This window comes from Neolamprologus brichardi, chromosome 11, assembly GCF_056152115.1.
Source record: "Neolamprologus brichardi isolate AB-2024 chromosome 11, ASM5615211v1, whole genome shotgun sequence".
Classification (NCBI taxonomy): Eukaryota; Metazoa; Chordata; class Actinopteri; order Cichliformes; family Cichlidae; genus Neolamprologus; species Neolamprologus brichardi.
Genome location: NC_142114.1, coordinates 7,028,526 through 7,316,883, shown reverse-complemented (window position 1 = coordinate 7,316,883; position 288,358 = coordinate 7,028,526). Strand labels below are relative to the sequence as shown.

At 39.3% G+C, this 288,358-nt stretch overlaps 3 protein-coding genes and 1 pseudogene across 7 annotated transcripts; 3 read left to right on the top strand and 1 right to left on the bottom strand.

The window, feature by feature from the left end:
• The first annotated feature begins 45,440 nt into the window (after nt 1–45,440).
• On the top strand, nt 45,441–283,987 carry LOC102799137 (CUB and sushi domain-containing protein 3-like). 4 transcript variants are annotated; one of them, XM_087848043.1, is made up of 70 exons: nt 45,441–45,955; nt 60,524–60,746; nt 83,241–83,353; nt 107,441–107,635; nt 119,404–119,650; nt 130,232–130,344; nt 131,604–131,681; nt 133,181–133,268; nt 133,884–134,008; nt 134,852–134,973; nt 138,961–139,064; nt 139,350–139,462; nt 139,788–139,970; nt 140,631–140,957; nt 141,751–141,945; nt 142,368–142,506; nt 143,934–144,121; nt 147,680–147,868; nt 149,629–149,745; nt 156,371–156,586; nt 157,872–158,060; nt 158,860–159,029; nt 160,101–160,257; nt 162,225–162,416; nt 163,898–164,024; nt 165,118–165,320; nt 170,090–170,281; nt 171,542–171,680; nt 173,003–173,190; nt 173,506–173,700; nt 176,577–176,693; nt 192,284–192,397; nt 192,868–192,963; nt 193,350–193,553; nt 201,921–202,045; nt 202,237–202,333; nt 203,175–203,279; nt 208,462–208,574; nt 209,826–209,895; nt 211,600–211,716; nt 211,908–212,117; nt 213,807–213,995; nt 214,960–215,137; nt 217,446–217,591; nt 217,955–218,035; nt 218,744–218,857; nt 224,112–224,300; nt 224,420–224,578; nt 225,823–226,011; nt 228,030–228,212; nt 229,022–229,216; nt 230,051–230,224; nt 233,012–233,185; nt 234,216–234,389; nt 236,629–236,814; nt 240,673–240,846; nt 247,238–247,420; nt 250,187–250,363; nt 257,611–257,793; nt 262,434–262,607; nt 267,316–267,489; nt 267,900–267,973; nt 269,028–269,139; nt 275,697–275,876; nt 276,201–276,266; nt 278,102–278,260; nt 278,646–278,758; nt 279,513–279,600; nt 280,723–280,864; nt 281,579–283,987. In XM_087848043.1, the coding sequence occupies exons 1-70, from the start codon at nt 45,778–45,780 to the stop codon at nt 281,736–281,738; spliced, it is 10,863 nt and encodes a 3,620-aa protein (XP_087704169.1). In that variant the 5' UTR covers nt 45,441–45,777; the 3' UTR covers nt 281,739–283,987. The 4 variants fall into 4 exon arrangements, with proteins under 4 accessions (XP_087704169.1, XP_087704170.1, XP_087704168.1 ...); XM_087848044.1 differs by having other exon boundaries at nt 208,456–208,574; nt 224,420–224,566; XM_087848042.1 differs by having other exon boundaries at nt 208,456–208,574.
• On the top strand, nt 89,534–90,274 carry LOC148100466 (uncharacterized; annotated as a pseudogene).
• Nucleotides 95,623–101,560, top strand: LOC148100465 (uncharacterized). 2 transcript variants are annotated; one of them, XM_087847698.1, is made up of 10 exons: nt 95,623–95,780; nt 96,972–97,184; nt 97,515–97,650; nt 98,123–98,661; nt 99,216–99,532; nt 99,654–99,835; nt 99,943–100,115; nt 100,211–100,294; nt 100,403–100,617; nt 100,752–101,560. In XM_087847698.1, the coding sequence occupies exons 1-10, from the start codon at nt 95,638–95,640 to the stop codon at nt 101,006–101,008; spliced, it is 2,259 nt and encodes a 752-aa protein (XP_087703824.1). In that variant the 5' UTR covers nt 95,623–95,637; the 3' UTR covers nt 101,009–101,560. The 2 variants fall into 2 exon arrangements, with proteins under 2 accessions (XP_087703824.1, XP_087703825.1); XM_087847699.1 differs by lacking the exon at nt 100,211–100,294.
• Nucleotides 101,841–103,096, bottom strand: LOC148100464 (uncharacterized). Its single transcript, XM_087847894.1, has 2 exons — nt 102,774–103,096; nt 101,841–102,609 (listed from the first exon to the last, which is right to left on the bottom strand). The coding sequence occupies exons 1-2, from the start codon at nt 103,094–103,096 to the stop codon at nt 101,841–101,843; spliced, it is 1,092 nt and encodes a 363-aa protein (XP_087704020.1).
• Nucleotides 283,988–288,358: the final 4,371 nt, after the last annotated feature.

Here is a 288,358-nt window from a genome sequence, read left to right as displayed (position 1 = left end):
GGGATGATGCTGAAACCTGTCAAATATTTGAATTTAGCTGAATGAATATTTGATCTGGAGAAGTAGATATGAGTAATGTGTGGGTGGACAGGCAACCAGGATTTTCATTTTATTGTTTCTTTTAACAGCTTATTCAGTAAAATCAAAGTACAAAGATAACACAAAGTATAAACTGCCATTGGTTCTTATAATAGAGCACGCCTTCTTCTTCAGCTCCAAAGAAAATAAAAATAGTTTTGTATCTTGTACCCAGTTAACTTTCTAAGTTTACTTGACTGGAGGATGGTTTCAAAGAAGGTCTTTGTTTTTTCCCTCCTTTTTTATTATTATGCCTCAAACCAAGCAGCACATCGGGGCGCAGTGCGTCTGTGCTGTAATCCACTTGTACTACCCTTTTTCTCTCTTGCCAAGTCAGCCAAAGCTCAAAATCTCTAGTGATAACCTATTATCGTCTCAACCAAAGTGCTGCAGAGCTCAGTGGTTCCCCCACAGTGGGTCTTGGCATTGCCCTAAATTTCTAGTGACACCCAGAAAAAGTGATTTTTAAGGCTCCCTGGGCTTTCTTCGTGTTGTCAGCGACTGTTTCTGTTGTGGAGTTCATCTGTACCACATACTATGACACTAGAATGATAAAAAATTTTAATTAAAAAATTTGAATGGAGTTTTTGTGTCTTTGCTGTCTCTGAGCACAGAAAGAATTCAACTATGTGCCTAATAAGCCACTCAGAGATTCGGGTCATCTTTATTTCAGGCTCAGCTTAAATCGTGGAGGGAGGGTGTGACTTAGAGAGCGATGAAGAGAGCACGATGGAGGGGGGACTGGAGTGCCCTCGTGGTCCCAGACACAGATGGACAAGATGAGAGGGGAGCACAAGCACAGCTGAGGCCTTGTAGCGTGGAGTATTATAAGACCAGGAGCCAGAGAGCCCCGGCTCTGCACTGATGACACTGGCTTTTCTACCACTCAGTCATTCACTGCTCTCACCAGGAACCCCTGGGACGTGACTCGCCAACCACAGTTGCATCAAGATTAAAGGAACTCTTGCCTTCTGAGATCAAACGTTTGCTGGACTATGCCAAAAGTGTTTCCAGAGGAGTTATGATGGTACATTTGATACACAGGGCACAAATGTCAAGAGCCATTAGCAATGGGAAAATGAAAATTTACTTAAAACATATCAGAATGATTTGAATGTTCTAATAGAGCCGAATCAATTAAATATGCTTTCCATCTGTTTGGACAAAAGTTATAAAAAAATTGGCTGGATTTCAGTGGCAAATAGCAGAATTTAAACCAAAGTTCTACTCTGACAAGTCATCAACTTTGACATTTTGCCGCTCCAATTTACTGTCATTATTAAAAGCTTTTACATCAGAGCTTTTCATAAAGAGTGTAGTTTATGACAGATGGATAGGTTTGACCTATTATTACTGCCCTCCTTTATGAAATCCCTTAAGCCTCATGCATAGAAATCATGTTTGTCAGGTCCTTAGAAAGAGGCAATGAATATAATCCTTTAATGGGAAAAAGTGGCATAAAGGTATGCATTCAGGCGTGAAGCCTTGTTTGTCTGAGTTGCATTCTGCTTATTATATGCTGTGTTTGATGAGTGTATCCATTAAACGCCTGGGCTGGAAAATGTAAAAATTGTCGCAAGTTATCGCTCTGGCTTCACACTCCCTGAGAGCCGAAGCACAAAGCACACTCTACCTGAACTCCACAGAGTACTGACAGACCAGTAATCTGCCACCGGAGCTTCGAAGAGAAGGAAAGAAAGCACACAATAGCATCATCCTGTTCTTATCCATTTTGTGAAAGGAGAAGAGTGAGAAACGAAAACGAACACATTGCCTCAGAACTAACGACACTGAATTTTTTTTTTTTTAAAGTTCCCATGTAAGTGCGTGCAATGTTGCTCAGGATGCTAAGAAGCTGAATATAAGATGCAAAAGGTGAAAATAAAAGAAAAATGATTATCATCTGTGGATTGACTGGATTGATTTAAATGTGCAGCTTTGCAGACATGTTTTTATCCCACAGCGGGCCAAAGACGGACACTCTGATTCTTCCCGTTTTTGCCTCATCGTCTTACTCTCCTCTCAAAGAGAGAAGTTTCAGATAGGCAGCGCAGAACAAAGAAACTCCACAGACCAGAGCTGGTTTCCAAGGTAACAGCAAACGGGGCCCCTTTGGATCGAATGGCTAATTTCCACACCTGTACCCCTCAATGCATCTGCAGAGCGATGAGGATTTCAACGTGTTTTATGACCACTCGCCCGCAACAATCGGCTGCAGCAGAGGTGACCACACCATATATGGCTGCAAGAACTACAGCTTGCCACCTCATTAGTAGTATCACACTGATAGGAACAGCTGGCTTTTTCTTTCTTGCTCATCTGTGTGTGTGTTATGTCATCTCGCTCTCGTTCTGCATTTCATTTTCTTACCAACATCCTCAGTGTGCCTGTTTCTCAAACCATGTCCTCACTTCTTCCCCATCTCCCATTATGATCACATATTCAAGCTTTCATCACACGGCTCTTTTTATCTCTGTCAATCTGTCACTTTATCCAGACTAAGTCCCCTCCCAGTCCTTTAATGTGTAGTTATCATTGACAGAGGAGTTATCTGCGTGAAGTTTCAAACTCTACATTCTAGGTTTCGGATGTTATTTTCGTATAATTTAATTGGCCACTTGGACTAATTTGAGCAATTTGTTTATGTGATTTTTTTAAAAACACAGAACAGTTAATTGACGCTGCTGCAAAATTTGACCTTTAGTCTGAACTTCTTAACTTGTTGCACTAATATCTTTAAAGGCTCTTTATGTGGGCAAAGAGCCATCAAAGAGGTCAACACGTTAAACAAACTGGCTCTGGTGACAACTAGAGCTGTAGGAGTCTGATCAGTACCACCAGGCGATAGCAAAATGATATCAAAGCCTTCTTGCATAGTAACCTCAGTCTTGGGCTGTTGTAGCTACTGTTGGTTAAACCACAATCTACTTCTTTAGTTAGCTGTTTGAACTCATGATAGAATCAACTGCAGAGCAACTCTTTAGTGATTTAAAATGGAAAACAATTAAGTAAAATCCCCTTATGTCAAGTTACCGAATTCCAGAAACATGACGTACTATTTGTTTTTGTTTTTTTTAATTAGTTTAGCTGTTCCATCTGATGACTTTATATGGGTGTTGTTAATAACCTCTCCATGTCCAGGGCGTTGACTGCTCCTGTCCCACTGCAACCTTGTGTTGGATGAGCTGAAAAAAACAGATGGATGGTTTATAACTTATGGTATAACACAGCTAATGGAGGGGAATTAAGTTACTTTGACATCAGTTGTAGGAGAAAGCAGTAACCTTCAGGCTGTAAAATGAAGCTGAAGTTAAAGTGCCTAAAACTGCTGCTCATGAAACAAGAACTTAAGGGTTGTCTCATAGTCCCATAGACTCTCATATTGAGATGATTAACAGTAAAAATGAAACCTCTTCACAGTTTATATTTTCCTACTTTGCAATATCCTACCTATGAGCGAATTTTTATATAAGTCACTCTTTTACATGGTGTTAAGGCCTAATGTTTTATTAGGCCTTAACACATTATTATGGGCATAGCTGTGTTTATGTGACCAGTTTCTCCCTGTTCGCTGTTAAACTATCGTCAAAGACACTCTGAGATGTTGGCTGTTCAGTTTTTCAGGCTAAAAAAAGTTTTAAAAGAAATGTGATTCTGATTTTGGTCAAAATCAGCAGCCTGTTGAGTATCTCAGTAAATCATGTATAGACAAATCTTGCTAACCAATACATACCTAGTGTTATAATCAATTTCTCCTCAGCTTTTCCTTATGTCCAAAAATGATCACACGTGGTTTTAAAAAAATAGAAGAAGAAAAAAGGAAACTTTAACATAATCCAATTATGTGGTGTTACTTTGGTCCATCTGTTATAGTCCTCTCTGTTTATATTTGGTCTGTGCTCAAGATGCTATGACATCTCTGCACAAGAGAGGAAGGTTTGAAAGAGCTAGAGAGCACTCCTGTACAGCCAGGCATTGAACAACTCATTAAAAAGCTTCTTTGAATTACATATAAGCAACAATCAAGGTTAAGGACAACAAGATTTAGGAATATAGGACACTACGTGTGTAGTTCTATGCAATTTGAATAACTTTACATAATTTAATGACCCCACAATACTCAGTCTTTGAGTTGCTTGTTGCAAAATTCTTTTTCACAGTGATGGGAAGAGCTGAGAGGCGAAAACATAAATACAGACAGTAATTAGTAAAGAAAAAAACAGAAGTGTAAAATATGAATTTTTATAAAGGACACTTACACAAAAAGGTGACAGAGAAGATACATTTTCAGAGTTTTTTCGTTTGAGATTAACCCAAAGTTCTGGCATTTAAAAACAGAACTTCGCATTAACTCTGTGGAGTGTTTTTGCTCAATATTCCTCAGGTTGAATGTCTGTCCTCCAAGGGCCAGCAGCCAAACAGTGTAATAGCGCTGCAAAGGTTCTAATTTGTGTGCATCCTAATGACTGTTGCCCCAAGCTGTTTGCACAGTTTCTCTGCAAGCCATGAGAAGGTCAGCATGGCATCACAGCAGACGTTAAAGACGGACTTAATTGTTGGGGCAGTTGACCGTTGAAACACACACAGAAGTGCACACATACATATACAGAGTTTGTGTAATAATTATTTCAGTGTACTCTGCACAGACTTACAAACATTTTCTTGAGTTTCACTGTAACTTTAACTACTGTACATCTACTGCATGCTTACAACCCACCCTAAAATAACCTTAAAAAAGCCTGAAATTTTATTGACTTACCTGATGGAAAAGGACTGGAATGGATTTTTTTCTTTCCCACCTAAGGAATTCATAATGTGACTATGTCAATCTATGTCAATAGATTTATGTCCCCACAACATGAGCAATACCTTGAAAACACACAGAAAGAACTCCTTTTTACATCACGACTGCATGCAAGCACGTGCACACAAACACACATAAATCTGATATAAAGCAAGGCGCTCGCATGCCGCATGTATACATTCAAGCTGAATGACTGAAAATTACAGTAACTTCACCATAGTTTGCTACTTTTATCACACTGCCAAGGACCATATCAGTGGGGTTATTTTCTCCAGGCAAATGAAATGTATTTTCTGTATCAGAACACATTTAATGGTCCTTTTACTTCCTGTGACATTTTAAAAACAAGGGTTTTTTTGTCGTTGTTGTTATTGTTTTTTGTTTTGTTTTTTTGCTTTCTTGGCTGTTAGCAGCATTATAGATGTGATGGAAATTCACTTCAGTTTTATTGCACTGAATATGGAAAGTCAGTCAGTCAAATTGATGTAACACTCAGATAAATCCCTCTGCCACACATCCTTAAGTTTAAGCAGAGGTGTTGTTGAAAAGAAATTTGGTTCTCAGAAAAAAAACAAACCCTACCTTTACTACCAATTTTTTTTTTAGTTCAAAAAGCTTTTGTTGCGTTTTTCTCTCTTAAAGCTGGCCTCAGGGTGACCCAGAATCAACTATTAAACATGGCAAGAGTCTTCTTAATCAACATGGACATATTGGAATTTGATACAGAAGTGCCCAGGTTAAAAGTAATCATTTAGCATATATATATATATATATATATTCATGCAGGCTAATTTAGATTAGGAACATAAAGACCAAATTAAGAAGATGGGGCCAAAGTCACAAATGGAAATGAGGACAGACATGATGATGAAACTGTACTTTAATTAACCTCTGCATAAGCTTCATTTTCTGGATGCACTAGTGTCCTCTGGATCAAAAAAATAAAAGCCTTTGCATTGGTGTTCACCGAGTTTAAAGCCAAAATCTGTTTTGTGCAAAGAAGCAGCAAATATTCTCAGTTACTTGTCAACTTTCACTATTCAAGAAAGAGACATTTATAATGTCTTTCAGGTCAGGGAATGCATGTATTAATGACTGGTCAGGATGTAGATGGTTTAAAAGGAAAATCAAGTAAAGTTCAAATTTTATGCTAAGTTATGACCTTTTTATCCTTCAAATCCTTATTTTTAAAAAGCCTGTTGCATAGTTATGATGAAACTCCGAAATAAACACGTGGCACATGCACAAGCTGTTCAGGTCATGGTTTTTGCAGTTCTTCTCAAACAGATGAAATGGGTAAAGTTGAGTGGGAATGCGCTAGTCTAAATCTTCAGTGCTACTTGCTGCTCATTGTTTGCCTTGGTCAGGTTCATTATACATTCTGTTGGCAGGTTCTGTCCCTCCTGTAGATGCATTACAAGCAGCTGCTTGCTGTGAGCAGTTTTCACTAACTGATGAATCATTCAGTCAACTGGCTTTTATGTTAAACACTTTTTCAACCAGTGAGACACTTGAATTCTTAGTAGAATTTCATAGAGTGGCATTTATCTATTTTTTTCTATTCAAAAAGTCTTTATGGCTAAATTTCCAGGCTGTGTTGCAATTTCCTCTTACGTCAGCTATTGAAGGCGAAGTACTTCATAGTCTTTGGGAATTAATCTAGATAGTTTCGCAAAGAGTCAAAAATAAAGGAAAAGCGATATAGATTATATATCAGAAAGTGCAGAAGACATCAGAAGATCAGTCTTTGCAGCAAACAAGCAGCTCTGTGGTTTCTAACTGTAGTTTTCTGGATTCTTTTTCAACAGTGCCTTTCATCCATAGAGGGACTTTAATGTTAGAGCATGTTCACTTCTCAGTCTCAAATCACACTTTAATGAAAAGGCTTTCCCCAATTTTATTTAAGTTTTCATTTGCTTGAATTGTTGTGCATTTCCCAAATTTCTCACTACACAGTTTATTGGTCTTAATGTTTTTATTTTGCTTGCTCTTTCTTCTTCTCCCTCTTCTTCTTATAAGAAGAAAAATATAACAGTTTTTTTTCTGTTCTGCAACAAATCGCAATTTATATATTACAGAATTAGGTAAGATTATTCCATGCAAAGCAGAAGTTTGACATCAGGCTGAGGTCGCTCACTTTACACTTTGCTATGCCTGGTTGCACGCCCTTTTTTCCATCCATCCATCCATTCGCTTCCGCTTATCCTTTTCAGGGTCGCGGGGGGCGCTGGAGTCTAATCCCAGGTGTCTTAGGGCGAGAGGCAGGGTACACCCTGGACAGGTCGCCAGTCTGTCGCAGGGCTAACACAAAGACTGAGACAACCAATTGCAGTCACATTCACTCCCACATTAACACCTACGAGCAATTTAGTGTTTCCAATTAACCTATCCCCACAAACCGCATGTTTTTGGAGGAAGCCGGAGGACCTTCTTGCTGTGAGGCAACAGTGCTAACCACTGTTTAAAAGGAGAATACAGCATTGTATCTGGCAGCACACAGTCACTCAAATGTTGGCTAGAAGTACCTACTCAGATAGCTTCCTTTCTTTTAATGCGCATTTTCCATGCACATGGAGACATTCAGTAACCTGTGCCAGATAATGAGTGCTTTTACGGGCTTTAAAGGAGAGTTTGTTGGGGATAGAACCACGCAGAATAAAGCATTTGGGGAAGTTATGATACGGGTGCTGTTCAGACATGGCCATGTACCAGGTGCATTTACTTATGCAGGGATTGTAATTGCAATGGGTTTTGGAGACAGAGTAGAGAATACAGCAATCTAAGCAGGTGAATTGGCAGCTTTGCCATGGCTGTGCTGAGCAGACTGCTAAATAAGGTATTCTGTTGTCCAGAGAAAAAGCCGGGACTGTAGTGAGCGGAGAGAGAGGGAGAGAGAGACAGGACAAGGGATAAAGAGGAGGAGCAAGAGGGGCAGAAAGAGAGAGCAAATGAGCAAGAAAGATAGACGGGAAGGTGGGAATGGAGGGGGACCGAGGAAAGATAGACAGCATGCACGGAGCACTGAGGACAATGGAGGGTAAGAGAGAGGGAGAGAGTATGAGATGAGCACCTTAGAAAATCATGAAGCCAGGCTATTCCCCAGAGAGGCAGCGAGACTGGCCGTGGCTGACTGATCCAGTGCTGTGCTGCACTGTGTGAAAGGGGCCAATAACAGGCTGAGTAATGGGATTGTGCCACTGCAGATTGTGTGTGAACAGGTTGGGTCCTTGGGTGTTCCCACACGTCAGGTTAGCACTGGCCTGAATAGCGTCGGAGTGAAGAGCCAAGCCCGCCTGTTGTGCTCGGTGTCGATAGGCTTACCCGTCTAGTTTTAAAGGATAAGGATGCAGATCTGCTACATATTCATCGTCCCATGTAAAGGCCAGAAGCCACAACAAGCTGATCCAAGTAACACTTATTGCCTGTCTTGTAATATCCTGATATCGCTCATTCCTTAATTTAATTAACCCTAATCGTAAAAAGGCCTTTTAATCCCATGATTGAGACACGATGTTCCTTTATTGCACCAAACGCTGACACTGCACTTTCTGCTGAAGACAAATCTATTTACTGCATGCATGCTGCAGCCTCCAGAATTGACTTTGTTCTTTTAATGACATATGACAAGCTAACAGCTGACTTCTGCTTTGTTTTCATAGTAGTGTAAGGCACTCTTTTTTTTCAAGTCAGCAAACGGCCTGTATCTGTAAGCTTTCCATCAACAGTATGTTATCAAATCCAAAATGCTTCTTCAGCAAAGATAATTATCCCGCTTGCTGTCTCTTGGAAATTGCCGCTTCTTAAAATTTCATTTATCAGTGTTATCGTTATTTTACAATTTACCATGTACACTTGATTGCGAGTTTATTTGCTCTCAGTCGTTTGATAAACGCCTGCCAAAATGAAGGTTACTGTGTTGGACTGTTTTAAAACGGTTTCATGGAGGTTTAGTCAACAGAATTGCAGTTTTTCAAGAGTTTCTAATGTTATCTAACCCCATTTAAATCAGCCATAGTAGACCCTGACATGATATCTACAACACACAGTTAAATGCTCTGCAAAGTGCAGCTTTTGAGATGATCATAAAGTAAAAAAAAGAAAAAGAAAAGAAAAAACACTAAAAACTGTCTAAATAAAAAATGGACATTAAAACCTGCGTGTGTCATGTGCTTTCACTTGGAGCTGCTGCAGTACAAATTTGGCTTTAACTAAGTATACTTACTATTTATTTGTCACAGTTGTATTAGAATATTTGCATTAGGTAGATGTGCATAATAAGTTGCTGGCTAACTTTAACATTCAATATATAACATAAAACTTTTATGGTTATGCTGCTATAAAGTTACCTAATGTTGCCTTTGTGTTTATTCACAGTCACAGGATATCTCTGTGGCATAGCTTCCGTACCCACAGTTATCTAAATTAATGTCTTTTTTAGTTTGTTGTGCCGCTGGAGCTTGTTACTGTGCAGCCTGCTGTGGGAGACTTTAAATTATTTGGTTGTTACCAACATTAGGAAACATTTTCAGGTTTACGGCAGATTTAAAAAAAAAAAAATTTACACAAGAAAACTGCTTCCTCCCCTCTTAAGCAGCTTGTTGTCACAATTATCCATTGTGCATTACTCACTAGTTTAGCAATAATAGTGTAATCTGCTGGGGGCAAGTCAACCTGGAATACAGATAAGGATTTTTTTTTATAAAACATTTTGAATTTAAAAATGATTTTTTTTTTCAAATGCAAGTGCAATCAAATAGTTAGCACTGTAGGCGGATAATAAAATCTCAAGCTGTGTTTGTCTCTCTGTATGTCAGCCTGTCTTAAAGGATACAGTCATCATCTGTAGCGAGTGAATGGGATCCATACTGATGTGTGGTTTAGTTACTGTAGTTCACACAATGTCAGTTAGGATTAGAGCCTCCACTGCTCAACAACCCCCCACCCTCACTTCTCCCCAATCCACGCTTTGAAGCCCTCTTGCTCCACGTCCTGCTGGTGCTTTAGCTCACATTTAGCACGTCCCATTGCATTAGTCTCACTCTGTCCCTTTACCTTGTGGCTCAGCTCAAGATGCTGCTGCCCAGCCATTTTCATTTCCCCGTTGCTTCTTTGATATTTGTCCATCACGTCAGCCGCTCGCTCTCGTGTGAGGGGCTTATGCCCGCGAATGGATGAGCCAGAGTGGGTGGAGGGGTGAGGGTGGCGACGATGGTTATTTGTATCTGATGTTAATTTAGCTGGGCATGCAGCTGTGATCAGTCAGTCCGCTGACTAGTTTGAGATGTCGCGAATGCTCGCCTTGAACCACACATGAAGAAAGAAGTGTGCAAACAACATGACAAGATGAATATGCTGCCACATGTATAGCTGAGTACCATTTCCACACCAACGCAAAATGCACCCGTGGTTCCAGATGATGAGTCAGAGGGTTTTTGTTTATTTATTTATTTCGTTTCTCAACAGTAATAATTTCATATTATTCAAATTATTCTTGAGTGGGCAGTTGCAATAAGTGCTTATGTTGTGTTTGCATATTTGTGCAACAAGCTTCCTGTAAAGAAAAAGCCTGTGGCTCGCTCTGTGACCCCTTCAACTCCTGCAACAACTCAGTTTTTCGGGAAAATTTCAGGCCTCTGACGTCTCATTACTTAGGATTAACTAGTCACAAGTGTCACCTCTGACAACACTGTTGAGGGCTACAGATGATGGCCTAAGGGTTTATTCGTGCCCTGTGGCACTGTTCTGTCTTTAGCCCGGCACGGTACTGAGGGATGAAGCGATCCAGACAATTTAACTGGCTGCCACTGCCTCCAACCAGATTTCATCTTGACCTTGAGCATCTTGTTTGGAGTAAATGTGCTTTTATTCTTGTGGGGGTTATTTTTTGGGGGGTTGTTTTTTCTGTTGGCATTTAATAGCAGAGTCATTAGCACAGTTAAAAGGGTTTTTTTTTCAGTGCTTAGCATTTTGTTCTGTCACAGTGCAGTTTGTGCATGAAAAAGTGGGAGTTCTGTGTCAAATGGGATTCTGCTAAATACAGACTAGTACCACTTAATGCTCCATGTGATTTTTTGGTTTGGCAAAAACCTATGAAATTGAAACTTTCCTTGAAAAGAGATGGAAAACTCTGCATCTTTAGAGGTAATCCTGTGCTGTATCTGTGCAAAGAACCAAAACGGTCACATTTAAGAATAATTTTTTTACCCCTTTTTTCCAAATCAAAAAGTGTTTCTCTTCATAACTAAAAGCTATTTTTCTTTTTACTTAAGCTGGAATTATATCACCATATAGCATCGTGTTTTCACAGTAAGTCCATCATTTTACAGAACATGGGCAAGTAAATTTGATAAAAATCAGAAAAACAGCATGCATTGAACTTTGCTTTATGCAAACGTATTACATATCGTATCAGTTACATTTTTCTATATAAATATTGCATATTGACAAACTCTTACAGAATTAGGGACAAAGGGGAAGTGTAATATTTTCCAGATGGTCAGAAACAAGACTCAAATGGACATCTGCTAAAACTTTTGGGGTCAGTTTTTTACCCCCAGAAATTATACCTTGTGATAAAATTTAATGGGACTGAAATAATAATTTAGTGCTTCACACTTACACAAAATAATCATCCATCTGTTCCAGTAGCCTTGCAGTCCTTTGACCATTAGACGTCCGATTTGTTGAGGTAATCATGAGCAGCTTCACTTCATGCTTTATGCTTTACTACACGTTTGATTGATTTGATAGGTGCTTTTAAGGTATCATTTACTTATTTGCCATTACCTCAACAGATTAATGGGGTTAAGATCCAACGACTGAGCTAACCGCTTCATTAGGATAGCTTCATTAGTGAGGATACAGCGTGTTTCTTCTCTAAATGTTTCTTGCATTCCAGAAGGATTCCTGGCTTCAAACCACACGATACCCTTGGTGTGTAGCATGGCATAACAAAATACAATCATAGCCTTCCTTTTATCCTGTGCAGCTCTCTCATATTCTCCAAAACGTCTGATGTTCCAAGCATTCCTCTGGATTCTTATCATTTGTAAAAAGAAATTTCATTTTTGACAAAAAAAGATTTTTTCTCCTACGTGGGGGCTATTTTTTACGCAAGAAATAGTCTTCAGTTCCCCACACCGAGTCTCCTGTGATGAATTTCTATTTTGAAGCTATAAATGAGCCACAAAGGCTGACGATCCAGATGCTCAACTGGCCAAATGTGTTTCTTCTACATTCAGCACAAATGCTTTCCATTGTGCTAAAATCATTTTGGAAAGAATTTATTCAGTTGCTTAATTAGCCTTTAACATGATAAACTTGCATTAGGTAATGCAGTGTGCAATGGAAGCACTGGAATGGTCCTCTGTTCCCTATTATATTAAAAATCAATATTGAGTGATGATTGGATTAATTGCCATTTATAATGTTTCAGACAAATTAATTATTTTTTCCAAATGTGCATTTCTTTCAAAAATACTGAAAAGACATTTCTAATTTGCATGAAACATTTGAGTATGAGTGTAAATGCTGATGCTGCTACAGCCTGTCTGCTAGATGTGTAAATAGGCAACTGTTTGCTTACAGATTTGGAAAAAGTTATAATATGTCAGTGCTGTTTATTGTTATTGTTATTGCTCAAATGAGGGAAAAAAAGGTAATTGCTGCAGGTTTAAGGGTGTCTTCTTTGATTTTACAATCAAAATCAATTTAGCAGGCATGGCGAGTACTTTACTGACTTATACAATTCAGATACACCTTGACCACCGTTTATTTTCAGAATTGACTTAATGCTTCATGGCATAGATTCAATGAGGTTCTGGAAACATTCCTCAGAGATTTTGACCCATGACATGATCACACAATTCCTGCAGATTTGTCAGCTGCACATTCATGATGATGAATCGGTTCCACCAAACCCCAAAAGCGCTCCACTGGGCTGAGATCTGGTGACAGAGTAGAGGCCATATTACATAGTACAGTGAACTCATTGTCATGTTCAAAAAGCCAGCTTGAAATGCATAATTCAGGTAAAGAAATCACACAAAAATTGATTCTGTTCATCTGGACACAATGTTTTCAGCAGGACAATCATCCAAGTGACTTGAATCTCAGCTGATGGCAGGCTACCCCAGCCTGAGAAACAGAACATCGCACAACAACTGAAATTGCTATCACTCTCTGACAACAAGCTCTGAGCACAGTTTCATCCAAATTACCATGACCATTGAGCAGTAGTCACAAGTACTACTCGGGGAAAGATTTCTAAAACTGAAATGGTCAAATGAACAGAGTCAGCACTGAGCATTTGAATGATGTCCAGTTTGTATTGGGCAGTCTAAAAGAGTGCCCCAAAAATATCCTGTACATCACTACCATCCCCAACCGGTCACAGCAGATGCCTGGGCCTCCCTGAGCCTGTTTCTGCTGTAGGTTTCTTCCTGTTAAAAGGACGTTTTTCTTTCCCACTGTCGCCAAAGCACTTGCTCATAAGAAGAGTGATCATTGTTGGGGTTTTCTCTGTTTTCTTTGCATTATTATAGTTTGCAATATAAAGCGCCTTGAGGCAATCTGTTGTTGTGATTTGGTGCTATATAAATCAAATTGAATTGAATACCGCCAGCTCAAACTGTTGATACAAGACATGCATGCATTCATGTGCTTTCAAATTCTGATTCAAATGTTTCAGAAGAAATTGAAAGTTATGAGACCAGACAAGATTTTTCCAGTCTTCTTTTGCCCAATTTTGATGAGCCTCAGTTTGCAGCCTCATTTTTTTGGTTCTTAGATAGAACCAATGAGGTCTTCTGCACCTGCTGACCATCTGCCTCAAGATTCGACCTGTTGTGCAGTCAGAGATGCTCTTTTGTATACCATTTTTATAACAAGTTACTACAACCAAATTAGTGTTGCCTTACTTTCAGTTTGAAGCAGTCTGGCCATTACTCCTCTGACCTCTGGCATCAACAAGGGTTTTTCACCCGCAGAGAACTGCTGCTCACTGGATAATTTCTATTTTTCGGCCCACTCTCTGTAAGGTTGTGTGGGAAAATCCCAGTAGAGCTGCAGTTTCTGAAACACTCAGAGCAGCCTGTCTGGTACTAACAACCATGCCACATTCAAAGTCACTTAGATAAAAATTTCCTTCGTATTCTGATGCTCAGTTTGAACTTCAGCAGGTTGAGCAGAGCATTGAGTTACTGTCTTGGTTAATAAGATTTTTGCAATCATAAGCAACTGAACAGGTGTAACTCATAAAAAGAAACTTTTTTGACACTACCTCAGTAATGTCACCTTGTGCTTGGTGGAATTTCTTTTTTATGGGTTTGAAAAAAAAAACCACAGTTTGAAGATTCACTGAAATTATTCTGATCAACTTTACAGAAAATGCTGCTCATTTAAGAAGCATTAAATGAAGGATGTTAGTAGTAAAATGACATATGCACATACTCTAGGACATAACAGACACACAATATAGTGGACCGCTACTATATGACGTGAAGAGTGACTTCAGTGGCGTGGAGTGAGTGGTAATTAAGCTGGTAGGTGGATGAATTTCATTATCCCCAGAGAAAGATGTGGCTAAGCCCTGTGTTCCCCTGTAATCCTTCCAGTGCGCTGCCCATTATGAGTCAGCCCCAATCTGCTGTACTGAAAGTCATCACTTTTCTCTCACCGCAGCAGGCCAGTTGAGCCAGGTGCCTGAGGCTTACTGACACCAGCCTCGTCTCTGGTGACTGAAGTCGCTTTAGCACAGAGCCGAAGTTTCCTTCTCTCAGGCTGAATAGTGCTAGAGGGAGCACTGCTTAGTTCCCCTTGTTTAAAGATAAGATAAGGCTAACGAGTGTAATAGCTCCTCAGGGAAATAGATACTCAGGATAATAGAGATCCACTAAGCATCAGTCCAGGTGTATTGGACAGAGCTGGGGTTTTGGTGTGGGCGGCAAAGAGCTCTGCTTTGAATTTTCACAGTAATGACTGCAGTATATCAACAGTGTGAGAGAATATTGCTCCCTTTTTGATTTTTCTTCCTTGACATCAGTCACCACTCTTAGTTCATTTAAGATTTACATGTTGAAGGAAAAAATGAAGACCTGGGGGGGGGAAAAAAACCCTCGAGGACAGATGATGAAACATAACCAATTCTGAGGGTGTGTGCTCCTGCTGCTTATTTCTTTGTCAGTCCAAAACTTATGTTTTTCTTTTGTTGTTTTTCTTTCTCTTCATGAATCTTTCATGGAGAACAGAGTTCATTCTGCAAAGTCAAACCTTCTCCAGTAGTTTTGTGCAGCGACTCTCAGGAACATAAGTAAAATCCTCTGGATGAGAGCATACTTCACTAAATGCCAACGGGTTCAGAGGTAAAGATAATTTGAAGCACTTGTTACAGGTGACACTTGAGTGACAAACGCAGCTCCTCAGCCTCTGCCATCATACTTTAAACGCATCACAGGACTCCTTTTGAGTCAGACGGCGTTTCAATGGCCATGATTTTGACTGTTGATAATAACATTTATTTGGCTATACAGATTCAAATGACACCATGAGAAATCCTTTTTCACACTGTTACATTATTCTAAACACCCACACCTACAATAATAGTTTTCAAGCTCGTAAATCAAATGGTGCAAAGGAAGCGAGCATGAAAAATAATCACAGAGGGACAGGGTGATTACAGCGATTTGAGGTTTCCCTTCAATTTAAAAATGCGCAAATCACCAGTAATCTGAACTTAATTACAATAATTTCCATTGTGAGCACATCTGTAAACAGCAGCAGTCCGTCATAGCGGTGAGCTCCCTCCGGCTCTGTGTTTAGTTTTAAATTTTCTTTTAAATGTAAGCTGTGGGCAGGTGTGATTTTCCCTTCTGCCCACACCTTTTACTTTATCAAGTAGAAACCGGCTCGGCACCTTGAAGCCACCAGCTAATTTAAAGTTTCACGCTAAGATAATTTGTTCTTGGATTCTGCAACAAAAGATCTTTGTTGTACGCTGACATTGACCTTTGAAAGCGCACATTACTAAGTAAAAGGTATTATTATAAATGGTAATATTTTCCATTGATTTAATATCAGAGCACAGTCCGACATGCTTCATATGTAAGTTCATAAATCTCATGTATATGTTTTGGGCATATGCTCTGTCTGTCTGTCTGTCAAGGACAGCAGATTCGTCTGGTGATTACATCCAGAGCGGCTCTCTCCACTCCGCATCTACCTGTCTCTCCATCCTTTTTGGAGAGCTGTTGTGCCATTCCTTCGATTGCTGTGTAATTTTGAGATGGTGTTTACCTAATGACTTCTTACCGGCTGTCTTCAAGAAGACCTCCTTCAAATCGTAGTAGCGTCTGCTACTCAAACCCTATAATGTAAATTTATTTTGTTCACTTTAAGCAGCCGTTGAGATGAAGAAGGCAAAGTGGAATCATGGGACGTGCTTTGTGTGCCATTCTTCACGAGTGGTTCAGTACATCCACCTATCCATCGTGCTCTCATGAGAGTGCTTTGTGCGATTTGTGTGTTCTCTTCTTTCCCACCTATGCATCTGCATAAATTGGAAAGCTTCTCTCAACAGAAGCTTGGCCATGTGAAAAAGAGCAGAAGTGCTGCCTCTCTGCCCTCCTGGATAAACACCCCGAGAGGCCACATTAACCTCTTTCTTCTTTAAATATTTCATTCACTTTTTGCATATCACAAAAGGTTAGAATCTGTATCTAATGACACTTTGATGAAAGTGCTGAACGTGTCCCCGTGTGTGAATGACTCTGCATACATAAGTCAGAGAGTCTATGTGTTCCCACAACAACAAATCTAGGTTATGGTGTTCCCAATTTGGATATTCAGACTGCTCCTTGTGAAGTGAATGTCAGCACTCTGCTTTAGTCTCTTCCTCTGGAAAATGTTTCTATTTAATATCCTGACATACAATGTCACTGTAAAATGTCCTCAGTCACTGCTGTGCCAATGACAAACAAATACAATGGATGAATCAGAAAAAACGGGCCTGACTTTCCTAACAGCTTCTCCCAAAGAAGAAAGTTTACTCAGGTAAGCTGTGCCTCTGATTACCCCATTTTTTTCTCATCCATTTCAAATGGTCTGTTGATTGTGTAGCTGTTCACTGCCAGCAGTGTCAAACAAAAAGCACATGAACTTGTAGCCGAACACTATTTCAGGATAAGTAGCATAAAGGCCAGAGCAAGAAAGGGTAGTGCATGACTTGTAATTATGTGTTTCTGTCTCAACCCCTCGAAATCAATAACCCTAACACCTTGTTTTTTCTGTTTTATTACAGAAATGTCCACCTTTAGCTGTTTCAGTCCTTTGTGGTGAGAACAGGTACTTACACTAAAACACTGAAGCATTACCACGATAACTACCACACCTGGGAAATGGCAGGCTGGACACTGCATGCTCAATAAATCCTTTCACTTCCTTCTAAGGCTTGTCACTGAATTATCATCTGTGACACGCAGCATAATGTTGATTTGCAGTGTGAAAATGCAGACGTGCCAGCCTGAAAAGGTAATATTTTCTCTACCGCTTTGCACTCACAGATGATGTAAAATCCCTTCAGCTAGTGATCAAAAACACCATCTTTATGCCTTTGATTAGACGTCACTGATTCGTTCATTTGCACAAAACCTACCTACTTTTTCCTTTTGGCAAGCTTGACCATTCTTCAGAATTTGTCTCAGCTTGCCTTACAACAATACAAATTCCACATTTTTTTTACTTTGACTTTTGTCAGCACACCCTGACAAGTGTGACTCAAACTTTCTGTAGAAAAAAGAGCAACTAATCATGTCATCTCTCTCTTTTCCTTTTCTAATTTTTTTTATGAGTGTATCATTTTACATCAGTTAAATGCCTTTTATGTTATTTTTAACTTGTCTGCTCCTGCTGCTTTGCAATGCTAATCCTCAGTTAGTTTTTTTTTCTAGCTGCCTCACTATTGTGTCTTTCAAAATGATACAATGAGCCAAATTTGATACCACATGTCCATGTCATCTTTTTTCTCCCATACGCTGGACATATCACAAAAGAAAAATTCCCTTATGCTCCTGGGTCTTCAGCCCTGTTTTTGACTTTTGTTTTGGACTTGTTATTTATGTCTTTGAAAGTATAAGATAATGTTCTAGGTCCTGAGTATGTTATTTTCCAGTGGCTCTGAGTTTTTTAGTTCTACTTCTTGAATTCTGGTTAAATCATTTGTGGTTTGTTTCCCTTTGTGCCCAATCTTTCCTAGTCTCATCTCTGTTTTGTTATCCTTTCAGTCTTCTCAGTCATGTACCCGTTCACACCGCATTACATGACACAAACAGTTAATGCCATTGCTGAGCTGTAGATTTTTCAGTGCTTCGCGACCTTTTCTTTCTCCTGACCTGCTGGATCAGCACCCTATCTGATCTGGGACCCTATGTCTTGAAATTAAACACTGGGGTTTCCTCTCCTGCTTAGCAAACACACAGTATGAGGGTAGTGTAGGCTGCTGCTGTGACTAATTTGCATATTCATACATTTCCTCATACTATATGTGGTAAAGGTTTAGAGTTACATCCAAGCCAGTTTAAGGCAAGAAGGGATTATTTTCATAAGGAAAAAAACTTCTAAATATGTAATTCTACTGAGCCGAGAGTAGCTTTAGAGGTTTAATTAATGTCAGGAGAAAATCTCGAAATCTCACAGTAAGGACTAAAATGCATTTTTTTCGCACTAATATGAAAAAAATGTGGAAAATGGCTCTCAAAAAAGAATGCTTTCCTACAATGTACTAAACATGACCACAGTCATGAGCAAAATGCATCACATGACAAATCTCTTTTGAAGAAGAAAAGACATTTTCATTCTTTACCATTTGTCAGAATCAGACTGAACCCTGGGTGCCCAGACATTTGTCCCATAAAATGCTTGATAAAAGGGTCTAAGTGGGAGCGGCTTGGACTTATTGCATATGCAACACCAGTAATGGTGAATTTACTTGGCCCACAGGGGAGCGATGCTCCCTGTCTGTGTAATGCTTTGATCACCACACGACACCAGCAGCACTGGGCATGTTCCCTACCTTTAACTCACCCTATACCCCAGGAATATATTAGCATATTTTACTTTAAAAGAGCTGTCATCTGTAACTGCACGGCTTTAGGTTAATAATGTTTTAAACAAATTTGATTGCATGGAAATACTGACAGTTGCAGGAAAGACTTGTCAGCTGGCACTGTTGCAGCTTTCTGTCATCAGAGCATTGATATAATATAGCAGAGCATGCAGGAGCTTAGTGGATAACAAAGACCTATGGCGCACCTTTTATTACTATTCACAAAATGCCTTAAAAACCAAATACAACTTAGCTGTGATTTACATGCAAAAGCTTGCAAGTACACATGCACTGAACCCCACCAACTTGACACCCATGAAAGGGCACAGACACTGGCAGAGGATATAATTCCAAATAATTCACATACTGTAAGTGTGACTGCATTCATTTCAGTGCTATTTTATTCTCATGAATATGTGAGTTTCAGAGCATAAAGTCTTTCTCTAAATGCAGCGCCTAAAGCGATGTCAAGTTTAGTGCGCTTTGTTTTGCACATAGAGGCGTTAGGTTGGCACACAGTGACCAGACATTAGATGAATTTTCCTCAGGCTTTGTTTATATAGAGTCTAGTCTTGTTAGCGTGTTTGTGAATTCTGCAAAACGTAAAGTTGTGCTCACACTTTGAGTCCAGTGCACAGTAGCTGAGTTTTATTGACTACACTGTTAGCAAAGAAAAAAGGAAGAAAAGGTCAACAACGGCAATTATGCACTTTAGCCATAAACATTTGGAACATAATGTAGACCTAATGATTTTTTTCATGCATGCACTTAAAAATGCCGGGCTGCAATGATACAATAGATTTCATGGAATTTCATCATATGTGATGGTGAAGCTATGTTCTTGTGCATGTGTCAGATATGTTAGATTTCAGTGTTTCTCATTTCTGCCATTTCAGCCAGAGCAACTTGATGTTCATGTGTCCCTGTGTGATGTAATACTTTATTAGCCTTAAATGAGGGGAGTCAGTAACAAATTGTACTTAGTCTGTGTTTAATCAAATGCTTTGGTTCCCCTACTGTACTAAGCCCACAAAACATATCCACTGCAACACACTTCACTGCATTTGCACTTGAGGGCAATGTTGAATCATGCAGTTACGGTTTGGATGAGGAAAGTCGATAAGTCCCTGGTGGAGACTTGCAGAAATGGCTAAGGTCACACCTGTAATCATGTGGGAGCAGCACATTCCATTGACACAATGATGAGACTCCACAGACAGTCGGGCAGGATTGAGATGCGGAATGATTGCTCCTTATTGGAAGATGGAGTCGGGCTGTCATGATGCTGCTGCCTCCCAGATGGAGATATGCACCAGTAGTCGCAAGTTTGCTCGGGTCAGGGTTTGACACCCTGCCTGCAGGGCTTGTCTCAGTGGATCAGACACATAAAGGCCATTGTAAACAGGCAACAGTCAAAGGCAGTGAGCTGACTGAGGAGCGTTATATGTGGAATTGGGGCTGTCAGTAATTACCAAAGTTGTTACGTCGGAAAAAATGTTCTTTTTATTGAATGAAATCGTGCTCGCGCTTGAGAACAAAACCAAAGAGAAGAGTACACTGACAATGCAGAGAAAAGAACAGAGAGCTGTTGTGGTTGACTAGTTCTGGCATTTTCTTGGCTCCCAAGTGTGTGAGTGGTAAAGGTGTCTCTCTCTCTACATCACCAAGCTTCAAAAACAAAATATTTAATGTATGAATACCATTGAGGCCCTTGATGTAGGATCCTGTGGCCTTTTTTGGCCCCTTATGACTTAAAAAAAAAAAGCATGCTCTACCAACATGAGCTTAAACAGACAGAAGGGTCCGGTGGAAATCAGTGAGTTGTGTGTGAGTAGTTACCGGCTGTGCTGCAGCCTCCCATGTAGATGACTCATTAGATGGCTCTCAGGTTTTCACAACACTCCTCTGTCCACTTCACTCCAATGATTCTTAACAAGTGTTCACAGGGAGGTCATTATGTGCCCCCCCCCCCACTCTCTTTTTTTCAGAGGGGTTATCATTTGGTCATCTTGCAACGTCATCTTTCCTTTTCCCCAAATTTGCATATGCTGAGCTTGATAAGATCTCATTAATAACAGCACTGCTTTCACTGGCCATGATCCAAGCTCTATTCTTCTGTAACAGTGTTGTGTTTCCTTCTGCAAATCTGAAACTGTGAAAGTGGTGTTAACTTTTGGTGTTCTATACCCCGAAGCAGGCATGCAGTTGTGAAAGAAGGGCGGTTGACTGCCAAAACATCCGATATTCAGCGTCTTCAGTTTGGCTGCGGAGGCAGACAAGAGTAGAATCCAGAGCATTACGGCAATAAAAAGAGATCTGGCGACATTATTCTCATTAGGTTGTTGAATGAAACCCATAATGCATCTTCAAAAATGGCAAATGATTTGGTTTAGCCTTTAAACTGTGGCTTGTATTATGAAGTCAGTAAAAAACAAAAGGCACTATTGTTTACCCCTCTTTCTCTGGCTGCACACAGTACGGAGCTTCATTAGATTTAGAGTTTCAGCATATTTGTCTTAGAGCAGAAATAGGTACAACGGGGGGGAGAGAGCTTTTTGGAATATTGTTAGTGGATATGACTCAGCAATAGTGGACTGCTTCAGCTCGTTAGTGTGTGTGTGTTGCCACAACAATTTAAACATCAAAGTCCCAGAGCTACGGCCACGCAGGTGACAAAAATCGCAGCCATGATGCGCTTTGTTATTGCAGCTAGCTCGCTATTTGAGCACTGGCAGGGAAATGTAATAAAGGATTGCCAGAAGCATGTTCTCTCTCATAATGATCTCTCTCAAAATCACTGCAGCAGCTATTTCAGAAAAAAAAAAAAAAAAAAAAAAAAAAAGGGATTTGATTTGTTCATGCCTGCTTGAATCAGAGATATCCACAAGTAAACCACAGCAGGTGTTTGATGTCTCCAGCTACCTAAATGTACTTTTTAATTGTGTAGCAATAAATAATGTACTAACGTGTCTGTCAGAGCCTGCTGTGATATTTTACACAGCAGCCCTCCCAAAAAAGAGAAAATTGCTTAAATTTATATGAAAATGCCGCCATGTCATTGTTTGCTCAGGATCTATGCAAAGCCTTTACCTCTCATGCTAAACTATACTGATCTAAAGGTATGTTCAGCTTAACTGACTGAGACTAACGAGCATATCTGAGGTGCTGTTGTTTCACTTGGAAGACAGCCCTCTTTTGATCTGAGCAATAACGTGTCTCTCAGAGTCTGGAGCTATTTACAGGGATTTATTTCACTGATTCTCTGTGTACAATGAGGCATCTGCTTCTGCCAGATCAGATTGAGAAGGGCTGTTTTAGACAGCAGTTCAATGAATATGTACTAGTTCCATTTGAACTCAAAGAGAGGAAAAAAACCCGAACAGTCCACTGAGTGTCCACTGTGTAGATGCATGTATTACACTTTCCAGCAGCTTAAGTGGGAGGAAATCGTCCATTTATGAGCGTATCCCACCTACTTTCTTTTTGATGCTACAGTAAAAATACCCCAGGAGAAAGTGTTTTCTATTAAGAGTTGACACAACTGTTTTCAACTGCTCCACTGTGACTACCAATAGAACAAAACAACACCGATACGAATTTTCCATTGGATTTGTCTTTGCTTTTTATCTCCAAGCTCCAAAGTGAATTACAACAGCCCTGAGCAGTGTTTGGCAGGCCTTGAGAGACTCGAAGGGAGCGACAGTAGAGGTCAAGGTGTGAGATCAATGCCATAAGCATGACTTGGAATTGTGCCAGTGCTTCCATTCCCAAAGGCTTGCTACTTTCCCACTTTCTATTGGTCTGCCTTTGCTTTACTCCGTGGCTCACGTTCCCGTTTCTCCCCTGTGCACATTCCCTCTCACATTTATTTTTAACACCTCTTTCGACTTCTTTTCCCAGTCTCCTAAGCTCCCTGTGTACAGGTGTGGGAGTCACTTCTGTCACAGATGATAGTTACATGACGCCAACTCTTCTTAGACTCTCAATTGACACTCTAAGAATATGTAAGTGTGTGACATCAAGTGTTCACTAATTATGCATACCACTTGGGAAGGTTGTTTTCCAATCTTCATAGAAGCTGACAATTTGAATACTTTACCTTCAGACAAATAACGAGGTAACACTACTGTATGTAGTCCCTACATCCTCAAAGAGCCATTTGAACCAAAAATAAAACAAAAGTTAAATTATAATTTAGCACACATTTCAGTGATGGTGTTAGGTGATGCCATCTTAGCTTAGATATTCTAGCTCAATATTTATATGGAGCATAGGGTAAATGTGTGTTTGTTTGTACTGACTTCTGTTGTCTGGTAGCACACAGTGCTTTTAGACTGATATTTACACCGTTACTGACAACATCAAAAACCCTCTGGTCGTTTTGTTTGTTGTAGCCATTAGAAAGTTTGAGGACTGCAGCAGTGAACTCCAAACTCCATGTTATCCAAGAACCTACTAAATCAGATAAGCAGAAGAGGATGGGTGGATAAATTGATATTGCTCAAATGGTGCTTCTACTTAAAGGATGTTGAAGAAAATTACTAAGATTATGACATTATGTGATAATGTATAAGACAATGTACACTCAAAGTGAAGTAAAAATGAAAGTATTAATCAGAGGTGGGCAAGTTTTCTTCCCACGCACAACGGACACTAATGTTTTTGTCACTTTTTATGTGACAAAAATCAGATTAATCCAATTACTTTTTTCAAGTAACGAGTAAAGTAAGGGATTACTATTGCAAAAATTAGATTACCGTTACTTTCCCGTAGGAACGCTGCGTTACTGCGTTACTAAAACCATGATTTTTTTGCGAGAATGTCTCATGACAGTGACGTAAGCAAGTGCGACGTTTGTGAAAACAGCTGTGTGCAGAGCAACAATGGATAATATATCGAGTGCGGGGAGAGTATGAGCATGCAGCGTTTAAAGCGTGGAAGTACTGACCTTACTTTGAGTTTGATTACATAAAAAGTGACAAAAACATTAGTGTCCGTTGTGCGTGGGAAAAAAACTTCTTTTTACAGCGAAAAAAACCCCCTAAACTTCCAAGCAAGCACCGAGTAGCTACGACGTAATGGGAAATTCACAGAGAAACTCGCGGATTCTTCCACTGACCGCTGCGGCACACCTGCACCAGGGTAAACCTCCGCCTAACCTACTCCCGCTTTATAGGTGAAAATAGAGCAAAAGGACCGCTAGTCTTTGACTTTATTTATTTTCTGCTGTGTTTTACTTGCATCTATTTGAAAGAGTGAGTGTAAACACACACACAAAAAAATTATTTTATGTGCTGGAATGTGCAGAAAATGGGTTTAAATATTAAACATTTTTTTCCAGTCAGAGAATGTTGCATGTAATTAATTGTTTGCTTGATGCATAAAGTTAAAAGATTAAAACTAATAAAATAAGTTTTAAAAAGAGACTTTTCCATTTGATTACATTTTGTATGATGGATTATGCAGAAAAAGTTGAATTGGGCTGAAAGATCTATCGCTTTATCACCTATTCAGGTTGTAAATCGTGTTTTTAAAAAGTAACTAAGTAACTAAGTAATTAATTACTTTTGAAAATAAGTAATCGGTAAAGTAACGGGATTACTTTTTGGGGGAAGTAATCAGTAATTAGTTACTGATTACTTTTTTCAAGTAACTTGACCAACACTGGTATTAATTAATTTTCCTCTTCCAACCCTAATAAAAATGTTTCATTATGTCACAGCGGCCGCAGACCGACAGCAAAACTGGATTAAACGCAGAAAACCCCAATAGACGGCAAGTACGTTTTACAGTGTCTATTGTAGAAAACAGACATTAATACGTAGCAAAGTGTTACTAGAACAGGACGTGGGTCATTAAGGGAAAAATGGGAATTAACAGGTGCAACTGAAGCGAAGCGGGTATGTCTGAGAAGAAAGCGGGGTTAGGAAGGTGGCGAGGCGAGGCGAGGCGAAGGTGATGTTGCTTACTTGTAGCCGGGGTGAGCTTGGCTTTGAGGGAGAGGTGGCGAGAATCCAGGTGAGTAATGGCAAAGACGGGCTGACCTGAGTTCCACTGCATGGTGAGAGATGGCTGGAGGGCAGGCAGGTGAGGTTCATGGTATTTTCCAGAATGGAGAGGTAGTCCGAGAAGAGCTGAAGGTCAGCGGTGTAGGAGGTCCAGGTGAAAAGAGGTCGTTGACGAACTGGCGGGGAAGGAGAGTCTGGGTGGAGCTTAAATCCTCAACCTGAGCGCCCAGAATCAGCTCCAGGTGTGCGGGACTGCAGGAGCACTGATGGCTCCGCCCAGTGGTGGAGACTAAGGGAACTCCAAGGGGTGCCTGGTGGAATTTTCCAGTCATACCTCCGGATCATGACAAAGTATCATTATGAAACATGGGTACCTATAGTAGTACAATGTAATTTATTTGGTTCTTTATGAGCAATTAAAACATTTAGAAATTGCTTGTTCTGCATGTCCTTATTTTATAACTAGTTTAGTTGTCAAACCAGTAAATTCCTGCTGATTGACAGTTAATAGAGACGGTAAGGATTTGTACAGGAATTTGTATTTAGTATGTAAAGCTAGTAGTACCACAAAAATTCTACCCTAACAGAACACGATTCCTATCGTCCTACATTTAACAGCACAAAACTGAGCTCTTGCTCATAACTAATTCAGAGTAGATATTGTCTTTCATGCAATAAGACACGCAATAAAAATTACTACATAATTATTAGTTACTGCTTCATAAAGACTAACATAGAGGAAATATGCAACTTACATGCATGATGACAAGCAGCTAGTTAATGGTGAATCTGAGTACCCTGATATAAAGTGTAGCATCATGTTAAAAGTAATAAAATGTAATTTCAGTCAAAAAGCAGGATCTGATATTATTTTTCTGTCTGCAGGTTTCATTTGTGCAGGGAAAGCAAATGCACAGATACTTGTAAGAAATGTGAGTGGAAATCTTGCTCAATCTGTGCTGTGTGAGCAACTCTAATTGCAATAAATGGAGCCACCATCTTTGGATTCATCCCCCGTGTCTTCCATTTATCTTCCTTGGGTGTCAAAAAGCATGGAATTCATATTATTCTTAAAGATATTACGGCAAAAATGCGAGCCCTCGCTGGCATCTCACCTGGCAGGAAAAGCTGTATTCAGTGGTGCTCTGGGATTTTCACTGTTGTATTTTGACATGTCCTTGGCACGTCAGAATTGGAGAATTCAGGCTGAAAATCCACACTGACACATTCTGCTTATTTACTGTGTTAAAACTTTGCCATACAGTCTGTCTCTATGCTACCTATTAATTTTGAATGTTTCGTTGCATCGGCAGCTTGTGTAATAACTGTACCACAAGCTGCCGATGGAGCTGTGAATTATGAGGCGCTAGGCCAGAGGAGACCTCTGTGCATATGTGCCTTTGTGCTAATGAAAATTACGATGTGCTTTTCAGGATGCCCAGAGCCACATGTGTCAAGAATATACAGTGTGCTTGTACACCCGTCAGTATGGTATGAAGACCCGTGTGGAGGTGGATCTCTTTACAGCCTTTAGCACTAAAACTCACATTCTACACTCTCCATTGCTTAACATAGTAAAACTGCTGCTGTATAGAAACTCTATGGTACAAGTTTATGATCACAGATACAACAAAATCAGATGCAACACCACACATCCTTTCCAAAAGCTTTTGTCAGTGCTGCTGCTGCAGTTTGAAGAATGATGCAAAATAATTGAAAGCAGAGTATAATAACAGCAGCTGCATTTGCTTCATTTAACCGCCCATAGCTCTCATTTGGTTTAATGAAAGAAAAACACTAGATTAAAGTGTCAAAGCCCAGACTGTGATTTTAAAATGTCTGGCACGCTGCAATGCTAAATGTTATACTTTGGGAAATGGTCATCTGTGTACAGGCAGCCAGCTACTCATCTGAAAGAAATCATAAAACAAATAAGTACTAGTTTTTATTCTTCTTTCATTTCAACTGTGGTAAAATTAGTGTCAGGTACTGAATGAGCTGTACCTTTATTCATAACTCATACCTAAACAGGCTTGAACTAAAATGCAACAGAAAACTGCCTTGCTTCATGCGTTTGAATGTAGCCACAGAAAGTGTAAGCATTGAAATCCAACTAAAGATATAAAATTAGACGTTTTTAATCAGAATTTTTCCAAGTGCTTTTTTTAAAAAATTTTTTATAAACATGCCAGTTTTCTTTTGCAAGAATCCATTATTTCTATTTGCACACAACAGAAAAAAAAGGAAAAAATCACCAGCATTAGTAGTATTAGCTCCCTTTTTTTATTAAACCATAGCATAAACCACTGCTGTGCAATGATCTGCTTTAACTTTGTAAAGCTCAAAGTGTATCTTTCCATTTAGACACAGTATAAAAGCTTCAGCATGGATTTAAGCTGTCACTGGAAAAAGCACCACGCCAAAAACAAAAGAAATCAGTTTAGACTTGAGAAGAAGAATTGCTGATGCTCACAAAGCAGGAGATATAGCAGGAGCCCAAAGAACATCGTCCCCACAGTGAAACACAGTGGTGAGAGTATTATGCTGTGGCGGTGGTTCGGTGTGTCAGGAACTGGGAGCGGAGAAGGTGGAAGAAACCTTGAAGAAGGACATGTCTTCACTTTGCCTTCCAACATGACAACTAATCAAAAGATCCGAGGTCTTCTGATTAGTTTAGACGATCAAATATCAAGGAGCATGAGCGATTCTCCAAAGAATAAGGGGCAGGGATCACTCAGGAGACGTGTCGAAAACTACAACAAACTATTGCAAGCTGGTAACCAACAACAAGGATACACACCTGACTATTAGCATCACTTTGACCCAGGTAGTTTGGGGTTTTTGTGAAATTATTTTGTTCCTGTGGACAAAGTAAAATAACGTGACCATCCCCAAAAAACTAGGATGTTTGTTAAAGCTGTGTTAAAAACGCCTTGCTTTTGTTAAGCAGCACTTGCAAAATACTTTAAAACAAAAATTAATTTTCATAGAAGGGGGCTAATAATTCTGTTTTCACATGGACACACTGCTGTTTCAAAAGAATAAACAAGATCCACAGGATTCCTTGTCGAAGGAGTATCCTCAAGTGCCTTCTTATAATTCTTTTGTCGAATTAAGTCAATTTGTTTGGTTTTCCCCTCGCTAAGTAGCAGTATTTTGTTATATAAACACCAAATCAAAACAGTGGCTAAATATGAAAACACCACCAACACTCAGTGAGAAAAAAAATCCATCAGGAAAAAGGAGGAATCTTTAAAAGGGGGAGGACAGGTGTACGATGGGCACAGAGAGCAGCCAAAGATTAAATGTTTACTGCAAAGTGCAGCACAAAGAAGAGCAAACAGTTCCACTCCCACTTTTCAGTCACACACATGTAGCATGAAACATGTGCTGTTTGTATGCATATTGTCATGGTCCTGGGTCGGTGACCCAGCGCTTTGTGTTTACTATTATTATTTTCTAGTTTATTCTGTTCTGTATTTGTTCTTACTGTTTTCATCATCCCTACCTGTATCTTCCCTCTGTGCTCTGTTCAGGTCCCCGAGTTTTGTGCTGTAAAACAGTCTGTGTGTTTCCTGTTTTACTTTGTAGGTCTGTGTCTCGTTATGCCCATTAGTTCCAGCTGTGTCCCCTCCTGTGTGTCATTTCCTGATTACCTGATGTGTGTATTTATACTGCGTGTCTGCCTGTGCTCCTCGTCGCGTCGTCTGTGTTCATCCTCCGTGTTTCTCTGTGAACCTTCTGTGTACTCGGCATTATTCCGTGTTCGCCGTGTCTCTCTGCGCCTCACCCCGTGTCCTCCTTTTGTGCTAGTTTTCCCAGTTTAGTTTATGTTCTGTTCTGCCCACATCTTGGTTTTGTTCACTATAAATAAATCCCACTTGCACCTCCACCACTGTCTGCCATTCATCCTCCTTTCTCACCTTCACACGACTGCTGCCCCAGTCGTGACACATATAGATTTTCTGTTCATAGACAGTAACCACATTTTTTACACATAACCAAGAAAATCTATTTGAAAATGTCAGTTTAAAAGTTTCAAATCAGGGCAACATCATTCTTTATTGCATGTTTACTGCAGTGGATAGCACAAGCCAAAAGGCCACAAGTCACATTCAAAGTAAATAGTATAACTTGAGTTTACAGGCCCAATAACTGGAAGCTGGAAATAGCTGGAAGGTTTCACCTTCAGGGACGTTTTCTTGAAATAAGAGAAGAAATGAATTCAGCTGTGAACCTGAGCACAAGACCTGTCACACCACTGACTGGAATATTATGACCCCCACCCAACCAGTAACGCTATAACCACCATCATGGTTTGCATACGGCCAATTACTGTGAGCTGTGATGACAGTTGACCTAAAGAAAGCCCCAGAGAATTTGAAGGCTCTTGATGAAATAAATCTATTGATCAGGGGTCTGAAAGCATGGGTCCTTAAAGGCTGCTGGGACCAAAAAATTTACCTGAAGGAGGGCCAAGTAAATGATAACTTTTAATCACTGTTGCTTAAAATCTTTTACCAGAAAACAGACAATGAGCATCTTGCTTGCAGAACTTGACATTTTGTTTTTGTTTTCTGGAATTGAAACGTATTTTTATCGATGCTAGATGTATGTCTGTTTACTTTCTAGGACCCTGCTGTACTGGTGCTGCATTGGATGAAATCAGAATATAATATTTCTAACGCTGTTAACACCTCGCCTATAAGAGACAGAAGAATGCCAGTGGAGATCACTAAAACCTGCCATTATCTCTCACCTCCAACAAGAATACTGTTTGTTAAGAAAAGGCACATTAATTACTTCATGTAGATGCAAAGCAGGTCATAATGTAGAGCTAATGTATTGAAAATTACTGCATTTGTAAATACAATAATTGTTCTTCCATCTGTCCCTGTAATTTTATCACTAGCTTGACCAAATTACTCTATGAGACCAAATCTGTTTAATTGTCTCCTGCATCTTCATCACACCGTGTTATGTTCATAGCTGTTTTATCAAAAGGTGAATCACACAAACTCGACTATTTGGTATCCTAAAAAGGCTAAAAATGAGAATATACCACCTGGGAATAAATTTCTCACCTTCTGGCTTTACTTATCTGGGAATAAAAGTCAGTCCAGACATAGATGACCTACTTCTGGAGAACTAATCTAATTTTAGCACCTGCATCAGAATACCTTAAAAGATGGTCAGATCTTCCTATTTCTTTAATTGGCTGCGTTAATATTGTTAACGTGAATTCTGTACCTCTATTCCAATTTGTTCCTTTGCAGCACCCATCTAATATGTTCCTTAAAATAAATGAAGTGATATCTAACTTTATTTGGAAAAAGTCTTACAGTTGCCTCAATTTCTTTGCCGCTTGATATGCCATCATGTCCAAGTCTCTGCTATTACTGGGCAGCAGAGATTAAAGCAGACGTATGCTGCTTCCTAGACAATCATAAAATACCACCACATTCCTGCTACACCTAAAGCTCTATCTGTATTTTGATCAAATGGAAAACCTGTTCAAGGTACCCATAACCCATTTGTCATGAATACTATAAGAGAACAGCCCAAAATACAAGCGGGCGTAACACACGTATATCAGATTTTTACAACAGCGGTAGTAAAACGTGGTTTCGACGTTGGTCAGAGATAGGCCTTTTAGATGAAATGCAAAGAGTTTAAATATTCATTCAAGACGTTTCTTCAAAAACCTACAAAGCAAGAAATACATCTTAACATCACTTTTACAGTCCCCCGGAAACCTCCTCTGTCTAGCCATGACAAGGCCATTCTAGGTTATCTTCAGTAATATGGCCGGGTTTCACCTCTGTGTAAAATGCAGATAAATCCCAGGAACGGTCAAATAACGCTAGACTGGCTTAGTGTAGCAACTTAGATGGAGAGATCTCTGAACATGTTAACAGAGTTGGCAAAAATGTGGGTGTGTGTTTTTGTTCTGTGTGTGTGTACTTCTGTGAGACTGTCTCTGTAAAACACAGTAAAAAAAAAGAAGCCCTGCCTCATGTATCCTTGTTCAAACCAAGTTCTGCTCTAAGCTATTACATCTAATCTCCACCCTGATGATTATTATGTGCTAGACACTAATAGAATAATGGTGGAAGAATAAAAGAGTGCAGAGGTAATTAGGAAGCAGTGGGTCATCTCGTTTGCCCAGAGGAGGATGCAGAGGGAATTACCTGGTCCACAGATGGAGGAGACAGGAGGAGGAAAGCAGAAAGAGAGTAGAAAGACTTATTATGATATACATTGAAGTGTGGGAGGAAAGGAGAAGGGAAGCAATAGAAAAATAGAAAGAGTCTAGAGAATGGAAGTAGGAAAGAGACTGACGAAAGAGAAAGAAAAAGGTGGAAATAGAGAGGAAAAAGAGAAATGGTACTTTCTTCATTTTGAAATGATGGAATGTGTTCCTCGCCCCATAGGTCTGTTCAATAAGCTGCCTTCTGTTGTCAGGCTCTGGAGGACACAGAGAGAAGGGAAGGAGGAGGGAAATGAAAAAGAAGTGTATGTGTGTGTGTGCGTGTACTCAGAGTATGTATCCATCCCATAATTCCATAAAGAGCATTAGTCCGCCTACTCTCCTGCCTTCAGTGCTGTTCACTCATTTCACTGCATGGCTGATTATGATCAAAGAAAGATTAACAGATGGATCTCTACAGTCATACATTTAAAAAAAAACTGTTATATGCTGATGATGTTCTGTGATCCGAGCCAAGGATTTCTGTTTTGTGTTTAATAGACATAAGTTTATTCAAGGTTAACAAATTTTGTGCTCCACTTGGGAGTTAGAGACACACAGTGATTAAAGTTGACAAAGCCCTTTAAAATAATTTGTTTAAAATTCTGAGATCACAGGTCACTTCATCAGACTCATAAAATATAGATTTGTAGCATCTATGCGGCATGCAGGCAGGTTTTGTTTCGTATCCCAAGGTTTTTAAAATATTCACCTTACCAGTACAGAGAAGATGACCTTTATGTGCTGAAGAAAAAAGTTTTGGAGAAACTCAAAGCAAAGTTGGCTTTCTCAGAAACTGAAGTGATGTCCTAAATTCACATTGGTGTGTTCACAATACTGTGCAAAGGTCTTGAGCCATCTCTCATTTCTATATGTTTTGCTTCCAAAATCTTGGAATGTTTTTCTTAAAGTGGTCTTGAGCCACAGTTCTCCAGGCTTTCTGAATTTTTCTTATGCCATTGGCAGCTTTCCCCCCCATTTTCAAGCCAGTAATTGTAACTGACAACTTTAAGAACAATGAGTTTTCCATTTGTTGAGCCACTCATTCAATTATTTAAGCATAAAAAAGGCATGAACTCAAGGGACGATCCAGTGTTGATAACGCAGATGGCTTAGCAAAGATCCAATTTAAATTTTAACCAGTTTGTTATTCACAGCTAAAAAAAAACCCCATCACTTTAGCTGAATCTGTGAAAATAGCCAAAGAGAACTGTTTAACAGTCATAAAATGGCATTTTTTCACCGACAAGGTGATTCCCAGGTAGCTATTAGCCAAAACTTGGCATACCTCAGTAAATCCTTGAGGAAACTGTACAGGCGGAGGACAAAAAGAAGAAGTAACAGGACTAAAAACAATACGGTAGATGAATAGTATCTAAAAGTCATGTCCCTGAGCAATGCATCAGGCCCTTCAGTTGATCCATCTACATCCACTGAAGCCTCATCAGAAATAATTTCAGTGGAAGGATGGCTTCTTAAGGAAGGGAAACAGGGAGAAAAGCCCGAAGTATGCCAAATTACACAGGAAGTGAATCCAAATTTAAAATGTTTATGTAAGTACGGAGGAGGTCAGGAGAGAGGCATAACAGTGAGTGTCTACAGGCATCTGTAAAACATGGAGGATGATCTGTCTTGGTTCAGTGCTACATTTCAGCCAGTCGTGTCAAAACTGATAGAATTATGAATGTAGAAAATGCAATCATCTGGAAAGCATCTAATTGGCAACAGCTTCATTTTTCAGCATGACCATGATCCCAAACACGCTGCCAATATAGTAAAAGCACTGAGCTTTAAATGTCCTTCAGGAAGCCTGGAGAACTATTCCTGACTACATAAATTAATTCAAAGAAAGTTTGCCTAAGAGAGTTCAAAGGCATTCACATCAAAATCTTGACTTTCAGGCTCACTGGAATTCTATAGAATTCCAGTGAGCCTGAAAGTCAAAACTCTACCTTAACTTCTATCAACTTTGCCTTGTATACTGTATTTCCATTTGTGTCTGGGACATTACACTGTTTTGTCAAAACAATGTCCCTGTAGTGAGGTGTGGTCTGCGGCTCCGCTGCTGGAGAGGGGTGGTGCAGTAGGTTCAGGGGGGCAGTACCAGGGAGGCTGGCAGGGCAGCTGGGGCTGATTGGGTAATCAGGCTTTCCCTACAGTATATCAGGAGGTCGCTGGGACCAGAGGAGAGAGCTGTGCTGGGAACAAGACAGCCGAAAAGCTGCACAGTATCTGAAAACTAAAACACTGTTAATAAAACATCACCAACCCTGCAATATTGTGTGTCGGGTCCTTTTGTTGCATTCCCATTTCCCTAGCAAACTATGAAGAAATGAGAGGTGGCTCAAAATCTTTGGCCAGTACTGGAAGTTCTCAGGCAGCAGTAAGGGTGTGGACAGAACCACCAAACAGCACTGGCTGGGGTGTAAAGCATAAACTGCAAAATTTAGCATGACTAGCAGGCTCCCCACAACGTTGTAATTGCTTCTTGTCAAAGAAATCACTGTCATTAACCTGTTTCACTGCACTTACATTCAGTAGAGCCAAATAGCGTTTTTCCTACTCCGTGGCCTGTATTATTACACAGTGTGGGTGTAAAACAAGAATACAAACCAACAAAATTACCTGAACAAAACTGAGTTGAAATTAGAGATCCTTGTCAAATTCCAGCATGAACAGGTGAGTGGGAGGGTGGATGTGGGTTTGGTTGCAAATTTGCCTTGCTGCATTTCACATGGAAATTTCTGTCAAGTGAAAACTGGTTTGACCATAAAATTTGGGTTGAAAGATAGAAACATGTTAATTAAACACAGTTTCTTCATGAAAACACAGTCCCGTGGCCCCTCTTGCCAGCACAAGAAATCTACTATTTAACAAATCTGTGGTGAACCCATACATGTGTAATCCCTGGAACACTTTGAAGCATGAAGTGTAGCATCATGTATATGTATATTTTGTTTTTAAAAAGAAAAAGGTTGGTATGAGTTTTCTTAATATGCTTCTTTTTACTCCCTTTTTTGGTTTACTGTTGGATGAAAACTGGTATTATATATGAGAAATGTTAAATATTACTCATTACTGTGTTTGTGTTAGTACTGTGACCTGGCTGGATAGTCCTCACAACCTCCCAAATTATATATTGTTATGGTATGACGCAGACACAGAAAGGTTATCTACTTTTATATAAAGTTTCATACGCTGTTTATGTAATAAACATAAATTATGATAAATTTTCTATTCGTTGTTTCTTGTTTGCATTGCAGATTCTGTTCATTAAAAATTGCCGAGGCAATCACAAATTCTGCTTCCAGGGCCAAAGAGATCCCGATTAACCCTGCTGAATTAAACCAGCAGCCCTGCATTATGCAACATTTAAGTAATCAGAAATGTACCAGCCATAAATGGCACTCTGAGCTGCTGGATCTACCACCGCTTCAACTCTTTACTCAGGTCAGAGTTCAGCTCTGCAGGCCTTTTTCCAAGTGCACCATTTGCTCCCTCTGCCTCGTACCCACACCTCTCTTTAACTCCTGTCCTTCCATCTTGTCTAAGTTCATCTTCACATGTTTCAGTGGATCCAGACAGGAGATTTGCCTGCAGTCAGCTCTGATTTCAGTCCTGGAAAAGCCTAGCCATAATCAAGGTTTCTGCTCAGCCAACCCATGTTTACTACCCTTATATGACAGCTAGCCAGACAGCTAGGTGTCACAATCATCCAAAACAAACATTTTAGCAGGAATTAGTTCAGAATTATATTCCCATATATCATTGTGATGTTGTTTATTCTATTACTCTCGTTTTCTTCTGCTTGTTTTCTTTTTTCTTTCTCAACAGGTGATCCAGGTGATCGATATATGTATTTTTTTTCTGCTTATTCTGTTGGTTTTTGTTTTTTGCCCTTCTCCCCCGTCCCTCTTCTCAGCTGTTTTTCTTTCCCCCAGTCAAGTCTGTCCCGTATTCAGCAAGTGAAAATAAAATAAACAATAAAAGGTGAATCAAATGGACCATTACGGCAAAGCTGGGATGGTCAATTTGGTAAAGTAAATCCGTTGGGCATCTTTCTTCGCCTTTAGACAATAATTCTGATGGCAAAAGAGCCAAACGGGACAGGCAAAAAAAAAAAAAATTAGTTCAGAGCAGCAAAGACTTTTCATGTCTGACTAATGGCAGCCATCTCAGCTCCAAGTCCAGTTTTTTTCTTGTTTTTTTTTTTTTACAGAACAGAACATTCTCCTCCACCACAAGCCTTAAAAGCCTTTCACTCTACTTTTTCAACTTACACTCGTATTTAGATGTTATATGTTGCTATGTGTCCATATTTTACACCATTTGTAACTGTAGAAAAAAAGAGGCATGAATTTCACAGCTTAGAGTGTCAGAATGAAAGTATGCAGGTCACTGTTGAGCTGTGTGTCCATCAGACATGCACGACAACAAAGTTGCAGTACTATATATGTTTCTTTGTTGATTTTAGATGTGTTTTTACTTGTGCATAGTCTTTTGTGGAAAAAAATATTGAAAGATGTTTTGCCCCATATATATATATATGTTTGTTTGTTGTTGCAAAGGGTTTTGCAACTGAAGTCTATTCACAACTGACAGGGTTTACTGGCTGGATTAGATTAAGATTAAAATGAAAAAGAAAAACCTACAATACAGCATTTCACATAAAGCATAAAGACATTTATAAAGACTGAGGAAGGACACATGAAACAGGACCTTGTATTTACCTCTGTGTCAGTCTACAAAATGTGCAGCATGTGTACATTCCTCTCTAAAAAAGTCATTTTTTTGTGTTTTGCTGAAAACGTTTCCACTGCTAACAGCTTTGAAACGTGTTATTTTGTTTGGGCTTGAGTTTCCCCATGTACTCATAATAGAATGCATCCTTGGATATGTGTTAGTCGCAAAGCAATGATATGGATAAGATATGAATTTTAATTATTTTTGGTGCTATCTTAGTCTTTTGTTAAATAGTTTCTCGCTGCCTTTTTACTCCGACAGCTGTGATGTATTTGTTCAGTTTGTGACATATCTCCAATGTCTTGTTTGTAGGAATGACGGGGGTGGTTCAGCTTCTTTGTTAAACAATATGTATTCAGAGCGATGGCACTGCGGAAAAGAAATTCAAATGAAAAAAAAAAGGATTTGGGGTTTTGAAGATATTCAGGCGGACACAAACACTCAGCAGCAAGGAGCAGAAGTAGATACAGACACGATGCAAAATAGCAGCAGCAGTCAGAAAAAGACAATAAATACACAAAAAACAAAAGAAAAGAGAAGGCACAAAACAGGCAGCACTTCTTATTTTTTCTGTTGGATTTGAGAGACAACACAGTGGAGGAGCCAAAAGCACAAAACACGGCGCACTAGAGTGATTATGAACAGAAGATATGCTCAATTAGAGCAACAATGGAAGGTTGTGGGTGGGAAGCAAATTCAGATGTCCATTCTGTAATTTGTCACTGGGCCCTAGAGGCAGTGAGCACATGACCGAAATGGTCAAATTCAGCAAATTCACCCGTGGAACCGATTCTGTGTATGCTGCAGCATGCTTTTCAATGAACTGGCCAGGCATGAATAATTGCTTCACAAATTCCTTTTCTGTCAGGCTCACGGGGGTCATTGCCCTCCTCAGTTTCTGATTCAATGAATTTGGTTTTTCAGGAGCCCTGTTTATAGTTTTCATTTTCCTCTGTTTAACTGTGTGTATATGAATCTGACACCATCTGTGCTTAAATGCAAAATACTGCATCGTTTTCCGCATATACAGTGATTAGCACATTTATTAAACCCCCGACCAGTGTCAGGTTTAAACCACAGCTGACTTAAATGAACGATATTCCTAATTACAAGAATAATTTCTTATGTTTCTGTAATGGGTAATCCACCAGAGTGTGCAAGCTCTTTCACTGAAATGAATATTTTAATATAAAACATGATTGTAGCCGTTTTGCATGGGTTTTCAATGTCACTGTTTTACTAAAAAGTTTAAAAAAGTAAACCAATTAATTATTTTTTGATTAAGATGCCAAATTACAGTTATTTAGTTGCATCCTGAACAGAAAATAATTGGTCGAATGTTATGCTTGGTTAATTTCTGACTTCTCAGAGGCATCCAGTCCAAATTAGGTATAAAAATGTGAATTCAGTTTGCTCTCTGTCTGATAAATAACAATATAATATTTAGTTTTAAACAAATTTATGACAGATTTCTAATGAATTTGTTAAACACTGGATTTTTCCTAACTTGTTTTTGCAGGTTTAAAAAAAAAAAAAGTCTGTCCAAATTTTTTTTCTTAAGTCAGAATTTTAAGCCTCAGTAATGCCGATACTAGTTGTTTGTTTTTTTCCCACGCTCTTTCCCACCGATGGGGAGTTTCCACTTTTGACTCTTTGACACACTAAAAGATAAACTCTAAAGCAAACCTATCCAACAGCCCCACACAAGTATTTATTCATCAAACACAACAAGTCTAGTTGGTCTTTTAAAGGGCAATCACAGCAGGACTGTGAAGATCAGGTCTGATTGCTGCAATTTGGTAATTAAGCAAAGGGGAAAATGAAAGTGCACACTTTAGAAGACCCATTTGAATTGCACTAAAATGAAATTCCTTCACACTTCATAATCAAATAGCACACCATTTCCATATAACCAAAACAATCCGTGTTACTTCATATACCTGTTGTGCCTTCCATTTGCTGAAACTGTGACTCGGTGCAGTAAGTGACAACAAAAGAAAGGTCAACGCAAAAGTCAAATTTCCCATCAGATGGGAGAAGACCAGTAAAGTCAAGAAGGGCTCCATGAATACTCTCGCCTGTACTTACTCTAATCGCTCTCTCAGAATATCACTCCGGCCTCTCAGACCAACATTTATTCTTTTTTTGCTCGACTATTTCAGGATCAAAGGAGCATTTTATGACCACACAGGTGCCGTAAGAACCGAAAGGGCTCAGCCTGTTGTGCTCTTTAAGTAGTTTGTTCTTGGGGGTCTTGAGGCTTATTTTTCGTTGTTACTTGTCCTGACTAAAAACAAAATTAAACACTTAATATGTAAAGTGAGATTTCAAGGCTTCAAAATCCATACCACACCTTTAAACTATAATTTCCAGTGACATAAAGTGTGTGCAAACAGGTGTTTATGTTCAAAGTCATATGAATAGAACAAACGAAATAGCTTTTCATCAACCTTTGTAATCATAGCTTTATTTAATGTTTGTTTAAGTATGAAGTGACAGCTTGGTGACGCAGTGGTTAGCACTGTTGTCTTTCTGGAACAACAGGAAGAAGGTCCTGAGTTTGAATCCAACGGAGGTCGGGGCCTTTCTGTGTGGAGTTTATATGTTTGCCTGGGTTCTTTCCGGGTACTCTGGCTTTTTCCCACAGTCCAAAGAAATGCAGTTAGTGGGGTGAGATTAACTGGTAATTCTAAACTACCTGTAAGTGTGAATGTGAATTCAAATGGTTGTCTATTTGTCTCTCTGCGTTAGCCCTGCAATAGACTGGTGACCTGGCTTTGTTGAACACTCCAAAATTAATGTACATCCATATGAGATAGTAATTGTGTATAATTAAGCTTTGCCTGGCGTCTATGGAAACTAAAACATGAATTTGAAGCAGCTTCAGAAATACGACCAATTTTTTGCACAACTTACTCTAAAGCGGGGGGTGGGGGGCAACAGAAATCCTGTAGAGGTAAAATCTTTCTTTTTTTCTATCGGTATAGAAAAAACTAAGCTAATAAAAAGGTTTCTGGCTTCAAGGTTTTTTTTTTTCTTCCATCTCTTTTGGCCATTTCACCAGAACATGTTCAGCTGCCACCTGTTGGATTTCAGGCACAGATGATTTGTGTCTTTGCAAAATGTCCTAGTTTGTTTTCTAAATTTACCAACATTTACACACACTTAATTTGTCAAAAACAACACATGGCTTCACTCAACATATACAGTATATGCATGCATCAGATCCCTAATTAAATCACCATTCATCTACTACTGTGACATCTAAAAACAAACTGTTGTTAACTTAAGTTCACGTCTACATAATGTTATGGTTTCACAGAGCAACCTGATTCTAAGAGTGAATACATACTGTATTCTAACATGTATGTTTCTGTTCTCATGTTTTATATTATTTTATTATTGATTTTGTTCAAACAAGTTTTCAAATATAAAAAATGTTAATGTATTGAAGACGCTCATACATTAACAGTAGGTGGTATTTTAAACTGTCAAGTATGATTCAACAGCCCAAACTCCCGCTGTACATGTTCTGCTTTTTATACATTGCCCAGTTGCTATCACCATATTATTTTTCCACTTTACATTCATTTTGTAATACATAAATATTAATTTTGTCTAATAAAAAAGGGGGAAGAGTTATTAGAAGCTGATGGAATATCACATCATGTTTCTCGCTGAAGGCAAAGCAGTGCATTTCTAGGCTGTTGTTTCACTGTTTCACTTACCTGAGAACACACAGCAGCCAAGTCAAGGTGAAGATGGGTAAGACAAAGGCAATGACAGCTGAGGAGTGAAATGTGTTCAAGAGCAAAAGGATGAGTAGATGGCATCGAGAGCGTCAGCTCTAACAAGATGTCCTTGAACCAGCACTTGAAACGGGATGTGCTCATTGCCTCAGGAAAATCATTCGCCTACAAGGAAAGTAGATACTCGATTTGCCTCAGCTCTGCAAAAAGTACTATCCACAGAATCGCATATGTCACAGTGAGTGTTGGACCACACCCATAGTCAAACTTGGCTTTCAATTTGTTGTCAGTTACACACCTGTAAAGGTTCGTGACTGTATCTTTCAGTGGTTGAATGCTATTGTGCTGGCAAAATCTGTCTAGAAAATGACAGAAAGACAGACAGATAAACACCTGCCAAAGCACTTAAAAACCATCTTTGTTTTAGCTTCCACTGCAGCAGGTGTCTCCAAGAGCGCACACACAACTCTATGCCCACTTGTAGCTGGTTGCCGGCACATTTTTATACACATGAGTCTGGCATGCTCAGGCACACAGAACATTATATTATACAGACTGTAGAATTATGCCTTTGTGTGTGTTTGTGTGTAATGTCCCAGTGTGATGCTTACACCACTTAGGAATGAAGCTTTGAAGTACTTTGAAATTATGGTGCAACAGATTGCAGTTGTTGTACTTAAGAAATGCAAACAGTATTTTAAAGGAATTCAAATGGGATGTTTTCTTTTCAGCAAGAACTTTGGCAAAGAAACGCATTAAAAAGCCTCATAATTGCAGTTGGAGCATAAATTGTCTATGTTAAAGGTGTTATTTTAGCATCACAACACCTTAATAATCAAAGTTAAGTCTGATATTCTGCAGTGTGATTAGCCTTGGCTGTCATGAACACATCTTGTGGACCGTCAGAAAAACCTCTCACTCTATAATCCCAGTGTATAATTAATGCTCTTGGCATATTTCCAAGTCTCTGATACACACCTTTTTTCCTAAAAAAAAAAGTGTTTAACTCATTTTTTTCTCAGTGGAGTGGATCAAAACGCTAGCGTTTGCTTATTCTCTCCTCCTCTTTCTCAATCAGCAAATTTTCCCTTTGATCTTTTATTCATATGATTAAGTCTGTGTATCACCAGACTCTTCATTTTACATTTCAATATATGATGAGACCATCTTTGAAGTAGGGTCTGCTGCAGTGGAGTGACTTTGGCGAGCAACTTTTTTTCCCCTTCATTTTTTTCTGTCTGTAGTGTTGCCAATTATTGCCAACTTGGAAACATTTTCCATCGTGTTAATTATCCATTTTAAGTAGTTTGACCCTGAGTGTAAACACACACACCCACAAACAATATGCATGTTTTTCATCTTACATGTAAAAAATAAAATACTCCGATGCTCCAAGGCACCCTATTCCCTATATTATATCATTCTTGTATCACCAGAAATATGTTATCTCTTTCATGAACACATATTTTTTGTATCCATTTAGATTCAGTATTCATTACATTTCCCTTTTTACTGGTGCTTCTGTGCTCCCTCACATGTATTTTTCAATTGCTTATTATAATGCTTTACCCTTGCGCCTGCGTCTGTCTTTTTTCCCCCAGTGCCAACAACCTCAATTCATCCTCCCTGCCCTCCTTTGCCTGTTTGCCCTTCCTTTCTCTCACTCTCTTATAGTCACATGTCTTTTCTATCACTCCCCTTTATGTTTGACACCATTCCTAAATCAATACCTTTAACCCTTCCTCTCTCTCAGCACATTGCCACCCCCAAGCTGCCTCTGCCTCTCTTGTCCTACTATTTCAGACTTTTCCTCAGAAGATAAAAGGTTTAAGAATGTTTAATGTCAGATGTGTGAACAAAGCACATGAGCAGGCTCAGTCAGCCAGGATTTGACTGAAACCTATATAAAGCCTAATGAGGGAAAGACAAAATGTGGTAAACTTCGATGTAATAACAAGACAAAAGTGGTAGGATTTGACAAAGGTGAGAAAGGAGGGAGTGTGAATACGTGTAAGCAATAGGCTGTGTAGGGGAAACGACAAAATATTATGTAATTCATATTTTATGAGGCTTTTTCTTCAACTAAAAATGGATCAAAATTGTTTTGATGTGTTTGATGTTGCTTTTTATCCATATTTATTCAGACCATGTACCATGACTCATAGCTCACAGTGTTGCCCTGAGCTAAAGTGCTAGCATTGCACTGATGATGATCTTGCTAGGCATGTCAGTGAAACTGTCAATGCATATTTTTGTCTCTGTACCACCATGTAACCTGATACAGGATTAGGCGTGAAGGTTTGTTTTTCTTTAATTGCATGATTCACATGACACCGCACGACTGATTCTGCAGAAACATGCCTCTTTATAAACCCCGGCCTCTGTCTTTCACTTCCTCTACACCATCTACATCTCTTAGCACAGAAGCACTGGGATGTTGGCTGACTTTACAAAAGACATAAAAATGTATGCAAATGTACACATAAGCATGAATGGAAAGTTATAACCTTAGTCCCGCCACGCATTTTCCTCTTATTTTCGTTTGCTATGTGCATTTGTTTACCAATGGAAGTGTTGATCATGGGGTCCTCAGCTTTTATATGATATATCTGAATGTTAGTTCATTCTTAGTGCTCCATGAGCACTAAGAATGCTTAAAAAAACAAACAAACAAACAAAAAGGAATCCTGGTATGATTTTATTTGAGCCCCAAAAATACCCACTGTCACAGACATGGCAACTCTGATTCCATCTCTATCCCCTCTACCCTCTTACCCACATGCACACATATCTTCCCTCTACTCCTTTCACCTGCCCCACCTACCTTTCCCTCGCTGCTTGTGTACTGTAGGTGCACACCTAGAGCAATGGAGCAGCTGAACCCAGCAGTGGATTAGCGGTAGTGTGAGAGAGGCCAGATTCAGAAATATTCCTCTAGGGAAGTCAAGTCAGCTAATCCGACCCCAGTGCTTACTCTATCAACGCCCTCACAGCTGCACTTTGCCCCAGTACATACAGACACACATACACACACGCAAACAAAATACAACCCAGGCGTGAAGATCCCAACTTAGATGTGAATGCCAAGGCCTATACCACCACAATATGTGTTCATGAAAGCAGACACATACTGAAGGGTATATGCGTTACATGCACACAAGCGGTTTGACACTTTTATTCAAACATGTGCACGCACTCATGCATACACAGAATGCGGGATACGCTGCAATGGTAGAAATCCCCCTAACGAGGCCCCCTGTGGGAATGCAGGAGTCCTTTAACCTGTGTGTGACACCGAAATCTTTCCAGGTGTAATAAGAAAATGCTGAGCATACTCACTAGTACAACAACCTATTTGGTCCCTAAGAGTTAGAGCAGTCTGACTGGCTTTTTATTCAGCTGACTGATTATCTGGATGGTTAGTAAACTGGCCCCTGGGCTTCTTGTTCCAGTAGTAAGTACGTAAAGGTACCTTTAGCAGATGCCTTTGAACTTAAGTCCATAAATATTAGCACAAATGCGCCCCTATTCCCACAGAATACTCATCCATGCTCGCACAGATGTATGCAAGCACAGGAGGATGCATGTCCCATTTAGCATTTATGAACTATTAATACACAGAGGTGAGCACACACCCACAGATGCACACAAAAACAACAGGAGGATCAGGCAGGAGGCTGTCTGATTGCTCATCAAGCAGCAAGGACGAGCTGGCGAGAGGCATCAATACGACTGAAGCCCACTCTCCTGGGCCCACCTGTCGATTACAGTGGCGAAGACAAGCCGCCTAGTGCCTCAATGCATTCCCAGCAGCCTCTGTTGAGCCTGTAGACACCTGAAGAATTCTGATGCCAGGAGGGAATGTGGGACCTTCCACTTCACACTGCCAGATATGCAGCGGTTTTCCTCTGCAGCATAAACCATTGCGATAAACAACTCTACAGAGAAATGGAGCAAGGATACAAATCTATCGCTCATGTGGTAGCGATTCAGTTTGTATGGGGTAGAAAGAGATAGATTAATATCTAGCTGTCCACAGAAACATGTAGAATAAGATTTTCACAAAGAACTACAATACATTTCTTAGACGCACAATAAACAGGGAATAAAATGCAATTCGCGAAATACGATGGCGATAAAGTGTTACGGCTATTTACAGCACAAAAATCCCCAATAAATCTTGTAGAGTTGTAATTAGAAATCCTGATTCCCCACCATTTGGCCTGCAGAGCTGAATTATGTTTTTGCTGTTTATCTGGCTGAAGGACAACAATCCCATTGCCCTCTGCAGCCTAATAATTAGGGAAGATTAGAACAGGATCAAGCTGTTTTCCCCATTTGCTCTCCCAAGGGACTGAAGGGTTATGAGTGTGAAGTTCATCCTGTCTAACCTTGTACACGGAGACATGAAAAGAGATGACTATCATGATGCAGATTTAAACTTACTTGTCCCTTTCTTTCTCTCTTTCTTTCTTTCTTTCTTTCTTTCTTTCTTTCTTTCTTTCTTTCTTTCTTTCTTTCTTTCTTTCTCTCTTTCTTTCTTTCTTTCTTTCTTTCTTTCTTTCTTTCTTTCTTTCTTTCTTTCTTTGTATAAACAGTTTGAATGTGTTAAAAAGGTATTAATGTATGTATTAAGTATAAAATTAAAGTTTAATATTTTTGGACATGTCGTTTTAAATGATAAAAACATCAGTTGCTTTCCCTAACAAGGCGCTGGTTTTTAGTTTCAGCACCACGGACAGCTCTCTTACTCTACTAAAAGCTTCTTTCTTTTTTTTGCTTCTTCTTAATTTTCTTATGAACTTACCCTGCTGATTTGACCAAAATAAATCTAATCAATAAGGAAAGAAATATTGATTTTTATAGAGGTCATTGAAACTGCAGTTATTAATTGGGCCATGTTCAAACCGAAGTTATGCACAATTGATTTGAGTCCGATCTGATATCCAAGCTCTGTTCAGAGCTGCTGCTCTCACACAGTCGAAACTTGAGGGTGTTGGATGTTCACTGCAATCCAGGAAATGTGTCATAAATATAGGAAGCGAAGCTTTGTGTGTTGGAGTTAAACGCTCTCGAAGCAGCTCTATCCGAATGTGTTACAAACATAATGATGTTCATTCTATGTGCAATCACGGCCCCTCGCTTCACTGCTCCCCCTTTCCTGTCCGTTTCAAAGCAGAGGTCGGCGACTCTTCCGAAGCTAGATGGCAGAAGAGCCCCACTGCAGCTGAGCTGCGCTTTGCGCCGTCATCGTTCCATCTTTGCATTGCAAATTGCCCAACCCCATCACTCCCAATAACAGCTCCTCTCGATCTCCAAAATGAAAATCAGAGTTATGGTGGGATTGCCTACCAAGCGTATTTCTTTCATCAGCTCTCGGGACGGGATGCTGCCTGTCTGAGTCTCAACTAACACCCCCACACCCTTTCCACCTCCAACACACACACACACACACACACACACACACACACACACACACACACACACACACACACGCTCTCATTAATACAGTACGACTCTTTCTCAGTATTTGCATTCTTCTCATAAAGATACCTCCCTCCTTCTCCTTTGCCACCCACACCTTGCTGTTCCCACTTCATGATTTGTTACCCACACATCCGCCAAATCATACTTACACAGGACGCTCTCCCTCTCGCACCCTCCCCTTCCTGCTCCCACCGCCACCTCTCCTCTCTCACTCTGCCTGGCTCAATTGCCGATCGATAAAGCCAGCATTCAAACTGTAGACCAGACTCTTCTCCGTCCTCAGCCGGTTTTTAGGGATTCAAAGGGAAATATGTTGAACGACAGACACAAGAGCGCGCCAGCAGAGATCTTCGCACTTGATGCCCCTCTCAGCAGAGATGGTTGAGCCCTCGTCCAGGTTGCTGTGGTCCTATCCTAAAATTCAGTCTTGCTCACTTCTCTCCTATCAGCTGACGAAGCGCGGCGGGCGGCTCTGCCTGTTTCTCCTCTGAGAAGGGAATCTACTTAAACCCCCACAGAAAGAGAAAACTGGCCATAGGTTACATGTTTTAGTTGTGAACATGAAGGGGATTTACAGAGACGGATACTACGACGGATCTATTGAACTACGGGACGTTTTCAACAGGAGATGCGTTAAATGTGGCAGACGGGACTTTGTTCAAGCCAAAACGATGAGGATTAGAACGGGGATTGTTTTTTGGAACCTCGTCTTCTCACTGATGTTCACTTGTGTGAAAGGTACGAGCCACTGCCGCAATTCTCTGCATTTTCGAATGCGCTTGGTGTGCCTCGGTGTGTGTCTGCGTGCGCGCATGTGTGCGTGCGTGCAAGAAATCACAACCTTTAACGTTACAGACGTGCACATAATAGCCTACCTCGGCTCTCTGGATGGACTTTTAAGGGACGCATTTCGGCGGTTTTGCGCTCAATGCAGGCTTTGACAGAGTCGCTCAATAGATATTCTTGCGGTAGCCTACGCTTCTTCTAATAGCCTACGTGAGCTGCTTTGCTTAGTAGGCTAACTAGTGAATTGTTGAGGCGCAAGTGCACGCGCCGAAGATTGATCATGTTAAGAGATTTTGATTTTCTTTTGGGATAAAGCCGCGCGCATTTTATCGTTTCTGGGTCGAGTTTTTCAAGTATTTATGTGACATTTGCGTCAGGCCGGTTTCTCACCAGAAACGTTACTGAATCCATTCAGGGACCGAGGCAGGATAAGTGGTGTAGAACCAATTTGTTGGCAGGTATTTATCGAAGTTGCCAGTGCAGGCAGGTGTAAGGTGGGCTTCTTAGTATTCTGGTGGCTCTGTCTCTGTGTCTGACCATTTCAGTGCTCGATGTAGCTGGTGAGGTAACAGCTGCTTTAGTTTATTTTCCCTCTGTCTTCTTCTTATATGCATCAGTAAGATTTAGTCAGACCAACAACTGCACTAGTAAAATGCCACTTTCCCAGCAGTTTTCAAAATAAAGTCCTTAAAAAACGACTTTGAGCTCGATTGTGTCATCTCTCTGTTTTTATTTTAATTAGATTCATTCTGTTCACTCACTACAGCTTCTGTAAAAGTCAGTCAAAGCGACGAGTGCTTATTTAGCCCACTGCAATTAACATGTCCTCATCCGCTTTTCAATGGCACGTAAACATTTGCAGAAAGCAAAAATGAAATTCTCGTGCCCTTGCAGTGGAGTTACATGTCGAAACAGAAGTGTGTGTGTGTGTGTGTGCATGAGTGTGTCTGTTTGAGTACCACACACTACTGGGTGAAATTCTCATTTCTTACTAAAATCACACGCAAAGAGCGAAAGAGAGAGAAGCAAACAAAATACCCCCTCCCCAAACCCCCAAAATGTGTTACTTCTGAATGTCTTTGCGTAAAACACATTAACGATGTTTTATGCGTGTGACTGAATGGCTACCTATCTGTTGCATGCATGTATTTATTTCCGAATGTGGGGACTCACAGATATTAATTTACATGCAGATTGCTCGCCCTGTGAGTAATTCCAATGTCTGTCTCTTGGGGGTGGATGAGATGTGCAGCATGCAGAGTAGCAGCGCCCACCAAGAATGAGCCAAGTCGAGTGGAGCAGAGTCGGGCACAGTGCTGTTTCATCACCACCCACACTGTGGCAATGTCAAACCTTGAGGCCACTGCCAATCCTCCTAGTTCTGTTACTTATTAGGGAGACAGCCAGCCAGGAATTGGGGGAGGGCGTGGGGGGGAGGGAGAGGAGGAGGACGTGAGGAAAGGGGAGAAGGCCTGGATCTTCTTTTGGAAAAGAGTGGAGGAAATAGTGACACGGCGCAATGAGAGGAAGAAGAACTATGGAACAGTTGTTGTTCCTCAGCCTCTGACAGTTGACACAGTGTTTGCAGAAGTAAAAAGATATCTGCTAGATCTGGCCTGTGACTCACTTCTCCTTCTAAGATAATGATGCCATAAAAAAGACTCCTATCTGGCAGGGTTTGTACAACAGCACTTTTCTAGAGGTCCTTTTTCAGTGACTATAATTAGATTATTTTTGAGCCAGGATCCTGTCCTGGGTGATGCACAGTTCTGATTCTTAGGTATCTCCATCACCTGTCTAGATCTTGGCACTGTGCACATATATAGTGAAGTTGAATGAAAGTTTTGCAACTTGTTGTGCAGAACAGATACAATGTCACAATTTCATTTAAAAAAAAAAAACTCATTGCAGCAGTTCGATTAACTGTGGAAATTCAATGCAACTTGGTCATATCCTTGAAGAGAATATAATACTGCGTATACAAATTGAAGAGGATAAACTGTAGACATTGACATTTTTTTGTGGTGGTTTTAAAGATAAAGTCCTTAAAAACATGAAGAAATAGATGATCAAAATAACTGGTTCAAACACCAATTGAATTCCTTTGCGCTGACAATGAACAATCTGTCTCTCCTCCCTTGGGTACAAAAGCGGCCTTTGTCCGTTTCTTTATGGTTGTCGCAATGCGTTCATCGATCAGTGGACAATCAATATGTTCACAACAATAAATCTTCTGTACTTACAGAAGAAATGGATAATATCATGTGAATGTAAGTGGTGATGCTCTGAAGAACCAGACTGTGGTTATGTGCACAGCATGCTTCATCTGCCCCCTTTACTCGTATAGTGTTTATGATTATTAGAATAGTGAAGCAGATGGAAGCTGTTTCACTTTATATTCATACTTTTTATGGATTTAATTAATTTTCAGTGGTATTTTGCATATCAAGATCTGCTCAGACATTCATTTTTTGTTGTTTGGGTCTTACAAATGAAAATTAGGAAGGTGTGTCCTCATAGGAAGCTGAAGGGGCAAAGAGAGCACAGAGGCACTGGGCTGTATCGTGGACCCTTGAAAAGACAATGAACAATTAATGATTGCGAGCAGATTGTTGAAAATTGTCCATCTGTCGTGTGGCACTGCTTCTGTTTATTGTGATTACATTGTATTTCTGACATTTTCTTCTATCTATCACGTGTGTGTGTCTGTGTGTTTATTAAGTCTATACTGGGCAGTCTCTAATTATTGGTAATCAGGTGGGTTCTACACAGACTGTAATCTGGCCACTGAGCCCTTGATGAAGACTTTATCTCAATGTGATTATGTAAACAGGCTGGGAAGGCTGCTGGGGCTAATCAGGATTACAATTTGTCTGTGTAATTATATTCTATCTTGTGGGAATGCTGGGCATTATCCAACTGCCTCCAAGTTCCACAAAAATGGTCGAAGAAGATGAAGAAGTACAACCCATACAGTTCCAAAAAAGTTGGGATGGAGTTTAGTGTGTAAATAAATATGCAGTCCAGTGATTAACTAAATCATATAAACCTATATTGAATTGTAAATTGTACAAAAACATCATTTTATACTTGAAACGTAGGCATTTTTATTATTATTATTTAAATACTTATTGAACTTGTGCTACAAAAAGGTAAAGACCTGACAGAACATCTCATTGCTAATTAGGCTGACTGGCAACAGGTCAGTAAGATGATTACTGAAGGACATCCCAGACTGACTGTTTCTTTCAAATGTAAAGGAAAGACATTCTGGGCAAATTGTTTGACATTCCAGCATTTAATAAGATGTCTTTGTGCTATACTAAATTAAATACGAATATTAGATGACTAGCAAATCATTTTCGTCTGTGTTTGCTCAACTTTACAGAGTCCCAAAATTTTGAGGGGAAATAAAAAAGAGGATTTTACTTGGATGTGTTAATAAGCTCTTTTCCTGGATGATGATATGTGAACTTGGAACAGCTATCATTTTACGCTCTGGCTTTCTTATGTTTCTTTCAGTGCTGATATCTTAATGGATAGTCCAAGTGGCATACCAAAGTAATACTCAGTTCACCCACTGGCCGCTTGCTCGTGGCTTTAAGCCTGGGCCAAGCTCTTAGATGTTGCTGACAGGCCCCTGTGAAGCCTGGATATAGTTTGCTGCTTCTGATGAAGTCTGTTTTAATATAACTAGTATTCTTGGGGGAGATAGACTGGCAACATCTTGTATTCAGGAAGATAAACAGCTCACCGCTAGCTGAGATTGAATGCAATATGTTGAGGTGAGGCCAACTCTAATTGGCCAAACTACAAATTCAAGCTGGACCCTGTTGTGCACATCAGGTGCCATTTTAAGAGAGGATTAAACTCATAAATGTCTGGAGTTATACTTACTGAAAGAAACTTTTCATTTATTTAACAATATTCATGCATTTCTCTTTAAATTTGAAACAAATAAACCAAAAAAAGGAGATAAGTCATGGGAAAGAAATTTGGAAACAGTTGCAGTTGTTGGCCCTAGTTGGGAAACACTATTGAAAGAATTTTGCTTACACATCAATTAAAAGGTAATATTATAAGAGATGATATTCTGATCTTTGGTTATAATTACTGTTCTTAAATGTTTCTACAGTGCAGTATATTTTCAGTAGTACTAAATTCATAACACATGCATGTGTCTTCATGGATGTTCTTTCTCAGTGCCCACCTGTTTGTGTCTGTGGTTGTCAGCTGAAGTTCTGATGTGTGACAGGAGAGCACTGTCTGGGAAAATAAATGAGGCAATGTGAAGCTAACTATAAAGCTAGATTGCTCAGTGGCTGTTGCCCTGAATCTACAGCATGTTTTCTCAAATAAACTAAACCAATTTGCTACCAATGTTTACAATGTTTCGAAGGCAGCACATGGAGATTATATAATTCATGTACACAGACAGGTAGACCAAGAACAGGCTTTTCCCCTTTAGCAAATGAATTATTAGACTTTTCAAAAGGTAGCTTTGTGTTCTTTATATTTGGTCTCACAGAGGCTGTGCTTAATTAAACAAATTTCTTGTAACAAACTACGAGTGGCCTGTCAGTCTTACTCGATGTCAAATATCAGTGGCAAAGACACACAAAAGTATGTGTCATAATTAAGGAACTGACCTCAATAGTTCCTTGAGTTCCTTGAACTGACCTTAATAATTATGATTAAGGAACTGACCTCCCAGCCCATTGTTCCTTCAGTGGGCTGGTTTCAGTCATTATGCAAATGTACTGTTTATAAGATTGGGGAAACCTGCAGTCAGCTGAGACTGAAGAAGTCACTTGGATGAGTGACGAAACGTTTCTCCCAGAAAACGCTACGTCCAGATGAACAGAATCAACTTTTGGAGATTTATTTTCCTGGATGATTGAGAATGCATCAAGACGTTCTTTTTATCTCAAAAATAAAGTCTCTTATCCAGTGTTACAGGTGAGAAGACACAATAAGGCTTCTGCTGTGCATAGTGAAACAACCCATTGATCAACTAATAAGAAATTCAGGGTGTCATGCTGTTTGCCTTAGCTTTTTGTCCTGGCCTGTAGAGTTGCATTTCTTTTAAGCAGTTATTCATCCATTTCCATATCTGCACATATTGGGTTTGTTTTTTTGTTTGTTTGTTTTAACTTTGCCTGTTTAACATGGTTTGTCTGGTTTGTCCAAAATGCTTCTTCTTTCAATTTTCTCCATTGAACCAGGACTCGCTTTTTTCATAAAAGCATTAATAAGTCATCAGTTAGGTCCATTTAAAACACAACTTAGGTTTTAATATGCTGCAAAACAAAGACCTTACAAGGCGGCAGCTCAGGCTGAATAAGAGTTTTACATAGAAAAGATAAGTGGCCAGATAAAAAACAAATTCTTATCCTGTGCGTCTTTCTTATGTCTCTTCGGGAAAAGTGAAGTGTTGATGTTATTGTTTGTTTGGGAGATTGGAGGCTTGAGCGACAGGCATCCTATTAGATGTGTTGTTGGCTCACAGTTTTGTGTTGTACAGCAACTCTCACAGCGGTGGTCTGGCATCAGGTGCAATATGCCTCAGTAGCTCTTTGAGGATCTACTGGTGTCTAGCCATAAAATACCATATCTGCTGGGAAGTAAGTAAAGCACGATGAGCTAGAGTAGTAGTTATTAAACTAGGCCACACAGACACACAATCGCTGTTATTTCTGTACACAACAGGGTGTGTTCATACTTATGCATGTGCCAGCTGGGATTCAGCGTGACAGTCTATTTGATTTGGCCATTTTTCACCTGAGTATGTGTGTGTGTGACCATGCACTTATGCATGTGCCAGCTGTGTTTCAGTGTATTTGATTTTACTATTTTTCAGCTCAGTGGTTGGCAATTCAAAATCGCCGAATGTAATACTTCACAGCCCTTTCCCAAATTGCAGTGACACACTCATGAGGTAATAGTGATTCTCTAGGAAGCCTCTTTTCTGTTTTTGTTGTAGGGAGCCCATTTCCCTTTCATCAAGCATGCAGACAAGCGTAGTGAGGGACTGCGATAATGCACATTCTATCAATATGAAATGTAAAGGTGCAGTACAGCCACGCAGATAACATCCTTCTTTTTGAGGACATCAGTCTAAGATTCGTGTCTACTAAAATCGCTGTTCTGGTTATGGTGAAGAAAAAAAGACTCTCTCTTTTTCACGCAACACTTTAAGTCTGTAACTCAGAGAACAGCTTTTGATAGCTCTAAGAGAAAAGTTCATGAAATTGGATAGCAGACCTTCAAGATTCATGATCCAGAGGTATAACAGCAAACAAGCAACAAAAAGAGAGACAGGAGAGAGACTCTCTCTCGCTCACACACACACACACACACACACACACACACACACACACACACACACACACACACACACACACACACACACACACACACACACACATGTATTCTCACATATATCTCTGTTCTTTTCAAAAGCTATGATCATTGAAGAAATATGCTATAACAGTTGTACAGCAACCACTGAATGACGACGGCCACTCGGTCAAACACCAACAGGTTTCAAAAATACCCACAATACCAGCAGAAAATTTAGTACTAAAATTTCCACTTAAAATATCCATAGATGTGCAGATTTTGCACTTGTGATGTAACTGTCCCAACCTATTATTTGGTGTGTCGCACAAAGCAATCTCCCCACTGGAACACTCAGTAAACATACTAAGGTTTAAGGTCATTGCTGATCCCCAATAAATCAAGTGCAGCTTTGATCCTGGTGTCTGCAGCTATATTTGGCTTTCGTTTTTTGCATTTTGTGAAAGAGTCCCTTCTGTTTGGATCACAATATTCAAAACGCTGCACATGAAAATCCCAGCCTCAATTAGCTTGACAGTGCAAGATTTAAAATCAGCACTCTGAATCATCAGCACCGTGTTACACAAGGTCCTGATGATTCTGTGGTTTGTAAAGGTTACGGAAGCAACAGCAATACAGGGACTTTGCAGCAAATGAAGTCTATGAGGATATTTGTTGACCTTTGCTTTGCTTTGCTTGGAAAGACCTCCTTCTTTACAGTCAGTGCTGTGTAACAGGCCTGATGGATATCTTTATAATGGCTGATTCACCGTTAAGGTCGGGTGCAAATCAATGCAGGTTTTTTTTGTGCTAAATTTGATGGCTAGGGGAGGTGCTATGGCCTTCCCCATCCATTGTATTAGGCCATCATCGTGAACAATGATGAAATGCCATCCAGACCAAGAGCTGTCCTTGACTAAGCATTCACTACAATCATTCATGAGGAAATGGAGTATCAAGCAAGCAGAGAAATTACATCAAATACATGTGGGGGGAAAAGCACGAGGTGCACAGCCGTCTTAAGTATCTTTATGTTTAGAACACAGTTGTGCATGTTTATGCACTGCAATTGTTTTACAATGTCTTGCAACAGTTGCAAACATTTCTAAGTTGCTTTTGACAAGAAAAGAAGAAACCAGTTCCCCTCTTCCATCTGTAGTTTCGCATATGTGGGGACAAATGTAAGTCGCTTTGTTTCAAAGCATCTGCCATACATTTGAAATGCAGTGATGCACTCTGACATTGTCTGACTTTGTTTGTGTAGCATACTTTCCGCTGACACTTTTGTCCTTTAACAATGCCTAGTAGAGACCTTTATCCAAATGTTGCGCTGCAGTGTGTGCCCTTGTTCTTCTTTTTATTTTTTTCCCTCGACACCTTTTAGAGCGACATGCAATTGATGAAGAGCAAATCTGCAAAGCATTATACATTGTTTCTCAGTAACTGATGCCACTTTGAGAATAATGTGACATTTTATTCCATTAACGAAAACGCTCACACACCTGTGGTGCTCATGGAGGGGACGAACAACATTTCTTTCAGCCTACACTGAAAGCCACTAATTAGAACACAAAAGGATTTATTTCAATACTACACTGATTGCTGAAGCTTTTTGTTAGATTAGATAAATTTTATTGTCATGTGCAGCCTGCCACATAAAACGGACAAATAATACACAGTCAGTAAAATAGAAATACGAAACAATAGACAGCAGATAAAGTTAATAGACTTCAAGGGCAATATAGCAAATGGAACACAATAAATTTGCCAAACTAAAGGCCGCGCTCTTTCATCAGAATGCAACAGTTTCACTGCATGGGGAGAGAAGAGACTCTGTGTAGCAGTTAAATCTGCCCTGCTGGATCCTGAAGCGACTACGGTGCAGGTTAAACTATGCTTGTTTATTTTCTGTGCCTATTTAATGATAGTCTGTTCAAAAATAGTCAATTGGGATGGGCAATCTCTCATACCCATCAGCAACCATCCATTACCCAGTGGCCTGTTTGTCACTCATAATAATGCGGATGGCAGTAAAATGACTGCTCCTCCCCTCTCCTGCTGCACATAATCACTGCTCTTTATGGCCCAATACAGATCTGCATTAATGGCGGAGGACAACATATTGGCTGTTTACTCGTTCATGGTGCACCAATCATTTCATACACCAGTCCATGTACTGAAAAGCCAAAAGTGCTGTCTCTCATTTTCCTCCATGCCTAAAGTAAATCTTAAATAACCCACTTAGCATGCAACAAATTTGTTTAGCCCTTGAAAATAATAGGATATTCTCGATGATGCATAATATATTTTGTTTACAAAATCAATCTTATTTTTCTTCCCGTGGTTCATTAACTGGTTCATTCTGCCCCAAATCTCTGTGCTCACTACACAAAAGGAGATTACATTCAATAGTTCTGTCTCACCCTTTTCCTTTAGTGAGAAGCACAACAAGGCCAACAACAAATATACATATGCATACTCAAACACGCGCACGCACCCACACGCACATAAACAGAAACAACAGCACATACTCATTGCACCCTTAATTTAGATTGACAGATACCTTCGGAAATCTCATCAGAGCTGCAGACAACTGCCATTTGTCTGTCTTTGTCTTGCACAGCAAGTATAACAATCTGTTATCAGTTTCAAAAGTGTGGTGTGAAAAAATGGACCGTACTTGTGTGCACGTCCAAAAGGCTAGGGGTAAATGTAAGCATTTGAGGAACAGCTGGGGCCATTCTTGAGATGTCTGTCAGGCTGCCTGGCCGCCTGCTGAGGCCACTGTTTCTGCCAGACTCATGCATTATGATACTGATTCATATTTTTCGGAACCATATTTTCCCTACTGTGCAATCACAGCATGTTGCTAATTTGGTTTCTCATCACAATTTCTGAACATTTTTGCAGCGTGGCACTAACATGGGGTCAGTGGAAACTCTGGGGATTGCCTTTCACAATTGAAATGATGATGGAGGTTAGAGCAGGCAGTTGAGCGGTCACAGCAAAATTCAAGGATGAGATACTGTTGGTCTAAGTGATAAATTAATTTAGTGCGTGTCCTCTCTCCTGTACAAGGAAGCGCATGTTGTCGTTGCATTTTCCTTTGAAGTAACAAGATGAATGCTTACAGTGTTCTTTTTATAGATGCGGCTTTTATGGAGCTGACAGCGCTTAACATATTACAAGCTTGTATGATTCACAGCATTGAAAAAGGGGATTCTAATTCATTTGGGGGGAAAAAAGGGGGGTTGAAACAAGGGAGCCAATAGATATGGGAGTGGGGATGAGATGTAGAGTTGCTGAGAAGAAAGGAGATAAAGAACAATTCTTGGCAGAGGGGAAAGTGAATTAAAAAAGGCAAATAAGACACACATAAGTAGGAGAAAAATTGTAACACAATGGTGGAGAAAAAAAATAACAAATGGCGTGAGACAGTTTTGAGAGTTGAAGCAAGGATAATGACAGATGAAAGGAATACATAAAGCTGAGGAGTAGAAAGTGGGAGATAAAGGTAGAAAGAAGGGGGGGGAGGAAGATATCTTGGCAGTGAGCATCTGTTCTGTCATCCCCAGGACATCACAACAATCAGCCACACAAACACTTCTAAGCAGTTCACACAAACAGCTTTACTCTGAATAGTTTGCGACATTAATCATCTAATGCTTGACAAACATAGAAATAATTCAAGGACAAATAGAGCTCTTTTGGGTGGCGGGTACAATACAGAGGCAATAATAGCAGACTTTTACCATTTACAGGTTAGTTTATCAAAGACCAGCACAAAACGTACAGGCTGCTTCACTTTTATGTTATTCTTCTGTCCAACACGCTGTTAACACACAGGTACAAAACTGTGTGCTGCCTTTCCATAGTTCAAGTTTAGTTTACTTTTAAGCAGTCGTAGTTCTGTAGCACTGATGTAAGCTTCTGTCTCTATCCATCTCTATATATTTTTACTCGACTGTCTTACAGTCTCACTCGGCCCAAATCAAATCAAATGTCAGCAGTATTCTTTTTGTTATAACATTTAAAGAGGTACCCCAGTGATTTAGGAACACAAAGTGAAACATCAAAGCACCAGAGAACAAGATCTCCTGACTTTCGTCCACAGCATAGGTCAAGTTACAAAACACTGAAACCTACCACATTTCCCATAATGCAACTTAATAGCTTATTTTAAAACAGTAAAGGGGCTGCTACTTATATAGTGGTGTTCTATTTGCTTGAACAATTAGAGATGAGATAAGATTTATTAGTGCAACAGTTGGGAATTTCACACTATAACACCAGCAGAGTGGACAAAGCAGCATAACCTAACAACAGTAAGGCCATCTATACTACAAGCCTCATTCTCCCATTCTCACAAGCTCGTTTTTCTATGCTTAAGTGCTTTCTGTCTAACAGTCACACTCCGATGAACGCATCAGCAGCAACTCCGGGTTCAGTATCTTCGCCCAAGAATACTTTGTCATGCAGACTGGAATATCCAGAGATCGAATCACCAACCATCCGATTAGTAGACAACCTGATCTACCTCCTGAGCCACAGCCACTTCAGAAATACTTTAATCCCACCAACCATTCTCACTATGTTATTAGATCTATTCTAGTCACAAGTTTTAGTTTTAGTTTTCTTTGGGTTTGAGTCATGTCTCCAATGTTTCTGTAATGCCTGCCTTTCTCTTATGCCTTGGTTCTTTTTCATTTTTGTCTTGTTTAGCATTAGTATTCTTGTTACGATTGGCTATTTCCTGTTTTACTGTGAGGGGCTGTTTCTTTTTTTGTCCTGTGTACTTCCTGTCTGTTGTGCCCTGATTCCTTGACTGTTTTCGCCTCCTCGTTGTTAATTGAGCTACCATGTGTTCCTCTACCTGCTGTTTCTCATTAGTAATGCTGCACTTCCTTTTGTCCTCACTGAGTAATCTCTCTGTTTAACTGCATGGATCCTGTTTATTGATTCATGGATTTATTTGGATTCCTGCTTTCTTAACTGTTTTTGACTTTGTTATTTTGTGCCTGTTTGTGTCAGCCATTAAAGTTTTATTTTTCAGCCGTAAACAACCAGAAACAGACTTCATGAGGGTGGTTTGAGGCCCTAAGATCTTCTAATGAGCCCTGTGGTCACTGCCTGGCAATGTGGAGCCCACCTGGCATTTGCTATAGAGTACCAGAATTGGCAGGTCCACCGCTGTGCCCTGTGCTTTTCACATGAGCACCCTGAGCAGATGACAGAAATGAAAGCGTCTGGAGAAAAGGCAGAGAACATTATGATGTCTGTCACATCGTTCAGCATGATCGGTGATGGTGGTCCATGCAGGGACTTCTACTGGCTAGGCAGCTTGACTGCCTTTGGGTACTGGGATGGAATGTTTGGGCCTATTCTAAGACACTATGTTGGTGCAGTGGGTTCTGGGTTCCTCCTGGTGAATAGCAATGCCCAGCCTCATGTGGTGAGAGTATGCAGCAGTTTCTCAAGAATGAAGGAACTGATAGCATTGACTGGTAGCCTGACTGAAATCCAATAGGACATCTCTGGGACATTATATTTCAAGCCAACCAATGCTGCAAGATTGTACCTCAAAGTGCAGTCATGCTCTGGTCCCTGACATTGTCAGGCATGCATTGTGTACATGAGGGCCATACAAACTACTGAGTAACATTTTGAGTTGCTATAATTAAATTTTGGCAAAAATGGACTAGACTGCCACATCACTTTTTCTCTTTTTTGGGGGGGTTGTTTTTGAATTCAACCTTCTGTAGGTTGATCATTTTTATTTCCATCAAATGATATAACACATTACCCAGTCTATATCAGTAAAGATATATTTATATATTTTAAACAATGCATATTCCACTCATGGCAGGACCTCTTTGAATACAGCATAGGCAAATTACCCAAACTTTATGTATAAAATTGAATAGCCTTTTAAACAAACAACGCATGTCTTTTTCCTGTCAATAATTCTGTGTAAGACTAAGCTTGTAGACTAAATGGAATGTCACAGAACATTATGTTAATTTTATTTGGCATGACTTTCTGTGGTAATGACTTGGTAAAATTGAATTTTGGCAAAATGTATTCAAAAATATTTTCATAAAAACAGCAGAGATCACTTGGAAAGGAAACAGAGCCAGACATCAGGATTTGGATAGTACTTTAATAAGCATTTTCTCCCTGTACAAACCAAATCTTTGTAATGTAAAACAACAGTAGTACAGCTGCAAACATTGCTTCTCAATTTTTTAGACCATGTTGTCTTAGGAAGACATAAAAATGCAACAGCACAGCACCTACAAATATCACATTACTTATTGGCCAGACGTGTATGTCATGCTGGCAGATTTCTGGTCCTGATGTGCCATCAAAAATCCACATTTTTCCACCCATGCTCATAACTTTGGTGGCTCATTGATGAGAGCTGTTCTGGCAATTTATGATATTCCCAAGAGTGCTTGAATGCACATAAAGCACCATGTCACAGGTTGGATCATGTTGACCGTGTAGGCGGCGCATCAATAGTCCAAATTTGCCATGATTACCCAGTTTGCTCTGTGCTGGCGGAAATAATTGCAACTTAGATATGCAACAAATCTTGGCAAGAATTTGTCTCCTCTGCATTTAGAACAGCAGCTCATCACCAGACATTTTATTTTATGCATTACATATAGAACTCCACTGACACACTATGTTTGTAACTGTTTCTATGAGAAAATCACAAGAGATTACGTAAAAATGAACACGGGTCAGGGTGGACAGTGGGGTGGAGTGGGGTTAAGTTATCTGCGCAGTATTTGCATGAAGATGTACGGTTCTGGGATTCTAGGCCAGAACCCCTGTGCTTTGCTGGGTCATGACCCCGTTGAGTGAAAACTGCTGAAAAATGCTGTATTTCAGTGCATTATCATATATTTCATAATAGACCTTGTTTTGGTAGCTATACACAACTTCCATGCTTTTCTTAAAAGTAAAAAAAATTAAATGTAACAGTCTGACAAGAAGGAAATTAATTTTTTTTTACTTTGCTTCACAGTTTAACATTTTAACTGTTTTGTCACTTCAGTTTATAAAGCAGCCAGATTATTATCTGTCTAGTTAGAGGCCATTTCAGTGGCACAACTGCCAAGTGATCTGTGTGTTTGCCTTTTTCCCATACTGCAGTGTGTGTGTGTGTGTGTGTGTGTGTGTGGGCAACACACTATGCAAAACATCCTTTACTTACCAAGTGTGAAAAGCTAATTACACAAGGGGTAAATTGTGGGGGGTAAACCATGCATCTTAATTACGTTTGCATTTCATTAGACAACATGCAAGATAGCCTGAAATGAAAAGGGGACGCTCTTTGCATTGTGACACAGTGTGCATGGGAGCAATTTTGTGTAACTACGGAAGTACTCTGGATGTGGAAGTGTGGAGGGAATAGGTGTGATGTTGTGAAAACAAGGTTGCTTAGTAGTGGCACTTACGTTCCTTTGCATCAACACTACAAAGGTTAGAAAAGCAACCAGATTACTGTAGTTTGACAGTGATGGTATGAGGTTTAACATAATGTGTCTAGGGTATCAGTTCTCAGTAAGCTGGTGCAAGACGGATGACTAATCTGCTGTTAAAAGCTTGAAGCACCAAATCAGAAGACTTTACTTGTTGGCTATCTCTGGCACTTTTAGACCCTATAAAAATACTCTAATGACACATCACAATATTTTTTAAAAGCATCCTCAATTATACATTTTTTTATATTACTGCAGCTGCAGCTTTCTGCATTTTATTGTCATTATTTGATCTGAAAGAAAACAGAAATCATAAATGGAAACACAAAACTTGGCTCTTAGTCAGCTGGTTGCCAAATTTCCCTCGTAGCTTCTGCCAGCTGAGAACAATAGGGATTTTCCAAACAATTTGATCTCAGTTAAAGAAATATTGCACATGAACATCATAGGGTGCATTCAGTTGTTATGAACAAATGCTATTTGGAATTGTCTCTGTGCAGGCCTGTTTAAAATATCTCTTTTATTTATTGCTGCTTGGATGCTTGCAGCAGACGAAGTTTATCAAAATGAAGTACTCTTTTTGTTTCTGTGCTGCAGAGCATTTTACTTTATTATTCTTCAGCTGAGAGTCTCACACAAACCCATTATATGCATTGGATAATGATGTTGTGTTTGTTCTCTTTCCTTCCAGGTTTTATCCATTCTTGTGGAGGCACTTTAAAAGGCAGGAATGGGACAATAGAAAGTCCTGGCTTTCCATATGGATATCCAAATGGAGCGAACTGTACCTGGGTGATTGTTGCTGAGGAGGGGAACAGGATTCATATAGTTTTTCAATCTTTCGCTGTGGAGGAGGAATATGACTTTTTATCTTTGTATGACGGGCATCCACACCCGGCTAACTTCAGAACGAGGTAAGGAAGCAGCAGTGCACCTTGAAGGCTGTGTTTGAAAGCTGGCAGACTGGGCTGGAAAGATGCAAGGGAGGGAAGCCTTCAGTGCTCAGTTCTGACAGAAAGTTTATCTGTAGGCTGCACATGACAAAGGCTACTTATTTTCTTCAGGGAGATGTCAGGCAAGTCTGATGTGGTGTGCAAGGGGTGTTGTGTGTCCAGTCTTTTCTGACATCGTTTTGAGTGGAAATGTAACCGCCTTCTGAAAACTGAAGATTTTTTAACTGAGGAGAAGGGAAGTGCTGCACGACTCCGATGGCTGATCTGACAGGTGCTCTTCAGTTAAAGTATACATAAAAAAACAAAGTCCACGAAATCCTGTGTTGGGATGCATGGGTTAGCTCACTACCTATCTTTTTTATTCGACTGCTTTACTGGAGGAGACAGAGGTGGAGACAAACATCAGAAAAACATGAACATCAAACACAAAGATTTCCTGTTGCTTTCTCTGGTCACTGAACAGGCAAACAACTTTTTACTCAGTGAGCTTCCTAGATTCTTACAAAGTCCCTGTAGCTTTGCATTTTCAGGCTGCCCTCTTTTAGTATTTCCCACTGAAATTATTATTTGGACAGTAAATTCACACAATTTTTCCAAAATGGGCATCCATGTACAGAAACAGACGTACTAACTGCTCAGGGTTAAATTGACACGTTTTCTCAGATAACACCATTCTTGGCCATTTTTGTGGTACATGCCTTCCTCAAGGATTGTGATTATTAAAATATTGCTAATGCTTTTTATTGAACACACTAATCACCAACTCAGTGCTCAGTGAAGCCATCAAACTGTGCAAATTGGTTTAACCATGAAGGTTTTAAGCCAATCATCATTGACGTGCTTTATGAGAAAATATCTGTAAATATATAAATATTTCATTATTTAAAGGACACGTTATATATGTGACTCATAAAAAAATCTGCACTCTAGCATTCTTGGGATGTTCTATTTTCTACTTTCCCACATAAATCCTCCTTTAAAGAATCATTTTGTGTTTCACTTTCAAAGGAAAAAGCCATTTAGGTCTCACATTTTCCTTGTCAAAACTAAATTGCTCAAAAATAAACGCAGTCTTCACAGATAAGCGTTATGTATATTATGAGAAGATTATCTCTACGCTGAGCTGATAGAGAAGTGTGGATACACAGATCATCAGTTTTTAAACCTGTCAGAACCTTTTCTTTTCTTTCTTTCTTTTTTTTTAAAAGAGACATTTTGATTACCCACTTCTATTCACAAGCATGCTCCATCAGAGGCGAAAGTGGGGTCCAGTATTTCACAGTAAAACACTCCAAGAGGCAGTGCCAAATGATTTCTCCTGGCCCATTTATGTGGTTCAACTTCAGCGGAAGTGGACTGAGGTCACTGATAATAGAATGTAGGATTTATAGCAAAGAGTGACAATGAAGGAGAATAATTCTAGTGCTGAATCACTGCTGATACTTTAGCAGATGAATCACTTTAGATACTTAAAAGATCCAATTGCATAATACCATCAGGCTTATACACTGAAAGGTTTGTCACCATGTTGCTCGATTCACCATTGCATCCTGATCTCTCAGTCTCACGTAAGTCTTGTCACGAACAACCAGAAAGAATCAACAATCAGAAAGAACCAGTACGAGCAATTATCAGTCAGGTTGCAGAAATACTGCAAACTGAACCAAACCAAAAATCCTCTGCTATTCCGCCAACACACTGACTCACACTTGTTTTAACCTTAGTAACATTTAAAAAACAAAAGCAAAAAACCCACAACAGAATTCAAATATTAAAAGGTTTTCAAAGTCAGAATTTTTTATTTTAATCCCAGTCCTACCAACTTACAGCAAACCTCAGTAACTACTAGATTAGCTCATGAGTTCAAAGTGAGTTTAGCCAACTTCACTGCAGGTTGCTTCTGCAGGTCTGATGAATAAGGCTGACTATAAAATACTATATACATTATTATCCTTATTAGAAACAGCTGTTCGATGGGGAATATAAAACCTATAAAAGGACGGACAGGTGTGGGCTGAAATACCAACAATCAGCTGCTTGCGTTTTGTGTTTGTTTTTTTTTGTTTTTGTTTTTAATAAAATAAACTATGCCTGCTAGCTAATGTGGTTGCTGTCCTGGCATTAGTTCAAATATAGCCAGGACAAAAAAGGACTTGCCCTGTTTCTTTTGAAAGAAAGACAGTGTACTTTATTGATCCCCGTGGGGAAATTCCTCTCTGCATTTAACCCATTCACTCAGTGAAGCAGTGGGCAGCCATTGGGCACCCGGGGAGCAGTGTGTAGGGATGGTACCTTGCTCAGGGGTACCTCAGGGTAGCTGTTCAGGGGAATCGAACCCCCGACCTTCCGATCATGGGGCCACCACTCTACCTACTGAGCTAACCCTGCCCCCAATATGATTTTGTAATCATATGTTTTTGAAAACATCAAGGGGAAACAAAACTATTGTTTTAAATTTTGCTTTCTTGCTTCGGGATAAATTTATATTCTTATTTAACTGAAGAAGATTTATCTATTCAGTTTTATTATTGTAGCGACATGATTTCAGCTGTGACAATGTTGCTATATTTTCAAAAAGACAATATTTTTTGTCTGTGTTGATGATTTTATTTTATTTTTTAAAGAATGGGATCAGTTTTAAATTTTGTCATGGTCATAAGTCCATCCCTTTTATAATCAGTCATGCAGACAGAAAAAGTGCTTTACTTGTGCTAAATTTTATGTGGGCGTGTAGTTTTCCCAAAACAGCAATTAATGCTTGTCAACATTCAGCAAGCCAGACTGTTACTGGACTGACCCACTATCAAACCATTGTGGCTTAAAGCTGAAATAAATATAGTGTTAGTTTTAATCTAGAAATGACTCAGACATGTTCCATAAATGGTAAAATATAAAAGATTTTAATTTAGAAAAATAATCTCATTGTCTCCTAATTCAACAATCATTGCAACAAACTCTGTTCAACTGTCATGCTTTACCTGAAACCCGAGCCCTAATTCAAATAACATTTGCCAGTTTTTAATTACAGTTATTCTGAACGGTTATGTAAATGATAACATGATATTATCACATCATGAAAGGAGGATCATTGAAAATAGCATTCCCTGGAGTGGATCATTGTTATTTCATGTGTTGAATGATAATACAGTTCTTTAATACAGTTCCTTAATTTGTTGGACAAAGAAATGATTTTTTGTAGTTTTCCCTCTGTACACTGTCACATTGGATTTAAATCAAACAATCAAGATGTGATTGAAGTGCACTGTTAATTAAAGATGGTTTTTCAATCATTTTTTCTTTTTTTCCAGTAACTGTTTAATAATTGCACTTTCATACATGGTCCACCTGTTTCAAGTGGCTCAAAATTATTTGAACAAGTAACTGACAGGAAGTTGGGGTTTTTTTAATAGCTTTTCACTGTAATTTTAAATATGAAACCCAAAGAGATATCACTGCAAGTGAGAGAAGACATAATTAGGCTCAAAAGACCATAGAAGACAACTAAAAAAAAATCTCAAGAATCCTGCACAGTTCCCTGAAGAAAAAAAAGGGAGATTAACGTGTGCTAGAATGATGGGAAAAAAATATGGAGAAGGAAATAAAGAACTTCCAAAGCATAAAACATTATCTAACATGGTAGAGGCGTTGTTATGAGATGGGCAGGTGTTGCCAGTTACTATTGTTTGCTGATGACCCAACAGTTGATAAAAGTAGTAGGATGAATTATAAAGTGTACAGGTTTATACTCTGCTTGGTATTCTGCTGAAAAACTGATCAGACAGTGATTCATAGAGCAAAGTGATAATGACTCCAAAACATACTGCAAAAGCACAAGAAATGAGATCTTCTTCAATGACCAAGTCAGTCACCTGATCCCAATAAAGTACACTTTAAAGTTACTGTAGACAGAGAGACCCACAAAAAAAGTCCAATGACCAATAATGAGTTATGTTATTTATAAAGGTCTATATGCAACAGAATAAGGATGCACTTAATTATAATATTACCAGGATCAGAATTAGCAGCTGGGTACTTGAACTCTTGCGACATCTGAAGTGAAGTTAGTCTGCTTACTGGTTATAGTAACAAACTGGGTTATGGTCTTCTACCTCGATTTGGGCTGGGGTTGAGCAACTGGGGACATGTGTCTGGGAAGCTGCAGTTTCCTAACCATGACCTGTAGCTGGTAAGGCAGGCCTGCCAACCAACACTGACCAGAGCAGTTCAGATGGGGCACAGCTGCGTAATGTGGGGCTTGTTAGGCAAAGAAAGGTTGGCAGAGTGCAGAAATTATATATAATGAACTTAACTAATGTTTAGCTACTATATGACTTTTAACTTGTTCAAATGTAAGGATGTATTTATGTATGTAAATGTATTTGCACATGTTTAAACAAGAAAAAACTCTCTGAGCTGGAATGGAAAATAATCCAGAAATCTGAATATGAAGGAATTATGGAAAAAGTGAAGGAGAAAGATCTGAAACAGAAGACCAAATGGAAGTAAACTTTCTGTTATACTTGCTGGACTTTGAGGGTTCCTTTTTAAGATATAGTTAAGGATATGTGCACTGTGATGAATGACGCATACAAGTCCTTTGTTTAAACTCCAACCCTACTTTTCTCCCTCCAGGGATGGTACGATTTACAACATGATAAATTGTAGACACACTTAACCATCTTCCCCATAAATCTGCCAATGATAGCAAATTCTCATGTGTCGGCTTTTTAATTTTGGTTGTTTTTTGTTTGGTTTTGGGGGGTTTTGGACTGAGAGTTAAAACTATTTGGAGTCAAACATATTAATTTACTTTCCTTCTAAACTCTGTTATTGGTCTCATTGAGCCAGGAGGACTATTAGGTCCTAGTCTGTCTTCCTTTGCCGTTCAGGGGGAGCAGCTGCAACATTATCAGCAGGACATGCTTTGGTTCTGGCAAAGACTTCCCTGCTCTCAGCAGCTTTACTGCATTTACAGTACATTACCACAGTTGTAGTCAACTTGAATAACTGTGTTTAAACTTCACCTGTCTGCTCCACTGACTTCGGTGCTGCCTTCTGTGTTGGCCCCTCCACCCCACTCCATACACACACACTTAAAGTGAAGACGTCGATGGTGAGCAAAAAACGTATGAAGTACATTCCAGGGTTTGTAATCATCAGAAACGATTAAGCTAAGTGGGTAACATGTATATACATTAAAACCTTTCTTCTGATTATTTTCATGTTGGCATTAGATTAAATAAATAAAACAAAATTTCTCCCTCTGCTGTTACTGCAGCTTACTGCAACTTCTGCATGTCCATTTCATGTTTTGGAAAGGCAAAAATGTGAAATGGGCATAACTTTGTCTTTAGGTCTCGTCTGGTCTTTAAGTCATAGTCATTCCAAATTCTGCTGTAATTCAGTTTGTCAGTTGGAGGGCCATGCGAGGAGCAAAAATGGTCTTTCTTCCCTCTGGTTAACATTATGTTTGTCATTTTTATATCTAAAGGTTTAAGGTCAGTCTCTTACAGATTGCTGGCTGTTTAGATAGAGCTGTTTAGCTTTTATATATAAAACTATCACACATCAGATCTCAATGTGTTAAAAAGATTATTCTGGATATCTATATTGATATGCACTGGGTAATGTATTAAGAGTCAAAGGACACATCATTTGATAGAAATAAAAAATTATCAACCTACAGAGTGCTGACTTTGAAGACACCACAAAAATGAAAGTAAAAAAAATATGTGGCAGCTAGGTTAGACTATTTTGCCCAAAGTTCATTGCACCAACTCAAAATCATACTCAGTAGTTTTATAGCCCCCATGTACTTGTATGCATACTGCCAACATTGGGGCATGTTCCTAATGAGACGATGGATGGTGTCCTGGGAATATCCTTCCAGATCTGGACCACGCACCATTGAGCTCCTGTACGGTTTGAGGTGGAATCTGGCAGGATTGGATGGGCAAAAAAATAATATTGTTCTAATGAGTTTTGTGGGGCCAAGTCAGTGGTATCAATTTTTTCATCTATTCTTCATCCGAGGGTTTCATCCCAATACCTGATGGCAGCCAGGTTGCTTAGCCTGACAGAGACAGTGATACTAGTGGCCTTCTGGACGTCACTTCGGAGTTCTGGCAGTGTTCATCCTTGCACAAAGGAGTCAATACTGGTCCTGTTGATGGGTTAAGGAGTTTCTATTCTTTCCTGTCCAGCTCTCTTAAAGTAACTGCCTGCCTCCTGGAATCTTTTCCATGCTTTTCAGACTGTGCTGGGAGACACAAACCTTCTGGCAATAACACATATTGATGTGCCATCATGCAGGAGTCGGTCTACTTATGAAACCTCTGTACGGTCCACAGATCGCCTCGTGTTAGTAGTACTGAGTCTCACCTTAGCAAATTGTTAGTGGCCTCCACCTGTAAAACCATTTCTTCTTTGGGTGTTGTTTCATTATTGCGCCTATCTATACATTGCAGCTAAAACTGATTTACAACTCCATCTGCTAATTAAACGACCAATTTCCTAGAAGTTAAACAGACTTGTTGCTGTACTTTGATTAAAAAGTGTTCCTTTAATTTATTTTGAGCAGTATATGTATATATTTTCTCACTTCTAATACATTGCACATTGCTGTTCCCACATATTGTACCTGGGGATAATTGGCTTGTATAACCAAATGAAATAACTTTATAAAAAGAGATAATATTTGAGTTGGAATTCAGATTTCAGCTTGCATCACTTTTACAACTAATCTATCCAAATACCAAAAGCTAAAAACAGATCTCTGCAGTGGCAATAATTTTCTGAAAAGTAAAGCAAAATAGAGGAGTGTTGAATTTGTGTTAATAGCACTCTGCTCAATAGCTTTTGTTTAATTTGTTTTCCCAGCTTTTCACTGCTGAGTCGGTGTCCTTGTGGTCAGGGATGGATAGTGTGTGCAATGCCTTGTGAGCTGACGATATTTTCTCAGCAGTATTTAGTACTTTGAAGATTCTACCACAAAAAAAATGTTAGTTGGTATATTATATAGCATTATTTTCTTAATTCTTTGTGAGTCTCCATAATACTGCCAACTGTACTCTGGGGTGTTTGTTTACAGAGATATCAGACTAAGCATCTGCAATGGATAGAAGCTGTAATGTTATGCAGTGATGATAACATGAAAGGGGATGAAAGGGGAGCTTTGCTGAATCAATATTTTGATGATTCAATGATGAAATGTCATTAGCATTATATATTAACTAACAATATTTCACAGTCAGTCTGTAGAGCAATAAATATTCAGTATTTTCAACCAAGGAATCGCCAGGGAGCTGTACAATATATACACAAATTCTTGGACCCAGGAGTTTTAATATACTGAGATACTAACCAGTACTAAAATTTTTAATGGTTTCACTGGCACAACACTAAGATAAAAAGTATCTGCTTAGTGAATCTAAATACAAATCCACCTCATCAGTTAAATCACAAGCACACATTAATAGGAGCATGAATAAGCGAAAGGGGAAATAGAAATAATTGCAGTTATCAGTAACAGTATTAGAGCTCACAGAGGTTGTAGGCATGTTGTTATTTTGCCAAGAACATACCTGTTCTCTTCTGTCTGCAGACTGTGAAGGTCAATTGCACATTTGTGACCGGCATCATTCTAAGCCACTATATAATGGCTTTAAAGCAAGCCTAATCTCACAGCAAAGATGCTTTAGATCCTTGAATCCTGCTTCATAGAGCAGGTAAAGAAAATAGAAGAATGATGCTTTGAACCAGTTTTGACTTAACAAATGTTTTTTGTCTTTTGTCACTTGAATGATGTCAAAATCCTCTACTGGTTGTGTACTCAAATGTCTGCCTCATTCATTTTATTACCATGCTCTGGTGGCTAACAGACCAGCAAACTGTTGGTTGAAAAGACTCATGACAACATTTTGACGTAGGTCAGATCAGTTAGTTGAATTTTATAGGTTGTTATCAGCATAGGCCTGATAACAACCAATAAAATGCATTCCCTTGGTATGCATTTCCTAACAAAGGAAGGCCATCCTGACTTTGATGCAACAGATATAATAAAGTTTTTAGATTGCATTGTAGTACTGTTTAACACATCAGTATTAGTTAGATATGAACTATATATTGATCTATATATAGTGCTAACTACTGATGCAAAGGCCAAAGTCCTTAATGCATCAAAGTTAACATAATTTGGTGTTGGATTAGAAACCCATTTGCAACACTATTAGCGACAGCAACACTGTCTTCCCCTCCTCTCATTGACACACTTCACACAGCTGGCTGCAGATGGGCAGGCACACAGCCCCTCCCCTCATTAGCTGCTGAGCACATGAAGAGTAGCTGACACTTTGTGAGGATCAGTAGAGGTCAGTAAAACCCTAAAAAAATTAAGCAGTTATCACAAATCTTAAACACACTGCACATTTTAACATTAGCAATTAGCTAATAGCCACATTAGCCTTGTGTTATCATTTAGGGAGCGGCTAGTGGCTATGGCTAATAAAAAATGATAACCTTAAAGTCGGAACTATCAGCAAATATTAGTAGTTCTGTCCATCCCTAACATTAATAGACATTTTTAGTTAGGATGATAAACAGTGGACATTATACCACTGCTATTTTTTTCTATAAATTGCTAAATTCCCAGACTAGAGATAAAAAAAAAGAAAGAAAGAAAAATTTGTGGTACTGTGTTAGGATGACTTCTGTGCAACAAGTCCAAGTTTCCTTGCTACTAAATATTCCACAGTCAGAAAAACAAAAAAACACATTTTTCTGTAAAGTAAGTGACTTTAAGTAAATGACTGTAATTTGGCACCTTAATAAAAACAATTTTAATGTGCTTTGCTATTTTTTTTTCTTGCTTTTTTTTGTATATTCATGGATAATAACGGTAATCATATTTTGGCATTTCTGATTTTGATTCATTTTTTTGCATTTGAGTCATATTTACTATTTTTGAAAGGTTATGTAAGTGATGTGCCATGTCATTCATTTTTAAGAAACATTACTAATAATAAAGGGTTAACATTTTGCTAAGCCACACGTCAGACATGATATTTTGCTTATATTTCACTTGGAGCTAATCCTGCCATTTAGAGAGAATGAGGGAAAGGTTGCTGTGAGACAAAAGTGAATGGCTCAGATTTTGATGGGTTTTTGCTTATACCACCCCAACCTCTGAATAGAAATGCTGCTCTTTGTGCTTTCTTCACACTTTTGCTGTTACCAAGTGGTGGATTTTTCTTTCATTGTGAGGCTATGTTGTGTGGTGCCAGAAAATGATAATTCCACGAGTCTGTGCCTCTAGGGCCCCAAGAGTATGCTAGTAGAACTCATGCTCTTACACAATTAATTCTCCCCAAAACAAAAGTCATTGGGAAGGAGAACAGAACAAGTTTTTGTAACTTGTGTATGTTTTTCTTTGTTGAAGTTTGTCAAGAAAAGATTCAGCAAATACTTTCCCAGCAACTTGTTCTGAAAAGTGCGTATTTCCATATGACAACGTCAGAACTTATGTTATTTTGAGCTTTTCTTTTCTTTCCTCTTGTTGATGTGCTGTTGACTCAGGCGTCATTTCATCTGGAATAACTAAGAAGGTGCATGTAATAATAGGCAACCTTGTCCTTGGCTTTTCTTTTCCTCTTTGAGGGTATTCACAAATAGAAACCTTGATTAAGATGAAAGAGCTCTTTAATTTATTAATGCTATTAATTAATTAAATTCTGTATGGAACAAGACAAAAGCGACAATGAATTTTTAACATGAAAAAGAATTGACATCCCCATGATGGACCTGATGAGTGTGTCTCCCCATTGATCTATGTATTCTCTTTGCTCTGTGAAGTTTTTTTTCCCCCTCATTCCTCTGACTCTGTGCTGTACTTACATTATGTTCAATCCCTCATGCCTGAGAATGGCTTGGTGAAGCACTCATTATTGTACTGATATTATATGCTGAGAGTAGCAGAAGAGAGGAGAGTTACGGTGATTTTTATTCTACTGTTGCTTGCACAAATAAGCCCCTTTCAGACACGCACTTCTGTGCGGAACTGTAAACTGATGACATCTGAATGGGTCAGATTCCTGTATGAATTTGCACCCTTTTCATTTTTAACACAGCACAAGTGGGAATGCTACCTGTTACATTTAATGTATAGGCACACACACACAGAAAAGGACTTTGTGCCTGTCTCTCTCACATCTTGACCTGCTCAGCTTACTAAAAGGTGAATTTTTTTCTGAACTCACAGTGGTTTTATATCTATATTTATATATATATATATAGTCTGAACATGACATGAACACTTAATATGCTTTAATAAATTGCCGCACTTCTATATCTTTGGTCCATATGTCATATAATTCTGGGCAGACATAGATGTAGACCGCCAGCTGACTGAGTTGACTGAGTGGTTCTCTCTATGCATAGTTTTTGTCTTACTTTTTGATACAGTAAGTGTTTTACAAACACGTTGTCCCACCATGTGCCACCAGAACAGCTTCAGTATGACCTGCCATTGATTCTACAAGTCACAAGAGAAATAAAACACCCTCCAGATAATCCCGCTTGTGGTGTTCTCACAATGTTAGTGGAGAGCTGTAACATGTCAGGCTTGAATGTGTTAAATTGCGTCGACAACTGGTGACCGTAAAGGCTATAGCACATGATTCACATCATTTTCATACTCATCAAATCATTCAGTGAACCCACATGGCCTTTGACCGTACTGTTATGACAGTTTGCAAAACACTGGAAATTTAATCTATTGATTTGTATTCATGGACATGAATGTAACATTTTTTTCCCTAAATAACTGATACACAGTCTGAGGGTGGTTTTATAGTTTATTAGTTTTATTATATTGTGTCATGGCAGTTTGAGAACTACAGGTGTATCTATTCATTTTTGTTCACTGACGCTGTTTGAAAGAGTGGTGGCATGTGTCTGTGAAGGTCCTCAGTCATCCGGGTCATCGTAGTCAAAGGAGCTTGCAAAGAAAAGCGTCTGGACTTCTTTAAGTTGCTTGAAGATGTTTCACCTCTCATCCGAGAAGCTTCTTCAGTTCTGAACTGAAGAAGCTTCTCATGCCACCACTCCTTTGACAGTGGTGGCATGTGTGTGGCATTTAAGAAATCCCTTTTTTGTACGTAATTTCTGTTTTAATTAACTTTTTCATTTGCCATTTGCTAGCATGTTCAGTAATTTTCTTAAACCTGGTGATTAATTATGGCTCTTGTATCCAAAATGAGGTTTTCATTAAATAAAAGCAGGATTAATGGCTGTGTAATGGTTTTGTTGCGGCACTTTGTGGCGATGTGCATTGTGTTTGTTTTGTCATTTGGATGTGTCGGGAACTTTGATGCCACCTGTTATTGATTGAATGAATTTGATAGTGGCACTCGTGTGTGTGGGTGTGTGTTTGTCTGTATATATGGGTTCAGAATTTATACTGCATCTCGGAGCAAACATAAGCCATGAATTCCAAGGAAGTCTCTGTGGACTCCTGTGAGGGATTGTGGTGAGGCATCAGGGCAAGCGTATAAAATCATCATGTCTATGAGTAATCCCAGTAACATGGTACTTTTAATAACTGTGAAATGGAGTTTGAAAGTGCCAGGATTCTTCCCCCATTTGGCCATCTAGCCAAAGTAACCAAGCCTTGTTCAAATAGATAACCACTACCAGTTCATGATCATTCTTATAAATCCTATAATGTTCTTATTTAGAATAGAGGACAACCACCTCAGTCAGACATTTTTGGTGAAGGCTGTATAGGAAAAGGCATGTCAAAATCCACTTGGAGTGTAAGAACAAACAAACAAAAAAGAACAAAATTGATATTGGGGGTACACCTGCAGTTACTTAATCCTTTACTTAGGACCTCTCCAAAAGAAATTTTAAATTTCTCATTGCTATTTAGGCTGATTGGGAGCCAATGAATGTAAAAATAAAGAATTACCAGATTTTATTTTATTTTTTTACCTGATTTATTTCCTGAGAAAAATTAGATCCACATATGAGGACATTTGCTTTAAATTTCGATAGAACAGTTGCAGTATAATATCCTTGTAAGTGGATATCAGGCCCTTCCAAAATACTAAATTTTGCTCTAAACAACCCAAAATGTGGTGTCCACATATGTGGAAGCCAGATCCCAGGAGGCTAAAAATAAGGATTTGTTGAGTCCGGTTCCACAGTTAGCATTATTGTAGCCGGTAAACAGTTCAGTAGTATTTAAATTGCTTGATAGGAAACATCCATATACTCATAGCATTTTTCTTTTTTAATTTAATTTTTAGAAGTTCAAAGCATTCTTATATGACCTCTGGCATCAACATGACACTTTCACCCAGAGAGCTGCTGCTAACTGTATATTTTCTCATTTTTTCAGACGATTATCTGTACAGAAACCACCAACAACCATACCACATTTAAGCTCTCTTAAATCACCATTATTCCCTCACTGTGCTCAGTTTGAATTTCAGCAGGTCATCTTGACCATGACTGCATGTCTAAATGCGTAGAGTTGCCGCAATGTGATTGGCTGATTAGATATTTGAATTAATGAGCAGTTGAGCAGATTTACCTAATAAAATGGACGGTAAGTGGATGACTGTAGAAAATTACAATATGATACTCTATCAAGTTAAAGATGTGTAGACAATTACACAGGGGAGAATATATGAGCATTCTAAACATCCTTCAGTTTGCTCATGTTTCATTTTCACTTTTCAATCCAATTAGTTACTTTTGCCATATTCATTTTTTTCACCTCAAGCCAGAAAAATGTAGAAATTAATTGACTGGATGATTTGACATTACCAACTGCTTTTTTTGTTTTTCTGTTGAGGCCCCCAACCCCATCACCCAGCCCTTTGTTTCCAACAGTAAACTGAAGGCAGGCAGTTCACTTTAATCTTTGCTTACTTGATAATATCAGCCACAACACTTAAGGCGCATTCTCCACTCCATCGCTTTTTGTTCTTTCTTCTTTCACTAAAAGAGGTCAAGAGCAGTGTAGCAACAAAGAGAGAGAGACAGATACAACCAAAGACACACAAAAAAAACAACACAAATGGTGAACCAGTAAGATGGGTAGAAGAAAAATAAGAGTAAATAAACAACCAGAAACAGACAACCAGAAACAAGTGAGAGAGAGTGATTGTATAAGAGCTTCTGCAGAATTGACGGAGAACCAAATGGAGGTAGACAGACACTGAGTTAGACAAATAGAAGTACATAAATCCTGTCTCACATGCCCTCTCCTCACGGTGCAAGTGCTATAGTGCCACACTAATCAAATGGTGAGAATTTTTGACACCTACCTTTAGGGCTGAAGTAGGCAGCCCTTGCTTCAGGTGTAAGCAGGGCTGCAGTTGCAGCTGCTCAGTTAGCTCTCTGGTCCTTTGTCACAATATATATCTTTCCCACCAATGCAGAATTGGCACAAGTCTTATCTAGAACCAGTAATGTGGATTCCCACCCCCAAAAGGAAAACTTGGGATGGCAACATAAAACTGTGGGTCCTGAAGTTGGAATTGCTGATGTCAGTAGCTATAAGAGGGATTACAGAAAGAAATTCACAGATGATTTGTAGATTTTTTTTTTTTTTACAACTGCAATTCCAGCGCATAATACTACCTAGTGTTTCATTTCTCAAACCTGTTGAATTGTTGCCTGATTTGCAAGAAGCACTGAGGCAGAACATGCACTGACTTACACTGCACTGGCACTGTGTCGATACAAAGTGGTAAGTCATTCTTTTTACCTTGGCATTGCTGTCATCCATTAGTTTTTCAGAAAGCTATTGCTCTATATCAAAGTGACACTCTTGTTGGACAAATGGTTTTGTGTGCATTCTGAAGTGTTCTGTTCACTGAGTTGAACAGATTTTTTTTTTTTTACTTTTTTGTGAAAAAAAAAAGCTGTTTAAACAATTCATAAAAGTTTCTTAGATGGGAACATACTGTACGCTTACTGAATACTGTGCTGCTATGATTATGGTTTTTGTTTTTAAACCGGCTTTAGTGAAAGGTGCTGTAATCCGTTTCTATCCTGCATCAATACACTTATTTTTACTGATAAGCTAAAAGTTGCAAGCTGCATTATCTACAGCTTATCATCATTTTTTAACTCAAAGTTTGGAATTTATTTGTCAGTATTTCTTATATAACCCTCCTTTCCACTCAGACATATCACTGATGTGAAATACAGTGAGACATGCTTTTGCATGTTAAAAAGTGTTTTAAGATTAACAGTTACAGTCGACTTTACAAACTTATGCCAGGCATTAGTTTGCCTTTTATTCTTATTCTATTTTTTCATCACTTTGACTTTTACTTTCCTCAGTGATTCTAGACTACCACCCATGGTGAGATTAATCCATAATCGGGTATTAAACATGCCTTCTTTGTACAATCTCAGATAGAAGTATACTGTAGCTTGCACTCTTCTGTCTGATATCCAAGTCTTATTCCTTATTTCTGAGACAGCAGGCCCCTTGGTGTTAATTTGTTAATAATATTCCAACCATTTAACTGATGCCCTTGTTGCCAAAGCAACAAGCTGCAGCAAATAGCAGATGTACTTTTTTGCATTTTGTTTGATACTTGTCTGGTACTGTAGAGGTAGGAAACTTATTTCCCCTTGTTAATCCATTCATCACCCAAGTGGTAAAGACATCCCCACCATACACATATACGTATGTATATGAACCATTTTTGGGTTCTACCGTTTTGTCCTGTCACTGATACAGAGGATATTTACTTTGCCCACTTAGAGAGTCTTTTTTTTTTTTTTTTTTTTTTGCCTGTCCCATTTGGTTCTTTAGCCGTCAGAATTGTTGTCTGAAGACCAACAAGGATACCCAATGGATTTATTTTGCCAAATGGATCATCATGGCATTGCCGTATTGGTCCATTTGATCGACATTTGTTTTTATTATTTATTTTATTTTATTTTCAGTTGTTACAGACGGGACAGACATGAGTGAGGGATAGGAAAGGGAGAAAGAAAGAGGAAGGAAAAGAAAAACAGAAGGGGAGAGGGACAGTGAGAAAGGGGGGAAAAAAAATATCTCCGGGATCACCTGTTGAGAGAAAAAGAATAGAAAACAAGCAAAAAAAAACAACAAAACAAAGCAACATACTATACACAACACCATCGCATTAATCTACCTAAGTGTAAACAGCAGTAAATACTAAATATTGAATGTTGTTGTGCAGCACGCAGGACAGACAGCGCACAATGTGCTTTGAAGTAGCAGCCAAGAAAGGTGTGATTTAAGTCTACAAACAGTGAACACCTGTGTGCACACCTGTGTGGATCGGCGCGCTTGTATTCAAATGGTTTCCCCATGTAATGGTCTGCAAGAGGATGTAGAGAGCCATAGCCCTGTCCCTCAGGGCATGAAGCAGGCATGGAGGAGATCCAGGCCCCAGACATCCAGAGGTCCCAGAGTGCAAGAGCCCAAGGAGGACCACCGGAGGGGCATCCGTGCCACCTTCATGGGAAGGGCTGAGGACACCCAGGCGAGGGGTCACCCAGTAGCCACCGGGCAGAAACTAGAGGGGGCTGCACCGGCGTGCCCGCCGGCTCCGCCGGCAGCCAGCTGCGCCAGAGTGAACCGAGCTGCAGGCACAGAGGCCGGAGGCCCGAGGGCCCTCCGGCCCCGGAAGAGGCCTGACTGAGCAGCAGGCGCCAGGCCCCGCCAAGTAGCCACCGGGAGTGAGCTGGCACATGACCTGAGCGCCCAGCCCCGGACACCAAGAACCAACAATGCACCGACCCCTGAGGGCATCAGTCACCGGCAGGGAGTGTGGTGAGGGGAGATAGGCCTCCACACTTGGAGGGCCTGGGAGTTCCCAGAGAGGTGGAGTCTAAGACCCGACCTGACATATAGACACAGACAAACAGGCACACACAGACACAGACATGCATTCCCACCCTCATGCACACATATACAAACACTCAGCACTCACCCAACGTAGGAATAAACGTAAATGGACATGTACACACAATCACACTCCCCAAACATACTCTATACCCCGGGTCCAGGTATCCTCGCCCCCAGAGGGGGAAACGGCACCCAGACCCAAGAGATGTTACCCTTCCCTCCGGGGTGGAGGCTAGCAGACCGCCCCAGGCTCCGCAGCAGCAGGGAGGCCAATCGGACAGCCAGCATCTCTTCCCAGCCCCCCCGCCCCGATGGCTAGCAGAGAACGGGGGTGTGTTAAGACCCCATACCCTCCTCCTCCCGCTCAAGTGTAGTGTTGCTGCGTGTTGCTCTAAAGTGTGTTTAAAACAAGGGAGAGCATGGTGCTGCTGCCAGAGAGCAGCAGGTGTTAGCACGGCCCCTCCCGAGAACCCTCAATGTCTACATGGATTTAAAATTGAGAGGTGGGCACCGGCGCCAGAGGTAGGTTTGAATACACAGACCGTCTACTGGACGCCGTTAACGTGCCCACCCTCAAGGCCCTATATATATATATATATATATGTGTGTGTGTGTTATGAGAGTGTAAGTAATGTGGATGTCTAAGTTGTGAGATAAAATTGAGGCACAGGTGGCCAGAAGAGGACAGAGGGGGGGGGAATGTCTCCCCTGCACCCTGGTGACACACCCGCACCCCAAAGCCCTACCTGTGTGGGTGGGTGTGGTGGAGCGGGAAGAGGGAGGCAGCCGGGGATGGGGAGGAAAAGAAGGGAGGGGAGGGTGTCCCTCCCTAGGGCCAGCTCCCCCGCTGACCCCAATAGGCACCCCCGTCCTCTGGTATCCACCAAGGCAAGGGAGCCCAGGCCCATCCAGACCGGGGCCTACGGCAGCAGCACCGCCAAGCCCCACAGGACCCGGGGCAGCCCACCCTACCCCATCGCAGAGGAAACTGTACCCACCCCAACATTCAATCATCTCCCAGACTACACAAGACACAGACACCCAGGTTAAGTTTATTCTCCACCTCTCCTATGTCTCTCCCCCACCTGCAGAGTGGACTCCTGCAAAGACTTAGAGAGTCTTAAAATGTTACCATCCTTGGATAATAGGTTAATCTTTGACCTGTATCTATCATATAAATTAGGACATAGAACACATTCCTGCTCATTTTCACTCTCTGTGATTCTCACAGTGAACTAGAATTCGAGCAAGCTGTCACCTCAGCAATATGAAAACTTTTTTGTTCTCCATTTGGATTCTGGGACAATAAATGTACATCTCACTCCTGGGAGGACAGTTTGGAGAAAGCATTAACTTGTTTTCAAAAAATAAATAAATAAATTGAAGCAAGTGACTGTTAACAGTTTTAGAGACTGCAAGGATTGATGGCAGCTGCATTAGTAGTGATTCCTTTGGTGATTCCCATACAGTTCAGCATCTTTGATCTTCATCCAGAACAGGACAGGAGAGGGATACTGCTTTTGCCTGGAGGGACAGGGACTTCATTCTCAGAGGAACCCCACTGGGGAACCTTCCTCAGTAATCAACTCAGATACATTGCTGACAGGCTGGGGAGCCATCTGGGAACGTAGGACAGAGAGGGGCATGTGGGAACCCCCTTGATCGTCAGAACATATTAATGTACTCTGACTGAGAGCTAATTTATCTTGCTTCCAGGGGTTTGTTGCCACTCATACATCACAACCACGTGCTGGTGTGAATAGACAGCACTGCAGTGTGCCATATAAATCACTGTTGTAACGATCTCTGTGCTGCCTTCAGGTGGCAAGAGAGCTGCCAACTTGGGTGTGGCCTCGACTGATCCAGCAGACTTTGATGAGTCAGCGCCAATCTGTGCCTACATGCTGTGTCACGAGAAGTATTAGAATACATTTCCTCTAATTTTCCAAGTCCACCAGTTCGGTTTCTTCATGCTGGCCAGATTCAGCGAATGAAATGACACCTGTAGTAATTGAAGTCTTGAGTAGATATTCTGGTGCAAATAGACTGTAAATTTGGCATCCCTCAAAGCTAGAGTTTTTTTCAATAGGGGCTCTTCTTGTTTGAAAAAAAAAATCACAGTTAAAAAAACTCTATGAGAAGGTGCTCCCTTATTCGCTTATTTAGCAATTTCATGAGCATTTGTGCTCAAACACTAGTTTTAAGTCTTCTTTTCTGTTCCCCTTGAAAAATATATAGAGTAAAATTAACTTTAATATGCTTTAAGATGAAAATAACTGGTGATTGACAAGTCATTACTGATACATGGACATCTCTGGTTCTTACAGATCTACCCTCATTCTTCCACCCTTTCACTCAAACAGGAAAGTCCACCTGTTAGCCATATTGTTCCAGTTTGTAAAGCCCTTTATAAATGAGGACTGTGTGGGGGAGAGCCTCCAGTGTTACATATATGTCAGTGATGTAAATTAGCCTATATATGTTTAGTGTTTCATGTTCTCTTTAAGGTTGTCAGGCTTGTGTATGGATAAGGAGAAACATGCTTTTAAAAGCTTTTACACTTTTATTCCCTTAAAAGGTGATTGACATCTCACTTTCTTTGACTAATTACTTTTACTTTTGCACTCTGAGATATGTCTGACCCTTTTTGTAAAATAAGCTGATTGAAAGTCCTATAGAGACAGCCACATTTACATAAATCTTCAAAAAAAAACCCCACTTTCAACATACTTAAAAATCTGAAAATTTTGTTTTTGTTGTTTTAATTATTGTGGAAAGTAGAAGTAAATCACAATAATTTCGTGTTCATTAAAATGTATTTAGAATTTGCAAATTGATGATAATTCATCCTATTTGTCATAACACACGTCTCTTCCCTACATAAGCTGCCTTTGTAAGTTAAAAGTATCAGTATCTATATTCGTATCTGCAATACTGGCCCTGTACAGTGGAACTCCGACTTATGAAATTAATTTGTTCCAGAGGGTCTTTCGTAAGTCAAAATTTTCACAAGTCGAAGCACCTTTTTCCATTGCCTTTTGAGTGAGGCGATGCTGGCTGAAGACGAAGTTCTTGGTGGAGGCTAAAGAAAGCATGCATATGCATGCATACATACGTACGTGTACATGTACATAACATTATGGAATTTAATTCTAAACTTTAAAACTAAAACTTACATTTACGTTAATTAATGTACACTGTGCAATGATATATTTTTTTAATTTTTTAAAACTCATATTTATGCCTTATGCCAGCCCCATTATGAATGAATGAACAATAGGCTAATTGCAAAACAAAAAGCACACAAAAAAGCGCACTGCAACAACAATACGTCTTTCACATGGAACAGCGAAACGCATTTCGCAAACGGATTTTGTCACACGGGCATTTTGTCATACCACGGGCAAAAATATTGCCGTTAAGTGCCTTCGTAACTTGAATTTTTTGTTAAATGGGGTCTTCGTAAGCTGGGGTTCCACTATATTTAGTATTAGATCAGTGTCAAAATTTGCAGTATCCGACAACACTAAAACAGATTTTTGTTCCATATTATCCAGACCTTGTCTAGACTATGGACTGTTGAAAGATTTTACAGAATAGATGTGCATAGATGTGCAGTTCCACTGTGAGGTTCAGAAACTGTAGATTATTTCATTCCTCAGGACCCTTTAGTATCATTCTAATTATCATTCTAATGCATTAGTAATGTGATGCAGTCTAATTATCTCAAAATCAGTTGCACTCATAACATGTCCTTGTCTTTGCAGACAAGCAGAATAAGTGTTTCTTATGTGGAGGCATGTTTTCATGCCTGCAGTTTAAGCGGATGCTTGTTCAGATTTTCAACTTTAATATAGTCCAACATTATGCTGACCTGCAAAGTTGAGACGTGAGACCTGTCCACATTTGAAATTTGAGGTTTGGGAGTATAGAAGGGGGTATAGAATTTTGATGCATACGTAGACTTGTCACCTCTTAATCCCTTTCAATGCCAGATTTAGAAACACTGTCTCCACATAATGTCGGCTAAACCCATGGCATCCTCACTCCTTTGCTGTTTAGTGCTGATATGATGACAGTGCAATACTTCAGTTTTCTGTTTTATTATCCACTTGTGATCATAAGAACATGTTTTTGCCTTTTTTGCTCTAGAGTTTTGGATGGTTTTAGGAGAAGCATTCCTCTCACTACCCTGTGTATATCGGTATACTGCATAATTTTTTTTGTCTCTCTCCTAATTTCTCTATATCACGTATATCATGTTGCCATAGCAGCACTTTTCCTCTTCTTTCTACACTCAGTTTTTATAGGCATTGGTGAAAGAAAAAAATACTTTGTCAAGTTATTTATTTGTGGATATAATAATTCAGTCTTCATTTGCTGCACCTCTCCAGTAACCATTTCATGTCAAGGCTTTTTAGTGTCATTGTGTAACTGCATTGCACTCAAGCTGGTGAGTGCCATCAATATCTGTGTGAGCATGCACTCTGAAGCCACTGATTGTTCTGTTCTTGTCTGTTCTGCTCAGCCAATAATTAGTTCCCCCATGCATCCTCCTCCCTAGACATGGGGTAAGGAGAGCAATTTTAAAGACTGTTCAGCTTGACATCAAACTGTAATTCACTGAAAGCATGTAACTATTACACAAAATGGCACCGTAGACCCCTCCAACCCCCGTCTTTCTGTTGAAATGGCAAAGAAAGAACTGTTTTGCAAAAGAAAGTCTGAGGATTCGTTTGCTAAATGCAGCAGCGGCCAGTGGCGGGACCAAAGGGAAAGGCCAGGTTTACACACTTGTCTTTTCAATGTGACTTTTGTGCTTGATAGCACAGAGCCAAAGTCATGTCAAACTGATGCCTCCATGCGTGACATTCTAATGCCAGCTATATCATGAGATTTGTTTCCACTCCACATCCGTAAGAATTTCGGTGCACTTTTTTTCTTTCTGTGCAGAGACTGGTATAGTTTTCTTTCCTCCTTTCTCTCCACTCTGTACGGTGTGGGCGCTGAGTAGGCTTTGAGTGACATTCCCCTTATTATCTAGGTTGTAACCAGTTGAGACATTTCAGTAAATGTCATTGGTCAAAAACATTAATAAGTAAGATAATAAAAAATAGTAAATAATATTTCAGTGTGTTACCTGTCTCTTGTGTTTTTCTAGTTATTTATATATAGATAGACAGATATATAGACTCCAACAAGGTGTTCTGATTGTGCAACCTATTTGCTTTTAATCGACCAAATTATGTACAATGATCTTTTTTTACATTAAGCTTCTAAGATTACCCTTTAAGTTTTCTTTCCGTTATTCAGTAACGGCATGCAGCAGCTGATGTTAAGCAATATCTTGGCATGCTGGGCTGTGCCTGCAAAAAAAGGGTGATTATTTACTACACAGTTCACAGTGCTGTAATTGTAAACTCTATTGAAGTTGTAAAACAAGCACCTTCTTTATTACTGTCACTTGGGAAGTTTCTGTTTTTGCACATTTGGCCTGCTGCAGACATTATTTACCTGGCTTATTGTCAAACAGAGATTTGGTCACACATATGGCTCCAAAAATGTGTAATAAAAAAGAAAAAGCGAGAAAACGAGAGGGCAATAGAAAAGGAGACATTTTGTTTCATGCACAACTTTAGTTCATGCTTCGTTGCCTGGCTTACAGCAGTGGAAGGTCGATAGAACATTAGCAACTGCCGCTGAGGAATGGTCAGCAACACATCTTGTTTACGACGTCGTGAAAGTAAATGGATTTGTTTGGGTCTGCACCTAATTTGAAATGCAGTAATGAAGCAGTCTGTTACAATGCAGCTGCCAGCCCTCACAGGCCAACCAACAATGGGGAAGGTTCCCGCTTGGGTTTTGATTGTATAGTACTGAGTATATTACTGCTGGACAAATTGCATCACAATTCTCAGAGCTGTTCTGTTTTATTAGACCCAAAATGCTATGGCACACAAAGTCACTGCTGCTGTGAGGACTTTTAAATTGTCGTTATATGTAACAAGTTTAACTGTGTGTGAAGTCGTTGGATTTTGTTCGCACACATCTCTCAACAGAAAAATTTTAATTAAAGTAATTTACCTTCACAGGTAGCCTAGCTGATTTAAATAAAAAAACAAACGAGCATATATTTAATATGTTCAATTTCAGCCTCACGAGTTTTTAAGTTGTCTGTTTAGAATTGTTAATTTTTCAAAGGAGAAACAAAAGCATAATTGGATTCAGGAGTATTCACAGGGGATGCTGAACCTCCATTACTGGAGGTCTGAGTTTCCCTTGAACCTGTCTTATTTTAGCTTGTGGAATCTAAAAAGTGCATCCTGTTTGTATTTACAAAAAATAAATAAATATACAGATACATATGACAGGTTTTTGTGGATGCCATCACATAGTTCAAGTTCATAAAAAAATCTAATTTCTTATATTCCACGTTTGAAAGTGAGGTTTCTTTTTTCAGGGGGCATCTTATTTCATGCTGGTGTAAAGGATGTGGAAATGTTATGAATTCAGTCATGCATTCAGTTCTGAGGTCTCTTTTTCCTATTCTACAGGTTAACAGGATTTACCATCCCTCCACCTGTTACCAGTTCTGGCTCTATTTTTTCCTTGAGGCTTACCAGTGACTTTGCAGTAAGCGCTCATGGATTTAAGGTATCTTATGAAGGTAAGGACAGCATAATTTTCTGCTCTTTGTCTCTTCCTGTCATTCTTTCATACATAGTATGACAAGAAATGTGTGTATTAATGTGTAATATGCAGTGTTAGAAACTATGATGAAGTATCTGTGTTCATTTAGAAGAAAAATCCTTCTGCCAGGAGAAGGAGACAACATTTATTCTTACGAGAAGGGACCTGTGATCACACTTACGGCACCTGATTTCCTTTAGGGCTTCCACTGTTGAGTTATGGAAACATTAGGCTCTTCAATTAAGCAAATTAATCCAATATTTTCCAAATCCAACATCCCTCCCCCAAAGTCCAGAACCTTTCCTGCGACTCCAGAGGTGGATCTGAAATTGCTTGGCAGATGGCGATGGGAATTAGTTGAACTAATGGATGCACTGAGTTATCTGTGTTGGAGCAGAGCTGAGTGCAGCGGGGAGCTGTCTAAATATGAGCAATCCTTCTGTGACCATCTAGTTCATTCCTGCTCTTTTCCCCGTCTGCTGTTTCAGGTGAAAGCGTTCACTCATCCATCTCTGTGTCTCGTTCTTTTTCCATTCTTACTTTACGTTTTGTCTTAATGTTTTCCTTTCCTTCCCTCCTTGGGTATCAACTTGTTCGCTTGCCTAGTCCCCACGACCTTCTATCTGTACAGCCAATTCGAAAAAAGTTGAGATGCTGTGTAAAATGTAATTCTGGCATTTGAAATTGATGGCAGCACCATTTCTTAAAGAAGTTGGGACACAGCCATGTTTACCTCTTTAGTCTGGAGGACATGATGTTTATGTTTTCTAAAATGAATTTCAAATAGTCCATTTTTAATGAGCTTTGGTCCAGAAAGACAGCAACATTTCTTGATTATGTTCACATTTGGCTTTTTCTTTGCATGTTAAAGCTGTGACCTGCATTCGTGGATGTCACAGTCAGTGTCACAGATGTCACAGGAAGTGTTTCTGAGCCTATTCACTGATTTCCTTGACAGAATCGTTCCTGTTTTTAGTGCAATGGTGCCCAAGAACCCGAAGATCATGTGTTTTCAACACTGATTTCCAGCCTTGTCCCCTGCACACAGAGATTTCTCCAGATTCTTTGAATCATTTGGTAATATTATGCACTTTAGATGATGTGATCTTTAAAGTCTTCACAATTTTACACAGAGAAACATTATTCTGAATTTTTATTATTTTTTTAGATTGATTAAACTCTGTCCATTTTAATGAGTAACTCTGCCTCTCTTTTATTATCCCATAACTGGACTGTTGCCAGGTAACCTAATTAGTTACTCCAGCTGTCTCCTTTTTAGTACCACTTACTTTTCCATCTCCTTGTTGTCCCCATCCCAAATTTTTGACCCAGGTTGCTGCCATAAAATTCAAAATGGGCTAATATTTTTCATGAAATTGTAAAGGTCTAAATTTAAACAGTTATTTAAATAGTTCTATAAACAATATGCTTATGTCCAGTTTTGGATAAATTGGGTTCATGAGATTTGCAAATCAACACATTGTGTTTTAAATTACATTTTACACAGCATTCTGACCTTTTTTTTTTTTTTTTTAAAAACTTGTGTTATATTTGCTTCTTTAGCTTTTCTGCACTCTTCTACACCCTTTTTTCTTACTTTCTGCTTGAATCGTTCACTAACAGGCCGACCCCATCCTGGGGACCCTCTATCTTCATCTTCCCACCTGCCCCAGACCTAGCCAGTCAAGGACATTTCCCCTGTCCATCTGCCACTGAGCCTCTTTTTTCCTGAGCTTGACTACGTTTCCTTTCCTGCATCAATTTTTTTTGTGTCTCTCTTGCTCTTCCCTGGGTGGTTTGGTTGTATTCCAGTTTCTGCGTGTTTACTCTCCAACACAATTTCATGCTGATGGGGATATTTAACACATCGTTACACATAAGGCACAGCTTTATTCCTGTTTTCTTAGCAGCACTGTAGTTAAAACTACAGTTGAGAATATTTGCAAACATGTACAATAGGCAATATTATATCAAAGCGGTTTATTTCATTTCGTAGCTAGTACATTAATCAGGACAGTGTTTCGTTTGAAAATTTTACACTCTATGTTTCACTGTAACATGCAGTGTAACATTGAGTTTGTTAGGCCTATCACTCATTCTTTAATGGCTCATTGTGGCAATGCTGTTTCTCAAAAATATCAGTGTTTCTTTTAAATCATCTGCTGGTTTAAAGTGAGTAACTGAGAGCACGATTTGAGACAACCAGTTAGTATGAAAACTAATCCTGGTCCGGTCATTCTAACCTTCATCTAGTTGTCAAACCTTTGAAACAAGAATTCATTTCAAGCCTTTAACCTAACACTAAGCACTTGCTTTACATGCCTAAACCTAATCGCTGTTAGTTTACGGCCATGTGGTGCTGTTTTGATGCACTCATCTGTGACTTAACATCATAGCCTTGAGGTGCACTCTTCCGTCTCCTCTGCCTCATTTGGGCCTCATTTGGATGTTTACAGATTTACTTTTTGTCCATTGGGCAACACGCAATCTAGGAAGACTTGAGTGACACGTGGTGGCCTGTGCACTGCCTTTGAACCTACTACTCCAAAACTACTACTCCACCAAAAAATGTTTTGGTGGAGTAGTAGATTTTCTAGATGTGTTATGAGTGCTACATTTACAATTTAAAAAAAAGTTCAGTGTACTCCTCCATAATGTATTCATTTTCACATCTGAGTAACTGTCACAGTACCATTGTTCCTCATTATATTGCTGTGGTTATCCACATCTCGCACATGAATATGTATGTGCTGCTCATTCTTATGTTTTAAAATGTGTTATGATAGAATCATTATTGCAATTAAGTGGAACTGAATCTACATGCATTTGAAGGACACGACCAGATGGAGATGCTGTCAGTCTATTATATAGTTTCCTATAATGCACAACAATCCATCAAACATTCTCCAGCAACCAGTGGTTTTATTTATTTATTTTTTATTTGTCGTGCCTACTTTCTTGTACTACCACAATTCTGTCAGAGTGACCTTTATGCTTACTCACGGCCTGGAAGGATCATGCTGCATTTATAAGGGAGTGCAGATACGGGCTTTTTCTACAACACTGCTAAACAATGGCCACTAGTGCTTTAGAGATACAGCAGTGCATTGTACATGTGCTGGTAGCAAAGGTATCTGCTTGCCCTTTGTTGCAGGGAGTGTGTTTTCAACAAAACAAAACAAAAAGTATTTGTGTGCTTGTCTTAAATCTTTCCCACTGGCATTTCATCCACCACTGTTGTTTGAGGACTCTTTGAAGGACAGCTGACCCATACAATGCAATTTCATCTTGTCCCCCCGAATCATTTTATTTGTGTTTCATTTGTGTAGCAATCCAGAATTTCCACTGAGTTTGTATGTCTGTGCATGTCGATGTGTTATTTGCTCTGTGATCCAACATGGCTTTAGTCAGTGCTCTTTTCCACTCCTGCATAAAACAGCTCAGCTCGGCAGCCTGCTCACAGGCAATCTACCCAGGCGGCTCCTGTGGGGAAAGTATGCTGCATGCGTGCTCACAAACACTGCCACTCCATCAAACTTCCATCTTCTTCAAAGGGCTACACAGTCATTAGATATACAGGGGGAAAAAATAGCACAGCCCAAGAGAAATCTCGCACCCAACTACCCCATTTGCTATTTCACATAACTCACTCGTTACCACTGTGATGAGGATAATGCAAGCCATTCTCATTGTCTTTATGTAAATTTTAAGCAAAAACTGAACAGCAGTGTTTGCTATGAGGATGTTCTGGTCTTTTGTCATTTTTCTCTTTTGAAATACATTTGACATATTCTGTTAACATTATTGTAAAGAAGAAATAATTTCCCCTTTTTCCTCAGACTTTACATATAATTTAGACTTTATTTCGCACAGTGGGCAATGCTTTGTTAAGCTAAAAGACCTCAGTTTATGAGGTAAATTTGCATTCACTGTTCCACCAAAAGTCAAGTCTGCACAGGTTTTCATGTTTAGCACAAGCCCCTAGTGTTGGGGAGCAGCTGTTTTCACAAGGTTCGGTTCTATCAACAGTTTATTTAAGGCCCTCCAGACAGCACCACTTGTTAGCTCAAGGCTAACACTGCATCTCACACACTTAATATCTTTAGGGGGTTCTTTAAATCCTCATAAAATCTGAAACCCTGATTCAATGTTACGTGCGGGCTCTTATTCAAAGTACTACTTTCTTTTCCTAAAAATTTCCATGCGGTTACATAGCGAACAGGTTTTAGTACTTTTTCCCCTTCATATGATAAAAGACTTTATCTAAAGCAACAGCTTCAAATATCTGCAATGTGTCCTGTGAATTCATTCAAGGGCTACGTCTGTCTGACACATTAGTTATGACTTTCCATACACCGAAGGGCAGTGAGTCAGTGCGGGTATAAATATAGTGGGGATGCATCTATTACTTTTTAATTAGTGACCTGGGGTTACTTTTTCAAAACATTTACTTTCGAGAAATAGTCCTTTGTTTCACTCTGTAGTTCTCTTAAAGAGAAGTCTGGACTAGATTGCCTGAAATTTACCCTAAGCAAGTTTCAATGGTATATTAGTCTGTCGTATTTTTTAGTTTAGTTTTTATTTTTGCTCTTACAGAGAATGGGCATAAGACCTGTGAATCTATACATCAGATTCTTTAGCAACATTGAGCCCTGAATAAACATCTACAGTTTTTAAAATTTTTGAAGTTTAATACTTTATCTAAAGCTTAAAAATGCTTGAAAAAACATTATATCTTTGCAAAAGAAATCAATACAAGTCCATGAGAAGTTATTGAGGAGAGTTAAATTTCTTATAAAATGTAATGTCATCCTGAAAAATAATTTCATCACATTTTTATTTGGCTGAGTGCGGTCTGCCCAATGTCCCAGCAACATCTGGTAGCTGAAATTAAAACTGGCTCTGTTCAGGCACAAACTGAGGTTCACAGGGTACAATCTGCTTTTGGGTATGGTTTGGAGCCCATGAATCAAAGGACGCAAGTTGATATATTCTTGTTGTTTATATTGTTTTTGAGTAGCTGCCTGTGAGATGTTTAGATGATTAGCGTTTTATTAGTGTTATTTGAATACATGAGTTATTTGTTGTGTTTGTTTCAATCACCCCCATTGCCTAGTGAGTTGTTTCACTAACGGTGTTCAGTTGTGGTAATGAACCTTCTATTTTCTTTTTTTATCTAACCCTCTAGGTCACACTCTAGTCACTTTGACACATGCGCTGCATCTCTCAGCGTTTCTAGATATAGCTGTTGCAGGTGCATTTCAGAATCCAAATGCCTGAAGCAATCTGGACACGTGGACATTTAACCAGCCAGCTCCCTAGCACAAAGTCTGCTTGATTTCTAATTGTACCCATGTGAATATAGTACGAGTAATTCTCAAATGAATTCACGCTGAACGATGTGCCCTGCCTTAACTAGCACCACGGTGAGACGGTGAGAAACGGCAACTTGGGACAATGTTCCAGCCTAATTCTTTTAGCATTTTCTAAAGTGAAAAACAGTTTAGAAAAGTAAAGGTTTACAAGATAATAGTGCTTCGAAATGTGGGTTGGGGATGATTCCACTGGCAAAAAGCGGGGGGGGAGAATCTTGAGGAATGTGAATTAAAGATTGCTAAGATTTTCCTTGGGATTTGCATTGGGAATGACAAGGGTAGACAGGACTAGGAATGAGTATATCAGCTCACAAAGGATGGGTCATGCACAAAGAAGATTAAGCTCATTTGGACATGTATGATGTATGATGGAGAGATACTGGGTATATTGGGAGACAGATATTGCTGAAGAGCGACTTGCCAAGCAAGAAGGAAAGAGAAAGGGCAAAAATGCCATAAGATGCAAACATCTGTTACAATAGTGCTCTGCATTTCCCTCTATGTTTTCCTGTTTTACCAAAATAAGTGTCAAACTCTTTTTTTAGACCTTTTTTTTCAATGAAAACTGTCTCCTGCCTGAACTCATGTATTATAATAGTAGATTTAAATATTAAACTTCTAGAGAGAAAAGCTTGAAATATATAAAAATTCTACTTTTTTTTCTAATATGCCTGTGTATAATACAGTTGTTTAAATTAGGGAATGAGGGATATTATATATATATATATATATGTATATATATATATATATATGTGTGTGTGTGTGTGTGTGTAAAATATGGCATGTACCACCGGCAGATAGCGGAGGTGGCTGATGTCCAGAAATCCTACTAGTGGCTGGACAAAGCCGGAGTGAAAGACAGCACAGAGGCACTAATCATGACAGCACAGGAACAAGCACTGAGCACAAGATCCATAGAGGCTGGGGTCTATCACACCAGGCAAGACCCCAGGTGCAGGCTGTGTAAAGATGCCCCTGAGACAATCCAGCACATAACAGCAGTGTGTAAGATGCTAGCAGGCAGGGCATACATGGAACGCCATAACCAAGTGGCCAGCATAGTATACATCTGTGCTGAATACGGCCTGCAAGTCCCAAGGTCAAAATGGGAGATGCCCCCCAGGGTGGTGGAGAATGACTGAGCTAAGATCCTGTGGGACTTCCAGATACAGACGGACAAAATAGTGGTGGCTAACCAACCGGACATAGTGGTGGTAGACAAACTGAAGAAGATGGCAATAGTGATAAATGTAGCGGTTCCCAATGACAGCAATATCAGTGAGAAGGAACACGAGAAGCTCGAGAAATACCAAGGGCTCAGAGGAGAGCTCGAGAAAATGTGGAGGGTGAAGGTAACAGTGGTCCTGATGGTAATCGGGGTACTAGGTGCGGTGACACCCAAACTAGGTGAGTGGTTCCAGCAGATTCCAGGAACAACATTGGAGATCTCTGTCCAAAAGAGCGCAGTCCTAGGAACAGCTAAGATACTGCGCAGGACCCTCAAGCTCCCAGGCCTCTGGTAGAGAACCCGAGCTTAAAGGATTGACCGCCGACAGGGGCGAGTGGGGAATTTTTTTATATAAATAGATAGATGTAGATATATAGATATAGATATATATAGAGAGAGAGAGATCACAGTGTTATGGTCACCTGAACCTCACCCTCCATCTCCACACACATGTGTAATAAGTATAAAGTACAGTATACTATGCACTGGTTGTTCAACAGCTGACCTTGTTTTCTTTCAACATCATTGGCACATTTCTGTGGCAATAAGTCATCCAAGGAATGCTTGGCAGCATTTTTCAGTAGCCAGGCTCTTGACACAGACTTTTTTTAATTGGCCTATAAATGATAAATAGCTAAATCCCACTGTGCCTTTGGTATTTTCCGAAGAATATGACAATCCAAGTAATGTTGATGTCCAGTCACAAGGTAGTGATGTGATGGAAGGCTTTGCAGGAAAAAGAATAGTTTGTCATTGACATTTCTGAATAACATCTGGTGCATACAGCTGCCTCCCTGACCGGTTGCCTTTTTCTTTTCTTTTTTTTTTTTGCCGTGTACGGATTATTTTTGGATGGTAATATTTTCAGCTCAGCAGAGTGCTGAATTTAAATCTGACATTCTCTGCGTCAAACTGTAAAGGGTTGTTGTGGTGAGTTTGTAGATATTTAGATTGCCTTTGATGTGCTTAGTCACACTTTGTTGAACTCCACAAATTTGATATTTCAAACAAATACATTTCAATTTCACAGGCTCTCTGTAGCTCCCACAGAGACGTAGTTTCTGTTTGTTGCTCGGGATCGTGCTGTGCAATGCAGGGATGCCTACTTTTATTGCAGCCTGCAGTACATAGCTATATTTAATAATTTGAAACTAGGAAAAAAACCTCAAAACAACAGATGAATGGCTGAGATTGTTTTGTCCTTGCATGTAGGCATCGGTCAACAATAAGCTACTACAAGCGACAAGTTTATATTCTACTGTCTTTGTCCTCAGGTTTACATAAGACAGACGAGTATTTTAAATGATCTTATTATTGTACCATATATCTAAGTGACATCGTACAATGTGTCACCTAGAATTAATCGCTTGTCTGCAATAATAATGTGCATGCATAAAAAGGCCCATTACACATGGACCACTTTAGACTTTCTACTATATAACTTTAAAAGAATGTTTCAAGTTGGCATCACAATATGAGAATGCAATATATTACTCCCAATGTTTCATTTAACAGTCTCAGAGAAAATGCAATCAACCTGAAATTCTTTGTGTCTTCTTTAGAAAGTAATTAATATTTTTTAGTATTATTATTATTTTTTTTAACCTTATACAATAAGTAAAGCTACAGTGTATGGTAGGTCAACAAATGGTCACTGTAGCATTAGATCTGTTTAAGCATTAGTATTTTACCAGCAGTAGTTGGTATTTTCTTAAGATAATTAAAAAAAAAGTCACACATGCTTAAGGTCCCTTTATAAACTCCAACTTCTTCAAAATTCTGCAGCTCGGGTCATAACTTGCACTCCGTCAAGAGCTCATATTACCCCAGTTCTTCAGCAGCTTCACTGGTTGCCCGTAGAAGCCAGGATACATTTTAAAATCTTACTTCTTACATACAAGTGTATCCATAAATCTGCTCCTTCATATTTGTGTGACCTGCTCCATATCACCACTGTTTCCCGCCTTCTCAGATCATCATCTGCTATTCATCTTACTGTTCCATCCTCACACCTTATCACTATGGGGAACAGAGCTTTCAGTCGCTCTGCTCCTCAGCTCTGGAACTCTCTTCCTCCTGCACTAAGAAATATTGACACCCTTTCCGTATTTAAGTCACAGCTCAAAACACATCTGTTTAAACTGGCTTATTCGCTTTAATGCTGATTTTATCTGTTGTCAAGCTCTGTTTTGTAATTTTAACTTATTTTATGTATTTTATGACTACTGTTCCTTTTATTAATTTTGTTTTTTGTAAGGTGACCTTGGGTTTCTGAAAGGCGCCCTCAAATAAAATGCATTATTATTATTATTATTATTATTATTATTATTATTATTAATAACAGTGCATTATATTTGTACCTTATTTTGCTCATACACATAAATAGCCGGGAATTAAGGAGATGAGATTTTATATTGCATTCATTACATATCATACATCATTATAGAGGAATGTGTTTATGAAAACCTGTGGGGAGAAGAGGATTAGTGATTGGATTAAAAAACACCCAAACTTTAAAAATCCTGGAAATTAGCATTAGAAATGTGACTTCAGCATTAGGGTCTCTAATGCACTGCTCTATATCCCTCTCCATCTGTTTATCCATTCATATATCCATCTGATAACTCAGTTTCTATGTGTGTAAAAATGCCTTTTTGATTCCAGGTTTACCAAACAGATGGTACGTACCAAAAATAGTAATTTTATTTGATTGTGTGATCAGTTCGCACGCTCAGCTATAGGGCTGAATGAAGTCTTATAACCCTTTCTACGCGAGAACTGTGGATTAAATACTGTAGTTGTTGTGAATGCAGTTCTGTCCCGGGTTTTTATTCTGTTTTTAACCATAAAAATCTGTACGTCTTTGAAAAACATTGTACAACTACAGTGTCTCATGTATTTTTTTAACAAATGGAAAAAACATCAAAAGAAAAACCTACACATTTGACCACTATATTACTTTGGGGGGCATTATATTGACATGGTTTGAAACCACCTGTCCTTCTGGTGAGAGTTGTGGAGTGGTGTTGAGATAAGATGACAATGAAATGTTGGCTGACATATGTGAATATAAAAAAATAATGTGAATCATATGCTATTACATTATCAGTCACTAAAAGTCAATGTTTATATTGGTGTTAATTTGGTGTTATTAATTTAGTTCACACTCATTTTGCTAGCAAACTGATTATTTAGAACAATAAACCTCCAAAATAAAAAAACAAACAAACTAAGTACACTTTTCTTGCTTCTTTAGGCCTTAAGAGGATAAGTAGCAGCCAGACCTATTGTGTCTATAAAAGCAGACGTTTTGGCAGCTTGCTGGTCTAGAGCATTGTGGGAAAATCACTCCAAGGTCAGATCATGCAATACTCACCAAAAAAATAAATAAAATATGTACAAACACCTCATACCAACTGCCAAGCATGGAGGTGGAGAGGTGATGATTCGGGGCTTTTCTGCAGCTGTAGCCGTAGGAGTTTGCCATGAATTCCTCTGTATATTAAAGTGTTTTGGCGTCAAATGTGAGGCCATCCGTCCAACAGCTACAGCTTCACTGAAACTGGCTCATGCAACAGGACAATGATCTTAAGTGCACCATCATGTCTACAACAGAAAGTCTGAAAAAGAATAGGAGTAAGTGTTGCATCGACCCAGTCAAACTCCAGATATCAAGTCAACTGAAATGCTGTGGTGGGACTTTAAGAGAGGTCTTTAATAAACAAAAGGCAAAGGACTGTATGGAGTCCTATGAAGGCTCTTTTTAACATGTCTGTAACTGCTCAAGAAAAAAAAAACTTGCTTATTGTCCTGCAAACTGGTTTGAAAGAAAAGTACAATTTAACCATGCTGGATGTGTGCTGGAGAAACACTGAGAAGAAAATCTGATTCTCCAATAAAACTGAAATATATCCCAGAAAATGATGTTAAAAAAAATCTACAGGTTGGAAATGCTCATTACAGTGGTTAATGACAACTTACAGTTTATCTTTATCAAAAAAAGTCCTTCCCGGTATCCTCAGAATATAATAATCAGACTCTGTCATTGGGAAGAAGTGGGTAGACCTTGTAATTTCTAGTGAGTGGCTTCTTGATTGATATTTAGCTTTAAGAAGGGGATAATGGCAACAAAGTTTTTAAAATATGTATATCCCTAGTTCCAAAAAGGTTGTAAGGCTGTGTAAAATTCTAATACAAATAGAATGCAATGATTTCCAAAAAAACATATCTTTTATGCACAAAAAACAAATAAAAGTAAGACATTTTAAGAAAAAATGGCTCATTTTGAAATTGTTGGCAGAAACATGTCTCAAAAAATGTCTGAAAGAAGTTGGTAAGCAGCCATATTTATCCGTCTTCTTTTAACAACACTCCATAAACATCTGGCAACTGAGGAGACTGGCTGCTGTGTTTTGGGAGAGGAATATTATCTCATTCTTGCCTCATACAGAATTCTAATTGACCAACATTTTTGGGTGTTCTTTGCCATAGTTTTTGTTTCATGATACACCAAATGTTTTCAGATAGTGAAAGCTCCAAAATTCAGGCAGCTGGTTTAGCACCCAGACGCTTCTACTGTAAAGCCAAATTGTTGTAATAGGTGCAGTAAGAGGTTTATAATCGTCTTGCTGAAATATGTAGGCCATTCCCTGAAAAAGACATCATCCGGATGGGAGCATATGTTGCCCTATAACATGTATATACTTTTATGGGGCCTTTGCTAGATGTATAAGCTGCCAATTCCATAGGCACCAATGCACCCCCATACCGTCAGAGATGCAGGCTTTCAAACTGAGTGCTGATAATGAGCAGTTATATGAGGGGCCATACAAGCCAAAATTCATTCTTTCACTCTCACACACATACATTCTTCTTTCACACACATGTATTGTCACTCTCACATACATATATTTTCACTCTCACATACATATATTTTTACTCTCACATACATATATTTTTACTCTCACATACATATATTTTTACTCTCACATACATATATTTTTACTCTCACATACATATATTTTCACTCTCACATACATATATTTTTACTCTCACATACATATATTTTTACTCTCACATACATATATTTTCACTCTCACATACATATATTTTCACTCTCACATACATATATTTTCACTCTCACATACATATATTTTTACTCTCACATACATATATTTTCACTCTCACATACATATATTTTCACTCTCAGATACATACATTCTTCTTTCACATACATATATTTTCATTTATGCATTCCTACATTTTGCTCTCATTTACATACATTCAATATGCATTTTAGTCTTGCAAATAATATATGTATGTAAGAAGAGAATGCATACATGTCTGAAGAAAATATATGTATGCAAGAGAATAATGTATGTGAATGAAAGAGTATAGTGGAAACGGAAGGAGTTTAATGGAAACGGAAGGCTGGGTACCTGTACCGCTGTGATTGGTTGAGAAGCACGCGCGGGTCACTTTCAAGTGTCTGACAGCATGGAGGGGGGAGAAGAAACTCGAGTTCTTCAGCAAGCTGTCGGGTTGTTAAGAAATATTTTATCATCTCCTGAAACGGTCACATCGTTGTCCTCGTCACTTCATCGAGATGGGACTGCCTCAACTGCACCCAGTGTTACCCACAGCACGGTGGAAAGTGAGATGAGGGAACTTTTTAGACCAGCTAACACCCGGGTAGCTTCAACGAGCCAAGTAGCTACACGGAGTTCGACTGGAGTGGGGCAGTCTTTGCGATATCAGACCCAGAAACACTTTGGCAACTGGAACTGCAGATCAAGGAAAAGGTAAGAACAAAACAGTTTGCCACTTAACTATACAACTGCGAAATACAAAATACGAAATGTGCTTTGCTGATTTAGCAACGCACTTTGTTACCCTTATAAAATTTTAGCCCTAGCTAATTTATTCAGCAGCATCCACATTAAAAACAGTAAAGACCGTCGCATTTATTTCAATATTAGTGGCTGTTTGTACTTGTGACCCGAGTGTAAGTTGATGCTTACTTTAAGATTACTTTATTAAATCTTCTTTATTAATGTGGGAGGTGGTAGCTACATTAGCCTGCTAAATAAAAGGTTGGGTTAACTTTCTTGTTATTTTTGTTTAGTTTTGTATTTATTTATTGTGTTTTTTTTTTTTTTTTTGGGGGGGGGGGGGGGGGGGGTAGAATTTTAATCTTGCTAGAAGACATCAATCCAACTCTGTGTTGTGAGTGGATCAATATCTGTACCACTGTAGAGGTAGATAAACATGGATGCCAAGTCATGCCTTCAGTCCAGTTTCTACAGTGTATGAAATAAGAAAAAAAGAAATATGATTGGTGTCTTTTTTGTTCTTTACTCAAAGTAAAAAGTAATAGCAAATGTTTCTTTGTATGCCTCTTTGTAGGTGTATTTCATTTTAAAGAGCAGTAAAAAAATTCCTTATGCAGTTTATTTTTTGAGCTTTTGTGATTGAGGGGGCCGCACTGTAGTTGAACTGGAGCATTTAGATTTTCTTTCATTGTACTATGTGTGTGTGTATATGTATATGTGTGTATGTATATGTGTGTATATATATATATATATATTTTTTTTTAAATTCAAGCTTCAGTGAATTAAAATGGTCAAACCACAAAACATTTTCTATTTTACGTACATTTTCCATTTTTTTCAAAGGCAATTTATAAGCATGCTATTACTTTATGCATTTTTTCTTTCAAATTATGTTTCTGTTATTTGCGTTTGCTATTATACTCAACTCTTACATACACGAGCAACTTTAAACATATTCAAGTGGGCTAAATGGCTAGCTGTGATACTGTTTTTTTTTAATATGAACTGTGTAACATTTTATTTTATTTATAAAAGCTTAGCAACAGTTTAACGTGTAAGCTGGTCACTACCAAGTGACATTAGCAACTTTCTTAAGGAACTGATAGTTAAATAAAACAAAGGATACATAAATCTGAATATAGTTTCTGTTTTGTTTTATAGGGCCAAGACACATTATCATGATACTTTCAACAAAGATGTCATCCTTCTTCCACGGCCATCAAGCAGTGTTGTTGTCAAGCATCGCACAAAACAACATTTACATGAACAAGGGCATATATTGAATGGATTTGAATTCCAAAAATCCTGGGACCAGAAAACTGTCTCTGAACAAATAAGGGACGCCTTTGGAGATAAACTTTCTATTAGTGTAAGGTAGGTTGTGCTGGCAGTCGAAACCTAATGCGACACAGCTTTTGTCAGTAGTCTTTTCGATATCTAGGCATTTCAAAGCTTTACATAACAATTTAAGTCAGAGAACAGGTAGACATGAATCAGTAAACTAAACTAAAAGAACCAAATCAGTTATCCTTTCTTGAACACTCCATTTTTGGCATACTTTTTTGACATTTGTATAAAGTTTACTTCTGTTACTACTGTTTTAAGTCTGATTCAAAGAGGAAAACAAGATTATCTCTAAAAAAGTTATTGGAACATTTTTGCTGTTTTGGATTTTAAACATTTTACAACTTAACTGTTTTCCAGCCTGGAGTTTCTGATGGCTTGTGGCAACAGACTGATTGCGCCCAAACTGCGAGCAGGACAGGAGCTGGATGCAAATCTCATACATAAAATTTATAAATCGAAAGCCCTATACATCAGACCATCAAAACCAATTTTGGTACGTTATTTGACTTTTGAATGAATCTACATAGCACTGTACAGTAATAATATTAAGACCAAAAATTGGTGCATAAACAACATTTGAACTTTCTCATCTCTGTTCTTTTTAAACTTGCCTTTCACCTTTTGTAGTTGGATAGAATAATACCAAGTTAAAGTTCCTTTTTTAAAATGTTAATCCTAAGCTCTGGTATTGACTAAATTTACAGCTGCTCTGCTGGACTGTTTGTAAATTATAGAATGTAAGACTACTGCTGTTCAGGAGATGTGTTACAATTTTGTCTGCCTAGTATGTAAAAGTAATTGTGAAAAAGATCTATTAACTCTCGAAATTTCTCACCCTATGGTAGCTGGGATAGGCTCCAACCACCCCACCTCTGATAAGAATAAGCAGAAGAGGTTGGATATATGGTATTTAATGTTCAAATTCAATATATGTGAATTATTATAATTATTATTTTATTTCTAAGGATGATATTACAAGCTACAGCAGTGAGGAAAACTGTGAAGAAAACCCTGTTTCATCAAGGCAGCTGCGCTCATCATCTTCAGACAGTTTTGCCAGTTCAACAGCTGCCTTCCAACCAATCTCTGCTCCGACGCAATCTCCTGCCTCATCAGTTTGTAATGGAACATTATTAACGGAAACTCCTGCCTTGACCCATGAAAGCAGTATCTCACACAAGTACAGCAGCGCTTCAACAAACATTTCCTTCAGCCAGTTACCAGTGTCTTCATTGGAAATCTACCCTTCCACTAGTCAGCCTTCTACCTCATCATCTGCATCTTTAAGTGATCCAGTTCTGGTCCTGACGTGCCAAAATACCTCAAGCTCACCCTACCAGACCAGGAATCCAGAGAATCATTGTTCAGCATTACCCTCTACATCAACACACAGTCAATCTGTAAACTACGATAACTACCTTTCAATCATGACTCCACTATCTGACATGTCTTCTGATGATGAGGAACTTAACCAGGCTATACTAGCAAGCCTGCAGAGCGAAAGGTTAGTTTCAAATACAAATGTTTTACAGTAGCCAATTAAACACACCATATTTGTTGCAATCCAATTCTGTAAGCAGTGTTGTGAAGGAGTGTAATCCATCCTCAGATATTTATATGCATATATAATATTTATATTTGCTGTTAACAAAACAGTTTTTTGAATGTCTAAAGAGTCAAATGATAATGCTGTAATGCTGGCAAATTTTATTTTATTTGAAATAGGCAGCGAATTTTTAACAGAGCCTATCTGACAATGAAATGAAATTTACTTATTGTTATTTACTTATTGTGCATTGAAACTATTTTTCTTTGCTCTAGTGCTTTCTAGTTCTCCAAAACATATAAACAATATAAAAAGCCACTGAGCAATATACTCCTTTGTACATTTTGCTTATGATTATGATAATTTCCTTTAGGGATTAATAAAGTATGCTGATTCTGATTTTGACAAAACTTTGTATGTCCTTGTAGCCCTTGTATGCGAATGTTTTTGCTGATGTTCTTTTCAATATTTTTTCTTTTTTCTTTTTCTTTTTCTTTTTTTTAATCCTACAGGACTTCAAGTTGTTTGGTATCAGCGAAAGATATTTTGGAGGAACTTTCTGCAAAAGTAAACCAACAGAAGAAATGCAAGTTCAACATTAATAGATCAACAGTCCTGGATGGAGCAATTAGAGGTTTTAAACGAGCGACATATGATCCATGCCACACAATTTCTGTCAGGTTTTCTGACGATATGGGAGTACCTGAAGAGGCTGTTGACTTGGGTGGACCAAGAAGAGAATTTCTAAGACTTCTGATCGAAGCTTTGCCCCTGTCTCCAATGTTTGAGGGTGAAGAAGGCAAAATGAACTTGGCGCTTGATAGTGCTGGTATGTATTGATTTTAGGCTGATATCCCTGGAGTAATGCAATAAAAAAAATCATTTTTATGAAGTTCTTGTCAAGCGCTTTCATGCATCTATTGACATGTAATGTTTTTCATTATTTCTAGCCATGAGGGAGGACAGGTACTTCATTGCAGGCAGAGCCATTGCAGTAAGCCTTGTACATGGTGGTCCACCAGCAGGCTTTCTGTCCCCAACACTCTTCTCTTGCCTTGTTGATGGCCCAGATTTGGCTAAACCAGTTTTAGAAGATGTTGCCGATAGTGACCTGCGTGAAAAAATTAAAAGGGTAAAACTGATTTGTCAGTTGTTGAAAAATGTTTTAGTATTTTGTGCATTTCGTTCTACTCCATGTATTAATTGGGGCCCATTAATTTTTTATTTTTTTATTTGAAGGTTAAAGAGTGTAAATCCTTTGAAGATCTGATAGTAGCAACTGAGCCACTTCAGGAATACTTAGCCAATGCTGGCTGCCTGAGGCCGCTGCGGAGGCTGGAAGACAAGGATCTGCTTATACATGACATTATCATGTTCCAAGTAATACACAGAGTCCGTGGTCCATTTGAAAGGTATGTATGTATTTATTGTTGTCCAATAAGTAACTCAAACCCTTGCTGATTGCCTTGTATTCTGGGAATTTTGTGTGACATTTCTTTATGTGTAGGTACACCATGCCTCCAAAGGTGACAGCATCACATGAAAAATGCAGATTTGGGATATACACTTTTGATGATGTGAATAATCTGAAGTAAAAATTATTGTATATATAAATTCATATGTTTTAGATTATACTTCTTGGATCCATTCATTTTTGATGTGATTTGTGATTTTAAAGGTAATTCTGATTATCATTTAGATTTCAGGATGGACTACGGACACTTGAGGTGCTGGACAAAATCCAAGCTCACCCAGAGAGTTTTCGCACCCTTCTCTGCTGGTCACCTTCAGTGCTTACAGCTGACCTTCTTGACAGCCTCTTTACCATCCGCCTTTCTCCAGCTGGGAGCAATAAAAGGCACGCTGAAGCAGTTGTCATTAGTTTCTGGAGAGACTACCTAACAGATGCAGAAGGTAAATTTAGAGTTTTAAGCAGTGTGTGTTCAATTTATAATGCGTTGCATCTTTTCATTGAATCAGTTAAAAGTAGAAATGCTTGGTGTTTTTTGTCTTTAATGTCATTTTTGACAGTATTGCTTTTCCTTTAGATCAAGACGGAACACAGAAGCTGGGGACAATTCTTGCCTTTGCCACTGGAGCCAACACTGTTCCACCAATTGGCTTCTCTCCACAACCGTCCATTGAATTTCTTCACCAAGAGCCTGATGCACAAACCATGTCTAAACTACCCATTGCAAACACGTGCATCAATTGTTTAAAGTTACCACTTCATACCTCTTACAAAGACTTTCAGGAGAATATGGACTTTGCATTAGGTAATACACATGGTTTTGGAATAGCTTAATTCCTGGTCAGGTTAGTATTGTAATCTGAGCTTTGCACTCAGTTAAATTAATGAGTGTCAATCATTAAGTAATTCTAAGGGGGGGTTCAAAATGTTCCACCTAAAACACCAATTAACACACTTGAGACCAAGCTGAATTTACTTTATGTTGCCATATTTCATATTTTACCCACCTATTTTGTGATTGGAGGCTCTGTTTTTGCATTGACCTTTTAACAAATGTTCATTTGCTTCAAGTCTTTTTGCTTGTCAGGGTACCGTTCTACAAGTATACAATAGTTATATATACTAACATAATTCAATTCAGTTTTTTTTTTCATTGCATTAATTTATGTGCATTGTGATTATTTTTGTTTTCTAGATTTGTACTTGTTTGTTGCTTTTATTCTCTGGTGTTCTTCAATATTGTTTATCTGACACTTCTATTCTATTTGATCAGTGATCCATGTTTGATGTATTTACTGACTGTATTAATGTTAATGTTATCAGTTTGAGTCATCTTGTTCCAAGACAATACATCTGGTGATTGTGATGACCAAAAACCTCAATAAAATGTGGTTGCACAAATTTATTTTTTCTTTTAACAAGGTGTTTTAAAACAAAACATGGTTGTAAAATCTCAACACACTCACATAATACAACTCATAAATTCTTTAAAATTGTATACAAACCGTCAACATGCATGTAAAGGTTGATAGTAGCATTCTTGAAATTTAAAGCTGTGACTAAACTTCTAATAATACTGAACTAACAACAGTCTTGGCACTGTATTTTTAAGCTGCACAACCACAATTACAGTAAATGAAATTTCTCCAGAGGCCTTATTGATATTTTAGGATTGTCTCTCAAGAAAACGAACAAGGTTGCAAAATAAATCTATACCATTATTGCCATCATCTTCAAATGGATCAAAGGTCTGTTGAAGTATAACCATCATGGTGTCACTGATGGAAATGTTAGTTGATGGAACAACGACATTATTGTTTGTCTCCAGCTCTGGCAGTGGTCTGCATTCATCAATACCAAAGTCATTTTCACAAATACCATTCATATTTGGGTTATGTATTCCTGCATTGTTGATAATGCCCCTTTGCCACAGCTGAAGAGGGGTTTGCCCTCCTTGTGTTGAAAGTCCATGGTTATTCCACTGGTTCTGAAATTCTGTGGCAGCTCTTTGAATACGTGGCAAATATATATAATGAAGACAAAATAAATGGAGCTCATTAAGTGAATCTAATACACCATGCTCCTCCATAAAATTGAAAAGATTAACAAAATGATATGAGACCACTCGATTTAATTCTGCCCATAATCGCTCAATTCTTTGATTATGCACAGACCTGCCAGTGATAACACTATGCCTGTTCAGTCCTTGCCTGTAAAGCATGAAACGGGCAACACCAGTGTTTTCTAGTCCATGATCACATCTCACTCTGGATGGCATTCCAAAGTTCTGAACACCAACCATGAACAGTGACAAAACACTTGATGCCCTGTTGTTATCTAAACACGCGAGGTAGATGATGGTTCTACTGAAACCATCCACACAGCCATGGAACACCATCCTCCATCTCACAAGTTTGTGGTTTCCATCTATATGCCTATAGAAAAATGAAATAAGTATAAGTTATGTATGGGGAAACTATGACATGGTCAAGGATATGCACAAGTTTGAGTAAATAAAACAATGAGTTATTTTGCTTTAGATAATCCATTTCGCTATAGACTTAGAATCAGGACTGTTTTTCTGTTAGAATTTTCTCACCATAACTGATTGGGGAAAGGAACACTGTACAGTCGTCGACGTATTGCATTGCGTCTTCTGAGGGAACGTCCAAAGGGGTCAATTTCTTGTAGACTTTGTCTTACACGCCACCTTTGGATGCGTAACCCACGTGATCTCAAGCTGCCATGCACATATCGTTCACCTGCATTTGTGGTATACTGAAGAATTTCCCTAACAACCCTGTTCAGGTTTTCATCGGATAATGTTGCATAAGTCAGTGGCTCAATGCCAAGGTCCTCTCTGTGCCTGTACAGAGTACGGGAGCTAACCCCTAAGCATGTTGCAATGCTTTGCCAGTTCATTCCAAGAGATACTAAATGAGATATTTGCTCTCTTGAAATGCTGTATCGCGGTCGACCTTGAGAGCAAGTCATGAGAGGTGGAGGTAGCAAGACAAGTCTGTTCTCAGATGTAGTTCCTTGTCTGGTTTCATAAGCAGTCAGTAAAAAAATTAGCCATCCATTTAAGGACCGTAATGTATTCACTGCTTCTCTATTTCTTGCATCGTCAACAAATCTTGAGATGGACAAAATTCCAGATAAGGTTTGAATGTGATCACCAAGTTCTCTATGGAGCCTCTGACGAACAAAAGAATCTGTAGCTTCTCTTTGAATTTGTTCCAAACATTCTAATACATTATTTAAAAAAGTTCTAATGTCATTTTCATTACTACTTACTCGGCAAATTAACTGCAATACTAGCAAAGAAAGCAGGATGACTTTGAACAGCTTCATTGCTTGGTTCTTCTGGTTTAGGTCTGGGTATGTCAAGTAAGTTCTCCAAGTGTATTACATTTCCTGGTTTAAGAATAACTTCCTGCTTAAAGGATGAACTTCCTGTGTTAGGAAATGCAGATGTGAATGTCAGAGTGTATGTATGCAAGGGTAAAGGATAAACACTGGGATTGTATGTATATATGAGTATAGGAGTACAAATATATATGTGTTGAAAGGTAAAGGGTATGTATATATATATGACTAGAAAGGGCTGCACCTGCAAGGAGAATAAATATATGTCAGCATAAAAATATGTAGCATTAAGAAAAATAGAATACATGTGTGTGAAAGGAAGATTAATGGATTTATGTGAGAGTGAATATACATGGATATGAAATAAGAATAAAGGTGTGCGAGATGACAATATATGTATGTGAGAGTGAAAATATATGTATGTATGTGAGAGTGACAATACATGTGCCTGAAAGAAGAATATATGTATGTGAGAGTGACAATACATGTGCCTGAAAGAAGAATATATGTATGCGAGAGTGACAATACATGTGTGTGAAAGAAGAATATATGTATGCGAGAGTGACAATACATGTGCGTGGAAGAAGAATATATGTATGCGAGAGTGACAATACATGTGCGTGACAAAATAATATATGTATGTGGGAGTGAAAGTATATGTGTGTGAAAGAAGAATGTATGTATGTGAGAGTGAAAGAATGAATTTTGGCTTGTACGGCCCCTCATACAGTTAACAAGATGTCCCCTCTCCTCTTTAATCTGGAGGATGTAATGTCTGCGTTTTCAAAAAAAGAATTTCAAATTTCATTTTGTGGAGCCACAGAACAGTTTTCCACTTCCTCACAGTGCATTTTCAATGAGCTTTGGCCCAGAAAGACAGCAGTGTTTCTTTATCATATTTACATATGGCTTCTTCTTTGCATGTCAGAGCTTTAACCTGCATTCGTGGATTGAACTGTGTTCACAGAAAATGGTTTCTAAAAGTGTTCCTGAGCCCATGAAGTGATTTTCATGACAGTAGCATGTCAGTTTTTAATGTAGTGCTGCCTGAGGGTCTGATGATGAGGGGGAAATCCAATATTTTTTAGCCTTGTGCCTTGCACACAGAGATTTCTGCAGATTCTCAGAATCTTTTGATATTATGTACTGTGGATGATGAGCTGTTCACAGTCTTTGCAATTTTTGCATTAAGGAACATGTGGGAAAACTCCAGTATATATATAATGTGGAACTACTTTGAAATTGTAACATAATTTACAGACTGGTTTTTTGGGGAGGCTAAACCTCTGTATATCTTTACATATGACTAACTCTGCCTGTCTAAGATGCTCCTTTATACCGAATCAGGTTACATACCTCTTGCCAATTAGTTCCAGAGGTTCAGCCCAATGTTTCCATCCAGGACATAAAAAAGAAAAAAAGAAAAATCATTTGTTATTCAAGTTCAGTGCCTTAGATCACTCAGTGTGAGATTATTTGAAGGGTACAACATTTAAATTCTGAGTTTTAATTTAACTTGGGTTACATTCATAAAAACGACTGTGTAGGAGATATCCCATTAACACAGCACTCAAAATGTAGGAGTTCAGAAGTAACTGATAGCTACATGTCATATTTAATATTATGTGAGAATCTTTTTCTTCTTTTACTATAACCACCTTCATCTCACGGTGGAGTCTTACTGCGTTTAGATTGGTCTAATGTATCTTAGTCAGAGTGAGATCAAGTGATTAAAGAAGAATATTCACACAGAGGATCTGTTTGATTTGCAGATATGTTTATGGCTCATGTTCAGCTGAATATTAAAAACTGTCCACAGCTGAATATTAGCATGATCCCAACACTCTGGTGGCAGCACCCATATGAAAAAGATAATTAAAAATTATGATATATACTGGAGTTTTTGCATTAGTTAAGGCTGTTTTTGTAAAAGATTGTGGTCATAAAAATAATTTGATAAACATGCAATATTTGTCTATGAAAGGTTAATCACCTAACAAAATGTGCAAGGAAAAACAGGAAAGCCAATAAACACTGATCTTTACAAAGACACCATGCCTACAATGACTTATTTTCTTTTACCGTAATGTTTAACAGCACTGTTATTTCACAGAGAAGCTGGTCTGATACCAAGCATATACAAAGTACACCAACAATATATAGCAGTAGCTATGCACAGCCATCATTAGAGCCAGATTTTCAACATATCTTGCAGATAAAGCACTGACAGCTGACACAGTTAGTATTCACAGGCAAAGCAAGGGAATTAGCTAATTAACTAACAACTAATAATGAGCTAATGTGCATTTAGTACTGCTGTTTGGAGGCAGTGCATGAAAAAGTATGTGTTACTTGTTGTTGCACTCATGCATAATGCCTGACAATTTGAAAAACAAAATTATAAAAAATATGCCACTGGTGTAGTAGTTCTCTTTCATAGCATTTGTTTCGTGTCTCACTATGGGAACGCCTCCTGCGTAACTACAGAAGCTCAAATACCATTACGCTGCTTCTGGTCAAGCCCCTCCTGACATGAGCCTGTAAGGGCTGGCGTAATGGTATTTGAGCTTCTGATGAGGTCACGCAGGAGGCGTTCCCATAGTGAGACACTCACTCATGCTACTCAGAGAACCGGGGTTATATACATAACCTTAAGTTACAGTCTGCACTGTAGACCCGCTTGCTGTAGATTTTGCCATGTTGTTAGTGTTTTTCAGAGAACACAACAGGGAACACGACTGAATTAATGGAGTAATATAGATAAACAGGACTTTTCTCTCTGTCAGTCAAGGGCTTTTGTTAATACTACGAATTTTAGACTCTAAACTTGATGCTGTGATGATTTGTGTGATAATGAATTTATGAAAATGATGCCTACTAAAAACCAAAGCAGCCATTAAAAAGCATACAGCAAAAAATATTATAGTGTGAAGCTGCAATGCCTTCTTTCATGTCCCAGTTTTTATTGTCTTGCTTTTTCTTTTCTTTTAGATTGTACTAATGTAGTTTTTTTTAATATGCCACTATTTGATTGACACTTTCAGATATAATCATGTTATTTAATATATTTTCAATGTGAAGTGATAGAGAAGACTGCAGTACTCCCTGGGCAATATATTTTATTCTATTCTCATATGAAATTCACCTCATCAACCAGAAGTAAACATCTGAGTAGCATTTGCATACAAAGTTTGCTGGTATTGGCTTGCTGTTACCAGAGTATGTAGCTTGTTGTGCAACTCCTAATTTTACTTTGAGTCTCTAATGGAATATAAAATAAAAACCTAACACAGTTTTCTCTTTCCACCAACATACACCTGCCAAATGCATCACATTTGTGCAACAGCAATAACACTAAGTGCAATACTCTTTTCTGGCATCGTTGTATTATACTCAATTGTATAAAGCATTTGTATTCTATTTTATTCGATTGTATATAGTATTTTATTTTATTTTATTCTATTCTATTGTGTACAGTATCTCATAGATATATTATTCCAGTGTTTTTTCTCTAATTTTTCCTATGCAACTTTGCACTGTCCACTGCTGTAACAAAACAAATTTCCCACACGTGGGACTAATAAAGGTTATCTTATCTTATCTTATCTTATCTTATCTTATTTTAGAACAAAGCATGCATCTGCAAGTGATGACATGCTTGCACTTTTGTTTTAGGGACTTTGCATAAGGAAAGTGCCAGTTTGTTCCACTGTATTCAAGAACAGGGTATAGCAATATCTCCAAACGATAGTACAGTAAAATTATTCACATTTGAGTCTAGGGTGAATTGTAACTTTAACTGTATTTATTAATGCACATCTAATTAAGGGAACCCTGTGACACCAGCATATTTGTATTCTTACCAGTGCTCTTTTTCTTTTTTTTTCCATGTTCCAGAGCTGAGAAGCAGCTCGTGTGGAAACCCAGGAGTTCCGCCCAAAGGCATACTGAATGGAACTCAGTTCAACGTAGGTGACAAGATCCGCTACCGATGTGTCACAGGTTATGTCCTTGATGGGCATTCGCTCCTCACCTGTGTCACCAATGCAGCTGGCGTGTCAGTGTGGGACTTCCCGGTGCCAATCTGCAGAGGTGAGGATACTTGTTATTTGAAATGAGTTACTAATTGCATGTGAGGTGAAGCTTGTCTTTTTCGAACTTTTTTTTTTCCCATCTGCGCAATGTGACTGCGGGATATCATTGTGAATACTTGATTTTATCTACATATTCCCCCAAGAAACTGAAAATAAGTAGGTGATTGGTTTCTTTTGACTCCCTTCATTTGGTTTCCTCGAGTTGCTCAGTGTTAATTGCTTTTTAAAGATTGACAGTTTGATGGCTGTTTTGTCTGGGCCACAGATGTAGCAAAGTCTGGCATAAGTCCTCATTAGCGGAATAAATATATTTGCAATCTGATAGGAGGGAAAAATTTTAATCGTGTAGTGGAAGTTGATTAGAGTCTCCATGGCTCAAAAGGTTAATTAAATATTTATTCCTGTAGAGCAAGTAGCTTGTATATGTTAATACTGTTAGGAGGAGCTGCATGTCCACTTGGTTTGTGCAGCTGTATGTGGGCTATATGTTGCTGCTTTGTAGTGACTGTAGGTTTTTTTTTTACCCATTTATCCATCCATCTATGATTTATATAGCAAATATGAGCACCCTATAGGCTATGAGGAAGCTTCTCAGTCAGTTGTCTAATCACTTTATACTACATAAATTCTCCAAATTGGAAATAACACGAACCTATTATTTATGAGCGAAGAGCAAGAGCCAAAATCAATTTAAAGCATTAAGATCTTTAAGAACGAAGAGAAGAAGAAGAAAGCGTATCCGTGACGACTCAGTAGCCTTTCTGACTTTTATCAGAATTTCATGTTTTTTATTCTGTTTCCTTATTAAAAAAATTCCCAGTACGTATAAAATAAAAATGTTTCCCGAATTCAGAAAGTTGCTGTACATCTTTAATTTGCCTCACCAAGCTCTTCTGCTCATACACCATCAACATAATGATGCTTTTTTTCTGACAGGTGGTTGATGAATGACTGACTACTATTCTTCACATTATGCAGTTTACCCCTTTCTGTGAGAGCCGTTCCCAGACTGACATAAATAATCCGCTCTCACATATGTAGAAAGCCGCTGTGGTGGTGTGACGTGCGGTAGGAATTGTAGGTCACATTAGACTTTCAAATCTGTCAAATGATTTTGACAGACAGGTCATAAAAATATTTTCATTTCAATCTTAATTTTTATTTATTATGTTGAGCTACATTTGAAAGCTGTATTTAATTTTCAAAAACAACTCAATTACAATAATAACTAATATGCAGAACATTTATGAGAGATTTGAGAGAACAGAGGAACACAGACTTCAAAGTCACTTCTTTCAACACCACATGAAGCAAATGATTTTCTTTCCCCTAATGACAGCAGAGGCCACTAAAACACCACCGCCATTGTGCCTACGCAGGCAGATATGGAGCTAAATGGACTTCAACTGAATGCTTCCTTGATCGGGGGATATTATTGCTGAATCGATTGTCATTCAGTTTTGCAGCAGACTTTTCACTCCTGATTTTATTCTGCAGACTGAACCTGCACTCTGCTGACACACTGGACATTGAAGCCAGCAGCATAAAACCAGATTTTTAATGTCAGGCAGCATTTTCTCCAGGGACGTGAACAGAAGTTGACAAGACTGTGTAAACATGGGACTTCCAGTTCCCGTTTGCAGGATCATTACCAGGGTGCAAGACTAGCTGCACAGCTGTGTGCCCCATTACGAGCACAGACACACTCTTAGATCGTGAGGGAAAATTCTACGATGCAATCTTGGATGTTAAGAATGAGGCAGATTTTCAGTGCTTTTAGAACAGTTTTCTACAGAGTAATGCATGAAAAATGTAATGTTCTGTTAAATTGCTAGCACTTAAGAAAGCACTAGTTGATATCTCATTGGATATGGGTCCAATCCCGATATAAAAACCAGGATTTAGAGTCATTTTAACAGGCAGATCTAGTTGTTATTTATTTCAGCTCAGTTCCATTTTTACGTCTTTACTATTGCACAGATCAGCAGCGGTGCATTGGATTGCTAACTTGGCATCACAAAGCTAAGTGTTTTTGTATGTCATATTTATAATATGGTGAAGGTTGTACATTTAGCTTTTCATTTACTTTTCCATGTTCCCTTTACCCCAAAGTTACATTTGTATAAGGAATATTATTTTGAGGCGGGGAAAATCTTTTATTTATTAATTCGTTTTTTAGAGACATAAAAAAAGACGTAGTTCACCATATGCACATAGATATCGGAGGAGGAGGAGAAGGATTACAGGTCATTCCTGTGTGCAGATTTCTGCCTTTCAATGTAACATAAATATCTGTTTTTTTGTTGCCTTGCTGATGTATGAATATGCAGGCATAGCTATCTTTTTTTTTTAAAAAGTACCGTACCTTACAATATTTGCTGAATTAAAAAACAAAAGCTTCTGACTTCACTTTTCATCCTATAGTTTTCATTAGCTGGATGAAAAGTGTGAAATATTTGAATATTTTATTTTAATACATTGGTAATTTTACATTACTGGGTCTAAGTCATTCAAAAGTAAAGAGTGAAGAAAAATAGTTATAAAAATGAAGCGAAGGTCTCCCCACTCCATCTGAATGTGAGATTCTAAGAAATCCCAAAGCCAGCAGAGCAAATTTGCTCATGCCAACTCATTCTACAGTGCAAGGCACAGCTAAATGAAAATGGCTCAGCATATGTTTGAAAAATGGCAAGCTTGGAGCAAACAAAAAGCTGCAGATGGAGGGCTCCTTTTCATTTAAGGATGGTGTTAGCTTCTATTGCCACAGGCCAGAAACATCGCTCCTTTCAGGCCCGGGCACTGCTTGAGCCACACTCTCTCTCGTCTAAATCCAGGCCGGCTCCTGTATGTGGGCAGATGGTCCTTTGATCTCGTTTCCTCAGAGATCCTGCCCTTTCTGCTCATCACCTATTGTTTCCCACTAAACACATGGCTGCAGAAAATTTCTCTCCAATCCACTGTTCACCCCTGCCATCTCCCAATACCTTAGTGTTTCAACCAGTTCCCATCTGCTGTTACTTTCTCCTTCTCGTTCACTTTTCTTCCAGCATTCTTCTGCAGCCCTGTCTAACAGCACGGTCAAACATTTATGCTTGTAGAACCTACAGAAATAATGATGATATGCATCTACTTGGGCATTTTTTGAGATTGAGCAGCTGTGGCGCTGACTCGAATTGGATGCTAGATGGGTGGGGCGGTAGAAAGTATCACTTTGGCTGCACCAACCCTCAGCCGCACCTGAGTGGACAATCACCCCTCACAAGTTAACTGCTACATGATTTTAAAATCAAACCAACACTGCAGTGCTATCTCATTTTTAAACAGTTTTGGGGAAAATTCTGCTCTGTTTTCGTTTTAGATAACAACGTTATCTAAAATCAAAATACTAAAGATGCAGTTAATTCACCTTTTGCTATGAGCTTATCTGTACTTCTCAGTTTGTAAGAGACTGTCTGACCCGAACAGCTTCAACAACCGTCTGTTTCAGTTCTGTTTTTACAGTTGATTACTGAGTTTTTACTGGGGAGACAGCGTAGGGGTTTCAGCCATGTTTGCTTGAAACACAACACAAAGCTATCAGAACATGCTGCACGGCTGGCTACATTGATTATAAATGTGAACATTATACCATACTATGAGGAATAGCAGACGGGGTTTCTGCCAATGTATTACAAGCCCAGGGGGCTGCTAGGGCTAAGCATTTTTTTATGCAAGGCTAAGGATTTTTTTAATAAGTTAGTGAATGTATCTTATTAACCTACTGTTGCCATTAGCTGTTTTACGTCCAAAAATCTATAAAGAAAATTTAAAAAGGAAATAAAGAGAAGCAGACATATGATTTAACCTTATACTGTTTTACCTGTTCCACTGATATCTGTCCACTAATCATGGATTTTGGCTTTAGCTGTCTTTGCCTTATCCAAACAACTATAATTGTGATTCAGTGCTCTCTTGATGGCAAAAGCTGTAAAAGTGAAAAATAACTATCTCTTTCTCTGTGTCTCTGTTGCTACCTACTGATGCACCTGGGCCAGCAAAGCTCCGCTTTTCTGTCTATGACTCACATTGTGCGTTATCCAACCTTGCACACCTCTCCACCAACACCACCTGCATAAGCAAAATTAGAAAAGTGCAAGAAGATGACCAATACCAATACCAACCTCCAATGCAAATGCTGTGTGTAAAGATGGCTAATGAATCTTTGTAGAAACCAAATTTGACCAACATTAAACATCATTACTTACGAGCGTGGAATTATCAGATATGAGAATATTTGCCTTAATTAAATTAAAATTGGTCACTGCAGTGTTAACCCAGAGGGCGCAACATAGAAGATGGAGAAATTACCACAATTTTCTTTTGCTCAATATCTCTGCAAGTCAGACTATCAACACACTAACATCACATTTCTTTATTTCTGTTATTGAGATCATGAGATTATTCTCCATTTAGTTCCTGTGAAGCTAACATATTGCTACTATAGTTATTTTTCCATTTAGATCAATTATAAGTATGTGTTTCGCAGCTAGCACTGCCTTTTTTAAAGAAACAATAATGTGTGAAACAGCCACAGAGAATCAGAGCTAAGTAGATATGAGTGGGATGGCATAAAAGTCAAGTCTGAAGGATTGATGTAAAAGAAAAAAAGAATAAACTCCAAGCAGAGAGGCTGTTAGATGGAGAATTAATGGCTATTCTAATTGTGAGTTACTGCTTCTCCTCCCAATTGCCCGTTTTGATTCCTTCAATCTAAATTGTCTCAGGACATTCATTAAACCAGGCAGTGAGACAGCAAACAGGGACAGCATGGCAACAGGAGAATATGGTCTATTGATACACTGTCATTCTTGCTGCCAGCAACTGTCTAACAGAATAAAAAATTAGGCCACAGAAAACCTTGCTTCTTTAAAACATTTTTGTGCCAAATAATGTGAGTAGACGGGACTAAACACAGTTCTTCCTGTCATACCTTTTCAACTCTCTACTATGCAAAGTGGGACTTCTCCACTTGCCCTTGGCAGGATTTTTCAGCTCAGCTGAGTGCTAGGTTGTTCTCTACAGTTGGAATTGATTTGAGAATAGCCCAGTATCTCCACCAAAAGCTGCTGCTAAAACCCTAAAACACTAGTTTATATTTTAACCACTGTAAACGTCCATTGTTCAAAATGAATTGAGAGATGATAGAGCAGTACATTTTGCTAAAAACAAAACCGACCAAATCCTTTATATGCCTTGATATTTTCATTGGTGCTGTCATGTTTATTTTCTCACTGAATCGTACTCCCCTTCTCCCATAATTCATTTTAAAATCTAAAATAATGGAGGTGGGCACAGTAATGAAATGACCCGCAGAAATATCAATGATGGAATATCCATCGCATCTTCATATACCTCGACCCTGTTAAACATGCTAAACATGACTAGCAGCTGAGTAAATGCGAGACTTAGTATAGACATAGTAACTGCCTTTGCATTAACAGTGGGATTATTACAAAGGAAAAAACCTGAGGTAGAGTAGAAAATTATACATGAGTTCTTTCCCCTCTATCTGTGGGGGTGAATAATTCTAAGCAGAAAGACAAGTGTTGTATATCTGATCAAAGTCAAGGGGAGAGAGGCTTAATCCCTCCTCAAGTAGCATTAGATAGCTGATGCCGGGGATGTAAATGAGCTCAGCTAAAGCAGTCCTAATCCTCGCCACCATCTATAAGGAAAAAAAACCCTAAAAAACTCTGTCACCTTTTTAAAAGCAAGAGATGCTTTTTCGTTTAATCTTGAGTATGCTCTAATGATTTGCAAAGGAACACATTCAGTGCCTCGTATGTAGATAAACCTTGTTGGCATAGTGTATCTTAATTTCTTTCATGCATCCCAATGAAACACTGTCAGTAAATATTAGAAAATCAGTAAGGAATTATCCACTTGAAGCCTTGAGTGTTAATGAGTTATAAATGTGGGCGTCTATCTGCCTACAGGAAGTCCTGTCCATAAATATTGGTGATTAATGTTGAATGATTTATGCCATGTTTATTCTTCAGCCCCCCCAAAAAAGGCAAATTACATCTTTGTAACTATCAGGCTTTCACCCGCGTTTTCTTGCTGCCACATCCCGAGTTGGATTATATTCAGCAGTGATCAGAGAGCATGTGTTTTATCATGGAAACCACTTCAGAGAAAAATCATAAGGCTGCTATTAAAAAAAACAAACCTTAGGATCCTGTTTTTATGTCCAGTGAAAATGGGATTTATTTCTTTATTTTTTCCTTAGGATAACCTTTCTGTATGATAATGTCAGTGATGCCATTTGCCACGGTGGCAAGCTCGAACATGAACACACCGCAGGGATGACAACACGCGGTTTCTGCTCACTGTAACCATGCACTTCAAGACCTAACTCAATTTACTGTTATCTACTGCGGTGTGACTCACTGCTGTATTTTGATATTTGATTGATTTATATGTCATATTTCATCATGCAAGTCCCCTAGGTCCTGGCAGTTGTCCTATATAATCTTGGACAATTGTGTTAGATATATTCCTCCATGTTTGACGATGATATGAGATCACAAACATGTTTTTTTTTTGTACTGGTTGTGCATTTGCAGTTTATTTACCCCATTTAGAGGTGGACCTCGGGGCATGTGACATGTGCTTGGCTTTCGTTTTTTACTGTTATTTTCCCCTGACTTGCAAATTGAGCATCTATAATATGGTTGTTTTGCTGTGATGAGCTTTTTAGTGATCATTGTCAGCTGTTGAAAAGTTAAATTGTAATCCATTTACTGTCTGCTGCTTGAGCAACATAAAATCAAAGGTAGTGTGCATGTTTGAATGAAATTGCCCAACATCCCCACAGGAATGAATAAAATGCATTTTCATCCTGTAGATCAGATACCCATGTTGTCATTGCACCTCCCAATGCATCCCAAGTACATGCGGTCAGTTTTAATGGATTTCACAAATACTGTTTTGATGCGGCCTTGTCAGACTCTCAAGCTTTTTGTGTGCTTATAATTTTCCAATTTTATAAATAAATGTGTGGTCTAGTGGTCATTTCATAATAACTGTTCTTTTCTGTTTTGTTGTTCAGTTTTATACCAGTCTGTGTAGCAGAAACACTTCCAGAGCACAATACTTCTCAGTGCCAGACACACGCTATAATTGTGTGTCTGACTGGTAAACAGTAAATGTTTTCAGACTCTGCTTTTGGAACGATGGTAGAAATGATACACATGTCCTCCATTATCACTTCTGCTGGCAATTTTCCATAAGACGTGCTCAAATATATACAGGCAGAAGCTGCTGGACTCAACATCTGAGCAAACCTCTAATATCAACTCTGACTAGACCCACCTCGACTCCCAATTCTTTAAAAATACTAGAAACTAAAGGACACATGCACACACCACAGACCTGAAAAATGGCTTCTTCCCCAGAGCTGTCAAACCGTTAACAAGGGACCCTGTCTACACCGTCACTACAACACACACATATACAGAAATATACACATCCTGCCTCCTCCAGTGACTTAACTTTCTATCATGCAATATTCTCATTTGCATATTGCACCAACTCAACTGTGTATTGAAGTCTTTACTGACTGAAGTTGTGCAGTATGCTCCTGTGCTAGACGTTGTATTTTTTTGCACACCGAACTGCACTCTTATCTCCACACCAAATTGCACTCTTTAATGCAGGGGTAGGCAGTTAATTTTCCCACAGGGCCACACAAGAAACTGGGGCTGCCTGTGGTGGGCCGCAATACAGAACTGAGTTCAGTTAAGTTGGGGCTTCCACAACACGTGTGGAAAAATGGGGAAAATTTCAATTTTTCCACACATGTGGGGAACACATGTGGGGAAATTAAATATCCACTCCTGCTGCAATGCAACTCAATAATACCTGTGACTTTTTTGGGTTGTTTTTTTATGAATTTTTGAAACTTTGACAGTGCCATCGTAATAATGTGGTACAGTCTTCCCCAACAGTGCAGTGTTAACATTTAGTTAAGTTCCTTATGCATTATTTCTGTGAAGGTTCTCAGTCATCCAGGTCATCCTAATCTAAGGAGCTTGGAAAGAAAAGTGTCTGGACTTGTTTAAGTTTCTTGAAGACATTTCACCTCTCGTCTGAGAAGCTTCTTCAGTTCTAAGAGAACACCATTGCACAGTCATTGTTCTTAAGACCAAACACTAAAACACTCTGTTTGTTAAATGCCTGTGGAATTTAGCCGTAGCTAACCAGAATATAATATTGCCATCATAGATACTGTATGTATACATTCATCCAATCCTTATCAGGGACCTGTGTATATATACACTATCACTAAAAAATATCCTGCCTGTATAATAATATACTGAATTAAGATTTACCAAGGATAATTATATGCTTAGACAGAGATTCACTGTTAAAATTTAGGTAAATAAATTAAATTGAGGTAAACACTTTGCACCAAATTCCTGTTTGACATTGGGTGTTGCTCCCAATCGAAATAAGTAAATGGTTCTTAGAAAGAGAAGGGATGTATCATTTTAGAGGGAAGTGGAATTTAAAATTACAAAGAGTAAGAACAACATTGAAAAGGATGTCTATTTCAATAGCGGGAGTAAAATTCTGGAATGAGTTAGAAGAAGAAATCAAGGTCAGTAGTGATATAAACCAGTTTAAAATAAAACTCAAAAAAGAAATTTTAAATAAGTATAAGAATGAAGAAAATGCAATTAACCCAAGACAACAGTCAGACTGATGTTTATTTTGTTCTCCAAATTAGCAAATCTAAATATAGTTTAGTTGAACATGAGAAAATATATATTTTTTTGTGATGTTATGTTCTAAGTTGAAGGCGTTGTATACGTTTTTGTTGTTCAAATTTAGATGATGAGGATGCAAACCTGAGGGGGTAGGGCTAAATAAGTATATACTTCTGCCTACTCCTTTTCAAACAACTGCATGGAATGATTTTATGAAACGTTGGTGAATGTATATGTTTGAAATAAAAAAGAACTGAACTGAACTGACATCTTCTCTTAACCTTCATTTAGTCTATGTCAACAAATCATAGCCCCATCTCATCCTCCACCATGCACTCTGATAGTAACCCATGCAAAGGTCATGGGTAGTCATGTAGTCATTCTCATATAATTCTGAACTGAGGATAAAGAAGAAAAAAATAGATACTAGAAACTTTTCTAAAGCTTTTAGAAATTCTTGCAAGTTTCCAATAAACTGGAAAATAAAAGAAGTGTTTTGTATTAAACTGTATGAATTCTTGAATCATTTTGAATTTGATTGAAGTGCCCACAGACTACTGGGGATGGAAGGAGCCTTCAGAAGCTCTCTAAGCCTTCCAGGATGTATTAAATTCAGTACTGAACACATTCAAAAACTCACAACATAACTCATAATTATTGCCATCACCGCCACGCTAGAATTCCGTTTAAAGGTGTGAACATCATGTAAACTTACGAGAATAAATCCATCCCTTAAAGTGGGGTGCAGAACTTTAGCATATAAATGAACCTCCTTTATTCAAGCTCTTGCCAAACAAGTTCACACAGTACTGATTAAGCCAATCAACCTCAGGTAAATCACTTTGTGTTTTACATTATACCGGAGTCTGTTGTCTGGGGCTATATTCCCACGCTGGTGCACCAGTACTGATGCATTTTAAATTAATCAGCAATGATTGCGACAGAGACTTAGCAGACTACAGATGTTGCTGAGGAACTAGTAGTGCAGCAACTTGGGAGCAAAGACTAGGTCTGAAATATCGGGGAAACCTTGACAGTGTTTATGTGATTGCTGTCACTGCCAGTAGGGGGAGACAGAAATTCCAGCAGTCAAAATTGACTTTGTCTTTCAAAATCAAAAAACTGGTGTTATGATACTGTCAGCTGTGTCATTGAGAGCTGGTATATAAATGACTTTGACAGGTTAACAGTAAGGTAGAAATCAGCATGTAGAAAACACGTCTTGATCTTAAAGATCCTATTATTAACGAGGCTCAGTTTGACATGTGAAGATGTTTGCTGGCAGAATCGTCCTCTGACATTTTCATTTTCCCCTTCCATGTCTGTCTTGTCTCTCCCCTGTCTGTTTTTGTTTCTTATAGAAACCCAATGTTTCTTTCACTCTTTCTATACTCCTGTTTGTTTCCCTTCTCACTTATTTTTTTCCCCATTACATGTCCTATAGCCTCTTGCCTTCCCTTTCATTATCACAGGCTTTTCTGACACTTCCTCCTAGCTCTATTTTCTTTGATGGCCATGGGGATACTTTATGCAGCCCTCCTGTCTATCATCAAGGTTGAAATATGATATTGCTCCTCTGGTCAGATTCAGAAGCACTTTAATATCATTTTAATTTCAGTCGATAGCAATTACTCCACAGGTCTGTGGGGCACTCTTTGGAATGTCATCTTAAATACATTTAAGAGATACGCCATATGCCACTCAGGGTAAGTTTTAGCATGATGGAGAGTATGATGACTTTAATCCAGAAACAAATGTCTTTACATTTTTTTGGCATTACAAGGCTGCTGGCATTCAGCAAATGAGCCTAAACCAAGCCTACCTATATTGGGATAGTCTACAAAGTCTGCCCTTGATATGAATCGCACATGTACATATCAATTTTCCAATTACTGGCCGTCTCATAAAGACTTTGATCAATTGCAGTAGCTCTGCTAATGTGTCAAAAGGACATGGATCAAACTAACAAGCAGCTCGTGCTCATGTCTGCACCCCCCCCCCCCCCCCCCCCCCCCCCCCCGTCTTTATCTTCTTTCACATTTTTATACATCAGCTTCCTTGTTCCTTGACCAATCATGTGATTCAGCATACAGGAATGTTCCAAGGCTGGCAGTTCTGACAGCCCAGTGTGGAGCACTGAGCCATCAAAGGTTTCAGCTGGCACCGCTGAGTGTCACATATTAGTCTTAAATGATGTGAAAACTGTGAAAGCCCTGCCATCATTAGAATTCTTTAGGGAGGAGAAACGGATAGAGGGATAGAGGGGAGGGTGGTGAATAATAGCGAAAAGTGAGAGGGCTCAGAGGAGGGGAATGAAGTGAGAGATGGAGAGATATGAGAAAGAGTTGTGGGGGGAAAGGGACACGGAGTGAAAGAGAGCGAGCCACTGTTATGGTAGACAGCATTAACATTCAGCTGATGTGCCATGCACCCCACATTGGATTTTTCTCGTTTTTTTTAACACTGCTCTAAACTCTGTTTATGACCACTTTTTCTGTTTCTTTGTTTTTTTGACATATGAGTGGGGTTCAGAGGGAGCAGTGATGAATTTATGACTATCAGAGAAAGCGCAGGAGATATTTAGGATATTACACCCTCATCGTGGCGAAATTAGTACCCGTCTAATTTGTAAATTATTCTGCTCAGTGCCACTCAACTAAATGTTTCATGATTCTTGCCCTCATAAACACAACACAGCCGACCTTTAAACTTACGATTCCTGTCATTGGCAGTCCCACAGTTGTGCTGAAATAAGCTCTGCATAGTGGATTTGACAACCTGTGAATGTGTGAAAACAATAATGAGTTTAAAGGGCCTGCACAGCTCCACTTGCTACTTCTATCAGTCCTTCTCTGGTTTGTATTTATCTGAGAAGACAGGTACAGATGTTTTATGCCTGCAGTCACATTTCCCTCATGCTGAACTTTGAGAAACAGGTCTAAAATAACCCAGAGACCATGTGTCTGTTCTTCTCTTACCCCTCCCCGACCGTTTCTTTTTCTTTGGTGACTGACAGCGGAGGACACATGCGGTGGCACCCTGAGGGGCTCCAGCGGGCTCATCTCCAGCTTCGATTTCCCCAGTGGTGAGTCCCCCAGCGCTGGCGGAAGCGGAGGTGCTGGGGGCCTGGGCAGCAGCGGGGAGTGCAAGTGGACCATCCTGGCAGATCCGGGAGACACTATTTCTCTAGTGTTTACTGAATTTCAAATGGAGGAGAAGTCAGATTATCTGGAAATCGAGGGATCTGAACTGCCGACCATCTGGTGAGTTGACCTGCGTGGAGGAATGAGGGTGGGAAGTGCTGGTATTTCATCAAATGAGCATTTAGTTTTTTTATATTAAGAGTCGCACCATGACAGGTGGTGTGTACAGTATGTTTGGTGTTGACAAAGTGTGTCTGTGATTTGTGAGAGACAAGATTGTGTTAGTAGCATTGGATGTTGGGTTTCCACAAGTTTTAAGGTGTGTAATATATTTTCTAGAGTACGTTATCAGGCTCTAGAAACAGGCTTTAGTATTAGAGTGAAACTGTAAAATCATGGCACATTTATTACTTTTATCCTTATTCATTTGGGCTGCTAGTACAAAGTCAGGTTTTATTGACACGAAACTTAACCAAGTAATAAAACATTTTTTATTTCTGTAGAATAATATCACATTTAGTCTTTTAGTAGACTTTACAGGTCCACAGCTGCAGTTACAAACCCAGGCATATTGTCTAAGGCAAAAACTCCCCAAAAATGGGCAAAGAAATACTGAGAGGTCCAGTAAATGTTTAGGTTTTGAAGGGGCAATTATAAAAATGAACAGAAAAGTAGTGCACCTGCATTTTAAACTAAAACAAGTCAGTGTGCTGGTCATTTTTCCCAGTCAGAGTTTTACTTTTTAAAGTTTTTTGTTAAACCAGAAACAGACACGAGTACAGTCAACAGTAGCTGTGTATAATAGTTACACACACACACACACACAAACCAAAAATACATAAATTAAGTAGGCTGTAGCAGTGTATGACATATAACCAAAACTTCATCACCAGTGAAGCCTAAAGTCATTGTCTAATGGGAAACACGGGTAATAATACTCAAGCAAAACATTTGCAGCCTGAAATAATGACATCCAAGTCATTTAAATTCATTTAGTGACACCAGCTCCTTAAGTTTCAGTTGAGTTTGCAGCTGATTCCGCAAGGAAGGAATTTGAATACTCTTTTTCTGAATTCAGCGCAAGTGCGTGTCAGTAAGTAAAATGGGAGCAGACCAAGAATAGTTTTAAATCAAAGGATATACCAGTGGTAAGTGTTCCCTTTAACTTATAAGCTCATAAGCTTGTGTAAGCAGTGGCTGCTAAAATTCATCCACTGGCCTTAGCCCACACAAGCATTTTAAATACAAAATGGTTGTGCTGTGCTGTCGTACCGTCTGTGTGTGTGTGTGTGTGTGTGTCTGAGGACCAGACGAGCCACATCACATAGCTCTGACAGTGACATGCAGAGGTGGGAGTGTGATGATATGGGGCTGCACAAGTATAAAAGGTGTTGGGGAGATGGCATTGATAGATGGCGCCATGAATGCTTGTGGATATAGCAAAATACTAGCTGACATGATGACTCCCAGTCTCCAGAAGACTGGCAGAAAAGGAATATTCCAGCATGATAATGATCCAAGCACACTGCCAACATCATACTAAACTTCTCTTTTTTAATATATTTTTGGGGGCTTTTAGCCTTTATTGAAATAGGATAACAGAGCCAAGGCAGGAGAGCTGAGAGAGAGGCCAGGGGAAGGCACACATTAAATGCCCTTGGGGGAGATTCAAATCCAGCCTCTGCATTACCCTTATAGATTGCCTGCTCAATCCAAGGAGCTAAACTGGCTTTGTGCTAAAGGTTTTAAAGAATTAAAAAAGCAAATCTATGACCAGTGTTGGGAAGGTTACTTTTAAAATGTATTCCATTACAGAATACAGAATACATGCCCCAAAATGTATTCTGTAACGTATTCCGTTACGTTACTCAATGAGAGTAACGTATTCTAAATACTTTGGATTACTTAATATATTATCATGCTGTTTACAACTACATGAATGTACTATTGCTGTGATTTATTACTGTAACTGAAGGTCCGCGGCTCCGAACCGTAGTACGTAGTAAAGGGACCTCTGGCTAATATGGTGGGTTCTGTGTAGGGCTCGTAGCCGAAAACTAGCTTTACTTTGTTGTTTGGGTCAACTTTGCTAGTGAGAGACAGAGAGGCGCTGAAAGGCTGCTCCAACGGAACTTATTGTTTTTGGAGGAAAACACGAACACGGTGTACAGTCGAGTCTTAATAGCTTACTTACAACTGGGCTCGTCAGGCACTCTTCTTGGCTGCAGTGGTTATTATTATATTTACATGCTTCCAGCTCCCGTTTTTGCTCGATGACAGCTCGTACTTTTCCTTTTTCTCCCTCCCTCGCTCACAGACACATAACGGGTATGGCAGTCCATTCTCCCTGCAGCACGGACTACACTGCCTATGATGCTACATTCTTTAGAGCTATACCGGTAGCATTCTGCCTATTAGCTTAGCACAACAACAACAGGCGCTCTCTCACCCAGGAAACACGCAGAGAGAGAGCGTCACCCTGTAACCATGGCAACCGTAACGCTGCCGCCTGGAACAACAGAACGTAGCTGTCAAACAAAACCCAAACAGGCCTGACCCGTAACAATATGAAACAGGGAAGTACCGCCGTGTAATCCATTTATTTCAACAAAGTAACTGTATTCTAAATACCACCTTTTTAAACGGTAACTGTAACGGAATACAGTTACTCATATTTTGTATTTTAAATACGTAACGGCGGTACATGTATTCCGTTACTCCCCAACACTGTCTATGACCTGGCCTAGTATGTTGCCCTACTTGAACATCTAATGGGGTAACTCACAGAGAATGATTAAAAACACAACCTGACCCAGGAAATCTGTCCCACCGTAAATAAAGGCGGCCATATACTGAAAAAAAGAAAGATTTGAATGTCTGTAATGAACTTTTGCACTATTTTGCAGCCTCTGTTTTTCATATAGGTGATCTAAAATGTAAGCTTTAGTTTTACATACATACATACACTTGGCACGACAATACAGTAATCAGATCACATTTAATTCAATTTAAAAAAAAATTCCAGCTAAGCAATTTTGTGCAATACAATAACTGGACAAAGTTTTATTATAAACAAGACAAAAATGATATGGGAACTGAGAATAAATAAGTTTAGACTGTAGCTGTAAAGACTGCAACTCAAAGTTTATTCCAAAGAGAGGTTGATGCATAGTAAGATGAAGCTGTATCGCCTCAAGATATTTTCTTAGTTCTTCTGATAACAACTGGGCTGCCTATTGACATCTTACAGCACGCAAAGGAACAAAGGTTTGTTATTTAGGATGCAGAGATTGTAAAATCCCAGGGAGATATAAGCTTGAAAATATCAATTTGGCCAATTGGCCATTTTTTGCTTATTGCTTATTCATTTTTGTTGCCATTCATCCCTCCCTTCTCTGCCAGCAACCAAAGAAATCTGTAAAAAAAATAAATAATTGAACCATTTTACTGCTAACAAGTTAACAAGTTTAATACAGATCTAAGAAATTAGATCCCATATGTAAAAACAAAAACAAAACACTGGCCTCTGTCATCGGGGATTGTGATATTATTTATGGATAAGCTGATGGCAGTCAAAAAGGTGATATTGGTCAATACAGATGTTCTGTTGAAACATCTGTGCAGCCTTGTTTATATGCATAGTTATGCATTTTATAGAATGTTGCTTTTAAAACAGCCGCATGTTGGAAACAGAAGTGATAAATATGCCTTTAATGAATTTTCATAGACAGTTGTTGGGAAAATAAACGATTTTAAATATGCCTCATGGATCTGGAACGCTAAATAAATTCACAAATTTGCTGTTGCTGTAATTCAAATTGCACACGAATGACAAAAGTTTTGTTTAGACAAGATTTTTTCTGGTTTTCTGTAGATGTTTGATGTAGAAATCACTCTAATCTGAAACAAGGAAGTATGAAATTGGTTTAACCCCTAACCTCAAGGCTAAGGTTATTCATCTCCTTTTTGTCCTGTGCGAATGGGAGCGTGCGCCTGTTTTATTTTATCCTGCCAGGCGTTAATTATAATTGGCTCAAAGAAAATCTAATCAATCATCAAGCTAGCGAGCTTTGTTGTCCCTTAGAGTTGTCATTCTGAGTCAGAGAGAGCGAGAGAGGCAAACACTGTGTCAGTGAGAGACCGAGTCAAAAAGAGAGGTGCTCTGGGTGTGGTGATGACTGCTAAGTATTGTATGTTGACGCACTAAGAAGAGCATGGCAGGAAGCTGATACAGGATGACACTGATGTGTTTTGACAGGCCATCACGTAACCCTCTTCTCATAGGTGTAAAAACTCCAATTTTAACTCTTCCACTGACAGAAATATGTTTCCTTTTTAAAGGCTTCGAGCCCCACTGGTAATGCTTTTTTTTTTGTGGCTTCTACTTTCCAGCTGAAAACTAGATGATGACCAAAGTGAACATACTTAGCTTTTTTTTACTTTTTTAAGCGAAAGAAATAAAAACACTTAATAAATACAAATTTTTTAAACTTTCCTAAATTTATCGAATCTTGTAGATTAACATTTAAAAGATAGATTTTTATTCATCTTTATTCATTTCCAATGAATTTTTAACTTGAAGATGCTAAGCTATGTATGTTCTGGGTTACTGTACTGATGGATAAATGATTAAACTAGCTCTATTGATCATGATCAATAGACCATGATCAATTTGCCCTGTAGATCATTGATCATGATCTACAGGGCAAAGATGGAAAAGTCACCACTATCATTAAGGGGGCAAATTTTGCTTGCCGACAGGCCAGGTTGCACCCAACGTGTGTGGATGCACTGCGCAGAGGTTTATTGGATGAGGATTTGCATTATTTGCCGTGTATGCATCAGACACTGTTCAGTAAACAATATTTTTCAGACACAGTTTTGAGAACTATTGCAGACAGTAAAGCTCAGTCAAGAAACATTAGACATTTTGGAAAGTCTGTTTTTTCCTGATTGCAACATGGTCGTTTTGTGCAGTGCTGGGATTCTCTGTCTGCTCCTTTGGCTGGCTTTCCTGTGCCGTGTCACACATTTCTATACCCAGCATAAGTGAAGCAAGGCTCGTAAAACAACGGACTTCAGAATAAAAGCCTTTAACAGAGGCCATATATATAATGCTATTAGGATGTATTTTGTAATAGTGTAAATCTGTCTTTTATAACCCATGTTTCATATAAATAACAATTTAAATTCATGCAGAACCTGAACTCTGATAATTAACATCTGTTAGCTTTGTAATGCAATAAACATTTTTTTTTTTTAATAAATCAAGTACATTTTCCAACAAAAAATAGGGGCTTTCTTACATTTTTGCACATTATAACATCTTTGACTTAAATGAAATTAAAAATGACATTTTGGTGGTGTTGCAAAAACATTTTTTATAACTAAAAATGTGCAATAAACTATATCTACATGTCAGATAAAATCTCTCATGAACATGTCTCCTTTTGGAGACTCCTCTATTGAATACTGGGCGGACTGAGACATTAATTTAAGGGTATAAATTGTTATGTTATATTTTTCTATAAGGTAAAATCATTTACAAAGCAGTAATTGAATTTGTAGCGGTTTCTCTCATGTGTATGGTGACCATGCATCACTTGAAACTCCAAGATGATGTTATTATACGTTACAAATGTCAGAGGCTGTCAGACAGAGTTCTTGTTTTAAGCCCAACAATCCAAGTGGGACCCAGTGAGCTTGAGTGCAGCGGGGGCAAGAATTTTAGAGAGATGGCTTCAAATTCGCCAGGTAAACAAGCAGACGAGCAAACAAACACGATTCAGTGCGAGCGATTCTCTCGTGTCTATAAAATTCATTGCTTTTGCTCGCTCTCTTTTATGAGTGTCTTTTGAATGCGTGCAAGGCCATTGGACAGGCAAACTCTCAAACATCCTAACATATAGCACCAGCTGCAGGCAGAGACAAGTAAACTGTCAATTTACCCTTGAGGTTTACAGCTGCGTAGCAATGATTTAGAGCCTGAAACCTCAAACTCTGCAAGATTTAAGATTAACTGTTAGCCTTTTTATCAGGCAGAAAAACTTGAAATGGCATCCAACTTCTTATCCTCCCTTGAACCTGTAGCATTACATATTAATATTAGGTTATTATATCCGAATATAGCATGAATATAAATGTGATCACCGAAAAGTAGTGTCAAATTTAGCAACCTCAATCCTGGATAAGTCCTGCATTATACCCAAGACAGTGCAGGTCAGAGAAACATAATTCACATTCAGATCAATTCTTATTTTCCACATCTCTGTAATTCCACATGTATAAACTGAAAAAACAAAAAAACTCTCAGTTACCCATTGTTGTCAACTACCTTCCTGTAAGTGAATGTAGACGTTATTATAGACTTACAGGATGGCTGGAAATCCACAGTTTCCAGGACCAAGGAATGAAATGTGTTTTCCTGACACCTCTTACCAGCTTTTATCCGTTTATCAATTGAAGATTTCTATCAGATTTCTGCAAATGAGTTTATTGATTCCATCAAGCTGGGGAAGTTTGAGGATACACATCAATCACCATGAAAATAGACAAACGCAAAAAAAAAAAAAGTAATCTGACAAAAACCAACACTGGAGTCTGGCAAAGCCAAAGAAAGCAGTTCTTTGTTATTCTTCTGACCTTTAATGTGATTGTTCAGCCCTGTTCACAAAGGGCAAAAACAACAAGCTGTAGATTACACGTCAGTCATTATTCCAAATGTAGACACAGAGCATAAAACCTCCAAGGCTTTGCAAATATTAGATACAGTTTTTGCTTATAGAGCATACTGTTAAATTACTTTTTTTAACATCTACTTTTTTCACAGTTTGAGTCCTGCTACAGTCTTTGATCAGTCGGGTAGATTTTTTTTCTTCTTTCTTGGTTCACCGAATATAGTCTTGCATAGCGGCTAAATGCTTTTCAGAGAAAGATAACTATAATCGAACCAGGTTAAGCAATTAATGTGAGTAGTTGCCGGTTATACACCAATCCTGTTATGAGAAACCAGTGTGGTGTGGGCCAACAGGCGCCAATCTGCTTGAGTTCATTTCCTGAGCTGTAACTGATGAGGGAGCAGCGGAAGTGATGGAGAGCAACGGCTTCTCCCTTATCACATAAAACATTCCTAGAACTACTCCCTGTTGTCAGATTTTATAAAACATATGTGGAAGGAAAAGATAAAAATCACCCGGGAGTTCCTTTTTTCATAAGTTTGATCGCTTATTATCTGTGGTACACCAACATCTAACCCTCATCTCTGTGAAAGAAAGTGAAGACCCCAGAGGTTTCAGCTCATTGCCATGGCCTCTGGGCCATGTTTGGCCAAAGTACCTGCACGCTGAGACCTGTTAAGTTAGTATTTTGATAAAACTGCCATGTTCCCTTCGGCACTGTCTTATCAAATCATGCACATTTCAGTCATTTAGTCATGAGTGCCTTGCAAAGCTATGAAACAATAGGTCTTGGCCCCAAATCTGCAATACAAAGTATGTGAATTTTGGATAAAATCAATCGCATAAAATGAGCAGCCTGAGTGAGTCAGAGGTAGAAGGGCAGTGCATTACGTGAGGAATCCATTTTATCCCCGTTGGATTTTCTCATCTTTTTCACTTTGCCTGTATTTGAGGAGGTACAATGAGAAAACAGTAGACAGCACTCACTTGTTCTCATCTGTCTTAAGGAGACTGGGCATCCAAGTTATTTATTTGTTTCAATGACAGTTACATTAATGAATCCCTGTAACATGCATCAATGTTTTGCAAAGTACCATGTCGCGAAATCGATCAATGTAGAGCAGTGAGACAAACCACGGAGGCCCCAGAAAAGTGCAATCAAACGATGAGTTTATTAACACACAGGAGAAAACATCAGCATATCTCCTCCACATGTTGTGGACACTTATAAAGCAGTGGGGTACACGCCCCAATTCCAGATTAAAATAGGGTCCAGACATTAGTCACAATTAATGGTACATCTTGTACATCTTTAATGGCTATAAACAGACAAAGAACTTCTCTTTTCTATAACACCTTCCATACAGGGTAATAAACTTCAAGCCCTCAGGGTCTCTGGGGCTAATTATTGACTCTGGTCATCTGTTGCCAAGTAGAGTAAAATATAGTAAGACACCAAATGAGTTAAGGCCTCAGGCCTGACACATTCCTAGATTATATGTGTTATATGTATTGTAAGCATGCATTGCAGTTATCCTTCTATGTTCTAGTTTCCCTCAGCATGTATCACCTGGACAGGCACGCCAGTGAAGCTTAAGACCCTTAATGAACCGAACATCAACTCGAAATAAGCACAAATATGCAATGTGTATGAAATACTTATAACCGTACTTGTAATAAAAGTTAACATAATGGAAGGATCCTCAAATGGACATCTTCAATAGACAACTTTAATGCAATATCAATACTGTGAGAAATATTACGAGATGAAATAATGCTGTAAAGAATGTTATTAATACAATTATAATGATGCAGATTATATGGCAGCAATAAAAAAAATCTGTATCTCCACAACCACTGAATTATTTTGCACAAGCATCTGGCTGCTCTTAAAAAATGTAAAACTAACTGGACAAACAAGGACAAGTGCAATAAAAAAAATATGGAAGAAATAATAGAATGCAGATAATATACTCATCAGTAGTTGCACACATATGTTAGTTGGATACAATGTTCAATATTTCTACAAAAAACAAAAACTCACATATAGGTACATAAGAAATTTAAGATGCTGCGAGGCTTTTCTTCTCTGGCAGCCTTCAGCCTGTGAGCACGTTTGTGTTCATTTGGGTGTCTGTCCTCACTGGGAACAGCAGCGTGAGCGTGTGGTGAGGGAGCGTGCAAACCAAGCATCGCAGGAACTACATCACAATACATGTAATGTATTTTCACAATGTACCTGCATTTCTTTTTATAGCAGGGAGTTATTGCATAACTTTAATAGAATGGCTTACTGACTTTGATGCACATTCTTGCAAAAACTATACTCACTGGAGCAAGATATCTGCAAGGTGCCATTAAGCCTTGATTTACTGTTGATGGCAGATCATGTTTTACTCTGTCTGCCAACTCTCCCATTGTGACAACAGTATATTTGTTTCCACGGGCTTTAAATTTGTAACCCCACCGCTACTTCTGGATGGGTATAATTTTGTTATATCGATCTTTTTTGTTTACACACTTTGAGCAGTTTTTTTTTTAAATAATTCGCAGTTTTGCTGCAAGAAACATGGCAGCAAAGTCTTCTGCTACAGCTGTTTGAAAGCTGCTCTTTTTCATTCTGCCTGTATATTAGTGCCATTAGCATTTTATCAATGACACATTGCGATAAAAGGTCAGCTTTTGTGTGAAAATCAATCACCCTTTAACTTCCCTCTTGAAGCTGCCATCATCTCCCCGTGTGATTGATAATTTGGGTTAAAGAGGTCAGTATTCAAAAAATTCATCTAGTTTGTGCATCAACAAAAAGTAAAACCAAAGACCAACAAAAGCATTCAGCAGCTTGTAATCTGCCTGACACACGTTTCAGTCTGAGGTAAGGCAGGTCACGTTTAAACAGCAGGGACCAGAGGTGTAATCAAAATAAGGAGAAATCAAATGCCAAGTAGACTTACTAATGCATTTATTAAATCTGCAATGGTCACCAATTAGTCACCTTTTTCCTTTCACTTTTCTACATCACTGTGTTCCTGCCTCTTTTTCCAACTGTCACTTTCATTTATTTTTCATTTCACTTATTATTACTGCCCCTTAGGTTGCTCGGTAGTAAATGCCAAAGAAATTACGTAGCCAAACCTTAATAAAAAAAAATGACTGCACACACCTTAAGACATGCAACTGGGTGGGCACACATGCAGGCACATAAACTGTGGGTTTGTGTGAAACGCATTATTTTTCATGAGAGAGCCAATTTGGGAGCACAGGGCTCGACTGTCCCAAGCCCTTGGTTAATAGCTACAATGGCATTGTGTGCTATTGACTGCAGTATGACAGAGCATGGTGAAGTGATTACAGAGCAATAGAAAAAAAACCCCCAGCTGGTTAGCCTGAGAAATGAAAAGGTCCAGCAGCTACAAGCCTCTATGATTATAGAGCATCCCTGATGCTGTGGCCAAGCACAGAATGAAAGCTCTGATCTAAAACCAGCGGAAGACACTAAAACAGATGTAGTGAAAACACAGAGAAACTTTGAGTCATGCAAACTAGTTTTTGCAACACCACCACAGCACACTGACAGCATGTCTGCACATAGGTACCCTCACATTTTCTCTTTGTGCTGATTTTTCCTTTACTCCCTCACATACGTATTTACAAATTACTGCCAGATTTCTTAGATTTCGTTGTTGGGTTTTATTTTAAGATCACAGTTTTTCTCTCCAGGCATGACATAATTAGCAGATGTTAGTAGTAGATGATTCATTCAGTAGCCCATCCCTGTAGCTGGTGCGCTGCAGATCTCCCATTCTTGTAAAGAATCTCGTAAAAGAAAAATTACAGCTTTTTATTTCTGGTTTTCCTAATCCATATGGAAATGCCCTATAAAGACATAATATAATATAATGTATATACTGTAAATAGGTGTCTTATGAGGGGCTCATTAACTAACACTTATTACAGGGAGTAAATTAAATTAAAAAGCAACATTTTTTTCTCTTGTTTTTCTTGTTTGTTTGTTTACACACAGGCTAACTGGAATGAATATTCCAGCACCCATCATTAGCAACAAAAACTGGTTACGACTGCATTTTGTGACGGAGAGCAACCACCGCCACAAAGGCTTCAGGGCTCAGTATCAAGGTAAGACATGATTGCTTCATTTGCACATCGTAATAGAGGGCCCCCTACATGAACAAAAGGGTTCATCGTAGGAAAAACACACTGTAATTACAAAACATGTTTTTGATCTTTGTTAACTGAATATCAAACACTTTGATTAATATTCTCTGTAGAGGGCATGAAGGCTTTTTCTGCTTTAAATCAATGACTTCAAAGCGCCTTGATAATCAAATATTTGAGAGATAAATACTGTATATATATTCTCACCCTCGCAAAACTACAGCTCAATAGTCTCTTACACTCTCATTGTTTTATAGCCTGACTTTAAGTCAGTGTATGTGCTGCATGGACTACTTGCTGCATATACTTAACCTCGAAGTGTAAAACAGATTTGAAATCTGCTTGTTCAATATAAAGCTCTATACAAACATTGAATAACATGCATGTGGCAAATCGTTGTAGATGTAAGACAAGCATTCATTCAGGTGCATGAAAAGTCACCTTTGTCCTCTCCTTTTAATTACTATGTAGTGGTCAAGCAGTTTTTATGAGTTTTCATATGAACATAGATATTTTAAAACAGACAAACACTTAGAGGTTTTATTGAGCAGTGTGCTTTTAAGCATGTATCAGCTCTCATCGAATCAGCAAATAAATTCACTTCCTTTCTTTTGTACTTGTGTGGAAAGAACCAGCTGACCTAGAGTGCAATTCAGAGGAGAGGCATTGTTCCAGTACTTTCAAATTCAAATAGCCTTGTTTTGCTTGTTTTTTGCTTGATACATCATTTTACTGCTCATGGCTGTTCTGTTAATGATGACAGCCACTTGCATCACCTGGCTTTTGTTTGCAATCTGGCCCCTGCTGTGTTTAATTAGACTTTCTTTAAATAAGTAGCATTGCAGTCCTGGGGCGGCTTTTTGATTCTGCATGGTGTGTGTGTGTGTCCCCACTACATGCTATAACCATTAAATCCACTCTGACCAATCAATTTCCATCCACCATTTAAAATGTGTGAGCTATATCAACAGGCAAACATAATAAACAAATAAATATATAATCTAGGTTTGATTGAATTGCCAGGGCAACCCTTTAGATTGCATCATACCCTTCGGACTAATGCCTTTTGATAAGATGATGCTGAGCAAAAGCAATTACAGTTTGATGTTCTTCATAGGACCAAGTATTATCCAGAGAAAGAAACACTTGTACTGTATCTTCTCACATCTAATACTGTAACTTCTTTTATCTAATGAACTCTTTCTATTGCTCTCGACCAGTGAAAAGCTCTGGAGAGCTTAAATCCAGAGGGGTAAAATTATTACCAGGAAAGGACAACACTAACAAACTGTCTTTGAGTAAGTCTTTTATTTTTCTTACGCAACTGTTTTCATTGTTTGGATTTTTTGTTTATGGAGGGCTTGTGTTCTGGGTCTTTGTTTTCTTTCTGTCGCTTCCCCCCCCTTTTTTTTTTTTTGCTGCCTCATTCGATGAAGGAATTAAGCTACAGTACTAGATTTTGCAGAAGTGCAGTCTCTTTTTCTTTCTGATGACCTATTTCCCCTGCTGCCCAGGACTTCCTTCCCTGCCAGAAACTTACTGAGCTAGATCAGCCCTAGTTAGGTATATTGCAGCAAACCACTAAACATGATCAGCTTCTGTCAGACAAAACTCCATCTGTCTCATTCTATTCTATGTAAGCTACACATTACACAGACTTAAGCCCATGCACTATGTGATCTACACACATAGCGGTAGTCAAGGTTGAGTGACCACTCAATTGTCAGATGATTTGTGTACACTTAGAGCGAAGTAAATGCATTCTAATTGCTTGCGGAGCTCTGTCATTAACATAAATCTGGAGCAGAATTCCCTCTAACGCAACAGTGTGCTAAACACTCAGATGATAACAGGTTGCAATCTTTATTACCTTATGTGTCATAGATTCTGCACTGCATGGAGACATGAATAATGCAGTGAGCTCAAGTCTTTTCTATGAGACAATACTGTATATCATTTCAGAGACTGCGAGGAGAATGCGCCGTACTGTATGCCTTGTGGATTTACGCCGTATAATTGAACTCATAACAACATTATAACCTGTGGCGATTAAGTTCAAAAACGAATGAACTTCCTCAAAGCAAGCAACATGCCATTAGAGCACCGCACGCTAAAACTGAAGGGTCTCTGTGTGTGTTTGGGGTGATGTCTTGTTGCAAACATTGCAGCACACCTCAGTGATAATTATGCAGCTACATATTCCATGAGTTTAATTTCCAGTGCATGCAGACATTGATGTACGGATCATAATGTAAGGGGAACGTGAGCTTGTTAAGTCAGAACACACAAGCTGTTTTCTTGCCTCTAAATCGCCTCTCTGCATTCTTTCCATGGTAAAGGCAATATTCAATATAAGCCATATCTCCAAGGCTTTATCTAGTCTACGCAAATTATTATTATGTATGGAGAGTCTGACTGAGTGATTATTGTTGCTCCTGCAAGCGATAGTTGAAGGTTATTTAATCCTCTTAGTGCCTGTTGGACCCAGATAGATTTTCCTCTATTTTGTTTAGCTCAGGTAAGAGTGCTGCGTTTACCCTTGCCACTCACTGTAATATCACAAAACACAACAGCACTGCAAAAAAGCTATCAGTTAAAAGTCTCTGACATTTCGAGATGAGGTCAAACCGTCACGTGTCAGAACTTTATGATTCGTGAAAGCAAAAACCGTTGAACATGCAGGGTTATCGGCTATTCAGGTGCTTGCTGTTGCAGTGGGTGTTTTCTGAAAACACTGGGCTTTAGCAATTCAAGTGTCTCTCTCACAGTGTTCTTGGTCCCTGTCTTCTCTGCTTAGTGAATGAAGGAGGAATCAAACAGGTGTCTAATTACTGCCCTGACCCAGGGGAGCCGGAAAACGGCAAACGGATAGGCTCCGATTTCAGGTGAGTTGTTGTTTCGCAGCTTGAGTGAAGGATACGTAGCGTATGTGCAGATGTGTGCTGAGGGATATTGAAATGAGTGCTCCGCTTTCAGTATTATAACTTGCGCCACATGACTGCATGTCATGAGTTTTTACTGTCACAATCTATTAAGTCAGCAACAGGTGTGCACATAAACTAGTGTTAACCAGTTTATTCTCCACCTGCTGCAGATTTCAAACATTCTTTGTTTTATTTACTGTCATTCTCAGTCTGTTGGCTATAATCTTCTTGTTAATATTCTGCATTTTCATTTGTCTCAGTGCCCATTTAGCAAGCATAGGAAAAAGATAACAGGGAAAATAATATGATCAACTTTCAGTCTCTTTGTTCTGTTATGTGGCATGGTTTGATTTTTTTTTCCAATCTTATGCTGTTATGTGTACATAGGGAAGCCCAGTGTAGTCACCTGTGACAGTACGAGTCCATTGTCATTGCCTCGCTTTACCGCAGCATATACTCGTTTCTTTGTAAATGAATGACCTGAAACAAATAATGAATTTGATATTTCATCAGGAGTCATTTTTGAGGAATTGATTGCTTTTTTTCGGGCGTTAATGGTGTTTGCTATCTTCTCAGCATCGGAGCAACTGCTCAATTTACCTGCGATGAAGACCATGTGCTGCAGGGTTCCAAAACGATTACCTGCCAGCGCGTTGCCGAAGTCTTCGCTGCTTGGAGCGACCACAGACCCGTCTGCAAGGGTGAGCGGGGCTTCCGATGAGCTAATAAAACTGTTTGATTAAGGCGGTGCCTCTGGATATATGCTCCATGCAGATAGAGGAAAGTTCATTGCTGTTAATTATGTATGAAAGCCTCTTCTGCTACACTCTGCTTTTCCATTTCAAAATGCCCTCACTGTTTTTCTGTGTTTCATAATACCTGGAGCACCTTTTAGAATTTGATTAATGGAAATGTGACTAATAGACCTCCTCTCTACTTGTGCAAACAATATATTACCTTTCAGTCACATTACAATGCACGAGTTATTACTCTGCCTTCTGAGCGCCATTTTCATCAATATTTATTGCGAAGTTGAAATTAATTTTTATGGGTCATTTAGTGATGTTTATGCTGTGTGTCCAGCACAGATCTTTATATCTTTTCTATATACACAGACAAGTATAAAATGATAAATATGTAAAAATGCCGTTTGGCCTGAATTTCTGGTCACTGAAAGTACAATGAAAATGTTTGGGTTGACCTTTTTGCCTTTAAAGCTGCACCAATTCTCCAAGGTACACTTACTGAGAGATTTTAAATCAGCTTTCCAGATTGGAGAACTTTATGAACTTGAAAAGTTTGAGCTGTCTCAGTTAAGATCAGGGCTCAGTGGGGATCACACACTGTGCTGGAGGACTCCTTTTTCTTCATGTTTCTCACGATGGTTCTTTATTGCTGGTGTACGTTGGGGGTTATTATGTCACGTCATACTGCAGAACGCACTTAAGACAAGTCAGTGATAATAGCAAAACATTTAAAGTGCCAAAAAAGTTGCACAGGCTGTATATCTTCTCTGCTTTGATATTCCTCTTATACTGTTGCAGTGAAAACCTGCGGGTCGAATCTACAGGGACCGTCGGGGACGTTTACATCCCCTAACTTTCCTATCCAATATGAGAGTAACTCACAGTGTGTGTGGATCATCACTGCCAGTGATCCGAACAAGGTAGGAGAACTTGTACACTGTCCATTAAACATCCACCACTACTGTTACAATGGTAACCGTAGCAGTTGATGTTTGAGGTGAGGATTCAGTAGTGACAAGCCTTGTTATCTTGGTTTTTTTCCGCATTTTTTTTGTGTTAATTAAATAGCAGTAAATTCTGATAGAGTAAATCCCAAAAACTATGCATTCATATTCACTTTTCTCTGCTCACCTCCGCATTGGAACAAAGCAGTTACTTCCAAAATATAAATGCAGTATACAAAAGGTCAAGATTAGAAGCCCAGTGAGGCTCATGATTGCAATAATAAGAGTAAAGGTTTTGTGTAGTGCCAACCTGCAATTCCATTAAGGTAATAAATAGTAGACCAACACTTGTAAAATTTACCTCTGAGTAATCTCTTTGCACTGCACCTCCCTCATTAGTTTTATTAAAAAAAAAAAAAAACACATTATTTTGCTGCTCCTGAGCACCATCACATTTGTACTGTGAAAATAGTTCCTTCCCTGTAGAGCATTTGTCGACATATTTCCTTGAAATTTTTGGATCTGTGTTTTATATGCGTCTGTTTTTTTCCAGGGTTACCCAAGTTAGGAGGGGCTACATAGAATATGCATATATTTCCATTTTTTACTTTCTGTCATTAATGCACATTGCAGGAGTGGATGGCATTTCGGTTCTCACTAGATTACCAGCTTGACTGTGGCTGTCGGCAGCCTAGCGATTTGCTTCATTCATCTGTGGTCACGGAAATGGGGAGAAATGATGATTGATTGAGACCAGCTTTTCCCCCAAAGTGAAGAGGTCAAAGCTGTTTTCCAAATGGTCATTACTGCTCTCCTACATAAATTTGTCTTTCTATTGGTATTCTATCCAGTGAGCCATATACACAGGGGTGTCAACTAAGTACTTTCCTGCTAATAAATAATAACTCACCAACTGATGCTCATTCAGAACTCACTAGGACTGGCAAGTGCCGCAGCTTTGTGCCACTGTGCACTCTCCTAGGCAAACAAGCCATCGACTTGGCACTGAAACTTGGTCCATTAGTGTTATTATGGTAATTATGCTTATTTGCGTGTCGTAATGAGGCTGTTATACATACATATTGTGCAGACGCTGCCCAAACCATGGCCAAAAGAATGAAGGCTATGGATGAGCAAGCGGCCATCATATGGTTGTCATCAACAGATGTGACACTGGTGTCATTACGGCATCCTTCCTTTCATCACTAATCCGTGCAGGCAAAGTGCAGGCTGAGATAATGTGGCATGTTTGTGTAATGCCTCTGCAGCAGACATGATTATTAGTGTAAGCAGCTGTTGCCAGTTTGATCTTTAAAAATGTCATCTTTTGTGACGCTATGTACATTTGTTAAGGGGGTAAAAAGATTCACCAGTGACAGTCGACAAAGATATCTCAAGGGTAAATGCAGACAGGCAATTAATAACTTCATATGCTTAAGTTTGCTTTACTCTGATTGGTTCTTAAAATTCGATTTGTGTTCTGCAGTAATGCTGCTGTCAGTTTCTATATTGCTTTGAAGGATGCTTGCGGTGTCCTTTGTCTATGCTGCACATCCCCATTAACATTCACTCTATAAGCCTTTTCCTATAAAGAGTCAAAAATCTGATATGAGTTGTGTTTTATATTTTCCCTCTATTCCCCCGAACGCCACTGTTGATTTAAGTTTTCGGGTAGTTTGTGGATATTTGATTAAAGTACCAGAATATATTGTATGTTATAGCAGCTATGTGAATTATGAAAATAGAAGGAAGCGTCTTCGGCTTTTATAGCTCTGCTTGATCAAACATTGAGCTGTCCTCCTGTGCAATTGTATATGACATTACATGGAGTTTCTCTGTGTAGGCCTGCCTTTTGCAGTTTAGCTACAATATCTTCAGCAACATTTTCCCAAAAGGCAAGTTATGGAAATGAGCAGCTATGTTATGAATATCATAAAAATTAGATGGTGGGTTATTTGGTAATAAATCTTTAGAATAACTGCTCATCTGATTGAGAGGGTTTGGCCTATTTAAATGAACGCAATGAATAACATTGACTGGCGGGGTTAGCAATGTCTGTCAGGAGACCTCTCTGTTTGAATCACTTTAGCGTAAACAGCTTCCACAGGCAAATGGCGACTTTCAGCTTCATGGTTTTGTTGAAATGTATTGAAAAATAAAAAAAAACTGCTGACAGACACATTGACTTCTCAGCAAATGTACATAAACTATCTGCAATATACCACGCTGGCTTACTTTATACAGTGGGGCAAAAAAGTATTTAGTCAGCCACCGATTGTGCAAGTTCCCCCACTTAAAATGATGACAGAGGTCAGTAATTTGCACCAGAGGTACACTTCAACTGTGAGAGACAGAATGTGAAAAAAAAAATCCATGAATTCACATGGTAGGATTTGTAAAGAATTTATTCGTAAATCAGGGTGGAAAATAAGTATTTGGTCAATAACAAAAATACAACTCAATACTTTGTAACATAACCTTTGTTGGCAATAACAGAGGTCAAACGTTTACTATAGGTCTTTACCAGGTTTGCACACACAGTAGCTGGTATTTTGGCCCATTCCTCCATGCAGATCTTCTCAAGAGCAGTGATGTTTTGGGGCTGTCGCCGAGCAACACGGACTTTCAACTCCCGCCACAGATTTTCTATGGGGTTGAGGTCTGGAGACTGGCTAGGCCACTCCAGGACTTTCAAATGCTTCTTACGGAGCCACTCCTTTGTTGCCCGGGCGGTGTGTTTTGGATCATTGTCATGTTGGAAGACCCAGCCTCGTTTCATCTTCAAAGTTCTCACTGATGGAAGGAGGTTTTGGCTCAAAATCTCACGATACTTGGCCCCATTCATTCTGTCCTTAACACGGATCAGTCGTCCTGTCCCCTTGGCAGAAAAACAGCCCCATAGCATGATGTTTCCACCCCCATGCTTCACAGTAGGTATGGTGTTCTTGGGTTGCAACTCAGTATTCTTCTTCCTCCAAACACGACGAGTTGAGTCTAAACCAAAAAGTTCTACTTTGGTTTCATCTGACCACATGACATTCTCCCAATCCTCTGCTGTATCATCCATGTGCTCTCTGGCAAACTTCAGACGGGCCTGGACATGCACTGGCTTCAGCAGCGGAACACGTCTGGCACTGCGGGATTTGATTCCCTGCCGTTTTAGTGTGTTACTGATGGTGACCTTTGTTACTTTGGTCCCAGCTCTCTGCAGGTCATTCACCAGGTCCCCCCGTGTGGTTCTGGGATCTTTGCTCACCGTTCTCATGATCATTTTGACCCCACGGGATGAGATCTTGCGTGGAGCCCCAGATCGAGGGAGATTATCAGTGGTCTTGTATGTCTTCCATTTTCTGATGATTGCTCCCACAGTTGATTTTTTCACACCAAGCTGCTTGCCTATTGTAGATTCACTCTTCCCAGTCTGGTGCAGGTCTACAATTCTTTTCCTGGTGTCCTTCGAAAGCTCTTTGGTCTTGGCCATGGCGGAGTTTGGAGTCTGACTGGTTGAGGCTGTGGACAGGTGTCTTTTATACAGATGATGAGGTCAAACAGGTGCCATTCATACAGGTAACGAGTGGGGGACAGAAAAGCTTCTTACAGAAGACGTTACAGGTCTGTGAGAGCCACGGATTTTCCTTGTTTGAGGTGACCAAATACTTATTTTCCACCCTGATTTACGAATAAATTCTTTACAAATCCTACCATGTGAATTCATGGATTTTTTTTTCACATTCTGTCTCTCACAGTTGAAGTGTACCTCTGGTGCAAATTACTGACCTCTGTCATCATTTTAAGTGGGGGAACTTGCACAATCGGTGGCTGACTAAATACTTTTTTGCCCCACTGTATATATCATTCAGTAGAGTGTTCTCAAATGTTATTGAATGGTGTAAGGAGGGCTTTGCTGTTTGCAAATTCACGGCCAATCATAGACTGTCATAGTGACTTTGTATTTTACAACAGGTTATTCAGATCAACTTTGAAGAATTCGACCTAGAAATTGGGTATGACTCCCTAACTATTGGAGATGGAGGGGAAGTAGGGGACTCTAAAACGATCATTCAAGTGTAAGTATTTCATAAACTACTTCATTGGATAGATTATTTTAGCATAATATTGCAGTCAAATCTTTCCAAATCTTTTTGTGAGTCGACATTAAAAGAAATACTTGAACAAAAGAATGCTTAAAACAGTTAAATGACTCCACCACTTCAAGTGTGGCTTACTTGTTCAAGTTACTTGTGTTTTTTATCTGCGTATAACAATGTTTGTCTTCTAATCTGCTTAATGTGTAATGAAATCTCTCAATAGTGAATTTTGATCCCACACCGGCTTGTTTGTCTTATCTGCAGGCTCACTGGGAGCTTTGTCCCAGACCTAATTGTCAGCATGTCCCATCAGATGTGGCTTCACCTCCAGTCTGATGAGAGTGTTGGCTCAATTGGATTCAAGATCAACTACAAAGGTACACACACACTATTGTGCTGATGCCATCTCTCACTGTCTGTATTCATGTCTGTCTCTGACTGTCTCTCACTAAAGCAACAATTTTATTTTCCTGTCTGCCTTCCTGCCGATCTGTCACTCTTTTATCTTTCTACTTCTTAAAAAAAACTTTCTTAACCCAACTTCCCCACTCTTCAACTGCACCTATACAGATAATCTTAAAGAAAAAAAAAAACTATCTCAGACTACTTTCCTTGATGTAATCCTCTGCTCTCCCCCTCCCATTTCCACTCTCTTTCTCACTTACTTCATCTGTTCGTCCCCCTCTTTTCTCTTCTCCACAGAAATTGACAAAGAGAGTTGTGGCGACCCCGGTACACCTCTGTATGGCTATCAAGAGGGAACTGGTTTTTTAAATGGAGATGTTTTACGCTTTGAATGCCAATTTGGATTTGAGCTCATTGGGGAAAGGATGATAACCTGCCAGAACAACAATCAGTGGTCAGCTAATATCCCCATCTGCATATGTGAGTCCCATACTTGTTTTTAATGACAGCGGATAAGCAATTACTTATGTGCTTGGAAGGTTCACAATGACACTGTGCTATTTGAGAAATAATTACAGAGTTGTTAACTGAACATGCAGAGCAGTGCACACAGCACATTGTGTGAAATGGGAAGTTTTTGTTCAAGCTTGCTTTTTTGGGTGGTTGTTGTTGTTGTTGTTGTTGTACTATTTAACTGAACTGGAGAAGGTAACATGCACTCTACTGTTTATCATCCTTTGTCAAGGCATTCCTCTCCTTGTAGTTACAACATTCCTAACCTATCTCCATAACAAAAAACTAGACTTGTGTTCCTTCGATTTAACTGCCTCCTTTGGGACAGTGTGCAGTATTCCTATGCACCTATATTCATATATGTCTGTACTTTTGTACAGTTCTCTGCTCCGTCCTGCTTACAGTTTCATGTTTCTCAAGCTACTCAGCGCCCTTGGGAGTAAACTTGTCTCCAGTTTGCTGAGCTACTTATACAGTACTGACATTGTTCTGTAGAGATCTTTGTGCCTGGTCCTGTTATGGCAGATTCTGCAGTGTAGACATGTCGTGTGGCCAGTGAGAGTTGCTGTAAAACAAATTGCTTACTCGGGATATATAACTGATGTTTTTGCCCTCTCTGTCACACAGTTCCCTGTTTCTCTAACTTCACTGCGCCCATGGGGACGGTGTTGTCTCCAGACTATCCAGAAGGCTACGGGAACAACCTTAACTGTGTTTGGCTGATTATCTCTGAGCCTGGCTCCAGGATCCATTTGGCCTTCAATGACTTTGATTTGGAGCCTCCTTACGACTTTCTTACTATCAAAGATGGGGATCAGTCAGGAGCCACAATACTGGGACGCTTCTCGGGGGCTGAAGTTCCTTCCCATCTGACATCCAATAGCAACGTTTTGCAGCTCGAGTTTCAGGCCGATCACTCGATGTCTGGACGAGGGTTCAACATTACCTATAGCAGTAAGTGGCTGATCAAGTAAATGAAACTAAAAGAAAGAGAAATGCATTCACCCTCTACCTTTCATGGTTAGGGATTTTTTTGGTGGTGTCTCAGGTCTGTCTGACCTGTTAAATTGGTACAATTTTTAGACGCAGTTAACCAAACAAAAAATAATTACTAAGCGTACTGTGCAAATTAATTGTATTAATAGAAGAGGAATGAAGTTCAGCAGCACCTGTAGTTTATATGAATGAGCGTGTTGTCGTCCTTGTTGCTCTTTTAGAAATTATGTTTTTTCCTGATAATAATGGTTTCTTTCTTGGCAGGCATCTTTTATAACACACGAGGACACATTACAATTCATTGAAGCAATGGACAACAAATATTTTTTAAAAAAGGTTAATAAAACCGCTGGCAGATTACAGCTGAGTTTTAATAAGTGTAACCCTAGCACAGCTTTTCCAGTCAAGATTTGAGCAGAAAAGCTGCAGCATAAGTTAGGCCAATGGTACCTTTATAAACAAAAAGCACCATTTAGTACTGTGGAGGTAGTGTTTAACTCAGATGCCTTATTGCCTATGCAGTGCCGTTGTAATTCTTTTGCTTTTCCTCCGGTGCAATTCACAACAAGCTTTAAAGACAGAGGCTATTGTCAACCCTACGTGTATAGAGCAGACCTTTGTATGTTCTTTTTTCCTCTCTTACGGACAGCTACATCCATTTCCCTTATCTCTCTACTACTCAAAGACCCAATTTCTCATTCACACAAGAGCATTTGTCACTAGATCTTGTTCCCTTTCTTCTCATTACAAGCTTTTGGGCATAATGAGTGCCCTGACCCTGGCATACCGTTGAACGCTAGGCGCTTTGGGGACAGTTTCCAGCTGGGGAGCTCCATCTCTGTTGTATGCGAGGATGGCTTTATCAAGACACAGGGAGCTGACACCATCACATGCCATCTGGAAGAAGGCAAGGTGATGTGGAGTGGACTCATTCCCAAATGTGAAGGTAATTAAATTGTAATTGCTAACAATTATGTGAATGAGTATAAGTTAACTGCTGAACTGGGATGGAAAAGAAAGAACAGAAACATGATACAAAAAAAGTGAGTGGGTTAGTGTGGAACACGGAGTTCAGTCCATCTAAACCAGGCTAGATTTATTTTCAGGTATCTGTAACTCCAGGCCTTTGGTGACTCATCCTATAAGTGTTTTCTTTCAATATTTTTCATGTGGGTATGAACAGATACCGAGAGGTATCATCTTTAAAACAACTTTTTTCTCTTTTCTACCTCTCTCCTCTCCTCTCCTCTCCTCTCCTCTCCTCTCCTCTCCTCTCCTCTCCTCTCCTCTCCTCTCCTCTCCTCTCCTCTCCTCTCCTGCTTTCTTTGTCTTCTTTATGCCCCCTTAAATTTCCTTCCACTGCTCCAGCTCCTTGTGGAGGACACTACTCAGGGCCATCTGGTGTCATCCTCTCCCCCGGGTGGCCAGGCTACTACAAAGATTCCTTGAGTTGTGAGTGGGTCATTGAGGCCGAGCCGGGACGCTCCATCAAGATTAGCTTTGACAGGTCTGTATGACAGTACTGCAACAAGTCAGCCACTGAAACAAAGACACACTCACGTGTAGAATGACAAAATCTGGAAAAGGACTTAATTCTTGGTGTAATATAATCACATATTGTGCTGCAGTAGTCGTATACCTACATGCAGACCGACACTCATGTATATATCCCTTTATGCATATACAGGACATGTACACAAACATAAATGGCTCCCCTTGGCTGTGGAAGCCTCTGAGTTTGAAATAGAAAGTCAGAGGAGGAAGAACACAGACTTTGGTCTAGTTTCCAAAAATGCTGAAAGCCTCAAGTAATCCTTTATCTTGCTTACCCGCTTTGCTCACTTCCTGAGAGAGCTTCAAAAAAAGAAAGTGGGGAAAAAAGGAAAGGGAAAATCTTGCTTTGAAATCTTTATTTCTTAATATTAATAAGTGAAATCATGAAATCCATTCATTTGTTCATGTTGTATAATTGTTGCTTTTTCAAAGGGCTGCCTTTACTGTGACTTTTTTTTGTTTTTGTTTTATTATTTATAAAATTAACCGTCTTTTCCTCTTCCCTCATTTAAAATGAGCACAGGGTTTCTCATGCCTGTTTAAAGCATTACACCTATGATGGCACTATACTTGAGGCAAGCTTCACAGTTTCTTGTATCAGTGAGATAAGAATGCATAAATTTCAGTCTGGAAACGTCAATAATATTGACAGATATATCTGTGTTGATCCCAGTTGTTTGATGGGGGGGGGGGGGGGGGGGGGGGGGGGTTAAGAAGGTTGCAACAGATGCATAGCAATGTCACATTTCCAGGAACTGTTCCAATTATTGGAATTTTTGCTGTAGCGCTTATTTTTTTTTTACCCATTGCAGAAAATTAGGATGTTTTTCTGTAAAAGAAATTACATTTTCTTTTTACAGCTTGGTAATACTGTGTTAATATTGGGATAAAAACAAGTGACTTAGTTACAAAAGAAATATCAAGTGAATACCACGCAATAACCCGTATCAAGACTGGTTACACCTGGAAACACCAGGTTATTACAACTTTAAAGCCAGTATAAAAAAATCAAATACACTGATATTATCATTTTATTGCTCCTGCCTGTTAAGCAAATGTGTAAATCACTAGACCTTACTGCTAGACCTTCTATACTAGTACTAATTGGTTTTGCCTTGTAAGTTTCCACATCACTACGCTCAGTTTGTGAGGCCTTATTAACCTCAATATAAAAGTTTCAGTGTAATATTACTCAGCTCAAACCATTGTTGGTACAAAATACAGGGATATTGCTGTATTTTTAAGTGGTTATAACTTCTTGTTTTTACCTTATTACCTCAGTATTGTCACATTTTTACCAAACTGTATGAGGTAACTAAATTTATTTTTAAACAAATATGTATACTTAAAGTCCATCTGTCCTTTTGTTTAACTTTTAAGGTTTCAGACTGAGCTCAGTTATGACTTCCTGGAGGTTCACGATGGTCCCAATCTGCTCTCTCCTCTGATTGGCTCTTTTAATGGAACCCAGGTCCCTCAGTTCCTGTTCAGCAGTAGTAACTTCCTGTATCTGCTCTTTACCACCGATAACAGTCGATCAAACAGTGGCTTCAAGATCTTCTATGAAGGTGAGAGTATAGTGCTATTGCCTGTAATTTCTTTACAACAAAAAAAAGGATGAGATGAGATGGTACACATTCAGTTCTATAATTAGACATAGAGAATAAAATTTTAAACAAGTTCAACTGTGCTTCAGCTAGAGGCACTGGAGACTGAAGTTGGTCAGCTTTTCTAGTAGCACTTAAGTTTCTGAAACCAAATGCCAAGATTAAACTTTGTTGAGGAAATATTTCAGATCTATTACACGTCAAGAGCATAACAAAATGCCTCAATTGGCGTGGGTTCTCTAACTACATGAGTTCAGATTAGTTACTGTGATTAACATTTAAAGGTGAAACATTTTAAATTTTTCATAAGTGCTTAGCTTAGCTGGAGAGGTCCGCTCTGCTGTTTTTAATTTTAGATCATCTCTTGTCTAGTGTTAAAGCCTCACAATTCACAGTGTACATTTCATGCTGGTTATTTGTTTACCTGGGGCTCTTGGATCTTTGGTAAGGCAAACAGGCAAGCTTTGTATATTAATTGTAGTCACTTGTCGAATATTGTCGGTTGTTTAGCTTTGACTATAAAGCGCCTTGAGCTGACTTGACACTATCTGTATAAAACTAAATTGAATACAACTTCCAGAATTCTTCTCATCAAAGGCTGTGCACTCTTTGAATGTTTACTGTTTATGATAGGTTTGTTCATTGAGCACATAAGCTTTGTCTTCAGTTGTGGCATTGCATTTAATCTCTTTATGATTGTGATTGCTGGTGCAGAAGTCAGACTCAGTGTAAGTTCTTAATTGAATGTAACTTCATTTAGCTTGATTTATAGTGCACGCTGTGCTATCACTCTTGCTTGGTCTATCATTGAGGCATAGCATTATGTCTGTCACTGCTGCTATATTTATCCATACATATTTTTCTGCTACTCGTATTCCCTCTTTGAGCCTTTTAGAAAGTACTGCTGGTAAATATTTTGTGCATTAAACAAACATAAAAGTGGCTGTTAATGATGTCCAGCAAAGCAGTTGAACATTAATTATTCTGACTTCTTGGATAGAAGCGTCATAGTGGTCAATATAAATTATCCAGGTAGGGGAGAAAATCAAACACTGTGCTGTAAATGTAAACAAACACTCAAAGTAAAAAGGACGCAAGTTCAATGGAGTGAAAGGTTTTTTTTTTTTGTCAACAGTGCACTTGATTTCTGTGGAGCTGTGATCCCAGATGACAGTGACTATGTGGGATTGCACCTCTGTACCGACTGGCAACCCAAATCTATTGTTAACAATGTACTGCCACTTGTCAGGTGCAAATGGTAGCCCCATGCTTTCAAATACAAGGTCGCAGAGTAAGGTGAAGTTAATCTAATCAAAACAACTGAAGCAAACTATTAGCTCTACAAGGTATACATCATTATGCATTGAATGGTAGTTTTTGAAAAGTCTAGTACAAATATATTCTGGACATACTGTGATTTATTTTCACAATTGTTTGCACTAGCACTATTACCCCTGTCACTCCAATTTGATTCATAAGACAGAGGTTGTTATTATGTCTCTGTTATTGACTGAAAGCAGGCCACAAGTGCTTTTGTCTTATTACGTTTCAATCTCGGGTGCATTTTGCTTTTGTTGATGAGGCCATCGAAAAGCAATAACAGTAAGATCATATTAGCTTCTTCCATTGCCTTTTAGGACATATCTTATTGCCAAAATACTTCTGGGAAAACTAGCCTACTTCATTTGTAAAATTAGTCTGCAAAATAAGGGTTAGTTATCCTGTGAATAAAGTAAGGCACAGAAGCACTACATCATTCCCTTTATGTGCAGGAAAATTCGACCTCTTCAGTTAAATAAAAATTACAGCATGCTATACAATTAGCCACAAACATTTAAAACATACTACACGGTAACGTATTTGGCATGACTCCATTGGCTTGGAGATGTAAGGAAATTATTTTCCCACCAAATACCTGCACCCTAGAGGCTACTGCTAGCAGTGATCAATGACTGCTCTGCATATTAAAGCAAAATTCATATGATGTATGATGAAAGTAGTGCAATGCAAGCTTCCTACAGAGGCTTACAAGAGGATAGCAATCTCTCTGTTATCACACAGGTCGGATCACACTAGTTATTAATGACAATTATCTATGGGTTATAAATCTTCTTACACCATTCAACTCTGCCCTATTGCTACAAGGAAATTCTGCAGGTCATACAGGTAAACTATACTATGACAAAGCTTTTCAGATTATATATTTGACTTACTTTGAGTGTTTGTGTTTTGAGCTATAGGTCTCTGTAGGGAGTGCAATTACATGTGTATGTGCTGTACTTAAATACATGCAGTGCTCGCAGTCACTGACACCAGATGTAACATGTGAACATATGCCTGTTTTAAGCTATATCTTTGTTACTTTGACTTTACAGAAATTAATAAACTGTCTCTATAATTCCAGAAAATGAATCCTTCCATATTAAGATTCTTCCTCGCCAGTGGCCTGACAACCGCTTACACAACTACTGTCAGTCAGTGGCTAAAATCAGCATGTTTTTAGTGCATCAAAAGCAACCCTACTTGGAAGAAATCCAAAAGGCGGTCCTGGAAATCACAGGGAAAATGGGGGCATCTCTTTACAACTTGCATCACTGCAAATTAAGAGAGATGAAACTAGCTCACTGTAGGAGTAAAACTATCAGGCAAATGTGCTTTTGTTTAATAAAAACGTGAAGTGGTCTTCCAGTAGCTGAATAGTATAGAAGGAAATGAAGTGGATGTGCAGTTTCACCAAGGTCATACTCTGAATTCGCTCTCCCCATGAAGCTGCTGCCCTTTACTATCCCACAGTACCTGTCTAAATGGCATGAAGATAAAACCCTGTTTTCTTAAAAATCAAAGAAGCTGACAGCTCTATCAAGGTTATTCAGGAAGAAACTGTCAGGCATTATGGCAGTCAATGCAATACTTCATTTTTCTGCAGTCTCTACTGTGTACTAACATAGCCTGGTTTGAAGAGTCGTTTGTTTGTCATAAGAGGATTCTTTAAAGTTAACAGTAAAAGAAAGGCAAAGTAAATCTTTTTGCGTTCTATATTATGCATGCGGCCTGACACCTGCCTTTTGTTGCTGTGATTTTTAACATCAAAGCTTCAATCAACACTTTTTTAGAGGGAAAATGTGACACGGAAGTTTCAGTGAATGCAAAAATAGAATTGGCATTTCATGTTTCATGAATGCTGTGACTTCAATCCACCTCAGGAGTGTAAAGGTCATATTATATTTAGTATCAAAATAGAAAAGCCGACGCTTTTACACTAATGCTCTGCTTAATACCAGGTGCACATGTGCACACAAGAACTGTGAAGAGTGTGGCTCAGTTATTTTAATAACAGTCACGAGTCAAAAACATGCAGCTAGTTTATGCATAGCTCAGTGCAACACTAAACACTGCATCTTTGTAACCTGTGTGAAGAAGATCCAGTACACACATGAGGTAAAATCATACATAACTTCCTTTAAATATCAATGTAAAGACTGTCAATGTAAAGAGAATGCTTCATTTTTATTTCTACAGTGGTCACATTGGACACATACTCCTGTATGGATCCTGGTATCCCAGTAAATGGCTTGCGGTTAAGCCACGACCTTTCCATCGGCTCAACTGTGACCTTCCAGTGTGACCCAGGATATAGACTGAGCCACGAGGAGCCTCTAGTTTGCGAGAAGAACCACTTTTGGAGCCACCCACTGCCCACTTGTGATGGTATGTATGTATTCCTTAATTAAATATTTCAGTGAATATTTAACTCACATTTAATGGGATGTAATTTCTTTAACTTACAGTATGTACTGACAGTTTTTAATCGCAGTACTTAAAGGATATTGCCACCAGTAGATGGCACAAACTCTACAATGGCAATTATGTTACTTTGATTTCTTCTTAGTCCTAAAAAAAGATGCACTCTGACAAAAGGTAAAGACCCAGCAATGGGTGTAGCAACATTTAGCACATAGTAGGTTTGACAAATAAAAAAAGTGCCTTTTATTCATAAAATACAGTGCCTCTAGTGCTTTACTGAAAAACTTACTGAGGTGTTGGAAATCAAGTGATATGGAAGACAAATTTTGCCTCACATCAAAACATGAGGTGCAGCATGTATAGATAGATTTGATTTGATAGGTTTGATAGCCCACATAATGCCCTGGGCTGTATTTGAGCAATGTTGCTTCTTGTGCTGTTTACATTAGTATCATACCTGAAGAACATTTGTGAAAATGGTCACAGATCACTCAGCAGAAACAAAATAACAAGTAAAATACATCCAACGTTTGGCATGCCGCACATGTGACTCAGTACCACACTGTAGTTTCATACCAGTGCTTGTTCTGAAACTAATTTTATATCTGGGAGCATATTTTTGCCAAGGTATGTGCCAGACTGGTGCCAAATGCATTGGCTCTCTGCCTATGGAGCCTCTAAAGTAGATCGTTTGCCAAGCATACTCATCCACTTTTAATGACTTTATGTAATTTTGGCTCATTAATAAAATATTTGATGTAATTTAGTCGGTGGGTAAGGATTCAGGCCTTGATGTGTTGTGTTCGCTGGAAGGCCTGTGGGTGGAAGGAGAGAGGTTTCGAGTAGAGGGTGGGTGTGTACAGCTGCGGAGCCCAAGGCATCCCAGTTATCCTCCAAAATATCATCTGACATTCATTACTTTGAAAATGTGTACACTCACAACAGTCCTACTTCTAATATTTGTCAACTCTAACTGTTTTGAGGAAACTATTCATGAGCTTGGTTGCAAAGCCACCCGTAGGTCAGAGAGCACGTACTTAGGCAGATGCAAGAAGGAAAAAACCCACAAATCTTGTCACATTTCATTAATGCTGAGTTCAAAAAAGCTCTGCCCTTTATGTGAAACGACAAAATCTAATGACAGCATGAGAAAAGGGTTACAGGCTTTAACAGTGTTCAATTACACCAGTTAACCTTTAGACACATTAATCCTTACCCCACCAATCCACATGCGTTGTCCCTTTCTCTTCTTCATTTCCTCTACATGGGTACAACTAGATTATACCTGACTGAAAATGAGTTGAATGGTAACTGTTTCTCTTAAAGATCAATTTCGACCTTGAAGTGATAATGATTCTAAATCCAGATGCTATAATCCTCTGAATATGCTTGTAAGTTATTTTGTGTTCTAACTAAATAGATGATCATGTTTTGTAACAATTTCTTTCAGTTTAAGATACCATGAATTCAGAAAATCTGTGTGGATAGCTAAATGTATGAATAATGTATTGTCATGTTAGGCACTAGGGCTGGTTTGGAGTGCACACATGTGGCAGATTTACAGGTGCAAATAAAAATAGCAGGACAGGATGTGATATGACTCAAATGCATTATTCATCTTAACCTCCCCTCTGTCTTCAGGTGAAGGATTTATTGGTTCATTTACAATTTACCCTTTTTTTTCCAGCAACAGTTATCTTTCATTATCTTCTTGTTCCATTCAGCATCATGTGGCGGTGATATCAGGGGACCTGGAGGGATCATCTTATCACCTGGCTACCCTGAGCTGTATCCTAACTCTCTAAATTGCACATGGACTGTAGAAGTCAGCCATGGAAAAGGTAGGAGAATGCATCTATATATTTGCATGCAAGCTGTTAGTAACAGCTAAGATGCCCCAAACACTCCAACTTCCAAGCTTGAGGAAGATACACATACCACACCCTCTTTCCCTGTGCGTTCAATGGCGATTTTATATATAACAGTTTTTATTTATCTAGTCCTTTCTACAGTGATCGCATATTTAGTATTCCCAACAATGACCAAATTATGTAACCATAAATTAAAAGGACACATCTCTCCCTCCTCAAAAAGGTTCTAGAGATATAAAAGTGATTTATTATTATAAACTGAAAAGAGTGCAACATGTACATTTAATCAGGCAAAGATCATTTAAATGCAGGGCTTTTATTATTGGATGGTAGCCAGGCCATGAGTGGTGGCTCCACAGTGTAATGGTTTACGCATTTGGGTTCGCTACTGGAGGGAAACACAAATCCTTTGGTGGGGTTGAATCAGGAAGGTCAACTAATAATATATCCACTGGATTGGATATGCAAAGTATGTGGTAACCCAGAATATAAGTAGAAATATTACACAATGTAGTGTTCATTCACTGTTCTTTTTGAGTCTATATTAAATTGTCCAGCTCATTTTGTTCCTTCCTGTATAGCAGCTCTTCTATTCAAGTGTGTGTGTGTGTGTGTGTGTGTGTGTGTGTGTGTGTGTGTGTGTATGCGTGCGTGCAATAGAGACTTGTATTCTCATATTTTAGAAATGCCTGGGAATGCAGGGATGTACATTCCTGAGTGTGAAGTTGTTTTTTGTGATCTTCTCTCTGTTACTAGGCAGTAACATACTTTATAAATAAACTATTTACTGTGATAGCTACCATTGCTGATGCTTGCTGATGTGTCAGTGGGCACATCCTCAACACCAGGGGTGTCAAACTCAAATACACAGTGGGCCAAAATTCAAAACTGGAACAAAGTTGCGGGCTAACATTAATATTTATTGAAAAAAAAAATCTTCCTCCAGATATAAGAATGAATCTTTTCTTATGGACTCAAACACGTTTTGCTGAAAAACTGAATATGGAACAAGCAAAGCTTAATACTAAACAATATATATATATTAGCTGTATAATACCAGTAGGCCAGCTCTAATTAGGGCTGGGTATCGTCACTGATTTTTAGAATCGATTCAATTCCGATTCACAAGGTCCAGAATCGATTCGATCCACGATTCGATTTAATTCGATTCGATTCGATTCACTTCGATTTGAATATGGGAAATTTTGACAGTCAGAAATATTATAATTCAGATTAGTACGTTTACATATTTTTGTATCTATAAAAAGGAAGCTGACACACGCAAGACTTTATCAAAGGTGTGAGCGTCACAGCAGATGCCTTTGTGTCAAAGTGGCTGAAGATAAAACACAGAAACACATGAAGGTGATTTTTCCTGGCCTGGGATTTTATAAAAATATTCTGCAGTACATCAAAAACGAAAGAAAACCATTAATCAACATATGAACATTACCTCTGAAGTTACAGCGGTTTTATTAGAGACACGGCTAAGCATTTTGCATTTTGCATAATTTTAAAAAGTTTAAATTTGTTCAGCATTGAACGGCAGAAATTAGGTTTTCTTTTCGGAAGTATATAAAACAGAAAAAAAAAAAAAGTCGGCCGATAGCGCTGTAAACAACGGTAGACTTGTGCGTAACAAGCAAGCGAATAATGAAGAAAACCGTACAGAGAGAGAGAGGGAGAGAGAGAGAGAGAGAGAGAGCTGTGCATCGTGGTCGAAGCAAAACAGTAAAAGTAAGAGTGAATACATGACGATGTTTTTGTGAAGCGTAGTTTGGATCCTCTTTTGCTGCTGGTTCGGTCAATATTGTTTGGAGAGACATCAAACTAACAGCTTTAGAATCAGCGCATAAAGGGCGTGAACACAAAGCGCAGACCCGCCGACAGATCAGAATCAGCGGGCTGTCGGCTTTCAGCCCCGACTGTGAGAAATTCGACATCTAACTGATTCTGATCCGCGGGCTGCGCTGTGTGTTTAAGTCTTTGTGCAGAATCCGTGTTCCTGCTCTCATTTACTGTTTTAGCTGTTTGGTGGTTGTTGAAATTTTGTGAGATTTCACCTGAGATTCTGGCATTTCGGGCAAAATAAATTTATATTAAAAAAATCGATTCAGGATTTTAATGAATCGATTTTACGTAATCCAAGCCAGAATCGATTTTAATCGATAAATCGATTATAAAAACCCACCCCTAGCTCTAATAGTAATTTGGTATGGCTTCGCGGGCCAAATGTAATTAGGCTGCGGGCCAAATTTGGCCCGCGGGCCAGAGTTTGACACCTATGCTCTACACTGTTAAAAAAAACATCCTAAAAAAACGGTAATATTCCGGCAGCTGGAGCTCCAAAATACTACCGTAAAATAACAGAAAATAACTTTCTCATGAAAATACGGTTATTTCCAGTAATGACAATACAGTTTGTTGCGCTAATTTTACATGGGATCTTGCCTTTTCAAGTGCTTTTAAACATTAAATTAGGAACATGTTAATGTGATTAAACAATGAAATTATCTATGAATAGGAAAAAAAACCAAATCCTAAAAAAACAGTAATATTCCGGCAGCTGGAGCTCCAAAATACTACCGTAAAATAACAGAAAATAACTTTCTCATGAAAATACACTTTTTTACCTGGGATTCTGCCTTTTCCAAGTGCTTTTAGACATTAAATTAGGAAAATTTTAACGTGATCAAACAGTGAAGTTACCTATAAACAAGGTCAATGAATGTGGCAATATGAATCATAATACGTAAATGTACAGAAATATACAGTTAACAGTTGGTTTAGATCAGGGGTGTCAAACTCAAATACACAGTGGGCCAAAATTCAAAACTGGAACAAAGTCGCGGGCTAACATTAATATTTATTGAAAAAAAAAATCTTCCTCCAGATATAAGAATGAATCTTTTCTTATGGAGTCAAATAAGTTTTGCTGAAAAACTGAATATGGAACAAGCAAAGCTTAATACTAAACAATATATTAGCTGTATAATACCAGTAGGCCAGCTCTAATAGTAATTTGGTATGGCTTCGCGGGCCAGAGTTTGACACCTATGGTTTAGATAATAATGGATTGCATGCCCTGGGACAGACTGACAGAGGCGAGGCTGCCATATCGCACCATCGGCACGTCTGGCCAACACCAGTAGGCGGTAGGTGAAGTGTCTTGCCCAAGGACACAACGACCGAGACTGTCCGAGCCGGGGCTCGAACCGGCAACCTTCCGATTACAAGGCGAACTCCCAACTCTTGAGTCACGATCGCCCTTTGACATGTAAAATCACAGTCTACTTATGTAAATTTAATGATATTCTAGAAAGACAGTCCAAAACTGTAAAATATACAGTAAGATACTTTGACATTACTATTTTTTGGAACAGTGTAGTTCAAAAAAAGTATGTGCCGTGTGCACTGGCCCTTAGTGTGAAGAACAGGATCTTACATTCTTCTGATACTTTTTTTTATGAACAGCTTCAACTTTTAAGCAGAACACCCGCTGAGGCAAATCTTGTATCTCAGTGTTATTCACTAGTCGCTCTTTGTTTTATTACTTTAATGCTGTTATCACAGCACTCACTGTCAATTATCAGTGTGCCATTCATTATTATTTGAAAAGCACACTGAACTTATCACATTGCTCTAGCCGTATCATCACATTTGCCCATAGTGTTTCCTGTTATCCATTCCCAAATGGCCTTTTGAAAGTCAGTCCTGTTGTCGTACCTTTATTTTCTTTTGAGTTACCTATCTCGCTGTTCTTGGAGTTTAACACCATAAAATCATATTATTTCATTTAAATCAGTGTTTAACTGTTCATGTCATTTCTCTCTTTGCCATATAACACTGATGCAATTAAAGTCCATGTATTTCAATCTAGTAAGCCCTGGACGGCAAGTTTATAGGTTTATCTCTGTGTGTAACTCATATAAGGAGACTGAATCCAGTAATTTAGGGCTTTACCCACTGACATCATGTAATCCTTCCCTGGATAACTCTATTTTTCTCTGTTATTTCTTTGTGATGTTTATAGCATTAATTTTTTTTATCAGCATTATCTTTTTAATTTCTTACATGGGTCTTTTAACTCTCAGCAATAACTGGATTCATCATACTTAACTGCACCCACAAGTCCAAACTAATAACATCGAGAAATAATGAATACCTGCAACTAACTGACTGATTATAGCTCCACTTGACACCAGTTCTAATATCTCACAATAAGTTATTCAAAAAACAAAACAAACAAAAACAAAATACTACAGACAATCAATATCGATATCAATCAAAGAGAAAGAAAACATGAAACTGAAAACTCTCATCTTGATCATGTGATTAAATCAGTAGATTGTATATGTTTTTAAGAGATCAGAGTCTCAGAAGCTTGGGAAGTTAGATTGAATTTTGTGCGTCTGTATTCATATGGAATAACATGTCACTGCAATTCTTTCTGGAGGCGCACAGATGGATGTGCACATAACCTCAGGATTTGAGTTACAATTTTGCAAAGCGAAAGCATAGCCAATATAGTAGAGTACATGACCCCACAGGATGTTAGTGCCAACTCTTATTACAACATACTGTAGTTATACTTGAGTGACCTGTAGCATTTGTGTGAATAAATTCCTTTAAATTACACATAAGTGTCATCATTTTGGTAAAACTGAAAACGGTGAATCGTGTAGTTAACATTATAGAGCAGTATATTTGAACAGAAACAGAAGTGAGCTCTAAAAGTAAAATGAATCAATTTTTGCTTCCACAGAGACTATGATTCACATATCTCTCTCTCTCTCTCTCTCTCTCTCTCTCTCTCTCTCTCTCTCTCTCTCTCTCTCTCTCTCTCTCCTCTATATATATATATATATATATATATATATATATATATATAGCAAATAGTAGCAAATAGACAGAACATGAAAAACAGAAAGTCTAAATGGTCCCTGGACAGGATTTGAACTTTTGACTTGCTTCTCAGGCCATATTTGAGCCAACCAGTCACCCGTCAGCTCACCTGTTTTGGCTATTGAGATTGGATGACTTGTTCACCACAGCCACTTTTTATTAACCACCACGTGTACAGGCTGTATTACAATATTAGAAAGTCTCCTCACAAGATTGGCTCTTGATTAATTGGTCATTTGCCTTTATGCTCTGTAATATAATTGGCGTTTTACAGAAGACAATCAATCATTTCACTTTGTTATTTATTCTAGAGCCATTTGGGGCTTTCTTTATTAAGTGAGCCAAGCATTGTGGAAGACATTATAGAGTCATATTCCAACAGATTCAACAGATGGCATTAAAATGCCATCACTGATGGTGCTGAAAAGCAGCCAAGTGGCCATCATGGATACAAGGAAGATGTTGTTATTGGGTCTGAGTTACAGTGTGATAAAATGGAAATATACTGTTTATATAGGCCTTGTTTACTTGCTTAAAATTTCAGTTGCATTTTATTGATGGAAAACATCATCTTCACCAACCTGAAAACAATTTATAGATTCTGTTTGCTTCATCGACTGTCAATCATTAGTTGTGCTCTTTTCTTGTGAAAATCCTTCACTGGCAAGCTAGAAGAGACAGGGTTGGGTCTTCGACAAGTCTTTGTTTTACCAGGTTCATTTTGAGGTGACTGCATTCAAATTTAGCCCATTTCCTTAAATTTAAACAACAACATTAATTCTTAACCTTATGCAGCACTGTGCAGGAGTCTTGAACGGCCACTAGTTTCTTTATATTTTGCTTCCAATCAGTCAGTGCTCCAATGAGCAACAGTTCTCCTTTTCTGAAGATTTTTCAAAGTTTTTTCTTTGGAAATTGACTGAATCATGATACAGATACCATATCTGAAATTCATGTCATTAAGAAAAGGGCGGAAAAATCCATCAAAGACCTGGCAGAATCTGATAGATGCATCTAGATCTTTAGATAATCACTCTACTGTTTACTGCACAGTCATGCCAAATTACACAAAAACTGGACTAGCAAGAGGTCTTGTAAAATAATGAATTCAAATTTGAAATGTTTGGGTCAAATCATCAGTGAGTGTCAACAGTGAGTTTCTTCAGCTATTTGTAAAACACGATTAAGGCTTGGTCATTGTATGGGGCTGCAATTTCAGACAGCGGTCTTGGGGATCTTGACAGAACTGATGAATTATGAAAACTGAAAAAGAGCATCGGATTTTGATCCACCTGACATTGAATGGAATAAAACACAGCCAGCATCCAAAGAAGAGCTCTGAATGACCTTCCAGAAGCCTGCAGAACTGTTATTGATGATATTGATTAATAGAGTTCAGGCTTTGTTGAAAACACTCAAGCTCTGTTTTTATCTTTCCAATGGTTTTTTCCTTTTTCCTTTTTTTTTTTTTTTTTGCATGTTTCAATAAATCATCAAGCCCATTTCCCATTTTCCTAGCAAACTCTAAAGAAACGGGGGTGGCTCAAGACTTTTACACAGTACTGTCAGTCAGTATGAACATGAAATATGCATGTTACCATGAATTTATGAATGACACTGTTCCTTTCAGTTATTCTTTATATATTCCTGGAAACCTCTAACACTGGACTTTCCTATTTTCTCCTCCAAGGTGTCCAATTCACTTTTCACTCCTTCCACCTGGAGGATCACCATGACTACCTTCTGATAACAGAAAACGGCAGCTTCGCTCAGCCACTCGCTCGCCTGACTGGCTCTGAGAGGCCTGCACCAATTAATGCTGGTCTGTATGGGAACTTCAAGGCCCAGCTACGCTTTATTTCTGACTTCTCCATATCGCTGCAGGGATTCAACATTTCCTTCTCAGGTATGAGTCCATATGGGGGCTATGTCTGTAGAAGGAATGCAGGTGGGAGTCGTGGTAGGGCAGGAAAGGTTTTAGCAGAGGATGGAGGGTTGTGTGGAGGAGGCAGAAAAGAGGACTAAGGGTAATTAAAACTAGGGGGTAGATTGCAAAAGTGAAAAGCAGTCACAGGCACGTGGAAAGAGACAGTTCTTTCATTGATGAGATCAAAAGCACTAAGCCTCTCTAAAGCGTGCATAAAGTAACATAAGGAGTGATTTGTCGGTCAGCAGGCTTAAGACAGACCATGCCTCGGGCCTGCGTCAGTCAGAGAAGGATAATTAAGAGACAACAGGGTCATGCAGGTAGAGGGTGTCTGATCGTGAGGAGAATGATCATCAAAGCATTGCATGTGGACCAGTCTCCCGGGGACTGAAGACGGCAGAAGGAGAAGGAGGTGTGTACAGAAATAATGGGCCCCCCATATCGATGGTAAGAAATGGAGAATTAAACAGCCGTAGATACACGGTTTAGAGAGCTAGATAAAGGGACAGAAAGGAGACGAGACAGATGGTGATGCTGAGTGTGCAGGTCTCATAGAGAAGGTCGGATAAAGAGTGAGAGAAGAGAGTGAGACAGAGAGAGAATAGCAAGGTAGAGAAGCCTTGTTTCATGAGCATCCGGGTTAAACGTTTGCCTGCTGTTCACTGAAGTGAGACATAGCTTATGAATCCATGAATATTCATGAAACGTAATTTGTGAATACATTTTTGTCTTCTTTCATGCTCTGCAATTAGCATCTATATAGTTCATTATTAGAATTCGTTTTTTAACCTTTTATGACCTTTAATGAACGTCTGCCAAGGCCATCATTCTACATCCTACACTTGATTGCTGCTTTAATGTTTTGCGGTGCTGAAATCAATAGGCTCCGTATAGTTCTGCATACTGCCAGATACAGACCGTGAGAGAAATGCTGATGGGAGTAAGACCTTTTTCCTCTTACTCCTGGGCTGCATTTTCTCAAATTATAAGGCCACCAGCAGCCCCATGTGTAAAAATATTTCACTGAGACTGGCCTAGTTTTTAGAGAGCTCATTCTTTATCCCGACAACCTGGAATCAAACGTTTGGCTTCCCAGCCTGATGAAGATTCCTTTAGCAAGACAGGTAATCCCCACAAACTACAGTGTTGCTTTGCCTAAACATGTCGTCTTTTTTGATGGAAGCAAACAAGAAGACTGGGAGTTATTTTCAAAAGAAGCAATAGATAGAGGATTCGTAATAAATTTTTGTTGTCTTATTTGCAGAGTATGATCTTGAACCTTGCGAGGACCCTGGAACGCCTCGGTACGGCTGGCACACGGGCTCCAAGTTTGGCATTGGCGACTCTTTGTCATTCTACTGCAATACGGGCTATCGTCTGCAGGGGGCGAGGGAGATTGTGTGCCTGGGAGGTGGGCGCCGCATGTGGAGTGCCCCTCTGCCAAGGTGTGTGGGTACGTGGTCAACTGCTTTTATTCTGTTTCCGTTCTTGTTTATGTATGTGTTTATGCAACTAGCCAGTGTCAGCTTTTAAAATGTATTCAACACAGATGTAAACTTTCTTATTTGACATTTAAGAACCCAGCAGAATTGGATTTATGTAAGTAGACTACAGTTAAAAGGACAGACCTGTGATTAACTGAAGTGAGCTGCTGGGTTAAACTATCTAGGGACATCTCCTTTTTACTCATGAAGGCTTAAAGGCAGGTCAGTTACATTCACATTTCAAAAGGTTACTGTAGGGATTTAGTCATTGTGATAGTGTACCTAGCATGTTTTTGACTTTGACCTGGTCTTGTGTCAGACTTAAAGACTAAAAGTGTCAGTGCATTTGTTGCATGATAAATGCCATGTTCTGATGTCCCTGTCTTTGAAAGTCTGGACTTTTTTTTCTGTACAAGTTAATTGTGGTTAAGTAATTTTCTGCTATTTAGCCCAGGCAGCAAGGCCAGTGAATGTTGCTACATTAAATATTAATTATTTAAAAGTCTAATCTATGTTTCATAATGTGTCTGTCTCAGTTAAAAAATGATTTTCACGAGTTAAGGTAATAAAAAGGGATGGACACTTTCTCATTTAAGTAGAATGTGTGAAATATACTTTTATCTTGTTAGGAAAAAGCTAATGAACCAGTTTTATGGTGTCTATTAATTTTCGTGAACGTATTCCTAATATGTTTAAGCAGGTCATATTGCTGTGTAGCTGATTGTGTCTGTTGTCTGCATGTTGTTGTTGGGTTTTTTTTGTTTGCAGCTGAGTGCGGTTCAACAGTCTCCAACAACGAGGGAGTTCTTTTGTCCCCCAACTATCCAATGAACTATGACAACAGCCACGAGTGCGTGTACAGCATTCAGGTCCAAACAGGAAAAGGCATCAACATCACTGCCAGCACCTTTGAGCTTGCTCAAGGTGATGTTCTCAAGGTAAGCAAAGCAGTCGCTCATCTTTGCTGACACAAAGTTGATAAGCAACTTCAGTTTTGTGTCATTTTTAAAAATTGATGTTCAAGTATGCAAGCAAGGTCTTGATACTTTTTATTATTTGCAAAAAAAAGGATTGCATGGGGAAAAAATGCAGAATTGTTTTGTCTTAGACATCTGAAGGTCACGTGACAGCATCAGCAGCATTTGCTCATGGGCATTTTTAACAGATTTGATAAGCACCACACATGTAATGAAAGTGGCTGTGTTGTTCCCACCTCACGGCTGGAGTACACTATTTATTTATATATAGTTTTTAGATGCAGATGTTTTGTTATTAGTCCAAAGCACTGTGGACTACTATCTGTATCCATCTAGTAATGCAGCTGTATAGTCTCTTGTACTCAGTCATCTCGGGAATATCTCAAAAGTGGAAAAACATCTTCAGAGAGGTAGATTACCTTTAAGAAATGGAAAAACAAAACAGAGTCCTTCTGTAGCGTTTCAAAGGAAAAAACACAGAGCCTTTTGTTTTTCATTTTTTATTGTTTCACAGATATCAGTCAGGGAAGCATGCTTCTACTTAAAATCATTCTTTCACAAAATAATAAACAAGTAAAGAAACACAACATCAAAGAAAGATCCAATTTCAAACTCATGTTTCTAAGAGCCTTGAAAAGCAGTGGAAAGAGTCAACTGCCTGCCTTAGCCTGAAAATAAGTAGTTAATTAATAAAGAACATTTAATATTTGGTGAATATTTGTTAAAATATTTCTACTTTTTAAGGGTATTAATTAAAAAGACAAGTTATTCTTCCAGACCATCTGTCCCGAGCCTTGTTAGCTAAGCTCTACAGATATACTCTCAGATCAATGGAATGAATTATGGATGCTCCTTTCTTCATTATCTCATTTTATTTAGGACATTGGCTTGGCAATAGAGATGTCATATAAAATCGGATATATGACACTAATAGCTTCTTTTTAATCGTTGCTGTCTTACTTCAGTATTAATTTTTAATTCTTAATCAAAGCAACAAAACACTCCCTCATGTTCCTTTGTGTCTCCGATTAGCTGTATGACGGTAAAGATGGGGCAGCGGCACTGCTTGGCACATACACGAGCACGCTGATGCAAGGTCTGTCCCTTACCAGCACTTCCAACTATCTGTGGCTTGAGTTCTACTCTGACCACGAGAAGACGGCTGCAGGTTTCCGGCTCATATACCACAGTAAGTCACATTTCATTTCCCTGGGGGAGGAGGGCCCTAAAGCTTTTCCAAATGAGTGAATTTAGCCTCACTTCGGGAGCCAGGCATTTGAAGTAGCAGAATTTGAAAGAAAATTTTAATTGACCCTCACCCCGCTTCGCTGTGTCTTTCACTGTCAGGGTATCCATTAAACACAGCATGGTGTTTCTGCTCCACTCCAGCAGGAAAATTGGCTTTTTTCTTTCTGTCCTTTCTCAACCTCTGTCTCTCTCCATGTGAGTCTTCTTTCTCTCTTTTATTTTGCTCTCCACTTCTGCAATTAGCGTCCTTGCTTGCCTAACTGTACCTTGTTAAAGCAGGTGAATTATTGTTAGGACTGTTTGAAGTCACTATGCTGCTGTTTGCGGTTTGTGTGTGTTGCCAGTTTGTATTTGCATGCACTGCATAGGGTGTGTGTGTACAAATCCACAAGTGCATGTGCGCATTAAAAGTTTCGGTCATTGCTGTAAGGGGGGCAATAATAGATGGGGTTTTCTCTCCCCCCTAATTGGCTTGCTGACTGTGTGTTGTTGCTAACCATTTCTAATTTATTACTGTGAAGAGAGAATGTTTTGGCGACACTGCATTTTGCCATCCAATTTAAAGTGTTTTTGTCTTTCACCTGCAATTGTGTGCTCATTGAGATCTCTGAAATCTTTTGGTCTACCAGTAAGGTTTCTAATGTAGAATTCAAGAGAGTAGTTAGGATGAAGTTCTGGTTTTCACTTTTGATCAGTTTTAAACTTTTGAATGGTTTGAAAATAATAATAATGAAAAGGGTTTTTTTTTGATAACTCACAGTCCCTATGCCTTCAGCTTTCACTCTATGATAATGGCGCCAAATGTGCAAGGTACAACTGGTAATAGATATAAGAGAAACGTTTTAACAGTTTTGCTGTAAGATTCAGTTTGGCATTAGTTGTGAAGGGTTTGAGGATTCGGAGCCTGACAGATCTGCAAAAATGAAAAGAAAATGTACATTAATCAGGAATGTGGGTTCATTTGCAACAGCAAAATAAATTGCCATCTGTATCTAAATTAGTTGTGAAGAAATGGCTTGATTACAGGCTTCCTTTTGAGTTACAGCATACCCCATAATTAATTATCACATAATTGGATTTCGTTTGTGATATTTTTTCTTATCCATGGATGCACACAAGGTAAATGGCACAATGTAAGCTGTATCTCTCAAGTGCAATCATTTGAGCCAAAATGAAAAGGGCTTTTTTTTTTAAATGTAAGGAGAACTGAGTGATGTATGAGCAGCAAGGGGGCAAGGGGAAGGTGGGATATGGTCAGTTTAAATCTTGTCAGAACATGAAATCTTATCATGTTTTCATGACTCCTTCCAAAAGTGCTGAGGTAATTTCCTAAATGTGAGCGGTAACTGCTGGAGATTTATACTGGGCATGACACTTGTAATACTACCATAACATCTGGCATGGGCACGGACCTCGCTGTGAGACGAGACCATAAATCAGCACTGCTGGGTTTATGTGCGGCCACTCTTGCTGCATAGCGGAACACTTTAGTACCTAAAAGAGAGGAACAACATATGAAGGCCATATTCAAGCATGCTGAGCTAAAGATTTATCACATTTTCTTGTTTGTGGCTTGTTTAATTTCCTCTCCCCAAGCGTTCCAAGTGGATGGACTGTTTCTCAGTCATAGCAAATATCCACACTCAATTGAACATTTAATTACGAATGCCTAATTAGGGTCTCTGTCCAAAGGAAATCTTTTATTGCTGGTAATATAATGGGACTATAAACCCTCATCTGTGCCCAACGGGAAATCGATACTCAAAGCTAAATCCATACCTCTTTAGAGTATAGATAAATGAGTACTGGTTCATCGAATGACAGTAGACTTTGTTACATAGTACTGTGTTACATTCATGCGTTGGTTCTTATCATCACCCTATGCTATTCTTCTTCTTTCTTGTCTAGGTTTTGAGCTGTCCCACTGTGACGATCCAGGTGTGCCACAGTTTGGCTTCAAAATCAGTGACCAGGGTCACTTTGCTGGAGGTGCCATCACGTTTGGCTGTGACCAAGGTTACACTCTGCACGGCTTTGGCATGCTAAAGTGCATGACTGGTGAAAGAAGAGCGTGGGACAACCCTCTTCCTTCATGTATAGGTAATCCTTTTTGCCTGAGTGCTGAATTTTTTCCTGTTCTGTCTGTCTAGTTATAGATAATAAGATAATAATAATAAAAGCTACAAACAGTGGGGTCTCCATTCTATGTGCCATAGTCCAGACGATGGAGACCCCACTGTTTGTAGCTTTTATTATTATTCAGAACAGCCACTGCTCAGCTAGGTGTTAATCCAAAGGATTTATCCCAACATGATTTGTTCTTAATTGAACTTTGCTGAAAGAAAATACGCCGCTTGTCATTTGGTAAGAGAATTTAAATGGCTTTGATGTTTTCTTGTGAATAATGGATCTGTGTGTGTGTGTTTTGGATGCAGAACTGGCTGTATGGAATGATTACGAACACTATAGTGTTATAGTGTATAGGATTGCTATTGAGCTTTCGCTGTGTTGCCGTACCCCTTTCGTCCAATGTTTGATTCGACTGTTTTAATCCCCCAGCAATTAATCTGCGTTTTTCTACAAGTAAAGGAATAATTATCGTATCTTTTTGTGTCATATTGAGACTTGGACATAAAACACAGTCCTGGCTGTACTTTCATATTCAGAACATGCTGAGACGGAAAGATAGAGAAATGATAAAGCTATTACCTGCACGCTGCTCGAGTCTGGAAGGTGTTGTGAAGCAGTGTCTGTTCCTTGATGTCTAGCGGTGATGGATTAGGGTAAAAGATGATTTACAAATTCCGGACGTGTGCAGAATTGCACTTTTAATGCCAATGCTTTCCACTGCTGGAGCATTTCTTCTTTATGCCATTGTGATATTTCTAATACAACCGCAATGAGTAAATAAATAGATGTACTGATTAACTGGATAACAGTGCCGTGTCACTGAGTGATCAATATTAATAGTTAGCTTTGTATTTGTGAGCTGAGGTGAAATGGCATTTCCATTCATTTCTCCAGAGCCACATCCTCATTGCCATCAAGGTCTTTTACATCTGCCCGGCATAATGATACCGATTATAGCCCACCAATGTAGTGATCTAATGCAATTTTCCTATTAATTAAGTGGCGTTTATTATGTAATATAGATAGCAAGACAATAACCAAGGAAGTAGATTGGATGATAAGATATCCGTTCAGTTATTAACGTTTGTAGCAGTGTCATTCCTGCAGCGTATAGCCTGGCCTCTATAGTCTTTTTAACCAAATTAATGAATCGTTAGGAAGCAAACATGTTTTGTATCTCTGAGTTTCTCTGCTTAGACAGGAAGCCGCAGTCTCATTACCTGTTAGGATTGTTCGCTGTGGCTAAGCTTAAATTTTTGCTCATTGTACCCTCAGAGCTGCAGTGAGCTGGCATCTGTTTTGTTTGTTAGTTGGTGTGTGTGTGTGTGTGTTTAACTTATGCACATTTTTTTGTCTGTGGAAGAATCTTGATTTTGTATTGTGCAAGTTTTGTATTTGTGCTTCAGTATTTCTGTGTGTGTTTGTGTGTGTTTGTGTGTGTGCGCATGCAGCGGAGTGTGGTGGCAGTTTTAAGGGTGAGTCTACTGGGCGTATCCTTTCTCCTGGCTATCCCTTCCCCTATGACAACAACCTGAGATGTACCTGGACAATTGAGGTCAATTCTGGCAACATCGTCAGGTAACTCCGATGTCTACATATACATGCATGTACTGCATATTTAGGATAAATGTAATTTTGTTTATTTTCTTTATATTGTGCTACATGATTAATAACGTTTGTATTAATAATTTTCGAGTTGTTGTTAATTAAGATGTGCAGGAATTTGTCAAAATATGCAAATTATTCATGAAATGGATGGTGAAAGAGAAATGATGATTTAAAATGAACTAAGCAGAGCATCCAGTGGACTATATGTGTGTTAACGTTAGAAGGATTTTAACAGCAGTTTAAATATATACAAGGAAATTGCCTAGAACTAAACTGTGGGGAGATGATTTAAATGCATCATAAATTAATGGAGGTCAGATAACTTGCCCTGACTTCAAAGGACTTAAAGATGAAAACATCCGTAAAATGTTTGCATGAGATGTTGTAATGTGCAGTTAAGATTTTGAACATGAAGAACTCGCCTCTCAAGTTAGATGTCATCAAGAAAAACGGCCTGCAGGAGCTCCATTAACAATGATTGTGTGAGGGACTTTGTAGACACTGTGACAGCACCCAGAGGAATATTACTGGGACATGGAAGCTTTTTTTTTTCCTTCTTTTGTTTTGGCTGAGAGCTCCCACTATTACTGTGAAATAAAACCGATTTGGGCTTAGAGGTCGAAGTAAACATGATATGATTTCATAAAGTCAACCACACATTCTCTGGGAGATGAGCTGCTTCGGGCCATCTCTTGATGAGATTGCAGATAAGTCTGTGGTCTCATAGTGTAATTCTGACTTTAGAAGAAGTTGATTGATGATAGCAAATCTCAGCTAAAATGCCCAAAAGCAAAGGGACATTGTTTCTAGAATTAATTGAATCTTGCTAAGTTCAACACCTATTTGGTGCCCCAGCTTGAGGGGTTTTCATTGTATTTGCAGTGTACGATGAATGCAAACTTCATTTACGTCAGTACAAAAAGAGAATATGAGAATTTATTTAATGTTAACTCATTCTAACCATATGTAAGCTAATAGAGAGTTTGCATATGGTCAGCGATAGAGACTTGCGGTGAACTAAAACCAAACTATGCCAACAGTCTTTTGTGTTCACCTCTTTCAGTCTCCAGTTTCTTGCATTCGACACAGAGGCATCCCATGACATCCTGAAGGTTTGGGATGGGCCTCCTGAGAATGAAATGTCTCTGAAGGAAGTTAGTGGCTCACTGCTGCCTGAAGGAATCCACTCGACTCTCAACATCGTCACCATTCAGTTTGAGACTGATTTTTACATCACCAAGTCTGGCTTTGCCATTGACTTCTCAAGTGAGTGTATATCCTGCGAGCTACATAGCTATGTGGTAGTATATTTAGTTTTTTTGCTTGATCTCAATAACAGTTTCTGCAAAGAGTTGAGAATAGTGTGATTAATTCAGTGTAAAAGTATGTTGTTTACCGCTGCCTAATGTCTTGCTGAGCAGATCTGTATAAGGATCATCACACAAATGCAGTGCATGAAAGGAGTATGCTTCTAATAGATTCCCAAATATTGTTCTTTTCCATTTGTGTCTTATGGATCTCTCAGAATAATTTGTAATAATGTCTTGATGAGCAGTGAGAGTCTCTGATATGTTACACTTCACTGCTGACTGTCTGCTATGCAGTATTTGCTGCTGTGACATAATGCATTTGCTTTGCTGATGACTACTTTCAAAACATCTGGAAGCAAACTGAAAATGAAACAACATGCATGCCAAATATGATGAGCTTGTAATGTTTTTGTTTTCTTTAGCATACAGGCAGCCTAATACAAAAATCAATTATATGGGATTCACTGCACTGCGCTGCAAAATGGAACTGATTCTGCAGACAAGCTGTACTTAAATACGCTGCTTGCCTCAGGCTGGTGGTTTTCAGAACTGAATGCGAGTAATAGGGAAGGGATGATGGGAACAATAGTCATGTAGGATTTCATTAAGAATATATTACCTTAAATAAAAATGTAAGCAAGAAATCACTCCCACTATCAAATTAATGTGGTAGTGAGAGTTTCCACCAGGCACTAAGATGAAGAACAAAATCTAACCCATAAAAATACCGTGGAAGATTTTTTTATATTGGATTTTGATTTAATTTGCTATGTCTCAGACTATACGGGCATCAGTTAGCATGTTCATCATAGTACAATTAGAGAAACATTGAACAAGCGTGGCTTATTTAAAGCAGAAAGCATCCTGCAACATGGCAGCACAGCTGGACAGATGAGACTAAAAGTAGAGATGCTTGTCTATAATGCACAGCAACACATTTGGTTGAAGCTCGTTAGGTCCCCATCCCAGGGGTAAACTAGACATCTAACATGCAGCTAACATGAGACTCTACCACTCCCAAGAAAAAGCCTGCAGCACATAACAATTCAAGATGCTGAGCAGCAGTTTATTCACTTCAGAGGTAAGCATTGCCAAAATGACTAACAGAAGTTTCTTATTGTTCCTAATGTTCCCTAAAACAAAATAAAAGGCAAACAGTCAACAATTCTTTAACCTGTACTCCTAAGCAATAAACAAGAGAAAAAGGATTTCAACAGAAAGAGATTCTCACTCCTACTGAACTGCTCACTGTGTGCATATGTGTATAATTATTTACAGTTTACAATTTACAAAGACTGTTTATTCAAGGCTTTTAGCTAACAACCCAGGGCTCTATTCCAGGAAGCAGGTTCATCGAACGTTTAAAAACAAACTCTGAGCTGAGTAACTGTGTGATCAGCAACTCTGAGCTTTTGGTTCCAGAACAGCTAATCAGATTTAGTTTAATCAACTCTGTGTTTGTTCACCTTAAGTTAAGCTTGTGCGTGAGTAAAGAACGAAGGCCATCATCAGTGGAGCTTTGATACCAAAGTTCACCATGGCAACGGGTAAATAAAGCACAGAGAATCAATTTCATTTCAGTGGACTAAGGAATATGAAGCATGTCAGTGCTGAACATGATATTTATCTTTAAAAAAAAAACAAGAGGAAAGAAAATCACCTTGAACCACTCCGTCATTAAGATTAGTATTTTTTCATCATTTGTCATCATTTACCATCCTTGAATTTTCATTAGATGAAGCTGGAAACTGTAACCTGATAAAATGTTGCTGACAGAAACTGACGCTAAAAGTCTGAAGAAACATATCAGATAGTTCACTGATGGACCTGTGATATTAGTTACTCAGATAGCAACAGAGCCTGGGAGGATCTGCTCTGGAGTCCGTTTTTTTTAGTTCAATAAAAACATTTTTTTGCTGCAGTTTTATCTTAATTTTTTCAGTAATTATTTAGTATAAATTTAATGTACTGATGGGATGCAATAACCTCAATTTTTAATTAAAGATTTTTGTTATTAGTGGATAAAAATGTGTGATGACATTTGCAGCAAGCTCTTCTGTAATGTTTCCCAGTTTAACCAGCAAACATTTTACTCAGTTTCTGTGAATAGTAATTTTATATCAACTCAAAAAAATACAAGAGTGCTTTCTGAGTGTTTAATGGATTTACTGTAAAAATAAGAAATTGAAATTGAAGCTTTTACAGGTTTTAAATATTTCAGAATTGTTTTTAGTGGATGAGCCATTATAAATACAGATGTTGGGACAAAATAAGCCACTACGAATCCAAAATGGACACAATGAGTTGGGAGATGATTGGATCCAAATTGGATCTAGGCCAGATTCATTTGGGATCTTTGATCCTGATCTTTTTTTTAAACCATCCTGCTGTGCGAGTGGACATGGTTTACTGATCCATTACGGAGCCTATGAGAGCTTCAGGCAAAACGGGTTCTGGGTCAACCCACTGAGACTGATTTAGGGTTTTTTGTAGCTGAAAATATGTGTCATAGTCTGAATTTCAGATGCTGAACCTTTCAAAATGTTGCTTGATATCATCTAATGAATGAATTTCAATTTGTGAAGAAATTTTAACATGAAATTTTCAAAACACAATCAGCTGTCTGCAGCTGCTTTAAAAACTCATTTTAAAATACATTTAGTTGAGTTTTAGAAGCCTAAAGTAATTTCAGAACCAGCTTCATTCACTTATTCACATCATCTCCTGGATCCCATCTATATCGGCGTAACTTTGTGCTGAACTTTGGGGGGGTCAAGATCTTTGTCTAAATAAATAAATAAATCTGGGTAAATTCCCAGATGATAAGACATGCTACTACTTTACTGGTAATACCTGAAATGAGTAAAGAAAATCAACACCCTATTTATGCAAGATAATTCATAATTTTATTAGGGGGGTTATATTGTTTGGGTCTGATTATTGTGGGGGGCCTCTGCCCATCCATGACAGACATTTTTCCATTAATTTGACTGATTACAACATGACAAATGACTGGTTATTGATCAGTGTTGTATATGTCCAAACCTTTATACAGACAGGTTTGATTTAAACAGTGATTACTGCAGTGAGGTGCACTAAATGTTTTCAGTGTGGGGAAGCTGGCTGACAGCTTGACAACTGCATTACTGTCCACAGAGTCACAGTGTTAGAAAGATGGAGACTATAGATTTTATTCTCAGCTGATAACAATTCGACCTAATTGTTGTTCAATGCAAATTAATTATCTCTATTACACGGTCTACTAGCAACTTTATAAATGAGGACATGAATGGGGTTTCGGGGAACAAAACCTGCAAGTTACTGGGTTAATTTTGCAGTGTGTTACCCTGGTAACTGACTCAGAGTTTAAGTTAACTGCCTTTCTGGAACAGAGATGAGTTTCCCTCATCTCAAGGTTAAGAAACTACCAGCTGTTAGCTAAACCTGCTTATATCATAAGTATAATTCAGCTCTCAAGATTTATTATCAGCGTCTACTCGGGCTTTTCACACAAACACTCAATGCAGCTAGCAAACTAACTGCTCACTGTTTTTTAAACACAAAGAAGGCAAGAAGAGGAATTGGTTGGCTGTCAACTAGAGGTTCAGAGGATGCTGTCTGCGGATCCAATCCGCACACAGGAACTTCTTCAAACCAGCAGTCAGGGGCAAACACATACACATAAATACGTACACACACTTTGGAGAGAGAGCTTCACACTCTAATGGGAGGAGGCACACGTATAAACAAACACTTCACATCATCGTGGATCATGACAACTAAAGCACGGAGGTGGAAGGATGATGATGATTTGGGCTTTTTTTTGCAGCCATGGGACCTGGGCACTTTGCAGTCAGTGAGTCAGTCATGAGAATGATTGAAGAAAATGATTTCTTCAAGTAATTTCTCCTGTTTTTCAGTTTTCAGTTTTATTTGTCATATGCAAGTTAGCACAGGTTCAACATTGCAATGAAATGTGTTTGACGAGCAGCAGTCACTCAGCAGCATGATACAGTAGGAGAAAATATAATAAAATTAAATTAAATTAAATAAAAAAAAATAGAAAAATAGTAAGGAGCAAAATATTAGAGAGACATGGTAAAAGAGAAAAAATGACTAAATATATATGTATCTATAAATATAAATATATGTACACTAGTGATTAAATAAGAAAATCTCCTAAAGCTGTTTCTACAAGCTATTGAATGTAGGGTGTACTTAATTTTCAGAGGACTCGTAAAAGCTTTGTTTCACTTTACTGTATGTGACAGTATGAAATATTAATCACATTGAATGCTATATAATAGACATTGCCCTTTTAGATCAAATTTCTGTGTTTTACATATTTAATTTGATGAGCCGTTGGATATGTTTGATTTAGGAAAAACAGCAACAACAACAACAACACAGAAGTTCAATAAACTAAACTAGTCTTGAGTCTATTTTGAGAGTCTGTTATGCTGGATATTTGCGAAATCCAGCAGAATTTACCAGAACATTATCAAAGCCTTTTGCTGCTGCACAGCTGTGTTTTAGAGAAACAGATTAGGAAAACATGGCAGGACTGATATGAGCTGTGATCAGCTCTGTGCTGTAACTCTGAGCTGCAGTTTAAACATAACCCTACATGGAAACTCTTGTGCATTCTTTCCTGTGCATTTTACGTCGGACCCCAGCTGCTTTTGCTGTGTGTCTGTGAATCACACCTATGTGTTTGCCCTTCAGGTTCGCTTGCAACAGCCTGCAGAGATCCAGGTATTCCCATGAATGGCAGTCGCAACGGAGAAGGGCGGGAGCCGGGTGACTCTGTGACCTTCTCCTGTGATCCGGGATATGAATTGCAGGGAGAGAGCAGAATCACCTGCATCCAAGTGGAAAATAGATACTACTGGCAACCCAGCCCTCCAAGCTGCATTGGTGAGAGAGAGAGAAAGATTTAAAGAGAGAAGGGAGGTAGTGTGGAGGAGATTGAAGAAAGAAGTTGCGCAGGGAAGTGTAGGGGATCAGAGGGAAAAAGAGATGTGGAGAGGAAGACGTAGAGCAAAGAGTTTGTCTATTAACTGACTGCAGATGAGACTATAATTCTCTCTCACTCATGTCTTAAAAGTGTGTGTAGAATAAACAACACTCTTCAGATATGTTTGAGCTGTTGCCAGCTCTTATGTGGACAAATCCACTTCTGTTGTTGGTTAAAAGACTGAGTAGTGTATGGTCTCCCAAAACAGTGTCTTATTGGAGCTTAACGGCTAATTACCTAACAATGCAATTAGAAATAATTACACTAAGTAGGTCCAAAGAAACCTAAATGTTCTTGAGTTGCTGCCAACTGGTCTAACAGACTCTTTTTCTGGTCACGAAAGACCTAGGCGTTTGCAAGTCTTGGAGCGCAATTACAAGATCACACAACTTGGCATAATCCACTGACACCAGAAGCATCTCTGTGTGACTGAAAACTTGATGTAAATGTCAGCTGTTCATGTGCTAATAAAGTGTCACCATGCCTAATAAAAACAGCACAGTCACCGTCGTGTTACAAACACTGCTTCATTGTGCTGTGACAGTTGTTAGTTTATTCATCAAAATCAACAGTTGACAGACGCGCAAAGAATTATGGGGAGTGGGGGAGTGCCCGAGGCAGTAAAAATGACATTGAAATAGTCACAAACATAGCCATGCTACTGAGTCTGTTGACTTTCAGATTGATTTGCTACATTGATACTTGACACGTTCACATAGTCCCAGGGAGATTAAGGAGCAATGAAGGCGGATTAAATAATTAACACGATAACATATGGAATAAAGTCTTGTAAGGGATACATACTGTTTTTTCAGTCATTTATATCTGAAAAATACACACTTCATAGATGCTGCATTGCATTGTGTTGTAAAAGCACACCGTATTGAAATGAATCAGCTCAATTGTCAGGCGTATCACGGTGTTATAATGCAAAGGGGGGAAAACAGTGGCCTTTCTAATGCCCTAATCTTTGTTACTGCACCACCGGCTGATGGCGATTTACAAAGGTTATAGAAATAGCCAGTTAAATTTAACGACCCATAAGTGTACATGTATCAAGCTGAATTTAGCTAAAGACATTTGCAGCACGTTTAAAGACTACTTATGTGTTCACAGCTTTTTTTTCCTCATTCATCTCTTCCTCCTTTTTATCTCTCAAGCTCCTTGTGGTGGGAATGTGACAGGGTCTTCAGGATTCATCCTTTCTCCCAACTACCCCCATCCCTACCCACACAGCAAAGACTGTGACTGGCTTATCGCAGTTCACTCTGACTATGTCATCTCCCTGGCTTTCATCAGGTAATACGACAACACCAGAACCTAAACCACACGGGTTGATGTATTATTCACACGTGTGGACTTTTCACTTATATTAAGTATTTAGTCAAAAGAAATGTGAGGACTTGACGTATTTGCAGGATGTGAGAAGGCCAATAGATAAAGAAAAATAGTGTTGTCCCTTAAGCACATGGGCCAATAGCTTACAAGCTGAATCTTTCCCTAAACCTGTGGTATTTTTTTGTAACCTGTCTGAAACAGAATGGACTCAGTTCTCAGTGGATGTGCAGTGGATCGGGCTGTGCAATGGAATTGCTTTTTTTCTGCAGTGGAACCTGCAATAGCATCACAGCATTAAGCACAGTTGACCATGTGTGTTAAGCAGAAGACCTAAGTTTGAGCCAAGGTGTGTTGGGAGATAGGGAGAAAGCAGCGGTGCCTTTACAGACACTTAGAAGGAGCAGTATTTCAGCCTGCTTTGCTCAAATGTGGGGAAACATGGTTTGTGGGTGAATACTATATCACAGAATTGTGATAGGAGTGCATTCGTTAAATATGCTGAAAGATAGTCCGACTGTGTGCTTTGCATTATTAATTGCAATCTAAGCATGCAGCACCAATATCTGCAAAGCAAAGCCACAGATGCGCCCGAGGCCAGTTTTCTTAGGCAGTCTTCTTTAGACTGTCGAATACTTTTTGCGAAAGCCTGGAAAGGAACAAAAGGTACACTGCTCTTTCTGTACTTCCGCACACTTTGCGGTGAAGGCGGAGAACTCGCCATGTTTCTTCTTCAGCCTTGTCTTTCAAAACAAACGCCTAATAGAGTTAGCACAATGCCGTTCTCTCTCTCTCTCTGACTCTTGGGAATTGCCAAATGAAAGGATGGGGTTATGATTTTAAATTGGAGTTGCCTTGATCCAACTCAAATGCAATTATCTCCAAGCTATTTACATTTTCGTCATAAACCGCGCTCATTATTTTGAAAACAAATGCTCCCCTCTCTCTCTGACTGCAGCATGTGATTTGATATACAGCGCTACAATATGAAACGATCTTTTCACACTGCATTGCCGTCGCCGTCTGGGAAGATTTTGTGCCACTGCAGTGTCACAGCAATTTAATCTCTTCTCACCTCTTGGGGGAGATATCTTTTTTTTATCTCTTTGTCTGGAGATGCAAAACAAATTGCTTGGCATGACTCACTTCTAGCATTGCAGTGCACACTTTCATTTTGAGACCCAATTGCATTCTAAATCTCTCAATCTGTACAATCTGGTGGTTAAGGCTTGGCAAAACAATAACTGTTTTATCTTTCATTTGTTTCTTTCTTTTGCTTGTCGCAGCTTCAGTATTGAGCCAAACTATGATTTCTTGTACATCTACGATGGGCCAGACAGCAGCGCCCATCTGATTGGCAGCTTCCAAGACAGTAAACTTCCTGAGAAGATTGAGAGCACTTCCAACTTCATGTACTTGGCATTTCGTAGCGACGGCTCTGTGAGCTACACTGGCTTTCATTTGGAATACAAAGGTACTCTAAAGGCTTGGGCATGCGATTCTTTAAGCATTTCCACTGAATATGTTTATGTAGTTCAGCAGGGGATTTCCTTTGATACACATCTTGTCTTTTGAATACAACACTACACACAGCCACTTGGAGATTAGCCTAAGACCCAGCCTCCTCTATTGCCACAAATTTACAGTCTTAATTAATGTTTTTAATACCACAGTGCTGTTAATTTAAGCAGAAACTTGCAATCTGTGTAACGCTTAATGCATTTAACAAATCCCTCTCATATTAGGCAGTTGTCACTGTTGTAAAAGCTTTGTTTTTTTTGATTGGCAGCTAAACTGCGGGAGGCGTGTTTTGATCCCGGGAATGTGATGAATGGCACTAGAATGGGTACCGACTACAAGCTGGGATCTATGGTGACATTTCATTGCGAGGCTGGCTACCTGCTGCAGGGCTACTCGACACTGACGTGTGTCATGGGCAACAGCAAGAGACCCGAGTGGGACAGAGCTAAACCAAGTTGTCAAGGTAAGAGGCAACACCTCGGCAATAACAGAAGGCCTTAGAAGCAGAAAACTGCACGCCAGCTGTTTGGTCAATATTTGATACAGTGTGATACCAGGAGAGTGCTGTGTTTAAAAAAAGAGCTGAAATGTGGCGCACGCTGCTGTCTGTTTGATGCACATGTAGAACATAGCACATTCTGGTTACTCAATTAATAAAGACAAAAATATAATGGGTGCAACTGTAGTGCAGCTATCATGAGTGAGTCAAAGCATAGTGTCCAATTCCAGATCCACACAGTACTCTGCCCTGCATGGTATTTGTGTCTTCTGGATTTAAACGACACTCCCAAATGGCAAATCGCATTCAGCTATAATACGATGTAATAAACTAGCACATGTAATAAACTAGTGAACATAACGTTTGTTTGCAAATGCGTCGTTTTATTGTTGTTGGTTTTCTGTAGGTTCAGCATTTCATGGTGAATAGCAATATTCATGACAAACCATTTACCACTACTGATTTGAATTTAAGGTAAATCTACAGTGTCATAAGAAATGCAAAAAGATGCAAGGAGTGAGATATCCAATTTCTTCTCTTCGCGGTAATCGTTTTAATATTTGTCATAGTCTTAAATCTATCAAGGTTAAATTAGAATTCAGCGCTCATTTACTGCAGTAGGGAACGGGAGCACCCAGCCTCACGCCAGGGAGCTATTCATTGCTTTTACAGTTGACACCTCTGTAACTTCACTTAGCAGCCCTGGGGTTATGTGTTTTACTAAAGAGTCCATCAACAGCTCTCCGTTAAGTGTTTTCACTTTGAAAATGCATCTGAACTGATGACTGAACCGTCTCAAGGCTAAATGTAATGGCTTCAGCTGCCTCAACATATGGCCAGCTACTGTTCCTTTATGTTATTTAGCAAGCTGTACACTCTGTTTACGTTAAACAAGTCTATAATGGCTCACTGTGTTTTCGGTTGTTAAATTGTACTATAGACAGCAGGACTTTTAGTCAAGGTCACTCAGGTCAGCAACTAATATTTAGTATAGAGTATAACTGTGATTCTTACCCCAAACTTAAGGGCATCCTGTGGGCTTCTTGGCTAGCGGCATCATACTTTTCAGATTATTCTTGTACTTTCAGTATAGTAGATTTGTTTTATTATGCTACAATTTGCTCCATTTTCTCCCCTGTGTGTGTAAGCAAAGTAGAATAAAGGAAAGGGTCAATATGATTCAAATTCTAAATCTAATGATTGAAAAATGATTCAAAAATTTAATATTTGAAGCCCGTTCCTTCAAACTACGATCCTGTGATCCTGTTTGTATTGATGGAGTGTTGTAACAATATAACATGATTTACTGCTAAATGCAGTAAATCATATGAAGATTTTGCTGTGTGCGTACTTTGAAGACAATCCAAGCATTCTTAAAAATCATTTTTTCATGCACTGAGTTCTTAAATCACCATTTATGTAATCATATGAGGTAATAACTCACCTTTTTCTCTGAAGCATTTAGCTTTCTTTCTTAACTATCAGCCTTTTACAAAACATAAAATGAGTGGTTTTGCAGCCTGCCCTCTCCTCTGTGCAGCACTGCACTCAGCTGTCAGACAGAAACCGTTAAAGCATATCTTGAGAATCCCTTGCTTTCCTTGGTGCCGCTCTTTCCTACTCGAGATTGACAGCGCAGTTTGCTTTCCTTCCCACTAGTAGCATTCTCAGATTCCTCCCCCACCACAGCACAATGTCTCCCATTCTGTCTGACAAATCAGCTTGAATTAGAGCCTCGCGTGCCCGTGTCACGTGTTTGATTACATGCCTCTTGCTACTTCAGCAACCAAATGCGGATAAATCGCTGATCCATTCTTCTGCATTAACACCTCTGCTCACTTCTCATGTGCTGCTCGATGGAACAGCAGTGACATGTGCACAGTGTGGGCCATAGGGGGGTTCAGAGCAGCTGGTGACAGCTTCCCTAATACAAATGACTGTGTGTTTGTTTACAGTCGAGGCTCTCCCACCTGATGGCTCGGTCCGTGAGGTCTGAGGTAAATGCATTCGAGCGACTCTTAGCTAATTAGGTACATTATCAACAGCTTAAGATCAGACTATGAGATGCGACGCAGCTGCAAGACAGACTGCAACTAATATTAACAAGCCTACTGAATATCACCGGCTGAATATCTGCTGACAGTAGCAGGAAAGTTTTGAGAGATAGACGCATCCGAGTATGTGTTTAATGACAATTAAATGCAAGCGACCTTAGTCTAGCTTTAGCCGCACGCTGTATTAGCAGATATTAAAATTAATGGATATGCTTTGTAAAGGTTAGTGATAGGAAAATGTAATCAATTAGGATTATACATCATAATGAAGCACCTTCAAAAATCGCTGGATGTCTGATGAAAGACCAACTTTAGCTGAGTCATTGAATCTGAATCTTTCAAAACAGGGTGCTGAGCCGTATGGGCTGATTAAAGTCACAAGCATGTGGGAATGTTGTGCTTTTGTGTTCCCGTGATTGATGGTGTTTTTCTGTATTTTAAAGGCAAAAAGTTTTTTTCCTTGCAGGTTGTCTCGCCCATTGGCTCTTTCTAAGCACATCTCAGGGCTTTTCTTTTCCGCGTTTACAGCTCACTTTTCTTTTTGAAGATGTGTCCAAAATGTCTCTCAAATGTCAAATTATTTTTTTATTTGCTGGACAAATTTATATTTGTCTGCAACTTTTAAATTTTGTTGTTGTTTTTTTTTGTGTGTGTGATTTTTAGCTGCTTACCTTTCAATAGATGCACTAATTTTATTTTAATGCCTTCTTCCTCCAGGTATTATTAGCTGGTTGCCTCATATTTGTTAACTGAGCGTCCCTGCTGCTTGCCTTGCTGTCTCCACAGCTCCCTGCGGAGGTCACTTCACAGGTTCAGAGGGAACTGTGCTGTCCCCAAACTACCCGCATAATTACACCATAGGGCAGACCTGTGTCTATGACATCTTTGTCCCTGGGGACTTTGGTAAGCATTTTAAGTATTATTTTCATGGAACTGCAAAAAAGCTGTTACTTATTGCCTGCTAAAATGCTGCTTATAGCTGATGTGTGGTGGCAGCCAGAAATATTTTTCTTCCAAGAAGAAAAAAGAAGAGGCTGACAGATAATAATCTGTTTTCTGTGAATATTTGCTCCAACATGAGCATGGAAGATAACCTGTGACGAAACTGAAGCTTTCTGTAAAATGTGGTCACCAAACACAATGCTCAAACTTGAATTACTCTTTTTCCTGTTGAGCTTAATTTGCGCTGCATGCATTTTCAATTTAGAGTGGTACTTTGATGCTTTCGGCCACTGGCGCGCATGTTTGCTGCTGGGTAGGATTCGGTTTGTGTAGACTTCCCCATATATAAAAATGAATCACGCAAATGGCTGAGCAATAAATATTGAAGCCAATTGCAAGTATGTGTTGGAGGAAATCTGATTGAATCGATACATACAGATGTTGGTTCCATACCACTACTCCGCTCTTGTGTATGAGCTGAAATGTAGCGTAAAGAATGGCAGGATTTTGGTTCCAGTAAGAGGCGTAAAAGCAGAACAGGATCAGGGCAAACAAAAATTGATTGTGTTGACGTGAAAAATGCTCCGTAGTGTAGGTAATGGAGAGGAAGGTCATGCAGCGAGGGGCTGTGGGGAAAAGACGGCGCAAGCAAATTCTCCGGTGCTCAGTTTATCCACGGACTCCTGTGTATACATAATTCAGTAAAGATCTCTAGAAGACCTTGATGTATTTCTACTCAATATTTCATGTTAGTCATAATAAAGAGCCAAAATGTAGGCAGATGTTTTTATTCTGTAAAGCCCCGTGCTTTAGAAACACAGATTAATCCCCTGTGCGATGATCCGGTCCGACAGTTTACATCCTTTGTTGCCATCTCCCGCTGCTCATGGAGTCCAGGGAACCACAAAACTTTTGTAAATAAACAGTGCATTAAAATGCAGCATTTGCTTAAACTGGGAGCAAATGCTTAATGGAGTGTAGAAATCGCCAAGCAACATTCCCACCTGGGCTTATGCATTTGTTCCAGGGAGTGACTGCTGTGGTGAGGCTGCAGGAAATGGGATTCGCAGCTTGAGTAGAGCAGGCTGAAAATGTTTCACTAGCTATAATACACCCGTGACAGCACATGGCTCTTGTTTTGGTAGTACCTTGTAAATTGTGAATCTAAAGCCAGAACATCAAATGACACCCCCCAAGCCACCAGCATCAAACTGTAGAATTCTCAAATCGTGATATTATTTTTGTAATTTTTACTGCATTGTGATTTAATATTATGAATGAATTAAAAAAAATGAAGGTGTCTCCTCTTGGCTGAGTGCTTTTGGGACGTGCCATGGGCTGTGAATCGAGTAAGGCTAACAAGTGCAAACACACAAACACATGCACATTGAAACAGAGTTGGGAACTAACATCAGTGCATGAAAACAAGCTGAGACATGCATACTTTACTTTGCTGAGCTGATATGAAACCAGTGCACATGAATTAAGTAAAACACATAAATGAAAAGAAAATATTTTTTTTGTTTGGGTTTAATGTTACTGAACAAAGCGTCCAGCATTTTTAGTGTTTTTGCCCTCCAGATAAAACAATAAGAAGAGAAATTCTGTTTTCTCTCTGTAGTAGCTTGGCAGCTGAGTCTAGCCTTTGGGCAGTGTGATAACACAAATCACATTTCAGTGTCTAGTATACAGGTAATTGAAATTTGTAAGCGCCTAGGGTAGAGTGTCAAACGTGTGTCTTAGTGTGTCCCTCATATGACCGATGGCATACCATAAGCCTTTCAGACATTGTGTGAACCTGGCTGGAGCTGCAGGAAAAGGTCAGCGGAAAATCATCTCCTCACTCCGACCCGGTGACCAGAGGGATTTACACCTGTGTTGGAGAACTGGAATGTTATGTGCATATATGTCTTTTGCTGTCACAGTGTAGCCACAAGGGTTTACACAGACCTAAATATAGATATCCATATCATGCAGTGTATGTGAATGTTTGAAATTATATATATAAGTACAGTATGTTAGTGAGAGTCCTCAGAAATCTGAACAGATTTGGAGTTGGCAGCACTGCATTTAAGATGAATTGGACCATTTCATTTTTTCCTGATTATTAATAGAATATTTGATTAACTAAGTGACAATACAGTGTTTGTGTATAGCCAATGCTAGCCAAGATTGCCATGAGCCATGAGCTGATGGTTTTCAGAATGAAAGTACTGTTGAAAGAAAAAAGATAAGTGACACTCACATGTTTCATTTTATTGTTAACCTATATTGTATATTGATTTAAAGAGCAATGGTGGACTGAGTATGTGATTGTTTTTGATATGAGTGTACAGCAAACAGGATGGGAAAATGTTCTTCATGTGAGAAAATAAAGGTTTTCACTGTACATTCTCAGCGAAAAAGAAAAGATAAATCACTTTTTCAGTTTAGCTTTGCTACATTTGTGACAGAGCGAGTCAGCTATTGATTTCTTTTTCCCCCACCTTCAACTGTCTTGTTGCTTAGGCACCTGGAAGTTAGACCTGAAGCACCAAAGGAAACTGTCTAAAAGAGTGATTAGATAGCAGCAGAAGCACTCTTATTTTTTCTTTTTTTTTAGTGAAGAATTCACACTTTGTTTAACCTGATATAAAATGATATCCAGATTGCTGCATGAATGCAAAAAGTATTACTACTGATGATGATGATGATGGGTTTCCTTTTTTGTTGTTAGTTTCCCTAAAAGCGCAGTTTTAAGGTGTGTGATTCTGTCACAGGTGGTCGGTGCAAAAGCTTGCGATAGCTTGTTTATACATGAATGGGATGTTGGCAGGTATTTTGTTTTACGTAACAGTACGTACGTAATAGTAGAATTTGTATAGATTAACTGTACTCTACCCAAGCTGTTGTGCTTTTGTCTCATTGAATGAATAGATCGGTGCATACCTTCCTTGATGTATCCTTACTGTTTGTAGGTTTGGACTGCATTTTGCTTGTCGTGTTTTACATCTGATATGATATAATGTATGCACATAAACATTTATCCATAATAACTATGCGCCACTATGTAATCTTGAACAATTCTCCCTGAAGCACTGTCTCTATCATGCAAATTATTGCTGTCTTGCAAAGGACTTGCTGGTATTAAAGTAGACCGTTCGTATTTATAAACCTCGTCACCACTCTTAGCCCGTGTACACATGTATAGGCTCATATGTACGTACTGTCTCCACACTGATAGTCATAAAAATAGTAGCTGACAGTAGACACCAGTGCTTAAACCATGGTGCGTGTATAGTCAACAAGAAGCAGGAGGCTTTGCAGTCACTGGTGAGCCATCATTTCTTGGTATCTCACCACTCATATTTTGTGCGTGGCTTATTTTACTTTGCCTCATTCAAATGTCATTAAGGTCCAATGTGCATCTGTCTTGCCCTTTAATATTTAATTATTCTGTCAGAAATAATGGTTGTAGTCATACTTCAAACAATAACTCTGTTTCTTTTTGTAAAGGCGTGAATTATTCATGGCACTCAACCTTCGCCTTGGGCACTGCTTGGAAACATAAAGATATACACTGCCTACAGGCATTTGCTCTTGTTTACGCCGAGTTCAACGGCTAACTTTTTGTCCTATACTTCCGACAGGATGTTGTATTTTCCTGCCTAAAACAGACACGTGGGATAACCTCATTGTTTGCGGGGGTTCACAGAGGGGAAAACTGGATATTTGTTTGTTTTTTGGAAGGGATAAAAAGTTCCAAACTGTGCTTCTGGTCTCGTTGTGGGGTTTTTTGTGTTTTTTTCCCCCAGTCTGTTTTGTTTAGCCTAAAGGATCTGCTTGTTCATTACAACCCTCTTCCCAAATGTTGATGGCTTCAGAGGTGATCCAAACTCTTCCAATTAAGACCCTCTGTGGCATTTCTGGGTGTTTTTCTTTTGCAGGTTTTTCTTTGTTTTGAGATATGACTCTCAGATCAGTAAATTGAAAATAAACTGTGAATTTCAAGCTCATTAAAAATGACATCAAAAGCCATTTGTAGCCTGACTATTAGAGCAACACAATGCAGTGGTTTCAACTTATGTTCTCCAGGTCCAGCCTTAGACCTAATTTTAACAAGATTTTAACAAGATTATGAAGCATATCATATATGTCTATATACATATTTTTTAACCTGTGGTTAACTTTTCAAATGGTCCATTTGATCCCAAGGTACATTCTCGGTCCAAGGTCTCTCGTGTGGAGTTAATGGTGAATTTCATTGCGTAGAGACAACATTAATTCATCTCTGATTATCTGCCCGAGGCCGTTTATAGCTTCAGTGTATGTATCCATATAATGGTAACAACAACATATGCATGATGTTTGCCATTGTATGTGTTAGTAGGCGAGACAGGAGCACTGGCAGATTGCTGTAATAAATCTGGGCTCTAACAAGACGGACAGAATCAGCATGAGAGAGAGAGACTGTCGAGACTTCAAGAGGTAAAAGGTCTAACTATGAGAGAGAGGCACATCAAACTTTGTTGAATGTCAAAGTCTGAGAGAAAGTTAGATGGCGAGAGTGATAATAAATGAGGGGGTTATAATAAGCGAGACAGAGAATGGGAAGAATAGGGCGAGAGGAACAGAGTACTGCTGAGAGCGATCATAAAGTGTAGACCCCGGGGGCTGATTGTTGACTCATCAGTGATGTTTGCTGAAGTGTAAGATTCTGCCTCGAGCCACCCCAACACATGACTTGCTACATGCTACACAACAAAATCATTACCTTGTCTGTCTCCATCAGCTTACACCATACACTTCCCTCAACCTAATATAAACTGTGAATTTGTTTTGGCTCTGCCTTGAGTTGGAGATCTTTCATGGTAGAGCATGTGGTTTTTGATGTGTGTAAGACACAGTCTTGAATGACGACACTGACTGATTTCGAAGACTTCAAGATTGCAGAGATTCTGGGTGCTCACTTTGTCATTGTGCTGGCTTGTGTTACCCTTTAAAACCCCATTAATGAATGCCGTATAAACCAGTTCTAGTCAGCAGGTACAAACACCAATAAAAACCCAAGCCAAGAAAAAAGTATCAGTACAGTTAAAGCAGGAAGTAAAAAGAAGCCACAGGCCACTTACAGTTTTCTTTCTCTCTTAAGTAACCAAAATTTACAGTTTTCAATGCACCGAACAGAGTTTTTACCCAAGATAAAAGCCTAATGGGCCGCATACAGATTGTGCCAAGGTACAGCCACGTACACCCTGCCAAAAGAGCTGATGCAATTTCGCTGTGATAATGGGTCATTAAAAATATATGTGTCGATGTTGTCATATAATCCCTTTGGTTTCTGTAAATGAGGCTTGTGTATGCTGTCATAGCTCAGAATCTCAGAAGGCCTGCGCTACCATAAAACAAAGGTGACAGGTAGCTCTTCCATAATTCATTTCCAGAAGGACAAACATATGCTTCCATTTTTCTTACCTTTCACGACTGCTTGTGCTGTTAGTATATTTAGCGCCTTATTTGGGCTTTTTGCATACTTTGCCTTAAGGCCAATCCAGCGGGTGTGGGGAAAAAGGTGGCTGTGTTTCGTTCCATTTAAATTATGATGATGTCATGAGCAGTTTCTTAGAAGAGCATGGTCCTCAAATGGTTTACCTCTTTACCTGAATTCAATTCAATTCATTTATATAGCGCCAAGTCACAACAACAGTCGCGCTTTATATTGTAAGGTAGACACTACAATAATACATACAGAGAAAACCCAACAATCGAATGACTCCCTATGAGCAAGCACTTTGGCAACAGTGGGAAGAAAAAACTCCCTTTTAACAAGAAGAAACCTCCGGCAGAATCAGGCTCAGGGAGGGGCGGCCATCTGCTGCAACTTCTGTTCTTCAGCTTTCAGGTCCCACTTCTGTGGAACCGGCTCCCAGTATGGATTCTGTACACAATGTACACCATCTCTCTTTTTAAGATTACGCTTGAAACTTGATAGAGCTTATGATCTGGGCTGGACCAGGGGACCCTGAACCTTTCCTCAATTGTACTGCAATAGGGCTAGGCTGCTGAGAGCTTCCCATGATGCACTGATCATTTCTTTGCTCACCTCTTTTCACCATTTGTGTTTATACACCACTCTACTACTGACCATTAGTTATTATTAATAATTATTTTCACACTCTTTCTTTTGTCCTGTCTTCTTCCCCTCACCTCCAACTGATCGCAGCAGATGGCTGCCTCTTCTTAAACCAGGTTCTGGGTTTAAAGGGATTTTTTCCTTCCCACTGTCGCCAAGTGCTTGCTCATAGGAAGTCGTCTGATTGTTGTCTGACCAACAATAGTGTTTTTTTTAGATGTGACTTCTCAAATTTCAAAGATTGTGATTTAGATGCACACACAAAACAATTTAAAAAAAAAGGGTGAATCTAAAGAGGCTTCAAAATACGTTTTTGCTTTTAATTTGACTCAGACCTGAAATGGACAGAATCAGTAACACTTTATTTGTAAAATATTGTAAAACATGAGATGCAAAAGTTGTTGAAAGATGCACCTTTTTAACAAACTTTGAGTCAATGAGAAGCTGGCTGGAAGCTAAGTTTAATCAGCTTATGGGAAGCAATTGCTGGGAGTTGTGTACTTATGAAAGTGGGCATGTTATTATTGGCCAATGGGAAAAATAAATAAAACATACATGTTAGGTAGAAGCAGAAGCTCAATAAAATAGATATGGAGATGACGCGGGCGTCTTCCCTGGGTCTCGCCTGAGTTTGTACATGCGGCAAGATGATAAACATGCACAAAAAGTGAAACTGAGGTAGTTTTTAGAGTTTCTTCTGCCTCAGTGTCAGACAAAATCCCTTTAAGGCCTTTCACACTGAAGCAAGGACAGAGGGAGATAGAGACCCTGCAGAGGTAGTCAAGGTTCACTGATTAGCTTCAACATGATACCTCAGAAACCAGAGCCTGTTATCAGACTTATACTTCATTTCAGATAAATACTGTAGTTTTTTTTTCTTTTTGCACCACTGAGAAGTGATGTGGTTGCAAGTGAGTGAAATGGAATAAAATTGAAGTGCTGTAATGCCTGTACTGCATGCACACTTAATATTGAATATTTTATTATGGGTTGTGTGAAGGTTCTCCCAGACAAGGGTTCTGCGTTTTAGCATGATGGAGATTTAAACTAGCATTCTCTTCTCTTTTAGCTTTTCACATTAAGATGCTTTCAGATTTGGTTGTGTGACTGACTGGACTGAAACGCCAAGAAATCAGAAGTCAAATATGCAAGACTGTCACATGACACAAAAGAATTGGCTTCATCAGAATCAGAAGAGGAATTCTTACCACTTTTTACTGTTTTTAATCGTGTATTAGTCGGAGACCGAGTCTCTGAAAAACCAGATGTCTGCATCATGTTTAGGCTCCATTATATACAGTACATCATGTGTAAAATAACCATTGGTGCTTAGTATATTTTTTTAATATGTTGGTAGGAATAGCCTACTAATTTATTGCATTTGTTATGTAAGTAGAATTTCAAATGTGAAAGTAGTTCATAATACCAGTAGATGCTTATAATGCTGTCTGAAAACATACACTTGCATTCAGCTTGGTTGGGTGAATGGGCGCAACTTGGGTATCTAGTTAATGGGCAGGGATAGCTCAGTAGGTAGAGTGGTGGCCCCATGATCAGAAGGTCGGGGGTTTGATTCCCCTGAACAGCTACCCTGAGGTACCCCTGAGCAAAGTACCGTCCCTACACACTGCTCCTCGGGCGCCCAATGGCTGCCCACTGCTTCACTGAGTGAATGGGTTAAATGCAGAGAGGAATTTCCCCACGGGGATCAATAAAGTACTCTTTCTTTAATCCTTAACAGTTACATCTGCAGCAAGTGTACTCTGTATTTTGCACATTTCTTTTTAAATCTGCATGAAATGTAGCATTTCTTGCTATTACCTTTGCACGGGAACATAGTAATGGTGAATTATAATTTGAGTGGTTCTTAAACTCTACTTCCAGATAAGCAGGGATGCTGTGTAAAGTGTAAAGAAAAAACAAATGTGAGGATTTGCAAATCATGTTAAACCATATGTTAAATTGAAAATGGTGAAAAAAGGCAACATATTAAATGCTTAAAAAGAGAAATTGTATTGTTTTTAGATTGGAGAAATGCAAAGCACGGTTATGCACACGTGCATTGTATTTATCATAGTTCATTGAGTGTTTCTACATTCACTGATAGAACCTTGCAATGACTGCTTCTCTTCTCTCCCAGGATTTGCATTTGTTTGTGACAGGAGATGGACTCGATCCTAAAAGCTAAAATGATAAGACAGTCAGATGAAAAGTGCAGCTGAAGTTCAGTGTGAAGGAGTGGTAGCCTTCAGTCATTAGGAAAACTATTAGACTGATCTCTTGTTACTTCAGACAATCTAAAATAGAAAAAAAATAATACCGCCAGATTTTGCATTTCCCAAAAACTTGTTTTCCAGCATTAGTAGTTTCAGCATTTGGAGTTCTGTTACTCTGCCCTTAGGTTAGGCATGTGATTTTCTTCTTGGAAAGCCTTCTATGTGCTGTGTGACATGGTTATGTTGAAGATATTGAAACTAATTTTTTTGTGTGTTTTATTTTCCTTTGGGCTTTATTCTGCTCTGCTCCCCTTACTGAGTCTAAAGTCTCTCTAAATCTCTCTGATTTTTTGCCGTTTACCACATTTCTCACTCCCAGCAGTGAAAAGTTGATTCTTTTGTTAAGGTTGTAATTAAAATAATGCCTCAACTCAAAAAAAGAAAGTTTGTCGCTCACAGGAACACAATAAGAAAGTGGTAGAGTTGTGGACAAAGGTTCTATAGACTGCTATCGATGGCTCATGACAAGCAACCCTCCTCATCTTTTAAAGAATATGGCAATTTCGTTATTGCTTGGGCGTTCTGTGGCATCCATCCAAGTATATTAAAAGCTCAGTGAATGTCATTCAATCATTCTACAGCAATGGTAAATGTGCTGGTTAAGAAAATGTGAGTTTAAATATCACTGGGTGGCCGAGTCATTCACCTGAGGAAGGTTAGGGTTAAGAAAGAGAATACTCAAAATGAGCAAAAGCTGCAGGTGACTATGGGGTACTACTGATGTTTGATTAATTAGTCACTCCACAACATTAAATGCGATCGTTGTATTTGATGTGAACCTTTTAAAAGTCAGGATGAAGAGAGCTATAGCTACACACTTCTTTCTAAACCCTCACGAATAAAGGTGAGACTAGGTGGATTTCTTTGAGTGTTGACATACTGAGTGTGAACAACAAAGATCCGTCTGCTTACGGCCTTCTGAACAACACTTCCATTTAACAGCAGTTTTATTTAAAAATGCTTTTACAATGTGATGCCTCAAAATATGAGTATTTCTGCAATACCCACTCTGAGAAATTTTAATGTGATCCTTATGCCATCGATTTATGAACTAGACTGAATAGCGTAGTTGGTTCAAGAGGGATTTGGTAGGTGGGGGAACTCTGGGTTTATGTATATCACCATGGGGAGAATAATCACTTAAAATAAAACACATAGTTATTTGTATTCTGAGCTCCATTAGATTTTACTTCATCTGCAGGCTGTAATCAGCTGACCTGTCCAGCCAGCTGAATTCAACATGATACAAGTAGATTTTTCATGAGCTGTGTAGCTGATTTCCAACCACTACATAGTATAAAAGGTAGTATTTGGTGAGTGAATCTAATCAGCAACGTAACCTTTCGTTTAAGTTGATCATTGCTACCCTGTTGCTACCCTGTATCTGTCCACCATAGTGAATTACAGCAAACTACACCACAGTGCTGCAAACTAACCACTTTAGCATGCACTAAACCATACTAAACTACCCCCTTTATACAACCTTTGAATAACCAAAAAAAACCAACTTATTATACATTGCACATCATAGATCCAATATTTGATTAAAAATTAAACGAATTTGGGTAGTTTCCATCAAATATTTCTTACTGAACATTCGTTACCTTTGAAAATATCTCTCATATTCCTTTCTTGTCCTGTCAAACATTTTTTCTCTCCCTGGGAAAAACAGCAACTGCACATTTGGCCACACACACAGTTTGTTTTTGCTGATGTTTGTGGAGCTGTTGTGTTTGAAACTACCTGCCACTTAAACAAAATTAGCACCATTTATGCTCGCTCCTTACAGTAGCACTAGCTAGATGCTGAAGTTGAGTAACCAATGTAAGATGGACAAATCACAGGGATTCAGCAGTGTTATGCATTCATCTATTACTATGTATTTCTATTTACTGACGGTGTTGGAATGCCGTTCTGGATTGTTATGGCCCACATTAACCCCTGAGCATAATTCCATAAAGTGAAGGAATTACAATTCCAATGGCAAGTGGAGTAAACTATATGGTATCATGGACCTGTCTTACAAGGTGCACACAGTAAGGGTTGTTTGTTGATGTGTAACTTAGGGGAGATATTTTCTTGACACACATTGCTTGCCTTAATGTCATCTGAGAACCAGTTAGACATCATAACATACTTAGACATTGTTACTGACCAGGTGCACCCATTCATCGACAGTCTGCACTTTTTCAAATGGATACTTCCAGCAGGATAACAAGCCTTGTCACGAAGCACTCATCATCTCCAAATGGCTCCAGGAGCATGACAGTGATTTTAATTTACTTCACTTTCCTCGTGTACTTTCTTTAGATCCCAGCCCAATAGAGCACCTTTGAGATGTGGTGGCAAGGGTTTTTTTCCTTACAGTGTGAATGTGCTGGCAAATATCTGCAAGAACTGTGCGTGGAAACTATCACCGTTTCAAGCCCATGCCTGAACCAATTTTCTCTGTTTTGAAGTAGAAATGTCTTATGCAACTCTAGATAGGTGTATCTTTGAGTGTGGACTCCTCTGCCATTAAATTTAATGTAAATTATGTAATGTACGACCACCTAAGACTTTTCTTGATTGTTTAAATTGCATGGTTAATTTAAACGTTTCCCCTGATTCAATTCATATCTGCCAGACTGCACTTGAGATGGTAGAAAACCATTGAAGCCTCTTGTCACATTTTCCAGAATGACTGCTTTCAAATTGGAAAAAATTAGATTGCCATCACTCAAGAGAAGGATCAAAGTATAATTGTACATTTCATGCTTTATCAGTGCCTGGCAGGCATTACTGGTTTTGAGATACAGGAATATACGAATATCACGATCTAATACCCTGAGAGGTGTAGGATTAAAGTGACTTGCGTTGAGATAATTCAAGGTGAAGATGCAGATATGAAAATTGTTCCATTGTCCAAGTGCAGTGCATTACACTACCATGACGAGGCCCCGAGGACAACAGATTCATCATAGTCCTGCATAAATTAGGTAACAAGTTTCTGATGATTTATTGACTTAATATCTGGACATGATTACAGCAAAGGAGCAGATTGGAGTCATGCATGGCTGGCTTTGGATTAGAGGCAAAAATGAGCGACATTGTGCTTGTGTTTTGTGTGTGTGTGTGCTCAGAGCACAGGAGTGCAGCCTCTAACGGGGTGTTGGTATGCTAATACCGCAGCAGTGAGCTGTCCCTAAGGGTAAAATCATCTCTTATTCAAACTCTTTTTCAGCCATAGGCATTTTTTCGACTCAACAGATAAGGAAACAGGTCTGCCTGTGCTGCTTTGAGTGAGAACACCACTTCATGCGTGTCCATGTGTTTCCGTTTTGGGGGGATTTTTTTGCTTTATGAAGCTTGTTCGGCTGTCGTTTCATTTTTGACACTTTACATTTTGCAACAAGTAATAACTAGCGGGGTACCCTTATTAAAACACAAATTCAACAAACTACTACAGCAATGAGATGTTAGACTACAAAAACATGTCATTGCTGTTCGTTTCATGTTTTCTGTATTGTCATTTGCCTCTTAGGCCATAAGAGGCAGCGTTGCCTCCAGTGGCTTTTAGGGGTTACTTATTCCCTTGTTTCTGTTTCCTGCTAAGTGTCTTTTACTCCTTGTGTCTTTCTTAGCTTTGTAGTGGGGATAGTGGTTTCATGGTGGTTGGCTAGCTGCCAGAGGAGATGGGTACTGCTACAAAGTGAAGAAGACAGGAAAATTCTGCATAATTCATAGCCAGAAGGAAAAACATATGCTGCCTTTTCTACCTTTAGCAATTGCCTCTGTTGATTGTGTTATTTTTATTTGACACCTTTTCAGGTGGATCCTGTGTGTGCTTACACATAGGTGAACGCTGTTACTGGACAAAAAGCATGCCGCACTTGCTTTTCATTTATAGATTTTAGCCATATGAAGTCTGCTCTTCTGCAGCCCAGTTAATGATAATCTGTATGTTTGTGTACCAGTTAGAACAGATGCTTTTTCTACTTCATGGTACAATCACATTAGGGAAAACAGTGGTTGGAGGCAGCACCACAACAAAAAAAAAAAGAAGCTTTTAACCATGTAATGAATTCAGAAAATGGGAACCAGGTCTGCAACCTCTCACCAGTTGTCTTACTGGGTCATAAAGAGAGTGTTAAAACTGCAATTAGACAGAGCGAGTCTCCTTTCATTTTAGTAGTTTACGATTGAATGGGTCCAGTTAGCAATTACATACAATCTATTTGTAATAATACAGGAATTTAACTGTGATAAATCAAAGGGAAATCACAAATTGGTTGATGTCTAAATATACAGGATTTCACATGTAACTATTATCTATCAATTTATTTGAGAACTTTTGCGAAGTTGTCAGAGAGTGATTGCATTCATGCAGAGTTGGACATAATTTGGCAACAGGTTGCCTCCCACTAGGTGGTCACCTTGTAATTGAACGTACACGACACCCTCACCCTCTAGATGTCCTATTATTCACCACAACTGCTTGCAGTTTTTCCTAGTCAAAGTTTTAAATGAATAGTAATTTTTAAAACTAAATCTAGTAAATCTGCTTCCTCAAATGGCTTTTCTGTTTGTATATTAAGCAAGCGTAGACCGTATTTGTTCCTTATCATTATTAAACATATAAAGAATTTAACTTTGTCTTTATGATCAGCTCTTGCTGAATCCACCTGTTTTGATTTTGCATCTTAGGAACGCTATTTTATTCTGACTCTACCCACTAAAGCACAATAGTATGGATTAATTTTCTATGTGAACAATTAGTTTATTGTGAATTACTGTCACTTTAAAAGGCATTAATTATCTCAGTAATACAGTGCAGAATTTATTTTTATTGAAACGGAGGGCACTCATAGTTCTTCTTTTTTTTCTATTGTTATTGTGATACCTGCATTTCAGACATAAAGGATTCAGTGCCCACAGTCACTGATGGAGTCATGGTGTGAGTGCGCATCTGTGCAGCTTGAATGGCGCAGTGTAAGTTGCCGCTTACTGACAGGGTTTACGGACCTGCCTGGCGCGATGAAGGGAAACTGCTCCTGCCAGATTTTGTGATAATTGCTGCTCTTTGGAAAACACTGTGAAGATAATAATTAGCACGGTGACTCGGGACAAACAGAGAAATAAACTTATTGCAACAATGCGGTAAATGTAACCAGAATGGTGGGTTGGGTGTGGGAAAACAGAGAAAGGGATAAACAAGAGCCACATTGAGTATAAGTAGCCTTCAAGGTGCCTTCTAACCATCATTGTTGACACGCGCGCATAGAGTACATTTATTTGCACTGGCACGCACAACTGCACAGACACAAACACGAGTTGTCGCAGAGGTAGTGATCCAGTTGGTCATGTCTATTCATTTGGTAAAAAAAAATCTGATTATTTTCAAGGATGTGTACACATCGATATAATCAGGAATGCTTAATTGGAAATATTTATGCAGGGCATTATTTAAATAATTCTCTGTTCATTATCATAAGTTCTCCCTCACTGCTTTTATTAAGGACAAGATTTAATTATTTTGCGATAAACTGTAATGTTCTCATGTGACATTTCATCAAGAAATGGATGTTTTATTAAACTAAAGGTCAGATACTACAAATACTTCGGCCAGATACCTTCCCTGTGCCTTTATGCTTATGGTGATGCGGCATGGACTCGGGTGACTTTCTGAGTGGTCTTTATTTATTCATTTTGGCTAAATCGGGATTGTTTAACACTTGAAATAGGAGCGATCGGCTAATACATATCATATTTAAAGTTCAGCTGAAATTGCTTGTCATACAGTAATATGTCCCATCTTTTTTTAAGAAAAAAAAAATCCAAATTCAATAGAGACAGAAAATAGTTTTTCTCTCTTTTATTTTAATGATTGCTCTTAATTTCTTATCTGCCTTAACATGGAAATTTGTGTACATACAGGCAGTCACCTCACATTAATTTAGGGCATATTTACATATTTACATTTACATATTTACAACACTGTTCTTTTGCAAGCAGTCACAGTGACTGATGTACTGTCTTTTGTCTTGCAACTTGGTTTCTTGAGTGAGTGGACAAACATTCACAGAGGAAAAGTGCTCTGCAAATGTCAGTTTGGGGGCAAGACAGCAAATTAACTGCTCTTGTGTGGCATATTAAACAGCGTGTAAACCTTCCTCCAAATTTCACTTGTTATGGATGCTTGTCGTGTCCTTATTCTTCAGTACTACTGCTAACAAAATACTCCCTGCCCACGGCTTTTAGGCTACAGTGCCAGTTTGTTTACGCTTCCTCCCATTCCCCTGCCTGTGCCTGAGCTCACCTTGTCAGCTGCTGTCAATCCACTGCCCCCACCAACACACCCCTCCAGCAACAGGAAGGAAATGTAGCATTTCTGATATTTGCAAAGACATTTTGCTGTTTTTATACCTTCAAAATTGCAGTATTTTTTGCAGAAAAAAGGGGATCTTTTGCTTTTAGTTTAGGTGTTAAAACACCCTATTGTATGAAGGTCATTCCGAACATGTTAAATGCCATGGCACACCAAAGAAAGACGCACAGTTCAAAGGAATACCTAATTATTGGTTGTTCAGAAAATGCCACGGAAAGGTTTATAGTAGGGAGCAGATGTTAGTTTGCCTGAGAAAAATGTGACCTATAAAAAGCTACTGTCCAGAAAGAATATTGCACCAAAAGTCACATGTTTTACTGCAGCTTATAAAGTCCTGAAGTGCACTCGTAGTGTTATACTGTTCTTAACATAAAACTTATATTAATTGGAATTGTGAGGGCTAAAAAAACCCACAGAAATCCCATCTGGAATCTGTGTGTGCGCGCGCGTTTGTGTGTCTGTGTGTGGCTGATATTGGTAAATAATAGCTTGATAAATCAGCCTCGCTGAAGGGTTGTGTAAATCAGCAGAATAAGATTGAACTGGCCAGCGATAGATGTCGTACAAATGCTGATACTGAATGCAGCTTGGCTGTTTTACTTGTCTGTCAGGGCAGAGACATGTGCATGTTATTCACTACAAGCAAGCGGCAGTAGCCAGTAGCAGCAGCCACACTCTTTGGGACTGTACAAACTAGTAAATCAGCTGAATGTTGACAGATCTAAACCTTTATTGGCACAAATTCACCTTCATGTTGTCTTCTGTTCTCTGTCCTCTGCTGCTTCTTTCCCTGCAGTTCTCTTTGGTCAGTTTGTGGTATTCCAGACTTTGACCAGCGATGTGGTCGAGATCTATGATGGTTCTTCAACAGATTCAGCCCTTCTCTCTTCCATATATGGATCACACTCAGGTAAGAGCATAACTCTCTGACTTTGAAGCCTAGTGTCTCTTCGCTCATAACTATGGCTAGGGCCTTGAAAGGTCGAGTGCAGCATTTAGAATTGCGGGCAGTACATCACATGCGACTCAATTCTAATCAAATTACTATTTTTCCTAGACAAATTGAATGTCTGTTATCTGAGCCACTTCAAGCTGCTAAGGATAAAGATTGTTTCCCTTCATATATTCTCATATTGATATAATTACATCATGATTGTAATTGAATAAACTCCAGAGATTCCAATTAAAATAACAAAAGCAAACCAGCTGTTGTAAATTGTTGTCACATTCTACGTGGTTAGACTGTCAAAAATGTTGAAACAAAGAAAAGCACTGAATCCTTTGTGTTGTACTGTACCACTTAAGAACATCCTTTTGATTTAAATTTAAATCACACCGATAATGTCTTGATTATGTTTTTCGTTTTGCTCTGTTATGTAGGTGAGACCCTACCTTTGAGTTCAGGAAACAAGATCATGCTAAAGTTTACCACAAATGGAACAGAAACAGCCAAAGGATTTCATTTTGTTTACCAAGGTAACGTTACATTTTCTGCTATAGTTCCAGAGTTTCATCCGCAGAATTATTTGCTACATTGACTGCATTTGTTTGCTTTCGGGGGAAGGTGAAGGTACTTTAGCCCAGCGCTCATCAAACAGAGGGCTGTTCAGCAGAGTGCCACTGGATGCGGCTGGGCATGTCTGAACAAAGCAGAATGATGTGGAGTCAAATAGCCTATCCTGGCAAAGCAGATGAGAGTGACTAATGACGCGCGAGGAGATTCACAAGGGCTTTACTGTTGCATTCTACCTCCTTTATCTTTCCTTGTCTCCTATTCCCTGTTGTATTTCTGCCTAACAAACCCACCCACCGCTCTTTGTCTTTCTTCCTCTAATGCTCGCTTCCTCCCCCTTTATCCTTAGCTGTCCCTCGGACAAGCGCCACTCAGTGTAGCTCAGTCCCTGAGCCCCGCTTTGGGAAGCGGATAGGGAATGACTTTGGCATCGGTATGGCAGTACTGTTTGAATGCAGTCCAGGCTACACACTGCATGGCTCCAATGCCATCAGGTGCGAGGCTGTGCCCAATGCCCTGGCCCAGTGGAACGGCACTGTGCCCACATGTGTTGGTAAGCGTCATCATCCTCCAATCCTTGCTGCATGTCCTGCATGCACGCAAACACACACAAACGCACAAACACCAATCCAAAAAGTGGCTCAGGTGCATAAAAGCAGTTGGTGTCTGTTTTTTTGTTGGGGGTTTTTCCTGTCATTAGTTTTCCTAATGTCCATCACCCATTGCAAAGCAGCTAATCTCAGGCTCTGGTAGATTAGACCAGCAGAGAGAAGCAACAGCAAACAGAACAAGCTTCACCCAAGGGTTTTAGGTTCCTGTGTTTTTCCAGATAAGTGGAAAAAATAAATATCAGTGTAAAGTAAATACATCCAACAACAACAGATCTTTCAAGAACTTTAATCTCTATATGCCCTCAGTATAATGTAGTTCAGTATAACAGCTCTGCTATAAAAGGTATTTTTTAACAGATTAGCACTCCATATGCAAATAAATCTGGACAGAATATTCAAACACCGTCATTCTGTCCCGCAATGCCAAAATTATAATGCTATCTATATTACATATGATGGGACCAGGCATGTGTACAATATAATACATTGTAGCTTTTGACAAGAATCATTATTAATGCACTCTTGATATAAATATAGTGCTTTGCAGGGTTAATGCCATTATAATGGATATGTTATAGGGCTTCCACGATTAGTCGACTAGTCACGATTACGTCGACTATCAAAATCGTCGAAATAGTTGATGCGTCGTTTGAAGCTTTGTAAGATCACAAAAGCCGCTGGAACAAGTAGTAGGATTTAAGAGTGTAATAACGGACTGACACAGAAGATGGCAGCACTGCATGTACAAGGATGCCATCTGCCGTTAAATCCCGAAGAAGAAGAAGTAGCTCTGTCCCAGAATTCATAGCGCAGCCCAGTTCAGTTTCGCTACCCTGTCACTACCCGATCCGTACCGGAAACCCGATCGGTACCCCGCATGCGCAAATCTTACGTCACTTCCTCTCTTTGCCAACATTGCGACATTCAATATTATTGAATGATACGGTTAGCCCCCAGTTAGCTCCTAGCATTTCTCAACAGCTTTGCCTCCTTTTCGACTGCCCGGGACATTTAAACAATGGATAATCTGTATACAAACAAATTCATGCTTTTCTCCTCAACAGAGAGCGTCCCCCGATTGAACAACAGCGCCGTAAAATAAGAAGAATGGCGCCTAATTACAGACTTAATAATATTGACTTAGCAATGTGTCACGTGAAGATTCATCAGCCAGATTAAGTGTTTACTGACAATTAACAGTGATAGCGGACATCATCATCACTATACTAATCAATCCTCTCCACACAGACAAGCATAAACACACTCGACTATCACTAAATCAAATTTAACACACGTTTGTAATGACGCTAATTCAGTTTACAATAGGGTTCATTCGCTCGGTCAGCAGGTGGCAGTATCCTCGTACACTGGGGAGTAAACTGCCATTAAACGAACAGAAGAAGAAGAAAACATCTGCGCATGCGCGGTACGGATCGGGTAGACCCGATTTGTACGGTCCGACTCTGCACATGCGCAGTAAGGATCGGGGAGTCCTGATCCGTAACTATCTTTTTATTTTTTGTTTTTTTCTACATTGTACTGAAATGCTTCATTATTGCAAACATTTTAAGATATACTTATTATTCTTAACATTTTAACAGATACTCTGACCCATAACTATCGTAAAACGCTACGACCGGAAGTAGACACCTTTCGCGCATGCGGGGTACCGATCAGGTTTCCGGTACGGATCGGGTAGTGACATACCCGATCCGTACCGGAAACCCGATCGGTACCCCGCATTCGCAAATCTTACGTCACTTCCTCTCTTTGCCAACATTGCAACACTCAATATATTTGAATGATACGGTTAGCGCCCAGTTAGCTCCTAGCATTTCTCAACAGCTCTGCCTCCTTTTCGACTGCCCGGGACATTTAAATGGATAATCCGTATACAAACAAATTCATGCTTTTCTCCTCAACAGAGAGCGTTCCCCGATTGAACAACAGCGCCGTAAAATAAGAAGAATGGCGCCTAATTACAGACTTAATAATATTGACTTAGCAATGTGTCACGTGAAGATTCATCAGCCAGATTAAGTGTTTACTGACAATTGACAGGGATAGCAGACATCATCATCACTATTCCAATCAATCTTCTCCACACAGACAAGCATAAACACACTCGACTATCACTAAATCAAATTTAACACACGTTTGTAATGACGCTAATTCAGTTTACAATAGGGTTCATTCGCTTGGTCAGCAGGTGGATCGGGGAGTCCTGATCCGTAACTATCTTTTTATTTTTCGTTTTTGCCTACATTATATTGAAATGCTTCATTATTGGAAACATGTTAAGAGATACTTATTATTCTTAACATCTTAACAGATACTCTGACCCGTAACTATCGTAAAACGCTTCGACCGGAAGTAGACACCTTTCGCGCATGCGGGGTACCGATCGGGTTTCCGGTACGGATCGGGTAGTGACACCAACAATGGCAGCAGCTACTTAGTTTTAATATTACTCTTATTATTCTTTCTGGGTCACAAAATAAACGTTTAACATATTTTCAGGCGAGAATGTAGCTGTGTAAACCTCAAATATCTGCTCAGTTTATCAAGACACCACATATCTTCAAAAGCGCTCCGACGTTTTCGGAGACGTCTGTTACCCACTAGCTCAATAGCTAGCCGGGGGCAAGGCTCACTAGAGCCGTGAGAACACCGGACTCCGGCAAATCGTTTTCAAACCCACCACCGTCTTTCGCTACTCAGGTTAAACATATATAAGTCACTTAGAGAACTTAAAAATGTTATTGTTTGGCTTTTTTTTTGTATTTTATTTGTGCCTGAATAAATCGGTTTGGCTGAGATTAAAGTTATAGTTTTTACACAGCTGAATAAACATCAAGCAGACAACTGATTATCAGAAGTGTGAGATGCTCGAGAATATACTCCGGTGTCCCGTTATATTTTAGATAGCAAGGAGTTTATTAAACTTCACCGAAACAATCTACAAATTTCATTAAAATTTAATAAACTATCATCTTGTCTTTATTTTTAGTTAGCACATACCTTAAACACGTAAAGCTGTCAGCTAATGATAGTTATAGATAGATATAGATGCATGCTGGTGCAATATGCTGTACGTTTTACGTCCAATAGATGCATGATCTGATTAGTCGATTAATCGCAAAAATAATCGGTGACTAGTCGACTGTCAAAATAATCATTTGTGGCAGCCCTAATATGTTATATGTTTGAAATTGCAGTATCAAAATGATGTGACAATGTGAAAGTGGTAATTTGCAGTGACAGATCTGCGGTGAATAGTCGCCTGAATCTGCGGCTCACCCTCATTTTCTACACCTTATAAAGAATTTCTAGTCACTGTTTAGCTGACCAACCCACAGTTGTACCACTTTGGTTCTCTCTGACAGCTTACAGTGTTTTCTTAAACTGCAACAGGGAAAGGTCACAATGAAAAATGCTCTAGTAAACCCACTCTATAGCCTTCTACTACTCACTTCCAAACTTACACACACACAGTTACGATTGACTTAAAGAGTCTGTGTCAATGTGGAGAGAACCCGCTGTCGCTGCACCTTCTGTGAAGAGCTAGTGTTGAGCTGTAGTGTTGTAGCGTAACAATAATATCTAGTTTATAAGGTTGTTTTAAAAGACAGCAACTCTTGTTTCATATAAAAGATTTAAAGTTCAAAACCAGTGACAAACAGGGACAGAGAAATTCATACATTTTTGACATAGACAGAAAATATAATTAACTAGCCATGATCCAACAGCCCTATTATTACAACAGCTCTTGGCGGCCTATGTAAGGTGGATGCGAACCATCTGCTGAAGGGACAGACATTTCTCCCTACATGGATGTTTGGCCAGCATGCACAAAACCATTTTACATATAAATATACCTGCATGAATATGCATAGTCCATATTTGTGTACAGGATGATTTAGGTATGCTGTCAGCAAACACTGCTACCCATACCCGAAAGCGTGCAGAAGGACATGCAGTCAGTCTCACAAAGACACCCACATATCTGTCTTGGGGAGATGAAGGACTAAAGATGAAATGAGGTAAAATCTATTGAAGTCAGGCCTTGTGCCAGCCAGTAAATAGTACCAGCCGGTAAGTGCGAGAGATTTCCAGCCAGGGTTCATCCAAGTTGAGTGCCAAGTGGTAAGGGAATAGCAGTGGCACGCGCAGTTCCATTTTAAACATAGTGATTTTTATCTGGAGATTGAATCTGGCTGCAGCATCTCCCCCAGCGGCAGTGTACTCGTCCAGAATAATGGATATAGTTTCATGGAAGCCCAAAAAAAACCGCACCATGCTCAATTACTCAAGCCCTCTTTATGTGATATGACGGCATCAGACACCGCTCTCTACAAGGTGTCCATGTTTCAGATGATATATTTTAATTTCCTCGTCCAGATGTGATTGACCTCGCTCGTCGTGCGGCTGTTGTATTTCTTTTGATTTTACACGTACAAAGCTGCTGAATGAGGGTTTTGCTGGTGAGTCTCTACAACGTCCTGTTGTGATTTAATTAGCCCCGCCTGAATGGATGCATAATGTTGGGGCAGACTTTGTTGATTTTTTATGTAGAGCAGTTGACTTGAATAAATAGATGTTTTTGTTTTATAAAAGGAGTTTAACTTGCAGCGCGTAGACAGAGCTTCAAAAAAAAAAATGCTAACCCTAACCCTTGTGTCAGATCTTTTTCAACTGTGTGTGGACTCCTATGTCCCCATTAGATTGTGCAAATGACCGACTGCCTATTACAGGTTGAAGTAGAAGGGATAATGAAGTTAAACAGATGAGCATAATTGTCCCCTGGCTTGTTTCCTGCACGAGTGACAGAATTGCAGCTTAATCTCAAACACATACTTAATCACTTCTGATTGTAGAAAATCCTCATATTGCATAAGCTCACAGATTGCCATGATTCATGCTCGGCATGCCCACGCTATGGAATTTACTGTTGGCTTTTTCGAAGGTGTCAACAAGTAAACAGTGTCGTGCAGAGTTTGTTTTTAAACAGTGGATTCTTGTTTTGCAATAGCCTCCCAAGACCAATTAAAGTGTCTCAGTCTGGGAGTGTGAAGCAAAGCCAGGCCAGAGTGCATCTCTGGAGCAAAATGAGCTGCTCTTGAGGTTTCGCTACATTTAAAAGTTTACTTAACTTTCCACAATGAAATCTGAAATTACTGCCAGTTTATCTAATGGTGTGTTTCTATTACTTTAACGCTTTTGTCTTTTTTATTCATTTATAACTTTTACTCTTTTGGCCAAAAACACATCTGTGAGAATGGGAACACAAATATTCCAGTCCTTTCTATCAGATTTAGCTATGGGAGGTGTGGTGAAAGATTGAGGATAGTCGTGTGGTAGATGAAGGTTGACTGTCAAATTGAGCATTTATTCCATGAAAAGAACAAGTAACAGGCAGTCCAGAAATGGTAAACATAATCCACAAGGCACAAGAAAGCACAGGGAAAAACAATAGGGACAGCACGGCTGGTAGGACGATTTGACAAATATCCAGGGGAGACAGGGACAATGAAAGCACAAGGTAATGAAGAAAGAGGAAACGGGAGGGGAACACAGCTGAAACTAATCTCAGAAAACCAGACAGGGCGAGCATATAAATACCAACCACAGTAGCTATGTGTTACCAAAATAAAACAGGAAGTAGCCAAACACTGGGACTTGGCACCAAAAGGCAGAACACAAGGGAATAATATATAGAACTAGGGAGCAAGAAGACAGCAAGGGAAAAAAGATACATGAATATAAACCCAAAGAAAACCAAGAATCAAAGATTTACTTAAGGAAAACTAAAAAGTCCCCAAAAAAAAACAAAATCACTGGGTAAAAGCCCCAGGACCGACCCAGGACCATAACAAATTATATGGATTAGCAGCTTTGCAGCTTGACTAATATATTTAGCGAGCACAGTGTGACTATTGTATGCAGCATTAACGTGTCACATCAAGATGGATGAAAAATAGAGAATTCTGAAACTTGACAAAAGGTTGTTTCAACTGTGAAATGTATGCAACATTTATTGAAATGAATGTGTAATTTGTAAAAGTGCAAGAACCATTTAAGAATATGTTAAGCTATTATGTCACAGACATTACGCGATTAAAACATTTCCAATTATAAGCTCCTGTCACTTTCCTGCATATCAAACTGTGCAGTTTTATAGTGTAATATAATATATGGTCCCAACCTTTGTCTACCTACGCTAAGTCTAAAGCTTTCAGTCCTTTATTGCGGTCATATTTTCCAATCTCGCTTGACCAGTTGCATTTTCTCACAGGACCGAAATAAGTTGTGAAATTAGCCTTGTTCTCAAGGCGATGCTCTTCTTCTTGATGAATAACGAAGAAGAAGAAAAACAACCCACCGGAACACAACAAAGCTGACTGCACTTTGTTCATAAACTGGTTTCAATTTCTCTCAGGTGTTTGGCTCATCACTGAAGGGTTGGTAATAATAAAGATGTTGAGAAGAAATTATTTTCTGTGCAGTATAGGCAGCATGAAACAATCTCTGCTTAGTTATCGCACAGCACTTCAAACCTTCAAGGAGCTTTTGAGTGGTGCCAACAGGACATGACATTCTCACGGTGTTGCTATGGATGTTATGGGCATTGACCTTTATTTTTTTCATTTTTAGACAAAACAATTGCACAAACTCGTATCCTACTTTCGTGCATGTATAGGAGATGACTGATTTCCATACCAAGTAGTCTGCACATGATGTGCTTTAGCAGAAGCTATGCCTGTGGTAGCGAGTATATAAGTGTGATGACTCCGCTCTGTCACTGCTGAGAGATGCAGTACAGAATTCATTGTCTCTAATGTGTCACTCAGTATGAAAAGCAACAAAGCAGTCACTTTGGCACCGTTCTCCAAGTGTCTTTCAGATGGTAGATATCACCTGTAAAATGCTGATAACCTTGAACTTGTGACTGTACTTTCTTGATAGCTAATGTGATATTTTTTTCTCTTTCTCCATCAGCCACTTTAGTGTTTATTGCAAAGGGAGTCTATTGTTTTTTTCCCCTAGTTTTCCATGTCTCCTCTTGTCACTTTCATTGTATCTGCCATCGGCAGATGGATATCAAAAATAGTGATTATCATTGACCTGCACGGGGTAAACCCTTGTCCTTGACAAAAAGTATCAGTCTCTTCTTTGTGAGAACACTTTGAACTACTCTGCTGAATGTCCTCTTAGACTGACAGCTATGTTTATGGTCCCATGCTGCAGAGAAACACACAAATGGTTGGTAACCTTCAACATCAGAGGACTGATAAAGAAATTACTTTGTTGGTTGTATTAAACAAAACAGAAGGTCTGTGATTCTTTTCACTTACCATTTTCGTCATCTCTTTAGTCAGCTGGTTTGAATATACTGCTTAATCTTTAGACAAGGTATCCGACAGTAATGTTGAATACTCATACTTTGCAACTGGTGACAGCAGAACAATCGTTCCCAGGAGAGAAAACATAGAAATATACAGGGATAAAATATAAACCACTTTACACTTCTCCCTGATGATAAGGTGTCATAACACTTTATCACAACAGCACAATATCCTACAGGTTATTGCAGGTTTCTGTATTAGTCAGCAGAACTTTATTTCAATAGAAAGGGACCGCTTCTCATTGTAAGCCAGAATTCCTGCATAGAATAGTCCCGGTTGAATACTGGGGCCACTGGCACTCGTCTCAAAACGGTACTTTTGGTGGTGGTTGTTGTTTGAGTTATAATAAGCTTTATCGCACTCCTTGACAATTTCAGCACATCATACTCAGAGCTTCAATTCATCTGAGCGCTCAGAGGGTTGATAAATAAATGACTGGAGGCATTGGTAGCAACAGGGCATGCTCAGAATAGCATTCACAATTGAAAGATTTGATTTGTATGGCCTGTGAGAGATTAAATTACACATCAGGGTTAAACTGTTTACTTCTGTGTAGCGCATGAGATAAGTGTATGCGGTCCATGCTGCGGTCCACTGAGTTTGATGATTAGCATGTCGTGTGTATATGAATGGCATAAAATAGAGTAGATTTACATTATCATGGCTCACTGTGCTACGGGTGCCTCATCTTTCCTTTGTATCAATAGAATTTCATCAGCTGAAGGGATTTTTCCAGTTGCTCATTTAACATCCATCTATTAATGATCAGTTAGGAGTTTTAAAAGTGTGATAGCTGGATATTTTGCTGCTGTGACCCATTTTGGTCCACTTTTGATTTTTAGGTGTATACGTGACTTCAGTTAGCCCGAACTCAGTTTTTGCATATGCTTTCCTTTTTTCTAGTTCCTTGTGGTGGAGTCTTAACTGAACGCAAGGGTACTATCCTCTCTCCCGGATATCCAGATCCATATGCCAACTATTTGAACTGTGCCTGGAAAATCTCTGTTCCTGAGGGAGCCGGCATCCAGGTGAGAAGACACATGCAGATCTTAACAGAGTCATGTTTGATGAAAGATTAAGAGGTTTTTTTTTTGAGGGGTGGATTTATTACTGATACATACAAGTTAGCCATTTCCCAACTCATGCTTTTTTCCTTTGGAAATTTGTTAAGGTTTCATACTTATTAAACTTTTTGTATTACGTTATCTTTCCCTTTCAGATTCAGGTCGTGACCTTTGCCACAGAACACAACTGGGATTCGCTGGATTTTTTTGATGGCGTTGATGGTAACGCCCCAAGGCTTGGTAGCTACTCAGGTAAATGTTATACATCTAAATTTTAGTTGTCAGCTCCCACTTGATCTTCAATCAGGTGTCACAAGATCCCAGCAAGAGACAGATGCGGTGATCGAGCTGATGACATTTGAGAATGCTGTCAAAAAAACAGTAAAAAAGGAGAAAAAAAGAAACCCTTGCTCTGTCACAGTGTCCTGGCCTTTGCAGTTGAGAGCTTTATAATGTAACCCCTGTTTCACTTGGGAACTTTACATTCGTAGTGTTGCCTTCGGGTTTACATTATTAGAAATGGTGCGTTTGTCACTCAGTAACCTATAAGAAACAGGTCATCACGTCACTTCAGATGCTCAATTCTGGAATACGAGGGGCTGGTTTAACATAATGACTTCAGCCTTGATACGGAGATCTCCTTTAGGAAAAAGACACTCTCTGAAAAGTGAAACAGCCCCACAGTGCAGAACTAACTGCAGTGTGAAAAGGGTCAGGCATTTTAAATGGCTAGCAATCATGTTTAGCTTTGGCTAAATTGATAAAGATGATTATAATTACAAGCCAAAGTCTCACCGCGAATTCCCAAAGACACGGGGAACAGAGAAAATGTTCCCTGAGCTCAACGTAGCTGCACATACAGATTATTTTGCAGTGAATTTGAATTGTAGACCATTCCTCTTCCTCGATGTGATTTTATGCATCTGACTTGTGTGACTAATGCGCTTGAGGAGATGTACTGAGCATGATTTTCTTAAACTGTGTAACAGAAAGCAGTGCAGAGTTAAATACTTTGCACACGTTCACATGCTTTTGGTAGGCTTAAATCCAGAAAGTGAAGTACACAGGCTCTTTTGTATATTTTATGATTCAGGTACAACAATTCCCCAACTGCTGAACAGCACATCCAACAACCTGTACCTGACCTTCCAGTCTGACATCAGTGTATCTGCCGCCGGCTTCCACTTGGAGTACACAGGTATGAGGAGAGACGGCTCGCCTGCCTGCCTGTCACTTTATCTGTTGTCTTTCTGTGTCCATCTGCCACTGACTTCCAGCTGCTGCACAAGGGTATAAGGAATAAGAGGGACAGCTGGTGTGGATGGTACAGTTGGAGCTATAAAAAATGGTGTGAAATGGAGAGTAAGTGAGTGGGCAAAGCTTTTTCTTCCTTATTATCTTTTCTAATTTTCAGGCTTTGTATCCGCTTTTCTGGTATGGTAGCTTGGTATTCCCGAGTGGCTTCTTTTTTAAATTCCCCCCATAGCTTCAACTTACTGGACCCACATCCTTTTTCTTTCATTCATTTAAGGACTAAGTTTCCTTATCTCTCAGTGGACTGTTCACTTCCAGGCATATTTGCTAAAGAGCATGCTAAACATTTACTGTGCATCAGAATTGAAGGAGTATAGCGTGCCCCAATGGAGTGCCTGATTTACTCCCATTTAAAAATTGCACATCTTAAAGAAAAGGCTCTGTCCTTGATCCATGCAGCTTTTCTTTAATTCACTTACACTGCAGGCACCGTTCTTTGTCTCTTCTAATGTCCTTTTCTCTTAGTTAAATTTTGAGCTGGCGTGTATTCTCTTGTTTGCTCTTCACGTATGTCTTCCTGCTGGTTTTTTACTAACCACTCATTGGCTGAGACGAGACTGTGGGCAGACCCACTCATTGTCTGTGATGCACATTTGTGGCAGTGTGGAAAGACCGGGAAGACTTCCTAATGCTGTGATTAAAATAGGACGATATGGAAATGTCAAAAACAGAAATGACGGCCAACACGTTAACACATCCAGCCTTGAATTTTTTTTACACATACATAACAGCTAAAGAGTCACACTTTTTTTTTTGAGTGAGCTCAGTTCAAGCTGTCACTTTCTGCAAATTTGTTGGAAAACAAGAAAAATCACTGCTGTCACCGTGTGTCCTTGCTGTCAGTTGTGTCAGTCTGTGAGCGTCATGCCACTGTTGAGAACGAGTTCACAGTCATGTATCTCACAGTAGGTGCTTCGTTCTTCTTGTTTGGAGCCACTCTGTACTCATGTCTCTCAGTGTGCTCTTTCCTTTCTTCACTTCCACGCCATGTCACCCCACCCCCACTACCTCTACCTACCGCTGAGAATCACAATCAGCTCTTTGCTCTGTGTCTTACACTTTGCCACTGCTGCCCTTGTAAAGTATACTCCCTGATTCTTTGTGCAAACCACACTCCAGTTTATCTCCTCTCTGCTTTCTTCTCTTGCTATTTGTTACTTTTCCTGCTACTTTTCCTATCTGCAAAAAAAAAAAAAAAGAAAACAAATGTGATGTGTGATTAATCCATGTAGCTTCCCTATGGAACCACTCATGAAGTATTGCAGTTTTTTCACTTTCTGATATTTTATCCTACATATAGCAGATTTCAGAGTCTAATTTATTTGGTCACATTAGCTATTACATTAATCCTCTTCTGACCTGTAGTTAGATGTATCTACACTGGTTGGCTTGAAATAGTAATTTATATTTCACGCACTTGAGTTTTTAGTTCCCAATTAATGCTCTGAAAGCTCAGTAAAGGGGGGGAGAAAACAGCAACAGCGATTGGCACACACCCAGCCAACTAACCATCTGTTTTAAAATGTTTCCTTTGGGTGATTGTTGCAGTCCACTGAGACCAGTCATAGAAATTCTTTATACCACCCGCCAGTACAACATCTTAAAAGAAAAACGTTTAAGCAGCTCTCCTAAGGCAAACAGAATGCTATAGCTGAAAACATAATTGCAGTGTTCGCACATGCTGTATAGCAGCTTGCATCCCAAATCAAGTCCCATATTGGGCTTCGATCACTGCCGTCTACCAAAATTTGGCTTATTGTCACTGCTACGTGGAATAACTGTGACACCACACTGAATCAATTGTTTGACAGCTCAGAAAGGCACTCTTTCTTTGACATGGTCTTAAGATCTTTCCAGACTTTCTTCAGTCACACCAAGAAAATATAGCAGTGTCAAGTCTATGGTTACTACCTGTAATCTCCTCGATAAGTACTTCCACACTTTTCCTCATGAATTATATCTATCACGGTTAAGCCTTGCAGCATTTTTAAAGATTAAGAGCAGAAATTATCAGATTACTACTCATTCACATTTTCTTACTACACTATTTTTCAGTACTAGGCTGTATGATGACCTGGAAAAAGTGACACTGCTAGTGCATGTGAAATGCACATCTGTTAGCATTTGCTACTAAACTATTTGAATTCTGGTTCAAAGTCACTTGTATTAATAGCATCATCTGTGCATACACAGATCACATCTATTCACATATAGACTTGGCTTTAAAATTTTTTATCAGTCAGTCCCGGCATGCAGCACAGCTGTGTACTAGTTTTAAAGTGTCTTATTTAATCTAACCCAACATCGTATAGAGTACAATTCAAAAATTTGAGTCTTTTGATGGTGCTGTAACTCTGTAAGAAAATAGTGCAAGAACACAGTCTTACATATTTTTTGCTCACAATAAACAGGTAACTATATCTTGTTGCAAAACAGGTGTCATTGTGATGCATGTATAATCTCAAGAGATCTGTTGATTGTTCATTTAACGCACTCACTTCCTCTGCACATAGTGCGTTAATACTAAATACATTCATGCACTGTATCATTTTGATACTTTAATGTCTTGATTAAGTTAATTGTGCAAAGCAATTATAGTGGCTGGTTTATTATATTGATAAAAGTAGTCATATTTAAAAATTAGTGGCAGGATTAGGGATGGAAATCTGATGGACGACATAAAAATGTCACAGTGTCGCAATTGATATTGTGCCTCACACTTTGTTAATGTCTGTTTAAAAAAAAGAAAAACTGAGACAGAAATGTGATTTTATCTACCTTAAATTGTTTTACTGCTCCTCCACCCACAGGTGGAGACCACCACCTGCCACACTTTATCTCCTCCGCATCTTAAACTTGGAGTCGCCTGAGCTGTGAGCAGTGTGTATCTACGGTATATTGCCTCGTAAAAATTAGCCGTTGCATTTGCATATATACCTTTGCAAGGAAACTTTTTTCTCCACAGTAGGCTCTTCTATATTGTCTGACCTGCATGTTTTCCTGCCTCATCTTTCAGGTAGCTTTTATTGCCCCTGCATTTTTTATTTTCTTTTTTTTTTGTCTCGAACCTCCTCCTACTGTTTGGAATAATAAACAGTTGTGTTGTTTTGCAGGTCGAGTTTAATTTTTAAAAAATAAATATTGAACTGATCGAATTTATGTAAAAGCACAAGAGCAGAAACTCTCGGCTAGTGTGCACCACTAGGTAGTAACTGATGACACACATGATTGAAATTGCTTTGCCTGGATGCATTCGGCAGGGTCTCATGTTTGATAAGGATAGCACTGCTTCAAGACATGGGTGCACATGCAGAAAGAGGTGGCCCTTCCAAAATGTGATTCCTGATGGCTTGAGTGGAAACCTTGCCCATAGTGTTAGCAGATGCACACTTTTAACCTGACCTAAGATCTGGTGCTCCATCTCTGGCTTTGGGAACTGTTCTCTGATTTTTCAGGGTCATTTTCCTGAACCTGGGCATTTTGTATTATTACAGGGTTTGACAACCTTTTAATATTTTCATTGTTTGAAGTGAACAGTGCAAATTTCACAAAACACACCAAGAGACAGGCCGATTATTCCTTATCACGAGTACACATGACAATTTTAGAGCTGCATTGTGCTTTAATCTCAAAATTACCTTCTGGCAGCCTAATATTTTAGCAGCAACTGCTCTGCCCTTGTGAATTGAAATTAATTAAACATTTCTAAGTCGAAGAATTTGTCACAGTATTGCTCTTATTTATACCCACATATGACAGAACTTCACAGCTTCAAAGCATCCACTCACTCACCCTGTACAGTAGCTCGTCTCTTGTTGAATTGTTCTATCTCCAGCTGCTTTCACGTTGCTTCCTGCTCTGCGTCTCTTGGGTTACCGTCTCCTCCCACTCAAATATCCTCTTTAACTTTCAGTAGATGTTGAGTGGAGTGACCACTCCTGCTATTCAGAGTCGCCTTTAAATTGTTCTGAATCTTTTGTGGGCACTTCCCCTACCGTGTTTGTGTTCATCCACCCACTGACTTGTTTGGACAAGTTAACTCTTTGAGTGGGCTTCAATGCGAGTGCTTGTGAAATGCTTGTGTTTGCCTGCAACATTGTTGGGGTTGCTGTATTTGTCTACACTATTCCGCTCCCTGCGGCCTGCTTACAAATTATACATTACGAAGGAAACCTAATAAAACCATCTAGATTTGTATATGGGTTATTACGAAGGTAACTATCTCCTGTTTTTCATCGGCCTATTTTCGTGTTGTTTGATGCATCAAAAAACAATGTTTGACTGACGACTGGTGCGATTTGAAAAATGTTTAATTTGAGCACGTCTCCAGTGCTGCCTTTCATTGAATAACAGCATTAAATGCCTCAAAGTAATGATGTAAAATGTTTTCTCCTCTGCCTGTCAATATATTTTAGTCACTTCTTACAACAACCTGACTATATTTCGTGTCTTTTTTTTTCTTTCTTTTATTTGTAAAAAGCAGGCTTTGAGCAGTCTCAAATTTCCTCAAAATGTCCTACATTAATATAGCCCATGTAGCTGGCATCACCATTGCTTTTAAGCCATTAAAACACAATATCTAGCCTTTCACTACCTGGCAAGTGGCACTGTAATCATTTCTTTCCAATGGGGCTCAATGCGTCTGTCAAGTAATACTTCAGGGATTGCTTTGTAATTTCACAGTGATTGCTTCAGATCACAGTCAGAAGGATTTTGCGATTACAGCCACGAGTAGAATAGCTTCATAGCTTGCCCCACTTTCTAAACGTTATGATGAGGGGAAAGAGAGACAAAGAGTCGGCGTGGTGGTAGTGGTGGTGGTGGTGGTGGTGGTGGGGGGAGGGGGGGGCTTGCTCAATTAATATGCAATTACAAGCACATTAAGATGAGGAATTTTATAATTATGTCAAAAAGGTTGGTTTTAATTAAATTATTCCTTCCCTCTATAGGTACTGGTTGATTAAATGTATATATTTACTCCAAATATTTATGGAGGAGTTTCTTTGATATGCAGAAGAATGATCGCTGTCCACACTTGTGTGTTGTGACTCTGTCCTAAGCAATAGGTTTGGATTCGTGTCCAGAGCCGCTGCCTCCCAGTAATGGCCGAAAAGTTGGAGATCGTTACACTGTGGGTGACATGGTTTCCTTCCAATGTGATCAAGGCTTTTCACTACAGGTAGGTGGACATATGAAGTGCAGATCTGCAGCTGTCTTAAAAAAATATTGACCTGCCTAAATGAGTGACATTTTCATGGGGATCCTCTAAAGGATGAATCTTTTAAAACAGATGAATCAAGTCCTTTTGATGACTTGTGTGTGTGTGAGCGGAAGAGTACAGGAAAGAAGTATGTGAATAGGCATGTGTGTTTGCAGGTTTATTTGTAGTGGTGCGCGTGTATGTGTGCGTACATTGCTTGCACGCCTCCCTGCTTGCATGTTTGTGTAAGTGTGAGTCCTAGTGTGTTCGTTACAAAGCAGCTTTAACTTCATCCAATCCTGCCTGAGTAGATTCAGTAGCTGTGGCGTTTTGAGCTGTAGAACCTTCCAAGGCCACAGGCGATGGATTGTGTTAACAGTCGCCTCACTAATCCCACACCGATTTTTCTTCCCAGCTCGGGCATTCTCTTCTTTTCATATCCTCGCTGGACTAACCAGCAACTTCTTACACACATCTTCAGGCTGAGTGTCTGAACACCAGAAATAGACTTGAGACGGGTGTAGTAACAAAAGCAAAAGTATGGATGAGTCTTTTGAGTTTAGGTAGGTAGTTTGTGAGTGCGCAGTATAGCTATGTTTTTTCAGGCGTGATGTTAGTGTACAGGTTTTTGGAGAGTCACCCTGCATGTATGCATTTTACCAACATGCAGGCAAATTCCAGTTTCTATGTTTAAAAACCATGTCTCTCTAATATTTAGCTCCTTACTATTTTTATATTTTTATATTTTATTTTATTATATTTTACTATATTTTCTGTACTGTATCATGCTGCTGAGTGACTGCTGCTCGTCAAACACATTTCATTGCAATGTTGACCCTGTGCTAACTTGCATATGACAAATAAAACTTGAAACTTGAAACTTGAAAACTTGAAACTAAAACAACATTAAAGCTCTGAATATTAACCATCACATTTAGATTCCCTTTTTTGTATTCAACACAATTATGTTTGCAGATGTTTTTTTCTGTTCTTATCTCGGGGTGCTTACTCCCATTGTATACCTAGCAGCGAGAACATCCTGCCCTACTCTTGATATTTACACACAAGAAGGGGATTTTGACTAAATCCAAAGATCCATAGGACAGAGATAAAATATACTTGGGTCACCTGCTGGTTTGATCTCATCGTGTTCCTTTTCATTTTTAACTTCACAGTGTTTTGCTGAAAGGGAATTGACAGTAAACAGTTTTTGTTTGTTTTCTTGAACAGGGTAATGCATATATTACCTGCATGCCTGGTCCTGTCAGAAGATGGAATTACCCCGTACCTCTGTGCTTAGGTAATGTATTATCGCATACAGTCTGACAGCTCTAGTGACAGCATTTCAATGAGGCGATATTGTTGACAACAAACCCATATTTGATCTTTTTCTTTCCCATTTTTGCCGTTCAATTTTTCTCATTGACTCATTTATCTTTCTTCTATCTTCTCCTTATTTATATTTCTCTCATACTAATATTTTTCTCATATACATTGACCCGATAGCTCAGCAGCCTCAAACAGGGCATTTTATTGTATTAGGAGAATTTTATTGTACAATCGGGGGGTTGGGAGGTGTGATGGCTGGGAATAGATGCCTTGATGGGGTTAGGGATTATGAATTTTCTGCTTTCCCCTTCGGTTGAAAATCAATAAGGCTTTGCACCATCTGAGTGTGCTGTTTGATTTCTGATACTCCTGATGAGACTCCCTTGTCTCCCCCGACACTTCCTCTCAAGTTGATTGCCACAGTGATAGTTTCCAGAGATTACCAACGAAGAACTCCACATTCTCTTTGACGCCTCGCTGTTCGCTTGCACCCTGCTCCCCTCCGTTATATACATATACATAAACATATGCAATGTGATAAATGCACCCTTGCACACACAGACAAAACTGCACGGTTACCCAAAGAGCTCTTTGTGTAAATACTCTGTTCCTGTGGTTTTCATCGTTCACTGCAGACATAAATCCCGGCTTTGCTGTCGATAGGCATGTTCTCGGCTGTGTGCATTCACTCGTTAGCTTAAGTCTTCTCTCGTTTACAGTACATACGCTTCCCTGAACACCCCAGGATCTGTATTCATTTTGTTTGCTGATAAACCCACATCAAAGGCTTTGGATGCCCCTGCACCAAACGTATAACACCCTTTTAAGTACCTCTCGTCTTCTCTTTTATTTCATACACAAGCAGGTCAAGCCCGTCCCCCCTCCCCACTACCAGGAACACAATTACCTCCCGAGATAGTTTGTGCCTCATTTTGGTCTTGGTTGATAGTCCCCAAAGAAATAGCAGCAATATCACTTGCGTTCTCCACCATTTGCCACACAAATGCGCCTGTTGGGGTTGTGATGGGAAAAGCAGGAATGATTTAGTTTTAAGATTATAAGATTACACCACCTGGGTGTTCATGTAAGACTAGGTTGTGTGTCACAAGAGAGGGGTATAACCTTCACAGCAAGCTAAGTGTTCTCTAATGCACTCAGTCAAACAAGAGAGGGTGGGGTGTTGCAGGTGGGAGGTTGAAGTAATCACCTTCACCACTGAGCAAAACTGAGTTAGACTATTGAATAGTGACTCTCTCATTTATTTTGATTTAAAGCACCACTGAGCAAGGAGGGTGCCTTGGTCTGCTTGTTTTTTTTTTCCAAGAAGAGATGGACAAGCACAAGTCAAAGAAATAATGCAACAGACAAAGACCCTTCTCTGCTCTGCACAAAAACACACAAAAACACATACACATATATATATATATATATATATATATATACATACAAATATATATATATATAGACTATACATGTATATAAAGAATGTGTAGGATACACATGCACAACATACGTAACATTTATGCGTGTGCTGAAACTTTCACTCACACAAAGACACAGTGCTTTTTGCCCTCCCTGAATATGCAGCCCTCTAGTCATTGTTTTTCTTTGTTTTCCCACTGAGCTGCTCCATGGAGAAGTGACATGTTCTTTCTCCTTGGTTGGTCTCCCTCAGCTCAGTGCGGCGGCTCCATGACAGACTTCAGCGGCGTCATCCTCAGCCCAGGCTTTCCAGGGAATTACCAAAGCAGCCTGGACTGCAGCTGGAGAGTTCAACTCCCTATTGGCTTCGGTCTGTAACCTCTCCTCTCTCTTCTCCTGTGTAACTCAACAACCTGCTAATTTCAAGCATGTATAAGTACTAGTGTGTATAAAAGTGTAATACAATATTTGACAGGAATAGCCACTCTTTGCTCTCTTTTACTTCATTCATGTGCTCTTGGGTTTACCTCTTCCATTAACCTTCTCTTTCCTCTTCTTTAGGGATCCATCTCCAGTTTCTGAACTTCTCCACAGAGCCTGTTCATGACTATTTGGAGATCCGCAGTGGGAGCCTTGAGACAGGAACAGTGATTGATCGGTTCAGTGGCCCCACGCTGCCCAATCCTCTCTTCAGCACCACCCATGAGACTACTCTGTTCTTCCATAGCGACTACTCCCAGAACAAGCCCGGCTTCCACATTGTCTACCAGGGTGAGAGAGAAAAACAGTGTAGCCTAAGAGGACGTGCATTGTTGTCCTTATTTTCTGTTCTGTGTGTCTACACATGCACGATATATATACATATTATAATGTCGTGCAAGTATGAGCTGTATGTGAAATATCTTTTAAAAGTTTAGGCTTCTGAATGTTTTCTAGCTTTTCAATTTTTTTTCTTATTGAGAATAAGAAAATTGAGAATTTGCTAAAGGTACAGCATGTCTCCAAAGCACAGTAGGGACACCTCAGAAGCACTGGGTGCTGTCTCTCAGAATGCCTCTGGAGGTTAGCCAATCAGAAAAAAAGGGAACATTTAGGGAGAGTAAAGAGACAGGAGCTAAAATGGCATGTCTCAGATAGATAGTGAATTGAGGGGCTGCATAAAGGCCTAATATGAGATAAATAAGGTTTGTTTGTTTTTTTGTTGTTGTTTTTTAACCATGTAAAGTACAGCATCAAAAATAGTCATAACAAATGATAACCAAGTGTCCATATCATGATTTTAGGTCTTTCCCTGTACTGTAGTCTGTTAGATATTTTGCTCATATAATAGGTTTGCAAAGCATAAGAAGGGGAGGTATTCTCTTCAAAAGTAAAGACTACCCCTGTTGAACAGCCCATGCTTTTCCTTTGTGACTTATTTACATCACTATAACACCCTGGCAAAATTTGGTGACTGTCCCCACAATAACAAAGTAAGTAAAATGTATTTATTAAGATACACAGACAGTCAAAGCGAGGTACACAAAAAGATTAAAGTAAATAAGAGCATTAAGTGCAATAATAGGCAACAGAAAAATACAATAAGACACATTAAAACAGACGAAAGTTTTAAAATAAATAAATAATAATTCAATACAAATTCTCATTAGAAAGCTTGTTCAAACAAAAACAAAATCCCCAGATGCTTAGTGTTCACACAATATGCAAATAATATGGCTAAATTTATTATCTGTTTGTTTCTCTCCTGCTCTATGTCCTCACATGTATGTATGTGTTTTATTACAATCAGATTCAACTATTCTCATTCATGTAATTTTCCTGTTTTTACTGTGAGCCAGCAGAACGATAAATAGTCACTCTTATGCAGCTCATCAAGGCTAATTTCAAGACATTTTCCAACCTGCTGCTGTGCATTACTAAAATCCATGTGTTACAACAGGGATGCAACAGTGTTGCCTGTCAAAATCAGTAGTACCTAAGTTAAAGAAAACAGATTTGATGTGATGGATGCGACATTTACATATAAGATGAAATTTAGAGGCTTAAAGGATGTCTTTAGAATTTGCGTAAAGCTAAACAGGGCTTTGCTCGTTATATGCATTTAATCATTGTTTTTAATCAATTTTTAATCAAAGTTAAAATTATGAGATTTTAAATAAGCTTCCTATGGTCACTTTGAAATTGGGTTTTGCAAGTGACGTGAAAGAAGATTGAAGCGCTCTCTAACAGGACACGTAAAAGCCCATTATTTACATTAGGTACAGACAAGGGAGAAAGTTTTGTAATTAGGTATGCACGGCAGTTTCTTCCACTGAGGTTGTAAGATTAAAGAAAACCTTTTGCATTTTCCGAAACATTGCATACCACATGTCCTTGAAAATTATTATTTTTACCCCAGTGTTGAATTCTGTGTTTTATGATCCTCTTTGTCTTGGATGGGTTTTACTTTCCCCCCCCCAGCATATGAGCTACAGAGGTGCCCAGACCCACGGCCGTTTCGTAACGGCATAGTGATCGGACAGGACTACAGCGTGGGGATGACCATTTCCTTTGAGTGCCTGCCAGGTTACACTCTTCTTGGAGAACAGTCGCTCACATGTCTGCATGGAATCAGCAGAAACTGGAACCACCCCATCCCCCGCTGCGAAGGTGAGTGCCTTAGGTACCCTCCAAGCTCAGCAGTGTCCTTGCACCAAGTGTCATTCATATGCAGAAAAAAAATTGGCACTCGATCTATTCAGTATCTGAATGTTTCCTATGAATTTCTTATATTTGGTGAATCAACATATTCTGTTTATTCATCTCAAAATGCTCTTTCATGTTTCTGGTTTCAAAATCAGTAGGAAAATATTTAAATATTTGTGCAGCTAACTAAAGTAAAGGTGAAGATTATTTTCCATTACAAAAAAATGTCTTTGTTATTTTAAATAGTTAATTTTATATTAGAATACAGTCTGCTTTGTGTGCTGTCTTTTACTCTAGCACATCAAAGCATGAGACTCACCAGCTATTCAACACTATTTTACTGAACTATAAACTGATGCTTAGCGATTATAATGATACATGGAGCATCTTCAAGTCTTTAATGCAAATCTGAACATGCTGGTCTTTTATGTAATTCTAAAGGAGTCGCCTTAGATGTCACTCAGGTACGCTAAACAATCTTTCCTCAGTTAAACGATGCAACAGCAGCGTTATAAGACCACACGATAGTTTTATATTTACCTTAAAATGTTGTTTTGGTTCTTACATGCTGTATTGCTCCTGTCAGGTTTACAGCACTTCTTTTTTTTATCCTGTGGGTAATGCTTTGGCTTCGACTCCTAGTTCAAAGTCAGACTTAAACATCTAAGGGGGGTTTGCTGTCAAAATCAGTCATCATCATCAACTTCACAACAGCCAGTAACCATTCCTTGCATTTGTGTCTAACAGGTGCATTCTCCCCCCCCCCCCCCCCCCCCCCAGTATCTGGGTGATAACCCAATAACACGCCGTTATGGTTTATTTTATCAACTGTTAGTGGCAATACAACCATAAAAGCTACTGTTATCACTTGAGATATGACTGGCTTTCTATTTTTGTCCGACATTGCTTTCTCTCTTCCCTCCTCTAGCTCTGTGTGGTGGGAATATAACATCCATGAATGGCACAATTTACTCTCCTGGACACCCAGCCGAGTATCCACACTTCCAGGACTGCATGTGGACCGTCAGAGTACCCCCTGGGTACGGCATCTACATAAATTTCTCCGTTATCAATACCGAGCCAATCTACGATTACATCACTGTGTGGTAAGCCCTCATTTCTCTCTCAGTATGACATTATTTATCAATCATCAGCTTATAGCACTCATGAAACGCATGCTGTTTCTGTGCACAGAGCTCAATACAGACTTTTTCTTAACTACTTTTTCAGTTTAAAAGATCAGGGAGGGTCTGACCCCACTGACTTTAAGGGAGAGGTATCCTGGACCAGTTGCCAGCCCATCATAGGGTTCACACAGAGAGACAGACACCCACACCTAGGGCCAATTTACATTCACCGGTTAGTCTAACATGCAGGTTTTTGGACTGTTGGAGGAAGTTGTAGAACCTACAGAAACCCCACACAGACAAACACAGAATGGTGCTAGCCAAATGTCTCGAGACATTCTTGCTGAATAACGAATTAATTTGAGCTTTACAGAGCAGACATGTTTTAAGGCCAGAGGCCAGTTAAGTAAGTTACGTTCACAGCTTATGACAACAACCATACATGACAACAAATATTTTGAAAATATGTCCTGACATTTACGCCTTTCTTTTACTAAAAAGAAACTAGATTGTTTTTATGTGACTAACTAACTAAAAGAAATTCAAGTCTGAATCACTGCGCTCACTTTCTCTACTCCCCCAAACTTTTGCTTTTACTTTAGATCCCCCAGCAAGTGTACCATAAAAGACAGAAATGTGTATCAGCATGAAAACATCAACTTTGAGTTGCTTGGGATGTCTGTTTACAATCGAGAAACTTTACAGATAGTTGTACAACAGTAAACAATACTACCTGCCTCCTGTCACTCCAGCCGCTATTTCCCCATCTCCCCTTTTCCCTGTATCTTTCTGCATCCTCTCTGTTGTCTGAGGCAGTCATAGAGCGGTCCTCATGAGTAATAAGGGAGGGAAATGCCTTCCAGCATCCAGGGCTGCCATTGATGGTATGGGAGGAGGGAGCCACTGGCACTACTGTTTTCAAATCAAATGGCGCATAAACAATCTGTCCCTTGATGGTAACATTTTGTTTCCCTGCCTGACTGCTATCTCTTATTTTGTTGATCTCTCTTAAAAGAAACTGCAGTAAGACTTCCAGTATATACAATATTTAAGGTGAACAAATATAAGGAAAAAAAAACATTTAGTGTGATTTAGAAAAGAAAGCCTGGAGCTGCTTGAAAGTGCCAGTAATTAAATACATTTCTCTTGTTAAAAAATAACATTTATACATAATAGAAAAGTGCTGTCTTCTGGTGCATTTTTTATCCCTAAAGAAAATACTGTTTGGGTTGTTTTTGCATGCTAACATGATATTTTACTCCAGACATAGATCACGGTCACGCACCTGCAAGGGTTTGAAAGTTCTCTGTGCTCTCATTAGGGCAGCTGATTCTGTTTTAGAGCTGCTAGCTAATGCATGGCTCAGAAATGGCTTCACTGCTAATGACAGCTTCTATTATTACCCCACAGCCATCCACCAATTCGTCTTTTTATCTTTTAGCAGGGGAACATGTTGTCCATAAATGTAGTTTAATGTTGCAGTAGGGATGTACAGATTGCTGTCAGTAAATTTCCTGAGAAATCTCAGGAAAAGCATCTCCAAACCCTAATTACCGTTCAAGATATAAAGTGTCACAATATCCAATCCAGCGTCTATCTATTCATCCATTTTAGACGCTTTCTCCAGGCTCTACCTGGGGCATCTTGAGGTTCACCCAGGCCAGCTGGAATGTATAAGTATGCTCTGGGTCTGCCTTGGGGTCTCCTCCCAGTCAGACGTGCCGGATGTCTCTTCAGGGAGGCATGCTAGAGGCTTCCTAATTAGGTGTCTGTCTTTCTTTAACTGCCACTTTTCAGGAAAGGTCCACTCAACCAAAAAGTTCTAATGCTTTTGTAATGCTGTAACCCCAACCTACACAGGCTGCTTATGCTAGCTTTCTTTACTCATAAATCACGAATTTTATCCTGAGGCTGAGCTCCATCTCAAACAAGATACTTCAGTACACGCAATTCCTTCAGTTCCACACTTCCTCAAAGTGTGACGTTGTCCAAGAGATGCCTTAGACATGGCATCCGTGTAATTAGGATGATGGGTTTTTTTTTGCCTGCATCAATATGTAATACTGAATTGAATTATGCTCAATACATTTTTATATATCTTTGACTCTTGATTGCTGAGAAACATTTTGGAGACTGTCAGGGGACACGCTGACCTGCTCTTTGATTCCAGCAACTTGTTAAAGCAAACTGGTGTTTAACCAGAAATGATTTTCTGTTTCTGCCTCCCTCCTTTCTCCACCCTTTATTTCTTTCCTATACTTTCTCCACCTCTATATTTCTGCACTAGGGACGGACCTGACCAGAGCTCGCCCCAAATCGGTCAGTTTAGTGGCAGCTCTGTACAGGAGGGCGTGTCCACCACTGCCAATCAGGTCCTCATCAAGTTCCACAGCGACTTCAGCACCAGCGGCTTCTTTGAGCTACATTATTTTGGTAACGTCTCCAAACTTAAGTGGAGACCTCATGCCTAACCTAAGTCTTCTCAATACCTTCTGTCATAGCATTGCTTTCAGCTCTAATGATAAATGATGAATGCAGTCTAAAGCTTTTTTTTCTTGCACTATTAAAACACCCTTCTCAAAGAGGAGCTGATTAATAATAAAACGCTCCCTATCTCAACTAAATTAGTGATTGTTTTTTGATGATCATGAACAGTGATAGGTGGCAATTTCTGATCTAATCAAGTTTCAGTATGATGGGAGAGACGCCGTTTGCCTCTCTTTATTTCTGCCTTCAAATGTGCACACAGCACTCACTCTGTTCAAGGATTCAGTTTGTTTGCCCTTTCCTCAACAGCGTACCAGCTGAGAACATGTCAGCCACCCCCTCCTGTTGCCAACGCCACGATCTTAACAGAAGATGATGAGTTTGAAATAGGTTTGTCTTATTTTATTTGCTTGTTTACCAGCCAGAGACAACGTGAAGTGAAATCAGTTTGCAGTAGGCAGATTATTTGCGCATGTGTAATTATATATAAGTAACTATGTATACAAACACTGGTGTACACATATCTTTTATATGCGTATATATGATTTCATTTAAATGAAAAATGTGTTCCTTCTTGCACTTTGCTCTTCGTTTTCATCTTTCTCTACTCGCTTTCGAAATTTTCTATCTATTCATGCTCCGTGCATTAAAGTATTAATTTGAGGGTAAGGCTAATTAGCTCTTCTTATAAGCTGTTTGTATTTTCAGTGTTCATAATTGATTAGGAAAGTGAAGTGGAAGTCATGTGGCTAGTGGCGGCCTCACTTTCTGTCTTTGAAATTGAGTGTGTGTGTGTGTGCATGGGCTTCTACCTAACTTCTATAATGTAATGAAGTGCCTTCAGTATTCTGGCTAGCTAAGGGGATGTCAATCTTCATTACAAAATGTGTTGCTGATTACTGTTTCAAGTGCTGCGAGTTTTTTACTAGCATAGCTTTGTGGGGAAGTATGTGTGTGTTTGTGTTTGAGTTGGTTTATTAACAGAAATGTTTTGCACATCCCCCCCTCCTTTGTGTGCACGTGTGTGTGTGTGTGTGTGTGTGTGTGTGTGTGTGTGTGTGTGTGTGTGTGCGATTACACGTGTAAATGATCTCACAGGGGACATTATTCGGTACACGTGCCAGCCAGGCTTCACCTTGGTGGGCAGTGAGATTCTGACCTGCCGACTTGGAGAAAGGCTACAGATGGATGGACCTCCACCAGTCTGTCAAGGTTGGTTTCATTCAGTCTGAATTGGAGTCTTTGGATATGTTTAAAATTTTTCTGTGTTTGATTTATTTTTATTTATTTTTTTTGCATTTGTGTTTGTGTATTTAAGTGTTCCTCAAAATGTGTGTACACATTCCCCCCACACATACATATATATGTGTATGCAAACCTGTTTATGTTATGTGGTGCTTGACCACCACAGTGCTCAGGTTGGTTACAGTAAGCAGCACCCACTGATGCATTATTTGACAGACTGCCAGCAGAGCCTCGTCCAGCAGGCACCAGGTGGCAAAAAGCAGCTCTATTCCAATTTATCAAGATTCAGAGTAACAATACTACTGATCCAAGTCCATAGACTGCCATTTGCATACAACCAGCAGTTTTACTGTAGTGGGTAAGTTTGAAACCAATTACAGATCAGCAGGTTTTCACGTGCTGTAAAAACAGATATTCTACCCCTACGTAACGGTCTCATGGGTTTGATTGATGTTTGCTTACCCATAATTCTTTTGAAGATGGAATTACAAACGAGGAGCAAAGTAAAAGAAATTCCTGTCGCCTGCATCAAAGATTTTGTTTAGACAAAACAACAAATGCCTTCAGCCTCCCTGTCGTGCCAGTAAATCTCTGCTCCACACAACAGAGCACTCTGAAACCTTCTATCCCCTGTGGTTAGACATCTTTTGAAGTGCCCTGAAGTCCTTTATCTACAAGTCTTGACTTGATGAGCATTTCTGTCTTTGTATTTCTAGAAACAGTGAGTAATCGCATCGGACTTGTGATCAAGGCATGACAGATGCTTGACAAACCTCAAGCCTGCATTCATAAAGCAACGTAGAGAACGAGTAGTTATTTGGAGCCTATTTGCTTATCCCTGGCTGTTGTTACTTGATGCCTGACTTGATATCTTTGTTTTCTCCCTGCTGTGATTTTGCTGCTAACTCTGTGTTCAGAATTTGACTGACTTTAATTTTAAATTATTACTTGGTAGGTTTCACAATGGAAACACAGCAACAGCAAAGATTAGGCTCAGCAACTGTTTGATCCAAGATACGTAAACCTCAGATTTTCTTGTGTTTTTCTATCCAAATCAGCCACACAAACATCTGTCAGTAGGTAGCTTAATTAACATAGGCACAAAGGTGAGGGACCTGAAAAATGATAATTTGAGTTGGAATTAATTAAGATGGACAGACGTGTTTGTGTGCAAAGAGAACAAACCACCTTCACTTGTGCTGTACTGGGCTTACCTAGCATTTTTCAGTATATTAATAATTTACAAAACCACAAGCATGAAGTTGAGCAGCATGTTATAAGCTTATTAGACATGCTGGAATAAAGGGGATGAGAAACAAAGCTTGATTGCTTATTTCATCAGGGTAGGTATGGCATATAGATCTCTCTTCATCAAATCTTTTATATGTCCTGTATGAGTCCTTATATCACATTATGTCAACATGAAGGGTATCAGCAACACGCAGTATGTTGTGAAGGAAAATGTTTGTAGTTAAAACAGCTGATTTCCATCAAAATGAATAAACTGATAAACTTCGCTAGTGCCAAAAGAGGGCATTCAGTCACTTTTTGAGTGCTGGGCAATATTTCAAGCCATCTCACCAAGGCTGGTCGGCCAGCTCACCTTGTCATGTGTTACTGACTACACAGAGCTCTGCCAAGAGCAGCTAGCTCATAGCATCAGAAATTCACACATTGCACTTAAAATATTTTCACAGGTTTTAATTTGAGTGACTACAGTTGACTACAAAACACGTTGGGACTATTCAACTAGTACACAATAATTCACATTGCTGTTTGAGATGCGCTAAAATATTTTTGTGTTGGACAGCAAATGCTCTCATTCATCATAAAACATCTAATGTAAATACTGTACTTTGCCAGAAAAGTGGATCTGCTTAGTGACCTAAGCTAAACCAAACTATTTGCTAAACTATATTCGTTTTGCTAAGAGAATGTGCCCATACTCAAGTACAATGCAAAAAGCTGCAGAGGTGTTAAATCAACATCTTTAAAGTGTTCAAATGTGTCAGTGATTGCAAGTCATTTGTTTAGACTCTCCTTAAATCTTGCTTTGAGCATCATATTAGCATAGTTAAGATAGCTGTAGAGTGACTAATTTATTATGTGACATTTTCATGGATTGCCTTTTCATTATATTCAAGAATTCATCTTACCGTGTTGGATATGGTATGTCTTTGTGCCACCTCTAGCATGAAACTAATTGCTCTCCTTGGGACATGTAAAGTTGAACTTAATTTGAGTTGACCTGCTATTCACATCCAAGGGACTGCCACAGTAAACTTGCATAGGAGCCACTTCTTGTCACAGCTTGCCGAAAGGGCAGGATAAAGAATTCTCATGTGCTCTCTGTATTCCGCTTTTGTTTGCTGTCAGCCTCTATGTTAATTGTAATTTTATGCTTTTAAGATAACACTGTAATGTCCTTGTATGGCTATGCAATTTAACCCCTAAATATGCTTGGCTTTTAAGATATTTCCCCAAGCTCTGTCTTTATAAAAGCCTGTGAGGAAGGTCAAACATTTTCTTAAATCAAGGGTAGAGCCACCATCGAGTTGACTGCTGCGTTGGTTAAACCATCTGCCACACTGAGGTTTAGTGCAACTAAAATATAAATGTTGTCGTATTGCGCCTGCTGTCACATTCGTATAGATGTTTGAGGAAAACAAACGAGTAGGGACTCATGCACTAAACTCGTCTTTGCAATACGTACCAAAACTTTTTTGTGCGACATTAGTTTGTACATAGCCCTGGGTGTCATTGGCATTCAATATGTGCAACTTTCGGAGTGAAATCAGCAATGTTGTAGTTTTCCACAAGGTAAAACATCTGTGGAAGATATAATAACTGCTGTTGGCTAAGCTTAAACAAATGATGTTAGCCTGCATGCTACCTAATGCTGACTCCAGGTAAGGTGTAGGTTAAATTAGGGCTACATGCCTCTTAAATTAGAAAACATATGTCACTGTGTTTTGTTTACTGGGTATTTAGTGTTTTTGGTATTTATGGTATAATTTTTTTTTCATGATCATTTTGAAGTGTACATATATATTTTTCAGCCAGTGTCTCTATAATCACTCACAGTAGGATACAGTGCTCGACATTTGTACTGCAGCCAAATCACCATGAATGCATTTTATAAACCTATTTCATAAAAGGCATCTGTAAAAGTATGTGGTTTCTAAAATGTTTTGAAGCCTCTCGTGACTCAGATTTTAATCCCTACCTGCAAGTTTCAGGCAAAGCAGTTTAAACCGCAACTGTGCTCAGTGGATGGACGTGTTTGTTGCTTGGCAACAACTTTAGTTTAATAAAGAAGGATTGGAGGCTCAATTATTTCAATAACAAGCACTTACCAGCTATATTGTTCTATTTACTGTGCATTAGATCTTATCAGGTGAGTCTGTTTTGTCTGCATCTTAAAGCGCTCCAACATGTGGAAATGCCAGAGGCAAATGGGAATTTGTGCAGTGTATGAACAGTTTTCGGGCTAGTAACTCCAGAGTAGTTAGTAGGAAGAAGTTGTAGAATTGAAATTAGCAAATTGCTTCTAACAATTGTTTTTTATGATTTTCCTGGAACTGTGAAGGCTCTGTAACAAGCATACCACTGGTGTCAGTAAAGCAGAGGCTGCTGCTGAGCAAACAGTTCCATGAATTGATGCAACTGCATCAACTAAAGACCCCATTGAACTCCGTATTTCCAGCGAGAGTCATAACTCTTGTGTTAAAATGGAGCGCTGCAGACTTTACTGTATAGAAATGTATTCAGTGTTATTTATTTTTGAAGTGTGCATTCTTCAGAGGTTTTTAAATAGCTGTTTGTAATAAACTGTAAATAGAAAACAGACCGAAAATGACTGATTAACCTTTGTCCTGACTCACCACCCACGACTGTGCAATGTGCCCTTAGTTCGCATTAGCATTCTGGGTGTGAGGAGAAAAACAAGTGCTTGTAGGAGCCGTGGTTTTGTAGTTCTGCTTTTGTGCCCTGTAAAACAAAACACATGCTTTTATGTCATTCCAATCTACTTGTTGTACATTTTTAAAGTAATTCATTTACACATTGCTCTTTGTCTTTGCCTATTAGAGCGCACAAAAATATACCACGCTAAGCTAAGTAGGATGCATTACAATTAAGGAATATTCCAAAACACAACAGGAAATAACAAACATATAGAACCATATAGATTCTGTGTCTTATAAACAGCCAAAGAATAGTAGTGAAGAAAGATTGCTAGTTCACAATAATTTTTTATGTTAATTTATTTTCGGAATAGATTGTGCTGAGATTTGATGCAACCCTAATGAATACCATCAGTGTATTTATGAATATTGATTTAGCTGTGTACAAATATTTACACATTTAATATGTTTGTTGTTCAGATGATTTAAGGAGAAATTCTTCTTGAACTTGGTGCCCACAGAGAGTTCTTTTTTTTAAAGAAATGTATTGTTTCGTTGAAAATAACTGGCTTAAGCTCTTTTTGGGATCATATGTGCCTGTTATCTTTGAGCCGAAGGCTATTGCAGTTCAGCCAGTTGAAACTTTAACAATGAGTCACCAGCGGGAATATTCATACTGCTTTGTGTTACAATTCTCTGCTTCTGATGTATGTCCGATGCTTTCCAATGACCTTTTCATCTGGAACAGTCGTTTGCATTAACCTTTTGTATGCATCATGTTTCTTCACTAGTGGCCCAGAAGAGAAACTTCTGTTACTCAGAGAAAAGGAAAAGAGAGAAACAGGACTGTCATTATTTCAGACATGCCAGCCTGCAGGAAATGAAGGGAACGTTCTGACCTGATACACACGGAATCCTACACACGCACACACACACACACACACACACACACACACCATTTTTCCATACAAAGTTAGCTGTCTCACCTGCTGAGTATTATTTGATGGATTGATATCAGGGGAGCCTGGTGACAATGGCAGACTCACAAGCTCACCCCTAAGGTGCAATATCACTCTGGCTCAAATGTAATTGTTTCAGAACTACTTATTTTTACAATATCATTTCTACTGTCACAGTGAAGCATCTCTATCTTCCCTTCATCCATGTCTTACTGCATCTCAATTTTTTTCCTCTGCCTCTCGTTTTCTGCCTCTACTTTTCATCTTCCTTCCACCCTCTGTTGCTTCTTCTCATTTTCTCTGCCAATTCTTTTTCCTCCAACAATGTCACCTTTATTTTGTTTCTGTTCCCACCAGTCCAATGCCCGGCCCACGAGGTCCGTTTTGACTCAACAGGAGTAATCTTAAGCCCGGGCTATCCTGATAACTACCCCAATCTTCAGATGTGCTCCTGGCTGATCAACGTGGAGAAGGGCTACAACATCACTTTGCACTTTGAACTCTTCCAGACAGAAAAAGAGTTTGACATCTTGGAAATATTTGATGGTGGGTAAAAAACTTTGTGTTCTTTTGTTTTTTTTTAATAAATTACTGAAATTTTAAACAGGCAATCGCCTAATAGAGCATCAGCCACTAGCACATATGTTGTTTGTCATTGCCTTTAGGTCCCAACATCTACAGTCAGAGCCTCTCATCACTCAGTGGTGATATTGAAACACCCTTCAGCCTGACCACCACAGGCCACCAGCTCCTCCTGCGCTGGTCCTCCGACCATGGCACCAACCGCCGCGGCTTCCACATCAGATATGTGGGTGAGTATCAAAGTATGTATCCAGTTTATAATCATTCTCTATTTTTTTTACTATGCTATTTGGTTTTATTTTATGTTGACCTGCAGACACGTGATAAGAGCCATGGGTCTACAATTTGGACAGTTGAAAATGTAATAACACTAAACAGAGTCAGATGTGTATGAACCTCAGCTGTAGCTACTTGAAATGGCTGTGAAAACAATATGGCCCAAGGATTTTTATCACTGTGTGCTGTGTTTTCTATTGATTGATTGATTTATTTATTTTAATATGCAGTCAGTTTACAAAAACAATTTCCACATGTAATAGCTCGCAATAGGCACTCACGGGAAACAAAGCACGAGGCTGGAAACCAGTCACTAAAGGGCGGCGTGCAGCTTTGCACGTCTAAAATTACAAAAGGCTTGAATTCTTAATTGCCTCTTTAATAAAGCAAGTGATGCTAAGCAAGAGCAGCATAGCGATCTTTTCTTTCATTTGAAATGCATCAATAACAACACAAAAAAAGCACAAAAGACATTCATTTTTCATGGTGTCTGTCCATTAACTTTAATGCACCAGAGTGTTCCTGTGAAAGCAAGTTGGTGTGATGAATTTTGTAAAGAAAGCTCCTCCTTGACTTGATTGACTCTAATGGGAACTGACTCGAACTCCAGCATGTGTCCTTTCGTCTTAAATCCCTGCTATCGCCAAGTCATGTTGATTTGAGGGAATGGTTGACAGCGTTTTTTGAAGCACGCAGCCCTCCCTCCCTCAGCTTTTTGTGTCACATGGGCCATGAGATGGTCATATTCGAGAAATCAAATTTACCTTTTTGTGTTCAATGGACTGTAAGATCGGAGGAAGGAAGGCGATGGGAACAAATGCAGAATGCACCAACGCTGCATGTGTTAAAAGCAAATTGAATATGTGCATGCCCATAAGCCAAAATGGGATGGTAATAATGTGATAGGTGAGGGCTTCCTTTGCTGCGTGGTGCATAGCCCGAGTTCTAAATAGACGTGACACTCCTCGGGCGGTTCCCCCCTCATTATTGTTCTGCATTGAAAATGGAGCCTTGCTGTAACGAAAAATGTTCATCAGTTTTTCTCTAGAGGTGCTTTGCTAATGCCTCTCATCCTTTCCTCTTCTTTATTTACCCTTCTCTCTCTTTTCTTTCTTCGACTTCATCCTCGCCTTCTTTCTTGGCTCTCTCTTCTATTTGCCTTTGCTCTTTTTCCCCCACTTCCCCTCCCCTGCTTTCTCCTCTATCATAGCCATGTACTGCAGTACTCCAGACTCTCCACAACATGGCTTTGTAGTGAGCCAGACTGGGGGTCATCTAAACAGCGTGGTGCGCTGGGCCTGCGACAGGGGGTACAAGCTCATTGGAAAGGGCACAGCTGTGTGCAAGAAGACCACCTATGGCTACTACGCCTGGGACGCGCCAGTTCCTGCATGTCAAGGTGAGCTCATTGGCTGTGGCATGCTTTTATTTCCTCCTTTAGCCTGCCTCTCTACCCATTCTTCTGGTCACTGCCTCTGTACCCTTAGTCTCAACAGCCAGACAGGCAGGCGCTTAAAGCACCTAAGTGTCTGAGCCCAAGCCCTCTTCCTGTGTTGTTAGCAGCTGAACTGAAACCAGCCTGATTGAGAGCCCAGAGTCCTGTCAGGTGGAAAGGAAAAAGAAATCAATCCTCCCTTCTTCTGTCAATTTCCACTTCTTCAAATTACTTTGGCTAACTTGCCATTAGGATGCAATGTCCTCTGCTGTTCTGCCTTACTCAACTAATTGGGTTCTTCAGCGTGCATACGTGGAATATGTGCATTTATGTGCGCATGATTGCCTGCGCTAGCACAGACACACACATATACACATGCTCAGGCAGCATTAATATCAACAGATGGTGTGCTCGATTGCATTTCATCAAGATGCAGTGAAATGAAAATATGTATGTCATGTACTTTAAATGATTTAAAAACACTTCACACGTGTGATTGATTCCATCAGTTTGTTAATTGCACACTGCTTCTCCAAAGCACAAACTCAAACTTGGCTGCAGATGAACTGATACATTCATACAGATGTTGTCCATCTGTTATTTTATGCAGTGGCCAAGATCACATTACAGCATGTTCAAGCTTTCATTCTGTCTGAGAATCCACGGTGTATTAATCCATCAGTTTTGCTCATAGAAAGAGCAAAGGCTCAAAATAATTACCAGGCCCATTAACCACCTAAGCTTTGATGGTCGCACTTCAAACACCAACATTATTCATCTGCAGTGTAGAAAACTTTTTAGTTGTTTTGATTAGTATCTGCCAAGTTACAGCTAAGCAGTACTCAGATGAATGTCAATTGATTATCTTACAGGATGTTGACGGGCATTGTAATGGCTCCATGCCACGTTGGCAGATTCCTACCTTTGATGCTTCACAGTATGCAATTATCATCGCAGCTCTGTGGTTAGATATGTGTCTTTGCATAACCGTTTCTGTTTAGTGCGGCCCTTCAGATCTTAGGTTTCCTGGCTCAGTTCAGTGTGTCCGACCCAATGATGAGCACCTTAAAGTCTCTTTGTTCAAGCGTTTTGTTTGGTCTGAGCTCTGAGGCCGGAGTAATCCAGATTCACTCTGTGCAAGTTTAACATTGCACTCACTTCCAAGAACACAATGCTGTGCAGAGGTTCTTCGGCACAGTCGAGTGCTTTGTATGCCTGCATGTCAGGAACAGTTGGTGTTGGAACCAGTCACTTTTTTGGTTGCACTTGTCATTTTAATGACTTTGTTATACATCATTAGTGTGTTTTTAGATTCCCCACTGAGTCACAGTGAAAATAAGAGGTTTTAATTATTAAGTACTTTTGGATAATTTGGCATAATTAAATAGCTGTTTGGTCATTCAGATGACTTCTTTCTTGAATACCTTCTTATAAGAACATTGTAATATTTATGTGGGACTTCAATTTTCATAACCTCCCTGCAGTGTGAATACTTTCACTCTGAGACAGCCGAATGCAATTTTCCACAAGTGGTCAGTTCTAATTTCTTTGATTTCTGCCAAGTGAAAGGACAGTCTTGTGCATTAAGAGGTCTATAATATGCACAGAAATCAAATGACTTAAGTGTCAGTGTACCACAAGGGTTCTTACATTATTATTCTAATGTACACTGGGTAGGTGTGGAACCTTCTGAGTACTAAATGTTAAATTCTTTCTTTTGGACTCCTACATATTAAGGCTGTCACCCTTCAAAAAGCTAATAAAAATGTAACAATAAATTAAAATTCCACACAGTTAGTGCACCACAAAGAGGTTGCACGGGTGGGAGCACAAACATATATAGTTTTCTTTGCAAAATTGTGACTTTCTAGTGATTATATATGAATGCCTACCATACCTGTGTTCACCAGGCATCTATCTAGTATGTCTCTTGTACTGTGCATAAACATGTGGGTCGACCATTGTCCTCTTGCTGCCTGCAGCTGTGTCATGCGGTGTGCCCAATGCGCCAGCGAACGGAGGTGTGCTCACTGCTGATTACTCCGTCGGCACACGGGCGACCTACTTCTGTAACGGCGGTTACCGGCTCTCCAAAGAGCTGACGACCACAGTCTGCCAGCCAGACGGCACCTGGAGCAATCACAACAAGATACCCCGATGCTTTGGTGAGTAGAGAGGAAGCCTTGGAAAGATGGAAGGGGAGGGGAGCGCAGAGGAGAAAATAGTGATTTGGAGAAATGAGGTTGCAAAAAACCTTGCAGGATTTTTTTTTTCTGTTCATAAAAACATTTAAAAATTTTCATCTTGTCTGTTGCCTCCACTCAAAGGTGGCCAAATATATGAGAGCCAAAAGAAGATAAAGCTATGTTTTGTTTTTTTGTTTTTTTTAATTGGAGGCAGTACAAGTTGGAGTTTGAGATCGTCTGAACAGCAGGTAAAATATCAAAACAGGTTTCTCCAAAATTGGAAAGCAATGGTGGAGTTAATGTAATAAGGACTGCAGTCATAAAGAAATGCAAGTTGCAGTTTCCTTACAAAAATCCCAACTTGTTGGGTCATGATAAGATGGATGGACGAAAGGGGGAATAATGCTTGAAAGGATCTCTGCAGCTGGCGCTGGGTAAGTCTTTTCACATGCCAGTGTAACTCCTCCAAGTTTGAAAGTCAGTGCAGGGAGTGATTGACAGCATTGTTTTCTGTTGAGACCACTGTTTATTCCCTGCTGTATATGTGTCTCACAGTGAAAAGGGAAACAGAGTTTGTTTTGAAACTCATTTGGTTTTAGAAAGTGCCAATTCATAAATAGCTTTGTTGTGGAAGAACATTTGTATAACTGCAACACATGGATTAGTTTATGCTGCTGCTTTGCGGTGTGTGCATAAGGGATAAAAACAAAAGTCAATCCATTGGAATAATCCAAAACTCCCGTAGTAACTGCCCATAAAAAAATTTTTCTTTTCTTTTATTTTTTCAGTGATGCCGTGCCCCAGTCTTAGCCCGTTTTCCCTCGATCACGGGAAATGGAGGATAGTCAATGGCTCGCACTATGAGTATGGGACGAAAATAATCTTCACCTGCAACCCTGGATACTATCGTGTGGGCCCCGCTCACATCCAGTGCCTCGCAAACGGAGTGTGGAGCTGGAGGAACGAGAGGCCTCGGTGTAGAAGTGAGTGACTTTGGTTGCAGCAGCACAAAATATGCAGCGCTTGTGCATCTCACAAATTCATAAGTGGGGAAAGGACAAAATGACAAAGCCAAAAAAACGGGATGAACGTAAAACTGAGCCAAAAGAATAACATTCCCAGAAATGAACTCCGCTTTCCTGTGGTTCATTCTCGCATTATCTTGTAAAAAAGACATTCATTGGATAGACACGTAGCACAAAATGCCACTTCACAAACTCGCTGAGCACGTCTGTCGATTCATTGAATAAATGGAATAGAAAGTATTTCAACATTGTCATCGAGCCAAATTGAAAAATCCATGTCCCGCCTTGCCTTGGGTACACTAGATTCATAGGATGTGGGGTTACGAGACTTGAAGAATGAATACCTTATTCACAGCTCAGTTAATCAGCAGCTCAAAGACTCACTTTTGTGCTCCTCACCTATTGCTGTCTCAGCTTAGGTTAGATATTGTTTATTACGAGAATCGGAAGTAAAAGCTTTTCATCGCTGCCATGGGAACTACTTTTAGAGAAGCTAAAAGCTGAATGGGTAGTGTAATGTGAAAAGGTGATTCTAGCCAACAGGATGAAAGATGGTGGGACAAAGGCAAACCATCATTATCCTCCCCATGAAATGGTACAGGTCACTCTTTTAACGCATTAAGGTTGGCAAGATGGGCGTAAATGACTGTGCTCTCCCATTGACTCTGAAGATGTAAGCCAACTTCTATCTCTTTATTCTTTCTCTTGTTCTCTCTTGCTCATTCTCCCGGTGCCTCCTTCATCTTTTTGCTCTTCCTTTTCTTTTCCTCCTTACTCTTCATCTCTTTGCAGTCATTTCCTGTGGCGATCTTCCCACTCCTCCTAATGGGAAGAAAATTGGGACCCAAACTACCTTCGGAGCATCAGCCATTTTCAGCTGTAACCCTGGCTATGTTTTAACTGGATCTACAGTTAGAGAGTGTCTCCTGTCTGGCCTTTGGAGTGGAATGGAGACTCAGTGCCTGGGTAAGCCAGGTTTACATGTTGTCTTTAACTTTTTAAGCACATCCTTGACCTAGGTCAAAAACTGCTGGCACTCTGCTTTGGCAGAGTATGAGCTGGTTTTTTTTCTTCTTTTTTTTTGATTGGGCAAACATGTCCAGAAAAGAACCAGATGGGGAAGCAGAGGGTGGCTATAATTGCCTCTGTTGCCAAGTGTGTTTGGCAAATAAATGTAAAGCATTAAGACGATATCATTGATGATACCATGTTTGTCATCATGCTGCGACTCAGTGATCCCACTGGAACACATCAGACTGTTTCAGACCTTGTAGAGATTATGAGGTCAAATTTGCTTTTTACTACCAACGATGGTGTATCTGGAAAAATATATTAACTTTGTGAGTCTGCGTGTTAGTCTGTGAAGACGCGGACACCGGAACAGAGTAACAGTGCAAGGTGCAACAAATAAATAACTGTAGTTGAGTTCAACAGTTAAAGTTAACCGAGTGATCGATAGATACTCAAGGGATAAATGTCAGTGTACAGTGTTGTCTTGAGAAGTCTTGAGTTTCTTTACATTTTGCAATGAAATTGAAAATGGGTGTAGTGATTTAATTAAATATGTAAAACATACATGGGGCAAAAACAGAGATTGTACAATTCTAGTGAGCTTAAAAGTGAATATTTGGTATGATCAACTTTATTCTTCATCATAGTCTGAACTTTCTTAGGCACGCTTTCTTGTAATTTCTTTGAATAGTCTTCAGGAGTAGTTCTCCGGGCTTCTGATAGCGTTCCACTGTGTGTTTTTCTATCCAGGTATGCTTTGACTGCATTAGCAGTGTGTTTGTTGATCCGTCGCATTCTGAAAAATTAAGCAGTTTTGAATAGAAAATGCCAAGTAAGGTATACCTAAGCCTTTGCTCTTTGTTTCGTGGCTTCCTGACAGCCACTCCGCTACTGAGACCATTTTTGATGAAGGTTTTGCAAACAGTAGAAGGATCAACTCAAGGGCTATATGCAACACTCAGGTCCCTTTTCAGGTCTTGGATTTTTTTCCTGATTTCTTAAGGAGGTGCATTTTTTGCGGGTTTTTGATTAATAGCTTTGGGAATCACTTTGTTGGTTGAAAAATACAATCAAACTGTTCTTTTTCACTTTAATTTTTTATAGATTCTGTTAAGGAAATGGAAAGAAATGTTGTGTTTTTCTAACAGACTGCTAGTAACAAGGTGCCTAAAGATGCAATTTAAGATTGGTTCTTTGATAAGTTATGTTAAATGTACCCACAACACTGGTTCATCACTTAAGTTTGGTGCTTTTTTTGGATAAGTCACAGGTCAGTGTTAAATGGATTAAGAAGAAAAAAAAACCCATCCCTCTGAAAATGGTCAGGTCCAAGGACTGGGCTGAAAATGTGTCCAAAATAAAACTTTAAAAGACCTTCAGCAAACCTGGAAAACTACTTGCTCAAGACCACTTCAAACATTACAAGAAACTCTGAGTCTTCAAAAGCAAAATATAAAGATATTAGGTTTGGCTCAGGACTTTTGCACAGCACTGTATTGATGGATTTGTTATGGTGTGATCCCATTAGAAGATGGTCTCTAAGGCATATGTGCAAGCACTTTTATCAAATACCTTTGTTAAAAGTGCTTGGAGCAGGTTTCTGTAGAGTATAAAGTAAATCCTGTCCTTGTGAAACTTGAAACGTGAGAGCAGCTGAAGAGCCACAGCTTCTGTCAAAATGTAAAACACTTGCTAAGCTGCACTAGTAGAATTTATATGAACAGGGACAGCATGCTATTGCTTAGCTTAGCATGGCTCATCACAGCTCTGTACATTCATTCCTGCCCAACAGCAGAATGTGAATATTTGCCTCACAGATGTATTATATTAGTCAGTTAGCGGCAGAGTTGCAGAGCAGTCCCAGCTCAGCTCAAGATTGGTTCAGTTCATTAGAAGGAGGGCACCTTTAGCTTGTTTAGCGATATGACTGACAGGGTTAACATAGCCAGGGACCTTTCGGGATAGTTGCCTACTTCAGCATGATCTTCACAGAATCTGGCTGCTCTCAAATAGAGTGTGATAATAAAATGCTCAGCTGAGCTTCTGGGTGCAGGAGTGAATTAGGGAAATCAGACTCACAGTCAGGGGCAATATCCCAGGTTTTAAGTGGCAATGCAAATCTCAGCAAGATTCCTGCTCTCTGAAAGGGATTTATTGTAGCTGAAAGTAATACGATTATGTGCATGAGCATATTGCGCAGATTTTAAATTTCACATGCGTTTCTCTGTCTACTGCCGATGAGGACGGCAAAGTTATCACTACAAGTGCAGCTGATTATACGAATTTAGAAATGGAAACTCAGAGATAATGAGCTGAAAAATGCTTTCCAAATTCCAATATGTTTAGCTAATACTCTAACTGGTTTTGTTGGACCACAATATAATTCCAAGATCTTTAAAAAGACCAAATTAGTCGTGTCGTTTTATGATAGTGTTGTTAAAGTTATTCAAACATGCTAACACAATTACAATCGTGTTTCCACCCTGCAGCTATCATTTGTCAGTTCAGCGGGAGCCACTTGAGGCTTTTCATTCTCCAACACATACAAATGATAGAAAGTTGAACTCGAGCACTGAAGCACCACATGAATGATTGAGGAAAAGCAAAAACTGAGCCTCCTTATTATCAGAGTTTTATAAATCTCTCTGACTGATGCTGAAGAATCGATTGGTCTGTCTGAGAAAGATGTGTAAATATTTAATAAACATATTTATTGTATTCTTTTTTTCCACCACCCTACAGCCGGTCATTGTGGCGTTCCAGAGCAGATTGTGAATGGACAGGTGATTGGAGAAAACTATGGTTACAGAGACACGGTGGTTTACCAGTGCAACCCTGGATTTAGGCTCATTGGCTCCTCAGTACGAATCTGTCAGCAAGACCACAGCTGGTCTGGACATCTGCCAGTGTGTATCTGTAAGTACTCTAACACAATCTGTAAAGAGAGCAAGGTTTGATTGCAATTAAAAAATATATTTATATATATTTATTTATTTGGGGGTGTAAATCTGAATTCAGATGGACAGGTTTCTTTGCGTTTAATTCACGTCAGTGTCTGACAACACAGCCTCCTGCCTCGGTGTTGATTGCTTGTCGCAGGCATGGCAGGCATTGTTTGCATGAAAATTTGAGCACAATACAGCCAAATGAATAAAACCTTGGTGAATGTGCAGGCAGCTCCTTACAAGCTATCCTACTGTCTATGGTGAAACGTCTCATCGGCTCCTCTGCTGACCCATGTTGTTTAGAAATATGACAGAAGAAGGCATTCCTGCACAGGGGAAAATAATGCAATGCAATTAAATGAATATTTTATTCTAAGTCCATTTGTTTTTTCTCCTTTTTTTAAATAATAAGGATTTAATTTGATTATTTTATAAGGAATAGCAAATATATATATTTGCATGCCATGTTTAGCCAAAAACACAATGATTTAATTGTACTGTTGAACACAGATCAATAAATAAAGATTTGCTGTAACATCCTTTAAGATATAACATATTTCTATAAAGTAATAATGCTGTTCCAAAGCTGAGAGTGTCTTACTCCACTTCTTGTTTGGCAAACACTGAAATCAGTCCTTAGTCGATACATAACCTTGTAATTTGTTTCAATCTCTGATTCGCCTATTGATGCTCTAAAATGGGCTGTTTGCCCTTTCACAGTGGAGATCATGTCTTGACTTCTAATTCCCCCGTTGCCCTCCGAGGTTCATTGTATGATAATGACTCTTCTGTGATAGGTGTCACTGTACATGACCTCGATCATTCTTATTGAATTTTCTCTCTCTACCTCATTCTCTCTGTTTTCCCACCCACTTTGTATTTGTCTCACCTTCTCTCCTTTCCATTTTCTTTGTAACCCTTCTTTGCTGCCTTTTATTTGTCATTTTCCTCTTTCACGCCTGCTGTTGTCATGTTACCTGGGTGATGTGCTTCAACTCAAGCTGTCACATGCGGCCACCCTGGTAGCCCTATCTATGGCCGCACCACAGGCGATGGCTTCAACTACAATGATGTGGTGCACTTCTCCTGCAACAAAGGTTACACCTTGGAAGGACCCTCCACAGCTCAGTGCCAGGCCAACCGTCAGTGGAGCCACCAGCCGCCAACTTGCAGGGGTAAGGTCCAGCCACAGAACACCTGCAGCATATAAAAGAAAATTTCTTATTTTTTTCATAGAACAGAGGCTAGAAGGTTTGTCATTTGAACAGGCAGCTGCCAGTAAGCTGAAATGGAATACAGCCTGGTCACACTAGCTTCTGCAGGAGCTTTGTGATTATTCAGGTCTGAAGCAGGGAAAACCACAAGAATTCAGCAGCCAGCAGATGTATCATGATCATTCAGCAATCAGCAGCCAGCTTGCAACAGCACAGGCAATGGGGAAACAAGCAGAATGGGTAGAGGAGGAGCTCAGACATCTATTGATCTGAATGAGAGCAGATCCTACCTGCGCCGCTCTCTGGGCAGAGCATTAGGCGGCAACATCTGGAGCCTAAGCCTCGGAGCAAAAAAAAAGAAGAGAAACAGCAATAATGAGCTTACAGCAGAATGTATGGAAAGAGGACTATAATTGGGAAATTGTTTCTACGGTTTTACAGCTAGTTTCTCCCCGCGCTGCAGGGAGAGATTATTTTGAAGGCAAGAAAGCTCAGACCGCAATCAGTGGGAGAGATCTTATTGGGTGTGTCAGGTGATGGTTGTTTGTTTGTTTGTTTGTTTTTAAGTTGTGACCAATTGTAGTTCGCCTGTGTTAGGCTCATTAGCAATGTGTTCTGCTTCCAAGAAGAATCTTTGTTTCGGTGTAAATAGGTACTAAATGGTGTAAGCTAGTTTAAAAATTCACAGAAAAGAAGATAGAAAACAGATCATGAATTCATCAAATTAGAGAAATTCATCTAAGTAGTATCCACTGCTGTTTTAATTGGTCTCCTACCTAGTGGACCAAAACTAGATTTGCCAGACTTTGCCCATTTAAAAATACCTCTCCTCTTGGCATGTTTTTTGTTGGCAATTAGATATGAAGAGCCACAGTTTTCATTACTCCTGGCACTGCAGAGATGGAACTGGTGAAAGATAGAGTGAGATGATATTAAATTGCCATGGCTCCCTTTGTCAAAATCCGCTTGTTTGTTTCCACTAAAAATTTCTCACATTATGCCAGCTTTGTCGCATTTGCATTATTGATTAACCTTGATGTTGCTTTGAACTTAATTTCACCCTCGTCTACATTCAGTTGAGCGAACCGTCTTGTCAGCAGTGCGGTTTTAGGGACTGTAACTGTAACTGCTTCCAAAATAGATGCTTGTGACAGTGTGTTGTTTTGTTTTTTTTCTAGCGTTAGGTGAAATTATTATTGATAATGCCAAATATAGTCTGTGCTCTCTTGTTTTCATGTTTGCAGAACAAACAGAAAAAGGCAGTGATTAGGTCACATCAACAGTTCTATTATTAACTCGCATGTGCGCATACTGAGAGGCAGCAATTACGGAAACCAGGCTCCAAGCAAAAGACAAAAAGACTTCACGTCTTCCAGAAGCATCCCGAGTGATGAGACCTGGGAAGAGTTAAACTGCTGCAAAATAAGAATGTGTTGATGTAACACTCAGTGACATGTTAAAGTAAAATAGATGTTTATGAAATATGGCTCGCACTCACAGCATTCGTGACCACGGTAGATCCAATATAGGCAAAAGAACCAGGAAACTCATTACACATTCATCTATGACAAAACCGTCACTGTGAATTAGCTGTATAAAGTGTGGCATTATAGTTTAATTAAGAATGACTGCATGTTATAATTCATCTCCTGCAGTGCGTTGGCATGACTATACACATCTCAGTGCCATAGCAACCACATGTACAGAGATCATACATATTCAAGATGGAGATGTTGCCAAGAAATGAATATTAACTTTGGCTTATGTAAATATTACAGTCTTCAAAAGATGTGCATCCAAAGATTATTTACATGATCTTTGAAAAAGGATCATTAAAAGATGTGTATGAAAAGTTTGCCAGGAGCCATTACTACATGATTACAGCACACTTATGATGAAAAGAATAAAGATTATAAATTTAATCCATAAACAGGCGTAATACGATTTCACTCAGGGCAACAGGAGTATTTGGAAAGGGCAAAATGCCCTTTTTTCAACATTTAGTTCAACAAGTATTTATTCAGCTATGCAGCTCCAACGGTGATTTGGCTGAAATTATCTTGGCTGAAATATCCTTGAAGCAATAAAAATTAATTGGACTGCTATCAATATTCGGCTTTCTGCGTTCTTCCATTATGAACAGTCTGCTTGAGGAAAGAAGCGGGGCATGACTACATTTCTCTGGGTTTTTTTCTTGCAGTGGTTAACTGCACGGATCCAGGTATTCCTGCCAACTCGATCCGGGAAAGTAAGATTGAGCACGGTAACTTCACATTCGGGAGCGTCGTCTTCTACGATTGCAACCCTGGATATTACCTCTTCGGCTCCTCGGTGCTCACCTGCCAGCCGGTGGGCCAGTGGGACAAACCATTACCGGAATGCATTGGTAAAGTGGCATGTTTTAAAGTATAAAGTCATTTAATTATTGAAATTATAATTAAGGATCTTTTTCTGTATTTCGCACTAATTCCTTTGGGGTTGCGTGAGGAAGGCCATATGGTGTAAAAACCTACCAAATCAAATACACGGAGTTACCCACTGTGGTGACCCCTCGTGAATAAGGCCACAGCCAAGAGTAACTTCTGTATTTAATGTGAAACTTTATAAACATATAGAGAAAAGATGAGTTTTTTCAGCTAAGTGTGCCCAATTTTATCTGTGTTCCCTCTTGCTTCTTAGAGTTTTGATAGTTTAAGTTGCTAAACAGTGTGATTGTGAGCATCTGTGTAATGTGGGATGCCCTAGTGGCTTATGGTTATGGAACACTGTGCCTAACTGAGAAATTGAGAAGCTGTCACAGGGCCAGTTGTTCAGGCAATAGTTAATGTTCCCTCAAAACCAAGCACTTAAATTGCAGCAACTTCCATCTATATACTGTAGGGGTTATCCCAGGTTGTAATGTGGCTCTCAAACACCTGGTTCATCATGCACTCTGTTTCTGCACGAGGCCACCAGCAGTAATAGAATAGAATACAGAATAGAATAATCCTTTAATTGTCCCACAATGGGAAATTTGGTTGTAACAGCAGCCAAAAAGACACATATACAAACAAACAGTACACAGGACACGGAACAGAAACATACACAATTTTTCTTACATATTTACATTAAGGACAATGGTTACTATAAACAGAGTACTGTACAGTTATTAAATTAAATAAAAATAACTACAGGTAAGAGGCGAACCAGGTTGTAGTGCGAATCGGTTAATTAACGTATTGCAGTTACAGCATTGATGTAAACATCTATGTTTGTTGACCTATTTCTAGCGAAATTATCTAAAGTAAACCTCCACATTTTCCACACAGGCTCAAAAAGCACTTCATTTCATGGTAGAGAGATGACGCGCAGCATTTATTTTATCAAACAGAATAGTAATTAAAGAGATACACAGGAGTGTCTCTCTCAAATGTTTATTCACTGCTCCAGGCATCACTGACTCTTTGTTACGAAATTAACTTTGCAAAACTGCAGAATCTTACTTTGCATTATGAGACTAAGCTGATTAAATGACAGCTCCTACAAACAAGCATAAAGGTCAGAAGAAGAATAAAGTAGCAGAGAAAGTGATAAAGCAGGTTTTAGGCTTGAAATCCATACAGTGAGAATTTTATATGAAGTGTGTCCGCTCTGTTACACTGCACCGGGAATTTTTATTCAATTGGGTTTGTGCCTCATTATGCACATTAAATCTGAAATAAAATAATATATGATATAATAAAGTGTCAAGTCTCACTTGTAATTTCAGTGCTTCAATATTGAAAGAAGGGTTTGAAAGAGATAGCCACAGAGGTGTAGTGCGCTGATTGCAACAATTCAAAAATAAGTGGATAAGTGGTCAGTAATTTTTCTTGGGTGCTGTATGTCTCAGAGTTGAACTACGATTCTGTTGAGGTGGATGTATTGTTTAGTATAAGAGGGAAAAAAGGTGATCATTCAAGTAAAGAAGGTAGAGAAGCTAATAATAGCCAGCCAATAATCCTGAAAATGGATCAGCCAGTTATAGGTACATCCAGAAAAGTGAGTAGTCACAAGAATACTACAAAATGGCAAAGAACCTATTAGACCAAGGAGTACAATTCTTTTGAATAACCAGAAAACCATTTGTCCTGCATGAGCAGAGCCTCAGAGGATTGAAATTCAAAGCTCTAGTAAGTCTGAAAAACAGAAATACCAGGTTGTAGTCGGCAAACATTTAGAGTAGAAACTGGAAGAGAAACTGGTGGAAAACGTTTTGTGAACTGATGAAACAAAAGTACACCTCTATGAAAATGAGAGAAAGGGGAAAGAAAATTTCTTGTAGTCTTTGGAATAAGCATACTGGCATTTATTAATATTTATGGTAGAACCAACAGGATAAATCCCAAGGTGTAAAAAAAGCTTTCTGTGTGCTTCAATTTAGCCAGTTGCTTAAAAACTCAGAAAAATGTAATCTTTCAGCAAAGCAAATATGCATAGCTGTTAAGGGAAGGTGAAGATGAGAAATATCTGATTGTCTGAGTCAATCACCTGGTCTCAGCCTGATTGATTTGCAGTCTGCTTCCTGAGGACCACAACAAAAGGGAGCTGCAGAAAAAGTCCTGGAAAAAACATCACTAGAGAATACACAACGTTGTTCTCTGGTTATGGTCAGACTATTACATACACTCATCACAATTTCTTTCAACTGCTCATTTTCCAGTACAGGATGATTGGCCAGTGTACATCTTCAATGACTTTAAAAAATAAGAATTTGGTGCAGAATTCTGAATGTATTTTGGATTTTTTCTAATCCACATGGTGTAAAAGTATACATACAGGCTCAAATAAATACATACAGTCACTTAAATCTTAAAGTTATTCTGAAAGTTAAACAAAATCTTATCTTGCCAAGGCCTTTTAACTTATTGTTAGTGGTTATTGACTACATTTAGTAGTTTGTCTTTGGCAGCATAAGAATGGTCAGACGAGACAAAGAAGGAGGTATTTGACCAGAATGACAAATACCTCCTAGAGGAGTAAAGGTGAGACTTTCTAATCTGAGAACACTGTAGTAGGTACTTTGGGGTTGTTTTGCTGTCACTGGTACTGGTACATTGCACAAAGTGCAGTTACTCAACTTCACCTCAAAGCAACAGCTAGGCTCTTTAAAAGTAGACATAGTTCGGTGTTTTCCTCAACCTATTGAAAATCTCCAGACTTTGCTTAAAAGCCACATCTGTGCTATGAAAGTCATGAACTTTACCAGTTCTGCAAAGAAGAGTGGTCAAACATCCAGCCACATTTATACCAGAAGCTTGTTGATAGCTAACAAGAGCTTCTGGTCAAAGTGCAACTTGCTAAAGGAACTTAAACCAAATATGGAATATACATACTTGAACGTGTATGTATACTTTTACCCTGTGTGGATTAGAAAACATCCTAAATAAATTCAAACTTGCACACCCAATTTTGGTTTTTAAAGTCATTATGTATGTATACTGTACAACCATTCCACCCTGGAAAAACAACAGTTCAAAGAAATCATTCAAAGCACATAATTAAAATTACTGCAATATTCATGCCTGTGATGAATGTATATAAACTTCTGAGCACCACTGTATATCAAAGCATTTGACTTCATTCGTATCATTCAAACTCTTTCTTTCAGTGTTTATGTTGTATGAACTTAAACCTGGCATTTTAACTTGGTATCATTTATCTCTTTCAAATTGATTATCTTGAAGCATAAAGAGCTCAAACAACAAACACATCTGTAACTGTCCCAGTACTCACAGTGTGTCTGTGCATCAAATCACTTTTAGATGAAAAATGATTACGACAGTACAGAAAGCAAATAAATTTCTCTTTTACACACCAAGACACATAAATCTACTCAGACTGCATTTTCAACACAAGCTTCTCTGAACTCCTTATAGATTAGAAATCAAAGAAGTGTCCTGGACTAGCTGCTGCTTCTGACAGGGCGTCATTCATGTCCGGCTGTGTCACAATGATACATTGCATGTGCTTCATCCACCTCAGCTCACTAGATATTTTGATATTTCAATGAAATGGTAAATAATGCAGTCAAAATGTTTCCTCTTCTATTAAACTGTTTCTCATAAAATAGTTTAAAAAAATGTTTTTTTAAAAAGAATCCCACTGGCACTGGTAATCGTGTGAATAGTGATTTCATCAGGTGTGTTGAGGCATGCAACAAAAATCCACCCATCCATTTTTTTCATGCTAATAATTGCCCTTCTCCTCCCTCTCTATCATGCAGAAGTGGACTGTGGTCATCCAGGTATACCTCCGCACGCAGTCATGAGTGGGGAGAAGTTTACATTTGGATCCACAGTGCGCTACTCATGCCTCGGAGACCACCAGCTAATAGGAGACTCATCACTCGCCTGTCAACTGAATGGACACTGGAGTGGTCCGCTGCCCCACTGCTCAGGTACACAGATACACAGAAATTTAGGTGTGCATATAAACAGAGGCAGTCCTGAACACATTCAAGCTATAAAACAATAAAAGTCTGGCTTTTTTACTTTGCCTTGAGAATTTTAAATCAGTATTCGGGTATTTTAGTTTATTTTGTAAATTCCTTTTAATCTCCGTCCTTTAATTTGTATTTCTAAATTTATGGAAAGTGATGTGATTTAAAGGTTTCATTTAAACACTTTTTCCACACTTAACTTTTTGTCATATCCACACAAGAGGTTAAGTGTGGTTTTGGTTTGATTTGTGGAGCTTTGAGATATCTCTAGAATATCTCAACATGCTCCAGTATGATAGAGTTTAATGGAATTGTGTTTGTGGTGAAAAATTCAGCATCAGCATCTTTTTTTTTTTACAGAAGAAATGTCCAGTTCTCTGAATAATGGCACAGGCTACTGTTAAATAGCATAAATTGAATTTGTCAATGCCAGAAGCAACACACACATAATTTAGTTCAATTTATTAATCAGGTTTTAAGACAAATTAAACCAAAACTGTCTGTATTTGTGGAATAGTGCAAGACGTAGATGAAACAAGAGATAAGACTGCATTTTATTTGAAACCTACCAGATTATTCAAATGAATACAGCAACACAATGTCGAAAGGCTTCAGTGTGCTAGTATTAATGGGATATTGGGTCAGATATCAGCCAAGTGAGCCAATTATTGCCCACAAATTAAGACCCTGTGGAGCTCTTACTGGATTTAATGTACATTTGCTCATTATTGCGAACAATTTCCCCATCTACTCAAAGCAGTATTTCACTTTTAGAGCAGGCACTCCTGTTTATCTGACATATCTGCATTTCGCTGATGAAGACCAGAAAAAGTACACAGAGCCAGATTAGTGCCAAACCGTAGCCCTTACTCATCGTTTCTCTTCATGATCAGGATGTATATATTTGCACCTAAACCAAAGAATTTGGCAGCGCAATTGTTGCTTCCTGCTGAGACACTCAAATTGAGTGAGCGATATCACCCTTGACAAAACCTCTCTTTTTTTGCACAACTTTGTTTACTATGTTCAGTACATTAGGCCCATGAATCTCCCCTTGATGTTTTCTGAAAACTGTAAAAAAAAAAAGAGAGAGAGGCTTATAGCATGTCTGCAGAACTTCAAACTCCCCCCTTAATCCCCCCTGAGCACTTTCCTCTCATCACACTTAAGCATTCCTGACCATTTAAGTGGATTCTCTTTACTGAATGTTCACTTTCTTTGCTCAACTCACTGACCCAGAAGTAATATTTGTAAGCAGACTTGTGTGGCGGTTATTTTTTTCCACTTCTTTCAATGGGAGTGTGAACTCTCTACTTACCTTATACTTATATTCTATTTGCTCAGACAGTTGAGAAGTACTGAGGCAATACAGACGTTAGATTCTTAGGGCAGAGCGCAGATGCACAAGGAAGCCCAGTCTCAAATTTATCCCACATAGTTTTCATTTCATTATTTCATTGCAAAATAAAACAGAGAAAACAAATGCACAAAGGTTTAGTCTTTCTTGGAACCTACATTGTCTTGTGAAACCAATAAAGCATATAATTGTACTGTTATTGGTTTTACAAAGCTAGATAATGATTCCAGGTATTTTTATTTTTATTGCCTATCACCTAGATTTTAAAAGCAGTTTGGCGTTTGATGGCAAGGCAATTTGATCAGCATGAGCTCAAATAGGGTTAACCCTAACCCTCTGTAACACTACCCTAAAATTCCTGTTTTTATCATGTTTTTATACACTGCATTATTCTTGGCTAAATAAATTAAACATTTAACCGCCAGTCTTGTTTTTTTGTTTTTTTATTTAACTTGTCTAAACATAATCAACATCAACTCGTGAAAAATTTGATCACTGAAGCCAAAATCAGATCTGTTCCTGACTATCTATAATGTCGTTGTCAAGTGCATTGCTGTTAAGCGAGTAAATATCTGGAGAAACTTCTGCAGACCAACAGTCCTGGGCCACAACAACCAGATAATTCAATTGGAAATAAGAAACCTTTAGTTTACTGTAACCCAAGAAGTTAAAGGAGAAATATGGTCACAAAATATGGACTTTCCTTGTATATACTTAGATTACAAAATGCAGATTAAATAACTTTGTGCTGAAACACATTTTGTATTAATATAGCAGATGCTGCTTAAACGTAAAGGGGTACTTCTTTCAAACCAAATACATTTGTGATCAAAAATGATCTTGAATCATCTCTGGGAACTTATTTGTGCAGTTAAAAAGAAAAACCTTGAGGATCCCGTATTCAGCAAGTGAAAATAAAATAAACAATAAAAGGTGAATCAAAAGGACCATTACGGCAAAGCTGGGATGGTCAATTTGGTAAAGTAAATCCGTTGGGCATCTTTCTTTGCCTTTAGACAATAATTCTGATGGCAAAAGAGCCAAACGGGACAGGACAAAAAAAAAAAAAAAGAAAAAAAAAAGAAAACCTTGGGGAGCTACTACTCAACACCACTTTAAAAAAAATATAAGAAAATCTGGTTCCTCAGAAGCAAAATATTAAGAAAAGAGAAATGGCTCAAGACTTTGACATAGTACTGCACCAGTGTCACTGGAAGGAAAATAACCACAGGGCATGATGCTTCTGCCTCTTTGCTTAGCAGGTGGTGGTGTGTTCTTGGTGTTGAATGACTCACCTATAATCCTCCTTGCATAACTGTGGTTATTGAGGCCAGGCAACTCAATCTTTGCGTCACTTAAACATATAAACTTGCCATTCGAAGGCTTTTTCTTGGACCCCTTTAAAGGCGTTGGTTTTAACTGTTAAGTAAATTTGGCATGAATGTCATCACCACATGATGGTCTGTGTGGCTGCCTGTTTTGGTGCCTGCATGAACTCATCTGCAGAGAATTTACATTACAATGCATCATCTACACATGCACCCAGGTGCTGCATTGACTACTCACCTGTTGGGTCTCTGTCTGTCTCTGTGTCCACAAATAGGTGTAACCTAGACTTTAGTCCACATTTTAGCAACATCAGCACAATGCTTTATCCTACACAGTTTAAGCACTTTGTTCATGGATATGAGGTATACAATTTAGAATCGCCAATTAACCTGACATGTCTTTGGACTGACACTGTGGGAGGAAGTTAGAGTACCTGGAGGACATCCACACGTGCAAAATCTACACAGAAATCCCCAGGTATGCACCTACAGGTCTCCTTGTATATTCTTTGGACACACTTTACAAGATCACTAACAAAAAGCATTGATAAGTGTCAAGACATTTATTGAAATTTCAGACCCATCCTTCCATTTTCTTCCACATCATGGGTGGGCAGGTCACAGAATTAAAGATAGAGACAGAGGAGCATCTGCACTCACATTGACACCCATTGTGACTTTAGAATCACCAAATAATCTGACATGTGTCTGGACTGTACAAGGTAGCCAGAGTAAGTGGAGGAAACCCACACAGGCACAGAAAGGACAAACAAACAAACTTCACACGGTAAGGCCCCAGTCTGGCCTTAAACCAGGAACCTTTTTGCTGTGAGCCGTCGGTGCTAACCACTGTTCCACTATGCTGTGGCAGTATTTTTCAGGTCTTAGCAAAGGGCCTGCACTCACCCATAGATTATACAACTGTTTAACTGATCATAGCTGGAATATGAAATACTGAATATAAAAGTGGCTGCAAGAGACATTCCTGACATGTGTAAATTTACATCACTAACACAAACTAAGAGGATAAGTTTGACAAGCTTGTTAAGTTTCAAGAAATCTTCAAACTTTTAAACTAAACAGTTGGATGTGTGCATACTATTAAAATTTATGTATACTTTTTTTTTTAAAGAATTCAGCCATTTTATCTTCTTTTTTTTTCACTCTGACAGATGTATGCAGAGCAGTCACTCAGGCCCAGAAAAAGAACAGATGAAACCTTCATATCTCTAATGAATCCCTAATGTGGACTGACAAGCAGAACTATAACCTATAGGTGCAGTATCTAAATACAGACTCGAGCAGGAAACTGTGACACTCAGAACTCGGATTATGTTGATACAGATCGGGAAGGCTTCGTTCCATCACGTTGTCACATAGTATTATATGTAACTGCAGCAGAGCTCCTAATTAACTATGAAAACTGCAGCTTATAATGGGAAGAATGTACCATTGTAGATCACTAGCTCATCATTAGGAGGCTTGATGAATTTAGACCTGGCAGTAAACATCTGTTCCAGCTGTAGCAGAAACGGGAACCACAACACAGCTGGAGCTCGGTTGTTGCCTACAGGAAGTGAAGTTGCGAAGCACCAAATGCCTGCAAGGTTTTAAATCAGTGCAAGTGTACACTTTAGCACCTAGTTTTAACTGACACATCAGCCTAAAGAATTGTCAGATTTACTACAACCATGTTATCTATCTAGAAAATGTTAATCTGTGTTTAAATGTTTCTCTCGCTCTCTTTTTTTTTTTCCCAAGTCCCTGCATGATGTCTCGTCCTTTTACTCTAAGCTCCTGCTTTGTTGATGGCCATATTTGTTTACAGAAAGGTTGCTACGTTGTCTAGAGATAGCTTTATCAGTGCTATGGAAATACCACATTATCATTCTCAGAGAGTATTCATCGCCAGTAGCAACAAAATAAGTATAACTATAAATTAATCAGAAGTCCAGCCCAGCGTCAGCAGCGGTTCTCATCCATGCGCATGTCTATGCATCTATCCTTCCGCTCTCATCTGCCCTCTCTTGTTAATTAGTACGATGGGTCTTAAAACCTCTTGCCAGTCCATTCCCCTTTTGTCCTAGTCTGTTGCATGGCTGAGTTGAAGGCCTTATTATTTCCTCACAAAGGGAGCCTGGTGAACGGACATTAACTCCCGATTCAAACCAAATCCACCACCATCCCAATTAGTAAGATTATAGCTGTCACAGTGCATGCCGAGTCAGCCTGCCTCACCTAACCAGAGGAGACTAATGAAGTACCGACAGCTGCTGTGAGCCATATATACACACCCACACACACATAAAGAGACACATACGCACGACATTGGCATGCGCGATATGCATGCATATTCTGAACTTGCATGCAGAGATGAGAACAAGTACAAGCACTCATATGTATGCTGTAATGGCACACATATATATGGAATGACATACACATTCATGGCCAAACACAAACTTATCTTCTCCAGCCGTGGGCCCTTGACCTGACAAATGCAGTTTGTGCACATTTGAGCAGTGGGATGTGTGTAGAAGATATGAGCTTCGTGTTTGTGCAGCGAGGCTTTGTCAACAAGTCCAGTATTACTGCAGCTGTTTGCTGCTGTGTAAACGGAGAACAGCTGCAATCAAGCAGGCAGTGATCCACGGGGTGTGTGCACAGCTCAAGGAACAGGATCTTAAAGCCAATAAATATAAATCCATCAGAGAGATCATCTATCTGTCTATCTATCCTTCTATCAATTTAAATGTCTGTTTCTATAAATCTGCATCTCTCTGTTTGTTATTCCTCTGAAGCCAAACATTTGACTTTTTTTTCTATCTTCAACTCCTTTCTGTGAGAGAATGGAGCAGCAGCAACAATAGAAGTTGGTTCTATGTGTGCTTCTTTCCTTTGGTCTGATGGATGTCTCTAGTGAATACAAAACTACCCCACCAAAGACTCCATCCTAAAAAATGCACCACTCAGCTAGGCTTGCTCTTCATCGCAACGTAAAATCTTCAGCAGTGATGTCACTGCCCTGATTCCATACCTGGCATCTCTCTCTCATTTCCGATGGCTTAGAAGGAGAACACGTCCTATTTCTGTCAGCCGACAGAGACAAGACTAATGGAAACATAAAGGGAATTAGTGAGAGAGACAGCAACTTTTTTTATGATTTAATTCACTGACATGCATGATAGGTGGTGTGAGGTGGTGACACTGAAAGTACTGTATGTTCCTCCACAGAACAAAGGACAGAAGGTATATTTCAAGATAATGAAAAAGCATTTATCTCTAGAGGTCAAACGGTATTCATCATTTCACATAGCCACAGCTGGTTGCCTTTTAATGCTAGCTCTGCTGATTTTATGGACAGAAAGCTCCTGGTGTCAAAACTATGAGAAGTATTGGTCCTCCAGGCTGTTGGCATGGTGACAACTGCTCATCGGTGCATTGTATGTTTTACGACTGGTTCCTGGAAGACTCAGGCGTTATCCAGTTTGACTCAAAGCCCTCCTTGTATTGTCTTCTGTCTCGCAGACAGGAACATTGTGTTGCAATTCACTGCCGTACAAACTTAAAAGGATCCGTCTGAGAACGTACACACAGTCCGTGAGGTGGATGGCATCTTCGCCGTCTTATTTTCATTGCTCAATGTCTGTTTTATCTCTCATTGCAGGTGACTCAACGGGCACCTGTGGGGATCCAGGCACACCTGCCCATGCCAGCAGGGAGGCAGGGAACTTCAAAGTGCGCAGCAAAGTGCGCTTTACCTGCGCAGTGGGACATACACTGTATGGCTCAGCAGAGAGGATCTGCTTCCCCAATGGGACCTGGTCTGGCAAACAGCCGTTCTGCAAACGTAAGAGAAACCTTTAAAATATCGCTTTGATGTTATGTAGGAAACACGCTGGAGTCAAACTGAGAGCTAACACACAAATATTTCTTTACACAAAGGCACACATTTAAGCTCCTACAGATACAGAGAGAGCTGCGTGGTTCCATGAGGCCACGTACTGAATCCCGATAGTTTCTTGTCTTTCTGGTAGAAAGAAAAGAAACATGCGGCGCTGAATATTACCAGATATCTGGTTTGAAGGGCTTTTCTTTTTGAAGCGATCAGACTTTATCTGCTTTAAACCTTATTTGGATTATACTGTAGGGTTATCCAGACAAAGTTCTTGAACCTCTGCTTTATGTTAAAGGGGCACTCCACCACATAAAGTTGGGTTTGGTTGTTGCAGGAAGCAGTAATCAACTGATGAAAAGGACTGTCTCTTTGGAGAGAGTCTCAAGTTTTAATATACAACTCATTTTACCAAAAAAGACGTGAAATAACCCTTGGGCTTACGATTTAAAAGACAATGGTTGCATTATGGGAAGGACTGAAGCTTAAAGTTAGAAGAGAACTTCAGAAGTCTTTCAAAGTTTCTAAAAGTATAGTACAAATTGCTGTAAAGCCACTTTAAGCATTGTGCAAATGCAAAATAAAGAATCAGCATCGGTTGTGGTATCCACAGTTTTCAAACAGGACGTGGCCTTTGCTTAAACACACAATGTATGCAACATATTGGCTGCATTCTAGCACATACAAAAAGCTCGCAAACGCAGCACTGCAGCAGATGGATAAATAGCTCTCTGCTGCAGTCTGGTATTTTCTGCCAGCACATGGTGCTGTGACTAGCTTCCAGATTGCAGCCGAAAAATTCATTAATTCTAGACACCTAAAGCCAAGTTCCTTTTGGATTGTGATAAATGAATCATTGTGGATTTTGAAGATATTAGTTCACAGAATGCCAGCTCTACATCTTGCATAAATTAGCCCCAGGGGTCAACCGGATATTGATGCAAATGTTTGACTGCTTCTCCTCTCCTCAGCTTACTGTCCACCAGCTTGGATGAGTGCCAGTGTCATTTTTAATATAATCAGCAAATGCACAGGTCCTCTGAACTACTCTGCCTTTCATTCCATCTCCTGACTTTCTTTCTTTTCCCCCCTTTCTCTAGCGTTCATTTCTCCAACACAGGCCCCTCCTCTTCTGATTTCTTTCGGTCTTAATCTCGTTGTCTAGCCATCTTCTCATCCCTATCTGCCATCTAACCCTCTTCCCTCTCATTCCCTCACTTTGTGTTCAACCTTTTCCTCCCTCTCTTTATTACCAAGCGTCTCTTTTCCACTAGCTTTTTATCTGTCCATCTCCCAGCTGAACTCCTGATTTAAAGATTACTTTAACTATCTATTCAACCGTCGGGAGTCAGGGAGGGGGACAGGAATTCACTGGAGCCTGAATGTGTTTCTGTGCTGTCTGCTTGTGATCTAAAACCCTGTCTCATGTTAAAGTCCATCCATTCATTATCCACAACCCCTTTACAGTCTCTGGAAAAACAGTCAGTGTGGATATTCAACATGATATACATCTCACGTTGCCATGAGGGTCTGTTTTGTGTGTCTGTCATCGTGTCGATCTTGAATTATTAAAAAGAGGTGAGAAAAGAGGCTGCCGCACTTGATTTTTGGTAAATACACACAACAGCACAGTAAATACATTCTGTGGCTATATGTGCGCACGCATGTGTGTGTGTGCATTTGGAGAACAGAGCTGTGAGCATGCTGGCAGTTGGTATGTTGGTATGTGGCTGAGTGATGCGTTTGCACCTCAGTGAGTTTCTGCGTATGCACACATGTTAATTGAGAAATCACCACCACGCTTGCAACACGTCTGTCTCTTACTAGAATCACTATTTCACATTTTCCAGGCAATTAGGTGATTGAGAGAGCAGATCACTTTTGTAATTAGACATGATTTGAAGCAGAAGAAAAACACATGAAACAAACTGTCCTCTCTACTCTTTAGTGAAAAAAATGAGCAGATTTCAAAAACACTGAAAGGAATTCCTGAGTGGGGGGGAAAAAATCCCAATCCCCGGTGCTTTTCTACCACACTGGAAAAATCTTTTCTCCCTATCATAGGATTGCTCAGCCACATTTCAGCTTTATTATCATTATAAGTGCGCCCTGAGTCCTTAGCTGTAACTGTTCACATTACCCCCTCGCTTTTAGACAGCACTGCCATCACCATAGATGTACTGTAGGACTTGACAATACACAAACTGCACTTTATTTACTGATGACTCATCAATACTGCGATAAGGTTTTGTGTACCACTGCATCAGTTCTGCTAATTAGCCTCTCTTAATAAAGCTCTATAGATTAGTTGTTCTTTACTGCATGTTTCACAGCTTCTCTAAAAAACAAAAAAACAAGCAGCAGTGCTTTCTTACGTCCCGTAATGGGAGGCACAAAGACATAATGAGGAACACAAGCCAAGGATTTCAGTCTGCCCTTTGCAGACTATTCCACCTGAGAGTTAATCAGACACAAGTCAAGAAACTGCAAACATACAGCAGGTCAAAGGCAAAACAGCAATTATTCCATAAATAAATATTTATATTCACAGTATCGTGCGTGAATATGTCCTTTCACAGCCATTTAATCCCCTCGGGACCTTCAGAAGTCATCTTGAAGCCACCTTCGGGGCTTCTAACCCACTGATATGGAAAATAGAAAATCCATTACTATTTTACACCTCTGACCTTCACATCCTGTTTTTTCTCCCCTGTATTGCAGCGGTACAGTGCGGGAATCCAGGTACCCCGGCTCACGGTCGTATTTCCCGTTTGGATGGCACAACCTTCTCCCACTCTATCGTGTATTCGTGTATGGAAGGATATTTCCTCACTGGTTCGCCTACACGCCAGTGTCTGGCAAATGGCACATGGTCTGGCACAGCTCCAAACTGCACAAGTGAGTTTTGCACACACAGACGCATGAAAGGAGGATGTAGTTGTGTCTCGTAGTCATGGTGAATTTCTTTAAAAGGCCGCTCCGCTGCACAGCGTTCACACTTTCATTATAAAATGAGAAGAAGAGCAGCTGTGTCAGTAGTCACTGTTAAAGGCTATGCCGTGATCGGTGTCTGATCAATAAGATGTGGTCAGGCATAGTCCAGATTCTGTCACTGCGGTGAACAGGGAACACACATCTTAGGGATTTCAGTGTTGCTTCGTTAATCACATTTAGTTCAGTCACACTTAAGTCTGGCAGTCGTTGAATTTGTTACTCAAGAACTAGAACACACGCGCACACAAAGAAAAAGTTAGAAAATAGGACAAGAACGATTAGGCACTCCTCTGGGTGTGATGGGTAAACACAAATTGAATGTGGAAAAGGATGATCAGCACAATAATGCACAGCGAATGTACTGTTAGCATAGCAGATTGAATCAGCAGCCAGTCTCGTTCTTTATATAATGTATGATCAAGTTGAACACGATGGACATTGAACGTGATGTTGTGCTCTCTTTCATCTGAAATCACGTGCGCTGGCAGCGGTGCGGAAATATATGATATCGATTAAGACAAATCTCTTTGAGCCTGTTCGCCCAGCGAAGCATCAAAGATGTCAGGCAGTTTTTATTGTCTGGATCTTGGCAAATGAGCCTCAGAGTAATTAAGAAGTATTCCAATCTATATTCAGTTTGCATCAGGATGACTTTGAAACAAAATTACACATTGTTCGTCTCTCTGAAAGTCCCCATATTCTCTCTTCCTTATTCTTTTTGCTTGTTATTGAATGACAAGGAAAAGATAAATGGTGTGGACGTAATTTTCAATTCTGGATTGAAATGGGTCTCTGGCGAGATATGCACAGGGAAGGAGTGAAGAGAGAGAACGACTGGGGAAAAGAAATGGGTTTGAATAATAATGATCAAACGTGCAGTAAAGCAGAGGAGCTTTCTTAGCTCTTTTTCCCACTTTGGAGCGTGCTCATCCCCAAACTTCTCTTTTGTACTATCCCTTCACATTAAAGTTTAGTGGTCAGTTCAGGGACATCAACACTTAGGATGCCAGGATTGGCTCACTGTGCCTTCATTAAGGAGGCAATCATTTTCACGGTTCATGGGTAATCGATCATGTAGGTTACCAGATCAAAGTCACACAACACTCTCAAGGGGAGAGAGAAAAGTTTGAACTTTATTTTTTCTCCCCAGAAACTCTTAGCGGATGATACATGAAATTTATAGAGCATGTTCAGAAATTAGCAAATGAGATGAAGTGTATTAAGGAAAGAGAGTTGCTCAGTGAATTGTGAACTAAAACCATAAAAGCACTTTGTCAAATAAATGGCGAACAGGGATTTTTTTTTAAAGTGCGAATATTTGCCGTTTAATACACTCTAATTCAGTTGATTTCTCTGCTATCATCATATTTTCGCTTCTCTTGTCAGTGCGTTTCTCTGTCAGTTTAAGTGTAGTATTGGATTCCCCAAGTGGTGCAGAGGGATTACTGTACATGAAGGCATTTCTGAAGCGATCTGTTTCTTCAAATTGGAGTTCTTTTTTCCTAAGTAGCTAAAAAATACTAAGTAATTGGTCGACTCACATTGCTTTAGAAAAAGAAAATCAGTGATATAGCATCATGTGTCACTTCTTGGTCTTCTTCTACTACTTCTTCTTTCGGCTGCTCCCTTTAGGGGTCACCACAGTGTATCACCTGCTTCCATCTCAGCCTGTCCTCCTTGTAGAAAATGAGTATATGTTACTAACATTCCCAAAGTATATCACAGTACAGAAAACTGTATTAAACTTTCAAGAAGCAAGAAAAAAAATGTTAATGATGATTTACTGGAAGCAGCTTATTGACTTAATTTCTCACAGCAAGTAAGTGCACCGAAAGAAGCTGCATAGTTAAATTGTTGAAGTCGGCAGCCTGCAGCTGTTGTGCACTGTGCTTAACTTGAGTTTTCACTTCCCATAGATAGACATGCATAATTAAAGATTTACAACTGTATAAACACATTTTTTCCTCTTTCTTTCTTTCTTCTGGAAAGATGACTTTTCCACCTCCTCACAAGAGGGTCACTTGACACCGGCTAAAATCTTTATGAGCTGTCCTTGATTTATGCCAGCTGCTTCTGACATGGGTTTGAAGAGATGTGCCATGCTTAATTGAAGATAATGTGTAATTTTGGTGGCTTCAAATGAACTGTGCATATAAAATGTGGCAACACAAAATATGCAGTGAACATTCATATATACTGTGCATAATCTTAGTACAGATTCAGAAGCCCAGGTGTAAGCATATGTCACATATGCTTACACCTGGGCTTCTGAAACCATGGCTTTCACATGCTGCGTCACGCAGCATGTGAAAGCCATGGTTTCTTGTTTTTGTTGCCTGAAATTTGTAGAATAAAATGCAAAAAACAGGTTTTATTTATCATTCTTTGTCAATGACTTGAAGATGTCAAACTGTGTCTGTTCTTTGAGTTATTGTGATTCAGTAACAATGCAGATAGATAAATACTCACTCGTACAGATACAGCCACTTATAATGGCCACCTTATCATTGACGGTATTGTGATGTGTGGAATTCTGGCCGATTGCCGGGTGATGGGTGCTTGTAATGATATCTCCCGCCTGTGACGTGGATGATACAACCATGAGTAGTAATGCCCCTAAGTAGCATTTAGGAAAACCAGTGGTAATATCTTGTGTAACCACCAGGGGGAGCAGTGTTTAGCCGCATTCCTTTAGAGCACAGGTGTCCAACTCCAGGCCTCAAGGGCCGGTGTCCCTGCAGATTTTAGATGTGTCGTTGGTCCAACATAGCTGATTTAAATGGCTAAACGACCTCCTCAACATGTCTTGAAGCTCTCCAGAAACCTGGTAATGAACTAATCATTTGATTCAGGTGTGTTGACCCAGGGTGAGATCTAAAACCTGCAGGACACCGGCCCTCGAGGCCTGGAGTTCGACACCCCTGCTTTAGAGGCTTGTTGCGCTATTTATTTATACCATTAAAATTTGCTCAGGGCTTCTTTAATTTTGACACTATCAGCCTTTCTATAAAATACTGATATAGATGTATGTTTGCAGCAAATAAAATATGGGTTGTGTACACCGAACAAGCTGGACAGATTATTGCTGACTTGTGTTTCTGAACATGAAAGCATAAAATGATTATTTCATTGCATTGCTAATGGTCTTATACAAAATGCAAATTTTAAATTGAAATTTGAACTCACTGCGATTGCGCTACAATATGTTTAAGTGTGTGTATTTCTGTCAGAAATATTTGGCACTTTTCTCTGAATATTTTTGATAATTAATGAGGTCAGTGAAACACTGAGTGTAGGAGTGAACCACAAAGATTTGGCACTGTGTTTAAAACTATTGGTAATTCTCGCCAGTTACGCTTTCCAAATGAATTAACAGTCATAGCATATGCATGCTTTCTCAAGTTGTCTGCTGCTAATCTTGGCCTATCACCTTTGCGATTTACTTTAATACTCTAGTTTAAAAATTTTGTGCTCTGAATGGGACACTCCAAGTCCAACAACTGGTACATGTCCTGCAAATAAATGTCCAACAGGCAGCATCATATGAGCCCTCAACCTGGATGTAGAGAATAAACCACCCAAAATTCATGGAAAAGAATCACCTGGATCCTGATGATAAATAAATAAATAAATAAATACACAGTTTGAAAAGAAGAACTTGTAAAAATATGTTATGCAGTAAATTGCCGGGCGTGAACCACCTGCATTTTTTTTAACTATCCTTCCATGCTCTGTGCATCTCTGATAAATCGCTGCAGTAATTTTAAGGGTAACTTTTACAGACAGCGGATTCCTTTGTCACAATAAGGTGATCGTTCAAACAGCTCTCTCACCCCCCCACCCCCCTTCAGAAGGCCAATGACTTCCAAACTCTGGCCAAATATCCGCTGTAGGCCATCTGTGATTTTAACACATATAAAAAGTATTCCAGGAATCACTGACAGCAGGTATTTACGCAAAACTGGTACAAAAACAATCATTTTCTTTGTATTTTCCTGAACCAGCCCCCCAAAAATGTAGCCCAAACAGCTGATAAGTTACACACCCTCTGCAGTTGAGTAAAGGGGCATGTTTATAGTGGAAAGTAGACGCTCCCCAGGAGAAGAAAGGGTGGATGCCTAGCTTCTGACATTCAGCTGAGAGCTCGCTGTGAGTTAACAGTCAGCCGGCTGACCTCTGGTTGAAAGCGGCAGTTTTCAGTGGCTATATCTGCAGCATGTATTTTAAAGTATATTAAATAGTAAATATCTAACTAATAATTTATTTGACATTAATTGCGAGAGGTTGATAAATCTTACTGGTAAATACTAAACTTTATTTAATAAATAAAAGCAGCAGCACTCTTGACATTGGGAATGGCTGGTGTAAGCCTATCTGAAGTTGAGTATTTTTCACATTTCCTGTCAAATATCACACAGGCAAATTTTTGTTCAGACAGTCAATATTACCAGAAAATGAACCTTACATGCTTTGGTGAGCCCCAGATGTTATCTTTCCTCCACAATGCACCACAGAGAAGCTTGTCCTCGTAGTGTAATTACTACATTATTACATGAGTAGTTAAATATCATAGGGCTAAATTCCTAGAATTCGAAACATGGTTTACGTTATCTGACTTGGACTGGAAGTTGATAACAAGTTTAATATTTCTAAGTAGTAAGTTACTGTGTGCAGAGCCACAGAACCACTTTGGGTGAGGAATATTATGACAACTGCACATTAAACATCAAATGTATCAGTACCAGCTCCACTGCAGTCTATTCTTTGTCAGATTATGATATTTGGGGCAGGAATCTGTAAGAAGGATGCAGTACAGCATAGCTTCAGTTAACAGGAAAGGCACACAACAAATGACTATACATGCCAAACAAGCATAAAGGGTGCTGTTGTGGTTTTATGTTAATTTTCAAAATAAATGAGACTAGATTCATCACATAGTGACATCAGTTTCAATCTCGTAAAATGAAGAATCCAGCTTTTCCCGTGTGCTCTGTCAGAATACAAAGCTGGTTTTACCCGGCAAGGAAAAATATCTCCAAGTGTTGAATTCCTTGGCAATAACCAAAAATAAACAAACAGAAATTAATTTAAGGGAGGAGGCGTTAGCAGTGACAGCCATATGCATCAAACTGACTTCTTACATTAAGGTGAACAAGTCAGGAAAGATTTTGTAATAAGTATGCACAAATTAGAGCCTCCAAGATGAAACGAGGGCTATGGAAAAGCAATCAAATAAAGGCTGGCAACTATAATTTCATCAGCGGTAGCACTGGGTTAAGACCTGACAACATACTGGGCCAACACTCAGCCATCTGTTTACTTTGGAGAAATTGTGCCATGAAAAGAAGCCAAGAGTAAGCATATGAAAAGAAGAGGCTGCACAAAATACATTATTATTATTTTTATTAGTTCCTCTGCTGATTTAGACAAATTATATAACCAGAGTGGCGTAATCTAGAATGGAGAAGTGCAAGTAAACATTACGATTACTGTTAGTAGTATTATGACAATGTAGGTGTCACTTAGTCTTATGTCATGTGCACAGCAAACTGGCAATGTGGCTATTCCTTATTTTCACATAACATTATGTCAGATGCCTGGAAATCATTTTTAGTTATGTTAATGCCTCGAATACTTAAGAGGCCAACAAATACTGTGTTCCTTAGATGGCATCTAAAAGAGCTGCTTTATAAAATGATGATTCATTGTTACTTTATTACTGTCCACCTATCATTTATTGTACTGTACACTTGTATGTTGCTTTCAGTTACAAAATTATGACATTCAGACTAAAACCTCAGTGTATCTAAAAGTATGTCACTATATTCTCAGCTCTCAGCTCCCATTCAGAACATGCCATATGAGATGGATTTTATCCAACGGAAGTAGCTTTCTTTTTAAAAACTTAAGGATTGTAATGAAATAAACTAAATCTCAGTTTTCTGAAAAGTCCAAGTAAGCAACTTTTGTTACAAACATAAATTCACATAAATGGTGGCTGTAGGCACCTTTTAGCTTGTGAAGCTGACTCTTAAAGCCCAAAGGTGGGGATTCTGACTTCCACTATCTTGATATTTTGTAGCAGAATGCAACAAGTAAAGAGCTGGATGCAGAAACCGAGGGAAATGGTATACACCTTTCCACTCAGTGTTGACCAGTTCAGATACCTAACCTGTTTTACCTTCCTTTTTGATTGCAAATGGGAAAATATTTTACAAAATAAATGTTGTATGAAATGTGACTTAAAACTATAATTATGACCAAAAACACTCCAGGGAAGTGTTTACTGAGGTCATAGTTCAAGAGAACAGTGCTGTCTTTTTCCTTTGGGATAGATAAGTCACCCCATGCTCTCCATTAGAAAGAAAGCAAATTCAAAGTGTTCACTGGCTTCACTATTCAGATCCAGAAGCCACGCTGGTAGCCTCATCGATTACAAAAACCAGCTGAAATACAAACAACATAGAAGAAAAGTACTTTTACGTATCTGTAAAACTGCAGCCAAGCTAGTTTTTCCAGTAATTCTTTACAGATAAATGTCCCTCAGAGGTGAATAAATTGCTACTCTCTCATGTCCAACAGCTCATTACAGACCTGCCAAATCACGCAAAAGGCAATACCCTGATCAGGCATACTTAAGTTGAACCAACGTTGCTTCTGGCAATTCACAACTGCACAGAACAATTTGATTCATACGAGTGAAAGAATACTCAGAACCAATTAACATTTACCAGTCACGAACATATAACTACCGACTAGCTGGTGGCAAACACGCGGCGTTAAGTTTTTTGTGTTTTTTTTGCAGACATCTCCTGTTCTTGTCACTGTCTTGGGTATGAATTATGGGTCGAGGTGTAGCAATGATCATCATGCACAGCTGTAAATGTCACAGATATTTCAGTCATTTGATAAAATATTAGTATGACCGCTGTGTCATTATTAAACCTGAAAAGATTAATCCTAACCATGATGAAGTACACAGTGATGTCGCAGTGGCACAAATAAATGCAAGATTAGGAAAAGAACCAATGATTAATGATACAAAGGAAGACTAAATATAGAAATGTTGCTTTATGTTTCATGTTGAAGTTCACTACACACCATTTAGGATGATTTCTGATGCAGCGCTTATTTTTTACTACCGATGGCAGTGATCACCTGTGGCAATCCCGGTATCCCAGCAAATGGACTCAGGTTTGGCGACGACACCACAGTGGGCCTGAATGTGACGTTCATGTGCCAACTGGGGTATGTGATGGTGGGAGGGGACAACACTTTCGCCAGGACCTGCACCAGCAATGGGACGTGGAGTGGAACCATGCCAGCATGTCAAGGCAAGTACCTCCCACAGATACGCATTTCTCCTACACTGTATCAAAGACTTGCTGCGGTGGACGTTCAACCTTGATAACCATCAGACAGCGTTGTAACAACCTTGGCATGCCAGCACACTGTCACGCACAATCTAAAGTATATGCTTACATCCAGAGATCTAATGAGATTAGCAAGAAAGGTGACACAGGCTTCCTGTGTAGTCAGATACTACCATATACTCCTCACTTAAGCGCACTGATAATGCAAATGGCAATGACACTGAAAGACATAAACCTATTTGCATAATAAGGTGCATATATTTGAAACGTACACATCCACAAGCGCGCACATAGAAATAAAGCCATTTTAAAGCCGTGTTTCTCAAAATATCACCCGTTTAATGCAAAAATCTTGCTACTTTTTATGCTTCACTGCCTATGGCCACATTCTCAGCTGGATTTAAAAAAAAATCTATATATCTCTATCTATGATGATTTCATCCCCCAGTCTAAAATTGCACCTGTGAATGCAAAGAGCCGATGCTAAAGGTTCTCTGACACCTGGTGATGGATGGCTAATAAGTCCTCTCCATCACCACAAGGATACCTCTAATTGTACCCCAACAGTTAATCACTGGAGTCCTCTCCCTGAAGTTTGTGCCCATTCTACTCTATGATTAACATCAAAGTTGGAAAATCCAGGAAGAGGACTTAGCTGTTGTACGCCCATCAGCGATACATCACTCCGTGATTTATGACACCTGAGTGGAGGCATAGATTAGCATTTCTGCGCTTGACACTCAAAAGTAAGTATTGCAGGGAAGATTAACTTGTGCAGCGAACAGCTCAAGAATACACCAGGAAGGGGAAGAGCCCACGAGGCTAATAGGGGCTCATTGTTGCTAAGGAACTGTTCCCAGGCTGCTGTCTCAGTTACAGTGAAGCAGGCCTCTTGAGGTAGACGAAAGGACAAATGAAATGAAATAGGCAGGATGTGAGAGGTTCAAACCTCCTTTGAGTTTGTTTTTTGTGTTTCTACTTGTAACCCATATATAAGACTTTTTTTGGGGAGGATCCAAAGATAGTTGAGCTCATAAGTAACTGTTTAAGCCAGGCTACTTCTTGCCCTACTAATCTTCTCAACCTTGTCTTGAAGATTAAAAAATTACAAAACTCAGTCTGACAGTAATTGTAATATTTTATTAGTGCTATTCAATATTAACGTGCCGTGTTCTGTGGTATTTTACGGTGAAGCTGTTGGTTGAATTGATGGTCCCCACAGCTGTTTAAACTGGGAGAGAAAAGAAGACAGAGGTCAATGGGTGTATATGTGCAAGTGTATAACCCCCATGTGTGTATATTAAAAGTGTGTGACATTGCTAACCTCTGAGCGCTAATCCTTGACAGCTACCGCAACCGCTCAGCCTCTCGGTCCCCGATCCTGCTACGCTTAATGGGGGTGGCGTGGAAAGGAGCAAAACCCCAGAGCTTAGGCCTCCTCATCACACTCGCTCACACACCGCTGTGCCTGAATACAATCACACGGGGGCATTCAATTACAGAAGTGTCTCTCTCATGCATACGTAGATACAGATGATTGCACACTCACGTTTTCTCCCAGCGCTGCCACTGCCTGAATGCTGTCAGCTCCCACTGACCTGTATGCATTAGTCAGTGAGTCACAAGGTCCTCCTGCCTCTGTCTCTCCACTGCCTTCACTTTTCCGATAGCACTTATTTCTCTCATGGGATAAATGAATAAAAGAAAGGCAAGAGAGAGAGGACTTTGATTACTAAGTGGGTGCTCAACATTAATTTTCCATTCCTCGGTGTGGATGGGGTATAAAGAAGGAGTACAGACGTTTTATGCTTTGCTTTCCCCCTGTCGCTGTGCTCTTCCTGTCCTTTGGTCTCTTTCTAAGACTATCTAGGGCAAGCAATAGAAAAGCACACTGGTAATCATACGTTTTTTTATCATCACTCTCCCTGACAGCCTACGCAGTGGGACATCTCAGAAAAGGACTGGAAAAATATCTGTTTTCTTTTCTTTCATGTGAAACTAAAAACAATGCCTATTCTTGTACAAGTTTATTTTGTTTTGTTTTTGGTTTTCTGTTGTTCATCTTTCACGATTGGGTTTAAGTTGAAGGTGCTTGCAGTTCACTCAAGGTGAGCTGTTTTAAAGTTCTCACACCTGGCATCTGTCACCTTGTCATAGATCTTGGATGATTGTGCCACAGGAAACCGAGTTAGTATTCCAAGAAAGGGAGGGGGAGGAGAGAAAAAAAGTGAGAGGAAAGCCAAGAGGAGAAAAATTGAGACAAAGAGGTTTTGCATGTGCCAAGCCTGGGCATAAATTTGCACTTACTGTATGAGCATCAGTTTTAGCCACAGCGTTTGTTTGTGATGACGCATCCTAAGCCTTGCCCGGCAAGGATTCAGTTTGAATCCCGGGTTTGGCATGTTCAGCTAAGAGGCACTAATGCTGCTTAGAACTACTTACGAAAATGGGGACACTCTCTGCTTTTTTTAAAGCAAGTAATTTCAGATGCAGTGCTTACAGGATTAGAAGACCTAGTCTTCTAATCTGTGTAAATTGCCTACTTGCACACGTGCGCTCATACATTTTCTATAAACCCCCCCTTTTTCGTGTCTTTTACACAGATATACCGTAAGATCACTGAAAGCCTCCAGCTACGCATTTTAGTGAGATAATTCAGAATGAAGTGCCCCTTTTTTCCCAGAGCAACAACTTGGAAATCCCAAACTGAAGGCACTCTTTACTGATTCATTAACTTCAAAGGGAAACCTGTTTCTCCTTGAGAAACAAAATTACATTAACAAACAAAACATTAAAAACAAATTGGAGCACGAGAAGGTTTTTGCTCTTATTTTTATTCTCTACTCACCGTGGCCTAAATACTGTTCTGATTATAGCACACTTCATATATACTGTATATGCTGCTGCAAAATGTCCATATGGAAATCATTTTGGATCTGCTGCCAACTGAGAACAAAAGACAGTTCCACCTTTGAGAGGATGTGTGAATATCCCACAGTGGCTTGCTCCACATTTACTGTAATTTGTTGTGCAGAGAATGAAAAGTTGCGCTAACGAGGCAAGGAAGTTGTCCGTCATGTGCCTGCCTTCTATCCCCGCGTCACTCTCATGTCATAACTTGGATAATTGTCACAACCTTTTGATTTTTGAATTGTGAAAATAAGATGAAGAGAATTAAAGGCTTCTCTGTCAGGGAGCCATATGTAACAAGCACGCATGTATTTTAAATATAAACGAATCAACTGAACTTGCCACAGTTGAAAGACTCAGATAAGGCTCGACTTCAGTTTGCAGATGTTTGTTCAAGTGTTTAACCAAACACAAGAATGCCAAAAAGAAAGAAGGGAGAAAAAGACTTGGGGGTAATGATGGGTGCTGAGGGAGGATAGCAGTGGTATAAAGCAACAGCACTAATTTATTCACATCTCTAAAACCCATATCCCATCTGCGTCCCCACGGGTTCATCTCCAAGTGTGTCAGAACAAACTCTGAGCTTTATTATGCATTCATTTATTACATTTGTTGAGCTGAAAGTTTACGGCTTACACAGACGCAAGATGCCCCCCTCATTTTGCACAGAAATTATTCTGTATTCTCCAAACAGAAATCGCTCACAGTCAAAACACAGACTATTTCTCTGAGCTAAAGACCTCATTTTCAGCTGTAATCCACACTATGCAGAAGGGTGAATTAGTGCCACCTCTGCTGCTTTTAATTTGATGCTTTTGATGTAATGGGGTTTTGGTCACTACATTGACCAGTTTTAACCTGACTTGGTTTTTTGTTTTTGTTTTTTTAAAATAAAGGTCTCTAGGAAACATTTTAACCATCAGTATATGAATAGGATGATAAAAGCTTTTATTTCTTGGATGAAAAGTGAGTGTATTACTGTGTTTACTGTGTGTTTACATCCATCTTACGCCATCTTAACCTCAGGGCAATTAATATTTAGCAACATTTCAATTTGAAATGTAAGATTCACTACCTGTGTAGCCATATTCTTGTAAATACAAATAAATCACAGTAGTTGTTTGTCTGTTCTCCTTGAGTTACATTCAGCAGCCATTTTGGTTGCTGAATGTAACTCACCTTTGCTGTAAGGCAGAAGAAAAACAATCTTTCCTCAAGGTTTCGTTTGACCCCTCCTGCTGGCATCCAAGGCTACTAAACCCAATATTTTCAAGTTACAACATTTTCTTGTTGTAAGTTCTATTTTAGCTGAGAGTATTCGTTTGCAAAATACCTTCTTCCAGCAAATATTCAGACTGTGTCAGAGAGTGAACCATAGATGATTCCAGTAAACTATCAAAGACTATATTCTATCTATGACTCTAAATACTTCAAGTTTGCTTTAGACCCTCAACTATTGCAGAGGGTGGCAGTACACACTAATCATCGATTCTTCCCTTAAAATCAGAGAGTGTCAGAATGGGAAGGTGAACTATTTCCTATTTTTTAGTTCTGGCGATTTTGCTGAGATTTGAAATTTGAGTCTTGCCCTCTTTTAAGCATTGCCTTGACTCAAACTTAATTCATTCTGATCTGTGCTTTGAATATACTCTGATGCGTCTGTGACCTGCGTATCCACTCTATCCCTACAGTGGTCACCTGTCCTACACCCCCATCCATCCCCAACGGCCTCCTTGAGGGCTCAGTCCTGGAGTGGGGAACCAGCGTGAGTTACACCTGTTTACCTGGCTACGAGCTGTCTTTTCCTGCTGTGCTAACCTGCACAGGGAACGGGACATGGAGCGGAGACTTGCCTCAGTGCTTGCGTGAGTCATCGTTTCCTACTTTCATTCATGCCCACAGTGCCTTCATGATGATTGTAATGTACAGGAAGTCTCTCTGTTTAGACTGAAATAAACCCGGTGACATTTCTGAGACTGTCAGAAACTCGGTGATTCCAACAGTGAGCTTAATTGGACTGTTTTTGCCCGTTTCTAACCATAATCAGGCTTATGAAATTTTTGACTCTTAAAATAAGTCTTGCACGTATTTGAGTTTCCAGACAGCCCTATACCTGCATATAATTTTGTTTCTCACATTCATTACATTAGTTTTAAGTTGTGCCCTCCAAGGCAAAATCCCGTATACGCCACTTTTGCTGCTTTAAAAGGTCACTTCAAGTTAATGAAAGTCAAGGAATTTTGCTTAAGGATCATACAAATGAAATGAGACAGTCTGGCAGAGATGCAGAACAGAGATTATATGTGATCTCCTAAGTTACAACATCAGGGTCTTTTTTGTAAGCATTCAATCATACTTAACCCTTAAACCACTTAAAGTAAATTAAAAAAAAAAAAAGTCTTTCTTAAATGAAGGCTGGAAAAATGCAAAGAGGAGTTGGACGTTAGATCCTGCCCGTTTCTGAAGACGTAAATAAATATTTCATCATTAGCACGAAAATGAAGCTCTTATTTGGATTTTGATTAAATGAAAAGTGAATTGACCTCTAGCCTAAGTAACAAAGCTGCAATATTAACGATGATGATGATGATGATCCGAGCGCAGCCACAACTGACGTGTCGGGTGCGTCTTACTACATTAAGACCTTTCTCGGAATCATCTTTGCAAGCATAATAATAACCTCTGGGATGCATGACTGCTCAAGAGTGTCTCGCTGTCATCTGAATCCTTCCTGCATTGTGTCAGTCAGACAGAAATGAAATATCGAGAAGGCTAGAGTACTTGCATGCATTTGCTTCTCTCTGAATATCAGTCAGGACTAAGTAGAATAAAACAAAAGCCACTAAAAATAATCCTGCTCAAACCCTTCAAGTGCCACTGTTTTGTTTGAAGTATCGCCACTTTAACTGCTGAATATAGGCAGTCCTTTCGTGCTGAGTGAAGTGCTGAATCTTGCATCCTACAAATTAAATATTGCAGCCCTCGTGTGCAAGAAATCTCTGCCGTCAGATACTCGACTTTCTATTAGGTATAGCGTTTTATTGTGTATACAGTTACTTTGGCAAGGTTTTGAATTAGAGGAAAATTGGGATGTTTGTAGTATTTCATTATCACATGTTGGATCACAACAGACTGAACCTATAAAGCCCCCTGAGCCCATTTGAAAATAGTGCATTTGCTGCAGTGCTCTCTTGTAATTGATGCTGATGACAGAGTTCATTGCTTGTGGCCATCTTCAGTCAGGCGAACGCGGGCCCATTTGGGTACTTAGCTTCTGAAATGCAGCTGACAGACTGCTCGTGTTTGTGGCCACGCTACTAGAAGCATAGTACCGCTTGTAGCCATTTGCTGTACTCAGTGGCCACATAGCAGTCATTTACTGTAAGTCAGTATGCGCACTGCTTTCTGATTTATACCCAGCTTAACTGAAAACGACCATATTTGTGCGCCGTGCCCTGATAGTGCTCTAGCAAAGCTGAGTAACCAAATGCGTGTTGTATTGAGGTACGCTTGTATCTTTGTTCGCCTGCTAAGAGTAAAACATGTCGCGTGTTCGTAAAATGGATAAGGTTCCACTTGATTAATGTCTGGAAGTTGTCTACTCCAATTATGGTGAGCGGAGTCATCCCTCAGCACACTACAATAATTTTTCCACATCATCTACCCCAAAACAACCTCCCGCAGCAACGTGAGTGAGTAACCTTTATGTTCCATGATACTGTTAAGTGTATCTGGGCAGAGAATTGTTTTTGAATTGGTAATTATATTTAATAGCCCTATCACTCACAACGCAGAATTCATGCTTTAGTGATTGTGTTAAATTGACACAAATTGAGAGGAATGCACTATAAATATCACCGAGTGTGACCAATAACCAACTTCTGTGGAGAACTTGGCTGCTACATTACTCGTGGTAGGAACATGTATATGATAAATCACTGAGGTTTACCAAGGAAAATAAATGAGTCATTAAAACGGGAAGACAAAAGGGAAAAAATGCTGATCATGTTTGGTGTAGAAAGGGCTATTATCTGTGCTTTAAAGTGACAACAATGCACTATCTACAGCAGTCTGCACTGGTGGTTATTATCAGTTGAGAAGTCATTAGAGGTAAATTCTTCTGTGGTCAAAGTTTGTTTATGGTACTGGCCATTATTACTGGGACGCTCTCCATTTTCACAGGCAAGCTGTGAATGCCCATATGCCTGCAGTATTTTTGTATCTGTGCATTAGCTGCAACTATAAAGATAATCTTAAATATTTTCTCAAGTTACCATCTTTACTGAGGAGATTTCCCAACAGAATCATAAAGTCAGCGGGACGAATCATCAAATTCCTTTTAGCTACATCATACAGATTTGCTGCAAATCAGACCTGATAAGTTTGTTATATTTTGTATGGTATGAAATCATTTTAAATATACTGCCTAGCAGTTTAGTATACATACGGCATGGCTGCACTGCTGTCTGTTTAAAAAATATATATATAACTGCAATTTATCAACTTCAACTCAGCACTTTCTCTTGAAATACAGTTCAGCAAAACTCCAGGAGGTGCAATGAATCAGCAAAGCAAGTCTTTTCTTAATAGTTGAACTTTCTTTAGCCAGACAGGATTAAGATGCATGGCCCTGCTTTCTATAACAACACATATGAATCTCTTAAATTCAGTGTTTGAGAATGCTAGTTCATGCGTCTGCAGGGATGCAACTTTGAATGTGGCCTCTGCTTAATGATTACCTTAAAGCATCAAGGAAAGAGTGTGGCTGAAAGAGAGCGAGAAAAACTTTGACTAGTCTCTCTCAGTCTTCCATCAACACACATATGCATACACAGAAACACACAGGCGCATTAAATATGCTGAGCTTGGTTTGGCCTGGGGCCATTTCTTTTATATATCCATAAAACAGTACATTATTTCCCCGCAGCCTAAAGCTCATGACTGATGTGCATGTCACCTGGTTGGCCTGTGTTGTCAACCCTCCAAAGTGCCATCTGCATACAGTCTTACAATGCCTTTTTTGAAATGACAAGAATCATTTTTCAGATCTGGAACCGTATTTGCATCTTTGCTTGCTGTCATATCAAAAATGGGTAAACCGCTGCAAACAAGGGGGCAGAAGCTTGCAATGCATCATTTTCACTGGGGTTCTAAAGGATAGGGAAACACATTTTCCAGGAGAAGATCCGTCCCTAAATCCAAGGATTTTTTCCTCAGATAACAGTATTTCCAGTAATGGCTTTATTCAGACATCCCTGGATGGGCTGGATTCTAATCACTTCTTTTACTCGATATCTATTGTGTCAGATATTGGAAGTGAGAAAACCCTGTTGGCTTTTTTTTTTTTTTTTAGGGAAAAGAGCAAACAAGAACTTATCTGTCTCCAGGCCTCCATGTAGCAGCACATGTCAGGTCTGGAGAAGCAGTGCCTGCCTTATTACAGACTTGATCCCACAGTGCTCTGGCTGCGTGACTGAAGACGGTGACTCTCGCCTCTGCACTCTCACGCACTGAGCATTTCTGGATCCTCCACATCCAACAAGTATCTTTCACTGATCCACTTGGATATAGTGGCTTGCTAGGTGCAAACATTAAATAAAGAAAAGACAGAAAAATAAACTAGCAGACTGTCTCTGGACATCACAACCATTTAGCCTAAATCACTCCAGTCAGTTTGATTAGATGTCTATAAGCAATAAATTGAGGGAGCCGCAGTGGCAATCCATTGGGCATCATCTGCTGAGGTTGTGGCTTCAGTCTCATTTAAAAAAGAAAAAATGATATCATACAAGGGGCCTGGAGAGCAACAGCAGCAGATGGCTGTAGTTGTGTTAACCTCAAGGCCCTGTCAGAGAAATTAATATTCACTTGCTAATTATTTTGATCTCAAATTGAGAGCCGTCGCCCCCCTCTCACTCCCTCTTTGCTGTCAAAATGAATCTGCACATACCCACCATTAGCCCTCACCAGCAAGGTTGAGTGTTGGAAACAAAAAATAATAAAAAAAGAGACAGAGTAATTCATCCAGAGACAAGGACGTCAATGCATCTGCCCACACGCAATAAAAAATGGGCAAAAGACTTTGTGCAACAAGCATAATGTCAATGCAATTTGAATAATTCAGTCCTTGAAGACTTTGCGGATCATATAGAAAGACATTCATTTTTACAGGCGGGAACGTGAATAAAGAGGATGTAATAAAAAGCCTATCAAAAACAGCAAAGCTCACAGCAGCAATCAAAACCAGTGTCGGCTCCTGTGGTCTGGTCATGTGTGGGTACAGAAGAAGCCCCCATAGCTTATTAGTTGTGAATATAATACTGAAGACTCAGCTGAACAATGCTTTCAGTTGGCTCTCTGCATGCAGTCTTCCTTTTGTGTTATGCAGCAGAAAAGAGACAGATGTTTGAATTTTAAAAAGGAGCTAGATCATTTTCTGCATTTGTAATCACACGAACAGAATATATCCTTCACACTGCAGCTGGATACGTCCTGTATGGTTACAGAAACATCTGTGCTGCTGTTGTTGATCAGGAGCAGTATCAGCAATGTTACACGTTTCCTCCTCTGCAGCCAAGTTCTGCGGTGATCCTGGGACGCCTCCCAAAGGAAGGCGAGAAGGACGCAGTTTCATCTTCAAGTCAGAGGTCACGTTTAGCTGCAGTGCCCCCTACGTGCTGGTCGGGTCAACAACTCGCATGTGCCAGGAAGACGGGACCTGGAGCGGATCTCAGCCCCGATGTATAGGTGAGGAAACAAAACTCGCTGATTCACCTAAACACAGAAAATCTCAGTGCTTGAAAACAGTTTTGGAGTTTTCCACTGTAATTACATTTTTCATTCCTAATTATATTACAACAAACAAATGCGCAAGAACATAAAGAACAAAAGGGCTGAAGGTGAATGAGAATCAGGCTGCCATCTGGTGCTGATGTAAAACTAAATCACAGTCTAAAAATCATTTATGTGCCTCTTTATTTTCATCTGATGTGAGCTGCTAAGGAAATAAATGCATAAAATAAAGTGCTTTTTTGTAATTTAAAGAAAATTGAAAACCAAGAAATGCATTTTATTTCCGGTCATGTTACTGCGCCACATCAGTAATGAAACTCCAGAGAGAAATCTTTTTTTTCACTGTCGCATTCTAATTTTTCCAGAGCCCACGAGAACCACGTGTGAAAACCCGGGGACACCTGAGCATGGCTTCATGAATTACTCAACAGGCTTTAAGGTGAACCGAGCAAAGATTGCAATGAATGCATTTCATAAAAATGACTGTAGGCACTTTAATTCTGGTGTGTGTGTGTGTGTGTGTGTGTGTGTTGTTTAGGAATTTATGGTATAAAGTTGTTTGAAATATTAGAATTTCCACATTTTCCACTATATCTAACAGGTGTGAACACAAAGCACCCAATCAAAGTAGCACTCACTGTAACTCTGATGTGTTAATCACCCTTCGTTTTCTTCTAAATGTGCAATATCCAGTGGATTTTAGTAGGTACAGTTATCACGTATTCCTTTGGATGATGTTATGTGGGTGCAAGGATGTAGCAGAGAAGTGCGTGCATATAATTCCCCAAAACCAACTGGATTTCTCAACCCCCTGGAATGTCCGTGGGGAGATGTGAGGGAGGAAAAAAATGCATCTTAAAAAAAATAAATAAATAAGTAACTGGTGGTATGACCATTGATCTGTGCTCAGTGAGATGAGATGCATTCAGTCTGTGTGTTTCGCTTTATTTTTGCCCACCCTATTGCTTTTAGAGTGTCACTTACAAGTGCAATTTCTCCACGACATTCAGCTGAATGTGTGATATGTAATTTATCCCATATGAAAGCATAGGGAGCTTATTTAGATAAGTGCTTGTAATGGCTGTAGTCTTGCATTTTTCTGCATTACTGAACATTTTTACCAATATCCTGAGACTACCGAATGAGAAAATTCACTGTTGATGATGTCTTTAAAGAGTCGACTGGGATGGTAGCAGGAAATAAAAGTCATTTATTAGCAGAACAGAAAGCAGTTGAATATTTTAACCAGAAAGTCATCTTCCTCACTCTTTAATGTCTGTGCATCAGTTGCAAACACAAACATGGGCCATCGCCTCTGGGAATAGCGTCCATCTGCCTCTACACGCTACAGATAATCATTAAAAAAGTGGAAAAAAAAAACATTGGTGTGTCTGTGTTTTTTCCAGGCTCTTTAGTTTGATGCTAGGAGCCTATTGACATTTGCATCATTGTATTGACTTTTTTCACTTTGTGTGCGGTGTGTTGGTGGCCAGGTGGGCAGCAGAGTCGACTTCCAGTGCCAGCAGGGACACATACTGCAGGGCTCCACCACAAGGCTCTGTTTGCCGGATCTCACCTGGACTGGCACCCAGCCAGCCTGCATCTGTAAGTGCTTGTTCCTTATGCTCTAACTATATCTTAACATTACTCGTTGTTGTTTTTCACTACTCCTTCTGGCATCTTGTCGCTTCTTATCCGCATTGCCGACTGCTCCAGACGCTCTGTTTTTGCTTTTCCTCAACACCCGTAGCACCCATCCTCGCACTGTCGATACCTCCCCTCAGTAACTTTTCACATTCGCTCAATCCTGCCATAACCTCTGGCCTCCCAGTAGATTGCAGCTTGCCCCTCAATCAACCTGCCATCATCCTGAGACTGTACTGAACACTGTGATCACTGTCCTTCTGTTTAAACTCCCCGAAAAGTCGACCGACACTAAACTATGGCCGTGTAGTTTAGCCCATTCACTTTGCCAAGATAAGTGGTTTTCTAAAATGTGATGTAGTCCAGTATCCTAGTAAAACCCTTTCAGCTACAGTGGGTTTTTTTTACTGGAACATTTCTTATAATAAACTCCATTTTATTAAGCACCCACAATGTAAAGACTTCAGCTGTGTGATGATAATGTGCTTCAGATGATATTTTGTAATCTTGATCTCATAACTACAAAAATATACGGCATCTGTTCAAATCCCAGAGACATTTACGCTAAGGTAGCAAGCTGAGGCATTGTAATACCTGCCCCGCGTCCTCTGCCTTCCTTGCAGCCCTGTGTGTCTGTGCATCTGCTGTAGTGGGACAAGGAGTTTAAGACGAATAGTGAAACCTTGAATATGTGCCTGCTGTGTTTTTGTTGTTCATACACTCAGCTAAAAACAAATCAGGTAAACCTGACAGAAGCTGTTTCAATAGAAACTTGATGCCACTGTATTAAATTAGAATTTCATGTTAAAGGTTCATTATATTCAGAGCATGATGATTTAATTGAAATTTGATGTTTTATTAAAAATAAAATCTCACACTTTAGAGGTCTTTCTAGGTTCAGGTCAACTCATTATCAGTCCAGTACTTGAAAACTTCCAGTTTTAGAGGATTTTTTAATGCTATTTTACACTGACTGGTGAATAATTCAAGCATGGAAAAAAGGCACCTAACTCCTAAAGGCACACCAGACTGAAAATTAGGTCTTATGGAGTGATCGATTCATATTATAAAGTTTTTATTCGAATTGATTCAAATTGTCATCAATATGCACGGGACAGGTCAGGAGAGAGGTGCAAAAGTACGCGTAAAACACAGTGGAGGTTCTGTCGTGGTTTGGAGTTGAATTTCAGCCAGTCGTGTTCAGAATCTTGTCAAAATTGCTGGAAATATGAACGCAGAAAAGTACGGTCAGATTTTCATCGTGTCTGGAAAGAGTCTGATTGACAACAGCTTCATTTTTTAGCAAGACCCCAAACATACTGTCAATGCAGCAAAAGCTTCCCTAGATAGAAAAACACACACTGGAAAACTACCAGTCATGAATTGGCCTCCCCAGAGCCCGGACCTCAACAATACTGAAGCAGTGTGGGATCATTTTGACAGAACAAAAGGCAGCCAACATCAAAAGGAGAGCTTTGAATGTCCTTCAGGAAGAACTATTCGTGAAGACTGCTTGAAGAAATGACACCAATGCTGCGTAAGAGTTCAGGCTGTGTTGAAGAATAAATGTGGTACCAAATATTGACTTTCAGGCTTGTTAGAACTGTAAAAATTGGTTTTGCTTTATATACTGTATTTTCATGTATGTTTGCACATGCTTGCATATTCTTCAATAAATACCTGCACTTATTTCCCATTATGAACCTATCAAAATATAAAGATATTAAGAGACATTTACACAATACTGTATATAAAGTCAGTTGTTGTGCAGAGATTCTTTTTTAAATTAAGATTTTTTTAAAATTAAGATTGTTCTCAAAACTTCAGCTGAAAGCAGAAAAGACTACAAAAAACATACCTGTCTACACTTGACAGCTCCTCAGCCCTTCCTGCTCCACCTCTATCTTCAAACTGTTGACCCTGTCATCCTGCTCGCTATAGAATAATTCAGGATGTTGCACCTCCTCTGACTCCTTAATGGCATTTATTGCGAGCGTTGTGATGGATAACCCGAAAATGGAGCAGCAGTCAGAGCAGATTTAAATCAATATTATTATAAATTATAAAACTAATACGTAAAAATGTGATTTTTAACTAAAAGACTGACATCGTATTGCCGGAGGTGTGGGAGCAGCTGTTTTTGGTGAGGACTAATATCTTCAAGCAGTTAAATGATTGCTACAGAGTGAAACACATATAGTCTGTATTGCACCGCTTTGTGAGTCTTCAAAAAAGTCGAGATGACTCTGCTGCTAACAAAAGAAAATATTATAACACGAAAATAAAATGGAGGACAAATCACTAGACGAGAAGATTCATTTGAAGTCCTTTTCACGTTCTCTTCATTATTTTCCGAGGAAGCCTAATGCGTAACAATATATTCTTAATTTATATCCATGCTTAATTTAAAGCTCTTCGTCATCTTTCATCTGCCACGAGACGGACAGCAGAAGCCGAGGCCACGATTCAGTCAATTGTTAGGCAAATTTATGCTACATAACTCATTAAAATTCGTGTTTACCTGCTTTGTTTTTAAATATGGTAATTAAGGTTTCAGCCTTAATTGATTAATAATGGATTAATGACTTCCACCATGCCTGACAAAACAAGAAATATGTTAATGCCTCAACCTAATCTTAAACTTTCGTAAATCTCTACATTTCTCTAAAGACAGTTTATATTTTTATACGGAAAGAGTGAAAAATAAAATATAAGCCATGTTTATGCCTACAGGATATTGATTTGATTTGCTTCCTGAATATTCCCGCCGTGCGCATTACCGCAGTGATTAGTGCTCAAGAAGCTGCGAGCAACCTTTTTGAATATTGTGTACCAACAGAACACCCCACCAGCCACAATTACTTGAATGGGCATAAAATTATATATTTTAAAAAAAACAATGTTTTTAGGTTTTTTGTTTTGTTTTTGCGTTATTTTCTTGACTTGGGCTGTTCAGCAGGTGCAATTTCATTGCAGGGTGTGCCTACTGTGGTTGCAACTTTTCAGGAGCTGCTCTCTGGCCTTGTTCCATCACCTGTAGTGGCTTGAAAAATGTATTGATTTTACCCCTGACCTCCTCTTGTCATTGTTAGCTGGAATTGAAAACACAGTCTTAGAATACAGAATTTATGTTTGCCAGTCACCGCCATCTTTTACCCTACAGTTTAAGGAAAGACCCTCAAAATAAATGACTGAGAAACATTCTTAGCCTAATGCTACATTAACATTGGTCATTTGAATACTCTAATCGTCAGTAGGTTAGCTTGCCATGAAACTTTGTGGCACATTAGCTTATTAACTGGCAGGCAGCATCACATCCATCAGATATCATGCATTCATGCCACACTGTTTTCCTAATATTTTTTATTGAAAGACTTCTCTAAATCAGATGGTCATGCATATAAATTATTTGTGCAAGTAGAATCTCTTTTCACTATGGCACAGTTCACACTGGCACAGGCTTCTTGTGAATAGAAAACTCGAGATGTGTTTTTTATAAGTCACAGTAGCTCTAACCCACACCTCCAATCGAGCTTCATTGATTGAACCTCAGGTTTGTTAACTAGATTCCAATTAGCTTCTGCTGTTGTCATTAGCCCAGAGGTAAATGATGTATTCAGGAGGGACCTGAACAATAACTTGTGTGCTGTGTTGTTAGTTAAACTTGCTTGTGTTGGTTCATAATTGTAACTCCTGGCATTAGGACTGAGCAGCCTGACTGTTTTTTGCAATAGCATGTGTCATTAAATAGTGCATGTGGTTGCTATGAATTGGAGATACAAAAAAAAAAAAAAAAGATTTTGGTTTTATAAAAACTGCGAATCATTGTCCAGTAAATTAATGACAGCCAAGTAATTTTTTATGCGTTCATGCCTGGAGATGGTTACACAGGCCCAGTGGGGTGTCTGGCCCAAAAAAACATTGTGGATATGTGGTTATGTATATGTATTTCAGTGTGAGTGCTTTTGTGTGGATCCAACACTCTGTTGTGACCTTCGGTCAAAACACAGTCATAAATCCTCTAAAATACCTTTCTCTATGATTAAATGGTCCTCTGTTACTGTGAAGCCACTTAATGGATTTAAAAGTGAAGCCAACCAATCTTATACAGCTGGCAAAAGCAAAAACTTGGAGGGATTATCAACACATTTAATGCAATTGATGCAATGGACGCAAGTCAGAATTTAATATTACTGGCTCTTACTCTTGTTATCTCTATCAGATTATATTGTTATATAACAATATTATTATTCTTTCTCTAATATATAAAAAACTTGAATAAATCAAAAAACCGAAAGACCTGTATGCCAATGTCAACAGATTAATGAGATTGCTTGTAATAAATAAAGTTGTGTGTTACAAGAAAAGAAAACATTGTAACAGATTAAAAGTTAACTTTATGCTATCGACCGTGGCCTGGTGTTACTAAAGCTGGCTGACCTTCTTGTCCCTTCCAGAAATCCATCAGCATGGCTGTCTCTCTGTGTCTGCCTCTGTCTACCTCTGCCTCTCAGTCTGTATCCCTAGCCCCGTAGCTAAGAGATAGCGGCGTTGAATGAAGAACATTGCATGTTGTCGTGTGACACAAAAACTGTTCTTTGAGGCTCCTTGTAATCTCAGAAGTAAAGCCCACTGTGCCGTTTGAAGTGTAAATAAACTGTCAGCCGAATCTGATGAGGAACATGATATGTGTTTGGTACAATTCACAGGCCTTGTAAGTGCCTTTAGTATTCATGGTCTACAAACTGTGCACCACACTGGACATGTGCTGACAGTCATTTTAAAGGAGTTACTTAGACTTGTCCTCAGGCAGTAGGGAGGGAATATAGCTTTATGTTTCTAGCTTTAATATCTGAGGTAGTTTTGGTTTTTCTTTCTCTTTTTTTGCACTGTGTAAATAAAAACCACATTAGCTTTCCTAATCCCTTATTCATAAACTCATTAAAAAAGTTCTGCGTGGCACACGCTGTTGATCTAAACAGTTTTTTCTAATGCATGCTAAATTGTTACATCCAGTTATAAGTATATGATGCATTAGATGAGCTTTCTGCTAAATTTCAACACAACCTTTACCTTCACTGGCCTCTTTTACTTCCTAGAAAATGGACACTGTGCTTGCAGACATGCACACTCACCCACATATATAATACTACTCGAACATTTCTCAAACACCAGCAGCAGTAATATCCAGAAAGAGGAATTTCCAGCAGTCTGCTCGTCTTTCATAAAGCCCAAACTGGGTTTCATCCTGGCATCCCTTCCACACCCTATTGCCACTAATGTCATTAAGACGCCATGAAGAACTGATTTGGTACTGTGACTCACTTGCAGCTGTCTCCCATTTGACAGCTGGCAACATATTCTTTCACTCACAAACTGCAAAATTATTTCGCTGTTTTCACATTATGGTCGATGCCTCAGAGGCTGAATGCTCAGGTTTTTTTGGTTGGTAGGGTGATTTGCATAAACTTTTGTTTCGTAGGGAGAGACTGTTGAAGTGAAAATTTAAGCTAAGTGTAATCAGTGTATTCAGAAATTTAATTCAGACTACATAAGACACTGGTGTTTTGGCAACACGACAATAACAGTGTTTGCCCCCAGTTTGTTATTCGTCTAAATGCTATCCTAAATTTCTCCCTGCTTTGTTTTAATTTTTGGAAACAGAAGACAGGAGACAAAACACATTTCAACACTTTCGTGGATGGGAGATTTCACTTTCTGAATTTTCTTCTTTCCAAATAAAACATGACAAACTATTTAGTGGTTGGTCATTCGTTGTCACGGAGCTCTCACGCTTTTTTTCTCAGTGTAGTCAGCCCAGGCTGCACCCTACATGCACTTTCTCATGCTGTACACTCTCACAAGGTTTAAATCAACGTTTGCTTCAGCACTTTCCTTTCCCACAAGGACACCAGTGAGCTTAGTCCAGCTCGGTCCTGCCCTTGAACATTTTCGATTATTTCAAGATATACACAAACACCTCCAAATGTTTTGGGGGGTTTTTCAGCTGCTAGCTGAATTACAATGAGTTCACCTAGACCTTGCGTTGCACTGCTATAGCATTTAAACGCAGGCATTCCTTATTGCTTGCAATCTGTGACCGGTAGCTGACACAGTTAAGGTTTGAATATAATTTGGCTCCCGCTCATGTTGGAGGAAAATTCAGTGTAAAGTTAAGCAGTGCATATCCTAACCCACAAGATTGTATTCATATTAGAGCAGAAACATAAACATATTAAAGTATCAGCATGCTTCCTAATAGCTGCCTGCACTCAATTAAATTGTAAGATATGTGTACTTCCCTTTTTACCCCCACCCACCCCCTGTATCTTCTTCTTCCTCCCCCTAGTGAGAGCTTAATTATCTTTTCTCTATCTGTACATCTTTCTGAGTTGGGTGTGTGCATGTCTGTGTGTGTGTGTGTGTGTGTGTGGTGCACGACTCTATTTGTATGCATGTCTGAGATTGTGATGTGAATGCATGTGTACTAACACACTGCTCCTCTGCTTGATATCCAGCTCACTCCTGCAAGCAGCCGCGGAGCCCAGCCAACGCTGACGTCATGGGTCTGGACCTGCCTTCGTACGGCTACACCCTGGTGTACACCTGTCAGCCAGGTTATTTCCTCTCCGGAGGTTCAGAGCACCGTGTCTGCCGCTCCGACGGCAGCTGGACTGGCAAGGTGCCCGTGTGCAGAGGTACGTGGCTGGCAGAGGTCTGCGGGGGGCAAATGATTGAAAAAGTGGTGAGAAGGGAAAGAGTTGGCGTTAAAGGTAAATCAGCCAAAACAATAACGAGGTGCGTTCTGTGAGCCCATCGCATAACTGCCAGCAAGTTTCTCAAAGTTTCATCATTGTTAGCGTTAGAGCATAGCCACCACAGGTTTTAGCAAAAGAGAGAAAAGTACAATGCAGGCAGTATGTTACAGCTGAGTGCTATTTGTTTTGGAAACATCCTCCAGCTGTTAGACCCTGCTGCGTATCACAATATCTTTGTGACAGATATATTTATGTTCTTTTCAGCCGGTTCCAAATCGCATGAGAAAACTGTCAAACATATACTGGGAACACCAAGCCCTAAAATAAACGGTGAGTATTGAACTGTACAAGCTTTCCAGTTAATACACGCAGAAGTCGACAATCCCGTACTGCATCTGCCGTTTGATAGGCTCGGCATTAACTGCTGCACAGAAACATTTTGTTTCTTAAACAACAGGAAAAAATCATCTCCGTACAACCAACGCTCGCTCTTTTTCATTGTATGCACTCTGCATAGTGTGAGCAATGTTTATCTTCATCAGATCACATAAAGAATAATTATGTACTGCCTTTTGCATAAAACCCAGTGTTGTAGCGTAGTATTGCAGGTTATAGGTTCTGTAGAGGAGAATTATTAAAATGATGAAAATTATTGGTGTAGAGTGTGGTGCATATTTGTTATTAAAACTACAGCATGTTTCCTTTTTCCATTTCAATATATGCCTCTTTCAGAGTCATTTAGAGCAAATAATTACTGCAAAACAAGATTTAAATCCAATTTGTTCCAGGCAAAATTAACAGGTCATAATAGGGAGCGATATTCGCATAATATACGTATGACGCGTTTCATCTGTAATAGAAAATGGTGTGATTACTTGTAAAACTGTACCACAATACATGCATGTAAATTTATGCTGTAATTATGATGAAAATATACTAAAGTCTCTGAATTTGCCATGAGCATCGAAGAGCACTGTAGCGCATTAAAGAAAAAAATTTAAATGTGTTCGTTTAGAATATGCTAATAGCAATTGTAATTAATTGGTGATGCATATGTGGTTCAAACATGAAGCTTTCAAACATGAAGCTTCCTCCCGGAATGAAATCTGTATTTTTACTGCCAGGTTCTTTCCAGACCTTTAGGACAGTTTTCATCCTTGCCAAATGGACTGGTACTTATTTAGTACTTTTCTATTCTTACTGAGCACTAAAGCTCTTTACTATTATGTTTTTCTGTCAGCTTCAGCTGTACTTGAACTGTTATTCAGCAGATTCTGATATGCTAACATAATGTAAGATTGTTAACATGGTATCTGTATTGTAGGCACCATCCTGTGTCCATGTTAGATATAAGCACGTAGCATATACCAACATATCACTGTAAAACTAAAGAGGCGTTAGCAGCTCAAGACTCTTGGCTGCTTCAAATGTTGTCAGTAAAGCCTGCACATATCAAGACTGTATCATCAAGGCTTGTGTTATCAATACTAAATACTTTGGCTAGGTAAGCTGTTCATATTTACTCAGAAAGCCTAAAATAAGTAAAGTAGAGTGCATTAAGACATTTAAACACAGAAGAAAATCTTTCCAGGGTTCTGTGCAAAACACAAAAAAGAGGTTCCTGTTTTATTTTCCCTTTTAACATTTTCAATTCTCATCTTTACACAAATTAAGTGACCACTATTGACCATTGGCTACCAAGTCCCACTTCTTCAGTAATTACTAGGTTATTATTCAGACCAAGATTAATGTCTTTTCCTGCTATTAACTACAAAGCGTCACCTTTCTGCGTTCTTGCAGGCTAGAAGAAGTTTTTCCACTGCATAATATTAAAAGTTTCTGCCGATTTCACAGAGCAAGCCCACAGTTATCGCTTTAAAATTGTATTTAATTATCACTGGCTGAGATTGTCAAAGCATATAAGGAACTTGATATTCAAATTGAATGACGAGATTGTTATCAGCTGTCTGTTATGTTGATTCCACGCCGTTTCTAATTACCCTTTTGCAGCGTTGGAGTCGGCTTGAATTAAAACCATGATGTTGACTTGATGTTTAAAATATACGTGTTTGAACCGGTAGTTACCTAGGAGTTAATTTGATGTAATTTTTTTTTTAATGACAAAATGTTTTGGCATTACTTAGCGAGGTTTCATTTTCCCACAGTTCCCGATGACGTCTTTGCGCCTGATTTCATCTGGAAGGGTTCATATGATTACAAGGGCCAAAAGCAGCCAATGACTTTAACAGTCGCCAGCTTTAATGCCACAACGGGAAAAGTCAATGTAACTTTAAGAGACAGTAGCATGGAGTTTCTGCTCTCTGGTGAGTCATCAATAAATCATCTGTCTTCTACATCCTTCCCCCTAACCACCCCTCAACAAATCTGTGTGTCACTTCCATTTATTTTGAGGATGCCTCATGTCAATCAGTCAATCACCAAATGATCTCATGCATGAGAGTGGAAATTAACTATTGGCGCTAAAGACGGATGTATCAGTCTGCAGCGAGTGACTGACTAACTGCCCACTCAAGAGTCACTCGTCTCCTCCCCTCCTCCCCCAGCTGTTTCTTCTCTTCTCACCTCTTCTTTTATTCTCCGGCTTTTCTTCATTTTCCCCGCTCGCTTCTCTCTGCTTTTATCATTCTGCCACACTCATTGCCTCATCTCTTTACTCGCATCATTTCTCTTCTTGTCCTTACCTTGTAGGAGTCTACAAACGCCAGGAGGCACGGCTAATGCTCCTGCTGTACCAGATGAGAGCAGTGGCCCACAGCTCCTTGAGCAGGATTACTGATGAGACCTGGGCAATGGACGGATTTGTGAGTGTAAACAGGAATTTGAATCACACGGGAAGTAATCTTTGGAGAACAAAAAGCAGGCGCTGCAGCTGTAATTTATTTTATTAAGTCTGTCAGACAGATAGAATGATGAGAGAAATGGGCTATAACTAGTTGGAAGCCAAAAATAAGCCTCCCCTGGACTTAATGAAACCGCTGTGTCCTTATTGTTTGCTGTGATCCTACTTAAGAGCGCCAAGAGATTTATAAAAAAAAAAAAATCATAACATATGAGAAAAGAATGTGCTCACAAGCAGAATAGTAATTTCTCGGCTTACTGTGTGTTCCCGCTGGTGCATGTTTACACTGGCTCAACATTAGATGCATCAGGCGTGGTGTACAAACCATTTCGCTGCACCTGCACTGACAATTTGCTGAATAAGCTCAGACGTACACCTGAGATCTAAGGGACCCGGAACAACTGCAGAATCATTTTGGTTGTTAAATTTGAAGTTCTTTTTCTAAAATAAACTTCAAGGTCCACTTAATAACAGCCACTGACAGGCGACTGCACACCGGCGAGCTATTGATAGCATAGCTCACAGCTTCTGCAGAAGAGTTTCGGAGACACAAGGGTTATTTTTGAATGTAGCACGACAGAATGTGTCGGCTGTCGTGCTAAATACGGTATAGCAGAGGTTTTTGATGACACGTAGAACAGATGTGTCACAGATTGTATTTATGCAGCTGAAACAAAGCACTGTTTTTCAAGACCTTCGTTATGCATTTCTGCCAGGTTTCAGCTGAGCCTGAGGGCGGTAGCTATGTGTTCCAAGGCTTCATACAGAGTAAAGACTACGGACAGTTTGGGCTACAGCGACTTGGTATGCATTTTTTCCCTCTTCAAATACAGTAATCCTCATTGCCATCTGTCACACATCCATCTAACCATCTTCCATTTTTAATAACATGTTGTGTATAATTAATTTGCTTGAATTTTTAAACTTTACTGTGGAATATCTGTATAGGTTCTCAGTCATCCAGGTCATGGTAGTCTTAAGAGCTTGTTTAAGTTTTTTGAAAAGTTTCCCCTCAAAATTCCAGGTATTTAAACCTTAGCGGGGGTTGTTGTTTTTTCCACACTTTGGCTCATGTGATGGCTCACATGGTTAATTGTGGGTCAACAGCCGCATCCTAAAGGACTGTCATTTTCTTTTCAAGCTCTTAAGACTTTACTGTGGAGCAATATGTGCGACTCTACTCTTAATGTTCATCTGCATGATTTCCTTGAATGATGATCCTGCTCCAATGCCCAACCTCTGCTGTTTGTCTCATCATTGTTTCGGATTAGGAAATTGCCGTCATATATTCGTCATGGATACGTGACAGCCGAGATATTGGTCACTGTTGCTTGTCGCTTTCCTTCGGGACAGGCTAAATTTGTCTCGATATCGTTCCATCTGAGCTGAAGAGGTTGGAGAAGGACACTTAACTCCAGCACACATGCACCAAAGACACTTTTAAAGGCATTCATGTAAAGTATTATTTAAAAAAATTCAACTCCAAACTGAGATACTATATGAATAATATGGCTGTTATACTGGCAGCATTCATACACTTAAAGTGCCTTACTCCTCGTACCTGCTTTCAGCCACCTCTTACCTCAACCATACAGCGAGCAGCAGATTATCCACTCCACCATCATTGCCCTTCACTTGTGTGTGCTCTACATTAACGCTGCCATCATCATATGATGGTCTCCAGGAGATTATAGCAGTCACAGTGATCATCATCAGTATGATCATTATGGATATCATCTGGCTGCTGTGTCTCCAACTCCAGCTTTATGATTTTCATCATCGTCGTCATTACCACCAACAGATATGTATCATTCTGGTTTTTTGTCTCTCTATTTTGTTCTTTGCATTTTTTTTCCAATGCATATAGTGCATATAGTCTCTGTTTTTCATTTCCTCTGGTTAAATGCTGCGTTTGCCATGTCGCAGGTTTGAGCGTGAGAGAGAACATTACGCTCACCGACCCTGAAACCAACGGCTCCACCAACAGCAGTTCTGTCGCTGTCGCCATCCTCGTGCCTTTCTTTGCTCTCATCTTTGCAGGCCTCGGTTTCTATCTCTACAAGCAGCGGTACGTAGTGAACCCTGGTTTCTGCCACACTAGCTGCCGTAGTGGACATCTCTTTGGTTCCCACATGTGAAAGAATGCAGAGTCTGTGTTCCCAGGTTGAGCTTTAGTAATTTACTACACGCTTGATGTCAAAGTTATAGATTCCCAGATATTTCTAGATGTCTTCACATTTGCAGCCAGTAGTGGATGGTACACAGCGGCCCACTTCCATAGTCTGCTTTATCGCAGTAAAGTTCCTCACTGGATACAGTAACTTACTTGTGAGAGACTTCAAAGCCTGATGCAATATTAGTCAACGTATTACCATCTAAACCGTATTACACAGCAGCATGCTTTAGGTTTTTTAATGAGAACGGCTTTGATACAAAGCGTAATTTGCTATATGTTCACACGTGTAAGTAATGCACAGGGTGTGTATTGTGTGCAGATGGAAGGATTTCCCCTTAATTTAAATGGAATAGCTCTCAGAGCATAGCATGCACATTTTGCACTCATGCAAATTTTGCACTCATTATGTTACCTACCAGAGAAACGGCACAGGGCACCTCTGACTGCTCTTTTCAACAGTAATTACAATTCAGTCTCATTTACCAGCTACAGCAGTCCGGACCAAGATAAAGTGTTTATATGATTGGAAGGATGGTAGATAATTGGCTTACTATCTCTAACTAATATGCACCCTTCCATCCTTTTTTTTTCCTTTTTTCTCCCCAGGAAAACAGATAAAGCGCAGTACACAGGATGCTCTGTCCACGAGAACAACAATGGACAGGCCACTTTTGAGAATCCCATGTATAACACGAACACGAAAGCTGCTGAGGGGAAAGTTGTCCGCTTTGACCCCAATCTCAACACCATCTGCACCATGGTTTGATGTCTATTGAGTATCAGAAAAAGGACCGGAGAAAACAACCTCTCCGGGTTTGCTTCACGTGACTATATATAGACATATTTATATATTTCCCAGTTTCTAAAGTCACCGAATTGCTCAGAAACATAAAGCACACTTTCAGCAACACTTTAAGGTGGTTGCGATCGATCGTATACACAAAGTAAAAGATGAAAGAGTGAGGACGGGTAGGTACCGCACCTATTCAGATTTTCCCCTAGTCTGGTGAAGAGAAGTGGTTTTTTTGCACTCTGTGAGTGTTGGCTTTATAAATAAAAGAGCCTGCGGCATATAGATAAAATAGAGTATTTTATACTCTGTAGTATAAATATAGAGGGGTTATTTCGCAATGCCAAATGAAAAATTTAATGTTTTCTGTTACAACAAAAAAGAAAAAGAAAAAACTAAACAAAAAAACAAAACAGCCCCGATCTACGCTGTTTTGTTTGCTTTCGTCTTAGTCTTACATCATCCTGATGAGAATTATTTTTCTGTCATGGAGGTGAGGAGCCTCTCAACTGTGAGCTGATCAATCTAATCTGTTTTCTGTTTTCCAAGCAGCGGGGTGTGTAAGCGCAGATGAAGTGGTAGAAGAGAAACGGCCTCCCTTTGAATAGCGTCGATGCTGAAGTCTGTTCAAAGTTATATGGTCAATTATACCTCTTAATTGGGTGGTACCTCCTACTGAGGAAATGTATGGCCAGGGATTTAATTACTGAGGTGCAGCACACTTTTCCGAGTGCCACTGGCGAGGCTTAGGCTTCTGACAACAACAGAGTGCATTTTCTTCACCAGAGATATATTTAGCATTAGTATTTATTGATGTTTGCAATGAATTTGATTTTGAAATGTTCGCACAGTTTGACAAGGCCAACTGTTCTGTACTTGTCAGTGAATTGGTGATGTGGGGACTTATTAAACTGGTAGCTAGGTTTTCCACTGATGGTTTTTGCCTCTCAGAATAACTTTGTGCCCCAAATGAGCCAAATCTGGAGTGAAGTAACCCCCGGCCTTGAGCCTGTATATATCAAGAATTTCAAAGTAGGAGTTGCTTGCCTAATTAGTTCAGGTTTTCTTAAAAAAACAAGGTCAAGAATAACTACACTGCACAGAACATACAACTGGCCAGGTTTCCCAGAAGTTCATTTAAGCCTGGAAGTCAGTAAATTGCGCAATGATATGTGAGTGGGCAGACTGAGCCTTTTATTATGTTAATCAATATTTTGACAGCCTTATGTTAGAGTAACTCTTAAAAACAAAATAAGCGCAACTACCCCATCATCTCTAATTTTCAGAGCGGTGTGTGTTCTACAATTCTTTTGGGAAACCGTGCCTTAGTCAGTATATTCTTTATTCATACTCCTACTCTAAGACACTTGATGAATACACGGCCTTGGCCTGTTTTATTAACGCTGAAACAATTTTCTTTTGAAACCATCAGCTTCTGCCAACAAATGTACAGTATACACAAGAATTTGCACACTTAAACATGAATCACCATTCATTTTAAACTCCCATCCAAGACCAGTTATGTTTTAAATATTTCAAAAAAAAAAAGTATAGAATTTGACACTGTCATCACATTTCTACATCATTGCAGTGCCTTGAATACTGTATGGGCATGTGTTTTTTAAGAAAGACATTACATATATTGTATTAGTAAAACTGCACACTGGTGTAATTTATCTGCACAGTTTGCAATGATTTAGCAGAGTGATGTCAGAGGGTTTATCTGTGACGAGGCATCAAAAAGCAGCTCATAGTTTCATAACTGTGCATGTTGGCAAAAAGTGATCCAGTATAGCAATTGCTGCTATAGTACTTTGTACCACTACGTTGACTCCTGTCATTGCTATTCCATTTTGTACATTTATACAGTTTTGATACTTGATGGCATTCTTTGGCAAGATGTCTTGTGTTATCGATATGTACTATATTTTGCAAGTTTCACATTTCTTATGGATGAAAAAAAAAAGAAATGCATCTGGTCAAAACAGTATACAGTCAGTCTTACACCCAGAGACTCCGGAGTAGAGTAGAATGCTTTTAAATGTACCACCCAGTTGTTATCCCGTTCAAAAATCTGTGAATAAGAACATGTACATATAACAAACCTTTTGTAAAGAGATATATTTTTTATGCAATTAAAGCATTTGTAAGTTATTGAATATGTTGTGTAAAATTTCACATGTAAATGTCATGTAAGATCAAAAAAATTTGTATTTTTTCTTTATCAGCAATGTATAAATCGTTAATTTATATATAAAATATAAAATAATGAACATGTGTTGATGATTCTTATTTCTAATTTGCTTGGTTCTGTTAAAAAACTGCAGTTTATTTGCTTTGTAAAGAAAGTTTTAATAAGCACACTTCCTGATTCAATAGGAAGTAAGGAGGTATGTAGCAGCCAGGTGTTGCTAATTAAATACACTTGATGAATTGGTTGGGAAGTGTGAGCACCTCTATAAAAGCGCAAACTTTGGTAATTTGTTGGACTGGAGCATTCAGGTTTGTGTATTAAAATAATGCCAGGAGTGGATTTCATCTTTCATCAGACCATGCAATGCTTAGAAAAACTGCAAAAAACCCATATCTCAAACCCCACCTGCTTCAGTTACTGTGTTAAATGTCAAAGTTCATGACAGTAGAATTGGAAATAAACTGAAGTATGGCTTGTGTTGAAGTTTGTTTAGGAGACAGCCTCTTCTCTCTTAACATGACATGGCATGACAGCTTAGATTTGTGAGGTTGCCTCTGAACGAACAGGACTCCTAGAATAATGTTTCTTTGACTGATGAGACCACAGCAGAGATGTTTGGCGATAATGCTAAGTACCATTGATGAAAACCAAACACCATATCATCAAGACGTTGTCTCATACTAAGGCTTGTTGTCTTGGGCTTGTTTTGCAGCCACAGGACATGAGCAGCTTGCAGTCATTGAGTCAGCCATGAACTCCTCTGTATATCAAAGTATTGTACAGTCCAATGTGAAGCTTGGTGAAATGAGGTCATACAACAGAACAATGATCTCAAGCACAACAACAAATCTCCAAGAGAAAAAGAAAAGAATGAAAGTGTTTCAGTGCCTCAGTCAAAGTTCAGACCTCAGCCCAGTTGAAATACTGTGAGAGAAACTGAGAACGGAGGCAGCATTATAAAGAAACTTCGGACAAAATTCCTTCACAGTGATGTGGGCGACTGATAAAGTCATACAAAAAACAGTTAGGTGGTTCTACGTGCTGTTGAATCATTGGGTGTACTTAGTTTGAGGACTGCATAGAGTAGATAAATTGGGGGTGTTGAACTCCAGGCCTTGAGGGCCGCTGTCCTGCAGGTTTTAGATCTCACCCTGGGTCAACACACATGAATCACATGATTAGTTCATTACCAGGCCTCTGGAGAACTTCAAGATATGTTGAGGAGGTCATTTAGCCATTTAAATCAGCTGTGTTGGATCAAGGACACATCTAAAACCTGCAGGACACTGGCCTCGAGGCCTGGAGTTTGACACCTGTGCTCTAGAGCTTTGAAGTCTGCCATGTGTCAATGTGATTATTAATAAATGCAGTCTTACACTTTCAAACAGTGCTTAAAATAAAAAATTTTAAAAAACCTGCTGGATTTTAAAGGTCTCTTTGTCTCCAATTATCTGAATCTTTTTTGTGTGTTTCTTGCTTCTTACAAATTTCCTCTGGAATGGGCACAAAAATGAAAATGCATTTCAGTGTACTTGGGTTTGCATACAAAATGTATAACAGGTGTTCCTTGTTTTTGTTTTTGTTTTGTTTTTTTCACAATTCTTTGGATTTTGGATGATTTGGATGATTGACCATTTATACACAATAGAGAGAGCGCAAGTTCTACAAAATGCAAATGAAAATTGAGGCATTTGAGAGAAACAAACCCCGTTCCCCCACAAAGAACTCGATTTACCATGCATGAAAAAGTGTGTGCATTTGTCAACAGGACTACATTTCTAGAAAACAGCGGAAAATAGTATCTGTGAAGTCTTTTAAGGAAGACAAATTAAACAAATTACAATAACAAAACAAACTATACGAAGGAGAAATTCATTAGTGTCCTACTGATACTGATACTACTGGGAAGAGAGGAGATAACTGTGGTATCACAGTAGAGGTGATCAGCAAGGGAGCGAGGCAGAGATCACAGAATACTCGATAAGGAATGTATGAAGAAGCCTCACAACAATCAACCCACAAGCACATGAGTGACATGAATTGGTTTGATTTCATCCCGAGGTTAAGCATGCACTTTAATAGTTAAGCCTGGGATTTGTTTATGGATTAGAAATATTTGCCAGAAGGATTTTACATTGAAGTTCCACTGAAGCATCATCAAGCAGGCTTTGCCATAGGGGTGATGATGTAAAGTAAGCCGTGCATAGTCGAGGATGTCAGAAAGACTCATGGTGTTTGCTAGGTGTGCGTGTGAAGACCTTTTAAACACTGACGCGACTCTTCTGTTTGTTCTTAGAACAGCATTCGCAGTGTCAGCTTTCTGCTGCAGTTTGTACCACGCCATGCTTCCAAATGCCCAATTAAGATCTGAAGACTTTGCAAGCTAGTGCAGCAAGCTGATTTCTCTGTCCTGATTATGATATGAGGCATTGGTAGTCTTGTGGCGTGGGCCTGTGACTGGTAAAGAAAATCAGTTTGCAGAGGTGCATGCCCGGGTACAATGATGGGATGTTCCTGCCTGCCTTTGATGTTCAGATACCCTGCGGTGCTCCTCCACTTTCATCAAGGGCTCACCAACATTCCCAGCCAGCTATATTGACACTTTACGTCATAGATGGAAATTTTTATACATCACTCCAGATTTCCCAACAGGAACTCGTCTGATATGAGTGCGCACTGTTGAGGGAATCGCTTCTTTGCCTGCATCGGATAACAAATTACATTTACAGAGTGAAGCAGAAGCCAGGAAAGTTGCTGGTTTACTGATATGTGAAACTTTTGGCTTTAATGGCCTGAACCGTGAGGTGACTAACCATCCCCTTTCTTGGTATACATTTCTTTTTTTAAAGAAGTAAATGAACCATTTTAAACCAAGTTAGATAATGTCCTCAGGTGTGTGGACTGCTTGTGATACAAATGGGAAGCTGCTGACAGTAAAATATTAGTGAGAGATGCACTCAAACGCAGATAAAGCTAATGAAAATTTTATTTCTTAGCTTCTATAGGCTTTTTTTTCCTGTCATTTGTAAGGTTTTTCTATTTTTCCCCACCATGTCTTCCACCAAGAATCAAACCTGAAACACTTCTTTATTTGGAAGATATTTAAGGGACACAAATTCCTAATGAATCATGGCTTTAGTAGAAGTATTTTCGCCAGTCATAACAATAAAATTCATGTAAAGGTTATGTCTTGGAAAATGGACTGGGATTTAATATTCTGAACCGTTTCCGAGAGCAGGGGCTGGAAGAGTTATATAGTTTAATGTACTCTTAATCTTAAAGTGGATGAATAATGTAAATTCCTCTATAACCTTTTCGGCTAAATAAATGTTTAACCCACAGTTAAATCACAGGGCTGCAGGGAAATAGCTTGCGGCAGACTGAGGTAGTATATGACGGTTGATATAACTGGGGCCAACAAGCATGATCATAACAATGAAAAAGTGCAACTGGGGGAGGGTGTGTGTGTGTGTGTGTGTGTGTGTGTGTGTGTGTGTGTGTGTGTGTGTGTGTGTGTGTGTGTGTGTGTCGGGGGTAGTTAGTAGTGCAGGATTATTGTAGATCCAGAGCACTTTGGGGATTTTGAAGATTCTTACAAAATGATTAGTTATCTGGCAGCTCTCCTCTTAAATAACGACAAAGACATTTACTGTAACATTATTTTCTTCCTCAGTGCTTTAGGTTACAGGTATATCATGGCCTATGTATATTTTATAGAATACTGCTCACGTGAAGATGAATATGTCGTACTGGACTTCCCAGTACTTTAGGTACTCTACTTAAAGAAAAGAAAGAAAATGCAATGGTCTAACTGACTGGGAAATATAGTTTTTTGTTTTCTTTCCCAGATTTATCGTTGTCACTGTGAGGATCCCAAACGGCTCATAGAAACTAACTGTAAATTGCCATAACCACCACTACAAAGAATACTTATTTTTTAATAAGTATTCTTTGACCTTAGAACCAGTGTTGGTCAAGTTACTTGAAAAAAGTAATCAGTAATTAATTACTGATTACTTCCCCCCAAAAGTAATCCCATTACTTTACTGATTACTTATTTTCAAAAGTAATTAATTACTTAGTTACTTAGTTACTTTTTAAAAACATGATTTACAACCTGAATAGGTGATAAAGCGATAGATCTTTCAGCCCAATTCTACTTTTTCTACATAATCCATCATACAAAATGTAATCAAATGGAAAAGTCTCTTTTTAAAACTTGTTTTGTTAGTTTTAATCTTTTAACTTTATGCATGAAGCAAAAATTTTTTTTGTGTTTACACTCACTCCTTCAGAAGCAAGTAAAACACAGCAGAAAATAAATAAAAGTCAAAGACTAGCGGTCCTTTTGCTCTATTTTCACCTGTAAAGCAGGAGTAGAGTAGGCGGAGGTTTATCCTGG

Bases quoted from the DNA above. Each gene is read 5' to 3' on its own strand.
- LOC148100464 (XM_087847894.1), bottom strand. From the start codon at position 103,096: ATGAACTGGCAAAGCATTGCAACATGCTTAGGGGTTAGCTCCCGTACT. The intron at 102,610-102,773 runs GTGAGAAAATTC...ATTTTTCTATAG, and splicing joins CCTTTCCCCAATCAGTTATG to GCATATAGATGGAAACCACA.
- LOC102799137 (XM_087848042.1), top strand. From the start codon at position 45,778: ATGAAGGGGATTTACAGAGACGGATACTACGACGGATCTATTGAACTA. The intron at 165,321-170,089 runs GTGAGTGTATAT...TTTGCCCTTCAG, and splicing joins CTTTGCCATTGACTTCTCAA to GTTCGCTTGCAACAGCCTGC. The intron at 224,301-224,419 runs GTGGGTAAAAAA...CATTGCCTTTAG, and splicing joins CATCTTGGAAATATTTGATG to GTCCCAACATCTACAGTCAG.
- LOC148100465 (XM_087847698.1), top strand. From the start codon at position 95,638: ATGAGGGAACTTTTTAGACCAGCTAACACCCGGGTAGCTTCAACGAGC. The intron at 99,836-99,942 runs GTAAAACTGATT...TTTTATTTGAAG, and splicing joins TGCGTGAAAAAATTAAAAGG to GTTAAAGAGTGTAAATCCTT. The intron at 100,116-100,210 runs GTATGTATGTAT...CTTTATGTGTAG, and splicing joins GTCCGTGGTCCATTTGAAAG to GTACACCATGCCTCCAAAGG.